This window comes from Lepidochelys kempii, chromosome 1 (assembly GCF_965140285.1).
Source record: "Lepidochelys kempii isolate rLepKem1 chromosome 1, rLepKem1.hap1, whole genome shotgun sequence".
Lineage (NCBI taxonomy): Eukaryota > Metazoa > Chordata > Testudines > Cheloniidae > Lepidochelys > Lepidochelys kempii.
In genome coordinates this window covers 263,213,275-263,489,086 of record NC_136380.1, presented here as the reverse complement: position 1 = coordinate 263,489,086, position 275,812 = coordinate 263,213,275, and the positions used below count along the sequence as shown (strand labels likewise).

The window sequence follows — 275,812 nt, the reverse complement described above, 5'->3', positions numbered from 1 at the left end:
TGCCTTCTCAAAAGGTTTGCTCTAGCATCTTTTGCAGTTCCAGGCACCTACAGCACTTCACAAAAGCAAAGAGAACCCGAGTGGAGAACAGGAGCCAGGACACTGACATTTAATACCTCCCCCCACACACACACACACCATCACCTTCCCAACACATGTGAATTAGACTCACAAGCTTATTATAAAAAGTAGTTACTACAAGGCACCAGCATGGGGAAATGAGCCTTCCCAGTCTGCTACTGAACAGCTGTGGGACCTTGGGCAAGCCATTTACCTTTTCTTTCAGTTCCCCCAGCTCTAGTTTAAAATAGGAATTATGGACCTGGCTCCCACCTGCAGTGCAAGGATTAATGTTGGATAGAGCGTTTTGAAGATGCACAAACCTAACTGCTAAGTACTGCTATTGTCTCTACAGCAATTGCAGTGAAAGCTGGCTCAAGCCATCAACCAAAGGACCAGCAAAATTTGCAAGCTAAGTATAGACAGTCATTAACTAAAGGCTGAATAAAAGTGTATTTGAAACCACAAAGGGCTTCTTTAAAAATGGTCATTAAAGATGAGAATCTGCTTGTTCCAGATGGCACAGAGCACAGGTTTTACCATGTACTGAAGGGGAGTATGTAGCAGTTGGGGACAGCATGTTACGCTTGAAGCCTAAGCTCCTCAGCTTTCTTCTCCAAGCATAAACGAAGGGATCAGTTCATTCACTGTTGCCTTGCACCTTGTGTTGTCATTTCCCTCGTGCAAAGTGAATGCAAAAGAACCCTGCTGAATGAGCAGCATTTTACATGCATTTTGCACTGGTGTAAATGGAAGGATGAGTTTCAAGTGTGACTCGGGCTTTAGTTGCAGAATACCCTTTATCACACAGTACCCTGGCCTGGAGGGGTGGTATAATTTCATAAGAGCCCCGGGGGGGAATGTTGTTAGGGCCCAGTTAGTAATAAATAAATTTGTTAGTCTCTAAGGGGCCACAAGTCCTTCTTTTCTTTTTATTAGGGCCCAGTTAAGCACTCAAAGTGTGGTCTGGTCCCAGCACACTGAACAGGGATGGGGCTCAACCTTTATTTCTTAATTTGCAGGGGAAAGGGGAGCAGCTCTGGAGAACGCAGTTTCAATTGGTATTCCCCAAATAAGAAAATGTGTTTTCTCGCTAGCAGTCACTTATTTAAATAATAATTTGTATTACAGCGGCACCTAAAGAACAGGAGAAAGGCATTTTTTTTTACTTCCTTTTCTTGGAAAGACCTTTTAGTCCCCCTTTCAACTATATAAAAGAGAGTCCCCTTCTGGCCAAGCCAAAGCCTGGAGAAGTTTGAGGAATTGAAACAGTGGGAACATGGCCAAAACCTCAGTTACAACTGCCACTACCCCGCCAGCTGTAATGCACATTTCTAAAGTCCAATCTACACCTAAAGCGTAAATCAACATAGCTATGGTAATCAGGGGGTGTGAAAAATCCACACATCTGAGCACTGTTGCTGTGCCAACCTACCTCTGGGCATAGACGTAGCTAGGTCAACAAAAGAATGCTTCTGTCAACCTACTGAATATTGCTTGGGGAAGTGGCGTTCCCACAGTGACACAAACCATGGCTGTAGGAACGCTGCCACCCTTAGCAACGGTAGCTAGGGCCCTTTATTCTGCAAATCTAGCTGCATTTACAGTAGGGGTTAGGTCAGCAAAGCTACAGAGCTCAGGGGGGTGGATTTTTCACCTCTAGCTATGTCAAGCTAAGTTTTATGTGTCGGCCAGGCTGTACTATAGAGATGCTCTAAGGCAGTCGTTCTCAAGCTTTCTTTTTCTTTTCTTTTTTTTTTTTTCACGGACCACTTCAAAATTGCTGAGGGTCTTGGCAGTCAGCTTAATGATCTTTCCAAATGTTGTTTGTACTGCTAGCTAAGTATTGTAAAGCGCTTTGAATAAAAGTGCTATATTTAAAAAAAAATTGCTTTTGTTCTACAAATAAAAGCACACACAACTTGTATTTTAATATCAGTAGTCTTACCTTTCTAATGAGATGGATGTGCCCTCTCTCCCCTGCTGCAACAGCCCCCAAACTGGGGCTGAGAGGGAGGGGGATCTCTCACTGGCAGCTGCAGCCCTGAAGCTGGGGAAAGTTGCCTCTTTCTCTGGCTACCACAGCCCTGAACATCCCAAATTCCCCCCACCCTCTCTTCTCACACCACTGCCCCCTCTCACTTACCCCCTGTTCCTCCCGAGACCACCACCTCACCTTAAATGTGCATAATCTCCAGAGTCCAGGCACCAAGTTAGTGAAGCCACACCTGTGCGGCTCCACTAATTCAGTGGGTGGCCCTTCATTCTCTCGTGTGCAGCCACCCAGGCATGCACCTTGGAGGGAATTGTCCATGGACCACCTGGATGGAGCTCCCGGTCCACAGTTTGAGGACCTCTGCCCTAAGATACCAATCAGTAACTAAGTGAATCCTAGTTTAAGAGAGGAGAATGGAGCCCTGCCAGGGGAGATGAATATGGTCTAACTAAATCCACTTCCCAGGCTGAGATTTTACTGACCTGCCCTGAAAATCCAGCACCTGAGAGGCTGGCAAAGACCTAGATGCTCTGGGCGTAGTTCAGTGCAGTCTTTACTCCCTGGGCCTACAAAGCTGTTTTTTTCAAAGGACTTGCAGTCTGAAAACTTTGTCCCTTAAACTCTGACCTTTCATTGGGTGTGGTGAATCTGCCATTCTGGAATGGCAGGGAGATGACCACTTTACCTGGGAAGGCTGGTATTAGCTAGAGCAGAGTTCTCAAACTTCATTGCACCATGCCCCTCTTCTGTCAAACAAAATCACTACACGACCGCAGGAGGGGGGACTGAAGCATGAGCCCACCTGAGCCCTGCCACCCTGGGCAGGGGGGGTCAAAGCCCAAGGGCTTCGGCAAGTCTAATGCCAGCCCTAGCAACCCCATTAAAACAGGGTCACAACTCACTTTGGGGTCTTGACCCACAGTGTGAAAACCACTGGGCTAGCCTGTGCTCTAAGATGTACTGCAGCCAAGAAGTGGAGCAGGTAAAAGAGCTTGCTGAAGAGAGCACATATGCTGGCAGCAGCACATGAGGCCAAGCTGCACAGGAGCCTGCTGACTCTACAGGGCAGGGGTCTTTAAAGGCTGTGGTAAGAGAACCACAATAGCCTAAAAGTGGTTCCTCAGGCTCTGCATTTGCCAGCAGTGTGAATGTTTATTCACACAAAACAAACTTCTTAAAAGTGGAGCAGTTTCACACATCGCTGCTCCTGGTGACAGAAGCAGTGACCTGAGTGCTGAGAGCTACAGCCTGGACTGCAGCTGGAGTTAGTCACATCAGCCTCCAGCCCAGCTGCCTCCAAGATGGATGTGCGCCAGCAGGCTCCCATTTGGTGAATCTCTCCCCGTAAGAAATTCAGTGTGTGGGTAGCAGCAGGGAGCAGTACTGTTCCTACTTCAGTTAAGTTGTCTTAGAGGTGATCAACATTTATATAAGTTCTATACGTTTGATGAGGCAAAGACTATTGTGATCAAATGGCACCAGTTGAAAAGTATGTACGTCTGTAAGCAACCACTGGAGAACTTAATAGTAGTTGATTATTTCAAGCGGCTCTTTTCCCTGATGCAGGATTATTGTGATATTTTAAAACTCTGTTATTTCAAACAAGTTAATGCAAATGCTTTACCTTTTGCTATATAAAATCTGCTAAGCCTTCCCATGCTCTGTTGCTATTACTTTACATATGGCATTGACTTATGTACCGGGAAGAGTATAAGGACACTCTAATAGATATTGGAAATTGGTGTTACGAACTGGGAAGTCAATCATGCTCAACTTCATACGTATATAAAAATAATCTGTATCACATTGCAGGAACTTAGCTCAAACTCTTTGGGGCAAGGACTGAATATTTCTCTTTGGAAAGCACCTGGTTCAAGAGGTGCAATCTAAAGAATGTTTTTGCAGTTTTCTTATCAGGATTCTTTTAAACAGATGCTTCCCCCCTGCCCCCAATTATTTTAATTAAGTTTTAAATAATTGGAAGAAGAGTCGAAAGTAATGTGAAATCAAGTTAGTTTACCGCCAAATGCACCAGTTGTACTAGAGGCCTCAAACTGCTCTGGTTGGCACATGTGCAGATTTTTAAAAAAATCTTTCAACAGGATTGGTTTTATTTTGCAATGAAAGAATGCATCTAGAAGTAAATGAAAAGATGTATCAAAGAGCAAAAGTGACCTGGTACATACAAACAAAGGAGCTGCTGAGACTTAAATGGCAGATTCACAGCTCAAACATGTTAAAGTAGACAGAAGTCTGAATTACTGCTGCTTTCCTAATGGTTAAGAAAAAAGGTAACTGAAAGAAACCGCCTCTTTAAACATTGGTGAACAGAAAAACAACAGGAGATAAATCCAGTGGAGACTAGGGGTATGTTTACACTACGAAATTAGGTTGAATTTATAGAAGTCGGTTTTTTAGAAATCGGTTTTATATATTCGAGTGTGTGTGTCCCCACAGAAAATGCTCTAAGTGCATTAACTCGGCGGAGTGCTTCCACAGTACCGAGGCTAGAGTCGACTTCCGGAGCGTTGCACTGTGGGTAGCTATCCCACAGTTCCCGCAGTCTCCGCTGCCCATTGGAATTCTGGGTTGAGATCCCAATGCCTGATGGGGCTAAAACATTGTCGCGGGTGGTTCTGGGTACATATCGTCAGGCCCCCGTTCCCTCCCTCCCTCCGTGAAAGCAGGGGCAGACAATCGTTTCGTGCCTTTTTTCCTGAGTTACCTGTGCAGACGCCATACCACGGCAAGCATGGAGCCCGCTCAGGTAACCGTCACCCTATGTCTCCTGGGTGCTGGCAGACGTGGTACTGCATTGCTACACAGTAGCAGCAACCTATTGCCTTGTGGCAGCAGACAGTGCAATAGGACTGGTAGCCGTCATCGTCATGTCCGAGGTGCTCCTGGCCATGTCGGCCAGGAGTGCCTGGGCAGACATGGGCGCAAGGACTAAATTTGGAGTGACTTGATTAAGTCATTCTCTTTAGTCCTGCAGTCAGTCCTATTGAACCATCTTCTGCCAGGCAGGCAGGGGATGAGGATGACTAGCAGTCGTATTGTATCATCTTCTGCCAAGCAGCCCTGAGACGTGGATGGCATGCAGTCCTTCTGCACCGTCTGCTACCAGCCAAAGATGTAAAAGATAGATGGAGTGTATCAAAACAAGAAATAGACCAGATTTGTTTTGTACTCATTTGCTTCCCCCTCTCCCCCGTCTAGGGGACTCACTCCTCTAGGTCACACTGCAGTCACTCACAGAGAAGGTGCAGCGAGGTAAATCTAGCCATGTATCAATCAGAGGCCAGACTAACCTCCTTGTTCCAATAAGAACAATAACTTAGGTGCACCATTTCTTATTGGAACCCTCCGTGAAGTCCTGCCTGAAATACTCATTGATGTAAAGCCACCCCCTTGTTGATTTTAGCTCCCTGAAGCCAACCCTGTAACCATGTCGTCAGTCGCCCCTCCCTCCGGCAGACAATCGTTCCGTGCCTTTTTTCTGTGTGGACGCCATACCAAGGCAAGCATGGAGGCCGCTCAGCTCACTTTGGTAATTAGGAGCACATTAAACACCACACGCATTATCCAGCAGTATATGCAGCACCAGAACCTGGCAGAGCGATACCGGGCGAGGAGGCGACGTCAGCGCGGTCACGTGAGTGATCAGGACATGGACACAGATTTCTCTGAAAGCATGGGCCCTGCCAATGCATGCATCATGGTGCTAATGGGGCAGGTTCATGCTGTGGAACGCCGATTCTGGGCTCAGGAAACAAGCACAGACTGGTGGGACCGCATAGTGTTGCAGGTCTGGGATGATTCCCAGTGGCTGCGAAACTTTCGCATGCATAAGGGCACTTTCATGGAACTTTGTGACTTGCTTTCCCCTGCGCTGAAGCACATGAATACCAAGATGAGAGTAGCCCTCACAGTTGAGAAGCGAGTGGCAATAGCCCTGTGGAAGCTTGCAACGCCAGACAGCTACCGGTCAGTTGGGAATCAATTTGGAGTGGGCAGATCTACTGTGGGGGCTGCTGTGATGCAAGTAGCCCACGCAATCAAAGATCTGCTGATATCAAGGGTAGTGACCCTGGGAAATGTGCAGGTCATAGTGGATGGCTTTGCTGCAATGGGATTCCCTAACTGTGGTGGGGCCATAGACGGAACCCATATCCCTATCTTGGCACCGGAGCACCAAGCCGCCAACTACATAAACCGCAAGGGGTACTTTTCGATAGTGCTGCAAGCTCTGGTGGATCACAAGGGACGTTTCACCAACATCAACGTGGGATGGCCGGGAAAGGTACATGACGCTCGCATCTTCAGGAACTCTGGTCTGTTTCAAAAGCTGCAGGAAGGGACTTTATTCCCAGACCAGAAAATAACTGTTGGGGATGTTGAAATGCCTATAGTTATCCTTGGGGACCCAGCCTACCCCTTAATGCCATGGCTCATGAAGCCGTACACAGGCAGCCTGGACAGTAGTCAGGAGCTGTTCAACTACAGGCTGAGCAAGTGCAGAATGGTGGTAGAATGTGCATTTGGACGTTTAAAGGCGCGCTGGCGCAGTTTACTGACTCGCTTAGACCTCAGTGAAACCAATATTCCCACTGTTATTACTGCTTGCTGTGTGCTCCACAATATCTGTGAGAATAAGGGGGAGACGTTTATGGCGGGGTGAGAGGTTGAGGCAAATCGCCTGGCTGCTGGTTATGCGCAGCCAGACATCAGGGCGGTTAGAAGAGCACAGGAGGGTGCAGTGCGCATCAGAGAAGCTTTGAAAACCAGTTTCATGACTGGCCAGGCTACGGTGTGAAAGTTCTCTTTGTTTCTCCTTGATGAAACCCCCCGCCCCTTGGTTCACTCTACTTCCCTGTAAGCTAACCACTCTCCCCTCCTCCCTTTGATCACCGCTTGCAGAGGCAATAAAGTCATTGTTGCTTCACATTTATGCATTCTTTATTCATTCATCACATAAATAGGGGGATGACTACCAAGGTAGCCCAGGAGGGGTGGTGGAGGAGGGAAGGAAAATGCCACACAGCACTTTAAAAGTTTACAACTTGAAAATTTATTGAATGCCAGCCTTCTGGTTTTTGGGCAATCCTCTGTGGTGGAGTGGCTGGTTGGCCGGAGGCCCACACCGCGTTCTTGGGCGTCTGGGTGTGGAGGCTATGGAACTTGGGGAGGAGGGCGGTTTGTTACATAGGGGCTGTAGTGGCAGTCTGTGCTCCAGCTGCCTTTGCTGCAGCTCAACCATACACTGGAGCATACTGGTTTGATCCTCCAGCAGCCTCAGCATTGAATCCTGCCTCCTCTCATCATGCTGCCGCCACATTTGAGCTTCAGCCCTGTCTTCAGCCCGCCACTTGCTCTCTTCAGCCCACCACCTCTCCTCCCGGTCATTTTGTGCTTTCCTGCACTCTGACATTATTTGCCTCCACACATTCATCTGTGCTCTGTCAGTGTGGGAGGATAGCATGAGCTCAGAGAACATTTCATCACAAGTGCGTTTTTTTTTCTTTCTAAGCTTCACTAGTCTCTGGGAAGGAGAAGATCCTGTGATCATTGAAACACATGCAGCTGGTGGAAAAAAAAAAAGGGACAGCGGTATTTAAAAAGACACATTTTATAAAACAGTGGCTACACTCTTTCAGGGTAAACCTTGCTGTTAACATTACATACATAGCACATGTGCTTTCATTACAAGGTCGCATTTTGCCTCCCCCCACCGCGTGGCTATCCCCTCAACCCTCCCCCGTCCCCGTGGCTAACAGCGGGGAACATTTCTGTTCAGCCACAGGCAAACAGCCCAGCAGGAACGGGCTCCTCTCAGTGTCCCCTGAAGAAAAGCACGCTATTTCAACCAGGTGACCATGAATGATATTTCACTCTCCTGAGGATAACACAGAGTGATAAAGAACGGATGTTGTTTGAACGCCAGCAAACATACACTGCAATGCTTTGTTGTACAATGATTCCCGAGTACGTGTTACTGGCCTGGAGTGGTAAAGTGTCCTACCATGAAGGATGCAATAAGGCTGCCTTCTCCAGATAGCTTTTGCAAAGGCTTTGGGAGTACATCCAGGAGAGCCGCGAATGCCAGGGCAAATTAATCCTTTCACATGCTTGCTTTTAAACCATGTATAGTATTTTAAAAGGTACACTCACCGGAGGTCCCTTCTCTGCCTGCCGGGTCCAGGAGGCATCCTTGGGTGGGTTTGGGGGGTACTGGCTCCAGGTCCAGGGTGAGAAACAGTTCCTGGCTGTCGGGAAAACCGGCTTCTCCGCTTGCTTGCTGTGAGCTATCTACAACCTCATCATCTTCTTCTTCTTCATCCCCAAAACCTGCTTCCATGTTGCCTCCATCTCCATTGAAGGAGTCAAACAACACGGCTGGGGTAGTGGTGGCTGAACCCCCTAAAATGGCATGCAGCTCATCATAGAAGCGGCATGTTTGGGGCTCTGACCCGGAGTGGCCGTTTGCCTCTCTGGTTTTCTGGTAGGCTTGCCTCAGCTCCTTAAGTTTCACGCGGCACTGCTTCGGGTCCCTGTTATGGCCTCTGTCCTTCATGCCCTGGAAAATTTTGACAAAGGTTTTGGCATTTTGAAAACTGGAATGGAGTTCTGATAGCAGGGATTCCTCTCCCCATACAGCGATCAGATCCTGTACCTCCCGTTCAGTCCATGCTGGAGCTCTTTTGCGATTCTGGGACTCCATCATGGTCACCTCTGCTGATGAGCTCTGCATGGTCACCTGCAGCTTGCCACGCTGGCCAAACAGGACATGAGATTCAAAAGTTTGTGGTTCTTTTCCTGTCTACCTGGCCAGTGCATCTGAGTTGAGAGTGCTGTCCAGAGCGGTCACAATGGAGCACTCTGGGATAGCTCCCGGAGGCCAATACCATCGAACTGTGCCCAGAGTACCCCAAATTCGACCCGGCAAGGCCGATTTAAGCACTAATCCACTTGGAGTGCTTGGAGTGGAGTAAGGAAATTGATTTTAAGAGCCCTTTAAGTCGAAATAAAGGGCTTCATCGTGTGGACGGGTGCAGGTTTACATCGATTTAACACTGCTAAATTCGACCTAAAGTCCTAGTGTAGACCAGGCCTAGGGGGGATGGTATTGTGAGATGGAAGATCAGCTCACAGTTTCATCACTTTCTCCATTTTCAGTTCCAACAATTCTAGGGTCTGAATCTCAGCAAGGGTCCAGTTCTTAATTTCCTGCAGTCAGATCAGGACATGGTAGCATGTGCTGTTCTAGTTCCCAGCTTCTTGGCGAAGTTCCTTACTTCCCTTTACACACTAGTCTAGACATTTCCAGTTCCTGAACCATGGCAGCTCCTCTCACCAAGCCCTGGAACTTCCTGCCTTTGTTCTGCAAAGTGAGATGCTCAACTGGTGCCCGAGGGGATGCTGAACAGTGCTCTGCTCCCTTCATCCTGTAGTTCTCATTCATTTAACACTGCACAGAAAATACTTAGTTCATTTACTCAGACTTATCAAAGAACCAAACCACACAGTAAGTTCAGAGCTCTGTAATAAAGCACAACACTGGAACCTCACACCACTAATGCCACTAACCCAAAGCAAAAACTTCTCTTTTGGGCCACCTTGTGACAATGGGCTGCCCATTAGAGCAGAGCCTCCACACTGAATGCATCTCATCAGAATTTAACGCTTTTATTAAAGAAATGCTACCAGACCAAGGAGCTAATATTCCAGTAAGCTCTAGCCCAACATACAAAGCTTCAGGACTGTAAACAACCAAAAACTCTTCCTATGCTTGCTAGTTTTCCACAGGCACTGGTGCACGGGCTGCATTCCCCAGCTGATGTCAGACAAGGATCCTGAAAGTCTCCAATGGAGTGGATGGGAAATACTGTATGGCTACAATTGCTCCTCCCTCATTTCTAAAGTAACCTAAGGGAGGATTCTGGCAGTTCCCCTAGACCCCACACCATTGCAGCCAGTCGGACACTTCCAGGGCTGACCGAGTGCTGGGACGTGGCGGGGGAGAGGGGGGTCAGAGCCAGCCCTGAGATATCAAGCAAACTTTCAGCAATTTGACAAAGGTGATGCAGCTCTCAGCCCCATCTGCCTCCCCTTGCCCACCATTCATACTCCGTTCCCCCAGCATGCACACACGGGGGAAAGAGAGGAGGAGCTAGTGCTACAAGACCTGTAGCTGACACCCCTCCCTCCTCAGATGGCAGCGGTATGTCTCTCTCTCTCTCTCTCTCTCCCACTCTCCCCAGGTGGCTGGCAAGAGAGACGGAAGAGATGTGAACTTTAACTTTTCTCCAGGATGGCAACATCCATTGGGGCAGCTTCCCACACATGCAGCAAGGATGTTCGTCCACAGCCATGAAAATAACTTGACTGGGTGATGGCATCTCAATGCCAGGAAATGCAACTTCAAACCCCTGCCACACTCCTGCCGGCACACAGCACTGAAGGCTCCTCACTACTCTGGGATTAACTGCCCTTCTTGGGTCACTAGCTGCACCATTGCTTTCTGCTGCTTGTGCACTGGCTGGAGCAGTTAGAATTACACTGTGCATTGACAGCTCTTTTCATGCTCAAAAGGTTCTATAAACAGTAGCTAGATTCTCTATGCGCCTATGAGAACGATACAGGTTATCCTCATTTAGCCAGGGAGGAACAGGTAAAGTTTACTTTCCCAAGGCCTCACAGGGACTCTGCATGAGCTAGAATTAGACCTCAGTCCAAGGTAAAACAAATCCCAGCCTCGTCTTTAACCCCTTTAAATCTCTCAGAAACTGACAGGCCATTGGGGGCTTGTTGGTTTCTCATTCAACAGACTAGACCCCATATCCCTGCATTTTTGGCTAGTCTGTCTGGAATCATATTTATTAAATACAAAGACTGGGTGTAAAGGCACCGTCATGCGCTGCCTGGAGTGACGGGGCTCCTGCCCTAGCAGAGTGCATGAGTGAGACTGTGCTGCCACCTGCCGGTGTATAATGGGAAGTGTTAGACAAGGACAGAGCCAAATGGTAAGGGGAGGAAAGCTCATTCCCCCCTCCCTCCCCGGCTGCCACACGACTGTACCACTAAATTCCAAGTGGATCAATTCATTAGATACTGGTCCTGTTTTAAAAGACATTTTTATTTATCGGGAAATTAAAAAAGGAATAAAGGCAAGTGGAGTGTTTGACACTTTGTACACATTAAATATAACTGTCCTCTATTCACGCCTACAGAGGAAGCAACAAGTGTAACAGATGTACCTACACATTGCTTTTATGGAACTTAAGTAGTACCAGCCAAATGTAAAAGACATCACTTCCATCAAGGGCAGAGAAGCGATTACTGTATTCAAAACCCCATGCAAAGTGACATAAGGGAGCGGGTGGTGCATCAGTCCAGCTGGGTGCCTCAGCAGGCCCAATAATTACAACTGAAAAGTCCCATTCTCCTGCTGTCTCCATCTATGGTGATGGTGTTCAGGCAGTGAGCCAAAGCCCTCAGTTGGACGTGTTGCAATAGAAATGGCTAATTTATAGTCATATTATTTTGTTACCTTTCATTTATTTCAAGAATTAAATTGTTCTTCAACTGCATGCATCCTTGCCCCCACATTCTCCTTGCGCTAGGCTAACACTCCCCCTCCCCTTACATTTGCAAGTATTTGTTGTACAGGGCCTCCTGGAGAGAGAAACCCTTCCTTTCCATGCCCACAGTGTGTTTAGCCACAATAAAATTTACCCCATGTTACATCTGTGCAACAGCTTGATCCCAATAGGTCAGTTATGTCTTTCCTTGGAGAAGATTGCCCCTTATAGTGAATTAGTCAGACCATATAGGCACAAACTGCTCACCCTTGAGTCAGGAGTTCTAGCACGTTGGCCAATCTGGCATATGGAGCTTTGAGGAAAGACCAAAATAAACCCACTTTTCCCCCTTCATATGAATAAATACTAGGACTTAGAGAAACTTAGGTTGGACAGTAAGCTCTTCAGGGGCAAGGACTGTCTTTTTGTTGGGTGTGTACACAGTGCCCAGGACAATGAAGCCCTTGACCATAAATGGGGGTCTAGGCACTACCATACAAATAATAAACGGAGGTTACTTACCTGGAACTGGAGGTTCTGTATTCTACACAGGCGCGCACACACACACCATGTGCCTCAGCTGGGGAACTCTCGCAAGCCGTGTCCATTGGACTGTGGCTGCACCCTGGAGTTCCCCCATGCTCACCATCGAAGCTGTAAGGGGAGGTGCTGATTGACCACTTCTCCAATTTCTTCTCTAACATGAAGCCAGTCATGATCTGAAGCAGACGGGAAGGAGCAGGGGTAATGGAATACAGATAGGGACCACACCGCTCAAAGAACCTCCAATGACAGGTAAGTAACCGCCATTTCTTCTTCGAGTGCTGGTCCCTGTGTGTATTCCACATGTGGGTGACTGGTAAACAGCAGTCAAATAGGCATGAGATGCAAGGATGCAGGCGATATAGATGTCTATTATACTACTGTTCCATGGGCTGTGTCTCCAGGAGGGCCTTGGACTAAAGCAGAATGCTTTGTGGCAGTGTGGATGGAATGCCAGGTTACTGCCTTACAAGTGACCAGCACAGGACCAGCTCAAAGAGATGCTACTGAGGTTGCCTATACGCTAGTGGAATGGGCCCCCACCCCCATCTGGGGAAGGGAGATGCACTAACTGAGAGTAAAGGAGGCTACAGCCAGAAATCCACCAAAAGTGTCTCAAAGCTGCTATTGCTTGCTCCGTGCTCATCCGCTATAGCAACAAATAGACTAGGCATTTTTCTAATTGGTTTTGTTCTTTGCAAAGCTTGTCTGACGTCAAGAGAGTGAAGCCTCCGCTCTTTGCTGAAGTTATGTGGTTTCAGAAAGAATATTGGTGATCTGATTGATGTATGTGAAATTTGGAAATTACCTTAGGGATGAATTTCGGTTGGAGTCACAGGGAAATCTTTTCTTTATGAAAAGCAATGTTTGGTGGGTCAACCATGAGTACCCCTAGCTCATTCACGCTCCTGGCTGATATGATGGCGACAAGGAAAGTCCTTCATAGACAGGTGGGACATCAAGCACATGGCCAGTAGTTCCAAGGGTGGTGTGTTAAGTATTGAGAGTAGAAGATTGAGGTCCCATTGAGGTGTTGGTTTCACCACTGGTGGGAAGGGCCTAGGAGACCCTTCAGGCATTTGGTTGTTAGGGGGTGCGTAAAAGTAGCACTGCCCTCTGTCTGAGGGTGGAAGGCACTAACTGCTGCTAGGTGGACCCCCAACGAGCCAACAGAAAGGTCCAACTTCCCGAGAGTGAGGAGGTAGTCTAGAAAAGCAGAAATACCTGCTGTCCCTGGAGATAAATGCTTGTGTTGTGTCCAGATAAATGCCTCCATTCAGCTAGATAGCAGAAAAAACTCCACCAGAAAATACTGTGGCTGAGAATAGTTTCAGTAGCCTCTAAACATGAATGCTCTAGGCCTGACACCCACCCAAATACCAGGCCGTGAGGCAAAGAGAGTCCAGGTTAGGGTGTCTGTTCCATGCCATTCTCCTGCGTTAGGAGATCTGGGAAGGGTTGGCTTGACATTCACAGGAACCAGAATTGTCTGGGCTAGCTGTGAGCACTGAGAGTGAGTTGTGTTGGGTCGTGATGAATCTTCAGTAGAACCTGGGTAGCAGAGAAATGGAGGAAAGGCATACCTTGGGTGGGCTGCCCAGGAAAGTAGAAAGAGGGAGGTTACTACTGGAACTCCACATAGATCAGCCTGGGACCAATCTTATTTAACATTTTTATTACTGACCTTGGCACAAAAAGTGGGAATGTGCTAGTAAAATTTGCAATGACACAAAGTTGGGAGTTATTGCCAATACAGAGAAGGACCGGAATATCATACAAGGTAACCTGGACGACCGTGTAAACTGGAATAATAGAAATAGGATGAAATTTAATAGTGCAAAGTGCAAGGTCATGCATTTAAGGGCTAACAACAAGAATTTTTGCTATAAACTGGAGACATATCAGTTGGAAGTGACAGAGGCAGAGAAAGATCTGCTTATATTGGTTAATCACAGGATGAATATGAGCCACCAATGTAATTTGGCTGTGAAAAAGGATAATGCGGTCCTAGGATGCATCAGGCAAAGTATTTCCAGTAGAGACAGGGCAGTGTTAGTACCATTATGAAGGCACTGATGAGACCTCATTTGGAATACTATATGCAGTTTTGGTCTCCCATGTTTAAGAAGGATGAATTCAAACTGAAACAGGTGCAGAGAAGGGCTACTAGGATCATCCAAGAAATGGAAAACCTACCTTATGAGAGGAGATTCAAAGAGCTTGGCATGTTTAGCCTAGCCACAAGAAGGCTGAGGAGAGATATGATTGGTCTCTCTAAATACATCAGAGGGATAAATGCCAGGGAGGGAGAGGAGTTATTTAAGTTTAGCTCCAATGCGGACACAAGAACAAATGGATATAAACTGGCCATCAACAAGTTTAGGCTTGAAATTAGGCAAAGGTTTCTAGCCACCAGAGCAGTGAAGTTCTGGAACAGCCTTTGAAGGGGAGCAGTGGGGGCAAAAAACCTAACTGGCTTCAAGGCTGATCTTGATGATAACGTAAGTGTATGGAGGGGATGGTATATTGAGACTGCCTGCAATGGCATGTAGCCAATCTGCAACTGCTACCAGCAAATATCTCCCATCGCCAGTGATGGGACACTAGATGGGGAGGGCTCTGAGTGACTACAGAGAATTCTTTCCCAGGTGTTTGGCTGGTGGCTGTTGCCCACATGCTCAGGGTCCAACTGATCACTATATTTGGGCTTGGGAAGCAATTTCCCCCAGGATCAGATTGGCAGAGACTCTGGGGGGGTTTCACCTTCTTCTGCAGCATGAGGCAGGTGTTACTTGCAGATTTAAACTAGTGTAAATGGTGGATTCTCTGTAACTTGAAGTTTTTAAATCATGATTTGTGGACTTCAGTAACTCAGCCAGAGGTGAGGGATCTATGGCCTGCAATGTGCAGAAAGTAAGACTAGATGATCATGATGGTCCCTTCTAACCTTAAAGTCTATGGGTCTGAGTCCTGACCTAGTGCTGCTCTGGAGCAGTATATGCTGAACTTCTTGTTCATCTGGGAGTCAAACAGGTCCCAAGATGGCATTCCCCACTGAGCGAAGATTTCATTTAACACAATTCAGTGTATCTCCCACACATGATCATGGAGAAGTGCCTCCTGAGATTTGTCCACTGGTGAGTTTTGTGCACTTGGGAAGTATGTTGCTGAGAGCGTGATGTAGTCTGGGTTACACCGGTTCCATAAGTGCACCACTTCTACACAGAGAGGAAGAGATTTCATTCCACCTTGTTTGCTTAAACTGAAGACAGTCGTTATGTCGTCCAACATTATCCGGATATGTCAGGGCCTTTTAAGTAGGAGGTGTGCATTGCAGGCCCATCTGACTGCTCTTAGTTCCAGGAAATTGATATTCATCCACGTAGCTTGTATCGTGTGGTTGCCTATGTGTGCACCTCAGCCTATGAGGGGTGTGTCTGTGATTATGGTTGTGTCAGGCATGGGAGGAAGGGAAAGGACTCCTATGCACACTTGCTCCAGTTTCATCCTCCAGGCAAGGGAAGCCCTGATGTTGGTGGGGACTGTCACTTTTTGGTATTCATGCTGTCCCTGTGAGTATACAGGGTGGAAAACAGCATTACACAAGTACAAGAAGCCATCTGGCCTAGTAGGGAAAGACACACCTTGACTGTAGTTCAAGGTCTGTGAGTGACTTGTCTTATCAGGCTGCTCATGGCCTAGAATCTATCCATAGGCAGGTTTGCCCTTGCTGAGGTTGAGTGTAGGGTTGCTCCCATAAAGTCTATTATCTGTGTGAGAGCCAGAGTAGACTTCTCCATGTTTACACAGATTATCATAGGTGCCAGGAGGCAGAGCGAAGATAAGATTGTCACCTGAACTTCCTGGCTAGATCTGCCTATTAGAAGCCATTTGTCCAAGTATAGGAAAATGGGGTTGCTGTTTTGTCTCATCTGTGCTACTACCACTGAGAAGACCTTTCTGAAGACTCTGGGTGCTGTTGCCAGACAGAACAGGAGTGCTCAGAAATGGAAGTGTCCCTGTGCTACCAGAAACCTGAGGAATCTCCTGTGGGAATGGTGAATATTCACACACAAACACCTTTCCTGAACCATATTTCTTTTTCCAGGGAGGGAATTACTGATACCAATTTAGCCATGGGGAATTTTAATTTGCAAATAGAAGTATTTAGCTGATGCAAGTCAAGAATGGGCAGCCATCCTCCCTTTTTCTTGGGAACTGAGAAATATTGGGAATAGAGTCTTTACCTTGATGCTGCGGTGGCACTCGCTCGATAGCCCCTCATTCGAGCAGGGAGTGCCCCTCTTATTGGAGGATCTCGTGAAAGTGGTTGCTGAAGAGAGGCTGGGAGGAGGGGTTGTGGGGAGGTGGGAAAAGAAACTTGATGGTACAGCCCAAGTGGATAATATCTAGTACCTACTTGTCCATTGTTGTAGCCCTCCAGCTGTGCGTGAAGTATGTTAGATGGCCACCAAAGGTTTGGGAAATAGGTGGGGAGTGATTTGGTTTGCAACTCTCAAATGTCCTTTCAGAAGTAAACTTTAGCTGGTGGATGAGGTTGAATGGCTGACATAGAGATTGATGGGTTTGCATACGTTGGTCTTTGCAACTTCTGATGCTTGCATAGCGCTTTGTATGGTCATTGGCTGCAAAAAACTGTGGAAGAAGCCTGGGTTTATATATCTGTTTATGATGTTTCCTCTTTGGGGCTACGGTATAAATGCCCAGGGAACAGAGGATTGTCCTTGAGTCTTTTAATGAGTGCAAGCCCTCAATGGTGTTCTGAATCTCTCAGAGGAATCCTCAAGAGAGAAGCCACAATTCATGCCACATTACCATTGCAATTGCTATGGTTCTAGATATGGGATCAGCCATGTCAACTGCAGCTTGGAGTGAAGTTTGTGGCATGAATCTACCTTGTCCTCCTGAGTAAGTTTATCTGTATAGTCCAAGAACTTGGAATCATTCATAAAATCATACTTCACTAACAGGGCCTGGTAGTTAGCAACTCTAAACTGGAGGCTGATGGATGCGAACACCTTCCGCCTCAGAATGTCAAAACATTTAGCACCCTTCTCTGCAAGGGTAGTCTTGGGGTGTTGTTGCCTAGATCCTTCCATGGCTGCTCGTACAACTAGAGAGTTAGAGGCAGGACGGGTGAAGAAAAATTCTGACCCTTTCACAGGGACAAAGTATCATCACTCAGCTCTTTTGGGGGTAAAAGAGCATGATGTAGGTGTGCCATCCCAACCTGGTAGGTTCCATGATAGCCTCATTTACTGGGAGACCTACCCGATTGGGTCCCCGGGCTGTACGATGAACAAGAGCTTATGCTGTGTGTCATGAACTTCCTCAAGTGGGATCTGAAGTTCAGTTGGCACCCTCTGCAAGAGTTCTGGGTAGTGCTTGTGGTTTTCCGGCAGGGATAATGAAGATGGGGCAATTGCCTCATTGGGCAAGGAGGATGATTCACCTGTCTGTACCAGTAGATCCAGCTCAACGTCTTCCTCCTCTGTTTACTTCAGAGGCGCCAACTGCTATTGCCTAAGGGAAGAGGACTGGTGAGACTCTCACATGGATCCAGGATACCACATATAGGGATCCCATGGACCCCAATAAGGCCAGTTCAAAGGCTGGTGGGGGGAGGATCCCCAAGGCATTGGGCCAGGGCCAATCATAGGGGGGACCAGGAGGGCCATTTGGCCTGGGCCTCAAGCTCAAAGGGGGCCTCAAATTTAGACATTTCTTATTTTTTTTGGCATTTGATAAGTTTCGCAACTTGTTTTTATGCGCATTCCTATCGGACCAAAATGTGACACTCTCTCTCGGCTTAGAGCTTCAAATTTAAGCAAATAAGAGATGTGATTTGGTAAAAAAAAAAACCATTGTTTTGCACAGAAAAAGGCTAGAAAAGCATTTGTTAAATAAAAAAATATTCAAATTATTTCTCACTCTTTTTTTGGTGCCTTATTTTGTTTTCATGTGTCGTCATTTTTTATTTTTATTATGGCTAGGGGCCTCAAAAGCTGGAAGGTGGTACAGGCCTCTCTGGACCTCTGAAAGGGCCTGCTTTGGGCACCAGTGGTCCCTGGGAGGGTAGTCTTGTCTGGTTGGAGGATGGCTCCAGGACAGTCTAGAAGCTCTCTCTGGGCTAACCTCCCTTTGTGGAGGTGATGGTTCCCCCTGGACATCAACTTCAACCCATGTAAAGGTCAGATCCAGTTCCATCACTGGTACTCTGTGCTGATAGATGGAGCAGGGGAGTAGCTCTTTCTCCTTGAAGTGGATTCATTCCTCTTCTGATGTCAGAACAGTCCCACCTGGAGCTTTTGATCAGTGCCAGAAAATGCCAATTCTTCAGCTTACTAGCAGGTACCTGAGTCAGTACCACTGGATCCTTGTCCTTGGCCCCTTGCTCTCATGATCAGGAGGCTTAAGCAGCCCTTAAGTCTGAAGCACCTAAACATAAGGACTCACCTGAGTTGGAAGGAGTCGGGGAGGGATCCTTTCTTTTTGGAGCAGATGTGGAAGGAGATACGTTCTTGTGCCCATGAGGCTGCCCTTACTCCTGTGAGAAGCCTAAGACAACCAGTCTTTGGCTATATCAGATCTGGCCTCCGCTCCAGTGCTCGTGGTTGGAGGGGCACTACTCAAGGGCTGAGGCTGATGTGCAGGGAGGTGTGAAACTGCACCCCATAGTCTTCAGAGTGATATGACATAATTAAAATGAATTTTATGCAAGATAAGTCATGTGAAATGTCACTGGAAAGGTTATGATTTGCTGAATATGATTATCCTATTTGTATGCATGTATCATTTTTGTATCTGAAGTTATGAATATTGACTATGTCTCTGAATTTCAAATGTAGTTACACCTGGGGAATGCCTGCTAGACAAGATGATTTCATTCTAGACAGTGAGTGGGGAATGGGTCATTAGGAAAACAGTAGGCCTTAGGAGAAGCTTATCTCCCACCTGAGGAGCCTTCTTGAGAATGCTACTGACAGCCTCAGAGTAATGCCTGCTAGGACTCTGCAAGGACATGCGATGAGACCACGTGTCTCTAGACTCCATCTTGGGATGTCAGTGTTTTTCCACAGTCCAGTCTGGGAACCAAGAGTTGAAACAAACTGTTCCCACCATATGCAAAAGCTATATAAGGCAGGGAGTGACATCATCTGTTGTTCTTTGTGCCCCACTCAAGAAGATCCTGAAAACACCTGAGGAACAAGGACTGAACTGTGGGAACTGCTGGACCCAGGCTAAAGAGATTTCTAGCTTGTGAATGGAACACTTGGGAATTCCAAGCTGTAAGCAAGTGCAGCTTGCCCCTTAAGAATCTGCAGCCTGCTTGTATCATCTCTTAGGGTGAGAATCTGCTATTCATATCCAATCTATATTAAGTTTAGTTTGTGTTTTTATTTGCTAAGTAATCTGCTTTGATTCGTCTGCTATCACCTATAATCACTTTACCTCTATCTTTTGTGGTTAATAAACTTATTTTTGCTTTATCTAAACCAGTGTGTGGTAATCATATTTCAAGGGCAAAAGGCTGTTGCATATTCCTCTTCACATTGATGGAGGGGGCAAATTTTATGAGCTTAAGCTGTACGGTTCTCTGTGTAGCGCAAGATGGCATAATTTTGGGTTTATACTCCAGAGGGGGTGCTTGCCTGACAACCTGGTAGTTGCCCTAGCTGTAGCCTTCCCATGCAGGGGCTGGTAAAAGAGCCTGCATGTACTGCAGCTGGGTGTGTCCCTACCTGTATGTATGCTGGTGAAAGTACAGGCTGGAGAGGGCTTTGCAGCTTGTCACAGCAGTACAGTGTAAAAGGGAGCCCAGGCTGGTGGGTCGGGGGGGTTCAGTGGTACCCCTGTTCCAGGTGGCACCCTAGAAAGAACCAACATAGGAGGAATATCCCCAGCCTGGATCTGATTGGGGTCTCATGGCTTTCTCCATGAGGTACTTCTTTAGCTGAAGTGCTCATCCCTCTCAGGAGAGGGAAGGAGGAGCAGATCCTGCACCTGCAGAGATATATGCCTCCCCAAGGCAGTAAAGACAGTGGTTGTGGTCATTGCTGACCGAGGAGCAAGAACAGGAGATATGATTCTTAAACCTCAGAAATCTCTGCATAGTCCTTCTCCCAAGGGTGCAGAAAACTAATCTACACTAACTCCTAAAGAGACTATTAAAAACACTAAGAACCATCTACAGTTATAGTTACAGATAAGAAATCTGGTGCTAAGACAGCTTCAGGCTCAGAGGATTTCAACTCAGGCCATGAGGCATTAAGGATGAACTTGGAGAGGTGGACAGTCCGCACTTCCCCTTATACTCTTCGTGTTGACCTAAAGGATCTTCAGGGAGCAGTTGTGGACCAATGGACACTACTTGCAAGGTTTTCCAGTCTCAGGCACATGGGTATCGAAGAAATAATAGCTACAGCACTGCTCCTTCACAGATGTTATAGATTCATAGATACTAAGGTCAGAAGGGACCATTATGATCATCTAGTCTGACCTCCTGCACAACACAGGCCACAGAATCTCACCCACCCACTCCTGTGAAAAACCTCACCTATGTCTGAGCTATTGAAGTCCTCAAATCATGGTTTAAAGACTTCAAGGAGAAAAGAATCCTCCAGCAAGTGACCCATGCCCCATGCTACAGAGGAAGACGAAAAACCTCCAGGGCCTCTTCCAATCTGCCCTGGAGGAAAATTCCTTCCCGACCCCAAATATGGTATCTCACAGAGGAGGATAAGTTCCTATGCCCCTTTTGCAGACTTGACAGAGAGTCTGTGCCCTGGTCTACACTAGGACTTTAGGTCGAATTTAGCAGCGTTAAATTGATGTAAACCTGCACCCGTCCACACGATGAAGAGCTTTATTTCGACTTAAAGGGCTCTTAAAATCAATTTCCTTACTCCACCCCTGACAAGTGGATTAGCGTTTAAATCGGCCTTGCCAGGTCGAATTTGGGGTACTGTGGACACAATTAGACGGTATTGACCTCCGGGAGCTATCCCAGAGTGCTCCATTGTGACCGCTCTGGACAGCACTCTCAATTCAGATGCACTGGCCAGGTAGACAGGAAAAGAACCGCAAACTTTTGAATCTCATTTCCTGTTTGGCCAGCGTGGCAAGCTGCAGGTGACCATGCAGAGCTCATCAGCAGAGGTGACCATGATGGAGTCCCAGAATCTCAAAAGAGCTCCAGCATGGACTGAAAGGGAGGTAGGGGATCTGATCGCTGTTTGGGGAGAGGAATCCGTGCTATCAGAACTCCGTTCCAGTTTTCAAAATGCCAAAACCTTTGTCAAAATCTCCCAGGGCATGAAGGACAGAGGCCATAACAGGGACCCGAAGCAGTGCCGCGTGAAACTTAAGGAGCTGAGGCAAGCCTACCAGAAAACTAGAGAGGCGAACGGCCGCTCTGGGTCAGAGCCCCAAACATGCCGCTTCTATGATGAGTTGCATGCCATTTTAGGGGGTTCAGCCACCACTACCCCAGCTGTGTTGTTTGACTCCTTCAATGGAGATGGAGGCAACATGGAAGCAGGTTTTGGGGATGATGATGATGAGGTTGTAGATAGCTCACAGCAAGCAAGCAGAGAAACCGGTTTTCCTGACAGCCAGGAACTGTTTCTCACTCTGGACCTGGAGCCAGTACCCCCCAAACCCACCCAAGGCTGCCTCCTGGACCCGGCAGGCGGAGAAGGGACCTCTGGTGAGTGTACCTTTTAAAATACTATACATGATTTAAAATCAAGCATGTGAAAGGATTCATTTGCCCTGGCATTCGCAGCTCTCCTGGATGTACTCCCAAAGCCTTTGCAAAAGGTTTCTGGGGAGGGCAGCCTTATTGCGTCCTCCATGGTAGGACACTTTACCACTCCAGGCCAATAACACGTACTCGGGAATCATTGTACAACAAAGCATTGCAGTGTATGTTTGCTGGTATTCAAACAACATCCTTTCTTTATCTCTCTGTGTTATCCTCAGGAGAGTGAAATATCATTCATGGTCACCTGGTTGAAATAGGGTGCTTTTCTTCAGGGGACACTCAGAGGTGCCCGTTCCTGCTGGGCTGTTTGCCTGTGGCTGAACAGAAATGTTCCCCGCTGTTAGCCACGGGGGGGGGGAGGGTTGAGGGGGTAGCCACGCGGTGGGGGGAGGCAAAATGCGACCTAGGAACGAAAGCACGTGCTATGTATGTAATGTTAACAGCAAGGTTTACCCTGAAAGAGCGTAGCCACTGTTTTATAAAATGTCTCTTTAAATACCGCTGTCCCCTTTTTTTTTTCTCCACCAGCTGCATGTGTTTCAATGATCACAGGATCTTCTCCTTCCCAGAGGCTAGTGAAGATTAGAAAGAAGAAAAATGCACTCGTGATGAAATGTTCTCTGAGCTCATGCTGTCCTCCCACACTGACAGAGCACAGACGAATGCGTGGAGGCAAATAATGTCAGAGTGCAGGAAAGCACAAAATGACCGGGAGGAGAGGTGGTGGGCTGAAGAGAGTAAGTGGCGGGCTGAAGACAGGGCTGAAGCTCAAATGTGGTGGCAGCATGATGAGAGGAGGCAGGATTCAATGCTGAGGCTGCTGGAGGATCAAACCAGTATGCTCCAGTGTATGGTTGAGCTGCAGCAAAGGCAGCTGGAGCACAGACTGCTGCTACAGCCCCTGTGTAACCAACCACCCTCCTCCCCAAGTTCCATAGCCTCCACACCCAGATGCCCAAGAACGCGGTGGGGGGGGGGCACCGGCCAACCAGCCACTCCGCCACAGAGGATTGCCCAAAAACCAGAAGGCTGGCATTCAATAAATTTTCAAGTTGTAAACTTTTAAAGTGCTGTGTGGCATTTTCCTTCCCTCCTCCACCACCCCTCCTGGGCTACCTTGGTAGTCATCCCCCTATTTGTGTGATGAATGAATGAAGAATGCATGAATGTGAAGCAACAATGACTTTATTGCCTCTGCAAGCGGTGATCGAAGGGAGGAGGGGAGGGTGGTTAGCTTACAGGGAAGTAGAGTGAACCAAGGGGCGGGGGGTTTCATCAAGGAGAAACAAAGAACTTCCACACCGTAGCCTGGCCAGTCATGAAACTGGTTTTCAAAGCTTCTCTGATGCATACCGCGCCCTCCTGTGCTCTTCTAACCGCCCTGGTATCTGGCTGCGCGTAACCAGCAGCCAGGCGATTTGCCTCAACCTCCCACCCCGCCATAAACGTCTCCCCCTTACTCTCTCAGATATTCTGAAGCGCACAGCAAGCAGTAATAACAGTGGGAACACTGGTTTCGCTGAGGTCTAAGCGAGTCAGTAAACTGCGCCAGCGCGCCTTTAAACGTCCAAATGCACATTCTACCACCATTCTGCACTTGCTCAGCCTGTAGTTGAACAGCTCCTGACTACTGTCCAGGCTGCCTGTGTACGGCTTCATGAGCCATGGCATTAAGGGGTAGGCTGGGTCTCCAAGGATAACTATAGGCATTTCAACATCCCCAACAGTTATTTTCTGGTCTGGGAATAAAGTCCCTTCCTGCAGCTTTTGAAACAGACCAGAGTTCCTGAAGATGCGAGCATCATGTACCTTTCCCGGCCATCCCACGCTGATGTTGGTGAAACGTCCCTTGTAATCCACCAGAGCTTGCAGCACTATTGAAAAGTACCCCTTGCGGTTTACGTACTCGCCGGCTTGGTGCTCCGGTGCCAAGATAGGGATATGGGTTCCGTCTATGGCCCCACCACAGGCCAGGGGAAAGCAAGTCACAAAGTTCCATGAAAGTGCCCTTACGCATGCGAAAGTTTCGCAGCCACTGGGAATCGTCCCAGACCTGCAACACTATGCGGTCCCACCAGTCTGTGCTTATTTCCCGAGCCCAGAATCGGCGTTCCACAGCATGAACCTGCCCCATTAGCACCATGATAAATGCATTGGCAGGGCCCATGCTTTCAGAGAAATCTGTGTCCATGTCCTGATCACTCACGTGACCGCGCTGACGTCGCCTCCTCGCCCAGTATCGCTCTGCCAGGTTCTGGTGCTGCATATACTGCTGGATAATGCGTGTGGTGTTTAATGTGGTCCTAATTTGCCAAAGTGAGCTGAGCGGCCTCCATGCTTGCCTTGGTATGGCGTCCGCACAGAAAAAAGGCGCGGAACGATTGTCTGCCATTGCTCTTACGGAGGAAGAGGCGACTGACGACATGGCTTACAGGGAATTAAAATTAACAAAGCGGGTGGCTTTACATCAATGAGTATTTCAGGCAGGACTTCACGGAGGGTTCCAATAAGAAATGGTGCACCTAAGTAATTGTTCTTATTGGAACAAGCAGGTTGGTCTGGCCTCTGATACATGGCTAGATTTACCTCGCTGCACCTTCTCTGTGAGTGACTGCAGTGTGACCTAGAGGAATGAGTCCCCTAGACGGGGGATGGGGGGAAGCAAATGAGTACAAAACAAATCTGGTCTATTTCTTGTTTTGATCCACTCCATCTATCTTTTACATCTTTGGCTGGCAGCAGATGGTGCAGAAGGACTGCAAGCCATCCACATCTCATGGCTGCTTGGCAGAAGATGGTGCAGTAGGACTGCTAGCCATCCTCATCTCTTGCCTGCCTGGCAGAAGATGGTACAGTAGGACTGCTAGCAATCCGTATTGCCTGCCTGCTCACCATAAGATGGTTCAATAGGACTGACTGCAGGACTAAAGAGAATGACCTGGTCAAGTCACTCCAAATTTAGTCCCTGCACCCACGTCTGCCCAGGCGCTCCTGATCGACCTCACAGAGGCAAGCAGGAGCACCTCGGACATGACGATGACAGCTACCAGTCCTATCGCACCGTCTGCTGCCACAAGGGAATGGGTTGCTGCTGCTGTGTAGCAATGCAGTACCACGTCTGCCAGCACCCAGGAGACATACGGTGACGGTTACCTGAGCGGGCTCCATGCGTGCCGTGGTATGGCGTCTGCACAGGTAACTCAAGAAAAAAGGCATGAACCGATTGTCTGCTGCTGCTTTCACGGAAGGAGGGAGGGAATGGGGGCCTGACGATATGTACCCAGAACCACCCGCGACAATGTTTTAGCCCCATCAGGCATTGGGATCTCAACCCAGAATTCCAATGGGCAGCAGAGACTGCGGGAACTGTGGGATAGCTACCCACAGTGCAACACTCCAGTAGTCGACGCTTGCCTCGGTACTGTGGAAGCACTTCGCCGAGTTAATGCACTTATTGCACTTAGAGCATTTTCTGTGAGGGGACACACACTCGAATATATAAAAATAATTTCTAAAAAAACAACTTCTATAAATTCGACCTAATTTCGTAGTGTAGACATACCCTGTGACTCATACAAGGCCACTGAACAATTCAGTAGATAAGATAGTAACAAATTCCATGTCTCTGGCTGCCCAGTCACATGCCTGTATGTAGAGAGCAAAATACCTTGCTTTCCACTAAACTATTCCTCACAGCTATTGACTCGCGCCAATCTAGCCACAAAACAGCCTGTTTGAGTCCAAAGGTTTCTACAAAGCCTCCCTTCTGCATATGACTGCCTCTCGGGTTCCAGGGCTGGATTTTTAATGGCATTTAGGCATCTGGTGGGAAAATCGCACCAGGTGCCTTTCTGCATCGTTAGCTTTAACACAAACTACTGAAAAGAATGCACTGTAGACAGGACAGTTTCCACCCAGCCCCAGGGAGCAGCGCTATCAGAGCCTCATTGTGAAGTGGACCTGTTCTGCCTCTAATTTGTAATAATAATATTTAACTCTTGTATAGACTTTTCACCCATGGCTATCAGATGTACCTTACAAAGGGAAGGCAAGCGTCATCCAAATTTTACAGATGGAGAAATTCAGGCACAAAGAAGTGAAGTGACTTGCCCAAGGAGCCTCCTCATTCATTGCTGGTTTGTGTCATTATTCTCATTCTTTGACTGCAGTTTGTGAATAACTCATGTAAGATACTATGTTCTTACAGGACTGATTAGATGGTGCCTCCCCAAGCCCATTGCCTCATAGAACAAAGCTCTGGAAGCTAGGTAAGCAGAGGGCAGTTAAGACACAAGCACAGGGACTTAAAGAATGTTTTATTTTGTGGGAGAATGAAAGTTTTCAGAAAAAGGAAAAATATTTTTTCATCAACGCTGATACCAGTTTCACAGGATTGGCCTCATGGTGACGAAGTCAAAGTTGTAGAATTCTGGCAGACCCTGATGCTTGGTCCCATTGAATTGTTTCCAGCTGAAAACAGGAAGCCCATCCTCTACAGGTGGGCCACTGACAGCATAGGCTGCAAACACTGAAGCCATATGGAAATCTGCCACCTGTGAAGGACAGGGCAGGATTTTATAGCTAGAGGATACGTTGTTCTATTGCATTTGAAGTGTTTAAACACTATGGAGAGGGAGGGCATTGCTCAGGTTGGTCCAAGAGGGTATATGCAGGAGTAAGGGAAAGAAACTGAGTAGAGGAAAACCTATGCTAGTTCAAGCAACATCCCCCCAAACAGAAAGGTTTATTAAACCAAGCATTGCCCACACCTTAAGACACCAAGGACCCAAGTGGCTTATGGCCCCAATGATGTAAAGGCAGCCCCCTGGGGAATACCCCCAGCATAAGGGTCTCCCCAGCTGGTGGGGAGGGGACATGGCCAAAACAGTGCTGTGCTCCAGCTGTTCTTGGCTACTGCAACAACCACTTGGGGGACTTATTGAGAAAATACAGGGAGGTATAAAGCCACTTTAGCCACCTTCCCATTCACATTTCTGCACCCAGTGTAACTGCCAGAACGAGGCCCCTGGGTCCCTGCTGACCCCTGCTATCTGACACAAGTCAGGCAAGCCAGGGAAGAGCAGAAATCCTCAGAACTGGATCTGCCAAAAATTTCTGATGCTGCCTGTCCTTGCAGCCTCGCACACAATCCCTGAAACAGGCTAGCCCTGACAAGGTAAAACACTTTAGACCTTGCCAGTGTTTTAAGGGTTATTATTAATTTGCCTAGCATTTGTACTAGGAACAAAGCTGCCATAAATCCTGCCTGTAAAAATCATTCCTTTTTATTGAATCATGGCTTAAAACTAAAAGTTACTTGACCTTTGCCAACTTTGTGCTGAGAATAATTATACAGGTTAAGTCTAGAGAAAATGACTCACTGAAGAGTAAGGCATTAGTAAACACAGGGGTCACTGGAGGTCAGGAGGAAGAAACTTTCCTGCATGGTCCCCGTTAATGAGAGCAGACAGCTGCGTGGCAAATTCCCATTCCCTCTGTGCCACCCTGAAAATAAGATAACTTTGAGGGCCTTTGATCACTAGTACACTCCTGAGCCCTACTTACTGCCAGGCTTTAATAGAATTTGGGTATTAATCCTTAGACCCCTAAGGGTAAGCAATCTCACCCCAGCATTCTGCACCTGGATACACAGGACAAGTATGTACCCACGTACCTTGGGGTCCAGCATCCATCCACCCACAAAATGTACAGCTCACCTCCATCTGCCATCTGGTTCCAGCCCTCTTGCTCCCTGTGTTTAAGTGAGACTGACCTCACCCCAGCTAGTCGTGACCCTGGCTCTCCCAGTGCCACCTTGAGGAGAAGGACCAGAATGCAGCTGCAGGGAGGAGATGTGGCCAAGCAAGACTCACGGCAGGCAGAAGCCCTATCCTGTGTGGCCCAGGTGCTTCCCCTCCACCCCACAGCACTCCCTTGTGGCCTCAGGAAACCCTGGCAATTAGCTAATCCTTTGGAAAGCAACTAATTCCCAGATGGTGCAGAGGATCAGAGATCCTAGAAACCACATAACACTGTACAGAGCGGTCAGTTAGGCTGGCAGGGCCCTAGCTAAGTAAGCAAATACAGCAGCCAGTCTCCCCTAACCCTGCCCTACAGATGCTTTTCTTTAATCGCTGGTAAGAAGTGTTGGCCAGGATAGTGTTTTATTCCTGACTCTCCCCCACTGTCGAAGTTTGCGGGACAGAAGGGACAGACAGGGAACCTCCTTCTGCAGAGTACAAAGACTTGGTTGGCAGGTCCAGAGCAGGCGCCCTACTTTCACTCAGACAGTATGTAAGGCAGGCCATGGGCTTTAGGGGTCTTTACCTTTGAGTCATAGCAGCCTGCTGGCACTGGGAGAGAAGGGTTCAGGTCTTCGCGGCAGCAGATAGTGTTGCACGGATTGTGCCTGGCATAGGGCTCCTTCAGATAGTCTGGGAAATAAATGGGGAAGAGAAAAGAAATAAAGCCAGTCTACTCACACGACCGTCCCCAGCAGGGGCTAAGGGCTCCTCCTATACAGTCCCAAATGGAATACTCTGCAAGCTGATGCGCCACTACCTGGGAGCTTGTAATGAGAGAAAGTCAACTCGTACAAGAGAATGGGGGAGGGATCAGGAGAGAGAAGGTAGTGAGCAGTTCTGGCCTTAATATTTTAGTCTAGAACAGAAGAAAAAAGATTACAAAACAAGAAACTAAAAATGAAGATGGCAAGGAGCAAGGTCTATCAATGCCCCCTGCAATAGTAGGAAATTGGGGAGTGGGGGAAAACTATGCCCATCTGATTGCAGTAGTGTATTGCTACTCAGTGAACCAAAGAAAGGCAGTCCCCAGGCCCTTTCCCTCAGATCACTTCCAGTTCACCATGCGGAAAAGCCCTTCCAAACTTCACATGTGGCAAACAAATGTTATATGCAAAAGAGAATAAAAATAAAGCAGCTATGGTCATCTGTACCTAGAGATGGTGTTTATTCAGACCACTTTTTCCCATTAATCCCAGTAAGGCAGATCCTGACAGCACCAAGACAGAGGATTGTGCATTGAAGGACATTCCTTCTGAGAGGGGAAAGTTAAAGGAGTCTTTTAAAACGATTTTATGCTAAATCCTCTATGTTAGTATTATAGACACATTGCCTAGTACTTAAGGCTTTGCAAGACCCTTTCCTTGCTCCAGCTGTGCTCAAGAACAGTTCTCCCCAGAGAGCCCTAACAAGTCTTCTAATTCTGTTGGTGTTTCAGATGTTCTCTGGAACGGTTAGCTAGAATAGACCTCAATGGCATGTGCACTCATAAATGAAAACCTCCCTTGTTCCTGCATGGGGTTTAAAAAAAAAAAAGATTTTCCAGTCTTATTTCAGACATAGATTGTAAGCGCCTCAGGGCAGGGACTGTCTCTTTGTCCTGTGTTTGTACAGCGCTGAGCACAATGTGGTCCTGAGCCATGACTGGGGCTGCTAGGCAACAACATAATACAAAAAATAAATAAGTAATAAAAAATCAGATCAATGGAAAACAAATGAGCTTCTTACTGTTATATCTCATTATATACTTCATGGTCTCCAAGTCAGTCACTTTCCCCTGGTCCCGTCGGAAGATTTTTGCTCTGGGGGCCAGTTCATAAGAAAACTCCAAGCCATATTTCTCAACGTACTTTGCATATCCACTGAGGTTGTAGATCCTTTCATGGAAAGGGATGTTGTACGAAGGCCAGTATCCTGCAAGGGAGATAACCCATTCTGTTGTTTAATTATTTAAACAAACTGTGCACTCATTTAAAAAAAATGTTTAATTGCTGTGTTGCCTTAACAGTGCCGGCTAGGGAACAGGATCTAGACCCAGTCTGACAGCAGCAGAACATATCAGTCGCCATTGGAAGCAGATGAGTTAATTCATAAGTAATTCCACTGGAGAGACGGTGCTAACAGAGTCTCAGGCCTCCGGTTTCCACTTTGAAGGCTTATCCCACAATGCAAGTTTGAGCCAGTTTCAAGTTAAGACTTACAGGAGTATCTTGAGGTCTGAGAGGTTCACGTCTAGATAGTGCCCACAGGAAGAGCTGACCACCTGTGCGCCCTCATGATCTGATGAAGCAGAGGATGCAGCAACAGTGCTCATCCACAGTAATACATGCCTCCTGCAAGCACATCTGGAAGCCACTGAGCTTCTTTCTTGAAAGAAAAAATGATTCCTAAAATGAAAAGCACATCAACCTCACACACCAAATATATGCATCAAAGCGGCATGCTGAAAAGTTGAGATGTGCCAAAGCACCAAACAAATGCAGAAGTGAGGAAAAAATTGTGTGCCAAGGCACTGAACAAACAGGCACCCAAGACATCAGGGATACAATTAAGGCTCTGAAACAACAAGCAGAAAGAGAGGTCACAGCAAAACAAACCATGAAACCAAAGAGGCCAGTAGCCTTCAACTCAAGTAACCCAGAAAGGAGCCACAGTGAAGTAAGCTTATGCTCAAATAAATTTGTTAGTCTCCAAGGTGCCACAAGTACTCCTTTTCTTTTTGCAAATACAGACTAACACGGCTGCTACTCTGAAACAGAACTAACTGTTATTATAGACCTGATCGGAAAGCAGATCAACACAAAAGGATCCCCAGAGAAACAGGCGACAGGCTAGTGAGAGCCAGAGTGGAGAAGGCTGGAAGGTTGTGGTAGCTGATGGCACATATTGACCAATAAGGGAGAGAGAGAGAATCTTGTGCTTGCCACTGCCATCACTGCCTCAGCAAGCCCAAAGACTTCGAACTAGGAGAGTTTTGTCCTATCTCACATAAGACAACGGTCAAGACAATCCTGTCATGAAAGTACCTGTAAAGAATACTGTATCCAACTGAAATTACAGGGAGATTATTCGGAAGGCAGAATGCAATTGTCTATAGTACAAATAAGTTAGGAACCTCCTCAGTTTGCAAAAAATACAAAAATGACATGGGATCATTCAGGACCATAAATAGGACCTGGCTCTGAAGTGAAATCCTAGAAGAATTAAAATGTGATCCTTTTCTGCCAATTAAAAATGTACAGTAATGTAGTCTTTTCCCCCATGGGGGAATGAGGTGGTAATGGGATGGCATATATTGAAACACGGCACCTAGAGCTACACAGCCATCTTCATCCCCAGCCTAGGGCACTGGTTTGCTACTGACAAAGGGAGATTGCCACCTACTGAGTCTCAACACCAGGGTTTTGCTAGGTCTCCCACCTCAATACCGACTGATGTAACGCCCCTTGTTCTGAGGAGTTGGAGTGGGGGAATCTGATTGGTTGATGCTCAAATAATAAGTTGGGGCTCATTAGGCAACTGTTACAAAAATACAAACCAAGCGTTTAGACATATAAAGTTTTGAACTAGTAGCCAATATATGGGAGCCATGCACTTCTCTGAGTAGGTGGCTTGCAGTCTTATGTCTCAATACATACATGGCACAGAAGTGGGTGTCCTGTATAACTGCACAGCCTGCATTGTCTGACATGACACACAACCTAGTTGAAGGGAACATCCAGCGTAACATGTTTCTCTGAGCAGTAAAAGAGATGTCCTCCATAGATTAATGTACTTGAGCCATCCTCCAAAGAAGTAGCTGGCAAGGTGTGGGCAGGACAGCTTTCAGGAACATTCATTTCCAAACAGAAGGGGGTTAATTATTATTTAGCAATAAGTTCTACAGTTGTACTGTCTCAAAGGAAGGCAAAGAATGCAGATGCCTCCCTACCCCCACCTAGAAAGCAATATATTTAAAAACTACAGCAAAGTAACCCACGTTAAGTTCTCCTCAAGTAAAGCCTCTCCCTCACCGTTCCCTGCTTCTGCAAGGCTGTAAATCCCACCTACATAGTGCAGTGCCCTCATGTAACAACTCCTGGGTGAGTTTCTGCTCCAGATAGAGGCATGCCGTTGCTGCAGGTTAGACCATGCAGAGTGCACAACGAGCAGTACATAGAGCTGGGAGTATGGGGGGCGGCTGGCCCATGCATACAGCAGGGACTCTCCTGGGTCTCTAGGAGGAACTTTCTTTTTTACTTTTCCTGATTGTGAAGCAGCAAGGGACTGTACTGAGTGCTGTGTGGGGAATCAAGGACTGTCTTGTGGTTAATGCACAAGACTTAAGAGTCCAGAAATCTTGACTCTATTCCTGGCTCTAATACAGGCATGTTTTCTGACTGTAGGCAAACAACCTCTTGGGACTCTGTTTTCCCATCTATAAAATGGGGATAATACTTGCCAACCTCGCACAGGGGCTGGAAGGCTTAATTCATTACTATTTGCAAAGTGCTGTGAGATCTTTGGATGGAAGGTGCTATGTAGATGCAAAGTAAGAGGTTCACAATCTCGGTGTCTTACCTGACTCACCTCTGCTCCAGAGGCCAAAGACAGATGCAGTGGCCAGCAAGTCCTTCTGCATTTAAGGCTGGCTAAGAAATTGCATCCTTTTTCTCAGATATGGACCTTGCCTCAACAATCCATGTCTTTGTCACCTTAAGGTCTCCACTGCTGCTACCTGCTGTACCTAGGGCTCCCCATGAAGGCCACCTAGACGCTTAAGCCAGTACAAATGCAGGTGCCTGACTTTCAGTAGAACAGGGAGGTTAGAGCATATTGCTCCTGCTCTGAGCTCTGCACTGGCTGCCAGTTCACTTACAACTAAAACTCAAGGTGCTTGTGTCTATCTGGAACCTGGCTTTCAGAGACCTCCTCTCCACCTTTACTCTGCAGCACCACATTGGCTGCCTGTCTCATACGTGAAGCTCAAAGGAGACAAAGATATATCCTTGGTTGCAGTGGAGAAATACACTTAGAAATGTTACCTAAGCCCAAGCCTGGACAACTTTAATGAACACTGCAAGATTCTCCTCTTTGCTCCAGCTTTCCCTTAAAGTAAGTCTTGAGTCCCTTGTCATTCAGCTCACTTGCTCCGCAAGAATGCTTTAAGGGCTATTATTTTGATGCTGCAGTGTATATATTCTTCTCTTGACACCATCTTTAGTTGCTGAGACTCTTCTTTCCAGAACTTTTGCTTGTCCAATCTTTGTGATTTCGTCACTGCTTTGGGCAACTGCAACACTTTTATTTCTTCCACTTTCCCAGCAGTCTTGGCTTGTTTACACTTTTCCTGTAATGTTCTTGTTTCATTGCATGTCCAGCTTTCCCTTGTTTGCTTACACCTTCCAATAACTTCCTCCACTGTATTTTGTCACTTCCTTGAATATTTCCCATCCAGTCTGTAGTGAGTTTTCTTCATCAAACACAAATTAATGAAACACCTTTCAAGCATCAACTTGTACACCTCCCTCACATAGCTAGCCTTATCAAGATCAAATTTGGCTCCAGTTACACCCCTCTGTTTCTTGGACTTTAACTTAATATTAATTTTTCCCATTCGTCATTCATGATCACTGCCACAGCCAGCACCTCTATAGTCTAACATCCAAAAGTGCCCTTCTATGCTTTTTACTAATAATAATGTGGTCAATCTGGTTTTTAGTTTGACTGTCTGCTGAGCTGCACATAATCTTGTGCATATCTTCATGAAGAAACCAAGCTCCACCAATAATCAGATTGTGTATCTCACAGCAAGTTCATTTGCCATCCTGATACCATGTTGTCCCAACTTTATTCATTTGCTTATCATATCCGCTACCAACCTTTGCATTCATATTTCCCATTATAAAAATCATATCATGGTCAGGAATCTCATCTACAATGCCATCCACCTGTTGTTACAACCCACCCTTCTCTTCCACTTCTGCTACTTCTGGTGGTCCATAACAACAGGTCACAGTTACGCATAGTTTACTGCAGGCAGTAGTAAACCTTGCTATGACAATCTGCTCAGACACTGGTTTCCAGCAGTTATTTGAAGTAACTATTCTCTTGTCCATTGCTATAGCAACCCCATCCCTATGCTTCACTTGTCCACCTGAGTGTCCTGAGTAAAAGAAAGTATCATGTCCAACTGTGAACTCTCCTGTACTCAGCCAATGTGTCTTCTGTTTGGCAGCAAAGGTAATGTGTAACTTCCTTAGCTCCTCCGCTACTGGCTCGGTCTGGCCTGACACGAACCGTTCTAACATTCCACTTGCAATATGTGTAATAGGGTTAAGCTGTTAATCAAAATCCATGACCATTTCCATTTGTTAGGCCATATAAATCAGTCTGGCTTGCTGTATTGTTTCTATAACAAATCAATTTCAGATGCAATGGCTTGTTAGCACATTCTACCCTATCCAGCTCATGGGAACGCGATGTCATAGCCTGCTGGCCTGCTAGGAACAGGCACGATCAACAGTTCCACCTTACTTGCCCTTCAAGGCTAACAAGCTTGGACTGCTTGGATTTGAAATCAGTTTTTCTTCTCCTAGACAGACTTGCCTAAAGAGGTGAAACAAGCCCTATCTGCCCTGGTTTGAAATCAGAGTTCCCATCTATCTACAAAAAGGTTAAATTGTACAGAAACACAATCAAGTCAACAATGCAAGTGGTAAGAAATGCTACCAGTGAACCAACAACAAATATCGAAGAGTTCCTGGAAGTATGGAAGGAGCATTTTGACAAAGAGCTGAACCGTGTAATTTTTCCAGATGCAAGCAAGCATTCTAGACATGCCAGATGAACAGGGCAAAATGGATATAAGCACTAAACCACCATCTGAAAAAGAAACAGAAAGAGCAATGAAGCAGTTAAAAAATGGGAAAGCTTTAGGAATGGATAATATAACAGCTGAGCTGCTAAAAGCTGGTGGAATAAGTGCTATCAAAGCATTAGAAAAATATATAAGGTCTGGGAGCAAGAGAAAGTACCTGATGACTGGGTAAAGGCAATAGTTGTACCAATCCTGAAGAAAGGAGATCCTGCCAATTTGAATGATTGAAGAGGTAAAAGCTTATTATCAGTACTGGAAAAATCATGATGAAAGTAATTGTCAACTGATTATGGCCAGTTTTAGAAGTAGCAGTAGGCAAGGATCAGTGCAGCTTCATACCAGGCCAAAGTTGAACTGATCTGACACACACTCCAACAGCTGATGGAAAAAAAGCGAGAATGGGGATTAAAGATGTTTGCTCTTTTCGTCGACTTCATGAAGAAATTTGATTTGGTTTGGAGAAAAGCATTATGGAAAGTAGTAAAATCATATGCAGTTCCAGACAGAATAACTGCAATTATAAAAGTTATGTACAAAGATTCCTGTGGTGCCGTAAGAACTGGTGGAAAATTAAGCAACTGGTTCAAGTCAAAGTTTGGTGTAAGACAAGGGGGCATGGAATCACCATCACTTTTCATCATGTTCTTAAATTGGACATTAAAAATGGTATATAAGTTGGAGGGCGTGACGCTGGGTGATCTAAAGTTAAGCTCTTTGGCTCATGTAAATGACACTGTACAACTAGCAGACATGTTTGAATTGATGATGACGGTCTTCACTACCTTGGAAAATTGGTGTAGTTGACTTGGACTTACAATAAATGCCAAGATGATGAAGTGGTTGCATCTTGGAAAAGGGACAATATGTAAAGTGTTGAAATGCAGCAGTGGTGAAGTCATAGAACAAGTAAAACCTTACACGTACCTAGGAAGATTGATCAGAACCAACAGTTCCACCAAAGATGAGGTTAAAAGGACATGTGCTTCAGCTACAACAGCTACACAGAAGTTGATGAAATTATGGACTGACAAAAACACTGTTTGGCATCAAAATGAAAATGAATCAAACCAATGTACTAGCAGTATTATTCTGTGGTCTGGAAGCAGCTGCATTAAATGAAACAGACATCAGAAAGCGGCTGGAGATAACAGAGATGAGAGTTCTTTGGAAGATGGAAGTGTACGTACTGTGGAATGACATTGACAACTGACGAAATTAGAAGGAGCAGGATGTGAAGTGACGGTATAGGTCTGGCTGAAATCAAAAAGATTATAATAATTACAACACTTTAGAAGGCAAACAGGATGCAGAGGAAAATAATACAAACGCAACCACGGTCAGTCAGACCTGAAGGCTGACCACCAACTACATGGCAGGAGATTGTATGCAGGGACTTCACCAGGCTGGGCTTAATGGAGGGACAAGCCACAGACAGGAATGAGTGCCGGTTCTGTAGTGCTCCTCATGCTTTGGGATGAGAAGAAGAAGTGTATGTATTTCAGACTTTGGGGAAATGGTTGATTTGTACTGTGCTTGATCCAACATATGCAAAACATGTCCAGAAACTTGGGAAATGGCCATGTTATCAAAGCACGTAATGTAAAATGTTATTTTTTCTAACATTTAACACACATGAAGATTTTTCCAAAGCAGTAAGTTGTTTAAGCCTCACAATTCATTTCATTTTCCACTCCTGCATATTCTCTTCTCTAAAGCCTCCAATCCTTTAAAACTTAGCCATACACAACAGCTAAAAAACTTCTTTTAAAAAATTACATGCTTTTAGTTTTCCCAAGTGCCTCTGAATTGCACCTTTTGGCTCTGCCTCTACCCTTCCCTAAAATCTTCTACATGTGGTACAAGAAACATTCAAATACAGAGTTGATCTTTCTGTTTTTTGCCAAAATTCCAGTTTGTGGGTTGTTTTTGTAAATTCCCCAGCTGTGACTTGTTCCTCTTCCTGCTCTGATTTCCTTTAACTCTTTAGTCCTCACTGCACATTTTCTATCTTCCTCTCTCACACCTGCTGGGTGGCCACACATGGACCACCAGCTTGGAAGACACCAGGACTTCCCCCAATGACTTCTGATGTTACCCCATCACTTTTCAGGCCCTTAATTGACCAGAGCCATTGCTAGCCCTGACAACCTGAGGGAAGGAGCCAACTGGCAGCACTAGACCCACCGTCTCTCAGTTGCTCTTTCTGGTGGGCAGGAAGATAGCCACTGAGATCAGCTGCCTGAAGTTGCTGAACAGAGGGATTCCGGGTTCTGCTCATCTGGAGACAAGGGACAGGCCATGAGTCTATTTGCTTGGCTCTCAGGCAAATGTTTAGGCCTTAAAAAGGAGCTCCAGGCTTAGGGCAGAACATTCTGTACAAACTATGGAGAGGAGTGACTGCAGATCCTGGGGTGAGGGGTAGGTCAGGTCCAAATACAGCCTGACTATAGACAGGCTCCAGGAAGTAGCTATAGCTGGGGGACGAGACCAGCAGCTTCCCTGACTGTAGCCCAAATGCATAAGTCAGGAAAACTTAGGGTTTGGAAACACATAGAATAGCTTAAACCACACCCAACCAGCAGATGACCTGAATCAGACTTCCCCATGTTCTCTTGAACTGAACACATGGTACAAGTGAATGGCCAGGCCAGGGGGCCTGGAGACAGAAGCATAGTCAGAGAACACACCTTAATCTGGTCCAGAGACAGAGGGACTTGACTAGGAAAAACACAGATCATCAACAAAATGGGCTAGAAGGATAATACTAGACAGGCAACTGGCCTCCCAAATGAGGACTTGGCAGAAGCAGGCAAAAATGACTGTGCCAAGCACAAGACCAAAATGAAACTGCACGACAGCAGTTCCAGCTCAGCCTAAGAAAGGCTTGGTCCAATCACACAGGGCAGATGGTCTGGTCCCAGTCACTGATGCATCATCCTCTGCCATCACCAGCGGGCACTGCACCTCAGGTATCTGTCGCAATCCCAGAGCAATGGGAAGGAGGAACCACCTCTCTAAAGACCTCTCTCCTGCTACCCCACTTGAGATCAGCTATTAGGCTCCTTCATTTCTAGCCCCTCGGAAGAGCCACCAGAGTAGCGATGCTAAGCCCACCCACGCAGCAGCAGGAACAACCAACTGCCATATAAGTAGCCATGTTTCAGATCCTCAGTGAGAATCTGGGAGAAGCATGTGTCCACAATGTCCAACATCAGATTCTCTAGGTTTGCAGGTAGTGAAGTTTGCCATGAGCTCCCCCAGTCAGAGGGGATTAATGAGGCCTCAATTTGTTAGTCTGTCCCTAATTAAGCCATTTCAAAAAGTGAGAAACAGAAGGAGAAAAACCACTTATTTCTGAATCTTCAGCAGATTAGAGGTACACAAAACATAAAGCAGATGAAGAAAATTTATAGATTATTCATGATAAGCACCCCCCCCCCAAAGCGTTATTTATATTGCGATAGCACCAAAAATCTTCTAGACGCTTCCACGGAATTAGAGAGGGCAGAAAGCCAGAACAAACCCACCACAGTTATGACTGATGCATCTTCCTGAATGTTTGTGTATGTGGGTCAATTCTGAAACTCATCACATCTTCAGCTGTGCAACTGCACAATAGAACAATGGAAACAAAACAATGAAGACTGTGGACAGAGCTCAGACACAAGTGCCTGGAAAATGCTTGTGAATGTGCCCTGATTGCTGATGCTGGCTGCTAGCATGATTTCTTACAATGCCTTTGGGTTATATTTTCAGTCAACCTGTCACTAGCTTTGCTGTGGGCTTAAGATATCTTCTGGAGAGCAAATATTTGCTAGATAATATAGCCCCATGAAAGCTCAGCTCAGAGACTGAGTCTATCTGAGTCCTTTTTTTTCTTTTAAACCCATTTCCCTCTGGGGTGACAATCACAAAAAGGTTCAAGTGACTCTCAATGTCAAAATAATTCAGCACTAATTAAAAATGCTTCTTCCCGCCTCTGAGAAAAAAATAAAGGCACTCCAGTATAGAGGAAAACCATGCAGGAGAAAGCCAAGTCAGCGAAAGAAGAACAAGTCACCAATTCTTACCTTCAGCACATCCTAAAAAGATGTTCACGGTGGCCATTTGCATTCAGATGCAGCAGGTGGGAGCCAGTTTCATATGGAACACCAAGGTGCACACAAGAAATTACTGCCATTGGATCTCGGTGACATTTACACAAAAAGCTTCCCAACTTGGAGTCCCAGAAGTAAAATAACACTCCCATCAGTTTGCACAAATGGTTGAATTTTCCTAACCCTAAAACTATCAAAACAGTGATTACCTTTACGGAGAACACTTGTCTGATCAGAATACTCCACGAGTGTTGGGATCTGCTCAACGATATAGAGTGCTCCGTCCTCCAGGCTTCCTTCCAGCTTAACCTTCTTCATATCCAGGACCATGTACTGATTGTTATAGGTTCCTAGGGGGCAAGTAGGAGGAGGTTAGATCTTTCACTACTGCCTGGAGAAGCTGGGTGGGAAAAAAAGTAGGGAGTGTTTTCTTTATTCAGAAGTTCATATAAACTTACTTACCAGAGTTGCATCTTAAAAAAGTTTGTGCCCAGGTTTTGCCACTGTCTGCCATCATGTTGGCAATACGGACTCTCTGCCAGGCAAAGAGAGATTCGGGCACCACTTGTTTAAGTAAAGTTTGGTTAAACACATTGTTTGTGGTCTGCAACATTACCAAGCCACTGCCAAGTAAGTAAAAGTCATCCAGAGACATCAAAAAACCTTAAACAAAACAGAAGAGTTCCTGTTATCTTTGTGGGCTCTTAACATGGAATAGACTCCAGCTCTGCCTCACAGTCCCATGCTTTAACCAAAAGATGTTCCTTTCTCAAACAAAAAAGGCATATAACTTGTATCAGGCATATGTGCTACAATAGAGCCAGAGCGACTTTGAAGGCTCAAGCCATTATCCTCTCTCATAAATCAGGATTCCATGGCTTTTCTCAGATTGGAATACACCTAGAAGAGAATTACTCTACAAATAATTGTTCTCTGAACACAGAGCAATAACAGGTTTCTGCAAGCACAAAACAGGCAGGGAACACTCATAGCTTGAAGTTCTGAGTAGTTAGTTCCAAAAAACAAAATGCAGCAATAAATAAAACCTATCCCAAGCACAGCTTTAGAATCATAGACTATCAGGGTTGGAAGGGACCTCAGGAGGTCATCTAGTCCAACCCCCTGCTCAAAGCAGGACCAATCCCCAACTAAATCATCCCAGCCAGGGCTTTGTCAAGCCTGACCTTAAAAACTTCTAAGGAAGGAGATTCCACCACCTCTCTAGGTAACACATTCCAGTGTTTCACCACCCTCCTAGTTAAAAATTTTTTCCTAATATCCAACCTAAACCTCTCCCACTGCAACTTGAGACCATTACTCCTTGTTCTGTCATCTGCTACCACTGAGAACAGTCTAGATCCATCCTCTTTGGAACCCCCTTTCAGGTAGTTGAAAGCAGCTATCAAATCCCCCCTTATTCTTCTCTTCCACAGACTAAACAATCCCAGTTCCCTCAGCCTCTCCTCGTAAGTCACGTGTTCCTGTCCCCTAATCATTTTTGTTGCCCTCCGCTGGACGCTTTCCAATTTTTCCACATCCTTCTTGTAGTGTGGGGCACAAAACTGGACACAGTACTCCAGATGAGGCCTCACCAATGTCGAACAGAGGGGAACGATCATGTCCCTTGATCTGCTGGCAATGCCCCTACTTATACATCCCAAAATGCCATTGGCCTTCTTGGCAACAAGGGCACACTGTTGAGTCCTATCCAGCTTCTCGTCCACTGTAACCCCTAGGTCCTTTTCTGCAGAACTGCTGCCGAGCCATTCGGTCCCTAGTCTATAGCAGTGCATGGGATTCTTCCATCCTAAGTGCAGGACTCTGCACTTGTCCTTGTTGAACCTCTCAGATTTCTTTTGGCCCAATCCTCTAATTTGTCTAGGGCCCTCTGTATCCTATCCCTACCCTCCAGCGTATCTACCTCTCCTCCCAGTTTAGTGTCATCTGCAAACTTGCTGAGGGTGCAATCCACACCATCCTCCACCATCCATTTATGAAGATATTGAACAAAACCGGCCCCAGGACCGACCATTGGGGCACTCCACTTGATACCGGCTGCCAACTAGACATGGAGCCATTGATCACTACTCGTTGAGCCCGACAATCTAGCCAACTTTCTATCCACCTTATAGTCCATTCATCCAGCCCATACTTCTTTAACTTGCTGGCAAGAATACTGTGGGAGACCGTGTCAAAAGCTTTGCTAAAGTCAAGGAACAACACGTCCACTGCTTTCCCCTCATCCACAGAGCCAGTTATCTCGTCATAGAAGGCAATTAGATTAGTCAGGCATGACTTGCCCTTGGTGAATCCATGCTGACTGTTCCTGATCACTTTCCTCTCCTCTAAGTGCTTCAGAATTGACTCCTTGAGGACCTGCTCCATGTTTTTTCCAGGGACTGAGGTGAGGCTGACTGGCCTGTAGTTCCCAGGATCCTCCTCCTTCTCTTTTTTAAAGATGGGCACTACATTAGCCTTTTTCCAGTCGTCTGGGACTTCCCCCGATTGCCATGAGTTTTCAAAGATAATGGCCAATTAGCACTCTCCTTTAGTTTTCTATCATCAGATATGGGAGAAGAGCTAGAGATGCCAAGAAGGTCAGAAGACTCTTCTCTATTGATAGTCTATTTTACACACTTGGATACTCCAGTGATGAGTGGCAGTACAAAATGCTTAGGACTTGTCTGTAGTTGTAATTAACACCTTGAGTTATTTGGGAGCAAACCTGTGTGTGGACACTCATTCGGAATAAAAGTAGATTTTACCAATTTAAATTATATTGGAATAGGCCATTCTTACTCTGAAATAAGTGTCCACACACAGGCTTGCACCAAAATAACTCAAGCTGTTAATTATAAACCAGTTTAGTTATATTGGTTTCAATTTCCATGTAGACAAGCCTTAGATATCCATATACAGGCCCTGTAATGGAGTAATAGCCCCTACCATGTGACTGCAAAGGCCAATTCCTGTTCCTCCTTGAAGATATAGTGGTCTGATGGACCTGACTCAAACAAGCCATCTTTTAGAATACCATGTCTTTCAAGGATCTTAAAAGTAGACATTTCCAGGAGATTGTGTGTGGTTGTTTGTAGTGTGTGGTCTGGCTGGCTGGGTCCCCCTCCCGGGCAGGTCACATCTTCTGTTATTTGTGATTTTTTTCTTAATTTATACAATAAATTGTTATTTAAAAGTGGAATTTTTAATTACAAAAACATCAAAATCCAGGTAAGCTAGAAAGGATGATTTCTTCCTGGGTTTTCATATTCACTGATTTTTATCCTCAATTCTTTTTCAATAAAATATCATCTGTCATCCTTTCCCAGCCTAATAACATACGTGCAAATATGCCAGTGTGGCCTGGAATATATCAATATTCGGAGAAAGGAAAAAGTTAAATGCATGCTACAAGTTCAACAAGGGGAAAAATCCCTCAGAAATAAGGACAAGTGGAAACTTGAGATATCAGCAGATGGCTGGAGTTCCATTCATTCATCTTTGTCTTTGTCATCTATGTTTAAGGATGCATGAGAGCTTGATGTAACTGAAATTGCTTTTTTTTGGTCAATTGTTGCCTCTCTGTACAATCCATCTAACCTATCTGTAAACCAGTCTCCCATCGTTATCAGCATCTCTCAAACAAACTTCTCAAATGAACCCTGTCACTCCTGTATCAAAGCCAACACAAGCAATCTGATTACATCTTCTGGATCAGAGCCATTTACCTTATCTCCAAACAATGTAGGAAACTGAAGTTTCCAGGACCTGGAGCCTCATTCATCATGGCACTATTAACTGCTGAGTAAAGTGAGGCCCTACACTTAACTTGATGGCATTTCTCGGTTTGTCTGCATGTAACACAATAACTTTTGACCACTGCATCCATAAATTCCAAAATTACAAGAATGTTCTAGACATCACTTAGAATACAAAGGTGAGGCAGTGACCTTAAAAAAGCCTGTAACAGGGCAGCAGAGTCACTCTGGATACAGGGGTGAGGAAGAGATCTCAAGGTTAGGGAAAGGGTAAGAATTGGGTATGAGTTAGTGGCCCCCTCACTCTATTCCAGCCAGACTCTTCACCCCAACTCCAGCCTGCCCCCCAACCGGCATGCTTGTTCCCACTTCAGCCAGAACCCTCCACCCCCCGCAGGGCCACTCACATCCCTGCTCCTTCCAGGCCCCTCACCCTTCACATTCCAGGCAGAACCTATTGGTTTTGGTGATGTGACTAATGCTTCTCTGCTCCATGTCCTGGCAGAAGCCTGACCAGGAGGCGTCCAGGATTATTGTCAGTAGACAGGTGTAGTTGGAGGTGGCTCTCAATTAGTTTGCTTAAATGGAAGGTTAGATATCAATAAGTAACTCGCTCAATCCACAGGGTCCGGAGATGGCTACTCGACAGCTGGCTAATGTATTGTGTTCTTTAGTTTTCTTCTTCAAAAATGGCTATAATTATCTCTTTCAGGAGGGGGGCCCAAGTGATTCTGAGTGGGGATCCCATTAGTGGGAGTCTTTCCAAAGGAAGCAGGCATATTATGCAAGTCGTCTTCATCAAGAAAGCAATCTCTGTTTTGCTCCTTCACACTGAAGGCCTTCTTTGAATTCTTGAACAGAGCTGCACACAGCAAACACATTGGAGAGTCCATGATGAAGCCACTTCTTGCCTGGCTTTCTTTGCTCTTTTGCTAGACATGCTGGGAACCACACCCAATGTAACATCATAGTGCTAGGGCCAGGGCTGGCTCCAGCATTTTTGCCACCCCAAGAGGCAAAAAAACCCCAACTTGCCACCAAACGGGGAGGCAGAATCCTTCCCGCCGAACATGGAGGCGGAGTGATGGTGCGGCTGCCGAATTGCTGCTGGTGACTGAATAAGAGTCATGTCCCCGCTGCCGAATTGCCGCCAAGCGCGAAACGTGCTGTGACAGAGCGGCCACCGAATTCCTGCCGCCACTGAGGGCAAATTGCCACCCCGGAGCGCAACGTCCTGCCGCCCCTTTACATTTGCCACCCCAGGCACCTGCTTGGTTCGCTGGTGCCTGGAGCTGGCCCTGGCTAGGAGCATCAGGCTCTGGTTCCTGCCTGAGGCTTGGCTCCATGGTCCATGCAGCAGGGCTTCCCACAGCAGCTGCAGAAATCAGGTCCTGGCCTGTGCAATTTTGTATTTTATCTGCTGTATTTAGATTCATGTGGTATTCTCTATAGGGGTAACCCAGTGGCTAAAGCATCATTTATTTCAGCCTGGTTTTGAAATCTTAATTGGCTGAGCAAAGCCAGGCCTTACACTCAACTCAATGGCATTTCTCTTTGTGTCTGTTGTCACAATGCTCCTCTGTGTGCAGCATCACATGGGCAATGTCCAGGGGAGAGATGACCAATGCAGGCAGCAAGGTTAGGGTTAAGGTCGCTGAAGGGAGTGAGTGATAACTGGCTGAGTTACCTCTGTTGTCACAATGCTACTGCTCAGGCTCCTCTGCCCGCAGCACCAAATGGGCACCATCAAGGAGAACTTGTTGTTGATAGGAAACTGATAAATCAACAAAGAGGAGCGGCTAAGACAAACTGACAATAAAATGTAGGTTTTGTGGCAGTATCCTGTAAAATTGCTGCAGTTTCAGAGATGGAGAGTGTATTGCTACCTCCCTCCACCCCTATTTGTCAGCTCGACCGACATAAGCAATGAAGCGTACGACCCTCTAGTTGTATCTATTGTTAACTACAAAATAAAGGATGCTTAATCAAAAACATAATATGTGCTGTGACCCAATGTTAACTAACTAACAACCTATTTACCAGACTGCAAAAGATAGGGTGCTATAATAAAAAAACAGTATTTATTGCGACACAATGTGGAGGATCTGCTATCTGGGGCAACGTGACTCGTGTTGGGGTCAAACAGTACACTGACTGGAGAGGAGGTATATTTTTTTTTTCTGGGAGGACATGTCACTTCTTACAGGGGATGTGAAGCAGCTTTGGAAAGTAGAAGAGCCAAGACTTTTCTGTCATGAGGTAGGCCAGATATAATCTAGAATTACTTTTTGTAAACTAATTATCAGGGATGGCTTGGAGGGATGGCTGTCTCTGTTTTATGCCTTTCATACTGTCTCTATCTGTGAAATGTCAATTAATACTTATATTTACACTGAGCTGATTTGCGTTTCCAATTACAGTAGATTCCGCTTATTGCTATTATCCAGCATTTGCTAGTAAGTGGAAGTGAAGCAACAGCCAGAGAAGGAAGCGCTGGGACGTGCCTTCCATGGATGCAGCCCTGCAAACTTGTCTGGGGGCAGGGCAGCAGCAGGGAGGGGAGCTGCAGCCTGGATGCTGGGGCTTTCTGTGGGGAGTGGGAGACTGGGGCCCACGGAGCTACATGGCACCTTTCCCTGCGCTCTCCAGGGGTCAGAGTTCAGCATGTCCCAGCGCTTCCTTCTGTGTGTGCAGTCCCCCAGAGAGCACAGAGAGGTACCGTGCAGCTCTGGGATCTGGGCTGCAGTCCCCCGGCCTGCAGCCCTTTATCTCCTGTGGTCCCTGTGTGCAGGCCAGTTTGCTGGGATATAGCCCCAGAAGGAAGTGGCTGGGACATGCGAAGCACTGGCCTCAGGCAGGTTTGCACATCCCAGTGCTTCCTTCCAGGGCTGCAGTCTTGCAAACATGCCTGCAGGTGGCCCTTTCTTTCAAAAAAAAAGCTGTTAATAAGAAGCATGCTGTTGCTAATATCCAAATCCCATTAACATTGATGTTAATGAGATGGGACTGGTTCCCAACAATATGTTGCCATTAACCAGAAGTTGCTAATAGCACGATTGCAACCAGGCAGAATATAGTGTATTTTATCAAGACAGTTTGCTGGCTGGCTCTGTCAGAACAAACTTCTCTTGGCTCAGGGGAAAAAGTGATAGCCTGGTGTGGGTCATGTACATGGAAAAGGCTGCAGTCTTCATTTGGAGCTGTGACATGGGACCTGTGGGTTCCACTGTAGACCCCAGAGGGCTAAATGACCGAAAGGTACAAGACTCCATCACATTACTGCAACTTACAGCAGAAGAATTTGGAAGTTTTCCTTATTGCAGGATGTCCCTAGACTGACACCAAGCTTGCGTCTCAGTTGTTGTCCATCATTTGGAAAAGTGCAAGAGTCTGTGAGCCATACTGTCAGCTAGTGCCAACTGATGAGGTCACTGGATCTGGCTCTCCTAATGGCATGTGATACTACACCATAATTCAGAGTCCGCTGAATTTCTCTCATGTAGACACATACCCTGGGAGCCAGGAACCTCACTGTGGCCATGACACCTAACTTTTGTAGCTTTTTGTCTTTGCTGAAATTTGCAGGTAATGGCAAATTCTACCATATCATTGTATCAGAGTCTGTCCTGGCACAAGAAAGCTTTAAGATGAGCCATGTCTACAACATTTCTGGGCTATTCTGACTGTCTCTAGGGAACAAGTTGAGACTTTGGGTCTTCTAGAATGAACTCTAGTTATACCAGCACCTCAGTGGCTGATTCTTTGATATCTTCCAAGGTGAAGTGCTTGACGAGCCAATTGGTCAAATCAGGGAAGACTCAGATTTTTGTCTTGTGTGACGAGGCCACAAAGATTGCAAAGCATTTTGTAACACTTGGCACTTATGCCAGCCCAAATGGCAACACTTTAAATCGGTAGTTCTGGTTCCATATCTGAAGCACAGAGAGTATGTCTGTACACATGTAAGCTCCATCTCCCTTTCTAAAGGGTGCAATGGTTCTCAACAGCATCTTTTCAGAGAGATCTCAGATCCAGGTTGGCCCTTAGCCTTCTGTCTGTTTAGGTACCTAGACAGTACCTTTCCTTCTCAACAGGTGACAGAGACTGAGTGGCATTCCTTGCCAGTGGGGACTGGAATTACTATAGAGACTTTCTTCCTAATACTGCTAGAATGCACTACTGAAAGGAGATAATTTGGTGGAAATTTTCTAATCTGACTTCAGTAGCCTCTCAAAGATGAGAGCCCAAATCTCTAAGAGAAGGTGGTGCCTAAGGACCATTGCGGAGAGAGAGGATGCACAAGACAAGCAGTCCCTCAACCTCAATTTCATTCAAATGTCATTCAAAAAAACACTACCACCCCAGGGTTATTGCTGTTTGTAGGTAGAGACACTGAGGACCCTTCAGCTTCTGTTGCAAGGGAAACACACCAACTAACTGGAGTACTGAAATCCTCAGCTAAACAAACTGATGACCACAGTTCTATCAGAATTAGCCTCTGCCTGCATACCCATCTCAACTATTTTTTTAAAAAAATGATTTTAAGTTTTGAATTTCAGCTTCAAACGTGTGTGATGCAAACACAAACAGCTTTTCATTTTGCTTACTTTTTCAAGTCCTGAAGTTTAGAATCATTTCCGTCACCCCTCCATCTGAACTCCCACCCATTTTTTTAAAACCAAGAATCCACATTTTAACATTAACTACTGGCACTTTCTAACATTGCTCTAGGATGAGGAGAATGAGATGTGCTGCCAAGTCTGTCTGTGGCAGTTTATAAGTAGTTTTGGCTACATAACTAAAACATGAAGCATACATAAAGAACAAGAAAAAAAGACCATCCTCTGAAGGGAGAGTAAGTCTAAAGTTCGCTGGTCAGGTAGAATCGCCCTCCCCCAACACGTACCCCCACCTTCACAAATCAAAAAGGCGATTGAAAAATCAATTTGAGGACTGGCAACCAAATGTCAAAGATGATGTAAATCTGATACTCCCTAGTAATCCCATTAGTATCAGTCACACCACTAAAGTGAAGTGTTCAGAACTGTATTATCACCAGAGACACACTAGCACTGTAGGGCTACTCTTGGGCAGGGTGGGGAAAAGATCAGCAATGCAGGCGAACATGTACCAAGCAAGCAGAATTCAAACTCTTTCAAAAGGAATGACATTTGCGCCAGGGGGTTGCAGAATATTTAACAAGTACTCTTCAGAACACAATCTCAGACAATTTTTTTAAAAAAGGACACATTCAAAACAATAAATCTGGAAAATATTTTCCTCTATTGGCTTCTAAGGGTATTAAGGTAGGTCAGCCTCGGTGCCTACAGTAACAGTGTCCTGTCTATAAGGCTTTTATAGAAGAGTCCACAAGAGTCAGTGAGCTGTGGAGAGGGCACATACAGACATGGATGCATTTATGAAAGCTGAGTATGAGGTTTCCTATTCTCACCCCAGTTACCTGGGTAACTGCTGAATGAGATCCGACCAGTAACAGTCTTTGGATCAGTGATGTTGAAGTCCCAGTGTTTATATATTCTCAGCGTAGCTGCATATGTAAACCAACTGGAATGAGCAAAATAGATGTTCTCATATCCGGGGAGAACCTAGAAAACAGAAGCAGAACAGTGAGTAATCCTGATCATTGTAACACTCAACTCTACACCAGTAGACCTGGAAGAACAACTTGTAGCAAAAAACCCATATGATGGATTTTGCCTTTGTTCAAGAATTATCAGACTATCAAGTTTGAATCTCTTGTTATAATGGGAGATTATAATCTTTATAAGATTTAATAATCTTTAAAGCCAGAGAGGGGATGCCTGGGAGACCAGGAATTCTGGAGCAGATATAAGGGCCTAAGAAATGACAGCTGCAGGTGCTGGGAGAGAAGAAGTGGTCTGAAGGTGACAGTGTCTGGGGAAACCCAGGGTACTGTTTCTTTAAGGGCCTGGGATTAGGAGCTTTGCAGTGTGGTGTGGGACAAGGCTCCCCTCTCTGTCCGCCATCCAGAATAAGTTCTGGGAAAAAGCATGGCATACAACCTGACTCTTGCCTTACTCTGAGAGAGACGTGAGCAGGGGAAGCACTGGTTGCCTGCTGACCTCTCCCAGCCCACAGGAGAAAAGATTGAGGTGGTGTGACCTGGCCTCCAAGTTGGGGAGGAAGGCTAACACCTTCACCCCAGACAAGGCACCTGGGAGGAAAGAATTTTTGTTATGAAGGTTTGTTTTGTGTTCTGTTTGCTTTTTTTAAAAAAAGAACGTGTTGCCAACCTGGGTGGAACCGGTTAAGGGAAATTTACAGAGGTCAGCTTGGAGAAGCTGCCCTACAATGGCAGCCAGCTATAGCTGTTAAAAATTAGTCACTGACATTTCTGGGAATAATCCTTGGTCAGTTCGCTGTTTACAAGCAATTAGTAGTAATTATTTGAAATTAGTTAGTTTAGTTTTTATTGGACACATGTATTATGATATGTTTCAGTTCCCTGAGTGCTACTTAGAATCAAGTTTCCTGCTTAAATACTCATATTTACAAATGCAAAATTTGCTTTCTACAATATTCTTCAATATGAGCTGAAAATATGCTGGTTTTGTGTATGTTCCTCTTGGTGACCTGGTTAAATAGAAAGTACAGAAGGCAAAGACAAGGGACCTTGTCAGTAAAAGCAAATTTGTTTAAAATTTTAAATGTATATTGACAGAACATTTTTAAGTTTTCACTCAGCTCTAATATCCAGGAGCCAGTTACAGTACATAAATATCGGACTCTTTTCAAGGTTAAGCTAAGGTTCCTGAGATGCGACATTCCCCACACCAAAAGGGAGTGTCCCAGAAGTCTTCAGATCCCATCTGGAACCCTGAGAATTCCCCATTTTGTCACCTTAATCTTTGAAGCACCATGTTGCGGCCACCATCTGCAGTGAGATTCTTTCCGAAGCCCAATAACAAAACCTCTCTCAAAAATTCTTTTTTAAATCAAACCAAGACTGCCTGTTGATCTAGATGGCACTCCCTCCTCAGAGCACTGTGCCCACAGCTGCAGTGTTCCAACCCCGTAACAGCACAGGGAAGGAGACCACCCCTAGAAACGAAAAACCAATTTCTAACCATTTTTATATCACACCAATTGCCATAGGACCATAGTGCTTCTCCTGGATGATTGTGAAAATCCCCAGTTGCACAGCCTCCTATAGCATCTTTAACTCCCCAAATTTACACAAAGAGGTTACCTCTAAATCAGATACAGGTATCCCCCGGTCCTCCCCCCAGAAAGCTAAAATGCTGCCTCAACAGTCTTCCTGATCACTACCAGACCAAGGGACAGAGACTGGTTCTGGAAAATCAGATGCTGACCTTTTCAAAGGCACGCTGCAGAGTCACATGATTGGCCATTCTGAGATGTTTTGTACCCCTTAAAAATGCATGGGAACTTATCATCTATCTCTCCAAAGTGGCTTTTAGCCATCTTCAGATCTTAAACAACTTCAATTTAGAGACAAATGAAAGACCAAATACAAGAGTAACATGATACAAAAACAAGAACTAGAATGATTTGTTAGAAAAATTATCTATGTACAAAAAGAAAAGGAGTACTTGTGGCACCTTAGAGACTAACCAATTTATTTGAGCATAAGCTTTCGTGAGCTACAGCTCACTTCATCGGATGCATACTGTGGAAACTGCAGAAGACATTATATACACAGAGACCATGAAACAATACCTCCTCCCACCCCACTCTCCTGCTGGTAATAGCTTATCTAAAGTGTTCATCAAGTTGGGCCATTTCCAGCACAAATCCAGGTTTTCTCACCCTCCGCCCCCCCCACACACACACAAACTCACTCTCCTGCTGGTAATAGCCCATCCAGAGTGACCACTCTCTTTAAAATGTGTATGATAATCAAGGTGGGCCATTTCCAGCACAAATCCAGGTTTTCTCACCCCCTCACCCTCCTCCAAAAACCACACACACAAACTCACTCTCCTGCTGGTAATAGCTCATCCAAAGCGACCACTCTCCCTACAATGTGCATGATAATCAAAGTGGGCCATTTCCAGCACAAATCCAGGTTTTCTCACCCCCCCACCCCCATACACACACAAACTCACTTGATAATAAATGGCCCACCTTGATTATCATACACATTTTAAAGAGAGTGGTCACTTTGGATGGGCTATTACCAGCAGGAGAGTGAGTTGGGGGGGGCGGGGCGGAGGGTGAGAAAACCTGGATTTGTGCTGGAAATGGCCCAACTTGATGAACACTTTAGATAAGCTATTACCAGCAGGAGAGTGGGGTGGGAGGAGGTATTGTTTCATGGTCTCTGTGTATATAATGACTTCTGCAGTTTCCACAGTATGCATCCGATGAAGTGAGCTGTAGCTCACGAAAGCTCATGCTCAAATAAATTGGTTAGTCTCTAAGGTGCCACAAGTACTCCTTTTCTTTTTGCGAATACAGACTAACACGGCTGGTACTCTGAAACCTATCTATGTACAGTATCAGTTAAAACAAAATGGAATCAAGATGATGGGGCCCTGACACCTGATTGAGGCCCCTATGTGCTCCTGAAATATAAATAATAATGAGGAAAAAAGAAAAGGAGTACTTGTGGCACCTTAGAGACTAACCAATTTATTAGAGCATAAGCTTTCGTGAGCTACAGCTCACTTCATCAGATGCATATCGTGGAAACTGCAGCAGACTTTATATATACACAGAGAATATGAACCAATACCTCCTCCCACCCCACTGTCCTGCTGGTAATAGCTTATCTAAAGTGATCATCAGGTGGGCCATTTCCAGCACAAATCCAGGTTTTCTCACCCTCCACCCCCCCACACAAATTCACTCTCCTGCTGGTGATAGCCCATCCAAAGTGACAACTCTTTACACAATGTGCAAGACAATCAAGTTGGGCTATTTCCTGCACAAATCCAGGTTTAACTTGGATTTAAACTTGAAGAGTGGTCAGTTTGGATGAGCTATTACCAGCAGGAGAGTGAGTTTGTGTGTGTATGGGGGTGGGGGGTTGTGAGAAAACCTGGATTTGTGCAGGAAATAGCCCAACTTGATTGTCATGCACATTGTGTAAAGAGTTGTCACTTTGGATGGGCTATCACCAGCAGGAGAGTGAATTTGTGTGTGGGGGGGTGGAGGGTGAGAAAACCTGGATTTGTGCTGGAAATGGCCCACCTGATGATCACTTTAGATAAGCTATTACCAGCAGGACAGTGGGGTGGGAGGAGGTATTGGTTCATATTCTCTGTGTATATATAAAGTCTGCTGCAGTTTCCACGATATGCATCTGATGAAGTGAGCTGTAGCTCATGAAAGCTTATGCTCTAATAAATTGGTTAGTCTCTAAGGTGCCACAAGTACTCCTTTTCTTTTTGTGAATACAGACTAACACGGCTGTTACTCTGAAACCTGTCATAATAATGAGGGTTACATCAACATGATCATGATACAAGTCTACTCAGGGGCTAGAAGCTATGAGAAATTTTGTTGCCCTCACCTTGATAAGAGCAGAGCAGTGACCGATGTCCCACTGATATCTCCCAAAGCCTGCTGGGTCATCCTTATACCAACCCACTACTGAATACGTGAATAATGCAGGAATAAGGTCCAGTAAATCTCCAACTGCATTCAGGAAGCGGACATCAAAGACACTCAGGGGCTGGGAGGCAAAGAGACCAAAACAAAATTATTTTCAGATGGAGAAGTGACTAAGTGAGCAACTTCAGCTGTTAATACAAGTTTGTTTTTCTTTCACCCCCAAAGGAATCATTAAGTTATTCCCTTTACATAAAACATTTGTTCATATAATGCCATAATTACACTATATTGATACTGGAATACTGCTATGGAGAAAACAACTAAGGAAGAAAAGGAGAAGTTAACAAGAATTATTAAAACCTGTTGTATCTGTACAGAAAGCCCAGAGTCAGCAGCTACTGTACTGTTAGGTTTGAAAACTTAGTCAGTTGTACATTTATCTAAATGTCTTTATTAATGACCCAGATGAGCACTAAGGTCTCACAAAGACTTTGGGCTTGTCTACATGAGAAAAAAAAGCCCACAATAGCTAATGTGTTTAGCTATTCATACTAACTTCCCTGTGTATACAAACTCTTTGATCAGACACATCCTGAGGTTGGAAAGACTGGAGATAAATGATGCATGGGGAGCTAGGTAAGCTTAGTGATACTAGCCAAATGTGAAACTACTTTCTCAGATTGGTTAATAGAGAAAGCCAATCACCAGGAACTAGACCAAGGACTTTCAAAAATCCCATCCTGGCTTTAGGAGACCAGAGTGATCTAATTCACAGTTCATTTGTAACCTATCATTTGGTAGTCTCTCCCCTGGCCTCTTCCAGATAAACATATAAACAGAATTCTAATCTTAAGCCTTCTTGACACCAGGGTAATTTTTAGAAAATTCTCCATGGTTGTTAACACCATATCCTTCGTGTAGACAAGGCTCAATAGGGTGACAGAGTGCTTGTGGCTGGAAGAATAAGACTGGTTGATTTGCAAGGGGAAGCAACCAGGTAGGAAAGAAGTACAGTGCTTCCATGAAGCCCTGTTCCTAACCATGAAGCTGGCCTCTCTTAAGAGAGACTGCTGGGGAGAGGTGGAAGAGAAGAGAATGGTGTTCTCTCAATTGCTACCTATTTTAACATGGAAGTAAAATGGAGAACTGTATTGTCCACGAGCTATTCAAACTATTCTGCTTTTCAAGTGGAAGTAATCAGCAGAAAGAATGTAATACACTGCTTTGTGCACATGTGCACAAAGGGGAAGGGAAAAACCTTCCAAAAATAAAGCATTTGCCAAAAGTTCCAATAATAAGCAAAATTTCCCCACTAAGCTAAGATCTTGTATAGCAGGTGACCCTAATATTGGCTGTGATTTAGAGGCGGAAGGCCGAGACATACATTTAACTTTTATTATATTGCTTTATACTCTCACATTTTTTAGTGAAAAGATACGGCAGGGGAGGGGCAGGCAAGGTACCTCAGGTCTATAAACAGCGGGATGACTCAAGTGTTGAGTTTCTTTTAAACAACAGTGTGATGTACCCAGAAGAGGGTCCTGGGAGTCGGTATATAGGACAACTTTAGTTTCTATATTAAATTATACATGAGAAACCACTTTCAAAAATAATCAAGAGTTGGACTGAGAGATTGCAGGGGAGAAGGCCTGACAAACTGAGTAGGAAGAAGCCCATGGAGGTAGCAGCAAGAAGTGAGATGGAGCAGTCTTTGGCTGCTGATTATAGGTTCCCTGGGCTAGGAAGTGGTGTACTGTGTGTGCCTGGGTTCCCATACCAGCCACTGGTATGGTGGCACAAGGCCAGAGAAGGGGAAAGGACTACAGGGCCCAGCATTGGAGCCAGACACCAGATATAAGGACTGGATTTTTATTTTGTTGGACTGTATGTCACCCTGGAATGGGTGGACTTAAATCATGACCTGGCTGTAGGATCATCCCAGGAAGAGGCTGACCTCCAGAGGACCAGAGCATCGGTCGGCAGGGGGTGCCAGACAGGGTGAGAGCTGCCATGCCTGACCACAAGGAGCAACTCCAGAGGTGAGCTGAGCCCTTCACAGTGACCTACTTAAAAGGGCCATGTTTTTTGGCACTGTGTACAAGGTAAGTGATTGTGATGATGCATACACCATTGCTGACTGGATCAGCACAATACTTTGTATACTGTCCGCATGGGATTTTCAAAAGCGCTCAGTGCTGGTCTAACTCTTTCCCCCACTGACATCAATGGTAAAATTCCAAATGACTTCAATGGCAGCAGGACTAGGCCAATGCTGAGTGCTTTTGAACATCCCGCATCTGGCTTTAAGTCATGACCACCCAGAACCTGGAACAAGCATTCCCCCTAGGGAAAAGTGGGAGAGGTGAGATGGAGAAAAGGGGACATCACAAGCATACTCCTACATGTCTAAAGTTTTCCGATGAATCCATTTGCTCAGGAATTAGCATCTCGTCTTCAGGATTCTGGGAGAGCCTCAAGACACTGATCGAAGTCCTGCAACAAATCCTTTGAAGTCCAAAGGATGCTGTGTAGTCAGGGCCCTACCAAATTCACCATAGGTGCCGACTTCCCCTCTACCCAGGGGGTGCTTGGCCCCCATTCCCCCCTAGGCCCCACCCCCACTCCACCCCTTTCCGCCCCACCCCTTCTCCCAAACCCCTGCCCCACATCTTCCATCCCTGGCTCCTCCCCAGGCCCTGCCCCCACTCCACCCTTCCCCCAAGCTCCCACCCCGCCTTGCCCTGCCCCACTCCGCCTCGCCCCGCTCCCACCCTTACTTCTGCACTGCTGCTGGCAGGGCACTGTCTTCAGAGCTGGGTGCCCGGCTAACAGCTGCTCCTCTCCAGCCACCCAGATCTGAAGGCAGCACAGAAGTAGGGGTGGCAATACTGAGACTCCCCTAAAATAACTTTGTGACCCCCCTGCAACTTTTTTGGGTCAGGACCCCCAATTTGAGAAATGCTGGTCTCCCCCATGAAATCTGTATAATATAGGATAAAAGCACACAAAAGACCAGATTTCACGGTCCGTGATGTGTTTTTCGTGGCCGTGAATTTGGTAGGGCCCTAGTTATGAAAGCTTGTGCAGTCTTGTCCGAGAGTCAAGCTTTCTTAACAGAATCTCAGCAACTCTGGCCTACAGAGAAGTGTGTCTCCATTATTCTGAACGGACCCTGTCTCTTTCTTTTTCACTGTCTGGCTTCCCCTGCAATAAAGGCCCAAAGCAAATTCTACAGAAAAAAAAAAAGGGCTTTGCTATTTTAAATGTTTCTGCCTTGCAGTTCACCACTCCCAACCTTCCCTCTTCCTTGCAGTCCTAGGCAAAGATTGAAAGGTCAGTTACTGAAGTCCTTACTTTCACTGTGTGACATGCATTAGACATTTTGGGACAGATCTTTAGCCGTTGTAAATTACTGTAGTTCTACTGAAGTTCATGGAGCTACACTGTTTTACACCAGCTGATGATCTGGATCTTTGAAATGATACTTCCAATACAAATTATAATATGAATCACAAACAACTCTGCCATAATACTGTCACACACACTCTAAAATGAAAGACTAATTTTTTTTTAAAAATCCAGGGCTTTAAAGTTACCTTTGAAAATAAAGGTGAAAGCTTTAGTGACCTCCCAGTTTTTTATTCACAATATTCTTGCCACTTTGAACACCCAAGAATTATTTGCCCAGAAACCAATTAAGAGTGCAATCTTCCAATCTGAGTGTGCATTATAAAATCATTCCCCACCAGCATTCAAGAAGACAGAGTTGCAAATTAGTTTTAGGGAAAATTTCTCTGATCTGCACTGAAGACTTCTTACATAATCCATACCGAATATCCACTAATGTTAATGAAAGCTTTGTTTGCTGAATAGGTCAGCAGAGACCCTTGTCTTTAAATATCTTCTACATCTTTGACTTTGAATTACCCTATCCTTCCCTCCTCCCCCTAGAATCACTTAGAGAGCTTCATCACTCTTACTCTTTGCTTGTGGTGCTTAGCCCATTCTTGGGCTCCCATGTACAGCCCATCCAGCTGTGCAATAACATAGCCAGCATGCCTCCAGAAGGGGTCATCCTTATTATTTTTGATTTGTTGTCTGGTCCATTGATCCTGTTTCCTGCAAAGGAAAAAATTTGGTTTTACAGAGCACTCTTCATATTCCATGTATCCTACAAAGAAAAACACTTTACACCATAATTAACTAAATAATAGAGTGGATTAACCATGGACAAATGTAGTTGTGATAATGCTGCTCAGCCATAGCTGTCTCTCCCCTTCCCTCCCCACTCCACCTCCCAGACAGAGCTTAGAATATAAAACACCATGTTTTGTTAAAATAGGCCAGACCAAATTCTGGCCCCTGCTCCGGCCCCTTTACCCAAGTCTGGTAAGCATACAGGAGTGTAAAATGACTGCAACCGAATTCCCTTGGTGCTGTCGCAAGGTAGGGCTGACATAAATGGCTCTATGATGCCCCCATTCCCTCCCTCCACAGGCTCAGGAATAGTGTGCATCCTGGGAACATTTAGGGGCATGGTCATAGCTCTCAGGCCTACAGGTTTTCTGTACTGTATAGCAGCCTATAGCCAGCCCAGCAAAGGTTGCTGTAAAGCAGATCAATCCCCACAGCAATCCATAGTCTGGGCCATGCAATGGTGGGTATAAAGCCACTTTCACCCCCATCCACCACCCTGAGCTGCACCTGCTGTGCAGCGTCTCTTTGGAGATGCAGCATAGAACTTCGCCTGGAATGTTTACCAGGGCATAGTGATTGCCTGCTATTTTTTTCATTGAGGAAAGGCTGGTGGTTAGAGGGGTATAAGGAAGCATTGGGATCCTTAACTTCTGCTTCAACAGGCCAAAAAAAATGCCTTTAATGTAGTACCTTATGAGAGGGATCACTACTTATATGTGCAGCAATAACAGCATGAGCCACAAGCACAAGTCCTAGTGTGGGGTCCAGAACTACTGAAAGCATGCTACCCATGGAGCCATCACTTCCTAGCATAAAGATGGGCAAAAGGCACAGCTTACAGAAATGGCTGAGGTTTTGCAGAAATATTTGTAGTCGAAGAAAGAAAACAGAAATTATATCAACACATGAACCTAAGGAAATAAATAAGTTAGGCCAAATGCTGAGCCACCCAATTTAGAGCCTGGTTCTCTTCTCATGTGCACCAGTTTTAAACTAGTGTAACTCCATTGACTTGAACAAAGTCACTCCTGATTCTCGCAGGTGTAAGTGAAAGATTCCAGCACTTAGTAACTAACATACAATGTACTTGACCTTATAGAATATACACTATACAAATGTCTACAGTAGGAAATATATAGGAAAAATTACAGGTGCCAAGAGATAGTCCAATGTGGTATTCAGTACACAAGCTTGTCCATAAAGTAACTGAATACAGTAAGCTTGTGAATTAGTTGGCATTAATTAAACCTGTTTGTGAGAGTTCAAATGCCTCTTTGAAGGAACAGAATAGGGAACAGGGCATATTCCCTTCTTAATATATGTTTGCACTTCTTATTCTTGTTAGGTACATAATCATAACAGAAGGAGCCTCTACTTCCTCTTTAGCACACAAACAAGATCAACAAACTCTGCTGAAAGACCTGAGGATTCCATCATTCTTTTATTTCTAAGCCATGAATGCAAGAATCACATTTCTAGTAACTCAATACATACCCCATAAACTCCTGAATGGTGCTTAGAATGGTGGGATTCTTAATTAGTTGTGGATACAGGTTTGAAGTATGGTCATACATACGCCTGAAAGAATAAGTGTCAAAAGTTATTTTCTGCCATTTTTCCTTCATTTCTTTCAATTCTGGTTTCATGAATAGTAACAGATAAGCAGCATAGTTTGCAAGTCAGCTGTTTCTTTATCACAGTATTAACTTTGCATCTCTGGTGCAAGACAAACCATGATGCATGTAATAAGAGGAGACTTTTCAGAGTATAAATGGCATAGCTCACCACCCACTCAAACTGTCTTACAATGGAAAAAGATGAGAAAATGAGATTAAGTATCTCTATAATGAAACTTCTGTTTTCCAGCATGCTTTAGGTCTGTAGCATCTTGGATGTCCTAACACGTTAACTGAAAGTATGACACAAATGGTTTACTGGAAGATGATCCCATTTGGGATCAAGAAAGCATTCAGGTGGATGCTGATTTGATAGCTTGTGAAAAACTCAACTGATATCTAACAGTGTTTTACTACCAATTAACCAAGTGTTTCTTCCTCAATGGATTAGCTAAATATCTATGCAAAAAATGTATATTTAAAGAGGAAAAAAGGGGTCCTGCACACTTCCAGAGCACTAAAGACTCTCTCTGGCCTTACTGTTTTGAGGAAGAGGAATGGATGGGAATTGCCAGGAGCTTTGCTGGGATCCAGAGTGAGCAGAACTAAGCCACTCATCTGTGTAGGGAGCTCCCGCCTAGCATTGAGAGCAATACATCAGGGCCAACTATGTAACCTGGGTTGCATATGATCATGCTGAGCACTTGTCACAAGGCCAGACTTCTTTCTGTTAAAGTCTGCAACAATCCTAGGTCATTTCACTGTAAGGGCAACCCTCATTGGGACGAATAGGTTTGCAAGATCCGCAGGCCTTATTCCCAGTTCCTATCTGAGGGTGAAATGCATTCCTCTGCAGAGGGCCTATGTACCACAAGTCCTATGTAAGCAGAAAACTCTCATCTCTGCTTTGCTCCCATTGTACCACTCAGGCAGCACAAAGGAAGGAGAGACTCACCATGACTCCCCCTCTGGGGATTCCCACAGCAGGCACAGAACCTGCAGAGTGGGCCCCTACATAGTCCTCCCCCTCAGACCCCAGCGGAGGGGGCATGTTGGGGACAGGGAAAGGGAATGGCCAGAGTGCAGTACACTCCATCTGGCAGATGCTCCCTTGGGGATGACAGCCAGATAAGCAAGTTAGAGAAGCTCCCAGATTGTTCTAATAAGTGCTTGGGCCAGGGCAGGTAACCAAGGAGTTGTAACCAGCCCCCCGACAAACACCTCTATCTGCCACACCTAGTGAATGTCCAGCAACAGAGGGCACACTTTACACCAGTGGCATCTCTAGGCTGCTCACTGACCAAGCCAGTGCAGAATCAGGGACTTGTAGCTTCTTGAGAGGCCTCGCCTCCTTATACGAATCAGAGATCAGACAGAAGGGAGGAAGGAGTTCAGGGACTCAAGTGATCTTTTTTTTAATTGCCTTGAGATATTAAATGAAACGTCTAAGTCCTTCATGCTTTATAATGGTGTCATACTCAAGCAGTAATCAGCTCATTAGATTAAGTTTAAGCTTTTCTGTTCTACCTAGGACAAAATGTAAGGCAATTAGGAAACCGGACTGAGAATCTCAAGGTACACGCCAAAGGAGAATTTCAATTTACCTCTTTAAATCAAGAGGAGCATCACTGACAGGATGCAGGCTGGGAGAGATCATACCAGAGTGATGTTTGACCAATGATATTTCAAGTTTAAAGTTAGCTCTCTCGGACCTATCATGTTCCATTGAAGTACATGAGAAACGCAGGGGCTCAGTGTGATGGATTTGGAGTTGCTCTGTAATTGGCTGAGCAAAATGAGGCCTAGTACTCCTTTCAATTTTATTTCTGTCTGCCACTGAAAGGAAGTATGACGAGACCCAAACCCAGTCAGGTCTGCAGGGGTAAGTGCAGCTGATCCACAGATACTGTAACCCAGGGCCACGTCTAAGTGAGCATTGCAGGATTCCACCCTGGAAAAGGTGAGGACATGAGGGCTATTACCTGTGGGGGTGCACTCAGAGACCAGAGAAGGGATCCGAGGTGCAGCCAGCCCTGTAACTGTGACACTCAGTGCCTCTGAAAGTCAGGACATTGATTTAGCTGCCTAAACATGGATTTAGGTGCCTAGCTTCAGGCACCTGCTTTTGAAAATCTGTGCCAATAATTCTCAGTTCATGTATAAAACAAGGGTACTTGAAAGAACTCAGAGCCATTTCTAGTCCAAGCAATGATAGATTGCATCCCAGTCTGAATACAACTAGTTAGTATTAAGGAATTTAACAGGTAGTGTCCACCAGATTTGAACTGTGAATTCTGAAAATCCAAAAGCAATTATAAAATAAACTATTTTCCCCCTCACTCCTTATAGTACCAGGTAATGCAGCTTTTGGGAGCAATGCTAAAAAATAAAATTGTCCTCATTTTAATCAGTGTCCAGGGTACTAAATGAACACAGGAACAGCCAAATTATTTCCTTTTAAGAGTGGAGGGGTGTGGGGGGGATAGGGAGGATGAAGTGGTGATTTTCCTTTATTTGCAAGTCATTTTGTTTTTACAAGTTAAAAAAAAAAAAGCACAACAGGACACATACTTTCTTAGTCTATGTGGTAAAGGATAAGATCTAGTAGAAGAGCATCAGCACCTCTTAGTTTATTTCATCATACATTTTTTTCATAAGTTTTCTGAAACATAGGGAAGTTCTATGTGCTCCTTAGTGAAATAGAGCATGCCAGTCTATTTAGATAGCTTTGCTGTAGCCTGATGCCTGACAGCTGAGCAGTTGTTGATGCAAGTAAAGCCTTCAGCATCTTGGAACAGACTGTTATGCTTTCCACTTGCTGTTATCAGATGGGGAGAGTCTTTAAAAGCGATAGTTAAGCTGCATGGTCACAGCTGTGTGCAAAAGGAGAGAACAAGGGCATAAAGAGACTTACTTATCTCTTATGGGAGAAAATTCAGACAATGCTGGCTCTTGGAGAACAGACCTTCCAAATGCACAGAGATGAATGTGGCAGGCAGTTAGATGGGGAAGCTTGAGATGCCCCCATTTGTTTCCAGATTTCAACATGGAAGACTTACGCAAGTGTCCCAAGGGAGAACAACTGCCTTATGTTAACTCGGGTACTTTCAGCATTTGAGCAAGGAAAGGAAGGGAAGATGTACGTATCCCTCCATAAGAGCTATTTTTCAAGAATGACTAATTCATCCATTTGTGATCTACTTGGGGGAAATGTGAGACAGGACTCTGGGCTTGCATTCCAATTGTTGAATTTTAGAAAAGTTACTTAATCTCTGTGGTTCAATTCCTCATCAGTAAAATGGGTTTAATACTCATCTCTCTCTCTCCAGCCTGTTGTGAGACTCTCTGTTAAAAAACAAACTTTTTGAAATCTTTGAATGAAAGGTGATAAGTATTATATTGTAACAAATATCTGAACTGCCACATTTATAGTTAACTTATATGCATCAAAATAGAGAGGGAGAAAAGAGACCTGAAGAAAAAGCTGGCAGTATCATGCACTGAAATTAGGTATTTACAGAGTAAGCTAACTTGAAAGGTACTTACGGAGCTGTGAGATAGCCCTCCAAAAAGCCAGCTGCATACATGAGGTGTTCATTGCCTATGGACTGACTCCCATAGCCTGCTCTGATCTCCAGAATCCCCCACCCTGTTGATTGTATGGTGTCATTGTAAAAGCCATAGGCATCTCCATTTCTGTCCAATATATCTTTGACCTGGATTATTTTCTCAGTTTTCATCCAATATACAGTTGCATAGCGGATTTCTGCAAGCAAAAACCAAGGAGGAGAAAGTTAGAAGGTTGTATTACATATCTCCAGCAATAAGACGTGTGGGGACCTCATTCCACTGCAATATCCTATCCCTCATGGAGAACTAGATGGATGAGACAATTGGTAGTGAAGTTTATGCAGCCAACCAATTCTAGGTCACTAGTTTCAATCTATAATTAATGACCTAGAATAATCATCATCAGATGCCTGTTTGCTCACTTAAGTAACAGACAACTGGACAGACTGGTTGGTTCACCATATCTGATACCTCTGTTCACAATCTTAAAGGGTGAAAAAAATGAAAAGCTACAAAAACCAGACTACCTACTCAGGCCTCGAGATGGCCCCTGAGGAACAGAGCTAAGGTCCAGTTCATTGGCAGGGCAGAGACGTGGAAAAGCATGTAGAGCCACTTCCTGTCTCATATTGGACCTGTGGACATCCTCAGTTTCCAGGACTGAAATTCTGGCACATTTCAAAACAATTATATTGACTTTTTTTTTTTTAAACAAAACGCTCCACCCAGTACTCGCTCAATTAAAGTTAACACATTTTACACTACAGCAAACTCTCCTACTGCCTTTCCAAAGATAGAAACATACTACATTAGCTGCACACACTGTGACTGTATTAAGAGTAACCCTCTAAAAAGCTAGTGACCATGTGCTATATCACTTGCAGGAAACTATGTCCACAATCTTTTCAACGCATAGCATCAGCCACAGTTGAGTCCTGATATAGAAAAGAAGATGCTCCCATACCTGACCCAGAAGAAATTCTACAAAGAGAGGTTTCAGAGTAACAGCCCTGTTAGTCTGTATTCGCAAAAAGAAAAGGAGTACTTGTGGCACCTTAGAGACTAACCAATTTATTTGAGCATAAGCTTTCGTGAGCTACAGCTCACTTCATCGGATGCATACTGTGGAAAGTGTAGAAGATCTTTTATACACACAAAGCATGAAAAAATACCTCCCCCCACCCCACTTTCCTGCTGGCAATAGCTTATCTAAAGTGACCACTCTCCTTACAATGTGTATGATAATCAAGGTGGGCCGTTTCCAGCACAAATCCAGGGTTTAACAAGAACGTCTGGGGGGGGGGGGGTTAGGAAAAAACAAGGGAAAATATTTCCCCTATTTCCCCTTGTTTTTTCCTAACCCCCCCCCCCCCAGACGTTCTTGTTAAACCCTGGATTTGTGCTGGAAACGGCCCACCTTGATTATCATACACATTGCAAGGAGAGTGGTCACTTTAGATAAGCTATTACCAGCAGGAGAGTGGGTTTCTGTGTGTGTGGGGGGGGGCGGGGGTTAGAAAACCTGGATTTGTGCTGGAAATGGCCCAACTTGATTATCATACACATTGTAAGGAGAGTGATCACTTTAGATAAGATATTGCCAGCAGGAGAGTGGGGTGGGGGGAGGTATTCTTTCATGCTTTGTGTGTATAAAAGATCTTCTACACTTTCCACAGTACGCATCCGATGAAGTGAGCTGTAGCTCACGAAAGCTTATGCTCAAATAAATTGGTTAGTCTCTAAGGTGCCACAAGTACTCCTTTTCTTTCTACAAAGAGACATATGGAAAGCAATTTACGAACAGAGTACCATAAGCATCATCAACTTTGATTTCCAGTTGAGATTCAAAAGATTGCAAAGGTTTTTTTTTAAATAGTTCTCCTGTTTAACTAATTGTGAAGGAGCCACTTGATAGCTGCTTTGCACCTCTAATCCAGGCAGGCAACCCCAAGCTATTATGACACTGGCTCCCTAGAACTTGAGATTTTATCTTGCTTTTCTATAGAATCCTGATAAAAACACAAGCTTATTTCCTTTAGCATTTTGAAAATCACATTAAATAAAACAGCAATCTTGCTAAAACAGCAATGCACTTAAGTTAGACTGATGGTTTCCTCAAATTTCAACACCATGTTCACTTTTGTCTTGTATACAAATACATGGATGTTTCTCAGTACAATTTCTTCAAGGCACAAGACTGAAAGGATGATGATGGTTACATCCAGCTTCCCACAAAACTTATATAATCAGTGCCCTTTCCCACTGATGAAGATGTGCCCCCAGCAATCCATGTATTAGTCACCTACAGACTGGCCAATTTTAAATCGCCGGATCAGAGGCTGAAGGTGAAGGCAGCACAGAAACTCAACTGTACAGAATACAGGAAAAGATGCCAAGAGCATATCACTCTGCTGTTCTATGACCTGTCCCTATTCACTTATTCTACCAATTCAAAATCCTAGTCTTCAGCTGGCATTTTGAAAAAGTGCTCAGTTAGCCTAACTCTGCTCTGGTAGGAAGTCAATGGCAAAAGACCAATGCTGAATACTTTTGAAAATCCCAACCTTCATCTTTCAGCCCTCAGTGACATGGGACCTGGTAACATCAGGACTCCATTCACAACCCATCAAGACAGCTGCATAGTACCGCAAACACCAAAAGTTAAAAAATCAGGAGTCAGAACCCCCAAAATTATGAGGTTGTCTCAAATTGTAAGGTGGTGGTTGTTTTTTTTTTAATTTTAACGATTACTGAGCTGTCTTCTGACTTTAACTTCCCCTGTCCGCCTCCAATACGTGTGTCAATTCACATTGCCAATTTACAGTGAGAAATACAATTTTGGCCAACACATCAACGTTGCACTCCCAACCCCAAAACAACTTATTTTGTGACAAATCCCCAGCACTCACACTTATCCCAGTTACATATCAACTCCACACACCCAGCCACACAACAATTCTGCGCACCTCTTGCCTTGCAACCCTGTATGTGCCCCTTACTCCCAGCACACCTCTGCTCCTCCAGTGTAGGTTATTCATCCCCATCTAGACCTAGTCGGAGGAAAAGCTCCAGCGGGAGAGAGAGAGAGGCGCGCAAACGCACACACCTGGGAGGAGGGGCAGCTCCACTGGATCTTCACAACACACCAGGCCTAGGCAGCTTCAGAAGATCTTCACAAACACCCCTCTCACAGGCCTTGGGAGAGGGCAGCTCCAAGAGGGCCTTCTCCTCCTCCTCCATCCCAGGCCTGGTATGGCAGCATTATAGAAGAGGAAAGGGGAGGATAGAGGAGCAGAGAGAAGACTGACCCATTTTTCGAAAGAAGGGTGGGACAGGGACACCCTGAGCTGCTGGGTAATTTTTGTTCTCTCCTCCCCTTCTTCTCTTGAGAAAATAGTATTGGCTGCTCTCTTTCCCTCCTCCAAAACCTTCTTGGCTCTTGAGGAGAGAAGAAGTGTTCTGCAAGTCTCTTATCGCAGCTGTGATTGAGTGACTATACAAACAAACAAACTCCCCAGGAGGTGAGGACATGGGGGAAGGCAACCTATCAGACGGGATTTTCTCCAGACAGCCTGAAAAAAATCACTTGAAGGATGAGCCTCTCACGTCATGGGAAGACTGGCTCCAGCAAGGGCCAAATTTGTGTTTCTTATGATAAATATGTGAGAGTGGGCAACACTGCCTACATTCCTCTAGGACAATACAGCTAATGGTGCCAAGGACAAAACTTGCAAGAGCTAGAGACAAGGCATATTTGGTTAAAGGCTACTGACGATGGAACTTTATTCTAGAAGAGATAAGACTAAGCCCAAGGCTGAATTTTCAGAACAAAATACATGACTCACCTTTGTGCAAAAGGTTTCCTGCAAGAACTGAAGACAACGAAAAACAGAGGAGAGAAAAATAAAAGAAACACACTAAGGAAACCTGCCAAGCAGAGAGCTGAATGCAGCATGGACAACCGTGAAAATCTCACCATATTTAGCTTTCATACTATGACGACTGGCACCATATAAACAGCTAAGAGATGAGTATCAGCACAATATCTAATGCTTTGCAAAGGCAGTATGTAATGGCATTCATGATTGGATACCTAGCTTGATTTCAAATAAAATGCACCCATTTTGCTCAGTGCCCTAAAATACCCTGTTAAGAAGTAATTTTTTTCCATCATAAGCTATGAAGTTTTTCAATTAAAAAAAACTATTTTCTGAGTTGCTAAGCTCTTGCTCAAGCACTTCTGACACGGTGATAACTCAGTTGCTTTAAGGCAGTTTTCATTCTTTTTACTTCAGTGTTTATTACTTTAAAAGGTTGTAACTTTACAGTCAGAAACACTTTATTGGCTAGTCTAGTGTTCAGAGGCAGAGCAGTAACTGTTTCTAATCATGTCAGTGTTCATAATACTCAGCTACATAAGAGGTACAGCTCTCTTGAATCAAAATTTAAAGTCCAGCTCTGGTTATTATTTACCAGTGAACTACATTTCTCTTTTTCCAGACTCAGTGTTATAGGAGTTCTGAGGATATCAGGTACTTTGGGTGTAACGCAAACATGTATATTTGGGAAGGGAACCACTCCAGTACTCCCTCCCAAATGGCAGTTGGAGCAGATGTTTTAAAAGGTGTTGCTTGACTAGTGTGGATGGAAGCTAAATAGAGGGTGCTTTGAGACATGAAAGACTTGACATTTCTTCAAGCACATATGGCAGAGAAGAAAGGTTAAACCTCCTTAGTTATCATCTAGTAATGCATAATGTATCTGTACTGCTCTAGGTTTAGGAGAAACTGAAATCCCATTGTCATGTGAGACTCACTTGGGCTGAACGACCGAAAGCTGAACAAATAAGAGCTGGTTTCATCAGGCTGGTAAGCAGGTAGTGCTGAAAAGAGTTACAAACAATCCCTGCAAGCCAGGGTGGATTTGATTTAAATCAAATTGATTTAAATCATTATTTAAATCACTAGTCGGGAAGACTCAATTTAATCATGGATTTCGACATCAAAGTGCTTTCTTGTTGGTTGTTATAACCTTAATACATATTCTTCACAACTCAGAGGTAGATGTAGGTTTCATTTTTAGAAGGTACATTTTTAAAGTGATTTATTTTGAAAACTTTTCAGATTAGTTTTACAGCTATATCAGAAAATGAATGATTGGTTATTTCATTTACCAAAGGTAATTGAAGCAGATATTTATGAAATCAATGGGAGGTGAACTATCTCCAATTCAACAGGTTAATCATTAATATTTGGCGGATTTTCTTGCCATGCTGTATTAGGAGGAGAACATCACCAGACAGACATTTAAATTATTTTATTTAACTAAAACAACAACGTTATGTATTCTAGATGGTCTTCTTCAACAGCAAACATATAATATTTTAACAAAACAAGCATATGATTTTTTAATGTAGTTAAACATTCAAGTTTTTTAAAATCAGGTTTGTTTTTGTTAAACTTGTTTTTAACTAAAATAATAAAATGAAATATATTTTTTAAAAAATAAAAAATTAAATGGATTCTGTCAGCCAGGTCAACATGAGAAACTTAAAATATTGGCTTCTGCAGCTAACCCAGTCATCTTCACCTTCATTTTCCTGTTTGTTCATAATCTGGAAAAGAAAAACAAGCTTTCCTGCTTTTTCAGGTCCCAAACGATTTCTCAATTTGGAATGAATTAGTCCAAAGGAAGAAAATATTCTTTCTACACCAGCAGAAGAAGCTACTGCTGTTAAAAGTGAGATTATCACTTCAACAGTCTCTGAATCCAAGTGCTTCAGTGACTTCCACCAGTTCCCTGGTGTGACTTTCTTTAAAACATCATCAGCAAGCATATTTACTGAGTGGTTCACCCTGAGCTCGGAAGTTTATTATAGTTGGCATTCTGTAGGGATGATTGCTGGATGTCCATGTCATAGCCAACTCCTCTTCTTCAGCAGTTAAGGTTTGACCCTGGTACCAAGTACTGAGAATATTTGTAAGAAAATGAGCTGGAAATAGTGCTTGTCCCATTCATTTTTTTAATGCTTGTAATTTAACTTCATCATTGCATATTTCTCTTTTTAAGATCTCACTCAGTTCCTTCCAAATTTCACCAGCGTCTTCAATAAAACAGCTATTTCCCTGAATTTTGTTCAAGGCTACAGAAATAGGCTTCAGAGTATTCAGCATGTGTTCCACATTTCTCTTAAGCCCAATGTTAAGAACTTTGGCTGTGACAGTGCCATCTATTTTTTCATGTTTTTGTTCGCAAACTATCATCAGATTAGGCCAGTTCTTGATATAGTGCTCAAAAAAGTCCACTACTGAGTTCCATCACACATCTTGTGGGAGAGTTAGCTTGGTTCCTCCCACTTTTTTCAGAGCAGCTGCTGAAAAGTGGTTGTTATGGAAATATTTTGCAATTTCAACAACATTAGCCTTTATTTCTGGAACACTGAAGTCTTTGGCTAGGAGGTTCACCAAATGAGCACTGCAACCGTACGTTATTAGCTTGGGACTTTCCTCACTCTCTTCTAAATAATTTCTTCTCATCTTGGATACATTTGCAGCATTGTCTGTGACCAAGCTGCATACTAGACATTTGAATTTTTTCCCACAGTTTATAGCTTTTACTGCTACTTCTTGTAAGTATTCTGTTGTGTGTGCATTTCCTGATGTATCAAGTGTTTCTGTAAGGAAGACATTCCCTTCTTCTGTTGTCACACAAGCACATATAACAGGATTATTGTGGACATTGCTCCCCACCCATCAAGACTCAGGTTAACAATTTCACCCTCTAGACCTTTTGTACACTGCTCACTTCCTTTTTCATACACTTTATCCAGCAATTTGCCTGCGACATCTGCTCTGTTGGGTGGACTGTATCCTGGTCTTAATGACTGAACCATGTTAATAAAGTGTGGGTTGTCAATCATACAGAAAGGAGAGTTGGTTCCTTAAACAAACCAGGCAATTTTTTCATCAATTACCTCTTTCTGTAATCTGCTCGTTCTTATCACAAACTTATCTGTGGTTGTTTCTGGATGATGGAGATTTTCTTTTCTTTTTGCTGCAGGTGATATACTGTGGCTATGTGACATACATGATGTGACTGAAACACTATCACTGGCAGATAACTCTGAAACTACAGAAAATGATGGTGATCTTGAAGGTGGACAGTCTTCAGAATCCTGTATGTTGAGGATGGGTTCTCCTAAACAAAATAAGTCAGTGCAGTTATTTAATTATTATTACCATACTGCTCATTTAGTATTACTCATTGCATTCACTGAGACTCAGTACTACTTTAAAGGTGAAATTGTAAAAGGAAGATCTATTTCAACTATTTATTTTTTATCACAACTGCATCTAAAATGATAGTACCATAGAGTAACAACTATATTTTTTGCTCAAACGTGAGAATTCAAGAATAGTCCAGAAGGAAGACAGGCAGTCCTTAAGAAAGAAGTATGAAATAAAAAAGTTTACCAACCTGAAGATCCTGCATGTTCAGACATGTTTCTTTCATCATCTTCAACGCAGCGTCCTCCTGAGAAGGAAAACTTCTCATGATGTTGTTTCATTCGGGCAACTGGGCCTTGCATTTCGTTGTTGCACTGTTTGCATTTTGCACGCATGCCTGTCTTACCCACAGGTAGAGGAACTTCATTAAAATATTCCCAAACTGGGTCTCTTTTACGGCCTGCTGCCATTATAGGTTTTCCCTTCTAGTGAGAGAATGGTATGATAGATCTCAAATCAGTGAAGGCTACACTCAGAAAGACCTCAAGACTTCTGGAATATGCTGCTCAGTTTCACTTTTGTTTCTGCTGCCTGTCCCTCCGTTCTCACATTTATCTCCAGACTTATTCTCCTTGTCCAGATCTATTCCGCCCCCAATAATCTTCTATTCATTGAACTTTTTGAAACTTTGCACTTTTAGAGAGAGGTAAGGGATTGACTCTGTGTACACAAATTTGCAGAGGGACAGGGTTGAGGTCTGTTATTTCTCATCTCTACATATTATTTATTTAAAAACATTTTAGCTGTTAACAAGCATGTTATCTCTGGAGACACAAATCCAGTTTGAGAACTGCAAAACTAAGCATCTCTGATGGTATCTTCTAGACTGAACACTGAGTCCCATTGAGCAGATAGAAAGATTAACCTAAATCTATACAGAAGCCCCTGGAACCTCATAAAATTGGGTGCCTAATCCATGAACTATTGGAACTCATTTACAAAACTTTTCTTAAACGTTACATGAATATATTGTCTCATACTATAGAATTAGAATTTATAATCTCTATTCCATGATGAGATATCTTTGAGCTATAATATATCTTTATCTTTAGATAGGTTTTTTCCTCAAAAAGCATTTTATCAAAAAAATCCTATTTAAATAAAAACCGATTTTTAATTTTTTTTTTAAAAAATCATTGATTTTTATCCATCCTGCTGCAAGCTGAGTTCACAAAAACTGACCATGTAGGAGTGAAGGGTAAGGAAGGGGGAGAGAACAAGAGTTAATAAACAGTGGTACAATCCAGATTCCCCTGAAAACAGATGGTGCAACAGGTCCACTACAGAGCAGCACTAGCATCTCCATCTACTAAGGTAGAAGCTAGCTTCCAATTATAAGTCTGACTTCCAGCCTGCTCCGCAAAGCTCATCTTACTCAAAGAAGCTAATACCCTGAATGTCACAACCCAGAACCATTTTTACCCAGGGATGAGAAATTTCTCAAGACTGTTTTGACTCATCATATCTCCAAAATGAGTTGGCCTACAAACTCCAAATGTATATATTTATTTTGTTGGCCTTGCTGAAGAGTAGACTCTTTCAGTGTTTGAGTTTGTTTGTTTGTTTTTCCAGGGATAGAGAGGAAGAGTTAGTGGAGAACTTGTAAAGATTTATAATATAAAGAGCTTATGTGAAGGGGTCTGTGCTCTGTGCTTCAGTAGGGAGGACAGGCATTAACGAGGAGCGTATAAGAACAGGGATACAAAGAGGAGGAATTGGAAAACTGGGTGGAGAGGACAGCAAGTACTCTATTCCTCCTTAACCTAGTGAATAAATGGGAAGCAACTAAGAACAAGTAGAGAAGTTAATTATTGTTCTTACACAGAAGGATTAATTTAGTAATATAAGGATTTGCATGTTGCAAGGTGTTCTCTTCCTTGAAGTGAGCCAACTGTTTGCTGTTTTGCCTTTAAAAAACAAAAAACAAAAAAAACACATTGAAGTAAAACCTGATCCTGACTCTCAACCAGTTAAACTAAGGTGGAGAAACAGTCTGTGCAGAGGTGCTTCAAAATTGCAAGATGCATTATTTTACTTTACGCCCTCCCTTCTTGTAATCCATGCCTCCATTCTGGGCCACACTGGTACAGAGCTGTCTTTATGAGGCTATTATAGTAGGCTTTCAATTTATTTTTAAATGTTTATAAATATAATCTGACCTGCTGCTGACAGCATGGTTTCCTGAGCCTAAACTAGGGGATGCTTGGATAGGTTGAGGGCAGGAGACCATGGGAAGCATTAAAGGGTAGGATTGTGGGAGCCATGGAGAGCTGTACTCCCTGGTCTAAAAATGAGGGCAAGGGGCAATGAGGGAGGCAAGAGGCTTTGTGAAGAACTGCTTTAAACTATGGATGAAAAGAGCTAATTAACTGTTCAGTCTTATTATTAAAGGGAGAAGGCATGCATGTATGTGTGGGCATGTGTGTAGAATCTGGGAGCACAAAAAAGGGACATCAAAAGTAAATATGGAATGGGGAAAGCTGGAGGTTTTTATCCACATTTAAAAACTAGACACTAACATTTTCTAAATATAAAAATCTGTTAAGTGCATAAAGTTTTCGGTGTGAATAGAAGACTCTCCCCCTCTGTCATCCACTATTCTCACATCTCAAGCGGGTATAATTCTCTTCCTCCATCCCCAACTCACTCCTCCCCTTCTATGACTTACTACAATCTGCAGAAGGGGAGACAAGCTTTGATGTGCTCACAAGAACTGCCAGAAAAGTACTCTCCTCTCACAGGCCTTACAAGCTAACCCAATTTAAACTTTTGCTGTTTGTTTTCTTTCTTTGATTTTTTTTTTAAATGAAGGAAATCCCCAACAAAAATATCCATTCAAAACGAAGTTAAGTTGTTTCAGTAGAGTCCAGCTAACTTCCAAAAACATTTTATACTTTTTTAAAAACTCAAACACTGCTACTAGAGTCTGAAAAAGTACATTTAAGGGATCCATCCAGTCCTTCTTAACTCACTCCACCTGGCTTGCAGTCAACCTATTCAGCCTTAGCGCTGCCCTGTAACACTTCTAAACACATGAAACCGCAAACTAGCAAGGTCTGAATGCACTTACATAAATTTACATCACAATATAATCCAAACTTTTTCAACACACAGACCATTTCAGTTTTTCTATTCTACTAGCATTTCACTCTGTAAACAAACACACAGAACTGACATATGATGATGGACCTTGTGATTATAGTTCTTCTGAACTTTTGTCACATTAATAAACCTTCTATGAAAATCAATAGCATACACAGGACTTGAGAAAACTTGTCTGGAATCTTTCCCAGGTGAATAATATCAACTTCTGCAGAGTCTAAAGTGTCTTAAAAATAAATAAAAAATTAAAATTTCTACCCCTGGTATTTGCAAAGATAAAGAGGAACCAAGTGTAAGTGATGCAAACAGTTTCAGTGCCGCAGCTGCTCATAGATTTGCTAAACTGCAGCAGAGTGAAAGCTGGTCACTGTCTTATCAGTTTCCACTGCAGTCCACAGGGATTCTGAATAACAGCAGTACCACTGATAATAATTGGGTCAGTTTCTGTTCTGTTGCTGCTTGGGAAGGTCTGAGTAGCAACCAGAGGTGAACATTGGAGCTATTCACTGAGGATGAGTCAAAAAAAAAAACCAACCCTGCCGACAGGGTAGTTTGTGGAGATACCTACTACCACACCCTACAGCAGCCAAGACACCATAGGGGTGGGAAAGCAAATGAAACAAGAATACTCCTCCTCCCTTCCAGTAGTCATTGAGGGTTACGGGGGGAATTCAAATTTAGCAAATACATACTGGCTGGGGGCTGATAGGAAAGATTGACTTCCTCAAGGAAAGATCTAGAGACAGCACTCTAGTATTAATCCTAGCACCCTCCCCTTTCCCAAAAGCTAAGTGGTGTTTGCTTTCAACTAATGATATCCTAGACAGTGGAAGCCACTTCCCATCTTTTATCAGTCTGTGTCTGGTAGATGGTGGTCCTGTTGTCAGGTGCTGGTAAAATTCCCAAGCCCTGTGTCTGCATGTGTGGGTAGGTATGGGAGAGAGGGAGAGATTAATGGGATATGCTAAAAATTAGGTGCTCTTTTATTTGGTGGTGTAGAAAAAAGAAGAGATATACAAAGCATGGTAGACAGTGGAGCACACAATGAAGAGAAATAAGGAGAGAACAGATTGAGGGAGAATGGAGGAAAAGAGGAGACAGACACTGCTGATGATGTCCAGAAAAAAAATCACAATCTACTATAAGAAATAAGAGAAAGTAGAGAGAAAAGCAAAGAAAGCAGGTTCAACAGTATTCAGTATATGTTATTTGACAAATGTAATTAATATTTATCAAATAAGTTAAAGACTGTTCCCCCCCAGCATTCAACCAGCTCCACAGCTATTCAAATACCATTTGGCACATCTCATAACACCAGTAAAATTTTTCAAGTGTTGCTTAATTACTATTTTTTCCTTTGCTGCTCGGCCAGTCCTAGGTTAGATTTACATATTTTAAAAAGCTTATTAAATAATGGACCTTATCTTAAAATTAGACATCTTAAACAACTGAGGAGGGATAGCTCAGCAGTTTGAGCATTGGCCTTCTAAACCCAGGGTTGTGAGTTCAATCCTTGAGGGGGCCATTTAGGGATTTGGGGCTTGGCCCTGCTTTGACCAGGGGGTTGGACTAGATGAGGTCCCTTCCAACCCTGATATTTTATGACTTATTCCTTAAAACTGCAGGAGTTGCAACTTTGGAGGAGTGATAGCACCAGTATTTTTTGCCCAAGTTTGCAGGCTTAGTCCTCAGTGGTGTTTGGGTGTATTCATCAAGTGCTTTGAATGTACTAAATAACATATTTTAATTACAAAAAGTATGCACAATTAAGTTTGATGGACAGTATAAATTAGGTGGGGTAATGCAGAGGATTAATTGTACAACACCATACCTACCATCTCCGTGAAAGTGATTTCTGCAGAACTTGGCAACCACAAATGCAGAACTTGTACAAATTTGTACCTCTTTCATTTTCAGCCCACAAACACATTGCTCAATAGTTAGATGTCAAGTTTTAGTGCAACATTTCAGTTCAACTACAGTGAGGAACTTATGGTGTTTTTCCAGTTTTATTTTTATTTTGATACTGCTTGTACTATCTGCTTAATAAGATTTCAGAAACCCCCGCCCCCAAAATAGGAAGTTTACACTCTTTCAAAGTACATTTAAGACTGAAATACGTATCAAATGTTAAATCTCTAGTACTTGTTCATAGATTTCCTTATACTGCACATATATTAGAGAAGAAACCTAAACCTTTCCAAATTAAGAAACAAATCTAAGGACAATACCTTCTGTTTTATTTGGATATACACTACTTGGGTTTTCCTTCTTCCAGTAGGGAGACTTAATTACTGGTCCAAACTCATGTTTATTCCCCCCATACTATCAAGTCAAAGCAAGATATTTCATCTCACCACACTTACCATTATATAAAACTAGTTACTTGATATGTGCAAATGGTGGGAAGGTGTGAGGGGGGAACATTCAAACCCTATGTGAATTATGTATTGCATTTTGAAACTTCCATGCATGATTTTCACAAACATACATACAAGCATAAGCTCCGGAGCCTCACCACTTTTTTAACCAGGCCAAACCTAAGTGGTACTACAACCCCACGCACCAGGTCTCAAGTCCACTCACTCAAATTTGGAGGGGAGGGCATAGGGGTTCATTAGCCAAGTGAATCAGGCTCTTGGGGGACAGGGGAATGCCTAAGTACAAAGCTGTTGAGGCAGTTAGATACTGGCTATAACACTTTCTCCATAGCTCAAGTTTCTTTTTGAGTTTCCTTACCTTCTGAATCACACAAATGATTCATGTTCTTTGAAAAATAGGTCTTTGAGATAAGGTAGGACAGCTTTACATCTCTTCCTATGACCACCCCTCCCACAAAATTGGACTCTCATCCATTTTACAGCAAAAGTTTCTTGATTTTTTTTCACTGTTCTGTGGTAAGAAAAAAGAAAAGGAGTACTTAGAGACTAACCAATTTATTTGAGCATAAGCTTTCGTGAGCTACAGCTCACTTCATCGGATGCATACTGTGGAAAATACAGAAGATGTTTTTATACACACAAACCATGAAAAAATGGGTGTTTATCACTACAAAAGGTTTTCTCTCCCCCCACCCTACTCTCCTGCTGCTAATAGCTTATCTAAAGTGATCACTCTCCTTACAATGTGTATGATAATCAAGGTGGGCCATTTCCAGCACAAATCCAGGGTTTAACAAGAACGTCTGAGGAACAGTGGGGGGGGGGAGGAGGGGGGAGGAACAAACAAGGGGAAATAGGTTACTTTTTATGATGACTCAACCATTCCCAGTCTCTATTCAAGCCTAAGTTAATTGTATCCAATTTGCAAATTAATTCCAATTCAGCAGTCTCTCGTTGGAGTCTGTTTTTGAAGTTTTTTTGTTGAAGGATAGTCACTTTGAGATCAGAAATCGAGTGACCAGAGAGATTGAAGTGTTCTTTGACTGGTTTTTGAATGTTATAATTCTTGACGTCTGATTTGTGTCCATTTATTCTTTTACGTAGAGACTGTCCAGTTTGCCCAATGTACATGGCAGAGGGGCATTGCTGGCACATGATGGCATATATCACATTGGTGGATGTGCAGGTGAATGAGCTTTTGATAGTGTGGCTGATGTTATTAGGCCCTGTGATGGTGTCCCCTGAATAGATATGTGGGCACAGTTGGCAACGGGCTTTGTTGCAAGGATAGGTTCCTGGGGTAGTGGTTCTGTTGTGTGGTATGTGGTTGCTGGTAGAGAACACTTCAATCTCTCTGGTCACTCGATTTCTGATCTCAAAGTGACTATCCTTCAACAAAAAAACTTCAAAAACAGACTCCAACGAGAGACTGCTGAATTGGAATTAATTTGCAAATTGGATACAATTAACTTAGGCTTGAATAGAGACTGGGAATGGTTGAGTCATTATAAAATAACCTATTTCCTCTTGTTTATCCCCCCCTTCCTCAGACTTTCTTGTTAAACCATGGATTTGTGCTGGAAATGGCCCACCTTGATTATCATACACATTGTAAGGAGAGTGATCACTTTAGATAAGCTATTAGCAGCAGGAGAGTAGGGTGGGGGGAGAGAAAACCTTTTGTAGTGATAAACACCCATTTTTTCATGGTCTGTGTGTATAAAAACATCTTCTGTATTTTCCACAGTATGCATCCGATGAAGTGAGCTGTAGCTCACGAAAGCTTATGCTCAAATAAATTGGCTAGTCTCTACGGTGCCACAAGTACTCCTTTTCTTTTTGTGAATACAGACTAACATGGCTGTTACTCTGAAACCTGTGGTAAGAAAGAAACTAATTTAGTTCCTGCCTCCTACTCTGATATATTTCTGTTGTTCCTGTGCTGGGGGAGATGTCAGACTACTTCTTGCAAATTTGAACTCTGGATAGTATTTTCTATACCATGGGCTATTGCCTTAACTTCCTGCTCCTCTCCTCAAAAAGAACAGGAGTACTTGTGCCACCTTAAAGACTAACAAATTTATTTGAGCATAAGCTTTCATGGGCAACAGCCAACTTCAGATGCATAGAATGGAACATATAGTAAGAAGATATATATACATACAGAGAACATGAAAAGGTGGAAGTTGCCATACCAACTCTAAGAGGCTAATTAAGATGAGCTATTATCAGCAGGAGAAAAAAAACCTTTGTAGTGATAATCAAGATGGCCCATTTCAGACAGCTGACAAGAAAGTGTGAGAATACTTAACATGGGGAAATAGATTCAATTTGTGTAATGACCCAGCCACTCCCAATCTCTATTCAAGCCCAAGTTAATGGTATCGAGTTTGCAAATTAATTCTAGTTCGGCAGTTTCTCTGTTCTTGAAGCTTCTTTGTTGCAAAATTGCCACCTTTAAGTCTGTTACTGAGTGACCAGACTTTTCCTTTTAGTTTCTCTTTCCTCCTTCCTTCCAGTTACTGAATAATCTTTTCTGTTCTCATCACGACGTTTCGTATTTCCACTGAGGTTAATAGGACTGTTCACACTTCTCAGGGGCTATTTTTTTCTAGCTGCATACAATTAGACCCATGGCATTCATTCATATCTGCAAGGTTTCTCAAATGAAATAGGTGGGAAATTAATTTTTAAAATAGAAGCTCCAGTTCTACAGAAAATTGCAGGGCTACCAAAAATGTACATCTCAATTAAATCCAACCCTTGGCTTTGAAGTCACCAGGGTGTGGGACAATAGACAGAATAAACAGGATGCAGAAAAATCAAAGCAATCCATGAAGGAGTTTGAAAGTGCTACAGCAGTTTTACAAAAAGAAAAGGAGTACATGTGGCACCTTAGAGACTAACTAATTTATCTGAGCATAAGCTTTTGTGAGCTACAGCTCACATCAGTTTTAGTTATTAAATTAACCTAATTTTAACCTTACAACTTTGGCTACAAATATCTTATGCAGATATAAAATGAAAAGCAGCTCTGTGCAGAATCGCTTCTCGTCTTTGTAATATAGACAAGAAACTTTTTTAAAATAACCTGATATTTTCTCATTGACCACAGTAAAAGCAACAAGTTAATATACAGACACAAAACACCAGATCTTTAATTTATGTAGCACTTCTGGGGCTAAAAGGACAATATTTATTATACACCCACAAATCAGAACATTAAAGTTACAAATTGTAACATTGTATCCCGGGGTCCCCACTGCGGTGCTCACGGGTGCAATGGCACCCGCCGGGGTAGTTGTGTGCACCCGCAGGACACCACGCTGCCGAAATGCCACCGAGAAGCATTGCCATTTCTCGGTGGCATTTCAGCGCCGGAGTGTCTGGCACCCATCACATTCTTCTGGGAATAGGAATATGCTATTCCCACAGAAAGGTTGGGGACCACTGTAATGTATCATATTCTTTACTATAATATTTCGTGCCTACAGCCACTATTCTCCACTGGGTATGTTAGCTATACACAAGGAAATATGGGCACCTAAATAAACTTTTTTGTACTGACTACCCTCTGGACTGCAGGGCATGATCTGCTCTGGAAGTAGTGCTGCATCTATTCTTGCCTACCAGTCGGCTATCATTAATTCCTATCAGAACTGAAGGACTTGACCGAGGGGACGTTTGTTTTAAATCCCTTTATAATGTGTCCTGGCTGCCTCAAACATCCCTATCATGGCTAGACCCTCGACTTCATGCCAGTTCAGCTACACTGATCCTTCTGGGCAGCAAGGGGCACAGTTATCGGCTCACTAGGGAATGGACCTGGAGATGCACAACACAATCACGGAATTTGCACCTGCTTCCACGTTGAGGGGTTTATTATAGAAAATAAGAAGATTAAGAAGAGTAACTCCACAAGCAGCAAGAAGGGTTTGTAGCTATGGGCGCCAGTGGCAGACAAAACCAGCTCCAGCTGCCTTTCTGATACAACGGGACTCGCTGAGAAGACCCAGAGGGACGAGCTCAGGCAGGCAGAGCCATGGAACTGATCAGCCCTTTGCCCGGCGAGGCCGCGCCGCGCTGCGCTCAGGGTGTGGAGGGGGAGCCCTGCGGGGGTCTGTCTGTCTGTCTGTCACTGCGCTGGGAAGCCACCCTGGGTGCCTGGCACAGACTCCGACAGGTGGTGGGGGCTGCAGTATCTGCCTGGCCCCCAGACGGCCCCCGTGTCTGTCTCTCTCTCCATCCCGCTGAAGGGGCTGTGTACTGTCTCCCTCCATCCCCTGCCGGAGGGGGGTCAATCTGTCCGTCCCCCGGGGCAGCGGCGGTGTCTGTCTATCGCCAGGGGGGCCGCTCTCACCTGCTCGGGCCGCCGCCCACAGGAGGATGAGCCCCCAGCAGCAGCAGCAGGCTGCGTGGCGGAGTCGGGCCATGCTGCTCCCCGCGTCTCCCGGCGGCGGGACTTGGGGAAGTTCGGAACAGCTCAGGGCAGGTCCCGCCGCTGCCCCCGCCTCCTCCCGGGGCCGGCTCACGCCCCGTCCGCTGAGCCCTGTGCTGGGGGAGAGGCTGCGGCTACACAGGACAGACTCGCTGCCCGGGAGCCGCCCTCCCGCCCGGGCTGTGCCTTGGCGGGGGGCTTGTCCCGGGGGACACGGCACCGCCGTAGAGGGGGCGGGCGGCAGCGGCACCTGGACGCTCCCGGGCCCGCCTCGGGCCAGCATTTCCCGCCAAACACGGGGGCGGGGGAGGCCCGGCCTGGCTCGCTCCGCTCGTGCCCCACAAAACCCACCCAACACAAGCCCCTCAGCGCCGCAACAGCCCCAGGGCTGCGCCACCCACCAGCCCTTGCTCACACTTGCGTCTCTCTACCTAGGTGCCTGTGTATTCCTCAGCCCTGACGCTCAGCAAGGGACTTACGGGCTGGGGGAGGGGAGAGAACGGCTCCTATTTTACAGGTGTGTTGGGGACACTGGGCACTATTCTAGGTAACTCGGGAGGGTGGAAGACCAGGAGTGTCCAGGAAGCCTTCCTGCTCTAGGCCCGGATAAACCAAGGCCCCTTTGCTTCTTGAACCCTCTGTGATCCTGCATAACACTGAGGAGGCTAGCGCACAAACAGACAGGTTTGCACAGGGCTCGCCAGCCAAGGCCAGCCTCGGCCTGGGAAACAGATGGATAAGGCAGAAATGTTTAGCAAAAACTAGTAACAAATAGGACCAAATAAGGCAAGGCTCGGGCAATGCTGCTGAGAAAAAACACAACTGGCTGCTTTCGCCGATTGGCTACGGTATTGTACGGGGCAACAGGTAATTGGTTGCATAAGCTTGTGTAGTGAAGTAGGAAAAGGTATAAAATGTATACTGGAATCTGTTGCACTGCTGCAGGAGTTGAGACAGCTCAGTCTCCCTGCGCCCTATTTGGAGCTCCAAATAAATTTCTCTGCTTCTCCACCCCATTGTGATCATTGGCGTGACGCACACTGGGCAACGAACCCAGCTGTTGCTTGCCTCGGGCACTCTGTGCCGCTGTTGGGGACACTGGGGCATGGCCACTAGGTAACTCGAGGGGATGGAAGACCACGAGTGTCGATGAAGCCCCCTCACACTAGGCCCAGATGTCCTTGGCCCCACCCTACCCCGCCTGGAGGCACTCGCAGGAGCTCTGAGTACGAGGCCCAAGTGTCCTTCCCCCTCCCCCGCCTCCGCCTGGAGGCACTCACAGCAGTTATGCTGAGGATCTGCAACAATATGTTGTAGCAGAGTCAGACTGTCTGAAACTAAGCAAGGCCGAACAGGGCAGATATGGAAGAACGATGCTGACTAAAGCAGCTTTATGTATGGTTTAACAAATGATACAGAGAACAAGGGAACTAGCTGGGAACTGGATTGGCTGGCTATATGGATACTTAGGGCAGCTTGCTATTGGATAAGTATGCTGGGGAAAAAGATGTATAAAAGCCTGTGTAACTTCCTGCTCTGGGCGCAGGATTTGAGATTCTATTCTCCCTGTATCTTTTTGCAGCTGCAAATAAACTTTTCTGCTTCTCCACCCCGTTGTGATTATTGGGTGTAGCACACCGGGTAGCGAACCAACCCCAGCTGTTGTTTAGCCTCTCGGCACTGGGTGCCAGCAACAGCTTTTGGCGTCCCTGGGTGGGCGACGAGGCTGCTATTTAGCCTTGCCCGGACCTCTCCTGGAGGTCGAGGATTGCGGCGAGAGCCGACACCCAGCGCGCACTGGTGAGTTCATCGGGGGCCTCGGAGGAGACGCGATTTGATCGACCCCGGAGGGCACAACGGTGCAACGCACTCATATAGTGGAGAAGCAGCTGTGGACGACGGTGAGGAACCGGTCCCTTGGATAAGGTAGGAACCTTTTGAAATCCGGATTGTATGCTCTGTTGGAACCTGGGGACGCCCAGAGTTACCCTGTAGGTATGGGACAGAGACAGAGCTCGGGGATTAGGGCATGGTGTACGCCCCTAGAGTGCATTCTAGCAAACTGGAAGGTATTTGGTGAGGATCCGATGACTAAGAGCCAATTAAAATGATTCTGTACAGTTGACTGGCCTCAATATCAACTAGAGGACCAGAAGTGGTGGCCACCAGGAGGGTCAATTAATTACAACACGATCCTTCAGTTACTCCTGTTCTGTCAGAGAACAAGGAAATGGAATGAACATTGGTATGCGCATTTGTTTCTGACTTTATGTACTCGACCAGATATTTTACAGCACTGTAATCTGACTCCGACTGGTTCGGTAGCAGCTAATGTTAGTCTCCAGACCCCCACCCCCACTGTAATGGCAGAGCCGGTGTCCCCTTCGGCCCCTACACTCACACCTTGTAAGTCCCCAATGGTTGGCCTATACCCCTTAATCACCGAAACTAAAGTTGCCCGGTCTGGATCGGATAGGCGTCCGGCGATGACTATGCAGGTTTATACTTATGTGCCCTTTAATCCTGTGGATTTGGCTGCCTTCAAAGCACAGGCAGGAGAGTTTTCCACCAACCCAAGCAGGTTTATATCAGTCTTTGAGAGGTGCCTCAGTAGTCACAAGCCGGACTCGGATGATTGTAACATCCTCCTGCGAACCCTATTGTCTGAGGTTGAAAGACAACAGGTTATGTCCAAGGCAAGGGAGGAGGCGCAGAAACGGTATGACCGGGATCGTATTAATGTCCCTGACCCAGATGCACAAGTCCCCCGAGCAGACCCCAGGTGGGATCCAAATGATCATGGGGATATGACCCGTCTTACCTCCTATAAGGAGTTACTTTTGCGTGGACTCCGTCACTTGGCTGTCCGACATAATAATTGGGCAAAGCCATATGAAGTAATGCAGGATTTAAAAGAAAGCCCAGGGGCCTTTCTACAGCATATTCGGGACACAATTCGACAGAACACTAATGCAGACCCCGATGATCAGGCAACTGAGTCAATTATTAAGGGAATTTTTACAAGCAGAGCAGCCCCTGATATTAAGAGAAAGTTACAAAAAAAGGAGGATTTAATGGGCATGACCATGGCACAAATCTTAGAGACTGCAAACCGAGCTTATAGTCTGAGAGAGACAGAGAAAGATAGAAAGCAAGTGAGGACTGATGGTAACAGCTGTACAGGCCGGCACTAAGGGAAGTGGCCGGGGAGGAAGGGGCCGTGGACAAGAACGTCCAGGCTCGCAGGAGAGACAACTGGGTCGCAACCAGTGTGCCTTGTGTTGACAAGAGGGACACTGGAAAAATTAGTGCCCAAAGAGGAAGAAAAGGGGGGTGCATCTATGATGGCGATGGCGGAGCAGGAATAGGGGTGTCAGGGGAGACGGACCACCCTACCCCCGGAACCCTGAGTAAAGATGCGGGTGAGAAGCTCAGAAACAGATTTTTTAGTGGACTCTGGAGCGGCATGAACTGCTGTAAATCGACCCCTTCAGTTGCCAGTAGCAGATTCCCTTACTGTGGTGGGAGCCACAGGCAGGGACACCAAGTGCCCAGTGTATGCCCCAGCAGAATGCGCTTTGGGAAACCGAACTATATCCCACAAGCTGGTATACCTCCCTGAGTGTCCAACACCTCTGCTGGGATGGGATCTGCTTTGTCGCCTCGGTGCCACCCTGCATTTTACTGAGGATGAAATAACCCTTACCTTACCCCCTGAGAATGCATGGATCATGACCCTTGCAGTTGAGCCCTCAGCCATGCAAGCCCCAGAATGGAGCCCGTGGGAAGACCAGGTGTACCCTCTCGTGTGGGCATCAGGAATCCCAGGAAAGGCTACCCACTAGACCCCCATTACTATTCAGCTCATACCAGGGAAAGGCCCTGTGCAAGTAAAACAGTATCCAATCAAGAGGGAAGCCAGAGAAGGTTTACAGGAAACTATAGATCAATTCCTAATGTATGGTATTCTCCGGGAATGTCAGTCAGCCTGGAACACTCCCATTCTACCAGTACAGAAGCCTGATGGCACTTATTGGCTGGTACAGGACCTAAGCGCAGTCAATGAACGGGTTAAGACTCTGCACCCTCTTGTCCCTAACCCGTATACCTTATTGGCTTCTACAGGGGGACAGTATACCCATTTTTCAGTCCTCAATCTGAAAGATGCTTTCTTTACCATCCCAGTTGCCACCCCGTCACAGGAGATTTTCTCCTTCGAGTGGGAGGACCGAAAAAGGGTCAAAAAGCAACTTTGCTGGACAGTGTTGGCCCAGGGATTTAAAAACTCCCCCACCCTCTTTGGCCAGGCTCTGGCCAGGGACCTAGAGGAGTGGGATAATGCGGAGGCCCTCCTTCTGCAGTATGTAGATGATTTGTTAATTGCCACTGTGGGCCAAACCCCCTGCCTTAAAGCCACCGTGAGCCTCCTGAATTTTATTGGACTCCGGGGATATCGGGTAGCATGGAGTAAGGCTCAAATCGCCCTCCCAGAGGTACGGTACCTCGGGTTTCACATACGGCAAGGGGAGCGTCAGCTTTCAAGTGAAAGAAAGGAAGCTATCTGTCAAGTTCCTACCCCAAGTAATTGTAAGCGGCTCAGGGCATTTCTGGGTATGGCAGGCTTTTACAGGATATGGATCCCAGAGTTTGGACTGTGGGCTAAACCCCTGTATGACTGTGTAAAAGGAGCGGATCATGACCCCTTCTATTGGACCTTAGAGGCTGACGGGGCATTTAAAATCTTGAAAAGGAAGTTGATGGAAGCCCCGGCTCTGGGCCTGCCGGATCTCTCTAAGCCATTTCAGGGGGTGGCCCTAGGAGTACTCACACAGCTGTTAGGAGCATGGACACGTCCTGTGGCTTATTTTTCTAAGCAACTGGATCAGGTTTCAAAGGGTTGGCCGGCATGTTTACGGGTGGTTGCAGCTACTGCCCTAGTGCTTGAGGAAGCCGAGAAGCTAACATTGGGAGGGGTTATGCAAATCTATACTCCCCATATGGTCCGAGCCTTATTGGATGCAAAGGGAGGGCTTTGGCTCACCTAGGCTCGGATTGCTCGGTACCAGGCTAAGCTGTTAGAGAACTCTGAAGTCACCTTACAGCCTTGCCCCTCCCTTAACCCAGCCACCCTCTTGCCAGAAACAGAGGAACACAAATGACTGTTTAGAGATCATAGATGTCCAGTACTCCAGCCATCCGGATTTAAAGGATGTACCCCTCCCAAATGCAGATTATGAGTGGTACACTGATGGTAGCAGTACTGTAAAAGATGGGCAAAGGAGGGCGGGTTATGCTGTTGTGACCCTCCATGACACTGTGGAAGCTGAAGGTTTGCCTGCTGGGACCTCTGCCCAGCTTGCCGAACAAATAGCCCTGACCCGTGCACTTGAACTGTCAAAAGGAAAGTGGGTCAACATTTTTACTGATTCAAAGTATGCTTTTGGTGTGCTGTATGCTCATGCTGGCCTATGGAAGCAAAGGGGAATGCTGACAGCCCAAGGCTCCCCAGTCAAGTACGGGCCCCAAATCCTCCGGCTCCTAGAAGCCATACAACTTCCCTTGGAAGTGGCGGTGGTACACTGTAAAGCCCATCAAAGGGAAGACCAAGATGTGGCCAGAGGTAACGCCCGGGAAGATAGAGAGGCTAAGCATGCTGCCACCCTGCCATCCCCTCAGACTGAGAACGTCCATATGCATGCCCTTACCCCATCAGTAGGGGAGCTTCCAGTACTCTGGGGAGGAGAGACAGCTAACTGACAAACTCGGTCTCCGGGAAAAGGAGGGATGGCTCCATTCCCCGGAAGGGAAGGTCCTCTTACCAAAGGGCCTGATCCAGCCGGTGCTGCAGAAACTACATCAAACCACTCATGCTGGCAGGGAAGCACTTATCCAGCTAATGGCAAAATACTTTATCACTTCCGGACTCCGACCCTTGGCTGCCCAGGTACAAGCGGACTACTTAGTCTGCCAAAAGAATAACCCCCGACCGGGACATCCTGTGCCACCAGCTGCCCTAGAACCCACTCCGGGCCATAGACAAATGTGGCAAATAGACTTTACTGAGTTTCCCCGGACCCAAGGGTTCAAATATCTCCTTGTCATAGCGGATCGGTTCAGCGGATGGCCAGAAGCCTTCCCATGCCATAATTGCACTTCCAGAACAGTGGCCCTCAAGTTTGTTAAGGAGATCATTCCTTGCTTTGGACTCCCCTGGTGGATGGAATCTGACAACGGGACACACTTCATGTCAAAAATCATTCAAAGCATCTCACATGCCTTACAGATCCCCTGGAAACTCCATACGCCCTGGAGACCGCAAGCCAGTGGTGTAGTGGAGCGTACCAATCAGGCCCTTAAACGGCATCTCTCAAAAGTGTACCAAGAAGCCTCACTGCGATGGCCTGATGCTTTGCCCCTCGTCCTACTCCGTATCCGCGTTCTCCCTAAGGGTCGATTAGGGCTTAGTCCCTTTGAAATTATGTTTGGAAGGGCATGGCCTATAAATGGCACCCCGGTTCTGTCAGGGGAATGGGAGCTGGGTAATGTTTTTTTGTCACAGTATATGTGTTCCCTGTCTGCTGTTCTCTTGTCTCTTCACAGGTATACAAGGATTCCCAGCCTCTCCCCTGGGACTCTCCCGTCCACTCCTTACAGCCCAGTGACTCTGTGCTTGTTCATACCTGGAAAGACGAGCCTCTCCAGGAAAAGTGGAAAGGACCCTATACCGTCCTGCTGATCTCCCATACAGCGGCAAAGATCGAGGAACACAAGAACTGGATCCATCACTCTCGTCTGAAGGCAGTACCTGCCCCCTCGTCAGCAGGACAGTGGACCGTCCAACCTGCTGACTCCTCATCTAGTGACGATCTCGGGCTAAAGCTACTGTTTAAAAGACACAAATAGTGGGCACCTTAACGCTAAAATGGGCCCACCCAGGTCCTGGAGACCCTGGGTTGGGAAGACTCTGGTGATAATTAATTGGGTAACATTGTTATTCTCTGTATTGGTATTTCCAAACCATGCATATCGGGAGCATAACTCCATTGTTTCGCTTGCGCACAATGTTGCTACTTTAACAAACCAGACTAATTGCTGGGTATGTGCTCCAACTCCACTGTCCCCCAAAACGGGAATGCCCCTTGACATGCTGCCCCTGACCCTAGCAGAATTAGCCGCCACCAAAGAGCAGGAAAGAACGGACTCGCCATTCTGGAATAAGACCTCTTTACAGCAAGCCACCTAACAGGACCAGGAGTATTCAGTTGCAATACTCACTGAGGAAGTGTTATGTTTTACCCGAAGCCAATCTGATCACTATGGGCGTCCTGTGGGAAAAAGCTCCTTTGTTATTACACAGTGGGCTGATGGGTATTGGATAAAGACCAAAAGGGGAGGCCAACAGTGTGGGTGTAATGGTTCCTCCTCTTTTAGGGAAACTCTTACAAATAATCTTACCACAAAAGAAAGGTTTGGAAATATAACTTGCCGTCCAGTTAACATCTCCAATGTAGCAAGCCAATGATGGGGTTTGTAGTGGTCCCTATGGCGAGTGTAATTTGAACGGCACAGTTAGAAACGCCCCCACTTGTACCCAATCAGGAGGATGGGATGCCCCCTTAGGGGCATATGAACTGTTTGGAAAAGCAGCCAAAGCAGCCTTAAATATCCCAGGAATCCCCTTAAGAAACAGTCCTTACTGGGCCCTACAGGGTCACTATTTTGTATGTGGCCAAAAGGCTTACAAGGTGCTGCCAGCCAACTGGACAGGTAGCTGTTATATAGCTCATGGAGTTCCTCTTCTTTCCATAACTGCCACACTGCCCAAAGGAAAGATTAGAAATGCCCAAAATACCTCTGTTGAGTCACGAGAAAAGACCCTGCGGCGACTGACTACGGCATTGGAGGGCAATATGAAGAATTCCCTCACAACCGAGAAGCTTGTAGGGTGCTCTGTACTGGGAATAGCGCCACTGTTTACTGGGCCAGCCATGGCATGCATAGGCCGCTATACTGTAAGGCTGCAAATGGTACTTGAGAAAGTTGCCTTAGAGTTAGAGGACTCGGTTAGTGATTTAGGGTCAGCAGTAAAAACATTAAATAAAGAGGTACAGCAGCTCAGGACGTTTTCCCTCCAAAACAGGCTGGCTTTGGACTATCTCTTGGCATCCCAAGGAGGGGTTTGTGCCCTCGTCGGGCCCCAATGTTGTATATATTTAAATGATAGCAGTTATGAAATCTATGAAAAGGTGGTACAGGCTGAGGCCCATGCCCGAGCCAGAGCACAGGTGGCCTATGCCGCCCCAGAGAGCGATTGGTTGCAAACCTTGTTTTCAGGCTGGGGTTTGTCGTTTTGGCTTGGTGGTTTATTTAGCCTGTTATTGAAACTTCTCTTTCCTGTATTGCTTGTATTACTGGTATTATGCTGTGCAGTATCATGTGTCAGGGCCCTTTTGCAAAAGTTAATAAGTCATTCTCTTCAGGGCTATCACAAAGTGCTTATGCAAAGTCCTATTTGTAAAGAAATAAGTAGCCCAAGTGAGAAAACTCAGAGCCAAGGTTGTTGAGTGTTCTCAAAGGAGGGAGTTGTTGGGGACACTGGAGCATGGCCACTAGGTAATTTGAGGGGATGGAAGACCATGAGTGTCGATGAAGCCCCCTCGCATTAGGCCCAGGTGTCCTTGGCCCCCCGCTCCCGCCTGGAGGCACTCGCAGCAGCTCTGCGTACGAGGCCCAAGTGTCCTTGCCCGCCCCCCTCCCCCCCACCTGGAGGCACTCACAGCAGTTATGCTGAGGATCTGCAACAATATGTTGTTGCAGAGTCAGACTGTCTGAAACTAAGTAAGGCCGAACAGGGCAGATATGGAAGAACGATGCTGACTAAAGCAGCTTTATGTATGGTTTAACAAATGATACAGAGAACAAGGGAACTAGCTGGGAACTGGATTGGCTGGCTATATGGATACTTAGGGCAGCTTGCTATTGGATAAGTATGCTGGGAAAAAGGATGTATAAAAGCCTGTGTAACTTCCTGCTCTGGGTGCAGGATTTGAGATTCTATTCTCCCTGTACCTTTTTGCAGCTGCAAATAAACTTTTCTGCTTCTCCACCCCGTTGTGATTATTGGGTGTAGCACACCGGGTAGTGAACCAACCCCAGCTGTTATTTAGCCTCTCGGCACTGCGTGCCGGCAACACCGGCAACAGGTGGGAGCTCGTTACAGGGTGAATCGACTTGCCCAAGGTCACAGGGGGAGCCTCTGACCTGGGAAATGAACCAAGATCAACTGTCTTTAGTGTCTCATGCCCTATTGTCTACTCAATACCAGTGATTCACCATCTGGGGTCTGATGCCCCTGTGGGGGCCATCAAAGTAAACCAGAGAGGAGGACTAGCATTGGAAACGCTGGGGCTTAGGCCAGGAAGCTGAAACCTGAGCCCCACCGCGCAGGGTTGACGCCACAGTCTGAGCAACAAAACTTCACTGGGCCCCCTATGGTATGCGGCTCCAGGCGGTTGCCCTGCTTGCTATCCCCTAATGCTGACCCTGGCTTTTAAGCTACTGGATATGCAGAAAAACAGTTGTGGCACAGACGGGCCAAGGAATTTTTATAGCATTTGAGGGGGACCTCAGGAAGAAAAAGGTTGAAAACCCCTTCTCTATACCATTCTTCCCACTGCTGGGATCAGGGCTGGCCTCTCTTCAGCTTCCCCTATGGATGCTTGTCTTCCAATCCTAAATCCTTGCTTTTCCTGCCAGAGGCAGATTCATCACAGCAGCAATTTCCTATATGTTGCGTGGGTCATGGTGTTATGCCTCGGACTTGCTGCTTCATCCAATGGCCCATAGCACCTAGTTCCAATAGGTGCCATTTTAACCCATCGCTTCCAGGTACGTTCAAGAACCACAAAGTGGCTGTCAGAAAAGCACGCAATATAACAATGTATTTATTACAAGAATGAGGCCATGCCCTGTGAGACCACACATTTTCCATCAAAGAAAGACCAGTTCCTTATGCTGCTAAAAAAATATGTCCAACATGGTCATGCCTCAGAAGGCGAGATGATAAAGCAGCAGCATCCCTCCTCTGCCCCCTGCAATCCAGATTACTTGTAGATCCTGTAGACTTTCTTGTCCTATTTTGGGTATTCCTCCTGATGTTCTAAAGCAGCTGTTAACACATGCCCACACCTTGAATACTGCGTGCAAAAAAAAGATATATTAGAATTGGAAAAAGTACAGAGAAGAGCAATGTAAATTATCAGGGATATGGAGCAGCTTCCATGTGAGGATTAAAAAGACTGGAACTCTTCATCTTAGAAAAGAGATGAGTGAGGGACATATGATACAGGTCTATAAAATCATAAAGGGTGTGGAGAATGTGAATAAGGAAGTGTTATTTACTCCTTTGCATAACACACAAACCAGAGGTCACCCCATGAAATTAAGAGGCAGCAGGTTTAAAGTCAACTTGTGGAACTCATTGCCAGGGGATGTTATGACAGTCTAAACTATAACTGAGTTTAAAAAAGAGAGAAGTTCATGGAGGATAGGTCCATCAACGGCTATTAGTCAAAATGGTCAGGGACTCAACCCCATATTCTGGGAGTCCCTAAACCTCTAACTGCTAGAGGCTGGCACTGGAATGTCAGGAGATGGATCACATCATAAATTGCCCTGTTCTGTTCACTCTATCTGAAGCATCTGGCACTGACCACTAGATGGACCATTGGTCTGAACTTGTATTGCCATTCTTACCAGGACTCTTTTAAAGGTTGTCACTGTAGTTTGTGTGGTAGCTCTTTCATATCTGGGTCAGATGAGCTCTCATTCAAGTCACACACCAAGGCTTGGGCTCATGCCCAAAGCTCATATTGCAGTACTGTAGCAGTAGCAGGGATGCAGCACTACTAAATATACCATCCTTGTGCAAAACTGTTTTGTCCTTGTTGCTATTCTAGTTGAAAGGTAAAGGTCCCAGAGTGCTTCTTAAAAAGAGGTGAGGATAAACCCCCAGTGCGGTGGCTAACTATTCCTCCTTCAATAAAATTAGTTCTAATGTCTAAGGCTAAATGCATAAGTGCTAGGTTTGCCTGAAAACAAATATTTCATGATTTTTCATTTATGAAACATGCTTCATAAAATGAAAAATTCACTTTTATCACATGCTCTCTCCATTTGACATTACTGGCAAGGAAGGAATATTTAAATGAGTTAAATATATATCTATGTTTAGCTCCAATATGTGATTTACAGCTGATTGTCATAGCAGAAAAGTTTTAAAACACGGTTGGAACTATCGTCAGGGTGATAAAGGACACGCTGTGTCTAGCTGCTCTTTCCTTTCAACACCTCTCTCTGCATTCCTCTCAGATCATCATACAGGAGATTACTGCAGTTCTATTAGCAAGGAAAACATTTCAGGTTTTAGTCTTTCCTTTGGTTTCCCTATATTTTCTAGGATCTCCAAGTGAAGGGCCTGTAGTGCTGTGTTGGGCACAGAATATTCATTTGTTCCTCATTTACTTTAATCAAACCCATAGCAAGGTATTATGTTTAAGAAGCCACTGTGTTCTAATGTTAGTTGTGCTGAGATAGGTTTGGAATCAATTACCTATAGAGCTACATAACACCACCACAGACTATCTTCAATCCATGAAGATATGCCATAACACAGAATGTATGCAGAGATGAACATGGCCAGCGGGATTCCAGGTGATGCACAAATGGAAAGGGAATACAGACAAGCAATGCTGTTACGAACATGAAGTGCAGCTGTACAAACTCAATAGAAGGAAATGTAGATGCTCATTAACCAAAACACAAGGCTCTCACGCTGATCAAAGACAGCTGTAGGTGGTATTTGGTGAGATGACTTCAAATGAGCAAGTGAAAGGTGCAACCAAAATCTTCTCCAGTTGTGGGGCAGAAGAATGTCTCACTAAGCCATTTGGAATGCAATGCCTTGCAGTTTGTTTTTAAAACAAGCAGGGAGAAATTTGGGGTTGAAATAGCAGAAAGGGAGAAGATTTCTGGTAGTAGAAGGCACTCTGATCTAGCAAAGACATAACAAGATCCAGTGGTTGGAAGTTGAAGCTAGACAAATTCAAATTAGAAACAGTGCATATTTTTAAGTGAGGGTAAATGAATATGAATTTGCCTTGATATATGTGGAAAGGAAATGCACAGGACTGGAATATGTGGACAGGAGACACACAATAACACATTCCAACTGATTCATCAGTGGTGTAACTATTTAAATCAAAGGACTTATACAGGAATTAATGACCCCAACCGTGCATGAGAGGAGAGGTCTAATAAAAACTGCATTTAGGGACTGTAAATGTAATACATTGGTGGCTGCAAATGTGGGGTCTGTGCTAACCTGTACATGAAAGGCATCAGGAATGGAACCCATAATATTTATCTCCAAAAACATAGTCCATTGCAACTTGAGTTAAGGGAGAATCTCTGTTTAGTATAATAACATTAGACCTTTTCTGTCCTGAGTGATCTAGACACCAGAGTGTGATTTGGTTATGCAGACTTAAACAGGTCAGATATTCCACCAAGTAGAGTGGTGTCAGATAGCCAGTATATTATACCAGCTTGCAGAAATTTTTGGCCATTCAGGGAGTGCAGACATGCACATGAAGATTTGTGAATAGGCAGCAAAATTGGGACAGGGGGAGGATGTGTTGTAATTATCTTTGTCAATATTTCAAGACTGAAAAAGATCCATCTTAGAAAGACAAGGCATTTAAACTACTACTTTAAAGTAAGGGAGCGTACCCTTTTGCTCACCCACTTAAAACTAATTTAATAAGGAGCCAAACAGAAGTGCAGGGCAACGGTTCTCAATTTTTATTTTTATTATTTTGGAACTATGGACAAGCCATCTTTTGGACCTCCTACCTTCTTCCATTTTCATCCAAGTCCTCCCCATTCCCTGTAGCAACTATAATGCTTAATACAGGGAAGAAAAGTAATTTAAAAATAGTAGTCAGAATACAATATTACAATTTAGTTCAATCTGGTCCATATGTTTGCTTGGTTCTATACCCAAGTTGTTTCTGTGGTGTGTATTTCTTCTTCCTGAGTGTAGGATTTTACATTAATATGATCCCTTGATGCCTGCAGCCCTGGCTACTGCTCTCATTTTTCCAGGAAACTTAGCACTTCAATTCTGTTCTGATGTATGTTCGCTCCACCTTCAATTTTTATGTTTAAAAAAAAAATCACTGTTGGACTTAAATCAAAGAAATACATGATCAAGAAAGACACAAAGCAGCTGCTCAAGGAACAAGTTTGGGGTTGTTATTGTTTTATAAAGCATTTCCTTAGTCAAAGAAGTTTCTGGAAACCATAATGTTGCCGGCACCCAGTGCCAGAGGCAAACAACAGCAAGGGTTTGTTGCCCGGTATGCGTTACTCAATAAACACAATGGGGTGGAGAAGCAGAAAGTTTATTTGCAGCTGCAAACAAGGTACAGGGAGAATAGAATTTTAAATTTTGCACATTAGAGCAGGTTATTATATACATTTTTATATTTTTTAATGTTACTGTACTACACATTAGCTAATTAAAACTTTGCATAAATACTTTGCTTTTTTTATATGGGTTATAATAATGTTTATTTTTTGCAACTTTTAATAAGCATTTTTAGTAACTTAAACAACCAGCACATTTTGTTTGGCTTTGTAGCTGTTTCTTTTGTTATTTTTAATTTGGCGTTAGCAAACTTTATATTATGAGGCATTATTTGCGGCTGCAACATTATTTTAAGAGCAAAAGAGCTTACTTAAAGCAGCCAGGCCTGAGTTTTATTAAGGGGGGGTTGAAAAGAAGCCCTTAGGCCTACAGCAGGGGGACTTTTTTGATTTTTATGGCCTTTTATTTTTTTGACTTAACTAGTGGCCACACCCTGGGGTTTTTAATAATTTTTTTTTTGAGAATACTTATTTTTGTTGCTTGAGTTTTTTTATTTTTATTGCTTACTAGTGGGCTATGCATAAAATTAAAAATTTTAAAGCTATGCAAAATAAGCATTTTTACACAGGATTACATACAACACAGTAAACATAATATGATTAATACAGGGAAAAAAGCTTAAATTATAGGCTAAACAATTTACTTAGTTACAAGGAAAGGCTTTAACCAGAAAATAAAGAGCCCAGCCAATTTTTTTTAGTTTGTTGATGAATGCTTTTTTATTTATATTTTTGCCTTCCCGGCGGGCTGCCGTTTGAATAGTAATTTTAGTTTAAGATTTTTAGTGGAGGGGGCTGAATGCACAGTTTACCTTTCAGCCGGGGGCGGGGGGGTTGACACTGCTTTTAGCTAGGTATAATGAATTTAATTTTTGTGTTTTTTTACTTTTGTTGCCATATGGGAGACTACCAGGACGGTATAGGGTTTTTTTTACTTTTTTTGGAGGGGCTTGTTTTTTTAGGTACATACGAGCACTGAATTACCAGGCTGCAGGGAGTGGATGGGTGAGTTCAAGGGTAGAGGCTGGGAATTTTTAGTATACCTGTGAAGAGACAAAAGAACAGCAGACAGGGAATATATATACTGAGACCGAAACCCATTTTTTAATTTTAATTTTTATTTTGATGCAACTGGTGTATTATTTATAACCCATGTTTTTTTAAATATAGTTTTAAAGGGACTGAGCCCTAATTTACTTTTTGGGAGAGCACGGATGAGGAGCAGAACTAGGGGCAGGGCATTAGGCCACCGTAGGGAGGCTTTTTGGCATACTTTTGAGAGATGTTGCTTAAGGGTCTGGTTGGTTTGTTTTACTACTTTACTGGCTTGCGGCTTTTAGGGTGTATGGAGTTTTTAGGGAATTTGTAAGGCGTCTGAGATGATTTGGACGATTTTTGACGTGAAGTGTGTTTTATTGTTAGATTTTATTTACTGGGGAAGTCTAAAGCGAGGAATGATTTTTTTAACAAACTTGAGAGCCACTGTTTTGGCAGTGCAATTGCGAAATGGAAAGGCTTTTGGCCATTTGCTGAATTTATTTACTATGACAAGGAGATATTTGAACCCTTGGGTCTGGGGAAACTTAGTAAAGTTTATTTGCTACACCCGTCTGGGGCCTGGAGTGGGTTCCAGGGCCCCTGGTGGCACTGGGTGTTTTGGTCGGGGGTTATTTTTTTGACAGACTAGGCATTTTGCCTGTATCTGGGCAGCCAGGGGTCTGAGTCTGGAGGTTATAAAGTACTTTTTTATTAGTTGGATAAGTGCCTTTTTGCCAGCACGAGTGGTTTAATGTAATTTTTGTAATATTGGCAGGATTAGGCCTTTTGGTAAGAGGACTTTTTTTTCTGGGGAATGAAGCCATTTTTTTTTTTTTGGAGATTAAGTTTGTTAGCTAGCTGGTTTTTTTTTTTAAGAATACTGAGGGGTTGGGAGCTCCCTTACTGATGGGATAAGGGCATGCATATAGGTGTTTTTAGTTTGATGGGACATCAGGGTGGCAGCATGCTTTGTCTTTTTATATGCCCTGGCATTACTCCTGGTTATATTTTGATTTTTTTTTTTTTTGATGGGCCTTACAGTGTACTACTGCCACTTCCAAGGGGAGTTGCACTGCCTTTAGAAGCTGTAGAATTTGGGGCCCGTACTTGACTGGGGAGCCTTGGGCTGTTAGCATTTTTTTTTGTTCTTACAGGCCAGCATGAGCATGCAGCACACCAAAAGCATATTTGGAATTAGTGAAAATATTGACCCTTTTTTTTGGGGGACAGTTTGAGTTCACGGGTCAGGGCCACTAGCTTAGCCAACTGGGCAGAGGTCTTAGTGGGCAAACTTTTAGCTTTTATGGTGTTATTGAGGGTTACAATAGCATAACCCGCTTTTTTTTGCTTATTTATTACTATGCTGCTACTATTAGTGTACCACTTATAATTTGCATTTGGGAGGGGCACATTTTTAAAGTTTGGGCGGCTAGAATATTGGGCATTTATGATTTTTAAATAGTTATGTTTTTGTTTTTTAGTTTTTGGTAAGAGGGTGGCAGGGTTAAGGGATGGACAAGGCTGCACCGTGACCTCGGGGTTTTTTAAGAGCTTTGCTTGGTATTTTTGCTTGTGGCGCCCATCACAGTGAGGGAGTCTGCTACTGGCAACTGAAGGGGTTGATTTATAGCAGTTTGTGCTGCTTTAGAGTTTACTAGAAAATTAATTTTTTTTTTTTTTACCCGCATTTTTACTTGGGGTTTTGGGGGTAGGATGATTTGGGTTTTTTTGATATTTTTATTTTTGTTTTTTTATTGTTATTATAGAGGTACTGCGTTTTTTTTGAGGCCCCCGATGAACTCACCGGTGCGCGCTGGGCGTCGGTTGTCGCTGCAATCCTTGACCGCCGGAAGGGATTCGGGCAAGGCTAAATTGCAGCCTTACGCCCACCCAGGGACTCCAAACGCTGTTGCCGGCACCCAGTGCCAGAGGCAAACAACAGCAGGGGTTTGTTGCCCAGTGTGCGTTACCCAATAAACACAACGGGGTGGAGAAGCAGAAAGTTTATTTGCAGCTGCAAACAAGGTACAGGGAGAATAGAATCTCAAATCCTGCACATTAGAGCAGGTTATTACACACACTTTTATATTTTTTAATGCTACTGCACTACACATTAGCCAATTAAAACTTTGCATAAATACTTTGCCTGTTTTATATGGGTTATAATAATGTTTATTTTTTGCAACCTTTAATAAGCATTTTTAGCAACTTAAACAACCAGCACATTTTGTTTGGCTTGGTAGCTGTTTTTTTTTGTTATTTTTAACTTGGCATTAGCAAGCCTTATACTATGAGGCATTATTTGCGGCTGCAACATTATTTTAAGAGCAAAAGAGCTTACTTAAACCAGCCAGGCCTGAGTTTTATTAAGGGAGGTTGAAAAGAAGCCCTTAGGCCTACAGCAGGGAGACTTCCTTGACCCTTATGGCCTTTTATTTTTTTAACTTAACTAGTGGCCATGCTCTGGGGTCTCCAACAATAAGGGTGCTAGACTGAATGACAGCTCAAGCAGTAAGCTTCATTGTTTGAATACTGACTAATGCTTCACTACTGTTACAGAAGCAACCCTGCAGACAACTATTTGCATACAGGTCATTTACAAGTCCATGGACCACAGTTCGAAAGCCACTTATGTAGAGAAAGTCATTTGCCAAAATCTTGCTTGCTAGTGATTATTTCTTCAGTGAAATGCCAGTTGTCTCCTCTGTTACACATCTGTATTTTGTCTCTTTGCTAAAGTGGATAATTAATATCAAGTGTTGATTTTAGCATATGGTTGAGCCAGCTCAGATAAAATCCAAACAAAATGCTCACCCATGAAACTTCACCCAAAAGTTGAAAAGAAACTCTTTAAGTTATGTTATGTTCCGTTATGTTTTATTTTTAATGTTTGCAGTGGTTTATGTGTTTCTGGTTTTGGGGCCAGAAGCAGAAGTAGCGAAATACTATGACAGAGCCAGTTTTTGCAAGATTTCCAACTTAATTCTGTAGACCCAAGAGATTCAGATATGCTTCAGAAACCATCCAAACTTTGGAATATTCTCCTTAGAGAAACAGTGGAGGCACCATTTTTTGAGCTAGATTAATTTGACTAAACAAAACACTTGAGAATATACAGTGGGGAAATTACAAAATTGCAAAATATCCAGGTCCATATCTACATACATTTTAAATATTTTCAAAAATATATACAGGCACTTTTTTCCAAATAAAAAATTGACAGTTAAACACAAAGTTTTAAATCACGATAAATTAAGACTCTACAGAGAAGACTTTGGGAAATGGGTCATTGAACAGCCAATCATATTTAAAAAAAATATTAGACAATTATCTTTCAGTCTCAAATGGATATTTTCTCTTTCCCCAGATCAGGGTGGATGTGCATGGGTGAAGCAGTCAGGTGATTGGGAAGATGCAGCAAGCATGGAGGCAACTACATTTTGGCACCACAGCAAAGGGTCTATCTGATTCGCTGATAAAAAGCAAGTGGTAGAGACATTTCCCAAAGAGAGAACAGTTTCGTTTTTTCCCCCAGCTCTCCCTGAGAGTGCCAGTCTCCAGCCTCTGTGTAGTATCTTCCATAGCCTGTACATGGTTTTTATGTCACACTAGACATCCAGTTTTACAGATAGGTGGTGGAATTTTCTGTGGTGGCCAACTGCAGGTACTCTAGGGTGCCTTTTCGGTAGCTGCCCACCCGGGAAGGCTCACGGACCAGGACCCCTTCAGATTGCCTTTTCCCCAGAGACTCTGTTATCATCCCTGCTAAGTCATCTTGCAATCGCTGTTGATTCTCCCTGGAAATAGCAGGAGAGGAAAGATTTCAGTGACCCATGCAATACAGGTACTATGATCCTCAGTTCCCAAGCCATTTTTAGACAATTCTATCCTACCATCTTTCCAGAAGCCCTCAATATACTAATAAGATTGATTCTGCCCACAATCTATTTCAAGTGGACATAGAAATCCAATTCAGGATCTACTTGTGACTGTTCCTGACAATATGGGTTATTGTCTCTGCCAAGGAAGTTTGCTTTAGCATCACAATCTCCCACCTAAAAGAAAAGGAGTACTTGTGGCACCTTAGAGACTAACCAATTTATTTGAGCATGAGCTTTCGTGAGCTACAGCTCACTTCATCGGATGCATACCGTGGAAACTGCAGCAGACTTTATATACACACAGAGAATATGAAACAATACCTCCTCCCACCCCACTGTCCTGCTGGTAATAGCTTATCTAAAGTGATCACAACAGCTGGTGGATCACAACAGCTGCATAAATAGTACACAGCAACACTACACAACGGGTTAGGATAGGAAGTGAAGAAGAACTCCATATCTCACTGAAACTATTTGGAAAAATGTAATCAGCCAGACTTGAATTTGATCATGTCACTGGAACTAATGCCCTTTGTATGGAGCAAAGTACATCTTAAAATTACCACAAGTGGTCAGGAACTCAGTTTTATGTCACTTCTGAAAGGCAGCACTTCAGTGTCACCACACCCCTTTACTTTGGAAACTGACTGAGTGTCAATTCAAAAGGAAGACTGTTACCTACCTGGGTCTGATTAAACCAGGACATCAACCTAGTATTTTTTTCCTGGTAACTCCTCTCTTATGCTCCAGAAACTGAAGTTTTGTTTAGAAGTTTTTAAAAATTAAGTCTCTAGACCTTATGCCTGTGAAGGTAATCTTCAAAATGAGAACCCAATATCAACAAAGAGGTGCCTGAGTCAGCAGACAACCTCAAATGGTAACTAAGAGGTGTGAACTGCTCTCATTCATCTCATTTTGGTATTGAGTCTGAAGCTTCATGATGACAGTTTAATGTTAATGTTATTAACTGTTTCACTACTGATCAAATCATACAAGAAAAAAGAAGGGAAATTACATAATGAAATCTGCACACATTCTATTGTGATTGGCATCTCATTTTAGTGTTACAAGTGATTGGTGCTTGGACTGGGGATAAAGCTTGGGAGAGTATCACCACTCTTTTTCCCCAATCTGAACTTGCACCTACTAAATCAACACCCCTTTCTGGTGAGTTTTCCTTGAATGTCTCCCATCCAAGGCCGTGATCCAGTAAAGTATGTAAGCCTATTAGCAATCCCAGAACTAATACTATTATGTATACTTGCATGTGTTCATATGCACATACACTGCTGTGTCCTTGACATGAGCCCAAGGAATACCAAAAAGTATAGTAAGTTAAAAATTCTGAGGGGAGAAGTGCACTTCAGCACTTTTGGTGAAGGCTGAAGTGCAAGGCCTGAAAGTTTCGTTTCTCCCTTCCCACAAATAAAGAACATCTTACACGGAAGGAGGTGTTGGGAGATTATACTGCTGGTCCTTCACCCCTGTCAGCCAGTAGGTAATCTCAGTTCCTTTGCCCTAATATGTCAGAGAAGAGAGAAGCACAATTTAGGGATTAGATAGGCACAATATATGATTTATATGCTTTATGTTGCACTGTATTATATGATTGTTCTATTATCTTTGCTTACTGTATTTAACAGGCACCCAGAGCATAGGATTGGCACCTATCAAATTTTATAAACTGAAACAAATAAATGTAACAAAGCAAAGGTGAGCAAATTAATAGGCCTCTCCCACCATACCCATTCACCACTGCCTCCTCGCCAAATTTTTATTACCAATGATATGTTTCACCTATAGTACTTCCCAGACATCTGCGTTGCCTTGACTTTTGTCTCAGATGCTTTTTCAATGGCTATATTAACTCTAGAGGGGTGTCTCCATCACCCTGTGGCTGTGTTGCCAACAGATACGTCTCTCTTGCTCTCCTGCTCTGTGTCCCTGGTGTAGCCTCTCTCCACTATGCCCTGTGCAATTTTGGCATATATATTACAATTTTTTCTCTTTGATCGGAGTTCTGCCTGCACAGATTCTTCTCCCCATACAACAATCAGATCCAGTATCTCCTGTTCGCTCCATGCTGGAGCTTGTTTGCTTTTCTGGGACTGCATAGTCACCTGTGCTGCTGAGCTCGCCATGCTGAACAAACAGGAAATGAAATTCAAAAGTTTCCTGGGGGCTTTTCCTGTGTACCTGGCTAGTGCATCAGAGTTGAAAGTGCTGTCCAGAGTGGTCACATTGGAGCACTCTGGGATAGCTCCCAGAGGCCAATTCCATCAAATTGCACAACGCTGCATCTGCACACTACCCCAAATTTGACCCAGCAAGATCGATTTTAGCACTACTCCCCTCGTCAGGGCGGAGTACAGCAGTCAATTTTAAGAGCCCTTTAGGTCGATAGAATGGGGTTGGTTGTGTAGCCACATTGCTTATAAAATCGACCTAACGCAGCTAAATTTGACCTAACCTCATACTGTAGACCAGGGCCAAGATAGGTGAACATCTCAGGTGTGTGATACCTTTAGATAAAATTTCATTCCTGTGTGTTTGTAGGCATGGTCTATGTTACCTTCAAGTAAGTCTTTCCTCTCACTTTATACTGGAAATGGCAGTCTGTCCTCTTCAGGATGGCGATAGTAGATGCACTTACATGAATCCGTAAAGCTAAAAATAAACAAACAAGCAACAAATGTTTGATTCAGAAACAACGCATGAACATATTCATTTTCTGTGAAAACCTGTGCTATGGTAGAGGTGTATCTAATTGTCACTGATGTCTTAGGACTAATTCTGTGCGCAAATGACATTAATGCTACCCATATATTGTTGAACCCAAAAATAACTACTCCGTCACATAACATTATATACAAGGAAAGACTAAAACTACTAAATAATTATAGCTAGACCAGCCAATGCCTCAGGATAGAAGTGATAACAGTATCTGTGGGGTAGGGGGACAGGGTAAATATCAAGAAGGGGAAGGAATGGGAAGAAACTGAGCAAAGGGAAGAAAATTTAGGCTGGATCTCAGGAAACATTTTTAGTTGCAAAACTATTAGATTGTGGGATATTTATTTATATATATTTATATAATAAAGATGCCTATCCAAGTCACCAGGCGCCCGAACATAATAAATTAAATTAAATCTCAGCAGCATTAAAATCACCAGTTCCACAGGAACTGAGCCAGCCAGCCACCTACCCCCTTCATCAACTAGGAAGCAAAAGAACTAGGAATAGGCCTGTATTTTCCAGGGTGGAGTGGAGGAATGGAAAATTTGATCTTCTATCTTTAAACGTCTATGCTTTGATGATAAAGTTGTTCTTGGCTGGAGAAGGAACTCTAGATTTGAATGCACAACTAGCCTAATGTCAGATTACACAGAGAGGTGAGGTTCAATTCTTACGTAAACCTGTGGATTCCATCCTTGAAGCAGTGTTAACCGTGTCTCCAAATAAACAGTAACGAGGCATCTTAATCCCAACCACACCAGCAGCACATGGACCTGAAAGCAGAAGACAGGGTGAGGAAAGAGGAAGACAGAGAGGCTGTTATTCCATGGGGATTCAGAGAAGCCCTTGAGGTCTCAGACGTGGCTGAAAGAAATTGAAACTTAGGAATTAGCATGATGCCATCATAACTATGGGAGTTATCTGTTAGTATCCTGGAGTGGGTGAGTGGTCTCATCTCGAAGATGGCACTTCTAGCAGCAGAGCAGGGGCACTGGGGTCAGCAGTGATTGAAAGCACTATCTACATCACCTTGTACAGTGTCTGGAGGTCTCACATCCAACTGTAGACCAGGCCTGTCTCTGTTCAGCTTGTAAAATATATTAAATATATTAAAAGACTATTCATACTATTTGAATATATTTCTGAGCAGACAAAAATGCAGAAGTATTAGCATAATTCCTAAGTGTCAGCTCTGGAAGCAGGGGATGGAAAGAATTAACTTAATTATGGAGAAGTTTCTGTTGGTGTCTTTAGGGCCTTCCCGAATAACTGAATTGTTATATTCCTTCTCTTGTGATGGACATAAACAACAGAGTACTGAAACAAGCAAAAATAAAAAGAAAGTTTCCCCAAGTACTTGGGTTCTTTGGATTATCCACAATACCATTCTAATAAAGTAAATCAAAAACTGATTCTCAAGTGGGCCTGGTGAGAACATTTGCCTCAAAAGCATTTAATGTAAGTCTGCTTTTCAGTGGGGGAGGAAAGGTCTCTAAGGACTCAGGTGGGTATAATGTCACCAACTCAATCTCATAAAAAGAAAAGGAGTACTTGTGGCACCTTAGAGACTAACAAATTTATTTGAACATAGGTGCCACAAGTACTCCTTTTCTTTTTGCAGATACAGACTAACACAGCTGCTACTCTGAAATCAATCTCATAAGGAACTACAGAGGTTGGTTTGCTCAGCTACCAACCTCACAGAGATGGAGTTGTTAAATGGAATGGGAGCAAGCCAATGGTCTATTTAAGTCCACCGCCTTTCCTCTAACAATGGTCTTTTATACCTGACGCTTTTGAGGAAGGCAATTGACAGTGCTTCTGGCCAGTTGTGTCATGCTATACCACAGTCTTCACAGAGAATCAATTTATGAACAATGAGGCATGAGCTCTTTTAACCATTGTTTACTTTTTGATCTAGATAGAATAGCTATGTCATTCATATTCACATGCCGTGACCCCATACCAGAGTGAATCCCTATGCGAATCCAAACAGGCAGGCCAGGAAGATGTCGTAATTCAAAGGATCCCATGAAACTAAGGATATCCAGTGCCATCATAGAGATGTCCACTGCGTGGCGGTTGCCATTTCTCTTTGGTAAGCCACTCACCACCATGTACGCATCACCAATGGTCTCCACCTGTGGAAACACAATTACCAGTTACCATTCCCATTTACTAGAAGATGCATATAAATTGCAGATGGAAATGGGCTTTTAGAGTCATTTTCTTGATCTCTTCTTTGGCAGTGCAGGGTTGCCAAATTCCTTCCAATTAGATGACCTCTTTCTGGTAGTGAAGTGCTCAGTACACAGCATTCTAGGTAATGAATCTATGACCACTTGGTATCAAAAACCATTTACAAAGAGCTATGTGAAGCACATTAGAGAGACGTAATCTTGGCCTGTACTTCTCTCATTTGTCTTTACTTAGTGTACTGGTTTTGAGCCTTTGTTACCACATTCTATTCCCAATTACTCTGACTGCGATGTTTTATGTATCCTGATTATTATTTAAGTGTAAGTGAGGCTCTGTTCACCTTGTAAACATCATGATGGTCGAGAATGTGGTCAAAGTTCTTATAGATGTCATTGAGCATGTCCACCACTTCCATGGGGGTGCTGTATTGGCATAGCGTGGTGAAGCCGACAATGTCGCTGAAATAGATGGTGACTGCTTCGAACAGCTCTGGCTCTACCCGCCCAGTTTCCTTCAAAGATTTTACCACTGGCCTGTGAAGAAAGGTGGAAGGGAAATGGAGATAAATATACCTTCTGCTTTAGAGGACAACTCAACCTCCTAGACCTGTCGGCCGTAAGTGTTCCAGAAATAGAAGTAAACAAACCAACATTCTGGTAATGAGTTCAACGGGCACTTGGAAAGTCAGACACGCTAGCATTTCTGGCTACTAGAGCCTTCTAGATTATGAGCTCTTATTTAGATTGTAAACTCCTTGGGAAAGAGACTTTTCTTATATTTTTGTAAAATGCTATGCATCCCTATGCTTCCCTATACATAATAACTGAGAAAATCCAGAGACAAGAATGTATCAGGCAGGCAGTCTCCTCCGAAGACTTGCTTTCAAGTTTCTAGCGTGGAATTGTGCACACTAAAGCAAAGGAGACACAGGGCTTGTCTACACGGCCCCACAGTTTTGACTATGGGCCATAGTCGAATTGCAGCACACACTTGTGTGCTATGCTATAACTCCCCTGTGTGGCTGCTGTGGATGCAATCTAAAAGGTACCTAGTTTATACTAATTTAGTCCTGTTTAAAGAGGACTATGTTAATGTGAAGTAGTTAGTTCATGCCCGCAGCATCCATATGGAGAAGTTACAGCAGAACACACTAGAGTGTGCTTCAATTCACACCCTCATCGTGCAAACTGCAGGGCTGTGTGGACATAGCCATACTGCTTTCTGCGTAGTTCCAATCTGTCTGGTGAGCATCTGACAGCTTTGGAAGTTGAATCCAGTTTTCAATTTTCTTTTGTACACATACACTTTCTCTGTACATCTTGTTCTTGACAAGACTGGGGGTGTTTGGCTTGGTATCCTGGCCAAATTCCACGTTGGTTAATTACATTCTGCCTCCCTGAAGTCCCACTCCTGTTTCAGTTGTCAGTGGCAGTCTGTCATTCTTCACATCCTAGGGCTTTGGAAGTATATTAAGCTAAAGCACATAAAGACCATTTTAGTGCAAACAAGAGTGTCTATACGGGGAGCAAAATAGATAGTGTGCTTTAAATTCACACCCTAGTTTACTCTACACTAACTTCCCTATGTAAGACAAGACCTTAGCGTTGTTGTTTGCTGTTGAAACTGCTGCTGTATGCCACCACAGAGGTGGCTGCATTTCTGCAGAAGGTGAATTGATTCTCATATATATATCATTTGTAAGGCTTGTAAAAAAATTCAGGATCCTTGAATATGAAAGAAGCTAAAGATATGTAAACATTACATTCAAAATTCACTGGTTAGGTCACCTAATTAACTGAAAAGTCATCTTAAAAATAGGTGTTAATTCATTTTGTGAAATGTTTGTTCACTGTACTCCCAAGGACCTCATTCCTTCCTCAAGCTAGTTTTTAAATCAGTCAGTCTGAATGTCCATCATCATGTATAATGATTACATGAAGTCTGGGAATCCATGATGTTTCAAATTATCTTCAGACTGTTTAGCCCTCTGTTTGCACATGGCACCTACAGGTTTCCCTCTAGCATCTTCCTGTAAATCTTTCAGATGTGACACCTAGATATACTGAGGAGGACTGGTTTAGCCAGTTCTAGGCAAACAACCCTCTTAAACATCATTAGCATTCAAATAGATCAGTTATTTTATTGGTCATGGTGAGACATGCATCAGATAGAAAGTGCTCATCTATTGCAAGATGAATGTAAATATTTCAGTTACAAATCTTAACTACAAGTGAATCAGAAAGGGCATGCCACAATACTACCCTTTTCCACTCAACCACACTTTACAGAAAACAAACTGGAGTACAACTACACTACAGAGACTATACTGGCATAGTTAAATAGCCATAGCTATGCTGGCATAACCCTGTAGCGTAGACGCAGCCTCCACCAACTGAAGGGGATTTTTTGTTGGTTTAGGAATACCACTTCCCTAAACAATGGTATTCTTCCATCAGCATAGCTGTGTCAACACTGAGGATTAGGTCATCACAGCTATGTGTGTGTGTGGGGTGGGGTGGGGGGGGTTGCTTTTTTCACACCCCTGACTGATGTAGCTATGTCAACCTGACTTTTAAGTGTAGACCAAGCTTGGATTTTTTTCTCCCATCTTTTAAATCATTAAATAGTATTTTAATTCTAGATCAGATCTGGGTTTTTTTGAGCATCTGCAGGTACTTCCTCGTTAAGGCTCTGATTTAGCAAATAATTTTAACTTTAAGCATGTGCTTAAGTGATGTGCTGAATTGGAGCCTTAGACAGGGACTTCCTGGGCACTGGCAGGTCAGAGCAGTTCCTAGGTAGCTGACAAACTCTGTTGAAACTTTGAATCTCTGTCTGTGCAAACAATGTCACATTTTCCCTCTCTGCTATACATTTTCCCCAAAGATCTTGTATGGGGAATCAGAAAGAGTAGAGTGCAGAGGGAACTGGGAGCCCTGCAAATTTACCATCTGCTGAGATGGGTAGATGAGGGAAATAGAACAGAGGAGAGGTGGAAGCAGCCTTTGATTCTCTGATTCAAAGAAATACAGGATGAGTGTTAGAGAATATCTGTAAATAAACTGCAAGTGAGAACTTTCAAAATGGTAGACACCTTTTATGATAATAATTTTATGTTTCTCTAGAATCATTCATCTTGGAGGATCCCAAAGCACTTTACACATTGTGGGTATAAGGATTATTTCATCCACTACTGAAATACAATAATTTCTGGGTTAGAATATGGCAACTTGTTAGTAGCACATAACAAAAAACAATGCTTCCATTTTAGAAAGAACCAAGACTTTCTCCAAATGAAACTGCAGGCTGATTTTAGGTTAGCAGAATATAATTCTCCAAGTTGGAATTTGTTAGGACCACCAACACTGACCCCCACCCCCATTCATGTAAACAGTGACATTCAGTTATGTTTATGAATTTACTTTGATTTATAACTCTAATACCAACAGACACACATTTAAAGCTCTGAGTGTCTTCACAACAAATAAAAATCACAATATCAAATACAAGCATAAATTACATTGCTCTCATTTTTTCCATCCACCTCATCTACAAATAGACCCTGTAGCATGTGATGGGGGATACCAGGCCTTCCCTGCCCCCATGCTGGAGGCATCACCACCCTGAAAAATTTGCCCAAAGGCAGAGTGTCTCCTGGGAAAGAGGGGCCATGAGAAGTGGTGAGCTGGAGCCGGTTGTTAAATTTAGAAGCCCTTTTAGAACCAGTTGTTCCGCAAGGGACAACCGGTTCTAAAAGGGCTTCTAAATTTAACTGGCCAAAAGTGGCACCTTGGGCACTGACTCCATGGGTGCTCCAGCCCTGGAGCACCCAAGGGGAAAATTTGTGGGTGCCGCCGGCTTCCCACGAATCAGCTGTTCGCGCGGGAAGCCGGGGGGCTGAGAAGCAAGCCATGGCTTCCCGCTCAGGCCCAGGGAGGCGGAAGTGAGCTGGGGCGGGGGGGGGGGGCGGGCGCGAGGAGGGCTGTCCGCGTTGCAGCAGGTAACCTGGGGGGAGAGGGGGGCAGGGTTCAGGGGAACTGCTCCCCACCCCAGCTCATCTCCGCCACCCTCAGCCTGAGTGGGAAGCTGCGGCCTGCTTCTCTGCCCTCCCCGGCTTCCCGCCGAACAGCTGATTCGCAGGAAGCCGGGGGCGGGGGAGGGGGGCTCGGAGAAGCAGAGCGAGGCGGTGCGTTCAGGGGAGGAGGTGGAGCGGAGGTGAGCTAGGGACGGGCGCGGGGTGGGGAGCTGCCGGTGGGTGCTCTGCACCCACCAAATTTTCCCAATGGGTGCTCCAGCCCTGGAGCACCCAAGTTGTCAGCACCTAAGGAGCCACTTTTGATGTGATCAGTGGGGGGAGCGGCCGCTCCCCCTGCTACCCCCCTAGCTACGCTCCCCCCGCCCCTAGGAGCCAGAGGGACCTGCCGGATGGTTCCTGGGAGCTGCCCCAGGTAAGCACCACTGGGACTCCCACCTCGCCCCCCGGCAGGTGCCTCTGGCTCTTAGGGGTGGGGTGGGCACCCACTATGGTAGCCCACAAGACCCTCCTGCCCGGTTCTGGGGGCAGTCAGGGGACAGGGGTGGATGGGGCAGGAGTCCTGGGGGGCGGGGGTGAGCAACGACCCCCTCGTGGGGCAAGGAGGGATCCTGTTGTTAAGATTTCGGCAGCTCATCACTGGCCATGAGTATAGAAGCCACTCAGGCTTTGGTACTGGCAGGACCAATAAAACTTGGTCCTTCAGCCGCTAGAAGAGCCCTGAGGAGGCAGTAGGCAATCAGACTCACCTGTCTGCTTCTGCTAAGAGCGGGGGAAGCTGGGGCAGGAGAGCAGCTCCCCAGCGTTAACTCACAGCATCCACACCCAGGTCAGGGGCTCACAATTTGACTTCACCTTCAGTTTAAGCATGCAACAAACTCTTCATTTTTATTGAGAGTTTAGAAGTCCAGGTGGCCATTTTTTAGATTAATTTCAACTAACTGTGACTCGTCTAGCAAAGGGCATATGGCACAAGTTGCCTTGCTCCTGACAAGCTGTGACGTAGCTTCTCTGGAAAGCTAGCTAATCTGGCAGACCAGGTGAGAAGCATGATCCAGAGCAGATCAGGCTTCACAGAGAACGACCTGTTGACAGCCCCATTTCTTCTCTATCAAGGTCTTCTGTTGAACACAATTGCAGCAGTATAGTTTGGGGAGAGAGGTGGTCTCATGGGCAACCAAGTCCCAAACTATTTAGTACTTTATAGGTGAAACCCAACCCTTAACTCCACTTGGATACCAACAGGCAGTCAGTGCAGATCCCAGAGCACCAGCATTATAGGCTCTTAGTGTGACATTCCACTCAATAAGCAGGCAGCTGCATTCTGCACCAGCTTCAGTTTCCAAATGATCTTATCTCATTAAAGTAGTCTAGGCTAAAGGTGACAGAAGCATGAACAACGGTGGTGAGGTCTGCCTGCATCTGAAAGAAACTGTCCCATTCATCTCACCAGATACAAGACTATTGGCTATAGCTTCTATCAAAGCACCCTGGAGCAGTCGTCAGTCTAACAAAACACCCATATTACCAACATGTTCCATAAATGGCTATCCCTCCATCTGGGGATCTGATATAATCTTTGCAAGTTCTTTTGATACTTTCCCTCAACCCGCTAACATAACCTCAATCTTATGTCTATGATGCTTCAGCCAGCTAGCTCTCAGCTAGCTTTCCACAAACAAATCTTTCTTTGCCTCCTGCACAGCCATGGCATAAAACTGTAAAAGTTCTTAATGTCCCAGTTAGTCTAATTAGCACAAAACTTCCTCCTCAAGTGCTCTAGCAGTCACTCCCACTTGCCCCCCTCTTGCAAGTCATCTGTAAACCACGGCGTCTTAGGAGATGAAAAAACTGTAAGAAAGAGCATGTTGGGGATACTGTATTAATAGCTGTGGACAAAAAATCATTATAAAGTTCAACCAGGCCATGAATATTATAGTCTGAGGGCAAAACAGTATTTTCAATCAGAGCCCTGCAGAATCAAACCAAATCCATCACCTCAAGAGGAGAGGAGTGTCCTAATGTGCATTAACAGTCAGTAAAGGCTAAATGATAAAAACATGGGATCTTTAATCACCTTACAAGTTCAGGACCTCAGTTCTACAGCTCATTTGAAAGGTGATAATGCCAATCATAGGGAAAAAAAGAAAGAAAATGGGCCAAATTCTGCTTTTAGTCACTTGTTATAACTGACAGAATAATTTAGCCCATTTTGTCTGACCTGGATCTGGAGGCAAGCACTATGAATTGTTACAATTTATTCTGTGGAGTAAGTATTATTCACGCCTTCATGCTCACTGTGGTTGGAGCCTCCCACAATGATTCTGATGCATTACACACCAGTGGGCTTCACAGTCAATATTGAACGCTTCCTACTGCATGGAAGCCCCTGCTGGTCAACACTCACCGTGGGAGCAGCATGAAGTTAAGCCTGTCTGCTCTGTCCCTTTCTGCCTTGTATAGCTCCGTCCTCTCCTCTACCAGGTGCTCTAGGTTCCGGGAATACAGCTGCAGACGCCGGATCAAGGTATCCATGTAGCTTTCATTGGTCTGACTATGGTAGTTACTGGGAACAGAGGTTGGGAAAAGGATGAAGAAAGCTTATGCTCAAATAAATTGGTTAGTCTCTAAGGTGCCACAAGTACTCCTTTTCTTTTTTTAAAATAACCCAAGACACAAATATTCAATGGGAGAGAGTACCGTGGAAAGCGAGAATCCTGAGAAGGAGCAAGAGGTGATAGGAGGCAGCAAATTAGACAGGAGTTTGCAGTGGGAAAGAGCACCAAAAAAAGCCAATGCAATTTTGTGCTGCCTTTGCAATGGCATCTTATCACCAAAAGGGGAAGTAAACAGGCTGTGGGTCACATTCACTCATTGAGATCTGCAGGTTTCCACTGGTGGGACCTGGACTGAAGACTCCCATCAGTGGACCATCTGCCAGAAGCAAAGATGATATAGCACAAGCCAGTCATAATCTCTGCTTCACTGGGGGTCCTGAGCTAGCAGATGCAGCCCATGAAGTGGATGGGGCCAAGATGACTGGAAGATCCAATAATTCGGATTCTGATTTTAAAATCTGGCTGGATTTTAAAACTGCCTTTTCCCCAAGCAAAACATCCATGTTAAGGTGGCAGTGGAACCACCTCTAAGGTAAGCCCCCCTCTAATGCAACTGCCGCTGCAGTTGTAGGGCGTGAATTGTGTGTTCCTCCATACCCCCGGAGGCGAATCTAACTATTTTCCTGCACTTCTTTGGTGTGGCCTCATCTGGAATGTTGTGTTCAGTTACAGACACCACATTGTCAGAACAATCATGACAATCTGGAAGAAGTTCAGAGAAGAGCAATAAAAATATAAGCAAGCGGCTAGTGGGACAGACTTATGGGGATAGGTTTAAAAGTTGTGAAATAGGCTCTGAAGGGAAGTGGCTGAAAACCCATTGCTTGGGACTTTTAAATAACTAGATTAGAAAAGGTATGGCAGGGAAGTCATTTCACTCAAACCCTATAATTATCTTACTCTGGGTAACCTGATCTTTTCAATCACCTCACTTTGTGGTCACTTTGAATCCATTAATCTCACCAAAACAAGTCACCTAAACTTTCTAATCATCTCATCCCCAGAATGTCCAACTTCATTAAATTTCCTGAAACCTGGATATCTGACCCACTATTGGACACTTGGGTAGTCCCTATTTACAAAATGTAATAATTTGGGCTCTGAGTGATCATCTCTCTCACGCACCCACACCTCCCATTTTGTCAAAGGATGAGGAAGGGCCCAGTCAGTGAGCCCTGTTTTTTCACTGATTGAATCATGTTGCCTCAGACTACACCTATAACTATCAGCTTCCAAGTAGCTGGGAGTTTGGAACACAGTGCTTACCTGAATATTTTAGCCAGAGTGCTCTCAATTTTCTTAAAGTCAGGTCTTTTCTCTGGATCTTCCTCCCAGCAACTTTTTACAAGCATGAACACCTGAGAATGTACAAACCAGTGGAAATTCAGGTGAGCAGTTACAAAGAATGGTAATAGGGTTAAACAGCAAGACCAGGAGCTGTTCACTAGTCAGTATGGAATTCCACTCCCATCCCACTTGGCCAGTAACTTATTAAAATGTGACCAGTTGTTATTAATCTGTGACGAGGGAATTCATTATAGGCACCTTACAGCAATACTCTCTTCACATTAGCCACTGATCAGCAGACAGATGATACTGACATTCAGTAATGACTACCAACCTGAACAGAATTTGAATCAGTGGTCCATAAATGAAAGCCAAGTGAAAGGATCCAATCCCCCAACCTGGTATCAGACTGTAATTATTGACCTAGAAGTGAAAGCCTTAGTAATTCCATCCCCAATTCTCTGAGCTTGGGTTCTGGCTGGAACTGGTGACTCAGAGATAAAAAGTCATGCTATTAACTGTCCCTTGAGATATCCACTCTAGTGTTTAATGATTATTGTGGTTTAATAATATCAACATTTTAAAAGACATGCTACTGTAATATAGAAATTAATACTGTAATACTGTTTGAAAGTGTTGTCAAAAGATAATAGTAGTCCTTTCCCAAATAGTTACATAGACCCCATAAATCACTCCATTTAAGAATATAGGATTTGCCACACTGGATCAGACAATCCATTAATGAAGTCCAGTATCTGGGCTCTTGTCATGTGGAATCAGATGACTAATCACTTAGCCCAGTTATCCCACATGCAGAATTGGCTAATAGTTGATGCTTCAGACAAGGTAAAACACCCTCCCCATGATGCATCTGGTCAAGATGAACAGACACTGTGCCATACTAAACATACATGTGTTCCTTAAAATGAAACTGGGGTCTTCTTTGTCCCAGATGTCCCATCAAAAAATTAATGCAATTTCAAAAAAAAAATTCTAAAAGTGGGGAAAATATCCTCTGATCTGTGTGCTTTTTTTTTCTTTTCCAGTGGATTGGCAAACGCCTCCCACTGACACCATGTGAATTCAGAAAGAGCCACCCTTAACACATGTTGTAGTTATTAGAAGTCACCAGGTGCAGAATAAGGAAATGCTGTGTTGTAGGTACTGGAGTGAGGAGGAAAGAAGTCCAGGGAATTACATTTCACTGCACTGATGTTAATTATGGGACATTTTTTCTTCCTGAAAGGCCACAGCATTGGAACGTGTAGTGTGTATAGCCTTCATCCTCCCACACCAGCCATTGCTGGCCTGGCTAGAAGCATTTCCTCTTTTCCTTTAGCGTAGGCTTACTTCCAGCTCTCTTTCTCCTGCAGTCTCTAGGATCAGGTCTGGGCGGAAAGGTCTAACTCCTTTGCCACTCTCCACTCTGTAAAGTTTCTCTAATGAAAAAAAAAGTGCAATATTTAAACAATAAAGTGGCAGTGCATCTACAAAAGGTTTTTTTCTCCTTCTGCTAATAGCTCACCTTAATTGATCACTCTCACTATAGCGTGTATGGCAACACCCATTTTTTCATGTTCTCTGTGTGTATATATGTATCTTCCTACTGTATTTTCCACTGGATGCATCCGATGAAGTGGGTTTTAGCCCATGAAAGCTTATGCTCAAGTAAATTTGTTAGTCTCTAAGGTGCCACAAGGACTCCTCGTTCTTTTTGCTGATACAGACTAACACGGCTACCACTCTGAAACCTGAGTGAATTCAGTATGCCAAGGTAGTTTTATAAATAGAAATGGGCCCAAAGCAAAAGCATGGCTCTGGACACCCATGTTTTTTTTATCTGGATCTGAACTTTGGGGGGGTTCTAGTTATAAGGCTGAAGGCCAAAACAGAGTGTCTTGAAGCCACCTGAGAAATGAAAGGAACAGAAATGTATACATGCATGTATTGGGCATGATAGACATGGACACGACAACTTCCCAAGTGGGCAGTAGCCATATTAGTGCCTTTCTCAGGATGGGGTGTAGCCATAGTAAAAGGCAATGTGAGAAGCCCTTTAGTATATTATGGCCTGATTTTCAGAAGTGCAGAGCACAATCTCACAAAGGGAATTGGAGCTGCAGATGCTCAAACCCTTTAAAAATCAGAGCATTAATATATATGAATATAATTTTGAAACACAGCAGTTTGTTGCCTTATTTGTACCCATAAGCAGGAAGACACTGTCCCATCCTAGCAAAACTCTCTGACTCCTGAACACGTCAGAATCCAGGTCATGTTTTCAAAACTCATTCATACTGTGCCATCAACAAACCATTAGTTTGCTTCCTAACTTGCAGTAATGAATGTTCTGCTAGTCCAACCATGTAAAGGGCTTCTGTAAGAGATATCACAAATGATTCTACACATTCAGCAGGGGGATTTTTTGCCTATTACTGGTCCTTCTATGTGTCTAGTTTCTATCTACCTACCTACCTAAGGTATTTACAGCGTCAATCATCACAGTATCTTGGTGCTTCATTTCAGAAGCAGAATATGACTCAAGGATATTCAAAAAATTCTTCATTTGTTACCTGTCCTCTCTCTGATCCTAGCTAATGAATTAGGCCAAACATTTACAAATGAGGAGCTGTTGAGGGCCTTGAAAACCTTCCTAATAGTGAGTCCCAATCCCCACTGATTCTTGGCAATAAAAACCTAACCCCTCAGCTGTCTGAATGTATGCTGAACTTATTTAACCAACTTCTGAAATCAGAATCAATAACAGAACCCATTACATTAACCACTCATATATCCCTAATACTAAAATAAAGGGAAAAGCTCCGTGGAGTGTGGATGTAATCTCGTTGCTGAAGAGAAAATTTAAAATTTTAACAAAAGATTGGCCCACAAATTTTAAAAAAATTACTCGGTGAATCCAGAGTGGCCAAAGAGGCATCAGGCCCAGTAGATTTAACCACTACTAATATTAGGAGACTATTAAATGTCCTGTCACCTGTGAGCTGGCTCCAGCAAGAGGCATGGATTGCATCCCATGATGCTGACAAAACTGTCAGTAAGTTGGTCTAAGTGTACAGGATGGAAACACTAAAGTGATTTGGAATGGACCAAACTTTTCTAAAATGGTGAAGCTTCATGAAAAAACATAGGTCAAAGCCAACACAGAGACAGATTGTGACCCTAACACCACTAGCTAAGTGGGGGTGGCAGGCAGTGAGGACCTAGAAACATTGTGCCTGAGCTGGCATAATGCCTCCAGCACAGCAGGGAGAACATGGCCACTGAATCACTTTTTTGAAAGAGTGCAACTTGCTCCCTCACCCTCACATGCAGCAAGCCCTGCTGGCTGAAGCATGGAAAGGAGAATATATCCCTTTCCCCTCTCCGCCCATTTGGGGAGTCTTTTGCCAGTAGTGACACTACACTTATAAAATCCTTGTGTTCACTGGGATTGTGCCTACCCCCTGCAAAAGGAGGAATAAGACCTCTTATACTCTGCTCCCAATTGTACTCCCACACAGAACCAGGCATCATTTGACACACAGTATGCTCTTGGGCAGACAGGGCTATAAAGATGACGAATATGCCGGGAATATAGTATGTTTAGCTAATGATTCCCTATCTTCTAACTAAGTAGAGCACTGTAAACTTTGCTTGTTTGTTTTTTAGACAAACGGAAACCCAAAAGTAAATCTGAAATGTCCCCTCCCCCCAAAACGAGCTCTCTCAAATGTTCATTTGTATAGAGTTAGCAATTTGAAAGGCTGTGTTTCCCAGAGTATAAACATTACGTGCCTGGGCAGGGAGCATGCTGAGGTTACCCCAGAAATCCTTTGAACATGTTTAGAGGGAAAGAGCTAATTGGGAGGCTGAGGTGCTGCTGTATTACCTGTTTAAACAAAAACAGGGAGGGTTTGCAGGATGACTCAGAGGTAGAAGAGGTGTCTGAACTCATTATTAATATGCAGTCTGGGGAATTCTAAACTCTTACATTCTTGTGGTTATTCTAATTTATAAAATGATAGATGGATTCTGGTGCTGTGGCATTATTGGATTTACATCATATAAACAAAATTTGTCCATTTCAGGAACAATACACAGTTGGCTTCCCAATAAAAGAAACTTCTTCGATATCTGCAAACAAGAAGCTTCATAGTTAAGTTTGTCCATTGTGGGTCTTTTATTAGCATAGCCTTCTATCTGTGTAAACCTCACACAATTATCTCACTGGCCTACAAAGCTTTTGGCAAAGTCTTTTGCAAATCAGGCATATAGAGACCTAAAAGTTATGTTCATAATATGACGAAGGGTCATGCATTGTCCACAATAAGATGAAAACTAGACTAAAGGTAAAATTTTCAGAACTGCCTAAGTGACTAAGAAACCCACTAGGACTTAAGTTTACATCACTGAGGCAGTTTTGAAAATGTTGCGTTTAATTCCCACTGAAGATGAAGCCCCAGCTGGCCTCAAACAGAACTTTAATGGAGTTCTGCTTTAATAGTTATATAGACTTACTGTTTCATCATTTACACAGCGTATACAAAATTCACTCCTAAAACTCCAGCTACCTGACAAAAATATGGGCACAGAAGACTTAACTGTATCCACATGGTCTGGGACTACCCATCTTCTGGATCAAAGGATTCAAAACCTTCCTGCTTGCTTTTACTAGCCATGAGAGGTATAGGTCCATAACTCAAAAATCACAAACTGAGGTTCACCCAGTAATTCCAGAACCTCATATAGCAAAACTTCCTAGAATGTCCCTCAAGGCATGGATCTGCTCTCTAAAATAGCAGTCAATTTGGCACAAATATAATTAATCTTCTCCCTGAAGGATGTGGAAAATTCCCTGCAGCACAAAAGATCTGATTAGGTTTCTGAGCCAAGGAACCAGAATTTACCAGGCTGTCAACTATTTCGAACAGTACCATGAAATGTGATTTCATGGATGCAGTGGAGAAGAAAATGTTCTTCTCCTGAAGCATTATTGGTGAGATCTGCAAAATGCCATAGTGAACAAGTGCCATAGCCTAACGAGCCCACCTATAAATGCCAAGCACTCTTATTTCATGTCATTGGGTTTCTTTTGCCCTTTTGGTGTCCATGTGGGTTTGTTGATGTTTGGTATTACTGAATTGTAACATGTTGGAATATGTAATGTTGCAAGGGGGAAGGATGGAAGGAAAAACAGTACAAATCTTAATTTAAAAAAATCACAGCAATTACTCCCATGTGTCACTACTATTAGACTCTTCATTCATTGCCCAGTGAGAAAAGTAGCAGCTCAAGTACTTAACAGAGACAATGTTTTTCACTAAAATTGTGGAAAATATGACAGTCACCGCCACAACATCCAAACGTTACATTTGTAGTGTAAGATAGATGTGGGTTTTTAGTCTCTTACCTTTATGGTCCCGGCAGAAGTTAGTGTAGAAGGTCTCCCTGCGCAAGATGATCTCCTGTGCAACGATTCCATAGCTGTACACATCACCTTTCTGAGACACATCAGCATGACGAAGGTGTTCAGGAGCTGTCCACAGATCTGAGCAGCCAGAAGAGGTAGATATATATATATAGAGAGAGAGAGAGAGAGAGAGAGAGAGAGATGAAACTGATTTTTGTGAGCTTCTTCAGAACTTTATCCCCTTCGTATTGTTTTAATTTTATCTTTTTACTATTGTTATCCCCATCCCCACTAGAGCTTGGTATTGTTTAGATATTTGTTCAGCTATTGTGTGGAAGGGCCAACTTCAATACACACTGGATAACTGACTACCAGATATGCTTAGGTTCAAACACAAGTTGTTGAGCTGGATGCAGGAATTACTGGGTGAGGTTCTATGGCCTGTGTTTTGCAGAAGGTCAGATTGGATGGTCATAAGGTCCTTGCTGGCCTTAAATTCCATGAACCTATGAAAATAATCCCCAAATGTTTTTGAGGCTGACAACATCATTGTGTCATAACATCTGTGGCTGTATAACAATATACATATGTATTTCTTGTACACCAGTCACCATGATATCTAGACATTGTGGTGTTATTCTGTTGTGGCAACCTACCATGACATGTTGATATTGTATCATAATGTAAAGCAAAATCATTCTATTAGCTGCAACACAGCAGTCAAAATGCAACCACCACCCTGTTGTGATGAAATAACTTTGTTTCAAGGGATGAATTCTAACACCCAGAAATTCTCAGTATGCTTGTAACAACATTTCCCCCTGAGCTACCAGAGAAAGAAGAGAAACCTGTTACTAATAAAAAAATAAGAACATAAGAACGACCATACTAGGTCAGACCAAAGGTCCATCTAGCCCAGTATCCTGTCTTCCAACAGTGGCCAATGACAGATGCCCCAGAGGGAATGAACAGAACAGGTAATCACCAAGTGATCCATCCCCTGTCGCCCATTCCCAGCTTCTGGCAAACAGAGACTAGGGACACCATCCTTGCCTATCCTAGCTAATAGCCATTGACGGACCTATCCTCCATGAATTTATCTAGTTCTTTTTTAAACCCTTTTATAGTCTTGGCCTGCACAATATCCTCTTGCATGGAGTTCCACAGGTTGACTGTGTGTTGTGTGAAAAAATCCTTCCTTTTTTTGTTTTAAACCAGCTGCCTATTAATTTCATTTGGTGATCCCTAGTTCTTGTGTTATGAGGAGGAGTAAATAACACTTCCTTATTTACATTCTCCACACCAGTCATGATTTTATAGACCTCTATCATATCCCCTCTTAAGTCATCTCTTTTCCAAGCTGAAAAGTCCCAGTCTTATTAATCGCTCCTCATATGGAAGCTGTTCCATACCCCTAATCATTTTTGTTGCCAATAATTTCAATAAAATGAATATAAATATGAAATGTGACAATGAGAAAAACCTGAGCAGGAGGAATGTAACATTTACATTCAGTGCACTTTTCCTAGCCACGAATTTTCCATATTCCTACCTCTATTACTACAAATGTTTGTGTGGGAATCTAAGAACTTTCTCTTGCAATTCCAGCCCCAGGTTCTCTTCTGTCCACATATCACAGAGATGATACAATATGTGTTTATGACATTCCAGCTGGTAATCATACAAAATGATTCCAGAGTCACAATTTCAGGTTTATATCTTCACTCAAAAATCAAGTGGGAGGAGAAGATAGGTGGGGAGAAGAGAGGAATGGTTATTTATACAGAAATACCCCATGATGATTAGCAGAAATAGAAGAAAGGTGATGAAAAAATCAGTGAAAGCTATAATTTACTATAATATACTGGCACTCCATCTAAGGAATATAATATATTAAGAATCTCTTTAGAGAATTATATAAAAATGTAAAAATTATGTAAATTTATGTAAAATGACATGTTAATATTTGAATTACATCATAGTACATCACAAGATATTGTGATATTTCATGCAGACACTCCACTGTTTTGTGATCAATAATATCATGGTGTACCTAGCCTCTTTTCTGCCCTGTCACACAATCTCATTGCTATTGGTGTGTCAGAGTGACTGTCTCCTTTGAGAGGGAGCAGGGTCCAGTGCACTGTAACTGATCAGCTGCTTCCATATTGGGTTTCAGAGGGGGCAGTAAGGCTCTAGGGAAAGAGAGAAAGGGCAGGTGAGAGCTGCCTGAGAAAGAAAGGAGAGACCAAGAAACAGATAGGAGCAGCAAAGGAGAGTTGTTGGAGACAGAGAGCAGCAGAGGAGAGCTGGCAAGAGTTACTGGGAGAGTGCTACAGGAGACTTGGAGGGTGGGGGGAAAGATGGTGATACCGAGCTGGTACCGAGGGCTGTTGGGAAGACCTGAAGTTGAAGAAAGTTGTTAGTGAGCCCTGCCAAGTTGCAGGAGAGCTTGTGCAAAAGCTCCAGGGCAAAAAGGAAAAATCAACTTGGTCAGGGAAAGCTGAGAACAAAACAAAAGGGCTGATGCCAATTTTTAAAAAGGGCTCCAGAGGTGACCCTGACAACTACAGGCCAGTAAGCTTCACTTCAGAACTGGGCAAATCGGATGAAACTATCGTAAAGAACAAAATTTTTCAGACACATACATGAACATAATTTGTTGGGAAATAGTCAACATGTTTTTTGTAAAGGGAAATCATGCCTCACCAATCTACTAGAATTCTTTGAGCGGGTCAACAAGCGTGCGGACAAAGGAGATCCAGTGGATATAGTTTATTTAGATTTTCAGAAAGCCTTTGACAAGATCCCTCACCAAAGGCTCTTAAACAAAATAAGCAGTCATGGGATAAGAGGTAAGGTTAGGTAACTGGTTAAAAGATAGGAAACAAAGGGTAGGAATAAATGGTCAGTTTTCAGAATGGAGAGAGATAAACAGTGGTGTCCCCCAGGGATCTGTACTGGGCCCAGTCCTATTTAACATATTCACAAATGATCTGGAAAAAAGTAAACAGTAAGGTGGCAAAATCTGCAGATGATACAAAACTACTCAAGATAGTTAAGTCCTAGGCAGACTGCAAAGAGCAGCAAAAGGATCTCACAAAACTGGGTCACTGGGGAACAAAATGGCAGATGAAATTTAATGTTGATAAATGCAAAGTAATGCACATTGGAAAACATAAACCTAACTATACATATACAATGATGGGGTCTAAATTAGCTGTTACCACTCAAGAAAGAGATCTTGGAGTCATTGTGGATAGGTCTCTGAAATCATCCACTCAATGTGCAGCGGCAGTCAAAAAAGCGAACAGAATGTTGGGAATCATCAAGAAAGGGATAGATAATAAGGCAGAAAATATCTTATTGCCTCTGTATAAATCCATGGTACGCCCACACCTTGAATACTGGGTGCAGATGTGGTCGCCCCATCTCAAAAAGATATATTGGAATTGGAAAAGGTTCAGAAAAGGGCAACCAAAAATGATTTGGCGTATAGAACGGCTTCCGTATGAGGAGAGATTAATAAGACTGGGACTTTTCAGTTTGGAAAAGAGGCGACTAAGGGGGGATATGACAGAGGTCTATAAAATCATGAATGTTATAGAAAGAGTAAATAAGGAAGTGTTATTTACTCCTTCTTATAATACAAGAACAAGGGGCCACCAAAAGAAATTAATAGGTAGCAAGTTTAAAACAAACACGAGAAAGTATTTTTTCATGCAATGCACTGTCAACCTCTGGAACTCCTTGCCAGAGGGTGTTGTGAAGGCCAGTACTATAACAGGGTTAAAAAGGGAGCTAGATAGATTCATGGAAGATACGTCCATCAGTGGCTATTAGCCAGGGTTTGTTTTTTAAATGAACACTGTAGTTAATCTTTTAAATGTAAATATTTCAATGGCTATTAGTCAGGATGGGCAGGAATGGTGTCCCTAGCCTCTGTTTGCCAGAAGCTGGGATTGGGTGACAAGGCATGGATCACTTGATGATAACCTGTCTGTTCATTCCCTTTGGGGCACCTGCCATTGGACACTGTCAGAGGACAGGATACTGGGCTTGATGGACATTTGGTCTGACCCAGTATGGCCGTTCTTATGTTCTTATGCTGGAGTGTGGATCTCAGGAGCAGAGGTAGAACTCACAAACAAGGAGGCCTGGGGAACTGGAACATTGTGGGGAGCCCTCTTGTACCAGGCCTGAATGGAGGGCTGCAGGAAGCTGAGCCCAGAAACAAGAGGGTTGAACCTGGAGGGATGTTCCTTAAGCAGGATAGGACTTACAGGCAGGAAGGCCTGGGAAGTAGAACACTGCAGTGAGCTCTCTTGAGGAAGACCTGACTTGGGAAACTCTGGTACCAGAGTTGTGGTAGAAAAGCAACTCTGATAACTCTCCAGGATATGGCCTGGAGAGTGGGCCCTGGAACAAGGGCAAAGGAACTGTGAACAGAGTGGTGACTGACTCTTGGGTGGGCGACGTGGAAATGACATCACTGAAGAGCACATGAAAAACTGTTTCGTTTATACCTGCTGTACCTTTGGATTTGGAGAGAATGGTTTTATCAGGAGGGTTATGTAGATTACTGAATGTGTACACGAATACATTATGCCTATACGTGGGCTTTTGAATTGGACATTGAGAGAGACTGTGTTGTTTTTTTTATGGCTGGACCAGGGAACTAGTGCTGCAGTCTGCCACAGGGGGACACTTTAGCTGGGGCCGCCCTGCACATGCTGTAAGAGAGAGCCTTTTCCCTGCAGTCCCTGCCAACCTTCCTGTCTTTCCCTCTCACAAACTCCCTGTGCTTTTCAAATATCAGTTGAAAATATCTTTTTTCTCTCTCTTCTTTTTACCACTTGTTTCCTTTTTCCTTCTTCCATTACTGCTCTCTATGATTGTATTATTTAACTCAGTAAAATGTTTTCAGACACAGTTTGTATAAAAGATGCTATACAAAATAAAGTTGTATTGCATGTCATGCATTCATTTCTCTGTACTCAGTACATCTAATGCATAATAGATCACAGGATATCATGTAGCTTTCTAGAGAGTAAACATTAAAAAGTCTCCGTGGACTAAGAAAATCTAATTTTCCTCAACATTATAGTGAATATGTGTTAGACAAACCAGTAAGTGTACTTTTGCATAGAAACATACATATTGCTTTCACTTAAGCCTATTTTCCCACATGCTGTATTTTGGCCTAATAGTCCCACAATCTTATTCCAGGGCTGGGTAGAAGATGAGAAGAGTTGGGATTGTGACTATTTTTGCATACCTTTCCTTGCAGGAAGAATGGAATTGCAGCCAAAATCAGTGATCTTTACCACCATGCGACTGTCCACTACACAGTTTGTGGACTTGAGGCGGCCATGGACCTCAGTTTTGCTTGAGTGTAGGTAGGACATTCCCTGTGAGAAAAAGAGAGAGAGAGACTGTATGTGACTTGATTGTTACCAAAATTAGTAAGAATTTGAAGGTTCATCATAAAATATATTTAGGTACTTACATGGCCCTCATCAGCATAGTATGTGAGCATGTCACAATTATTAAAGAATTTTATCCTCACTACACCCTTATGAGGTAGGGAATTATTTTACCAAAGGGGATTTTCCAAGGTCAAATTAGATGTCTGTGGTGGAGCTCAGAAATGAAGCTAGGTCTCTAGAATTCCAGGCCAGTGCCTTAACCAGACTATCCTTCTTTCCAGCTCACACTGTGTGATACTGTGATGTGCTTCTTGACAGTGCTAGATCGCAACAACTGCTTTTATGGTGTTTTCAGTAAAGATTACAGATTTGTATGAGTATTTTACAACCCTAAAAAATGTGGCTGGGGAAATACTCCAGTTTTTTATTTAGTAAAGAATGAGCACCTTCACTAAATGAAAAATCCCCATTAACTGACAAAAGTATTAGGGTTGTAACCTTTCTGTAAGGCATCAATCTACAACTGGGACTCGTAATCAGCCACACTTGAGCAGGTTTGAGTCTCTGAAGCAGAGGGCAGCTGAAGGATCAATGCAGAGATTGCAGGATGACGTTCTGTGGCCTACGTAATGCAGGAGGCCCAGTTAGATGATCATAAAGGTCCTTTCTGATCTTACGATTTATAAATCTACATACACTAGTCAATACATAATACCTGCAGCCTGTGGGCTAATTTCAGAGGTGAATCTTCCAGTTCCCTCAGCATGCAGGTTATGCTAATTCAGATATTTTAGACTCCGGCTTCCTGAACTCTCTGTCTCTGACACACACGCTTGCAGACATGTAATCTGCACTCCTTTACTCATCACTTCTGAATTTGGCCCACTTAGTCTAGGGGAGTCAAGGATGGCATATCTGATATGTCAAGGAGCTGGAAGAGCGATGTAGTAGGAGCAACAACTGGTAGGTAGGTATAAGTTTAAGCAGGCGGTGTACAATTTACACCTATTTACAGTCTCCTATTAGTTGTTTTTCCTTCTACACTTCTCTCTTCCAGCCCTTTGATATGTAAAATGCAATCTGTATGCTGAGGAGGCTAGAAGGTCTATATGACTCCAGTTTGGAACCCCTCTGAATTTGGCCCCATAACTTTAAACACGCATATGCAAATGTCATCCTCAAGGATGACAGATGATAATCATGAATCTGGATTATACAAATTGAGTGATCATAATCATAAGGTGTGACATGCCGCTCTTTCACAAGAGAGAACTGTGCTTTGCTTATAGTAGGGGAAGAGTCAAATAGTGTTGTGAAACAGCCGAGGTATATTTGAACCCCAACCCTAGGGGGATACAAGCATCCCTAAAAATGTGGTTGGAAATGGTTATGTTGTGTATACATATATCATGCTGGAACCTGTGGACACTATGTAATAATGTGTGTCCAAAGGAAACGCTTCTTAACACTGCTGCTACTCCCATGGAACCCTGCTGCCACCACCTAATTTAGAGAGCCTACAACAGCAGGCCCTTCTGCAAGCTTCAGGGCCCACTCTCTGCTGCTACATCTCGTGTGCACTCCTGCTGACACCAACCCAGGGAGCAAACCCACTAGAGCAGAAACTCCTCACCACTTTTGGCCTCCTACAAGATGATTCAATGATACTGTGGTCTACATGTGACAGAATTCTCTCATCTTCAAGTTGAGGAGCTGGTGTGTCTGAGAAGGCTTTCTCCTCCACTGCCATCCTTTTTACTGGGGAAGCGGGTTTGGAAGCAGAAAGCCTGGTAAGCACCCAGGTGAAAATTTCAAAATTGCCTAAGTGAGTCAGGATCACAAATCCCATTGACTTCCAGTGAGGTTTGTGCTCCTGTATCTCTTAAGGACAAATCAATGGGAGTTAGATGGCTTGGCACTTTTGAAAATCCCAGTAGGTGCCTCTCTGTATCTTTAGGCAACTAAATAACTTTTCAAATATAGCCCCAAGGCACTTTTGAAAATCTCATCCTTCAGTTTTAATTCTGACTAAGCCCTTTCAACAGGGCCATTTTTCTGGTACGGTACAAAACCATTGTATTCAGCTGTACAATTTCTTTCAACTTATTTAACAATGCCCTCTTGTTTAACAAGCAACAGCTTGCAACAGCAACGTGGGCCCTTGTGCCCATAAGGCTCAATTACTGTAATTCCTTTGTATCATGGCTGTTGTCAGGTCTTTTCTGTCACTTGCACCTAGTACAGAATACAGATATGCCAGTCCTGGGGTCCTGATATGTCTGCTGAAGAAGGTGCCAGTCCTTGGACATGTCAGCAGTCACTGGCTCAAAACTACCTCTGCTGCTGGAGCCTGCACTGTCTCCTCCACATTGCCAGGGGCTGCTACAGTGGCAGCAGCTGCTTCCTGCTGTCTTTCTGGCTGCAGCTAGCAGGAAATCAATGAAGATAGCACCAGCTGCCCTGCACAGTAACAATGAGCTGCTATAGGAATCAGCCCCTGCACCAGCTCTCAAGGTCAGCTGAGGAGCATGGGAAGCAGAAGGCAGAATTCATAGGTTGGGCAGCAGTCAGGGAGGCAGGAACTGGGGTGCAGGGGAACAAGAGGTGGTGATGGAGGGTGCACGGCTGCAAGAACTGGGTGTTGGATTATTGAACTGCAGGAAGTAGCAGTTGGGTCTGAGGGATGCAGGAGCTGGGTATTGAGGGAAATGGGAGCTGGAAGGCAGTGAAACAGGAGACGGATATAAGCAGAGAAGGAGTTGTTGGGATAAAAGTAGGGAATTGTGTGTGTGCATGAGGGTCAGGTAAGGTGATGACAGCAGAGTGGTGTATGGTAATCACTAGGCCACACCATAGGCCGCCATTACAATACCATTTCCAAATTGCAAATAACCTTATGTGTTTAGGAGGACTCCTCAGAGAACTTTTCTGAATCATCTTGACTGGTTCAAATAACATCAGGTGATATGCCACAGAAAGGGCCTCGTACCCCTTTTATTCTTGGCTCCATATCCATTTACAAATAGTACAGTGGCTAGCAGGTAGTCTGTGAAATCCTGGCCCCATTGAAGTCAACAAGAATTTTGCCAGAGACTTCATTGAAGCCAGTATTTGCCCTCTATCTCAGTGTATGATCTCATCAAATCTGATACTCTCATCAGGGCCAGGCTTGGTCAGTGCCTGGAAGGGAGTCCTATGAAGATTAACTGCAAAGGATTAAGAAAACTTGCTTGTAAGATTCCCGAAGAAAGGGAAGCATGTCCACAGTTGTTATTTAAAAGAGCTCTTAATGCTGAAGGTTAACTGAATGTGAAATAGTCATTAACAGGACCAACAAACTGTGACAATTTGGATTAAGGAGATTTTAATAAAGAGTGCGATTTTCATTATCACATTGAAACAGACATAGCAGAATCATTCATCACAGAGACCACATCTGAGCTGAGGCATGTAGGGAAATGGGAGGACTGGCCAGGAATGGTGGTAGGATTTTGATGGAGCAGTAAAAAAGGTAAGGGCATAGATTATCTAAATCTGTGTGTGAAATTCTTGGGCCCCCATTTCACTAAAAATAAAACAAATACATATTTAATTTAAAAAACTCTTGTTTTACTACCCATCTCAACTCTCCACCTTCCAAAAATGCAAATACAGTAAAAGCTTTGTTATCTGGCATGTTAGGGGAATGGGGGGTGCTGGTAAGTCAAAAATTCCAGTTAACTAAGAGGGAGGGAGTTTGGGTGCAGGAGGGGGTCCAGGGCTGGGGGTTGGGATGCGGGAGGGAGTGCAGGGCGCAGGCTCTGGGAGGGAGCTTGGGTGCAGGAGGGGGCTTGAGCATAGGTGCCAACTCTATGGGTGCTCCAGGGTTGAAACACCCATGGAGAAAAAATTAGCTGGTGTTTAGCACCCATCAGCAAAGCTCCATCCCTCCCCCCCACTCCTGCTGGCGGCCCCCACCAATCAACTCCTCCCCCGTCCTCCCAGCACCTCCTGAACGCTGCGGATCAGCTGTTCAGTGGCAGTGGTGTGCAGGAGGCACCAGGAGGGTGGGGGAGGAGCGGGGATGGGGCACGCTCGGGAGCTGGGGGTGGAAAGAGGCAGGATGGGGTGGAGTGGGGCATGAAGGGGTGGAAGTGGGGGCATGGCCAGGGGCACAGCGGGGGCGGGAAGAGGTGGGACAGGGGTGGGCCAATGAGAGCTGTGGAGCCAGTGGGCGGGGCGGGGGCAGCGCACAGAGCCGCCTTGCCGTTCCTCTGCCTAGGAGGAGCCGGGATGTGTCACTGCTTCCAGGGAGCCACACGGAGCCAGGTAGGGAGCCTGCTGGCCCCATACCAACCGGACTATAAACCGGACTTTCAATAAAAATCAGAAATGCCAGTTTATAGAGCTTTCCGGCTGGTAAAGTGCTGGATAACACAGCTTTTATGGTACGTAGTGAAGGTTACTTAAAATCAGCCTTGATTTCACTGCAGGATTAATTTCTTCCCATGCTAATTTGCCCTAACTTCCTGAAATGGTTACACCTAGTACTAGTAGTGAGTTTTACCATGAACATAAGATTGGCCATACTGGGTCAGACCCAAGGTCCATATAGCTCAATATCCTGTCTTTCGACAGGGGCCAATGCTAGGTGCCCCAGAGGGATTGAACAGAACAGGTAATCAAGTGACTCATCCCCTGTCGCCCATTCTCAGCTTCTGGCAAACAGAGGCTAGGGACACCATCCCTGCCCATCCTGGCTAATAGCCATTGAAAGATTTACATTTAAAAGATTAACTACAGTGTTCATTTAAAAAACAAACCCTATTCTGTTGTTTTTGATACAAGATGGTGCGAGTCTACCATTTTGAACAAACGCTGGAGTTTTCCTTTAAGCAGCTTGCCCAACCCCACACACCGTAAATCAGCAGAAGAGCTAGGAATAGAACCTAGGGCTCCAAGTGCCTAAATCCCTTCTCTAGCTGCTGGACCACACCTTTTCTCGTGGTACCCTAAAGCATATATTATGTTAGGCCCTGTCACCTATAGCTACCCACTATGTAAGTTTCATAGCATGTGGACAGGTTTATAAATGCTTCAGTGCGACCGATTCACTTACCTTGGCAATATCATACATGACAGAGATTTTAAACTCCCAGTCCATGAAGGTGCCATCTGGGTAGGAGATCTTATCATTTAAGACATCCTGGGAGGACAAGAAGGAGACAAAGGGGCTAACCTATAGCAAGGAAACAGCCAGGGAAGGCAAGGCGTCTCTGTGTAATGTTAACAAAGCTCTGAATCACGCAGCCTTTTGGCCAGTGACTAAAAAGGGGTTCCTCTCTGTTTTACTTAAGAAGTACATAAATTATGACAGACACTGGGTTACTTGGAGGCTAGGGAATGGAATATAAATTTTTCCTACACAGCAACTACAAAAAGGTGAGAACCTAACTTCTAGCCACTGTAACAAGGAGTCCAGTGGCACCTTAAAGACTAACAGATTTATTTGGACATAAGCTTTCATGGGTAAAAAACCCACTTCTTCAGATGCATGGAGTGAAAATTACAGATGCAGGCATTGTATGCTGACACATGAAGAGAAGGGAGTTACCTCACAAGTGGAGAGGAAGATGATGTTTGTCTGTATCTGTGCGAGTTTTTTGTTAAGGTTGACGGATTTCCACTCCATACGGCTAAGTATATAATGCCTGCATCTGTAATTTTCACTCCATGCATCTGAAGTGGGTTTTTTACCCATGAAAGCTTATGTCCAAATAAATCTGTTAGTCTTTAAGGTGCCACCGGACTCCTTGTTGTTTTTGTGGATACAGACTAACATGGCTACCCCTGATACTTTCTAGTCACTGTGGTTTCCGGAGGCAAAAAATGAGCCTCTATGAATATGTTTGCCTATATGAACACTGCAAAGCCTAGCAAGACATTCTGACTTGTCTGTCACTGCATCCTTTAATTATGAGAGTGATCTAAAGCCCACTGAAGTCAGTGAGAGTTTTTCCACTGACTCAGGAGCAATGTCAGTTTACACCTGCTGAGGATCAACTCCAAGCAGGAGAAGGGAGAGGAGCAGAAGAGAAGTCAGTGAGATTACTTCATAGAAGTACTGAAGTAATATTATTGACTTCACTTCTCCTCTCCCTTCTCCTGCTCTAGGACCCAGCCATCTGGCAGGTTAGCTTTTCCTTTTACAAACTGGTAAGAGGGGCTTGCACAGTTATTTACCCTCAATGATCCTCTCTCACAGTATTCAATCACCCCAAAGATCATCGTGTCCATCTTCACTGTGCCATAGAATTTTGTCAGGTTGTAATAGTCCATCTGGAAGAGCTAGAGCAAAAATAATGTATCCATTAAAAACATTGTGGGAGCCAAAATTAAGTCTGATGGTGTGAAGGGGCTCTCAATCCCAGACCCTGATATGATGTGTGGGTTCTCTGTGTGCAGGTGTGTGGAGAACCAAAGTGAGTGATCAGAGCCTTCTGATCTAGGAGATAAGGGTGGGGAGTGACTGTTGACTGTATTCCAAACTCCGCTGTCTCCATTATTGCCTCTGCAGTAGAACCTCACAGTTTCACACTCTGGACACGGATACCCATTATAAATGACTGAATGTTGCCAATTAGTTCGTAAATGAACAAATAATAGAAATATGAGGATCCTGCATGGTAGTATGTACTTTGTTCATTTACTTAGGCTATTGCAGTTTCATTAAAATTATTTATAATACTTTACAATGTATCTGTCCCTAATGTAAAAATGTACTTCATAATTTTTTAGAAAATATACTATTAAAGCCAAATTATGTAGGACATAACTCTGTGGAAGTTAATGGAGATGTATTTGTATACACCAGAGATGCATTTAGCCCTTAGTAATAGGAGATTTGACAACAACACTCCACTATTAAATGATTGGTATGAAGTGAGGAAAGAGAAAGCATCAGTTTTCCCACTGATTATAAAAATGTGGATTAACAAGGTTCTGTCAGGTTCATGAGAGATCTCAGTCATCTTCAACGTCCAAGGCTTACAGTCCAGAATCAGAACTGTGCATAAGACCCCCCCATAACACACACAGAGGGACCCTCAGGCTGCAGTAGCCTGTGGGATGGACACACACATGGATTTGGTGGAATGAGTTCACTAATTAGTTTCATTCACTCTGTAGTGTCTAGCTGCTACATGAAACAGTTACCTTGTTCAGTTCTATCTTTTGTTTCTCTGTGAAATTCCCATCATGTCTGAGATCTTTCAGGATCACCACCTGGAAAGAAAAAAACAAACTGGGAGGAAACCATAGCAGCAGAACAACAACAATCCGTGCTCCCCTAAACTACTTCTGGTATTTGAGTATATCCTTATCCACTAATAAGTAATGGAGTTATATTATTTTTTAAAAGATTTACCAAGTTGATAGTTCTGTTGCTCTGGAACAGACTCAGTGGCTGATCTTTCAAACCCTTCATTCACATGAGTGACCTTACTCAGGCAAAAAGTTCAACTGACATTCAGGGGACTTCACACATAAATAAGAGTCCTCCTTTGCCCATCTAGTCCACTAATTTACCTCATGCCACATCAAAACAGACCAGTGGTCTATTGTGTCCTGGATCCTGCCTTTTGCCATTCGGGACCAGGCCAGTGGTTCACTGAGTCCAACATTCTGCCTCTGGCAGTTGCTAATAAAAGGGGGCCTCAAAGGAAAATGAACGCCTCACCCCTTCCATTAACTTACCAGTTTTGCAAGGTTGGATGAGAATGGGGGTGGCATTGCTTCCTGTTCTCTAAAGAGAATCAACTGCCTTTCACAGAAGCCTCTCACTAAAGAAGGGAAGGGGAGCAGAGATGCTGTGGTCATTTTACCTTCTTGTCATATTTGGCTTGGCGCTGTCTCTGGATTGTGTCACGCCTCTTGTCTTCATCAATCTGGGGAACAAAGAAGACTCATTAGCCAGCAATTATAAAATACCCCACCCTGGCAGGCACCAGACTGCAGAGAGAAAAATAATGCCAAACTATGCCATTGTCTGCATGGGTGTCTTTCTTTTTAGAGCCCAACTAAATCCCAGAACATGCAATCACCATTCATGCGACTCCCATATGCCGTCAGGGTCTCTTCCTCTGATCAGTACTATTGGCCTGTGTTTTACAGACAAATCAAGGATCAACTCCTTCTTGAAAAGGGATGTCATTTGTGATATGAATGGTGTGGGAATCCAATGGAAGAGCCTGGAAAGAAATACCCTGCCTATTTCACAGTTGTGCAAAGAACTTGTACTTGCTGTATTAAGTGGGGAAGTTGTTAGGGGGCTTATTCCTTCACCCACTCACTTCCCTGGTCCTTCTCGCATGAACAGAGAGCAACAATACCCGAAGTCCGAAGGTGCAAACAATTCGATGTTTATTGGGGTGAACTTCCAGCAAGCTTAAATACAAGTTCCTTTTTTCCTTATTTTCGAATCCCAACTTACTTCCTGTTTGCCCCTAATTTATATAGTAATATTCTTAGCTATACCTTAACCAATCATTCTACTAAAATTTAACTAACCAATCCTAACATGGATTAGCTAACCAATTATATCCCACCACCTTAATTAGTTTACACCCAGCAAAATTAATTATACAGCAGACAGAAGCAATCACAGAACCAGACAGAGACCATGCCAATAAACAATAGCAAAGTGGGAACTATAATGACAAAACAATACAGAAGTGAGGATTTCACAACTACATCTGTAAAGACATAAGAGTTTCCCAGCTGTGTCTATTGATAAGTGAGTTCTTACCAGACAGAAAACTATCAACCTCAATTTCCTTTTACAGCTTCTAGGCACTTCCCTTTCTCTGGAGGTGATAGGCACTATAAGGACAGGATTAAATTCCTAACAGCCCAATAGCACCTTATTTCAATGTGACTAGTTTGGAATGTGAGGATGTGACCATTCACTTCCCAGCTTATGGCTGCCTCTGTCGCTTAGCCAAAGGCCTTAGCCTAAGAACAGGGCCTCAGACTGTCACAGTAAGAGAAGGCCCTTACACTGGCAGACAGTGATTTTGATTCTTTCTTTTATACCTCTAACTAGCCAAGTGATAGGAATACACCTAAATTCTTAGAGTATAGGCCTTTACAGACAGGCCTGAATATCTATATCCTAACAGAAGTTACTGGGGATTAATCTCATTCCTCTTCTGCATAGTGCATAGAAGGTGAAAAGACAGTGAACCAGTTTTAACAGATACTTCTACCACTGTCAGAGCCCAAGCAGTAGTCTTGATAGTGCAGAGACTCTGAACCCCCCAACCCTCCCTCCATGGGGATATCTTGTCTCTCCTACCTTCAGACTGACGTGGCTTGTCTCATTGGTCTCCAGAGGCAGGATCTTGTCAGGTGGTATGTGAGACCATTTCTTCTGCCGAAGTGCAATATCTCTCCTGTATTTCCTGTGAAATAAGCGAACCTGTTTAAGATCATCCTATCAAACAACTGGAATCCATACTGCTGAGTGCAGTGGGGAATCTTGGAGTACTAGAGAGAATTCTGCGCACCAGCTCCTGTACTCTCTTCTTCATGCATTCCTGGAGAGCTTGCTCCTACAGATCCCAGCTTTGAGGCCTGGAAGGGAGAAATACTCTCTCCATCACATACTCCTTTTTCCCCTGACCCTAGGGAAATCTGGGCTCTCTGAGGTTTCAGCACTATAGATTTGAAGGGGTCAATGCAGAAGACGAATTGCTGGAAGGTTGCTGCCGAATTCTTCACATTCACACACAGGGGACACAATGCAACTTACTGCAGAATGAATCTGTGATAGTTTATACTGTTTACTTTTCTATGCTATTGAACATGCTCTGAGGGCAATCCCAGAGGCAAACATGGATCAGATGAGCCCCTGGCAGCAAGGCTCTTGCAGAAATAAGTTGTACTATCCAGGAAAAGCAGGAAGCCAGTGAGGAGGCAGCAGAATGAAGTAAGGTGACTTCTTGTAGAAGGCCTTTGCCTCTGGCAGATTTCCTGATTATATCAGGGAATAATCCTTGGAATTGAGGCATGGAATCCCCTGTCTTTTCTGTAGGAATGTCCTCCCTCAACAGAAGAATAATAAGAAAACTGTGAAACAGGAAAACAATTCATTGGAATTTCTATTCTTCGATGCAGGTTACTCCTGTATAAAAAACATGGGCACCACAGATTGGTTAGTGGAATGCTGGCAAATCCTGGACAGTGATTGACTGCTGGAGAATGCTCTGGAACACTGAAGATCCTAGAATGCTGACTGACATAAATATTTTATGTTTCTAACATATTTTAACTATCATTGCTAAGGGGAAAGGGAGGAAGTGTCCATTTTTAGATGTAAATGTTTTTTCTGATTTTAGTCTGAAGTGTTTAGTTGCATTTGAACCATCATAATTTGCCAGTAGGAGCACCAGTTAAAGTGCTAGACAGTTAGGAGATCATGGGGCTCTAGTTATATGGGTCTCCCTGTATCTCTCCTGAATTCCCCACATGAAGCTCTAATAGCATTCAAGAACAGAGAGATATCATAAGGGAGAAATTTCAAGATGGTTAGGAAAACATTAAATTGTGGAAAATTCCCATTTCATAATCTTAACTAGAAAATTCTATAAACTATCAATAAATAAGCCAAATAATCCCAATAGAAAAGAAATCAATTTTACTTGTTAGTATCTAAGCACTTATTGGACTGGAATGACATTTCCAATGTCTAATACTGGTTTTGTGTTTTTTGAGGACTCTGGATTGATTTGTTTACTTGGAAGTCAGAACTACCCAGAAAAGTGTGGGATAGTTTAAGAACTCCACACACTGGGTGATATGTAAGGAATGATTTGAGCTCTTGTTCATTTTCTTGCCTAATGGATTCTTAGGAGTATTATTATCCTCTATCAAGAGATAAGATTTACTAGAGCAGGAAATCACTGCACAATTGAAACTCGGGTCAGAAGACCTCAGTTTAGGTAAGCTGCTTGTGGAGCTTGGCTATATTGATGGGAAGAGCAAAATTGGTAACAGTTGTAAACAGTTATTAATCAGGTCATTAACTGGCTGACAAAAGAGAATGACATTGTCAGGTCTCTCTTCTTCCTTGAGAATTATGAGGTGATCCACTGCATCATCTGAATTAGCTAGGACTGTGAAGTTTGGTAACATTTCTACATGCAAAGTGTAAATTTTTTGGAAAAAATAGCAAGAATTGATTCTGAGGAATCCCCAAGAATTTCTTACTGCATTGGAGGCTCTCGGAGACCACAGTGATGGGTGTGGCATAAAACTCTAAATAGAATTCAATGATTAATTATCTTTGCCATCAGTAGATTCATTGGAATAGATTCAGGAGGGGTAACAGCACCTTTGGCAGAAGTACAAAGTGTCTGGAAATAGCCTTTTGTCAAATTTCTGCTAGCTCTTCAACAAATAAACAAATACAGATTAACTTTGTCTGTCAGTCTGTTGACATGTTTGTCCTTAGGTTTGGGAACAATGAACTCTTCTGTTTCTTGGGTACAGCTGGGCATCCAAGTGTGGACTGACTACATCAACTTGGATTCTTACCTCATGGAGAGTGTTAACTAGCAAAGAGAACACATCAGGGCAACATGACAATGGTTAAAGTGTGTTACAAATCAGGTGTTCAAAGACAACAAGAAAATTGGATTCGTATGAAGTCCTTTGATCTGTGGGAAAGGAATCATCTGAGCTACTAAAGGTGGAAGGTCCAGGTAAAATATACATCTCTGAAACCGCTGAAAACGACGGTTCTGAGTCTTATGAATATGAGAGATATATAGATGCACTGGAAATGGGTTGAATTTTTTCTCTGAGAGGATCCTAGAGTGGGTTTCAGTTTCTATTTATCTGATTTTTTCCATCATGATAGAAGCTTTACCACAATCTAGTCAGAAAATTTTAGCCATAGAAAAAGTGAGTGAACTAGCTGCAATGAAGCAGGACAAGTCTGGGAAAATAGTAAGAGACAAAGTTGATCTAGACACTGTGGTGCCAAAACTTTCTGGTATTTTTATTTGTGCAATGACACAAGATTGAGTCATCCTTCCAGGATGAACTGTTGGAAGTCACCAAAAGGGTAAAGAAACATAGTAGAGTAATAGAAAGGACTAAGTGTGAGCAATAAGTGAGAAAAAATCTGAAGGTTGGCCTTGTCCTCACAAAGACACTTGCTAAGTTTGTGTGTGTATGCAAAGCAGTGCTTTCTAGGGGGTGGAATAGGCCTGACCACCTGTCACGTCTACCACCTGAACAGCTGGATCATTTCTCAAAGCAGGGAGTGCTGAATGCAGGTGCCATGCGTGGTGTCTACAATAAAGTGGCACACACAGAGAGAGATAAGCCAGCAAGAGCCTTGCCAATGGGTAGGAGATAATTGGACATATTTTCAAGGAGCTATCAAACAACCCATGCCCAGAAGTACCAAATGGAGGAGAAAAGAAACATGAGGCTGATACCTCAACACCAGCAGAGCGATGATCACAACCAACACCACGGTCCCTGTGAGTGCAAAGACAGCGATAGTCAGGATGTGCGGGCCTGCAAAGGAGGGAAATTGGAAAATATACAACCTTAGTGAGAACACTGAACACATTGTATTAAAAAATACATACCCAGGGCCCGATGCAAAGCCCGTTGAAATCAGTGGAAGATTGCCTCCAGTTAGGAAGGCAGAACATCAGGTCATCAATAAATAAATCCGTCAAGCAGATATGCATGAAGAGTCATGAGGTGTCTCCCTGCCAACCCCCTGAAACATGTGTCTCACTTGTTGAAGACTGCACGATTCCAAACTCACATTTTAATAATGTGACTGGGTGATGTTTGAAATGGGAGTATTAGAGCACCAGTTTTGTTCTTGAGGCTATGCTACCCTCTAGTGGCTACTGACACTATAGCATGCTAAACAGTATTCCACCACGAATTAATATTGTGTATTCTTCCTAAAGAACCAGAATGAAATTTATGTTGGAGTGTATAGACCCATCCAGGGATTGGTAGGGTGGGCATTAACACTCTGAGCAATAGAAAAATCAAAGGTAAAAGCCCTAATTTCAAGGAATGTCATGGGAAGAGTAGCAGAATTGGATCAGCAGTTGCAAATTACAAATTAAAGTTGCCAATTTGCTATAAAAGGGTTGTGTTCTAGCTATTGAGTTTGGTTAGCTTGCTAGAGGAAAGAGCACATAGCTAGCTAAAAAAGTTTTGATAGGGGGTGGCTGGGAACAGTGACTTAAACTTTGGCTATCTAAAGCGATTTTCTGTTTGAATATATTTGTTTGGAAACTGGCTGGAGGAAGCCTTTTTAAATTCTTGGCTTTGGAAAGTGTTTTTGTTTGTTTGTTTTGCCTAAGCTGCAAAAAATCTGGTTATATCAGAAGTTGGACTTCTAGATTTGCAAGTATTGGTCCCCTGCTTTACTATAGCCTGCTTGGCTGATACAAATTGAAAATGGTAGTTCAGGATTAAGCATATACTAAGCTTAATAGCTTTGCATTTGTGTTTTCATAGACTTTTGGACGGTTCAGGCAGCCTATTTATGGGGCTAAAACATATGATCTGGTCTCATTACACTGTTTCTACTATAGAGGAAACTAAACTGTGTAAAAACATAAGGTTTCCTACTTTGGGGCTATAAATGACTCCCTGAGGCATTTTCTTAAGGAGTTTGAGGGTGGTGGAAGAATGTAAATGAAAATACTACACTCCATGTAACATTTTACTGCAAATGGACTCAAAATTGGGGGGAAACAAATGAGTGGTACCTCATCTTAGCTACGTTTGCACCATAACACTTATCAACATAGACAGGTAGGACTTTAGCTTAATGTGCTAAGTAACTCTCATGCTAAATAATCAAAGTGCTCATTTGCTCTCTACTGGGCTTTTGGTGCCACTGTGTTCCACAAAACTCTGAATTCTAGTAGTCTGGATTTAAAATCTGATTGAATACAGAAGGAAATTCTGGTCACCAAGAGAAAGTGGTATGTCATGGTTCTGTGGTCCAGACTTGTCTTGGGTCACACAGAGGATCAGTAGAAAGCTATCAAGAACTGAAACACAGTCTGGGTCAAGCCAGTGGGAGCTAGGTTGAGCTGACTTTTACTGAGAGCCTCCCCTTGCTTGTTTCATTTGCCAAGAGTGAAACTGAATGCAGGTTAAGTTGAACAAGTGGAACTTCATTAAACCCTGTGCACTGCTCTCTCCCTGAGGCTGGAAGCAACTCAGACAAACTCCACCCATTCCCTGTCCCCTCCTGTGCTGTCAGTAACAGTCCCCATCCCTTCAGGGAACATGGCTCCAGTTCCACTGATCACACTATACTGATGGCTGAGTTAGTATCAGCCTGTGATGGAGAGTCTGTCTCAACAGGACAAGGGAGAAGGGGTTAAAGTGGTTAGCTGGGCCAATTAACTGCCCAGGCTGCACCTGGAGGAGGAGCCAGAAAGCAGGGATTAATTAGAGTCAAGGCTTAGCTAGACAGGAACAGGAGTGGTCTGTATAAAGCCCAGAAGATGACAGCAGCTGGGGGCTGCAGGGAAGTAGTCTGCAGTCACTCCCTGGGAGAAGGGAGATATGTTTAGGACTGGAGAGTAGTCTACAGCTACTCCCTGGGAGGATGGAGTTTGGGCTGGCAAACCCAAAGAGCCAGAAAGGTGGGAAAAGCAGCAAGGTATGGGATAGAGAAAACCCTAGCAGCTGATGGAAGGGCCCCTGATCTGGAACCCAGAGTAGAGGGCAGGACCAGTTTCCCCTGCCAGCCACTGGGGAAGTAGCGCAGACCAGGAGGCACGGAGCAGACTGCCTGGGACAATTTGTGTTAAAAGATTTTGATACCCTGGAAGGGGAAAACACTGAGTAACCTAGCTGGAGGGAAGCAGGAGCTCTTGAAGCAAGAGGGGGACTGTTGACAGATTGATGGGGTAGAACCAGTGGTGAGCTGGAGCTGGTTCGCACTGGTTCGCGCAAACTGGTTGTTAAATTTTGAAGCAGTTTTAGAACCGGTTGTTAACCTGCTTCCCTGCAGGGGGCGCTGGGGCTTTGATGGGCTCTGGCTGAGCAGTGATGTAATTCCTCCTCCGGCCACCGGGGGCGCTGCGCTGCAGGAGCCATGTGGGCTGCCGCCTGGCCCTGCACACGAGCCCTGTTGCTGCTGCTGCTCCCCTGGCCCTGGGGCTCCCGATGCTGCCTGGTGGGTCCCCGGCTGCTCTGCTGGGCCTAAGCTGCGTCCTGCTGCTCTCCCCATGAGTACCCACCACCCTGCCTGCAGCCAGCCCCTGCAGCCAGCCACCCCCGCAGCCGCTACCCGCAGCCAGCCCCTGCCTCCAGCCACCCCCCGCCCTGCCCGCAGCCAGCCCCTGTCTCCAGCCAGCCCTGCACCCCCCCGCACCCCGCTTGCCTCCAACCAACCCCGCACCCCCTGCCCTGCTCGTAGCCAGCCCTGCACCCCCTGCCTCCAGCTAGCCCTGCCCCACGCCCCTGTCTGCAGCTGGCCCCACATCCACTGGTGCCCTGCAGTTCCCAGGGCAGTAACCCTGCACACCTGCTTCAATGAGGGGGGCAGGGAGCAGCTGGGACCCACACATGTGCACACCCTAGGGTGACCAGACAGCAAGTGTGAAAAATCAGGACAGGAGATGGGGGGGTAATAGGAGCCTATATAAGACCCCAAAATCAGGACTGTCCCTATAAAATCGGGACATCTGGTCACCCTAGCAAACCCCCAGGGCGTGGCGGGGACCCACACATGTGAAACGGAGCTCATTTCTAGTTCAGGCCCATCTTTTTAAAAAAGAACTTTAGGCAGGGTTAACATACATCTGTATTTTCCCGGACAGGTCAAGCTTTTTGGTTCTTAAATCGCCGTCCAGGAAGAATTTTTAAATTTAAATCGCCGGGAAAATACGGACGTATGGTAACGCTGTTGGTACAAAAAATACATACTGGGGCACATCCCTTAAATCAGAACTTTTTATAGGGAACCAGTTGTTAAGATTTTGGCAGCTCATCACTGGGTAGAACTGCAAGAAGGGGTGTTGCCCTGGCAGAGCTAATCCCCAGAACAGCCAGAGGAGGCACCATCTAGTCGTGAGTGAAGTATAGCCATACTGAACTGTTCTCTACCTGAAGCTTTTTGTACACCTTGCAGCTACTTGCATACAAGACACTTTGTTAATATGGAGTTAAGCTTTCTGGCTCTCCACACTGCCCTAGGCACTTCATGCTCATCCACAACATAAGAGTTTGTGTCCAAAAATCCAAATGTTAGAAAACCAGAAAATGAGCAGTTCAGGTTCCAGGATTATGGAGGTACTATTGCATGGGCCAGGGAAGCACAAATCTTACAAATGTAGGAAATGCAAAGTTAGGGAGACACCTGCCATGCAACATTAACTCTGCCCTTTTGGTCCATCACAGTGCCATTGCACTTCAGTAAAGGTTTTATTGTCCAAAGTGATCTCTTCCAGCCACCATCATGTACACCACAGATCAACTGTGTTGCATAGAGAACAGCAAGGCTCCTAGCAGTATATGAACAGAAATGAACATTTGAAGTTGTATTGGGTACACAGAAAATGACAAGTTTAGTTAGGGTAGGATAAGGTACTGTTATATTCTCAGCTCCTATTGACATCCCTATGGCAGTTAAGATTGGGTGGCCACATTGCTTAGTAAGTGTTATCTTAACCATGCATGAGCCCCCTCCATTAGGAACCAGTTTTAGTAGGTATCTCACCAGCACTTGGAATGTCACTAGGCAGCTTCTGGTTCCTCCAGCTGAAAGATGGGCTGGTAGTCATTGGTTTTGTCTTATTCTGATGAGTGTCATACTGCAGGAGGGGCCGGAACTGTGAGAGAGTATAGAAATGAACTTTGTTAATAGCTGTCACACTCAGTCCCTTTCCTTTGCTTCATCCTCCCATAATGCACTACAGACTCTCAGAAAAATAGACTCATGCCCTCTACTGCAGTGCTGTGTCCCCTCCAGCCTGGTTCATGTTTCTGTTTTTCATATTCTGCCTGTACTACTACTCTGTCCTTCCCAGAAGTGCAACAGTCTACCAAATCATCAGGGTGACTTCTTTCCCCACTTGCCTCATTGTGCTGCTGTGAAGAGGCATGCCCTCAAAATAGCAGAGAGGGGATAAACAAGTTCCCCTCGGCCTGTTCAACACCAACAAGGCACACCTGCAAGGCTTGTTCTGCCTGGAGTAGGGGGAGCTTAAAAGGGAACACCTGCCCCAGGAAGGGGCAGTGAAAAGGATGAAAGCTGCCCTGCCTCAGAAAGCCAAGATAGGCTCATTGAGAGACAGCAACAAGCTTCACTTCTCCCAAAGCTGCACAACTGAGCCTCAAAACAACATGCCTCATGAGGAGGGGCTGGAGATTAGACCCCCGCATCTAGATTAAGCCCAAAGAGCTGACCTAGGAAGACTGCCTGAGTCCCAGGTCACTCTTACTTTTCTTTAATTTCCCTTGGACTCCTCTTGCCCAGAAGGGAAGAAAGAGAGAAGACTTTTCATTTGTTTGCTTGCTCCAAGAACCCCTTGGGCAGCTTCTAGCAGGGTGAGAAAGACAGTACAAGGACCTGAAGTGGGGTCTGGGGGGGGACTTGGAGGGACCCCTCCCCTACACCAACAGCTCTAGTACACCTCCTTTTCAGCTCTCTCTCTTGTCATAATCACACCCTAACCTAGGGCCTCTAGTTTCCCTCTCACAGTTCACCACAGGATACCTTCTTAATGGAATTACATACTTGATAGGTATCTACTGATGTATACAATAGGGACAAATTGACATCAAGATCTCCAAATTCATCCAGGGTCACTGGACCCAATGCACCTGTGGACACAAGGAACAGATCAGTGAAGGAGCCTAGCACTTTCCCAAGAAGCATGAACATGTGACAAGAAGAGAGGTGTAAATTAAGAGACTTCTGATGTTAGGATTTTTCTTCCCATTAACCTTCTGCATCTACACTAGAGCATCCTTCTTAGCACGCACCTCAGCTTATTCAGCCTCTGCTTCTCCCTTATTTGCATACTATTTTTTGCTTTAAAATATGAGTTTGACATTGGTAAAAGGAGTAGATCTAACAATACTGAAGAATGAAGCCCTCCTTAGCCACAGAAAAGATACAACTTATGTAGCAACCAGTCTGTTTTATTTCCATACACTGATCCTGCCACTGTGCCTTTAAGGGACCATCTCTAGAGGTGAGAGGGAAACTCTGATTCTATCCTTGGCCACAAAGTCGGTCAACAAGGAGGGAAATACAGAGATAATTTATGTTCTTTTCTGCTGGCTTCACTTGGCCTAGATTTTCATCTTTTGAGGGATATCTGTTTGGGTCTAATAACCTTGTGTACCTTGCCATTTTAACCATACTTTTTCTTACCCTGCTGCTTGCTTTCTTATGGTGGGGAATGCATACATTCCATAACTCAGGATATGTTAATGTTACAGACTAAGGATTTTAGGGTGGAATCTTCAAAAGCACTTAGTATTGACCTAATTCTGCTCCCTCTGAAGTCATTGGTGAAATTGATGCTGATGCTTTCTTGGCCAATGTTAGCTGTGGCTGAATATTTTCTACTATACATACTCCCCACACTGCCATCCAGGACAATGACAAAAGAAGAACTTGCTACATTTCTGGGGATGAAGATGAGAGATGGATTTGGTTCAATGTTATGTATACTTCATCCTCATCCAACCTTGTGTTTAGCCTAAAATAAAACCTGGATGCCAGTCAGATGATAGGAAAGAGTCTAATGGACTCTGCAACCCACTTGGATGCCTCACTATTACACATCCTTTGGTCCACCCAGGCAATAGTTCCCATGTAGACAATTAAGTACTCTATACCTACATCAGAAAAGCACAATGTAATAAGGCCAGGGAGCTTAACATATGTCATCCTATTCTGTGCTGACCAGGGAGTGCCCCTCCCACTCTACAGGAATATTCCTCCTTTGTCATTTCTGTACCCTTTACACCGCAAGATCAGTATGAAGAGCCTGCAGCCCAGGAGAGATTCTGGCCCCCAAACACTTTGGTCCTCATTGAAATTTATAAAAAGTTTCACCTCTTTTTTGTAGGTGATGTATACGGAAGGGGATTCTCTGTGTATGGATATTACTTAGTCTGTTTCTTCAGTGCTGATTATCATAGTATATTTGGGAAAATCAGTTGAACAGAAAAAGAGGGAAGATAACTCATTGCAGAGTCTAAACCCATTCAGCAATAAGGGGAGTTCCCCTCATGCCCACCTGGAAAATGAACTCCCTCTCCCCACAGTCCACTCAGTGAGCTGTTGCTCAGAATTGTACTTTATTACCTTTAAATGTGATGTTCCGAAAATGTTCAATGAAATCAGCAGGACTCCCAACTGACTGTTGGGAGAGCAGAAGTTTCTTCAGGACGTGTCCAAAGAGCAAGACTCCATCCAAATAGCCAACAATATAGTCATTATTCAGCTAGAATAGGGGAAAAAAAGAAGTTGGCAACACAGCCTGTTTATACCTCCATCCAAAACTGCAGCATCGTTTGGAGTATCAGCTCAGGAGAAACTTCAGAAATGGAACAGCAGAAGCTGCTGCAGGTCAGTCAGGTGCATTGGCAGTGGCGTGTGGGGGCTCAGGCTTGGGAAAATAGGATGCTGCAAGATGGGATTGAGGTGCATAAGCGGAGTTTTTTCCTACCCCCCCCCCCAGATGTTCTGGTTTAACTTGGATTTAAACTTGGAGAGTGGTCAGTTTGGATGAGCTATTACCAGCAGGAGAGTGAGTTTGTGTGTGTATGGGGATGGGGGGGATGTGAGAAAACCTGGATTTGTGGTGGAAATGGCCCACCTTAATTATGCACATTGTAGGGAGAATGGTCACTTTGGATGAGCTATTACCAGCAGGATAGTGAGTTTGTGTGTGTGGTTTTTGGGAAGGGGGTGAGGGGGTGAGAGAACCTGGATTTGTGCAGGAAATGGCCCAACTTTATTATCCTGCACATTGTGTAAAGAGTTGTCACTTTGGATGGGCTATCACCAGCAGGAGAGTGAATTTGTGTGGGGGGGTGGAGGGTGAGAAAACCTGGATTTGTGCTGGAAATGGCCCACCTGATAATCACTTTAGATAAGCTATTACCAGCAGGACAGTGGGGTGGGAGGAGGTATTTTTTCATATTCTCTGTGTATAAATAAAGTCTGCTGCAGTTTCCACGGCATGCATCCGATGAAGTGAGCTATAGCTCACGAAAGCTCATTCTCAAATAAATTGGTTAGTCTCTAAAGTGCCACAAGTACTCCTTTTCTTTAAGCGGAGTGAGGTGACGAAGCCACCGGTCTGTAGTAAGAGGATATTGCGGGTCAAGATTAAGGTGCAGTAGTAGAACTGGGGAGGTCCTAGGACTGGAATAGCAAGAGGTGCTGTGGGTCAAAAGTATTTTCCAGTCGACACCTCATGACAACTGTTGGTTTCTGCATCTTCCATGCCTTGGGTTTAGTTCACGAGTCTATAATACTTGATGGTGCCTCAAAGGTTTCTAGAAGCCTGCAGGGGAGACTTGGTGATATTAAAGGTACATAAGGCATTAGTCCTGCCTGACTTTTTTCTGATGCAACCCAGGTAGCAGAAAGTTGACCCAGAAAAGAAATGCAGCGGCACAAGCTTCAAACAACCCTGGATCTGCTGTGACATTGTAGATGACAGGTCCCAAATGGACAGAGTCAGGGCACCCATAAAAAAACAAAAATCACTGAATTACCTTTCATCAGAGTTTAAAGCTGTTGTTCTCTACCAGAGGGCAGTAGCGACGCCATTACACTTATCCCCAGGGGCACAAGGGAAGGCAACTAAGCCCTTTAGCTGTACTGCTCAGCTAGAAACCTGTTACAAGAGGCTCTCCCACTTATTCTCCTTTGGGAGCAAGGTGCTTCATCTCTGTCTTCCCACAATTCCCGCAAATCACAATTCCAGACCCTTCCTTTTTCCCTGGCTTCCTCTGTACTGTAGCGGAGTTTCTGTCTCTCAGGCCTTGTTTTCCCCACAGTCTATGTCTCTGAAACCCGGCCACCACTCCTTTTCCCCCCACAGACCCACCACATCTATAAATCCTGCCTGAATTGTGTAGTATAGCTACTCTAGAATACAACTGATAGACTTTATAGTCACCCCAAAACTTGAGATACAGTCTATATTTTCTATTCCCAAGGGCATTCTGTGCCAAAAAAATAAAAAATTCTGTGCACAATATTCTAAAATTCTGCAAATTTTATTTGTCAAATAAATGTGGAGGCTCCAGCATGGCATTGGGGAGCACAGGCCACTGGCTGCACAGAGGTGAGAGATCACTGTGCAGCTCCACCTTCCCTCCCCTCCTCTGGGACATGAACTCAGTGGTGAGGCTGCACCCAACCCTGACACAGCGCAAGAACCAGGCCTGCCCCAGAAACACCCCAGAGCCCTGCCCCTCCATGCCAGGTGTGGGCAGGCAGGCCCAGCATGGCAGGATCCAAGTGTGAAGGGGCTTAGGATGGGGAGATCCAGGTATGGGTTTAGAGGGTTCTGTATGGGGCAATCTGGGTGTGGGTGGCTCAGTGGGGGATCTGGGTGCGGGGGGATCTTGATGCACAAGGTCTTGTTGTGGGGTTCTGGGTGCAACACTAATGGGACTCTCCCAGGGGGTCCAGGTGAAGGTGGTTGGTGCTCAGCAGTGAGGGGTCTGAGTGTGTGTGGGGGGGATAGAGCTCAGCAGGGAGGGTCTGGATGTGGGGACTCAGTGTGGGGGTTCAGGTGCAGGTGGTTGGGGCTCAGTAGGATGGGGATCTGGGTGTGGGTGGCTCATCGGGGTGGTCCAGGTGCAGAGAGATCATCGGCGGTTTCTGAGTGTGAGGTGCAGGGTGAGGCTCAGCAGGAGAGTCTGGGTATGAGGGGGTCTGGAAGCACGGGAGTTGGACGGATGGGGGAGCAGGTCCCTGTGCAGTGAACCTTCACCCTGCAGCTGAGGAGCTATGGGTGCAGGAAGTTCTTGGGGGGGGGGAGGCATTGCAGAATTTCCTACAGCCAGGGGAGAAGTCTGGGGGTGGGTCTGACCTGGCCCCAGATGCCATGCTGGAGAAGAGAAAGTCCCATCCTCCTCAGCTCAGACGGGACTAGCAGCTGAGCCCAGCGCAGGGTAGGAGCCACCAGCCATGTCTTCCCCAGTCCTGCCCCCACCCCACAGTGATTTACTACTCTGCTGGCTGCCCTGGGCACCTGACCGCTTTTGTGGCTTCCCTTTGCTTCCCCATCAGAAAGTCATTTTTCTGTGGGGAAACAAAGAAATCTGTGGGGGACATAAATTCTGTACGTGCGCAGTGGCATAGAATTCCTCCAGGAGTAAAAATTTTCACAGTTCTCTCCCAAGTCCCATGAACTAGACATTTGCAGGCCAATTAAAAGCTTTGAACCTAGTTTGGGCCTCATAATGTAGCACAACTATCTTGCACCTTTGCTTTGTGATGCTGTAACTCTACATCATGATGATAGATTACAGCAGGAGGATGAGAAGTCATCCTGCATCGTCACATTGTCATGACATGAAGAGTTAAACATTGCTATACAATGCTGCTGTGTTGTAATGTGATTAATTTGTTTTGTGGGATGAGTACAGTCAGTAGCAGCCATTTTTTCTGGAACACTGTTGTGTGAACACAGGTGAACTGGATGAAATGATCAGATATGAAATAGTGTGGTTACCAGGTATTCATCCGTGGAATTTGGTCTGTAACTGGGTGGTGGCAGCGTCAGGACAAGGACATTCCGCATATAATTGTCTGATGTGGTGTTCTGAAAGTACATGTTACTGTAAAGAAAAACACAAGTGCTTCAGGGACAATGATAGCAGGAGCAGGGGAGACCTACAGCTCTTCATACCTAGAGAGACCTTCCCCCTCTCCCCAAAAGGAACTGTTGATTAACAGGTTCACATGGTGGTTCTCAGACTTGACATTGTAAATCACTTTTCACTGTGGTAGATATATCCCTTTCCATTGTTCACACTATCTCTGTGGCAGCTATAGTGTTTAGCTACACAAAATGGTAATATTGAGACAAATCTGAAGAGACCAGATAAAAATAAACACATATGCCTAAGTAGATTCTATTGCCCTGCTTTGTTTCTGTGCTGTTTATTTTCTCTCCCTGCTTGCAGCACTTTACACATAGAGAGACTGAGTCCCAAATCCAAAATGCTATCTAGGCTCCTAACTTCTATTAAAATCAGTGGAAGTTAGGAGCTTAAATACCTGGGCCTGAGTCTCTTCTTGGTGTCTTAAGTCTCCATGACTACAATCTCTCCAGATCACTGGTCAATTTGTTTTTGACCTCTGATGCATTTACTATCCCTCTAATTTTGGTGTCCTTTACAAACTTGATCACAGCACAATTTACACTAAAGAAACACTTGGCCAAGAAGGATATGAAATAGCTAAAAGAGTCTTTGGAAACCATCAAAGTCTGGTGATGAGCTACGATAGCAGGATGAGTCACTGCTTGAAATTGGCTGCTACTTCACTCCATAACAGAAGCAGCTCCGCAGACTATCTGGAAGTGCTCCACAAACCACAGTCTGAGAACCACTTGCTGAAAGCATCACTGAGAGGAGACTGACTATAAGTATCAATGGGAAGGGGCAGTATTTGTATTTGATACAGTTGGATTGCTAAAAACTCCTTTTGTGAATCTCATCCCATAACTCACATTTGATTGCTCATTCTTGTCTTTTTAACTTTCAGAATGAATTTGGTGCTAGAATAAGAGCTTTGGAGACCAAAGTCCTCTCTTTAGCCCAAGCACAGGCAGCAGCAGCAGCAGCTTCCCCACCCCCAAACACACTGCCCCTGCCCTTAATAATACCCTCAGACATTCACTCTGCAACTTTCACCCTGAAGGGATCTCAAAGTGCTTTACAATCAGGCGTGGACTGACCAATATGGAAAATTCCCTGGAGCCCACAGGATTTAGTAGCTCTGCAAGATCCCTCCTAGCAGTGACTGACTTAGTTCTACAGATCAACATGATCTATGCTTGAGTCCTGGCTGGCAGAGGGCTCTTGGCCCAATAGAATTTAAATCCACAGAGCTATCTGGAGAACTCCAGCACTGGAGAAAAGTGGGGCCTGACCCAGTTACCCTGTTTGGATTTAGCATACTTCTGTGTTTGTGTATGAGAAGGCCTGATCCCATAAACTACAGGGTTATTCTAAAATCAAACACAAGCAGCAGTGAATGGCAGCAGGGCGCCACGGCACTGAGGCAGCTGGCCCTGTCAGAAGACCACATGCTGCAGCAACTGCAGTGGTGGCTCCCATCCTCCTACTGAAGGAAGAAAAAATCATCTCATCCTCCCCATCCTGGGCAGAGTGGAGATTTAGTCTGTGCTATCACTGCACAGACCACCCTATCTGTAAATATTTATATGCAAGGTGGTGATGCAGGGCCATGTATAAATGAATTTATCTTCAAAGCACTTCTGTAGAGGTTGTCTATTTGGCATCGGCAAAGCACATTAGAAGGGTGTGATTTGTAAAATGCTTTAACTGCCCCATGTTGACCTTGCTGGCATGAACTAAAAGGTACATAGATCGTGTTAATATAATCCTTTTAGCTTGTTCCAGCAGGATCTACACAGGACAGTAGGAGCACAGTTCATTGAAGCACTCTATCAGTTACACCCCTCTAACGTGCTTTGCCAGTGCTATGTAGACTAACCCTTAGTGACGTGCCCAAGGTCTGTGGCAGAGCCAGGAATGAAGCCCAAGTGTCCAAGTCCAAGGAGCTTGCCTTAACCAGGAGCACATCTTCCTCCCCAGTCTGCTCTTTACAACTATATCAACAAGCACCACTGAAATATAGGCAGCTGGGTGTGGGAGAGAGACAACCAGTTTCAGACACCACTCTGCGCGCTAGTGAAGGCAGGGAAATTGTGGCTAAGGACACCAGGGCACCCCCCTGATCTGATGGCAAGTGTCATAGAATCCTTGATGTCAACACAACGCTTATAGGACTCCACGTTTTAAAGGTGCCATCTGAAAAACACAGACACTGAGTGAACTACAGGCTACTTCATGTATTCCCTTTGGAGGAGGAAAGATTGAGCTGAGCCTGCTGGAACTTTAACCTGTGATTCCAAGAGGTGTTTGAACCTAGATCTTAGATTACTAAACTATTCCTTCAGTGCCTCAATCCTGAGCCAGAGAGGCCAGCTCTAGGATTGAGAGGCATTCAGACTCCATGGTCCTGGGGATTCTTGGCCTCTCTGAGGCTACCACTACTGGAACCAGTTAGTATAAATGGTGAAAACACCTACTGTCCTAGTGATATTGAACTGAGATAACCATTTCGCATAGACCTGTAACCAGTGAAAGGCTCCATAACGCATTCCTAATCTGAGTTTTCCAATTTCTTTGCCTGCCAGCCATAGCATGGATCTGATTGGAACTGGTGATTTATAGTCACAGGATATTTAGAGTACCATGAATAGTACCCTGTTTTGTGATATTTTCAATAGCTCTTACATCATTCTAACATCCATCATAAAAAACTGTCCTATACATACTAACAAAGAGATGGTCAATATACTACCGCTATCTGATTTCCTTCAGATTTATATACTTGCTCATGTCCGAGTTTAGTATGTTTCAAAGAGAGATTCAATCCTAGGGCAAATCTGAAAGATCATTTCTCTCAATGCCATCAATACTTATTGACAACAATTCCCTTTCCTGTTATTGCAGATATGTGTTTGAGTGAAAACTTCTAAGGCCTCCAGCTTCTGTTCCATCCTGTAATGAAGTCAGAATCTTGTATTTGTGAAATCCCATTGAGATCACTGCCATGGAGGTCATTGCAATAACTGGCCTGGTAATTGCCTCTCTCTCTCTCACTCTCACTTTTATATATGTGTGACAAACTGGAAGATCAGAATAGCAAGAAAACACTCAAGGGGCTAGAGGAAATGGTAAATGTAGGGAGATTTTTTAAAAATCCCATATGTCATTTGGCCAAATTATGCAACTAAGTAGAACTGTGTAGGAAACAGTTTTCCTGTCCTGTGAGAAATTTCATGATTTTGAAAAGCTTCCCATGCTACAGTGGAACAAAACTGAGACCTTTGAAATTTGTTTTGTGAAAAATCAGAATGACCAACTATAGAATAATCAATGGCCTACTGGCTACAGCACTCACCTAAGATGAAGGAGACATGAAAGAGCTAGGTTTAAGTCACTGCTCTGCCTAATTCAGAGCAAAGACTTGAACTGTGGTCATCTACATCCCAGCTGAGTGCATTAGCCACCCAGCTATTCTAAGGTGGATCTCTTCTGTTGGAGCTGTTCCACTTTGTGTAAGTTAAATATTCATTGGGTCAGAAGGAAAGACTGACTCTATAGCCCCATGATTAGGGCACTCACCTGGGATGAGGTAGACTTATGTTCAGGTCTCTGCTCTGAATTAGCGAGCAGGCCCATGAACCTAGACATCTTATGGCTCCTGCATCCTAAGAGAGTGCCATAACCAGCAGGCTATTCCAGGGTCTCTTGCTCTTTTATTTTGAGTAGAAATTTCAACTCCGAGCTGAGGAAAATTTAATCAAAACTGCCCTTTTCACAGGATTTGACAAATCAACATTTTTGGATGAAAAACTTTGTCAAAAAATTCCTGACCAGCTCGACAGCTAAGGGGGATATGAGAAATGTCTACAATTACATTAAGGGCATAAACACCAAGGGGCAGACCTTCACAGGTATTTAGGTGCCTAGTGGGATTTTCAAAAGCACCTAAACAGGTTAGGTCCCTAACTTCTATTGATTTGAATGAGTTAGGTGCCTAACTCACTTAGATGTTTTTGAAAATCCCACCAGGTGCCTCTCTGCCTCTTTAGGTGCCTCTATACCTTTGAAAATTCTAGCCTTCTGGCCAGATTTTCAAAGGAGCCTAAGGTAGTTAGATGCCCAAATCCTAACTGAGTATCTAACTATCTTAGGCTCCTTTGAAGATCCCATCTTAAAGAAGGAGAGAAATCATGTAAGGTGATCTGAAGAGGCTGTAATTAGGAATACTAAGATGAAATCAAGCAAGTGACTATTTAGGGTGAATATCAGGAAATACATCCTAGTAGGGAGATCCATTTAGCTATGGAATAGTCTCTCCGTGGAAGTGGTGGAAGCCTCACTGCTTATGTCATTTAAAATTGGACAAGACAAAGCCCTGGAGAATATCTTTTAGGGTGCATTCCTGTGTTTTCTGGTGGGGTAGTAGGGAGGAAGATAGAAAAGATGTTAGGTTCTAACCTGATTTCTATTATTCTATAATTTCATCCTGCAGTGAGGTCATGACTCTATGACATCACAGTCCAAAATATAGATGCCTTAAAAAAAATCTAACATGGATTGGATAAGTGATGTGGAAGATGCGTCCTGGTTCAAACACCAAAAAAGCTTTGATAATTGGCTAAAAGGGGGCCAAGAAGACTATGAAAAGGAGGTGACAGGGAAATGTTTCATGGTAAAATGTCTCCTCAGCATGAGAGTTCCTCTTGGACTATTTCCATTAGCTCCATCCTGCAGGAAATGGGAGTGGGGACAGAAGGAAAACCAGTGGCGATACTTTACTTGTGAAGATCCACCAGGATGATGACTATGTCCTCATCTACTTTCTCTCCCTCTAGGATTGTCTTGACCTCAGCTGGAGAGCCACACATGATGATCACTACAGACCAGGTAAAGACAGATGGAGAGAAGGTGAGAGGCATACAAATAAGGAGGAGGAGGACAAATAGAGTTTTACATACTGTTCTTAGAATATAAACTCTAGAATAACAGGGCTACAGCTGGTCAGGGCTGAGAGGTATTGCCAGAAATAAAAGAACAGATAGTTGTGGGTCAGGACTGAACTACACAGTGGAAGGAGAAAGCTTGCTCAGCATCTGCCCACGTTATGCCTGACCCAGTTATAATCAGCACCTTGCTTTCATGAGCATTAAAATCGCACGTAGATTGAGTGCAACATAAACTACAATCAGTAACATGGTATAGAAGGTTCTAAGGCAAAGGGTATTAGAAGAATAAACCATTAATCTGTCACTGGCTTCCTTATTCTCATGCTCCCCCCTCCAATGATGTCAGGGATTAACATTACCATAAGCACTTGTTAATAGAGCTGAGGCATCACCACCATGGCCAGGGTTTCCAGTAGGGATTGTTCATTCCCCCATGTTTGAAATGAGCCCCCTTGTTGCACAAAAGGGGTGTGTGTGTGAGAGAGAAACAGACACAGAGAAAGAAGCTTGGCATTCTAGTAACACTGGAATCCAAACTATGACCAGGGGCTGCTGGGTTATGAATGCTCCACTGGACAGGGCTTGTAGGAAGACAGTGTCATGTCTGCAGAAGATAATCTACCCCAAGAGGCATCTACAAGCAGAATATGCCCATATGCTTTATCAGGACAGTGGGGGAATTGAGTTCTGTGCCATCTTCCCACATTCACAAAAATGGAAAAGAGTATCTGTGCTCTTTCTGTCATAAGTGGAAAGATTTTCCCCAGAACATAACCCAGGCAGTAGTGCATAGACAGAGATCAACAGCATGCATGCAAGGGAAAGAGAACTCTCATCTCCCCTTACCATTGCTTTTCCGGGTCTGATCCTTCACAATTTTCTTTAATTTTTCTGGTGTCCTTAAAACCTCTTTGAACGTCAGCTTTAAAGAGAAGTATGAGATTCCAGCCTCTAGTGCATTGAGGTACCTGATGCAGGGTAGGAAGTGTGGGTTATAGATCAGCTGAAAATATTCTAATGCCTTACATTTATATAGCACCTTCCCGCATTAATAATCCTAAAATGTCTAATAGACTGTTTACAGCACATAAGGATCACTTCACCGACTACAGAAATGTAGCCACTTCTGGGTTGGAATGCAGCAGCCATTCTGCATCAATAAAGTTAAACAACAGAATTTGGGAGGGAAAGCAGTACAGAGAATGTGAGCATAAAAAGGAAAACCTTGAACCTGAGCAAGAACCACTTAAATCTGGTATTATAAAGGATTGGTTCAAATAATGCATTAGTGTAGTAAGATAATTTTCAAAACAGAAAACTTTGAGGAATTACAAAATCTAGTGCAGGTTTCAGAGTAGCAGCCGTGTTAGTCTGTATCCGCAAAAAGAAAAGGAGTACTTGTGGCACCTTAGAGACTAACAATTAAAGTGCAAAGGAGCAAATGTGGTTTTCCAAGGGACTGCTTAAAGACCTGAAGTTTTAAAAAAAAGTGATTAAAAAAAGATAGGAGGCAAGAAAATAAAAATGCAAAGTCAAGTAAGACTCGCTGGAAAGAGATAAGGAGAGGAAAAAAGCAGAATGAGTAAATGCTAGGTAAAAGCAATAAAGGGACACTGTCAATTTGAAAATCCTATTTCTAGCTGAAAATTTTGTACCTCCTATAGTTACAAAAGAGACTTTGGGTCACTGTATCTGAAAAAATTAGTGGTGGGAGAAGAAATAATTTTCTCTATTTTTCCTCCCCTGGTTTGCTTACTTTGTGATCTAACAGCACTTGGGGCACCATCCTTTGAGGTGCTCAACACCTTTTTCTCCCATTGTCTTCAGTAAGAAAAGAGGGTGCTCTGCACCGCAGCAGGTTCATACCCTTAGTGAGTAAGGCTCCAGTCTTGCACACATTCAGGTATCTTAACAACTTTACACACATGAATAGTCCCACTGAAGATACTCATGCCTCTAAATATTTGTGGGGGATGGGAAATAATCAGGCCATATTATTTAATAGGTGCTTTATCAGCAACTGGATTTTTAAAAAGAAAATAGACAATTTAAAACACTTCAAGTTAACCACAACACTTTACACAAAATAAGTCCTTCCTGAATATCGCAACAAAAGAAAAAAAGTTTGAACAATTAGGAAGTAAGAAAGACCATGAAAAGTAATATTGATAAAGGAAATACAAGAAAATACTTGGAAAATATGAAAATTCACAAATCAGCAGCTCTGAATGGTAGGAAACCTAAGGTATTAAAGGAATCTAGCTAAAGAATGTATGGTACCATGGACATTTATTTTTGGAAAGTTATGGAGAACTAGGGATATAGCAGATTAGATAAAAAACACTAATTTTCAAAACATGAAAGAAAAATGATCCTGGCAATTACCATCCTGTAAGTCAAGTTTCTATCCTTAATAAAAGGACAAATACTAAGAGAAAATGGTCATTAAACACCTATGAGATAATGGAACTGTGATTGTATTTTAGTTCCCAGTGCTTAAATCACACTGAAGTCAGTAGGGTTTAAGCTGATGCATAAAGTTCAGCAGATACTTATGTGTTTTCCTGACAGAGGGCAATCAAAAATAAATCTTTCCACAGAAACTTGATTGCTTTTTTAGTTTAATTTCTGAATCAGTGGAAGAGTGGAGTGCACTAAATGTAATATTTGGATGTTAATAAAGCAATTGTCTCAATCTTACTTGAAAAATTAATTCAAACTGGGATAGGAACACACTCAAACTGACAATTGGCTGATTGATGGACATAAATAAAGGGTAATGATAAATAGCAATATATTGTGCGGGAAAATGTCTATCGGACTATCACAGAGATTGATATTAAGTCTGCACTAACATCTTCATTTCTGGAAGAAGGAGTGAAATATGCTCATGAAATTCCAATATGATATGAAATTAGGAGGAATTGTACATACCAGTGAGGACAACGAAAAAATCCACCAAGGGACTTAGAAAGATTAAAGTCTGGGCAAAAAGTAACTAAATAAGATTGATTCAACTTGGGAAAAGGGAATATACTGTAACTAAAGGGAAAAAAATCAGAATAATTGATTGAAATTCAGTGGTAATGAAGAAGACTCTAAAAAGCTGAACAAGGCCTAAGGGTGATAGCAGACAGCACATTAGACATGATTTTACAATGCTATGACAGAAAGAGCAGCCCCTGTAGTTGCATATACTGAAGTATCATGTCATAGAGCAGAAAAGTAATAATATCCCTCTATGGCCACGGTCTGGTGAGACCATACCTAGGCTACTGCTTTCCTTTTTGGTAATTTCATTCAGAGAAGAACATTGATCAGAGTTTGAAAGGCATTCAGTGTAACAAAAATAACCAGTGACTGGAGGAACTGAGGAGAGAAAGAATTAAAAGAGCTAACTCAGGCCCTGAACTTGCAAACTTTTATGCACATCAGTAGTACTAAATGAGACCTCTCGTGTGTTAAGCCAGATGTATAACCATTTATGTCAGGGATTTAAAAAGTCTACAAATGTTTGAATGGTGTAAAATCAAGAGCTTGATTTTTTTCCTCCCCTCCATAACCACCATATACACCCTTTCCCCCAGCAAGATACAAGTAACAACCAAACTGATTTGTATCCTGGCATCAAGGAGGAAGGAGAGGAATTACTTAGGATGATACAGAAGGTCATTACTAGGAGTGATGTGATGAAATTGAAAGAGGAAAAATTTAGTTTAGATGCCAAGAAATATGGCAGTGAAATCTATTAGCCTGTGAAATATTCTCCCAATGGACATGATGGAAGTCTGTAGCTTGGGAACATTTGCAAGCAGACTGGACATAACATTGGTAAATGTAGTGGAGAGAATATTGCTGTTCTGGAAAGGAGAGGGATTGGATGGTCTAATTGGTCTTTTCCAACTCTCTGTTCTATGAGAGCAACAGAGAGAGTTAGAGAGAGAGAGGGACAAATCTAAGGACAGCCTAAAGAAATCATGTCAGAGGTGAGTCCAAGTTTTCTAGGACAGTAGCTGGGAGAGACTTGGGAATGCTCTTACCAGAAGCAGTCTTCTGGGATGTCATTTGTCTTATAGAGGTAGGTGGATTCCCAAGAGTTGGTTTTGAATGGCAATTTGGACTCTTCCCAGAAATCAACAAAGAAGTAGATCAGTTTTCTGGCTGGAGTCAGGATTCGAGTTAGGTTGTCTTTGTAGTCACATGACAGCCCAAAGCTCCCTGCGGAGATCAGAGGGAGGCCCAATATTGTGTCAACGCTAAGGGGGAAGAGAAGAGGGAAAAAAAAACAACATGGCTGATACATGAATTCATGTCACATCAAGATAGCTACCATGTGATTCACATGGCCAGTACTTTCTCACTTTGTGTCCTGACTTAGTTTTACAACAAACTAAATTTGAAATAATACGCCACCCCATCCTACCAAAGAACAGGTGAAATCTTTAATTAAAATGTCATTACAGCGTAATGGTGCTCGACTGACAATTTAACTAGCCTCGGTATAGGTACACTGCATGACTCCACTACACACTACCCTTCCAAATGATTATGACATAATTATAATGTATTTTATGCAAGGTAAGTCATGTGAGGTGTCATTGGAAAAGTTATGATTTGCTGAATATGATTATCCTATTTGTATGCATGTATCATGTTTGTATCTGAAGTTATAAATACTGACTATGTATCTGTATTTCAAATGTAGTAATGCACGGATAGATGGGTAATGCACACTAGACAAGATGCTTTCAGTCTAGATAGTGGGTGGGGAAGGGCCTATTCAGGGCAATGGGCCATTAAGAAAAAACAATAGGCCTTAGGAGAAGCTTATCTCCCAGCTGGGGAGCCTTCCTGAAAATGCTACAGACAGCCTCCAAGTGATGGCTGCTATGACTCTACAAGGACATATAATGAGACCACATGTCTCTAGGCTCCATCTTGGGATATCAGTATTTTTCCACAGACTGGTCTGGGAACCAAGCTTTGGGAACAATGGGTTCCCGCCATATGCAAAAGCTGTATAAGGCAGGGAGTGACATCATCTGGTGTTCTTCACTCCCTACCCAAGAAGACTCCTGGAAACACCTGAGGAACAAAGACTGGACTGGAGGAAGTGCTGGACCCAGAATAAAGGGATTTCTAACCTGTTAATGAAACATCTGGGGATTCCGAGCTGTAAAGCAAGTGCAGCTTGCCCCTTAAGAATCTGCAGCCTGCTTGTATCATCTCTTATGGTGAGAATCTGCTATTCATATCAAATCTATCTAGCATATCAAATTTAGTTTGCATTTTTTGTTTATTTGATTGGTAATCTGCTTTGATCTGTTTGCTATCACTTATAATCTATCTTTTGTCATTAATAAACTTGTTTTTGTTTTATCTAACCAGTGAGTTGGAGTGAAGTGTATGGAGGGATAGCTCAGTGGTTTGAGCATTGGCCTGCTAAACCCAGGGTTGTGAGTTCAATCCTTGAGGGGGCCATTTAGGGATCTGGGGCAAAAATTGGGGATTGGTCCTGCTTTGAGCAGGGGGTTGGACTAGATGATCTCCTGAGGTCCCTTCCAACCCTGATATTCTATGATTCTATGAAATCATAGCTTGGGGCAAAGGCTGTTGCATATTCCTCTCCACATTGAGGGAGGGGGTGAATTTTATGAGCTTACACTATACAGTTCTGTGTGCAGTGCAAGACGATATGGTTTTGGGTTTATACTCCAGAGGGGATACGTGCCTGAGGAGCTGGGAGTTGCCTTAACTATAGCCTTCCAATGCAGGGGCTGGTCAGAAAGCCTGCATATAACTGCAGCTGGGCGTGTCCCTACCTGTATATATGCTGGTGAAAGTGCAGGCTAGAGGGCTTTGCAGTTTGTCACAGCAGTACAGTGTGAGAGGGAGTCCAGGCTGGTGGGTCAGGAGGCCAAGTGATACCCCATTTCTGGGTGGCATCCTGGGGGGAACCTGCCACAGTTGTTGTGATGCCATCTTCTGCTGCTAGAGGTGGGTCTGAAACCTATCAACTTATTTTAAACAGTTCATGGAACAGCTATCAGATGGTGATGATTGTCATTTTCTTGAGGCCAGAGGGGAACTAGAAACAAGCTACCTGTCTGCTGACCGATCCCTTGTATAATCTTTCTCTCAACCTCTAGGTGTGATATAAGAACCTCCAGAACCAGTTATCATATTCCATCTTATGTAGAGGGGTAAAATTATTGTACAGTGCCAGCCTATGCACTAGGAAATCTAAAATAGCTTAGTGAAGTCTTGTTATTTCCATCAAGCCAGTTTTGGATGAACTGTGGGTTGACACCCTTTGCCAGGTGAACGATGTCTGATGAATCACAGGCCATTAATAGCCACTCTTCTTAAATGGGTTTTACCACTTCACAGAGCAGGGCTGGAGGAGAGATTCTCAGAGCTATTGACAAATCTTACTTCTACAACCAGATTTCTTAGTGTATTATGGGGAAGGGGAAATAGTAGTGGTTATAGAGACAAATATGGCAAACCTGGGGTGAATTTATGAAAACACCACTATTTTTTCTCCATAGAGAGGTTGTAATGGGTGAAAGCATTTTCTCCAATGTTGCGCTGTTATCACATTACACTAGAAAAATTCTCCAATTCTTTTAGGAGAATCTTTTACACTTCATAGGGAATATTGTACTGAACAATATGGCAATTACAATTATCTGGCACTGGTATGATAGAACTACTGTCTAACTTTATGTCCAGGTAAAGGTCATTATTATTATTATTATGAAGCAATGTAGCTTATGTTTGATGCAGTAGAAAAGGGGGAGCCAGTGGAGGGATGTACAGTGCTCTGGAGGACAACTGATGCAATGAGCCAGAAACATGATTTCATTATTAAAATGGAAATTTACCAGGCTGGTTTAGAGTACTGCCAGGTAAAGAACCTGCTTTTGGTTCCCAAATCTGTTCATTTTACCCTGGGTCAACCTGGTTGGCCTAATGGTTAGTGCTCTTCATTGCCATGCAGTAGCTTCAACTCCTCAGAAACCTTCTGAATTAACTAGGGGAAGGGGGGGAGAAGACTTGGGAATTATGGTAAACAACTCAGTGAAGCTCTTTGATCAAGGTACAGCAGGAGTCCAAAAAAGTAATGCTAGGATGCTTAAGGAATGGGATGGAGTGTAATACAGAATATATTATAATACTGCTATATATAAAGCAGGTAATATTACTGTATAATATAAATCAATCATACACCCTCACCAGGAATAATATGTTCAGTTCTGATCATCCCACATCAAAAAGGATATAGGAGAAACAGAATGGGGTCAGAGGTGGTCAGTCAGAATCAGTAGGGACATGGAAAAACTCATGTATGAGGGAAACTGAAAAGTCTGGGATGCTTTACCTTTAGAGAGGAGGCAAATACTAGACAGTATGATTAAAAACATACAAAACAGTGAGTGGAAAAGAGAAGGTGGATTTCTATTCATGCTGACTCAGTAAAAGAGCAAAGAAACATTAAATGCAGTTGAAAGAAGGTAAATTCAAAACTGATTAAAGAAAATATTTCTTTCACACAACACACAAATAGCCTACAGAATGCCTTGCAACACAATATCATTTTGGCCTGGGGCTCAGCAGGATTCAAAAAAGGGTCAGACCATAATTTTATGGATAACAATATCTGCACTTATATATACACACAAAATTTTACTCTTGTATTGTTTATGTATATAACAGTAAATATATTTTTAAAAACAGGAATTTTGGAAGGCATATAATCACACATAATTCAGGGAATGAGCAACCCTCTAAATATTGGGGGTTAGGAGAAAACTGTCTCTTAGTGCACGTTATCCCAGCACTGTCTTCTGCAAGGTTTCTTGCACCTTCCTCTGAAGCATCTACTACAGTCCAATGCCAGTGACAAGATACTTGTCTAGATGGACCACTTGTCTGAGCCAATATGGACATTCCTCTGTTCAAGATAATGTCTGTCTCCTGCTGGGAGTGTTGAAGAGGTAGCTTGCTGAGACCTTGAGTGATCAGACTACTTTCTGTCAATCATTATCGCTCCTCTCCTGAGTCCTACCTAGTAAAGCAGTTGCATTAATAAGCCCTTTAGGGGGCATTCTGTCCCTGCCAGAGGTAGTGGCCAGGTATAGGAGCTCTGTAGGACTCTGATTGTGAAGCACAGTATGCCTCACACACAAGTTCAGTGTCTATGCTAGTCTGAGTAGGAAACAATTTTGTTGAGTATTTTACTTCCTTGGAACACAGTAATGTTTTTTTTCTGATACTTACTAGAACATCTGGTACGTGGCATAAGTACAAGTGGGTCCCAGGACAACGCAGCCAAGTGTGCCGCTATTCTGCAAGAGATAAAAGAGCATTTGCAATGGAGAGTGCAAAGTGAGGGAAGGGGCTACTGATATGGGAAATGCAGAATGTGGAGCAAGGTACAGGCAAGGGGGATGGGGGGAGACTGTGAAATGTGAGAAGACACAGCACCAAGATTAACTGCCACTGAGCAAGTACAGAGTGGTGAGAGAAGGGGCTGTGGAATGAGGGAACAGATAAGAGGATGAATCTGGAGCAAGAGAAGAAGGGAGGTGACAGAATGATGCATGGCAGTGTGTGGTCTGCACAGAGGTGTATGACAAAGCTAGGTGGGAGCTCAGTTCTGGAACAGCAGGGGGACTACATGTCGGAATTAAAATGCATCATCAGAGCTGTGTTGGAGTTGCAGGTGAGGAGTGAAGTGGCTCAAGAGAGGCTAGCTGTACGTATGTATGGGGCAGACAGTAGGAATTAGGGGGTGCTATAAATTGGAAATGAGGTGAGCTGAGTGTCTGTGTAAGAAGCCTGTACTTTGCTGCCAGTACACACTATACCTGCCTCTAGCCAACACTCAACACACTTTCACAAACAGAAAAGAAGGATTTCTGTAGAAATGCCTAGTACTCACATAGAGCTGCTTGATGACCTCCAGACCCTCACAGGTGGTAGTGCGACAGCCCTGTGAGACATACAGTGATGTGTTGAAGTCATGGTAGGTGGCATTGAGTCTCACATTTTTTCCTATAGAAGGAGAAATGGGAAACAGCATTAAAAGACACATCTACTCACTGATGCACTGAGGGTCCCTCCCTGTTCATTCGTGACAGAGAGCAGTACAGTCTCATACTAACAGGGCCAGATTAAGAACATTCTAGGTCCTGGAGACAGAATATCCTGAGCCCTGCTATACTCTCTGCTCTCGGGGGCCTCCCTTCAGTGTTTTTAATTGTTTGGAAGGGTGGGAGGGCCTCAGTTTCAAAAACCTCTGTGCAGCCTACACTTACCCTACAGCAGTGGTTCCAGTCCCATGGGGCTGGGGCTGGCTCCCTGCTCTGGGCATTGTGACCTAGCACTTGGGGTCACAACACTCCTCAGGTTTGTCCCAGTCGCTCCTTGGTCATGATGCAGCAGTGGCTGGGCCAAATTTGAATGCCATTGCAAGTGAGTGCAGATCACAACAGTACTTACTGTAATTCCATGGGTTTGGCGAGGGTGTAGTCTTCTGAGGGGCCTGGGCTATGGCCCCATTAGCCCATCCATTAATATGGGCCTGCATACTAAGGTGCCTCCATTCCCAAAATTCACTGGGAAGGAATTCCCCCTACCCTCCATTCCACTGGATAAGATTGCAGAATTAGCTCCACTATAGAGGGCTGACATCTTTCTCTGAAACATCAGGTATTGGGCATGATCAGAGACAGAATATCAGATGCTTTTTAAAGCTACAGGAAAAAAAATCAGAGGGCATCAAATTCAAATGAAACAAAAAGACAAAACATTAAAAATGGGGAGGAAAAGGAGATAGTTTTCTTAGAACATTTCAATCTCTCTGGTCACTCGATTACAGACCTAAAAGTCGCAATATTACAACAAAAAGACTTCAAAAACAGACTCCAACGAGAGACTGCTGAATTGGAATTAATTTGCAAACTGGAAACAATTAACTTAGGCTTGAATAGGGACTGGGAGTGGATGGGTCATTACACAAAGTAAAACTATTTCTCCATGTTTATTCCCACCCCCACCCCCACCGTTCCTCAGACGTTCTTGTCAACTGCTGGAAATGGCCCACCTTGATTATCACTATAAAAGGTTTTCTCTTCCCCCCATCCCACTCTCCTGCTGGTATTAGCTCATCTTAAGTGATTACTCTCCTTACAGTGTGTATGATAACACCCATTGTTTCATGTTCTCTGTGTATATAAATCTCCCCACTGTATTTTCCACTGAATGCATCCGATGAAGTGAGTTGTAGCTCACGAAAGCTTATGCTCAAATAAATTGGTTAGTCTCTAAGGTGCCACAAGTACTCCTTTTCTTTTTGCGAATACAGACTAACACGGCTGCTACTCTGAAACCTGTCATTAGAACCTGCTGTAATAGGACATTATGGAGGCAAATAGTTTAGTGCAGAGGTTCTCAAAATGTGGTCCGTGGACCACCAGTGGTCCACGACCTCCATCCAGGTGGTCCACAGATAGTTCCCTGTAAGGTGCGCACCTGGATGGCCACACACAAGAGAATGAAGGGCCACCCACCTAATTAGTGGAGCCGTGCAGTCGTGGCTCCACTAATTAGGTGCCTGGACCCTGGAGAAGATGTGCATGTAAGGTGAGGTGGTGGCCTTGGGGGGAATAGGGTAGGTGGGGGGGCAGTGGGGCGAGAAGAGGGGGTGGAGGGAATTTGAGATGTGCAGGGTTGTGGCGGCCAGAGAAAGAGGCGACTTTCCGCAGCTCCAGGGCTGTGGCTGCCAGGGAGAGACGCCCCTCCATCCCAGCCTCAGCTCTGTGGCTGGTGTGGCAAGGGAGAGAACCCTCTCCTTCCCAGCCCCAGCTCGGGGGGCTGCTACGGTGGGGGAGAAAGGGCACATCCATTGCATTAGAAAGGTAAAACTACTGATATAAAAATATGAGTTGTGTGCTTTTATTTGTAGAACAAAAATGTTAATTTTTTTTATATAGCGCTTTTATCCAAAGCACTTTACAATAGCTAATGGTACAAACAACATTTGGAAAGATCATTAAATGGCCTTCCGAGACCCTCAGCAATTTTCAAGTGGTCTGCGGAAAAAAAGTTTGAGAACCACTGGTTTAGTGATATTGAAGAGAGGGGTTAGATATGAAAATGAGTAAGAATAGCATCTGCAGTGATGCTACCTAAATTAAAAATTATAAGGGCTGCTGATCCCCACACTTCAGGGAATAATCTGAGCAGCAGCTGGGGTCAGGATGAAATTTCTTTATCATAATGTTACAAAGTTATGTGTATCACTGCGGGAGTGGGCTGACACATCTGTTATTATCTAACATAGAAGTTACCAGAATAGATGGATCACTGATCCGTTCTGCTAGAGGAGAAGCCAGGATACTGGACTCAATGGACCCTTGATCTGGTCTGATTTGGTTCAGCAGTTTCTATGTTCTCAATCCCAACCTAACATCTTCAGAAATTAACTCAGGGAATGGTTTGTATCAACTTGCACACAAACATCCCTGGTTCAGTCCTTGCACTGTGGCTCCACTGCTTTGAAAGAAGGGGAGAGATATTGTCTGATCTACATGGTGACTGGACAGCCCAAAAACAGCTTTGAGGGGCAGTTTGTAGAAGCACTGACTGAGGGAGGGCCAGGGCTCAGAGTCTGACCCAAAATGTCTAAAGGGGAAAAGAACACACAGCATCACACCCTTACCTGCACTCTTCAGCTCCTCTTCTACCATACTTAGTCCCAGCTGGACAGCTGGTTTTATTTTATCGAAGGTCCATGGAAGGTCTGTGTGATTCAGCTGCATCACATTGATTACATAATTGTCCTTGACACACTTGCCCTCACCAACCTGCCACAGCAGCTGGAGACAGAGGAGCGTTGGCCAGAGGTCTGGACCCAGCATTCGTTGCCTCATTACTCCTCTCAGTTTAGACCCGTTGCCCAATGCTCACATATACACACACTACACTGTTGTTGTTCCTGGATAGGCTGAAACAAAGATTCATGTTGTATATCCACCGATCAGCTATACCGTATCTCTTTCACCCCTTTATTCTCTCCCCTTTTCTGCCTCCACCTCCACCCCACACCCATCTACCCTAACTGGCACGTCTGCTTGTGAAGAATTAAAAGCAACAGAACTTAGGAAAGGAGAGAGGCCAAAGGTTGCTTTGTGTGTTTGCTCATGAAAAGGTTGAGGCTATAAAAGAGAGATAGTACTGGCACTTTGTCTGATAAGGAAACTTTAACTCTGCATCACAGTGAATTGATGGGTAGGGAAGAGAAAGAAGGAGGGGCCAGCTGGGTTGTAAAAGGAGGCCATGTAAATGGATATAAAGTAAAAGATCCATTAAAGCCCCAGAGAAACACAGATGGTTGCTTTGTGTTTGTTTTGCCCTTCCAGGTCACCCCTTTTGGCTGTGCCCCTAAGTTTGGGGGTTATTATATTACTCTATATAATTTTTATGTCTTTAAGATACTATTTTCATTCCTTTAGTTTTTCCAATCAAAATGATTTTTAGTGCTGCCAAAAAATGTCTGACTGAAAACCTCCAGAATCAGCACAGAATCAATGTTTTAGGAATCCCCCAATATCACCCTGGGCAATGTACCCCAATTTTGCTATAGAGACAACACTTCTAGGGAATGCAAGTTTTCATAGTCTATTGAGGCTTTGGCCTGTCTCCTGAGACTACCAATGAGGGGGCCAATTGTGTTAATTGTTTTTGTGACGTGACTGCTAATAGTCATGCAGGGACCCAATTCCTGCAGGTCACAGATTTGACATGTGGGACCTCAAATCATTCAGAGATAACAAGGCAGTATTCTTGAGTGGATCCTCTCAAGAACACATACTGAGAATGTTCTCAGATCAGGGGGTAAGAAAAGGTAAAAATATCTACCCATCCCCTGGCTATTCTGACAAGGGAGAAAAGGAAACAGAAAGGTAGAGGGAGCCAACAGCTCTTAAGGCAGATAAATATTGAATCCATATTTTATTGAATGTGATGGATCTTGCATTTTGGGACTAATGGACATCCATAGCAGCTACTACCTGTCCACCAGAACCTGGACTGAAGCCCCACTGAAGACTAAATAAACTTTTATAACTTTCCAGAGATTATTTTAAAACAAAACAAGGAAATTAAACACCAACTGTGCAAATACAGTGTTTGTGGCACAGACCAACTGAACTGAAACCAGAATTTTCTTGGTTTATCTCATTATAAAAGTCTGTATTTAAAGGAGCACTATATATTTTATACATGTTTACAAAGTCCATGTAATATTGTATATGAGCTTACCCCTACTGCCAAATAAATACTTCACTGTTCTTTATCTTTGGAGGGAGGGGGAGATAACTCAATGTCAGCTGCCAGGTTTATGAGCAAACCACATTATTCTATCGAGCACTTAAAAGTGAGCCTAGAATTGCAGACCAGCACATTCAAACCTGTTCTTATAAACTGTAATGTAGGAACTCTAAAATAACAAGCTGGTATAGAGGTATGAGCATAGGAGTGGATGGATGGACCATCAGATTGGGAATGGATGATGGAGCCCTTCATGTCTAGTTTATTGGCTTATCTCTGGCTGTTCTGGGGTAATTACTCATGGAGGGCCTGAGCTTTCTCCCACTTAAGTCAATGGGAATCTTGTCAATGGGAGCAGGCTTTGAGCCTAAATGGTCTTCTTAGTCTGCCTACTGGAAGCAATCAGCAAATACTAGTAAAGTTACTGGAATTAAGTATGTTACATTTGCATGTCATTATAACTATGGGAATTGTGTAATGTACTGGGCTGTATCTACTATTTATTTGGATTTAATTGCAGCTTAAAACTGCCCTCTAAAAACACGATGCAAAAATAACTAAAGTATCAAAACAGCAGGACATTTCTTCCCTCTTTGCCACAAAACTGAATTCCCAGGCAGCACCCTATTATAAATCAGTAGCTCCCATCCCTCAAGGCCTCACCAAGCAAAAACAGAAATCCTGGTTTTTTATATCTGTTGCTGTCCTCTTCTGCATGGAATGTGTCATCTGGTCATGTCAAGTGTTTATCAGTTTGATTGCATTGTCCTCAAGTGGCTAGAGGCCTTGAAAGCAGGTACAAGCCCTAGTATTACTAACGGCTAATGAAGATCTTCCTTTAGATCACCTAGTCATGAGTACTATGTCATGAGTACTCGTCCCTGATGCTTTAGGCCATATTCTGCCTTCAGATATATATGAACAACTCACATTCAAATCAATGAAAGCTACACTTTGTTTAGGGGGTAAACTTGGTCTCTTGCCAACAAGTATAATATCTGGGTATGTGTTATGTGGCCACAGACTGTTGTAAATATCCAAAACACTGAGAAAGAGAGAGAGATTCCTGAATTTCAGTGTTATATTTGAAATCTTGGCTCTATTGAAATCAATGGGAGTTTTACACTGACTTTAGTTGAGCTAGGATTTCATCCCGACTCAAGGACACTACCTGTTTGCTCAGCTTGCTGTTCCACTGGATAATAAACAACTGGATTTCATTCAATCTAGTTTAAACAGATAATACTGCATTAACTTCCTGTTCCAAAACTATTCTGAGTGCTCCTCTCTTATTCTTCTGGAACATTCATAGACACATAGAATAACAGAAATCAGAGCAGAATACCTGCTGAGTTGTTCTGTCAGTTCCCTCAGCCCATCAAGATTGCTCCCTGAAATATGTTCTCCAGTGCTTTGTCCAGTCCCGTTTTAAATTACTCAAATGATGGGGCTTTCAACACCTCTCTTCAGAGACTAATTTTATTATAAACATTATTAGAAGTACAGGAACACTGTGCAGTGGTTAGAATATGGCTGACATAGTGCAATAAGGTCCCTTAGCCTAGAGAGCTCACATTCTAAAGGAGGAACAGGGAACAAAGTGGGCCAGAGTCATATTTCCACAACTTAATAGAGCTCATTGTTAACATTTTTTCTGATATCCATCCTAATCTTCCTTTTCTTAATTGCATCCCACTACATCAATTTGTACCTCCTTAGGCTACTCATAATAATACCTCTACATCCATGGAAGGTGGAGAGCAGAGAAGTAATGGCCACAAGCAAGTAACTGAGGATTCCTGAAAACTTATAGCCTAGGAATCAGTAGATGATGTGAAAATATCAGATGAATGTAGCAGCAATCAATCACACAAACATGGATGTTGACATCAGTTCTGTGGCCCTAATAGTTCTGCGGGGTGTATGAACTCACATCCTGTATTTTAAGGGACATCTCTTATTTGCTGCCTAATGTCCCACATTCTGTCTGAGCTACTAAGGAATATTCAATCAGCTAAATGGTATGTTTTCAAACAACAGTCATATTGAGAATCATATACTGCTACGCAAATATCTGATTTTATACTGTGAATGAAACATTGTGGTATAGTGTCCTATAAAATTATTTTTTCACTGAATGTTTCTTACAATTGTTTATTTCTTCAGTGTTACCAACTTTTGTGATTCTATTGTGTCTTGAATTTGTAGTGGTTTTTTTCCTGAAAGCTCCAGATACTGATATCGTGCAGCTTTCATTTTTAAAAAAGTAAGTTTCTTGCTCTCCTAGATGCAGAGGCAAAACTTGAACATGTGAAGCAAGTGCACCAAAAGGCTCAAAAGTCAGAAGGCAAATAAAAAGAACCAAACATTTGTTGGATCATATTAAAGAAGTTCTGTATTAAAATCACAAATGAGTTTGATTCCCCATAGTTTAAATTCCAGGGTATTACTAATTAAGAGGTCTCTTGGTTTTTGGTACTGTCTCTCCCTCTATGTGTGAAACTTGCAAGCTGCTAATTGTGTTAGTACATTCTAAGACAGAGTCTGTTCTCAAAGCAATTCTTTGTAACAACAATTACTCACACAGAGAGAGACTCAAAGCAATACTCTGTAACAATAGAAACAGCACCCAGAAACTCCCCGCCCTTTTGTTGTATTCATCTCGCTTTGTTAACAACTGTGATTAAAATAGAGATAGAGGATGTATGTGGATGGATGCTTGGTGTGGATAATAACTGAATGATCAGGGAGGTGCCAGCCTAAGAATCCAGTGTCCATCGGCTGAAGAAGGCGTCAAGTGGAAATAACCAGAGGACCCTCGGAGGGCAGACTGGAATCCACCCAACAGCCTCAAGAATGGGAGAACCAAAGAACAAGATAACATATAGCAGCACGGAGCCATCAGGAATGTGCTATCTGCTGATTGATTCAGCAACAGCATGATGAAGCAATTCCCATAGACTAGCATAAGAAGAAACTCCTATAAAAATGGACTCTAGAAAGTGAGAACTTTGGGGTCTGATTCTGCAAACCAACTTCCAGGAGCATCAGATGAGCATCTGACAAGGCCCTGCTCCCTCCTTATGTCCAGGCCAGCTGGCCAGTGGCTTGGCATGAGCAGCTCTAAGGCTGATAACTATGATAACTACCTTGCAGAACCTGTGTGTGTGTGTGTGTGTGTATATGAATGAATGTATGAATAAATATGAGATTGAATGGAATCTTATAGCTATAACTAACTGCTTACTATGATTCTTTCTATATTCACAATAAATGTGGTATTTTGCCTTTTCCCCTTTAATAAGATCCTGCTGGTTTTTATTTTATCGGTATAACACATTTATTTTTTTAAATCTCTTTATTTTTAAGCCAATCATAATTCTTGGGAAGCTGGACTCATGATTTGTATATGTTTGGATTGGCAGTACTGTTTCCTTCCTTATGGATGGCTATGTTACATAGAATTTGTTTAGGAAATTTCATGTTTTGGTGGTATTTAACCCCTCCAGCTTTGGCATAGGGCAGTGGTTCTCAACCTATTTACCATTTTGGGCTCTATATGTTATGTGGGCCACTTCCACACAAAATATATGCTACCTGTATGACCCTGAGGATGTCACACAGGCCGCAGCTGTGTACTGATTGAGCCGCAAGCAGACCACGGGTTGAGAACCACTGGCCTAGGGGGTGTACGATGTAGCAAGATCTCACACACACCTTTTTTTCTGCATTCTGTCCTCACATGACAATAGTTGGGATTCTTTTCAAACGTCCTTGATCTTCTTCACTCCAGTGACTTTTTCCCATATGTAGTATGTTCAAAAATAAACAGTCGCATTTGCAGGTAAGTCAATAACAGATGCTTCTGTTTTAGTTTATTTATTCAGAGTTGTTAGATGCCAGAATCAAAATGTCACTAAAAAGTCTTAAAAAGCAAACCTGTGACAATAATGTAGTGTCCAAGTTTATTTGTTCTCAGTGGTGTCCTGATCCAATATGGCTAGTTAGAAGATGATTTTTCTAACTGCCAACATTCCAAAATCCATCTGGGATCTGAAATTCAAACTTTTTCTGCCTCTTAAATCATCAGTGGTAATAAGGATTCTACTATCCAGATCTGATAGACAGCATTGCTGATGATAAGCAAAGCATAATAGAAACTGCACTGGCTTTTCAGAGCTAACTTTATTTCTAATTAAAGTTGGCTGATAGATTATAGGGAAAAGGTTTGTGGAGACAGGTGTCATTATTACACAGCAATATTTCTGTCCATAGCCATGTTTCGCTTGTTGGAACCTGACATGCTGAGAATAAAGGTTCTGATTCTCCCACATGGAGCTCTTTGAACTCTTATTGAAACCTGTAACCAGGCCAATGTTACACAGAAAAGAGAACAGGGAGAGAGTTCTCAGCTCAAAGTGATGGTCAGAGATTTTTTAAAAATCAATACAAAATTCAAGCTCATCCAGTGTCCTAAAATCCATAATGAATCAAACAGCTGAATAATCTAAATGGTATGAAAAAAATGTAAAGACTGGTAATTTCTCTTCTCTTCCATCTTTCTAGCTTACAGCCAAGACCCATCTTTCCTTTGGCCAGAAGGAGTCACCCTTACTTAAAAAAAAAAAAAATTACTGCAGTTTTCAGACAACGTATCCCTCCTGTAAGATGTGTTTGGGACCCCAATACTGTAAATAAAACAACTCGCTCCGTATATGACTTTGGCTTCCTTTCTTTGTACATGTGTCTAAGCAAGGCATCAGACAGGCAAAGGCTATAGGATACTGGCCCCAGAACTGCCCATCTTTCAGAAAGCCTATAGGATTCTCACCCTGACTCCTGCACAGCTTTCAATGTTTGCCAGACTGACACCGGCAATGTCTTCGTGAACAATGTTTAAAGCTGTCAGGATGCACTCCACTTCCTGACTTTCTTTTCTCTCCCTTTCTTCTTTTCTCTTTCCCTTCTTTCTCTTTTTTCCCTATTCTCGATCCTTACCCACTACTCTTTGTTTTTTAATTTAAACTCTTATTGTGTTCCCAGACTTATCTCTATGTTTACCCCCAGTTGCAGGACTTCCCCTTTTGCTGCTATCAGTGCACATAAATCCACTGTCTCCCAGCAATTCTGTGTGGGAATAAACAAGATCATCAGTCACACTAAAAGTACACAGCCTGGGAGATAATGCAGGTGATTCATACACTGTTGTTGCAGCAGTATGCCATCATTATTAATAAAGAAGCCAGATTTCTCAATCTGGCACTACATTTTAAAAAACGTTTGTTGGCATTTAATATGGGGAACAAGACTACTACAGCTACCTCCTTTGATCTGACTTTCCATAGTATTTTCTACATTTAGTTTTCCTAATTTTTAAAAAAGTGAATTTGGTGCTGATAAAACATGCTGGATTAAATAATAATATGCCTTTGAAGATGAAGTCCTGTATTTGGGCCTGATCCAAAGGCAAATGAAGTTAATGAAAAGATGCCCATTGACTTCAATGGGTTTTGGATCCGGTCCTTTATGCATGGAACCCTTACACCACCAACTGCAGTAGTACAATCTACCAGCTATCTGCCACCTGCTTATGTCCCTCAGCCTTGACATGAAGGGAACATCTCAGGGTGTTAAGAGAGGAATTCAGTCTCCATGGTCCATTCAGTCCTTGGCCTTTCTGCTGCGATGGGCAATAAGAATGTCAATAAGCCCTATTTGTGATGGCAGTTTCTCTGATTTGAACAACTGACTGCTAATTGTAACTGAGAAACCACCAGCTTATTATTAATGAAAGAAAGGACACACTACCTATTTTACTCTAAGCAAATTTGTTCTAAATGGTGATGTGAATGCCTGTGCACTGCTGGAAGTAACTTTCCATGTGGACATATGCTGTGTTACAACATGTTAAGAGTAACACCAGCACTCCCAGCTATCTTCGAGACACCACTGACTTCCTGAGGAAACTACAATCCATCGGTGATCTTCCTGAAAACACCATCCTGGCCACTATGGATGTAGAAGCCCTCAACACCAACATTCCACACAAAGATGGACTACAAGCCATCAGGAACAGTATCCCCAATAATGTCACGGCAAACCTGGTGGCTGAATTCTGTGACTTTGTCCTCACCCATAACTATTTCACATTTGGGGACAATGTATACCTTCAAATCAGCGGCACTGCTATGGGTACCTGCATGGCCCCACAGTATGCCAACATTTTTATGGCTGACTTAGAACAACGCTTCCTCAGCTCTCGTTCCCCTAATGCCCCTACTCTACTTGCGCTACATTGATGACATCTTCATCATCTGGACCCATTGAAAAGAAGCCCTTGAGGAATTCCACCATGATTTCAACAATTTCCATCCCACCATCAACCTCAGCCTGGACCAGTCCACACAAGAGATCCACTTCCTGGACACTACGGTGCTAATAAGCGATGGTCACATAAACACCACCCTATACCGGAAACCTACTGACCGCTATTCCTACCTACGTGCCTCCAGTTTTCATCCAGATCACACCACACGATCCATTGTCTACAGCCAAGCTCTACGATACAACCACATTTGCTCCAACCCCTCAGACAGAGACAAACACCTACAAGATCTCTATCAAACATTCTTACAACTACAATACCCACCTGCTGAAGTGAAGAAACAGATTGACAGAGCCAGAAGAGTACCGAGAAGTTACCTACTACAGGACAGGCCCAACAAAGAAAATAACAGAACGCCACTAGCCATCACCTTCAGCCCCCAACTAAAACCTCTCCAACGCATCATCAAGGATCTACAACCTATCCTGAAGGACGACCCATCACTCTCACAGATCTTGGGAGACAGGCCAGTCCTTGCTTACAGACAGCCCCCCAACCTGAAGCAAATACTCACCAGCAACCGCACCACACAACAGAACCACTAACCCAGGAACCTATCCTTGCAACAAAGCCCGTTGCCAACTGTGTCCACATATCTATTCAGGCGACACCATCATAGGGCCTAATCACATCAGCCACAATATCAGAGGCTCATTCACCTGCACATCTACCAATGTGATATATGCCATCATGTGCCAGCAATGCCCCTCTGCCATGTACATAGGTCAAACTGGACAGTCTCTACGTAAAAGAATAAATGGACACAAATCAGACGTCAAGAATTATAACATTCAGAAACCAGTCGGAGAACACTTCAATCTCTCTGATCACTCAATAACAGACCTAAAAGTGGCAATACTTCAGCAAAAAAACTTCAGAAACAGACTCCAATGAGAGACTGCTGAATTGGAATTAATTTGCAAACTGGATACAATTAACTTAGGCTTGAATAGAGACTGGGAGTGGATGGGTCATTACACAAAGTAAAACTATTTCCCCCTCCCACCCACTGTTCCTCAGATGTTCTTGTCAACTACTGGAAATGGCCCACCTTGATTATCTCTACAAAAGTTCCCCCCCCACCCCGCTCTCCTGCTGGTAATAGCTCACCTTAAGTGATCACTCTGGTTACAGTGTGTATGGTAACACCCATTGTTTCATGTTCTCTATGTATATAAATCTCCCCACTGTATTTTCCACTGAATGCAACCGATGAAGTGAGCTGTAGCTCACGAAAGCTTATGGTCAAATAAATTTGTTAGTCTCCAAGGTGCCACAAGTACTCCTTTTCTTTTTGCGAATACAGACTAACACGGCTGCTACTCTGAAACCTGATATCTCTGAGTTACTGCCTGATCATTAACTGATCTGATGTCCAAGACTATATTTCCCCATGAGCCCTTTGGTAATTCTACTAGAGTAAATGGTGCAGGTGTTATTTCTTTATGAACTTTGTCACTTTGACCATAATTTTCATATTTAGGTGCATAAATCATATGTAAGTTCTTAAATAAAAGTGCTCTTCTAATTCAGCAGATATCTGTTGATATGCAGATGATAATTCCAATTAAGTATCTTTCAGGTTGTTCAACATTTCATTTATTTTTGTAAGGGATGGCAATGCACTGTTTACAAGAGTTCAAGTCTCTCATATCTGTGTACATTTATATTTATCCATTGGATTTTTGTGCTACTACTCTTGGAGATATCCACTCAATCAATGGTTTCATGTATGTTATCAAACAGAGCTTGATCTAAGTGATTTCACTGGAACATCATGGGAGCACAAATCCCCTTTCAGTATCAGACCCATGGTCTCTGTGTTTCCATAATTAACTATCCTCTTTTTGAAAGTGGAGTATTTCTTACTTTGGGCACAGAGATTGCAGACTTTTTACAGTAACTCCACGCCTATTGTTGTAGTTATGTTCCTGAAAAATGTGACTTTAAGAGAAATGATATTAAGCTAATCCAATTTCTCCATAAGAATTAATGTAAAGTGTGGGGGGGGGGGTTTAGGTTCCAGGGAAATTTTTTTCACCAGACAAAAAACTGTATTTTATATATATACACACACACAGTATAAATTTTAAACAAACAATTTAATACTGTACACAGCAATGATGATTGTAAAGCTTGGTTTAGGTGGTGAAGTTAGAGGGTGGAAGAGGGTGGGATATTTCCCAGAGAATGCCTTACTGCTAAATGATGAGCTAAAATTCGGCTGAGCCCTCAAGGGTTAACACATTGTTGTTAATAGAAAAGGAGTACTTGTGGCACCTTAGAGACTAACCAATTTATTTGAGCATAAGCTTTCGTGAGCTACAGCTCACTTCATCGGATGCATACTGTGGAAACTGCAGAAGACATTATATACACAGAGACCATGCAACAATACCTCCTCTCACCCCACTCTCCTGCTGGTAATAGCTTATCTAAAGTGATCACTCTCCTTACAATGTGTATGATAATCAAGTTGGGCCATTTCCAGCACAAATCCAGGTTTTCTCACCCTCTTGCCCCCCCCTCACAAACTCACTCTTCTGCTGGTAATAGCCCATCCAAAGTGACCACTCTCTTTACAATGTGTATGATAATCAAGGTGGGCCATTTCCAGCACAAATCCAGGTTTTCTCCCCCCCCCCCCCCCCCCACACTCTACAAGGCAGCACAAATGGAGGGAGGAGAGACAGCATGGCAGACAAAGACAGAGACACACAACTTGTGCGTGGGAGAGAGAGATGCGCATTGCCCCTTTAAGTACCCTGACACCACATTCTAAGTACATTGCCTTTAAAAAGATCAGGAAGTTGAGACAGCAGCTGCGGCCCGCTCTCTCTGTCCTGAGCCTTGTTGTGTCTCCCCCATGCTCTATATGGAGAAGGGGTAAGCGGGGGATAGGAGTAGGGGGCAGGGGGACACTCTGACATTAGTACCCCTCTTTCCCCCTCCCCTGTACAGCAAGCAGGAGACTCTTGGGAGCAGCTCCAAGGCAGAGGGCAGGAGCAGCACATGGCAGTCGTGGGGGGACAGATGAACTGCCGGCAATTGGTAGCCCGCTGCACAGGAACTTAGGGGAGCGGGGTGCTGATGGGGGGGCTGCCGATCCACCCTGGTTCCAAGCCCCCACCAGCTAGCTGCAATGGGCTGCTCTTCCTGCAAGCAGTGGACAAAGCAGGCAGCTGCCAAACAACGTTATAAGGGAGCACTGTGCAACTTTAAACAAGCATGTTCCCTAATTGATCAGCAATGTAACAATGAAACAACATTAAGTAGTTACTGTATTACTGTATGTACATGAAAAGAAATCTCTAGCCCCTTTGTTTGCAAAATTAGCCATCTAAATTAAAATTGATGTGGTGTTCTCTTTCTGAGTCTGCAGGCAGACAGGCTGAAACAGTAGTTCTAAGAGAAATGTGAACTGCCCCATTCACTTCAATGGGGCGTTAACTCTGAAGACTAATTATTGCCATTTAAATTTCAACAGTGTTAACCATTTCACTACTGATCATTTTAGAGAAATATGCAGCAACTGTGCTTATCCATTATTGCTGAATTGTTGCACTGGCCGATAGAGCGGGACAGCAGAGATATTTTTCTCTCCCTAAGAGTTTTCAAAAGAGCATTTCCGTAAGTGAGGGAGTCAAATGCTATACTTGCTCTATGACTCTCAGTGTTGGAGGTTTCCATCCAGTTTCAACACCCTTGTCAAGAAGAAGAGGGGATGAAGATGAAATGAACTGCTTCTCCACTTCCAGCCCAGGAAAGGTAAGGCAAGACCAAAAAAGAGCCATCTGTGGATTTTCCGGCCCCCTGGAAGGAGAGGGGGGGTGGGGCTAAGCACAGGCACCGATTTCTGCTGGCGCCGGTGGGTGCTCGGCCCCCCTCTGGCCCCAGCCCTGCTCCACCTCCGCCTCTGCCCTGCCCCCATTCCAACCCCTTCCCCAAAGTCCCCGCCCCAACTCCGCCCCCTCCCTGCCCCTATTCCAACCCCTTCCCCAAATCCCCACCCCGGCCCCGCCTCTTCTCAACCTCCTCCCCTGAGTGAGCCACATTCCCGATCCTCTATCCTGGAGCTTGTTACGTCGTGAAACAGCTGTTTTGCAGCGGCAAGCGCTGGGACGGAGGCGGAGAAGTGTGGATGCGGTGTGCTCAGGAGAGGAGGCGGAGGTAAGGTGGGGCGGGGGGGAGCTTGGCTGCCGGTGGGTGCAAAGCACCCACCAATTTTTCCCCATGGGTGCTCCAGCCCCGGAGCACCCACGGAGTTGGCTGAGGGATGATCGATTGCATCTGCAGAGAACATAAAACAATAATTCTGAGAGATATGAACTGCCCCATTCATCTCAATTATGTGTTGGCTCAGTTTACCAATGATGATTATTTAATTGTCAACATGGTTAACTTGCTGCTTCAAAACAAGTAAGAAGAGAGACGAGGGATCACAGACCTGCACAATTTACTGTGAACGATTTCTCCTTTGATGCCATGAGCAGACTAGTGGAAGCAAAAGGCCAGAGCGACAGTGGCACATTCAGATGCATGTGAGCCCAACCAGTGGAGAGCCAATCCCACAGGCACCAGCATGGCACACAAGCACCACTCAATGGGGTGAGCCAATATTGGAGAGCTTGTAAGGCATCAAAGCTCGGCAATCCAGCCAACCTTCACTTCCAGAAAAGTGGGGACCAGGTCTGCTCTGGTTGTGAGTGTGGCCAGGTGGTTTCCTCCCTGGCTCTAATGGCTTCAGCTCCTCTCTTTGCTACATGTTCTCTGCAGATTTGGCAGAAGTCATGTACACCTCATAAATGATAGGTTGCAGGGCTGCTACTGACAGGTCAAACTTCTATGTCATTTATTTAGTTTCCTTCTCAGAGAGATACACCAGAGATGCATCTTCCATAAGATCCTTTAATGCTCTGCCCTGTAAGGCTGAGGTTAGCTGAAATAAGGTATGTTGCACACTGTGACACCTCATGGCTTAACAGCATAATACAGTTTAGCATTCCATTACATCTCCCCCTTTAATACGTTCCTAGCATTTACAAAATGTACCTACATGTATCTTTGAAGTTCAGTATAAATTATTCTGTTAAATGTCTCTGAATCATACTGGCTTTCGAATTACACAACCTGAAAGCGTAACAGCTTGGTCATCTGGGTGTCCATTAGTTGCAACAACTGGATGTGGTCAGTTTGGAATCCACTGTCTGTAGAGTTTTCTCTGCTGATTGTTCTCTCTGAGGAACAAACTTTAGATGCCAATGGTTTCAGTTGAACTCTCCACTGTTAGTCTCAATCACATATCTGGGCTCTAAGTTATTTCTCTTTATGACAGCTGAAGTTGTCCATCCTTTCTCTCTGTCCAATTTGACATGAACATGGTCACCAGGTTCTAGACACAGCAGTTCTCTGAGTATTGTGTGATGTAAAAGTGTTTATAAGCTCATTTTACCTTTTTATCAGATTTAGTTACTTTCTTCATGTCTGGCCACTTTGGAAATAGATTCTTTCCAAAAGTTGGAGCAGTAGTTTTGAGTTGTCTTCCCATCATAAGTCATGTTGGACTATATCCTGTAGCTGCTATTGACCTGTAGCTCAGATAAAAAGGAATGTATCTTCCTGTTGTAGGGTCTTCTTGGCTGTCTGTACAGCTCTCTCAGCCTCTCCATTCACTTCTGGGTAACATGGGCTGCTAGTGATATAATCAAAATCATATTTTGTTCAGAATGACTTAAATTCTGCTGCAGTGAATTGTGGTCCATTGTCCATCCCTTGTTGTTCTGGAATGCCAAAATAAGCAAACGTGCACTTCAGTTACTTGATAGCACTGTGACATGTTATGTCTTTCAAGTACATTATTTCTCTATACATGGAAAAATAGTCCACTACGACCAAGCAATGATATCCTTTGTATTCGCAGAAATCTGAAGCTAGTCTCTTCCAACGTCTGTTTGGTAGATGTGGTGTTATTAAAAGTTCTTTGTGTTGTGTTGGTCTATTAGTTCTGCAATGTTCACATGCAGATACTTTATTGTTTTTATCCTTGCTGATGCCAAGCCACTGCACTGGCTGGTTGGCCCATTTATGGCATTTAGTTAATCCTTGATGTCTTTCATCGATGAGGTTTAATATTTCTTCTGTCATTTCATTTGGAATTACAATGCAGTCGTCTTAATCTTGAGTCCTTTCGATTTACTTAATTGTCTATGTACCACAGAGCAGTTTCTTATTACTTCCTTAGTATCCTTTATAGTTGAGCCAGCCAGCCCTAATGTAATTTAGAACCTATTGCAGTTGCATGTCTGTTGAGGTTGCTTTTTTGTAGCTGGTGTAGCCTCTTTTCTGACACTGATCTGTGTGCATCGCCGTATGCCTTTACATCATCTTTGAGATCATAGGTAGCTGAGAGTGTGACACTCTATACAATCATGTTCATCACTTTTACAAGACTGTGGTAAATTTTGTACAAAGTATGCCTTGTGAGGTATCATTTGAAAAGTCATAATCTACTGAACATTATTACCCCATTGATATATATGTAGCAACACTGTATGTGAAGTTGTGATATTCTACTGTATGATTGTTACTGAAATGTGTTGTAATACTGGGTAAAGCCCACAAACCAGTTTTTCAGAGACAAAGACACACTGACCCCAGCGAGGTGTTAAAAAAACTAACAGCTGCTTAAGTGGCCATTCTTCAGCAGGAGAAAGGTATGAATAAGAAATTTACATTGCATCACAGGAAGTCCAAAAGAAGCTGCTTGTTGCCTACACCCAGCTCGGGGTAATCCTCAAAGAAGGGAGAGGGATATAAGAATGAGAGACAGTGACCTCAAAATCACCTCTCCTCCCATCTCTATGCTTATGACATCAATGAATACCAGAGAGACTCTGAACCAAGGCAGAAGGGGGCAAGGGAGAAGTTCCAGGCTGAAAAGAGGATCCAGCTGTGAAACTTACTGCAGCTTATGGTGAGACAAAATCTTTTGCTTTTAAGTTCACTTGTTAAATTAGGTATTAACTTGAGTTTTACTCTTTTTTTTGTAGCCAATCCTGACTTTTATGCATCATCACTTGTAATCACTTAAAATCTATCTTTCTGTAGGTATTAAGCATATCTTATTGTTTTGTCTTAACCAGTGTTTAAATTAAAGGGTGTGGGATAACAAGCCTGGCGGATTATCATTTTCCTTTGATGAAATGATGGACTTTCTATGAACTTGTATTATACAGGAGGGTGCTGAGGAGCACAAGATGCACATTTCAGGGAACAAGGCTGGGACTTAGAATTTGCGAGTATTGCCCTATATGTAAAGTGAATGCTCAGAGTGCTCATGTATTTAGCTGGGAGTGCATTTACATGCTGAAGATTGTGTGAGCAGGCCAGGAGTGGCTGTTTATACCGCAAAATAATGTAAAGGGCATCCCAGGCTAGAGAACTGAAGGGGCTCAGCTATTCAACAGTCCAAATTGTACCCTGGGTAACGTCACAGTGTGATGCGGGGTTCCATGACAGTGTTTGCTACTACCAGATTTTTCTCAGGAACATATTTAGAAGTTGGTTTAAATCACACTAACCTTATCAATACACACTGACATCTCAGCAGTGCTTGATCCAAGCCTTTTCCATTGATGAGGGTTTTATAGTCTTTTATCATTGTAAATTAATCCCATCCACACAGATATCTGTAAAAGTTTTCATATGCCCACACACTTGCCAGGACCTTGTTTTCATTCACTCTGTATAACTTTTCTGCTTCTGTGAGTGTGCAAGAGCAAAACACAACTGGCTTCCACACAGATTTGTGTTGTTGCAACAGTATACCACCTAGGCCATAGCGGTGTTTGCATCCACACTGACCATTGTGGGTTTGTTTGCATCATAGTACTTGAAACTGGAGCCGCTGAAATAATTTATTTTGCCTTTTAGAAGGCAATGTCTTGATTTAGCCCCAATCGCCAAGATGCACTGGACAGTTCATGCAGTGATTTTGTCACTGTAGAAAGGTCTTGTAGGTATTGACCAAGGTAATTTACCATGCCCAGTACGCTCTCAGTTCTGGTACATTTGTTGGTGCATTCCATTCTCAGATTCCTTTTACTTTCTCAGATGGACTGATTCCATCTTTGTTTATTGCCTGTCCCAAAAGCTCAATTTGGGGTAGGCGGAAAACACACTTTTCTTTGTTTAACTTCAATCTGGACTGACTGATTAGGCCTAGGGCTTTGTTGAGGGTTTTGTTGTGTTCTTCATTGAAGATCCATATATCAAAACATTGTCCATGAAAACTACAACTCCATTTGTGTTCGTTAACAGTTCTGCCATCTTTTTTTTGGAAAATTTCAGGTGCACTGGTAATCCCAAATGGTAATCTTCGAAAGTGAAATCTCCCAAAGGGTTTGATAAATGTAGTCAGTTCAGCTTTGGCTAGAGGAATTTGCCAGAGTTGGCTCAAGGCATTCAGCTTGGGAGAACAGTTTAGTTCCTTTCAATTTGGGAAGGAAATCATCCAGAGTTGGGATAATATATTTTTCTCTAACAATTGCTTCATTAAGTCTTTTAAATTCCACACAGATTCATATTTTTCCACTTTTCTTTATAACTACTACCACTGGGGCACACGATATTGTTGGTCTTTGTAAGTTGTGTCTCTGGCCCATTTGTTCAGAGTACTTTCAGGGCTAGTCAGGGCTGTGTCAGGTGACTTCCGTTCTGGGAGGTGTTGAAGTTTAGATGTCTGCTTCTGGATTATTTAAAAGTCACTAGTGTTTCCATGAATATTCAGTTTCACTCTCCAGGCAGGCTCTGTGTCATGAGATGTGATAGACAACAGAAACAATGGGTTTTCACTGTCAATGAGTTAACACCCTGACTGCTTTGGTGCAACAAACAACTGCAAAATGTCCATATTTTGTAGAGTGTTGGAGAAGCCATATTGGTCCCAAGATATTAGATGTACAAGGTGGGTGAGGTATTATCTTTTATTGGACCAAATTCTGTTGGTGAGAGAGACAAGGTTTTGAGTTTATGCAGAGCTCTTCTTCAGGTCTGGGAAACGTATTCAGAGTGTCACAGCTAAAGACAAGATGGAACAGATTGGTTAGCACATATTTCAAGGGATTGTTCAAGGTGAAGAGGCCCACTAACAGTTCACTTACACAGTTTTAATAAGCCATAAAGCCAATGTCTATTCATTTCAGACCATGATTTTTAGTGTCTAGCAAAGTTAAGAAGTTAAGCTCACAGACTTGTCTTTTGAAAGTTTTATGCAGGTTTCCTTTGAGGACGAGGACAACAATCTATAACCCACTAAAAACCCCTTCAGCTGCTCTCCCACTTCCTTTCTTCCCTCTGACTTGAAGAATGTTAATGGGCCATTTGTGGGAGGAACTCATCTATTGAGTTGTCTGTAAAGGCCCCTGCACACTGATGGCACTGAAGAGAACAGTGATGACATCATATAGCACATGCTGATACATGTCATGACATCATCACTGCATCATTTGTTGCCTGGGACAAAATTCAGTAGTTCCCTGTTCCGATTTTCATAATTTAGTGTTATATCCTATGTAGAGCCCCTAAGCATGTTGTCAAAAGACGGTACTATGGTCTCGCCTGACAAAAGCACTGGTGTTGTACCACAGCACGAAGTTTTCTGCTGCACAATCACACTATTACCCCACCCAAGGCACTGAAAAAGCATAAGTTGGACACCAAAAATCTGTTCCCTTTGCTTTCTTGATTGATGATTGGGGGGAGGGATAGCTCAGTGGTTTGAGCTATCCCTCAGTGGTTTGAGCATTGGCCTGCTAAACCCAGGGTTGTGAGTTCAATCCTTGAGGGGGCCATTTAGGGATGGGGCAAAAATTGGGGATTGGCCCTGCTTTGAGCAGGGGGTTGGACTAGATGACCTCTGAGGTCCCTTCCAACCCTGAGATTCTATGATTCTATGAGCCCTTTGGGGGGCAGGGATAGCTCAGTGGTTTGAGCATTGGCCTGCTATACCCAGGGTTGTGAGTTCAATCCTTGAGGGGGCCGTTTAGGGAGCTGGGACAAAAATGGGGGATTGGCCCTGCTTTGAGCAGGGGGTTGGACTCCGTGACCTCCTGAGGTCCCTTCCAACCCTGATAGTCTATGATTCAAGCGTACCTGGGTCCTGTTTTCAAGCTTGTCTCCGTACCCCTGAAGGCTGGGTTTTGTATTATAAATGAAAACTCACGGTTTCATCTCAACCGCTTGTCCCCATGAGCTGGGACATTAACCCAAAAAACCCCAAATATTGTGACGCTGCGGCGACAAAATTAGCTCCTTGGGTTGCTATGGTGATAACCACGCGCCACAGCGGAAATGGCCCCTTCTCAAACTCTTCCCGGAAGAATCGAGCGGCTCCTCTTCTGCGTTAGCCGCGGGGTCGGAACTGTGAGCGGGGACGTGAGTTCCAGCCGGGGCCTATTCGGTGTCTCACTTAGTCATTCTTCCCCCCCCCCCCGCGGGGTTACCGGGGTAACGGAGTCGTTGGAGAGGCGAGGAGCAAGATGGTGAGGGACAGGGCGGGGAGGTCGCCGCCGCCGCCGCCTCTGGCGAGTCGCCGCTTGGGGGATCCAGGAGCGGGGAGGTCTGGCGCCCCCCAGCACCTCCCCGCTCTGAGCCCGTCTCCCGTCTTCTTTCTGCCCCCTCCAGATGCTCTCTCGGGCCAAGCCGGCCGTGGGGGGCGCCCCGCCCCAGGGTGACAAACGGAAGAAGAAAGGCAAGAAAGTCCTGCAGCTAGAAGAGCTGCTGGCCCAGAGGGACTTCACCGGCGCCATAGCCCTGCTGGAGGTAACGGGGGCGGGGGCTGCCCCGGGGTCACTGCAGGGCTCGGCCTACGGGGCTCTGCGCTTCCGCAGCTAACGAGCTAACTCCGCCAGTCTCCCAGACAACGGGGATGCGAACGGGAGGGGCCGCAGGTCACCGGGTCCACTCCCCCCATCCCCCGCCAGTGCAAGGTTGATGCCCAGAGCACAGCCCCGGGGCCTTGCCCAGACCCTTCTTCCAATGACTGGGGTGATGAGGCTCCTTTTAGCAGACTGTTCCCAATTGCAGCAGAGCTTCCTGTTTGGGAAAAGTTCCAGCTATTCCAACTAATTTGTCTTTTCTGTTCTTTCTCACACCTTAGTTATGCCCCTTGCACCAGCCTGAATAACCGCTTGCCCTCCTTTACGTTTACAGCTTTTAAATATTTGTACAGAGACTGTGTGACTGGATAGAATGCCTCTCCTTGAAAATGTGATATTGATACAGCTTGACTTCAGTGTCCAGGGTTGTAAAGCCAGCAGAAATCATCCTAATATTAATTTTATAAATGGATTTGTTTCACATGAGACAATCTCACAAACCTTGACAGCTGGTGTCATTTTTGCATTCCTTTTTCTTTGAAGTTTAAACGGCATGCAGGGGAACAAGATGAGGACACTGACCTCTGGATTGGATACTGTGCCTTTCACCTGGGGGACTACAAGAGAGCATTGGAGGTGAGATGAAGAAATTCTGCTTCCTGCTGGAGAAAATCAGGATGTTGTCCTAAAGTGATGGCAGCAGGCATGAGAGATGGTTTTTGGTGGTGCGGAAGAAATGGGCCAGGCCATTTGTCTATAAATCCAGCAGCAATAGAGCAAACTAATACAGAAAGGCAGTTTGGATTAGGGAAATTGGAGTTTCTACACTGAAACAGTCTGTTGGTCCAGCATTCTGGTTAATCTTTGTCCCAAAGCCTAAATTGTCCCCTTCTTAATTTCATGACAGTTGTTCTAACATTCTTTTTCCTATTTGGTGTGTACACCTTCAGAAACTAATTTGTGGAAAGGTTTCAGAGTAACAGCCGTGTTAGTCTGTATTCACAAAAAGAAAAGGAGTATTTGTGGCACCTTAGAGACGAACCAATTTATTTGAGCATAAACTTTCATGAGCTACAGCTCACTTCATCGGATGGCATCGGATTACATCTGATGAAGTGAGCTGTAGCTCACGAAAGCTTATGCTCAAATAAATTGGTTCATCTCTAAGGTGCCACAAGTACTCCTTTTCAATTTGTGGAAAGTTATTCTTTGAGCTGGGTGGAACCTTGTTATGGGTTGAGTTAAAACCTTGTTGTAATTGATGGGTGTGAATACACTCTTCAGTTGGCATAACTGTAAGGATAAATTAACCACAGCCCTCCATCTAAAAGTAAAGGGTTATGTGAACCCACCGAAGAGGTTTGGACTGTATGGGCATGGGGTGTGTGTGTGCACCCACTAAGTATTATTTTTGGTGGGGTGGGCGCAGAACCCGTGTGTGCATAAATGCACAGGACCAGAGAGAAACAGAGACTACCTGGAAAAATCCAAGCAGAAGCCTATAACCAAAGTGAGATTCCGAAAGAAACTTAGAGAGAGGTTCTGGTTCTGGGATGCTGGCTGAAAAGAAGCTTGGACCTGTAAGCTAAGAAACTCCTCTTTTTGCCTTTGGCTAATCCTGTATTTGGAAAAGGAGGACTTTGATGCAATCTCGTTTATTTACAAGGAATGTACAAAGGAAATATGAGATTCTATCTTCAATACTTCCAGCAGGAATATCCGAAGGGCCCTGAACTTTGAATACCCATTCAGGTCAAAAAGGGACAACACAATCATATCCCCACCTTCACTATTTAGCCAAGCAATAGTATTACAAATTTAATTATTTTTAATCTTTTTTTCTCAGTCCCTCTAGCCCCTTAATTGATTTTGTTGCTCTTCTATGAATTTTCTGATGTCTGCATAAAACCTCCCTTTTACCCCAAAGAGTTTTCAAGGTTTTTAGAAAATATGTTTATTCAAATAATCTATAGATTATCAAGTTGCTTGCATCATATAGTGCCTATTGTACTCCTTTTGGGTAAGAAGGTGCCCCTGTGGGATTCTGCCTTCTCCCCACTATCGTTCCCATGACCCTTCTGCCTCTCCCGCTGTGAAATAGAATTTGCTGCCAGTCTTGGGTCACTGAGCCCATACTCTGTTCTCAGGTGTGCCCAACACATCACTCTCTCTTGACATCTAGCAAAACCTAAGTCTGTTTCTATTGACTATCTTGCCTTGTGCCATTCTGAAACGAGCCTTCACAGCCTATTAATTTGTTTCTATGCTTTCCCATTTTCACACCTCCCTTTAGCCCTGGGAAAAATATTAATGTGAATTCATAGAACTAGGGATCCCAGGGGAAAAAACATTCCTCTATAGTTTTAGAGAATTATGCTGGGGAACTATGATGACTTTTTCCCTTATAGAATTAGGTGGAGATTTCTGCTCAAACGTACAGGGTTAAATGGGTTTCCAGACTTGGGTTGGAGATGGAATATCCCTTCCCAGCCAGCCCTGAATATGTCTGCAAGATTTTTGAGAATATTTCATTTTATCCTTATTCTGGAACAATGAGCAGGGATATAGGTTAGGAGCAGCTGGAAATATCTCACTTGATTAATTCTCTTCTCTACAATTGCCAGGGATGCTTGGAATTGGTAGACCTTAACCTTTTCCATCACCTTAAATGTTAGAACTGGGTAGGCTAAAGGGCATGAGTTGGCAGTACTGAAACTTTCTTTAGTTGCATTTGGTAATATCTGCTTGTAGAGATGGAGAGACATTCTGTAAAAAAAAAAATTGTTAAGTTTATCCTGTTGCTTTGAATACTTCGTAAGGGCTTACATTACTAGAAGGAAATCCAGGATGGATTTTAAATTTCGAACACTCTCTTGGATGTAAGAGTAAAAGAGGACCTGACACATCAGTCAATAAAATAATGCAGTCCGTCTAAATCTGTTTCACCACCAGGTGGTGATATTGATCCAGGCTTTTAAAAAGTGCAAGTATTTGTATTCATCTCTTCTGCTGTCTGCTAACAGAGGCATTAGGAGCTGGTCTGTGTGACACATACATATATACACGGACCAGCTTTTAACTTAAAATGGAAAGTGGCTTGGAATTTTTTTATGCACTTGTAGAGAGGTCTCAATTTTTTTAACTAAGTATCTCTCCATCCCCACAAACAGATAGTTTCTGGATATAACTAAAGACGATTTCAGTGATTTTTATCCTCACAGCTGTCTTTCACAAGGCACAAAGTTGCTTGATATTTAAAAAAAAAAATAGAATAAAAAATTTAATCTGTTAAAGACGCTGAGCATAATGTGCTTCGTTCTACACAAATGACTGATGAAATTAAATGGCGTATATGGCAACATTCAAGCATATGGAATGAACATAAATGTAGAAGGAAGTTAGAGGTGAGGTATTACATATTCAGTACCTTTGCATAACTGTGGCTGATTATTTTAAAATCTTAAATTGGGACCCCGTGTCCAACAGTGGTGTTGTAATACTTAATGTGGATTTTATTTTATTTATTGTCGCTATTATGGAATTCCTGATACAGTCTTTTTATGTCCATATTTTAGTCTGTGCTAAACCATGACTTACAGTTATTTAAACAGGTATATACCGGAATCCACAATAGATGAGTTCCATTATCGAGTGGGGTTTCCTGGCAGATATGATGTCACCAGAACAGTGCATACTAGGGTGTGACATGGAATAGGGAACTTCAAAGCATCAGAAAAGATTAGAAAAAAGTTGTTTGTTATCTGGGACACAGAATATATTATATAGCCCCACAGTTAACTTTTATACTGTTACTAGTCCCCCATTGTCCATTCTATTGACTTATTCTATAATGTGGACAGGGAGGAACCAGTAGCACACATCATATGTCAGAATCTAATATGAAATAAAGGTAATAGAGTTTGAGGCCAGAAGGGACCAGCAGATAATCTAGTCTGACCTCCTGTATGTGACAGGCCACCAACAGCACCTGTCCCAACACTAAACCCAACCACTGACACTAGACCAAAGTATTACAGCACAAAAGAGACCCAACTATTATGTGGCACAGGCAGAGAACAGGAGGAACTGCAGTGTATGAGTGACAGGGTGGTGAAACACTGGAATGCGTTACCTAGGGAGGTGGTGGAATCTCCTTCCTTAGAAGTTTTTAAGGTCAGGCTTGACAAAGCCCTGGCTAGGATGATTTAGTTGGGGATTGGTCCTGCTTTGAGCAGGGGCTTGGACTAGATGCCCTCCTGAGGTCCCTTCCAACCCTGATATTCTGTGATTCTATGATTAAGTGAGATCTAGCTAGACAGTCCTGGTAAGGGACCTGTATCTCTTGTTGCAGAAAAATTCCTAAGGTTCCTGCCAATCTGACCTGGGGAAAAATCCCTTCCCAAACCTGCATATAATCAGTTAGACTGAGCATGTGAGCAAGAACCTGCCAGCTATGCCAGTGAGGGAGAGAATGCTCAGTCCTGCCTTAGAACACTGGCTCACTCTGTCCAGCGTTCCTCTCCATCTGTGGTCATCTCTGATCCTTCAGAGGAAGGGCACAAAAGCAGACAAACAAATATAAACTCAGAATAGATTGGGGGATGAGAAAAATCCTTTCCTGACCCCTCCAGGGGACTGGCTGAAGCTCTGAAACATGAGCTTTTGGAAACATAAATTGGAAGGAACTCCCAGGGCTGCCAAGCCTTGCCCCCTACCATCACCATCATACAATCCCACACAAATTTTTCCAGCTGTCTCTCAAAACTATTTATGGGTTGTTTCCCCCTTCCCCAAGTTCTATTGGGATGTTGTTCCAGACCCCCACTTCTCTGATTATTAGAAACCGACTTCTAATTTCCAGCCTGAATTTGCTCACGGCCAGTTTATACCCATTTGTGCCTGTGCCATCATTGTCATCCAACTTAAACAGCTCTTCATCCTCCCTAGTGTTCACCCCCCTGATATATTTATAGAGAGCAATCATATCCTCTCTCAGCCTTCTTTTTGCTAGTCTAAACAAGCCAAATTCTTCCAGTCTCATAAGGTAGGCCCTCCATTCCCCTGATTATCCTGGTAACTGTTCTCTACACACCTGTTCCAGTTTGAATTCATCTTTCTTGAGCAGGGGTGACCAGAATTGTATACAATATTCTGAAAGAGGTATTCTCAGTGCCTTGTATAGTGGCATTAATACTTCTCTTTCTCTACTGGAAATCCTGTGCTTGTTGGGAATCAGGGTCTGCAACAGAGCTAGTCTGGAAGCAGTGCCTGCCACAGAACCAGTCTCTGGGCAATCTGATGAGCGCAGCTGGCCTGTAGTAGACTGCCTGAGTGGCTACACTGCCTGATGGATTGGAAGGGTCAGAAGGCTGGATTTTAGGCCCAGCAGTAGCCGCAATTCAGCGGCTGCTCAAAGCATTTGCCCATGGCTGTGATAGCTCCTGCCTTGTTCCAGCCCTGCTCCTGCCTTGCCTCACTCCAGATAACCTGGTTCTGACCCTGGACTTGTACTCATGGCTCCTGACTCCAGCTGTGACCTTGGGCTTGGGCACCTGGCTTCCGATTCCTGGATATTGATTCCTGCTCTGACCACTAGGTGGGACTCCTGCTTCAACTGCCCACATCCTGGCCACTGTCATCATCTGATGTATCCTAGTATTTTTCTTTTTTGCAGTTGCATCACATTGGTGGCTCAGAGTCATCCTATGATCTGCCAGCACACCCAGGTCTCCCACCTCAGTTCCAACTGATGAGGCCACAGCTTGTGGCAGAAATACTTAAACCCTAAGTGCATGACCTTGTATTTTGTACTATTGAATTTCATACCACTTCTATTACGCCAGTCTTCAAGGTCATCTAGATCTTCCTGTATAACATGCTGTTCCACCTCTGCATTGACGATGCCTCCCAACTTTGTATCATCAGCAAATTTCATTAACTCACTCCTACTTTTTGTGCCATGGCCCCAGCATTGGATAAGATTGATTCAAAGAGCAGTCCTTGAGGAACTCCACTAGTAACTGCACTCCAGTCTGATAATTTCAGCACAACTTGTTGCCTTCTCCCCTTTAGCCAGTTCCTTATCCATTTTACATTTCTTGTACTAATCCCCATCTTCTGTAATTTAACTAATAATTTCCTGTGTGGTATCATGTCAGAGCTTTACTGGAGTCCAAGTATATTGGATCTACTCCATTTCCCTTATCTAAAAAATCAGTTTTCTTCTCAAAGAAGGAAAAGTCGGTTAATCTGGCATCATCGGCCTTTGGTAAACCCATGTTAAATGACAGCTTCCCTCTTCCGTTTACCTCCATGAATTTAATTATTCTTGCCTTCACAGTTTGTTCTAAAGCCTTGAACTTAGACTAACAGGTCTGTAGTAGCCTGGATCATGTTTTTAACTTTTTCAATATAGGTACGTCATTAGCTATTCTCCAGTCATACAAAACTACCCCAAATAGATTTATTAAAAATCCTTGATACCGGATTACTTATCTCATATGTCAGTTCTTTCAGTATTCAGAGTTGGAAATTATCCAGTCTCTTCCATTTGAGCGTATTAAGCTGTTTAAGTTTTTCTTCTACCTGTGGTAATCCGTATTTCTGTACACTCACTTCCATCAGCTGTCCTGCCTATGTTCCATTTTATCATCCATATTGAAAATGTAGGCAAAGCATTTGTTTTAATCTTTGGGCCATTCCTAGATTATCTTTAATCTTGTCTCCATTCACATTGCATAGCAGCCCAACCTCATCCTCTTTTTAATTATATAACTAAAAAACCTCTGATTTATTTTAATTTCCTTGGGAAGAGCTAATCCATGTTGACTTTTAGCAATTCTCACTTTATTACTACATTTTCTAACCTCCAAGATGTAGTCTTCTTTGCTGATCAGTCCCTTTTTGAATTACCTATAGGCTCTCTGCTTACTCCTAAAAACCTTTTAGAGGTGATTATTCATCCAACTGGGTCTGGAGCCTTTCCCCACAAGGTTTTTTTCTCCCCATCCCTATTCCCCTAGCTTGGGATGCAAATTGCTGATAATTTCATTAGAACAGCTATACAAAAACTCAAAGCCTCCTACACGTTTAAGTCAGTGATACTCAGTAGGCAGCCTGTGGGCCAAATGTGACCCACCAGCTCACTTGAAAAAAATGTTTATTATTAAATTCATGAACTGTGATGCTCTGCCAGTCATTTGCCTATGACTGCCTTAGTGAGTAACTTACCAGCAGTACTTAATTTGTAATGAAAGAGGTACCAGGGCACAGCCCTGGCAAGCCCCAGCACAAACTAAGCGTTGGCTGGGCAGCTGGAGAGCAGCAGCTGCTGGCTGGGTGCCAAGCTCTGAAGGCAGAACTGGTGCAAGCAGCAGCACAAAGTAAGGGTGGCATGGTGTGTTGTATTGTTACCCTTGCTTCTGCACTGCCGCTGTCAGCAGTGCTGCCTTCAGAGCTGGGTGGCCAGAGAGTGGCAGGTGTTGGCCGGGCAGCTAGCTCTGAAGGCAGTGCGACCGCCAGCGGCAGAGCAGAAGTAAGAGTGGCAATAGCGGTGGCTCTGCCTTCAGAGCTGGGAGCCCAGAGAACAGCGGTTGCTGGCCAGAGGCCAGAGGTGCCCGGGCTATCAACTGCCAAGCCTAGAGGTGCTGTGGCTCAGCCCTAGCAAGTCCTGGCACAAATTAAGCACTGCTTACTGGATCTTAAGTTCTTCTTTGAGTGCTTGTTCATGTCCATTCCAATCAGGTGTGTGCGCACCACGTGTTCGCCAGCCGGAAGATTTTTCCCTTAGCTGTGTCTGTAGGGTCGGCCTGTGCGCCCCCTCGGGTCGTGCCTTCATGGTGCCCCATATAGCGCCCTGCCGACCCCCCATCCCCTGAGTTCCTTCTTACCGCTAGTGACGGCTAGCTGAAACATAGCTCGCTCTTGCTTGCAAGTGCTTTGGCAGTGTCCTCTTTAGTTAATTGTACAATAGTGTAAATAGTTAGTTAGAAATAGTTGTAATTGAGTTTTGTTTGGGAGGTTCCTTCCCCCCTCCCCCCAACAACATCTTCCCCACCTCTGGGATATGCGCGGTTCCCCAAGGTTCAAACTCTGTGAGGACTGTGGCAAGTTTTTGCCCAAGAGGGACCCACACACTTCTTGTCTGCGGTGCCTTGAGGAGAGCCACCAAAAGGACAAATGGAAGATCTGCAAGGGTTTTCGACCTAGGACCCTTAAAGACGGGGAGCAGAGACTTAAGATCCTGCTGATGGAAGCAGCACTCTGGCCACATTCCAACCCTGGGTCCACAGAACCACGCCGAGTACTTGATCGTTGGTCTGCAGTGCTCCAGCACCGAACAAGGACCCTAAGGCCCCTCAGCACCACCACGGCTCCGCCAATAAAAAGCAGTCTTCAGTGCGGCACCACTTTCAGTCCCCAGTGCCACTAAAGAAGAAAAGGCCAGAGTGGGGTCAGTCTCCCCCTCTAAAGTCCAAGAGACCTGTGGCATCAATGAGCACCTCGAACCAGACTGCCTTGTCCCTCCAGCCCTCTAGGGTTTCGCAGACTCCTGCCCTGTCTGGGGTTCAGTTGAGTCCGAACCCCTCACGGTCCCCGGAACATCAAGGTGACCACTTCAAATGCCTCCGGTGTGGATGGGAGCTGGAAGTGGCTAAGGACCTTATGTGCCTCATAGTGCCGTCCTCCCTGCAGAGAAGGGACAAGTTGCCGGTGACTGCACAGCCCCACTTTCAGTCAAGGGGCAAACCAGCACTGATGGTGCGCCAATCCACATTCCTGGTGCACCTCTCCTCGGCACGGCCCACCCATGCAGGGGAGCTGCACCGATCTCCGGCCTCTCAGTACCGCTCTCCAGCATGCCAGGGCACCTCTTCTCCCTGGTTCTCCTACTCGGAGACCTCAGATGCGGAGGTGGACTCTTGTCGTTCTGATAGGACCAGGAGCAGGAGGTCCAGATCCCGTCGTAGCCATCATCCCTACCCGGCACTGTGGCCTCTGCCATCGCAGCCTTTGTCACAGTGGCCCTTTTGGACACCCTGGGCCTATCACCAGGGACAGGTCCAGGGCCCAAGGTCCAGGTCGGCGTTGGTGTCCTCGGCGTCCTTCGCTCCCCCACAGGCAACGCTGGCACTGCTAGCAGTGGCACCACTGACGGAAACACCAGCACCGCTGTTACACCCTCCCATCAGCAGCACTGCCGGCGGCTTCGGCTCCAACTCCCCGGCACCACAAACCGTGGGATACCGAGTGCCACAAGACCCACGGAGCATTGAAGGCAGTGAGCAAGGTCCGCTGCCAGGTCTCTCCTCCTCATCCTCCCCAAATGAAGCGGTCGCGGAGACATTGACGGCCCTGGCCCTGGAGGATAACAGGGCACTCCAACAGCTCTTACACTGTGCTGCCCAGAACCTGTGGCCTCACATACAATGGCTATGGGGATTGTAATGAGAAGGGGCTCCTGGTTGCAGGTCTCTGGTCTGCCCCACGAGGTCCAGCAAACCTGGATTCCCCTTCGAGGGTTCGGCCCTCTTTTGCGACAAAACAGATAAGTGACTCTATAGTCTGAAGGACTCAAGGGCCACACTGAGATCTTCGGGGCTCCATACACCAGCCCCTCAGTGAAGGCATCTCCAGCCACAGCCTCCCTCCAAGTTCTACCAACCCCAGAACTGCAAGGGTGCTCCTCATAGGAGGAATAGGAGTGGTAGAAGGAGGCAGCAATCCTCGGGGCAGAGCTCCAACCAGCCCAAGCCTCTGCCGGGCCCCAGACCCCCCTTTTGTAGGTGCGGTTGAGGACAGCACATCAGTACCACGACTGGATCCATCCCTTCTTACCTTCTCGTCCCGTCTATCCCCTTTCTACCGTGCTTGGTCCCTTATCACCTCAAACCGCTGGGTGCTCTGCATGGTGTAGAGGGGATATTCCATCCAATTCTGTGCTCTCCCGCCCTTCCACCCCCTTTCCCCATCCCTCTTCAGGGATCCCTCTCACGAGCAACTTCTAATACAGGAAGCAATAGACGAGGTTCTTCAGGGGCAAAGGCTTCTACTCCTGATATTTCCTAATACCGAAAGCCAAGGGTGGCCTCAGACCCATCCTGGAATTGCAGGAACTCAACAAGTTTGTCAAGAAACAGGTTCTGCATGGTCTCCCTGACCTCCATTATCCCCTCATTGGATCCAGGAGACTGGTACACCGCCCTCGACTTGAAGGATGCATATTTTCACATAGTGATAGTTCCATGTCACAGACGATACCTCAAGTTTGTGGTGAACAACAGCCACTATCAGTTTACTGTCCGACCTTTTGGCCTGTCAGCAGCATCTCGAGATTTCACGAAGTGCATGGCAGTTGTCGCAGCATTCCTGTGCAAGCAGTAGATACAGGTTTTCCTGTCTCTCGACAACTGGCTGATCAAAGGCCACTCCAGATCTCAAGTGGAGGAGCAGGTCAGGTTCATAAGAATGACCTTCCTTGAACTAGGTCTCCTTCTCAACGAGGCCAAATCCACACTGTCCCTGGTGCAGAGGACAGACTTTATAGGCGCAGTGCTAGACTCAACTCAAGCAAGGGCATACCTCCCAGAAGCCAGATTTTGGTGTCTGGGTGACGTCATATGGGGTCTCAGACAGTTACCTACAATCACGGTAAGGAGCTGCCTGAAACTGCTGGGGCATATGGCTGCTTGTACCTACGTAGTACAGCATGCCAGACTCAGACTTCGCCTGCTCCAGGCATGGCTAGTGTCAGTTCATCGACCAGCTCGAGATGCTTTGGACAGCGTTGTAACCCTGCTTGTCCAATGTTAGACTCCCTCCTGTGGTGGCTCAACCCTCAGGTAGTTTGTGCAGGAGTGCCCTTCGCCATTCCTCTTGTTAGTGACAGATGCCTCGGATCTGGGATGGGGAGCACATTTGGGAGACCTCAGCACACAAGGTCTCTGGTCTCAGGCAGACCTAGCTCAGCATATCAATGTCAGAGAACTGAGAGCGGTGCAGCTGGTGTGCCAGGTTTTCAGAGCCCTCATATCAGGCAGATGTGTATCAGTCCTTACGGACAACACCACAGCGATGTTTTATATCAACAAACGGGGGAGTGGGTGCACGCTCCTCTCCCCTGTGCCAGGAAGCCCTCATGCTGTGGGACTTCTGTGTAGAGCACTCAATATATCTGCAAGCATCATACCTCCCTGGGATACAGAACAAGCTGGTGGACAGTCTCAGCCAATTTTTTCATGGCCATGAGTGGTCCCTTTGGCTGGACATAGTGAGCTCAATTTTCCATCTCTGGGGCTTTCCCCAAATAGACCTGTTCATCTCGTGCAGCAACAGGAAGTGTCAGCTATTTTGCTCCTTCATGAATCACAGCCCGGGTTCCATTGCGGATGCCTTCCTTCTTCCATGGTGGGCCGTCTCCTTTACGCCTTCCTGCTGGTTCTGTTGGTCCACAGGGTGCTCCTCAAGATCCACAGGGACTGAGCCCTAGTGATATTGATAGCTCCGGCCTGGCCATGCCAGCACTGGTTCACATCGCTCCTGGAAATGTCCGTGGCAACTCCAGTCACCCTACCACTTGTCCCGGACCTAATCATGCAGGATCACGGCCTCCTCCGACACCCGAACCTTAAGTCGCTCCACTTCACAGCATGGATGCTCCATGGCTAAACACGGTGAAGCTGTCCTGTTCTGATCAAGTCAGACAAGTTCTCCTTGGCAGTAGAAAGCCCTCCACAAGGACAACGTACCTTGCCAAGTGGAAGAGGTTTTCTCTCTGGTTGGAGCAACACCATCAGTCACCAACGCTTGCCTCGGTGCCATTTATACTGGACTACCTCTCCATTTTATGCAACAGGCTCTGTTTATGTTGTCAATAAGGGTCCACTTGGGCACCATCTCCACCTTCCATCCAGGCGCAGATGGTCACTCAGTCTTCGCAAACCCTATGGTTAGTCATTTCCTTAAAGGTCTCCTCAAGCTCTACCCGCACACGCAACAGCCTATCCCAGCTTGGAACCTTAATCTGGTCCTTTCCGGACGTACGGGTCCACCATTTGAGTTACTGGTGACGTGCTCCCTGCTTTATCTCTCATACAAGGAGGCCTTGCTGGTGGCAATAACCTCAGCTAGGAGAGTGTCGGAGGTCAGGGCCCTTACATCTGAGCCCCCTTACATGGTATTTCATAAGGACAAGGTTCAGCTCAGGCCTCACCCTGCTTTTCTCCTTAAGGTTGTCTCCCAGTTTCACACTAACCATGACATCTTCCTCCCAGTGTTCTATCCTAAGCCGCATTCCTGCGGTAGGGAACAAAGGCTTCACTCAATGGTTGTCCGCAGAGCGCTGGCCTTCTATATAGAGAGAATTAAGCCATTCCGAAAGTCTGTCCATTTATTCGTAGCGGTGGCAGACAGGACGAAAGGCCTCTCAGTCTCAACCCAACGCATCTCGTCATGGATCACGTCATGCATTCGGGAGTGTTACGACCTGGCGAAGGTGCCCGCTTTGCCGATCACTGCACGCTCCACCAGGGCTCAGGCCTCCTCAGCAGCATTCCTGGCACAGGTCCCCACACAGGAAATCTGCAGAGCAGCAACGTGGTCCTCGATACACACTTTCACAATGCACTGTGTGATCACACAACAGGCCAGAGACGATGCAGCCTTCGGGCGAGCCATGCCCCAATCAGTGGTTGACTCCGACCCCACCTCCTGAACTTTGACTTGTGAGTCACCTGATTCGAATGGACATGAACAAGCACTCGAAGAAGAAAAAATGGTTACTCACCTTCTTGTAACTGTTGTTCTTTGAGATGTGTTATTCATGTCCATTCCAATACCCACCTTCCTACCCCTCGATCAGAGCAGCCAACAAGAAGGAACTAATGTGGAGGGGGGTCGGCAGGGCGCTATATTGGGTGCCATGAAGGCACGATTCCAGGGGGGGCCCAGGCCGACCCTATGGATGCTGCTAAGGGGAAAATCTTCTGGTTGGCATGCACACGGTGCGCACAAACCTGATTGGAATGGACATGAACAACCCATCTTGAAGAACAACAGTTGCAAGAAGGTGAGTAACTCTTTTTTTCATGTGATAGCATCGGCTGTGATTGAACTAGGACGCCACTCATTTTTTCATTAGTGTTGGAAATGTAGCCAGAAATAAATGTGAGTAGGAGTAAATGTCACAGTCAACAGTGGAAACTGAACTTTTAACCTAAACTGGACAGCGGATTTTCTTTCTGTTATGCCACCTCATTTAAATGCAAAACATTTGTGTTTAATATGCCAAACTACTGTATCTGTCTGTAAGGTCACTGATGTGAGGCACCATTTTGAATCAAAACACAGTAATTTCAACATGTCCTATCCTCCTGGCAGTGTTGCAAGATGTGACAAAATTGAAAATCTGAAGTCTTCATATCACACTTCAAATGTCATTCTCACAACATCAGTGACTGAACAGGAAAAAAATCAACGGCTGCTTCTCTTCATACATGTTGGTACCACCTGAAAAGAAAGTCTTTCCTAGCTGCCAAGTTTGTGAAGAAGTACACAGAAATGGTGGAGGAGCTTTTTGCCAGAGATAAAAACAAAGAAGACATTGTGAACCATGTGAAGCAAGTTTCTCTCTCTGATTCCACAGTAGCGTAAAGATTGGAGGTAATTTATAAGGATTGTCTGTCAGGACTGCTTTCCGATTTAAAAAACATGTCTCTTGCGGGGGATGAATCAAGCATTTTAAGTGATACTGCCCAGCTATCACTGTTAGTTAAATTTTTATGATAGTGAAATTTTCAAGGAAGAGTTTTTATCCTTAATACCAATAGAAATCTACACCACAAGAGAGACCATTTTTGAAAAGGTAAAAGGCTTTTTTTGAAAAAAAAAATTGTTTGAATCTGCAGAAAGTAAACTTGCTTGTTATAGATGGAGGTCCCTCTATGACAGAGAAAGAGAAGGGTTTTGCTTGACATTTGGAAGCGATACACCCTTAATTAAATACACTTCACTGCAACATTCACCAGACTGTCCTATGTGTGCCTTTCAGAGGAATCTTGAAATCTTTCTGACAGACTTAACAGGAAAGATATTGACCTTTCCCACTTTGCGTGTTCTTGCTACAGATGAAACTTTTACTCCTGAGGACATTCTGCGCCAAAAAATTAAAATTCTGCAAGTTTTATTTGTCATAAATAAATGCAGAGGTTCCAGCATGGCAGTGGGGAGCACAGGCCACCGGTTGCACGAAGATGGGAGATCACCCTGCAGCCACCCCACCCCCAGGACATGGACTCAGCGGTGCGGCTTCCCCCGACCCTGACACAGCACCAGGTCTGGGCCTGCCCCAGAAACACCCTGGGACTCTGTGCCAGGCGCACCAGGTGTGGGGCTGGCAGGCTCAACCAAGCAGGATCCAAGTGTGGAGGGGCTCAGTGTGGGGGGATCCAGGTGTGGAGTGGGAGGATTCTGTGTGGGACACTTTGGTTGCAGGCAGCTCAGTGGGGGAGTCTAGGTGTGGGGGGATCTGGATGCAGAAAGGCTTGTCAGGAGTGTTCCAGGTGCAGGGGCAATGGGACTTTGCAGGGGCTTCTGGGTGAAGGTGGATGTGGCTCAGTGGCGGGAGGTCCGGTGTGGGGATCTCAGCAGGGGTGTGTGTCTGGGTGCTGGAGGCGTGGGGCTTGGTGGGGTGGGGGTCTGGGTCAAGCTAGTTGGGGGCTCAGTGGCATGGGGGCTCAGGGTGGTGCAGAGGATGGGGCATCAGGATGGGAGTTTGAGTGCAGGGAGCTCAGTGGGGATGCAGGGGTGGGGTCTGGGTACAGGGGGGCTCCAGATGCAGGGATTGAGGTTCAGTGTGGTGGGGTTCGGGTATGGAGGGCTAGGGGGATGTACCAGGTGAGACTTGGCAGAGGTGTCTGGGTATGGGAGGTCTGGATGCATGGGGGTTGAGTGGATGGGAGAGCAGCTCCCCATACAGTGATCCCTCCCCCCACAGCTGAGGAGCAATGGGGGCAGGAAGCAGGGGAGGATGCTGAGTTTCCTGCAGCTGGTGGAGGTTTCTGAGGGTGGGTCTGACCCAGACCCAGCCACTCCTTGCAGGGGAAGAGGAAGTCCTATCCTCTCCTGCCTCTAGCCCAGCCAGGACTAGCAGCTGATCCCGGCTCAGGATAGGAGCCACTGGCTGGGGTGTCCCTAGCCCCATCGTGATTTATCTCTCCACCGGCTGCTCTGGGTGCCTGAAACGATGTACCTGTGCTGCTAGGGAGTAGTGCATGACTGTTGTTGCAACTTCCCTGTCAGAAAGTAATTTTTCTGCGGGGAAGCAAAGAAATCTGCGGGGGATTAAACTATCTGATGAAAAGTTTTAAAATGCAGTTTTATAACTTTAAATTGCAAAGGATTTGCTTTTATTTATTCATGATCCATTTGTTACCTCTGTCCATGGACCTTGCCCTTTTGAAGCAAAGAACATTCTTGATTCATTGATGAAGGTGCCTTTAAATTAGAAATTGTAAGGCTCCAGAGCTCAGATGTCCTGAAGGCAAAATTCAGAGAAGTGGGACTTAGTGAATTCTGGAGTCAGTATGCTGACCAGTTTCAGAATAGCCAGAATCTAGCCATCTATCTTTTAACAATGTTCGGATTAATGTACCTCTGCAAATCTGGGTTTTCTACCATGAATGTAATAAAAAACCAACACCACAATCGCCTGACAGATGAGCATCTTCACGTAATTCAACTGAGTATCAGTAAAGTTCAGTGACTTATTTAACTAATTCCCTAGACTTCCCTTTTTGAAATAAAAATCCATAGTTGACAACTTGATTTTGATTATCTTTCCATAAAACAACTGTGATCACCCGATCCAAGGTTACTTCCTATGACCAGCTCTTTTAGAATGTCCTCATCACTTACCAAAACCAAGTCTAAAATTGCATCACCTCTTGTTAGTTCAGTTACTACAAGATGAAGAAAACTGTCATCTATCACATCCAGGAATATCTGGGCTCTGCCAATATTAGTAGTATTTATTCTCCATTTTATATCCAGGAAATTAATCTCCCATTATGATACTGTTCCTTGTAGTATTTATCTTTCCTAATAATATTAGAGATCTCTACCATATCTCAGTCTAATCCTGGGGGTCTATAAGCAGACCACGAACACTATCCCAATAGAACCTCTTTGACAATCCTTCCCCAAAGTGATTTTGACCCAGACAGACTCTGTTTTGTTCATGCTATCACATCCTAATTCTGTAGAGTTTACTGCATCACTGATGTACAGTGCTACTCCACCACCTTTACCTTTATGTCTGTCTTTCCTAAACAGCACATACTCTTTTATACCTGTATTCAAATCATGATTACTATTCCACCATGTTTCTGTAATCCCGATAATATCTGGTTTGACCTCATCTACCAGTAGTTCCAGTTCTTCTATTTTATTGCCCAGATTCCTTCTATTCTTGTACAACCATGTCAGTTATTTCTCTCAGCCCTCCCACATTTTTCTAGCCAGATTAGGTACAGTCCTTTCACTAACATACTACAATCAATATTTGTACTTTTCTTCTTGCTGTCCATACTCTTACCTTCTGGTGTATTTTTATCCCTTACTGTATCTTCATTTAACTGATTTTCCTCCTCCTGCGTAGTGAAGGCAGGCATGGAAATTTCACAAGTCTTTCTCAACTTTCTCCCAACTTCTCCTAATTTTAAGCCTGTCTTATCAATTGTGGCAGCCTTGATTTCAGAAGGTTAATACCCCAGCTGCTCAAGTGAAGTTCATCAGTCAAGAAAAGTCTCCTTTCTGTAAATGTCTTCCAATGGTCGATCATCCCAAAACCTTCCTCATTCCACCAATCCTTGAGCTATCTGCTGATCTTCTTTGTCTTGTCACTCCTACATGCTTCTCTAGAGACAGGTATTCCACTGAAGAGCACCTGAGCTTCTTTAAGTGACTTACCCAGCCTAGCATAGTCATCGTTGATCCATTCAAAGTCCCTGATCACATAGATCTGTCTCTTCCTGGTGTTGGTATGAATCTGTCTTATGTTCTCTCTCACAGTCCGCTCTAAATTATCCTCATTTTTCCTGGGTCTGCATCTGCATCATCTCTTCCTCTCTTCTGCAGGGACTGGCTTCCTTTCTTTTCTTCCTTGCCACCCTTGCTTCTGCCTGTTTTCTCCTCTTTGTTCCCCAGTGCTGCAAACCTGTTAACTCAATTTCACCACCACTAGCCAATCTCTTCCTCTGCCTTGTCCTTGTGGTCACATTCTTCCATGGATCATCCTCCTCTTCTGTCAGTCCACCATCCAGGTCCTTTTTGTTTGGCAAGTGTCTGCAAATCTTGAATTGTCGATACCACCTCCTTTCTCCTTTCCTGCATTTCCTTCAAATTCCTGTCCCAAAAGTAGTTCATACCACTCACTTACCTTTTTGTATTTTGGAACAAATTGGCTGATCTGTATCATCTGGTAACACTTTGTCTGGTATCAGAAAGGGAGAGTAATATTGTCTACATCAGCGGTTCCCAAACTGTGGTACGCGTACCCCTGGTACACATCTCTGGGGGATACATGGGAGAAATTGTGTAATGGTGGATTTTATTTATTATTTTATTTATTGCATTTTTGTAATAGGCTACTCAGACAAAGCTTTAAAACTCTGTGGGAATTTGTTATATAAAATACGGTAGTTAATTTACTTCAAGATGTACAAATGAGAACACAGATACAGAAACACTGTTGAATAGAGCCCTCACTTCCAATCACTGTACAGTGTGGGTTCAGTTGCCTAGCAAGTGTTCAGTCTAACTGAGCTCAGAACTTAGGTTTTTTCAGTTGTATACATTGCACTGTAACTATATCTGTATGCAACAGTGAAATATGGACAGATGGCTAAAGACAGGTAGTGTTAAGAAGAACACATAAGGTATCAGTGCTGAGAAGGGATGGGATGGGGTGGGGTATGTGGGCAGCTGGTAGATTTGGAAGGGGGTATGCAATAAGAAAAGTTGGGAAACCTCTGGTCTACATAATGCTTGTCTTGCTGTCAAATGTCTGGGTCATCACAGAGAAAGTGTCTCTCAAACCTTCTGTCTTTCAGGAGTATGAGGCTTTGACCAAGCAACCAGGTTGCAACCCTGATGTCTGGGTGAACCTAGCATGCACTTACTTTCTCTTGGGGATGTATACACAAGCTGAACAGGCAGGCTTGAAAGGTGAGGTGTGTCTCTTGGATTGACTGTGGTGGGAGTTTTGGTGACTTAAAAACCCTTACAATGCATCCTACAGAAAGTATTTTATGCTTTTGGAAAGTAAGCTCTGAAACAAGAACATAAGAAAGTCTTGGTCAGGTGGAACATCTGGAATTGAAATGGTCTATTAGAAATAAATTTCTCCTGATTATGTAGTGACTTGGATAATGGAGTGGAGAGTATGCTTATAAAATTTGCAGATGACACTGAGATGGAGGAGTTGCAAGCACTTTAGTTACAGAATTAGAATACAAAATGACCTTGATAAATTGGGGAACTGGTCTGAGATCAACAAGATGAAATTCAATAAAGACGGGCACAAAGTACTACACTTAACAAGGAAAAATCAAATGCATAAATACAAAATTGGGAATAACTGGCTACATAGTAGTACTGCAGAAAAGGATCTAGGAATTATGGTGGATTATAAATTGAACATGAGCCAACAATATGATACAGTTGCAAAAAAGGCAAATATTCTGGTGTGTATTAACAGGAATACTGTATGGAGGCACAGGAGGTGATTGTCCTGCTCTACTTGGCACTGGTAGAAACTTCAGCTTGAGTATTGTTTCCAGTTTTTGTGTGCCACACTGTAAGAAAAATATGGACAAACTGGAGAGGGACTAGAGGAGAGCAACAGAACTGATAAAAGGTTTAGAAATCCTGACTTATGAGGAAAGGTTAAAAAAAACTGGTCATGTTTAATCTTGAGAAAAGAAGACTTGGGGGTGGGAGTGGTGGGGGGAGAACCTGATAACAGCCTTCAAATATGTTAAGGGCTGTTATAAATGATCAGTTGTTCTCCATGTCCACTGAAGTTAGGACAAGAAGTAATAGCTTAATCTGCAGCAAGGGAGATTGTTAGATATTAGGAAAACTTCCTAACCCATAAGGGTAGTTGAGAACTGGAATAGGTTACTAAGGGAGGTTGTAGAATCCCCATCATTGAAGGTTTTTAAGAGTAAGTTGAACAAACACCTTTCAGGGATGGTCCTGCCTCAAGTGTGGTGGGATGGACTATATTAACGCTCAGTGTCCTTTCCAGCCTTACATTTTTGTTATTTAAAGATCTAAAACTCAGTTTGTGATGTAGTTGTAGCGACAGGGAGTTACTGTTCTGTTGATTTTTTCCATATCTGTGAGCCAGTGCTACTGAAGCTAACTAGAGCAGCACAACTGACAGAAATGTAGGCAACAGTACAGTTGTTCTCCCTGACATGGGTAGGGCCCTATATAGACTTGGAGTGATTCAATAGATGATGTGCTGGTTTATGAGTCAGTGCTGAACCAAATCAGTTTAGACATTTGGGGGCTAATATGTGCAAGGTGCTGAGTTCACTTACCTATTGAAAACTTCTGTTGGAGTTGGGGATGCTCAATATCTTGCAGGAGGACTTGGCTGTTGCAAGAAAGGGTCCTAAAGTTCCCATGGCACTGTCTGAAAGAGGAGGGGTGAGAACCCAATTCCAATCCCATTCTGCCTGTCTAAAATTCTCACTGAAGTCTTACTTTGAGAAGTTACCCATCATTTTCTGTCTTATCTCAGTGTAGTATTTGAATAAGATCAAATTCCATTTAAAATCAATATTGGTAGTGAAGTGCCTAGTGGACTTCATGGAGTCTCTGACTCTTCTCCCTTTTCAGGATAAAAGCCCTGCTTGGAGTTGGGTGTTTTGTCTCTTGGTTTATTGTTTAGGTTCGTTGATTTGTTTTGGGGAGGAGGGGTTGAGTGGGGAGGGTGGGATTGTTCATGTAGTTGTGAGCTGTCAGTGTTGCAAGTGTCATTCTTGCTTTGGTAGAAAGGCTTTCTCAAAGAGGAAGGTTTCACAGCATTTTCTAAAAATGATCAAACCTGATTCACTAAACTGAGTTAATCCAGTTTGAATATGCTTGTGTACAGATAGTACAGTTCATTATAGCACACTAACTCCTCATTTATCATGAACTTTGGAGTCCTCTTTCAAAGTGAACTAAGTTTGATGCAAATTGAGTTAGTTCAGTTTTGTGTGCACGCAGTTGCTGTGCACTGCTTTGGCAGTCCAACTGCTATCCTACACTGCTTTGTGGGCAACTGTTAAAATGACCTGTCTGTTTACTTGTGTGCACTGCTCTGTTTACTTGTGTGCTCTGCTCAAGTTGACCAGATGTCTCCTCCCCTGTTTAAAAACTAGCGCAGGGTTAGAATTTGCCCGTTTGCTCATGGATATGAGTGTATCAGCCTTGCTGCAATATTAATCCAGAAGCCTTACCACATGCCTTTAATAGCCACTTAAAGCCATGCTGGGACCCTAGATCTCATTGCCATCTGGGGAGAAGCATCAATGCAGGAAGCTCTTGTGAACAACCACTGGAATAAAGATGGTTTTGTGGACATTGCTAAGCACATGTCTGCAAAGGGGCATAATAACTGAGATGCCTACTGATGCAAACAGTTCAGGAGAATGTACATTAAACCGAGGATACCAGGAAAAGCTCTGGCAGTGGAAATGTGACCTGTTGATCTTTTGAGGAGCTGGACAGGATTTTGATCAATTACAATTACACTACTGAACCTCCCACCCCCCCAAATCCCTGAGGACAAGAAGCAAGAGTCATCCAAGGATAAACACAAGGAAGCCAGAGATGAGCTGTTACCAGAAAGCCAGGATCTCTTTGGGACTCAGGACCCTGATGCTGGCCAGGTAGGAAGTGCACCCAACTCCCAGCCAGAAACCCAGCCTGGATCTGAGATCCTATTGAGGAAATCTTGTCATGTAAGAGTCTATCTTTACAATTTACTATTATTATTTTATTAATTATGCTCTAATACTGTGCTAGCTTCTGTTCTGAGTGCCTAACAGCTGCAGCCATTTTAGGCAGATGTGAACATTTTAGGCAGAGGAGAGCCTTTATGAGTCTCCAGCCCCTGCCTCCCTCTCTTCCTTTGGCCCACGCTGTCCATTTGGCCCACCTGTACACATTTTCAAAATGGTGGCTGCTTCAGCTGAGCAGTAGGCCTCTGTCTCATGATAAAGCCCCAACTTTCAACCATTTTGAAGTGAACACCCTGGACAGCATGTGCCTATCTATCTATTTTCCTTCCCCTCCCCACATCTTTCCTACCTGGCAAATGTCACCCTCCCCCAACTCTGTTTGCCAGCTCAAAATGGCATCTGGCATCATGGCACAGCCATAGTCTGTACACCACCTCCTGTCCCTCAGCAGATCTGAATACTGAAAACATTCAGTTGTCAGAAATTCAACAGCTCATTGAGACAGTGCTTACAGAAAAAAAAGTTTAGTTAGTATTCTCACTTTACATGAGGTAATTATGAACATTGCATGCCCATAAAGGTACAAAGACCACAGCTCCCTGCTGAGGTATAAGTGCCCTGTAACATGCATTCTTACAGGAAAAGAGCTTTACCTTAGGCATTGCAAAGCTCTTTAACTGCTTTACACAGGGTTTCATAGAAGGACTGGGAATATGAATGCTTCAGGCAGGCAGTGCAGAACACTGTTTTTGTTTCCAGAGGCTAAGACTGAGAAATTGCTTTATTTTGGTCCAGATGTTATGCAGAATAGCTGCACGGTATAGTTTGCAATTCCCTTCTTCTCCTGTAATACTTCTTGGTGAATAACTTCACAGTGTAAATCGCTGGCCTGTCCTTTTCTTTCTTGAATAAGGCAATTCTTTGCCTCCTGGTCACCTGTCTCAGTGTAATCAAGAGTCAGGACAGCCTAAAGGGGATGCAGTGGGGATTACTGTCCAGTTCACCCCCAGATGTCGCCCATTAACCTCTCTGACAACATATAAATGCCTCCAAGGCACAGCAAAACTGCAAACCCTAACCAGGATCATAATTTCCAACTAACACACCCAGCCTCCAAGGCACAACACAAATTTAAACATCATATACAAAAATCCCAATACAGTTCCCCTCATGCACACACCACTTAATATCTCTGAGATTACCCCAAGACTAGGAAGACTGTCAGGGAGGGAAAGCAGAACTATATATAAAAATAATGCTATAATAGCCTATCTGGAATTTGAACAATAACTGCTTGTGGTTTTTTTGTAGTTTTTTTACTCCCACAACCGTGGCACCTGCAGCAGCCAGACCCTCAAGGTCAGGACCTTTATCAACAGCTGAGCAGCTTGCCAACTGGGGTAGGGGAGACAGAGAACTCAGGATTAAATGTTCACAGACCTTATTGCAGACTCCCCAAGACCCCCCAGATCAATGAAGAGGTGGCTGTTGTACTTGAGGTCGGAGAGGGAAAAAGAAATGGAGCTCTCCAGAGAAGTAGTTGGATTGGCCAAAGACAGCATCACAGTCACCAGGGACAGTGTTACCTTGGCAAAAGACACTGTGGAGAAAGGTAGAGATGCAGAGACAATACAAAGCCAGAATGCTTTGCTGCAGCATGTGCTGCTGTTGGGGCAGCAGGCAATGCAGTGCTCTAAACCAGGACCCAGCCATGTCCTGTAGCCCCTGGGCAACATAGGGTACTGGGAACATCAGCATCTGCTCCCTGCATCAGCATCTGCTCCCTGCAGAGGCCTTTCCCTTCACAGACCCACGCTCAGAAAAGTGAGATCAGTTGCTCCCGGGAGCCGAGCTCTTTTGAGCTACCTAGAACTCCTGATAACTTCGAGCCTCACTACTTAACACTGGAAGGCCCAAGAACAAGAAGTGGCAGAGGCCAGGCATATACTCGCTTGTGGCTTATGCCCCTCCCCTTGTGTTCTGCCCTTCACTGCATTGTGTCACTTTGAATTTTGTTTTATTATTGTTTTAATTAAAGGTTTATTTCTGGTGTTATATAATAGACTGTTTAATAATGAAATCTGTAAAAGATTCATTCATAAAAGAGTCATCAATGCATTTTGGAAGAAGGACTTACCCAGCAGAGTTTAGTAGCTCTGTAGGATAAGCAACTTCAGTTGTGGAGCTCTTAAGGTGTACGTCTTAAGAGCTCCACAGCTGGGGATGTGTGCCCTATGGAGTTCCCAATCTTGGCAGAACAGGGTTGGCTGCAGTGAAGTTTAGGAGCTCCACAGAGGAGGTGCTTTCTGTAAACTCCCCTCCTCTTGATTTGAATATGAACAGCTCCCTGTATGCAATCTCCTTCTCAAAACTCCCTGTTCTTCCTGCCAACTGCTGCCACATACATCTTTACACAGAGAAGGAAGAGAGATTTGTTGTGATAATTGGGCCTACAAATTTACTCTAAACTGTGAGCTCAACTGTAAAAAGAGAGTATTAGTTCATAAGATGTCACAATAACTGTCCTATATCAACAAATGTTGATGAGAAAAGATGCAAAAGTGAGACAGACTGAATTAGTCCAAACAGAAAGGGCTATAGATATAACTTAAGGGCTGTGTTAAGATCATGCTTGGTAAACAAGAAGAATGTGAATCCAGAAATCAATGAACCAAAGTTGGTGTGCTGGATATTATGCCTAATGGTGGAAAAAATAATGAGGAAATGGGCTGTTCTATCCATCACTCCATTTTGGGGGACTTAAAAAAGAGACTTGGGAGAAAAATTGGCTACTGGAGCAAGCTTTACCATCGTGGCTGCCACTTCCACCATCTCCTGGGACCTCGCGCCTTTGTCGTCCTGATCCTGAAAGATGTCCTGACAAAACCATGCCAGAGAGAGGGAGCCAGATGACATCTCTTCCTCCATCAGGTTTGGCTGAAACCTGAACACACCTGGGAGGAGAGATTTTGTCTCTCTCTTGCACCATTCCCATGTGTTCTTTTTCCTTCCCTGCCTTATATCTTCTCTCTTCTATCCTTCTGCTTTTTCCTTCTGTATAATAAAAGTCTGGCTTACCCACCCAAGACTGCATATTTTGCAACATTGCTAAGCCTGTGACCAGAAAGAAGCAACTGAAAGGGATGCCCTACAAAGCCCAGTGCTCGTACAAGTTTGCCAGATCTCAGAGTGGCTGATAAGATTGTGTGCTGGGCATGTGTTTCTCCAGCAATGAAGTTGCAAGTGAAAGTCAGCACCAGAGACAGAAGCTACATTTTCTGTTTCCACACTCCACTCCTCACCCACACCTTTTGTGTGTTTTTTTTCTTGTTTTGTCTTCTTAGAAATGAGATCAAATTTTAACAGCAGCAGCAATAACAACTCCAGCCCATCTTAACTAATTTATAGAATCATAGAATGGTAGAACTGCAAGGGACCTCAAGAATTTTTTAGTCCAGTCTCCTGCACTCAAGGCAGGACTAAGTATTGAGTGGAGGGGACTCTTATATTTTTCCCCAAAAGGACAACAGATATCTTTAATACCATCTAAGGCTGGCGGTCTAAAAATTCTCTCCAGCTAAAGGAACAAGGGCTGTTGTTAAAAAGAAAGCCTTATTTACTATTTTACATTTCAAATGCTTTAACTGTGTTTTACTTTTCTGTATCTTTATTAAAAGGTTAAAACGATTTTAATGGTGTATTTGCCGTGGTACTCAGCAGACAAAAGTCTCTGTATACCAAATCCTGAAATTTATTTAAAACTCTTTAATGTTGGACAGTGACTAGGTTATAATACCTTCGACACTTTCGGGCCCATTTATTCCATCTTAATTGATACAATAAGTTAGAGCTGATTTGTGTTAGCAGGCCTAAATAGATAGTGTTGTAGGAGGGTGGCGTAGTGCCTGGGTTCTCTGCTGTGCAATGCCTTGCCTCATAATTCCAGGAATATTGCCATGTAATTTTTAAGGGTCTTGCAACATAATTTACATCAATTGTGGCACATGGTACTTGAAGCCTTGATTAAGGGTTGGTTGCCTGTATTTCTTTTGAGATGCATTGTGCTCAGCGTGCTTTGTATAGCATCTTTCATACAAACTCTGTCAAATGTACTAAATGTTTTAGAGAGAAGTAATAAAGCCATGGAGTTAAGGAAGGCAAGAGGCAAAGGCATGGGAAAAATGTGTGTTCAGCAGAGAATTAAAAAGAGCTGTAGAGCTGATGAAGATGAGAAATACAGGAAGACACCTAAACGGTGGCAAGATTGTGAGAAATTGTGAAGAAGTTCAGCTATAGGCTATGTGGGGTGGGTGGGTCAGTGAGGTGTGCTTGGGCAAGCTAGTAGTGTTTATGAGGGTGTCTTACAAACAGTGAGGGAAAACTTGAATTAGAAATGTTCCTTGTATTAGTACCAGGGCTCTGAAACGTACTGTTGGATTTTTCTTTCAGCACCGAAAAGTCGACTCCAGAATCGTCTGCTGTTTCACCTAGCACATAAGGTATGTATGTCTCTTTGCTCACACTTCATGTTTCTTTCTGAAATTTGAACTGTAATTGGTGCTGGATTGACAACCTTCCAGAATGTGTCCGCAGGATAGGTACATCAATGGGTAGCAGCAGAACAAACCTTCCCAACCACTAACACAACTGCATTAATCTGACATAGAGGAATCATCTGTAGGTGTAAGAGGGGAACTCAGAGGAGACACCGGTCTGCTAGGAACTAGAATGAGACCCACCAGTTCACTTCACATAGGCCTAATAGAAACAATCTGATGGTATTTTTTGGCTGTTGCCACCCTAGGACCAGTTACTTCCACTTCCTTTCTTCTAAGATCATCTAGTTCTTCCTAGGTGGGCGCATCTTGGAACTAACATTTTAAGTAGGGCTGTCGATTAATTGCAGTTAACTCATGCGATTAATTAATATTTTTAACCGTGAATAATTTTTTTTAATCACGATTAATTGCACTGTTAAACAATAGATTACCAATTGAAATTTATTAAATATTTTTGACGTTTTTCTACATTTTCAAATACATTGATTTCAATTACAACACAGAATACAAAGTATATAGTGCTCACTTTATATTATTATTTTTTATTACAAATATTTGCACTGTAAAAATGATAAACAAAACAAATAGTATTTTTCAGTTCACCTCATATAGGTACTGTAGTGCAATCTCTTTATTGTGAAAGTGCAACTTACAAATGTAGATTTTTTTTTTTTTTGTTACTGAGACAGGGTCAGGCCAGATGGCTACAGGAGAGTGTTAGAAGGCAGATATATTAGTCCCAGATTAAGCAGGTCCATTTTCCCTGAGTAAGGTAACAGGGGCAGTTCCAGAACAAGAAGGAACTTGCTGGAACAAATTCAGGCAGGCAGGCTAATTAGGACACCTGGAGCCAATTAAGAAGCTGCTAGAATCAATTAGGGCAGGCTGGCTAATCAAGGCACCTGAGTTTAAAAAGGACCTCACTTCAGTCTGTGGCGTGCATGCGAGGAGCTGGGAGCAAGAGGCACTAGGAGCTGAGAATGAGAAGGCGGACTGCTGGAGGACTGAGGAGTACAAGCATTATCAGACACCAGGAGGAAGATCCTGTGGTGGGGATAAAGAAGGTGTTGGGAGGATGCCATGGGGAAGTAGCCCAGGGAGTTGCAGCTGTTACGCAGCTGTTCCAGGAGGCACTCTAGACAGCTGCAGTCCACAGGGCCCTGGACTGGAACTCAGAGTAGAGGGCGGGCCCAGGTTCCCCCCAAACCTCCCAGCTCCTGATCAGACACAGGAGGACTTGACCTGGACTGTGGGTTCCACCAGAGGGGAAAGTCTCTGGGCTTTTCCCCGACCCACATGGTGAATCAGCAGAGAGTGCGGGGATTGTTCTCCTTCCTTTTTCCCATGCTGGCCAGTGATGAGGTTAGCTGTGTGAACAGCAGGTTTGAGCCACTAGCAAAAGTGGCCAAACTGAGGGCTGCCGTGAATCTCTGAGGCAAGCAAATCTGCCAATAAGCACAGGACCCACCAAGGCAAAGGAGGAACTTTGTCACATTATATAACTGCACTCAGAAACAAAACAGTGGAAAACTTTAGAGCCTACAAGTCCACTCAGTCCTACTTCTTGTGCAGCCAATCACTAGGACAAACACGTTTGTTTACATTTATGGGAGATATTGCTGCCTGCTTCTTATTTATAATGTCACCTGAAAGTGAGAACAGGCATTTGCGTAGCACTTTTGTAGCTGCGTTGCACGGTATTTATGTGCCAGATATGCTAAACATTTGTCTGCCTCTTCATGCTTCGACCACCATTCCAGAGGACGTTTTCATGCTGATGATGCTTGTTAAAAAAAATAATGCGTTAATTAAATTTGCAACTGAACTCCTTGGGGGAGAATTATATGTCTCCTGTTCTGTTTAACCCATGTTCTGCCATATATTTCATGTTATAGCAGTCTCAGATGATGACCCAGCACAAGTTGTTCATTTTAAGAACACTTTCACAGCACATTTGACAAAAAGCAAAGAAGGTACCAATGTGAGATTTCTAAAAATAGCTACAGCACTTGACCCAAGGTTTAAGAATCTGAAGTGCTATCCAAAATCTCAGAGGGACGAGGTGTGGAGCATGTGTTCAGAAGTCTTAAAAGAGAAACACTTTGATGCAGAAACTACAGAACCCAAATCACCAAAAAGAAAATCAACCTTCTGCTGGTGGCATCTGACTCAGATGATGAAAATGAACACGTGTCCGTCGGTCTGCTCTGCTTTGGACCGTTATCAAGCAGAACCTGTCATCAACATGGACGCGTGTCCTCTGGAATGGTGGTTGATGCATAAAGGGACATATGAATCTTTAGTGGATCTGGCATGAAAATATTTTGTGACGCCAGCTACAACAGTAGCATGTGAATGCCTGTTCTCACTTTCAGGTGACGTAAAGAAGTGGGCAGCATTATCTCTTCCAAACTTGTTTGTCTGAGTGATTGGCTGAAGTAGGACTGAGTGGATTTGAGGGCTCTAAAGTTTTACAATTGTTTTATTTTTGAATGCAGTTATTTTTTTCTACATAATTCTACATTTGTAAGTTCAACTTTCATGCTAAAGAGATTGCACTACAGTACTTGTATAAGGTGAATTGAAAAATACTATTTCTTTTGTTTTTACATTGCAAATATTTGCAATCCAGAATAAATGTAAAGTGAGCACTGTACACTTCATATTCTATGTTGTAATTGAAATCAATATATTTGAAAATGTAGAAAACATCCAAAAATATTTAAATAAATGCTATTCTATTTTTTAACAGCGTGATTAATTGTGATTAATTGCGATTAATTTTTTTAATCGCTTGACAGACCTAATTTTAAGTAAAAAGACTGTTGAAAAATAGAAAAATCTCCTGAGCTATTCAGTTCCCCCCAAAACACAGTCTTGTTTATAGCAGGGAGATTTCGTTTCATTTCAACAATGATTGAGGCACAACCTTCACTTTGTTTCATCTTGGTATGTTCAAGAATAATTAAACAGATTTTAGAGGAGTTGGTCCAGTCTTATCCTAGCCCACTCATGAGAGCTCCTTCACTTCTAGCCTGCAAATTGGGTTGCTTTTTTTCTATAAATAGATCAGTTTATTACTAACAAGGGAACTTTTATCTCCATGGCATGAACCACTTGTGAATAAATGGCTATGTCAGTTTAGAAACATCAAAGGTTAAAAAGACAACCACAGCAAGATGTGCTTTTTTCAGAGTAAATGTGTTGGTAAAATTGGATTGTCTTTCACAGTGGCCTTTTAAACTTGACAAAAGTACAGATAAAATGCTACTATTCTAAGCCCTCCACTTCCCAACAAAAGTCTTTATTATGTATGTATTATAAAGCTGCTGTGAATTTTGTAAGACCTTATAACCTAAGCAAGGTCACAGAAATCCCAAGTGCTGCAAGGAGTGGTATTTGTTATTCAAGCCCCAAATCTAGCAAAACGGGTAAGCATATGCTTAACTTTAAGGATATGAATATGGTTAAAGTTAAGAATTTGCTTAAGTGCTTTGCTGGATTGGGTCCTCATTAGATGTTTGGGCATCAGTAGATAGTGCATTATTCCCTCTGACTCATTTTTGTGCCGTGCTCCAACATGCAGCAAAAGGGCACTATTTCTAGAGAAGCTGTGTTTTGGGTGAGAGATAAAACCCAGATATTGGCACTTTCTGCAAAAACTCCTGTTAACCCTGTTGTCCCAGCCAAATTCTAATTTGGATAGTTGCATTCTGTCTACCTAAGTCTCTCTGCAGGTTTATTTGAAAACATAACTTTCATTTCCTTGCCTCAAATCTGATGTGTAGTGGCATTGGCACAAATTGACTAACACCCAGAGGTGTTTACACTCCAATGGTGGTTGAACAATCGCTATGAATATAGTCTGCAAAGTACAGTAGATCCTCAGAGTTACAAACACCTTGGGAATGAAGGTTGTTCCTAACTCTGAACTGTTTACTTGTGGCACCTTAGAGACTAACAAATTTATTTGAGCATAAGCTTTCGTGAGCTACAGCTCACTTTGTCGGTTGCATTCAGTGGAAAATACAGTGGGGAGATTTATATACATAGAGAACATGAAACAATGGGTGTTACCATACACACTGTAACCAGAGTGATCACTTAAGGTGAGCTATTACCAGCAGGAGAGCGGGGTGGGGGGGACCTTTTGTAGTGATAATCAAGGTGGGCCAGTTCTAGCAGTTGACAGGAACGGGTGGGTGGGTGGGGGAGAATAAACATGGGGAAATAGTTTTACTTTGTGTAATGACCCATCCACTCCCAGTCTCTATTCAAGCCTAAGTTAATTGTATCCAGTTTGCAAATTAATTCCAATTCAGCAGTCTCTCGTTGGAGTCTGTTTTTGAAGTTTTTTTGTTGAAGTATTGCCACTTTTAGGTCTGTAATCGAGTGACCTGAGAGATTGAAGTGTTCTCCGACTGGTTTTTGAATGTTATAATTCTTGACGTCTGATTTGAGTCCTATTCTTTTACGTAGAGACTGTCCAGTTTGACCAATGTATATGGCAGAGGGGCATTGCTGGCACATGATGGCATATATCACATTGGTAGATGTGCAGGTGAACAAGCCTCTGATAGTGTGGCTGATGGGATAAGGCCCTATGATGGTGTCCCCTGAATAGATATGTGGCCACAGTTGGCAACGGGCTTCGTTGCAAAAACACCCCTGGAACCCCGACCCGGGGTATTGTATCTGCTACCCAAGATCCATAAACCTGGAAATCCTGGATGCCCCATCATCTCAGGCATTGGCACCCTGACAGCAGGATTGTCTGGCTATGTAGACTCCCTCCTCAGGCCCTACGCTACCAGCACTCTCAGCTATCTTCGGGACACCACTGACTTCCTGAGGAAACTACAATCCATCAGTGATCTTCCTGAAAACACCATCCTGACCACTATGGATGTAGAAGCCCTCTACACCAACATTGCACACGAAGATGGACTACAAGCCGTCAGGAACACTATCCCCGATAATGTCACGGCAAACCTGGTGGCTGAACTCTGTGACTTTGTCCTCAACCATAACTATTTCACATTTGGGGACAATGTATACCTTCAAATCAGCGGCACTGCTATGGGTACCCGCATGTCCCCACAGTATGCCAACATTTTTATGGCTGACTTAGAACAAACGCTTCCTCAGCTCTCGTCCCCTAATGCCCCTACTCTGCTTGCGCTACATTGATGACATCTTCATCATCTGGACCCATGGAAAAGAAGCCCTTGAGGAATTCCACCATGATTTCAACAATTTCCATCCCACCATCCCCCCCTGCACTGTTCCTCAGACATTCTTGTCAACTGCTGGAAATGGCCCATCTTGATTATCACTACAAAAGGTCCCCCCCTTAGCCCCCCGCCCCCGCTCTCCTGCTGGTAATAGCTCACCTTAAGTGATCACTCTGGTTACAGTGTGTATGGTAACACCCATTGTTTCATGTTCTCTATGTATATAAATCTCCCCACTGTATTTTCCACTGAATGCATCTGATGAAGTGAGCTGTAGCTCACAAAAGCTTATGCTCAAATAAATTGGTTAGTCTCTAAGGTGCCACAAGTACTCCTTTTCTTTTTGCGAATACAGAGTAACACGGCTGCTACTCTGAAATCTGAAATGTTTGTAACTCTGACCAAAACATTATGGTTGTTCTTTCAAAAGTTTATGACTGAACATTGACTTAAAACAGCTTTGAAGCTTTATTATGCAGAAGTAAAATGCTGCTTTTAATCCTCTTAATGTAAACGAAAGAAGCACAGGAAACCGTTTCCTTACCTTTTTAAACTTTCCCTTTATTTTTTTAGTAGTTTACATTTAACACTGTACTGTACTTTCTTGTCTTGTGTTTTCTTGTCTCTGCTGCTGCCTGGTTGCATACTTCCGGTTCCAAATAAGGTGTGTGGTTGACCGGTTAGTTCATAACTCTGGTGTTCATAAGTCTGAGGTTCCACTGTACTTTAGGAGGTTTTGGAATGAAAGATACTAAGTTGATACTACTATGAAGACATAAAATTACTGTTTTTGAGCACTGTTGGCTGTGCTGGAGTGTTATTATATGACCAGCACAAGCACAAAGGAAAGAGATATGAAGCAAAGATGAGCAGCTAGATATTTTAAATGTGGGAGACTTATCAATTTTTTAAAAAACAAATAAAAAAATCCCTAATGTAAAAAACAGCAATAGAATGGGTTCACAATTACCATTGCTAGCAGCAACATACATAAGAAGGGGAAGCATCAGAATTGTAAGTGACTTGAGTGGTCCGATTTAATGGACATTCTTGGCTAGTTTATAATGTTGATGCAATTGCAAAATTGTTTGTTAACCATGCTCTCTCCATTTTACATTTGTGCATTTGTTATGTAAAATGCAACAATTCTTTTAAATGGAAACTATTACATTACACTGTATGGAATCACAGAAATTGGATATGTGAGGTCTGGAGAAAGAGAACTAGTTAGTGCCACAAAATAGCGTTATGGGAAATGTCTTTGCAATAGGCTTTTGCTCAGTGAGAGTTGTGGGTTTTTTTGTTTTGTTTTTGGTGAAGAGGGATGGGAACTTAGTTTCTGAGAATTAAGCTTTGGATCCAAACCCAACAAATCTTTCTCTTAGCTCAAATTATAGTAGTAAATTTTTATATTACAGATTTATTTTGAGTATGGAGTATCTAATCCATCTCTCTGCTGTTACCCCCTACATCATGGCATATCAGATTTAATTATGCCTGAATCGGACTTGATAGTTGTGTGTTTAGCCTCAAGCTCAGTTATTTCCAATGATGGCTTTCTACGTCTTCCCTCAACAGATTTCGCCATTGGCAAAACAAGTCTTAAACTTAGAAAGCAACTCCTAATGTCTAACCTGAATCTTCTCTGCTGCAGTTCAATCTCACTTAATATTGTTGTATGCCCTTCCTGATTAATATGACTAATTGCTCTTGTTTTCCTTGCTGAACTCTTTTGGAGGTTGTCTGTCTCTTTCTCTTTAGTTCAGTGATGAAAAGAAATTGATGAGCTTCCATCAGAATTTGCAGGACATCACAGAAGATCAGCTCAGTCTGGCATCTATCCACTATATGCGGTCCCACTACCAAGAGGCTATTGATATCTACAAACGCATACTGCTTGATAACCGGTTTGTGTCTCTCTTTCTCTCCCCTCCATTCTCAGCCTCACTGCAGTATCTCTGATGAATTTGTGTTTCCATTCCATGTAATTGCTTGGCTTCTGGAAACTTATTTGTGGTGGTATCAATACTTTTGTGTCTTTCTCTCTGTGAGAAGGGGACAATGCAGCCATCTCCATTTTGTCACTGGAATCAGAACTGTTACACCAATAAGACACAAGGAGAATGTGTCCACCCTAATCCCCCTTTTTTAACGTACTTTGTTCTGTGATCCATCCTGGGATCCCCTCTCCTGTTTCTTATGAAATGCTACAGAATTACAAGCAGAGCAGAAAATGTTCTGAGTGTGTCTTACCCACAATACAAAGCATGTACCTGTCTCTTTTGTTTTGTTTGGCTGATTGCCTGTCTGACCCTAATTTTTAGTTACTGAACTCTCTTCCACCTCAGTCTTCATAAGAAATCCTCAGTCTTGTTGTTTTTATTCAAGGATCCTGTGTGTCCTTTTGAGCTCTGAGTATTCTTTCCATTCCCATTTTCCCGTTATAACCCCTGTCCCAGGATTCCACATTATAGCCACCAACCTCAGCCAGGAAGTGGATAAAGAACCAAACCTTTGGAGATGTTGCTGTTGAGAAGCACAAGGCACGTGTTTTCCCCCAACCACATCTTCACAAACAGTTTTTAGTGTGCTGCCTATGTAATATTCTCTAGATGCTGCTGGCCTGGGAAGCAGGGTCCAGAGTCAAAGGAAGGCTTGGCAATGTATAAACTGCTATTCTGGAACAGGTCAATGGTCTTTTGCCTCTGATAGTGTATAATGCTGAATGCTTCAAAGAAAGCTGAAACACCTCCATAATGCATATCATTGTGTAATTCTGTGCTTTGGGGGGAAATTTCAGCCTGACAGTCCCTAGGCTATGATCAGCTTATGCCCTGAAAAATCAATAACCTTTGTGAGACAAGGTGGGTGAGGTAATATCTTTTATTGGACCAACTTTTGTTGGTGTGAGACACAAGCTTTTGAGCTTGCACAGAGTTCTTCAGGTCAGACGAACAGAAGTCAGTCCAATAAAAGATATTACCTTACCCATCTTGTCTCTCTGATATACTAGAACTGACATGGCTACCACAACACTGCATACAGTAACCTTTGTAACAGTTATCCTACAAATTGTTGTTACTGCAAATGTTTTTCTTATTCCTGTAAATGTCTAGTCCTTTTTGGCTTGATATTGTGCAGTAGTGAATTTCACAGGTTACTTATACATGACATAAAAGTAACTACTGACATTAAAGAAATCTTTTTGGAGTTTTGTATGTATGCAATATACTTGGCAAAGGAAAACAGTCAAATTGCCTTGTATACATTATGTGGATGAACCTTAGTTCATCAGTCCAAATAAAATGATTGCATTCTCTTACATTCCTTCACATGGGGTTATCACCATTTCCTAAAATAACAAGCCCCAAATTTCACAGGTCATTCTTGTATGCACTAGTGCTTGGAAGAAACTAGCTCTTGTTTCACCCTCATGATGCTGGGATAATATGTTGTAACATTGACTCAATACATGTTGAATTATGGTTTCCGTGCATGACAAGGTAATGTCTTCATATATGCAAATGTCACAATACAATTACTTCCTCCTGTGGGACAAATGCAGTTGGCATCCCTGCAGATGCAACCCCGAATAGTTTTGTGCTTGTCTGCTGAATCCAGAAAGTCACATATAAGGCTATTCTCAGGAACTCAATATTTGTTGTATTTCTAAATGGTACATGGGGAGGTGAGGGAAAGTCATAACAGATTTTAATATTCCTTTTCAGCACAATTTTCTGGTAAAAAATGAATGCTTCTGTGAACTCTTCCTCTTTTGCCCTTCAGGGAATACCTGGCTCTCAACGTATATGTGGCTTTATGTTACTACAAACTGGATTACTATGATGTGTCACAAGAGGTGCTGGCTGTTTACCTTCAGCAAGTTCCTGACAGCACCATAGCTCTTAACCTCAAGGCTTGTAACCACTTCCGACTTTACAATGGCAAGGCTGCTGAGGTATCTATTGTAAAGCCCTTCTGGCTTGTCAGTCTCATTTGAAGTCCCATGCAAGTTTCTTTTCCCTGTTGTGTTATCTGCCTTATACTTAATCACAATTATTGACAAATGACCGTTTATAATGTCAGTATCCTCCCCCAAAGGATATCACCTATCCATAATCCTCACATTGTTGAGCACTTAAGTTTTCTGTTTCCATGTTGGCCTTTCCATTTTCCCAATGCAAGTTTTGCTTTACATTTATATGAATTATCCATTTGCAATAGTCATCACAGTGAAGGGGGGGGTGTTTGTTTTCCTCCACCAACCCAGCTCATCACAGCTGGAGTTGCCTTCCAAACAGTTTCAGATGTGGTGTGGATCTGCACTTGTGGGGGTATTTTTGCTAAACTTTTTATAGGTATAATATTTAATTTCAGGCAGAACTCAAGAGCCTGATGGACAATGCCTCATCATCTTTTGAGTTTGCTAAGGAGCTCATTAAGCACAATCTGGTGAGTAATGGATTCATCTGAGCTGTGGATCTCAAACTGTGGTCTACAGAGCTTTTCTTGATGTACCACCATTGAAAATTGGGAATTAAGCAGTAGGAGGTGGGGTGTTAGGAGGTGGTATGAATCCATAAGAGTCACCATGTAAGCAATGGAGGCAATCTGATCAATACGCTTCCCACTTTTACTTAATCAGTTTCATTTTCTGATGCTTTCCTTGTCTCTGTGCCACGTTCAAGACAAGAACCTGCATTCTTACCCCCTCTTTATACTTTGTCTTCTGGGACAAAGTTGTTGCATTACACCATTCTGGTATTTTTATATTGTCATGGCTTGTTACCATGTCATGAAAAAATGTTGCTTTATCCTTAGGGATATGTTAGGATGCTTTAAATGTTCTGTGAGCCTGTCCTTGCAAGATACTTGGGATTAGGCTTGGCAAGCCAGTCAATTGACTGCCTATTATTTGATCGTGGTCAAATATTCCAGCAAGAATGCCCTGATATAGAGGGCAGCCTATCTTTTTGATTGCATCATGGTGCCATTCTTTAGAACTTCATTTAATTGTATTTCACGTTTTTTGAGTTAAAATAACTATCTAAGGCTAAGCTTGTTGGAGACCATAAAGTCTTACTTGTTTTGTTATCATTCTAATAAATCATTGCTTTAAAATATTTGACCATTTTTAATGTAGTCTGACCAATTATTTTTGGACTGGTCAAATCCCCAACACTACCTGAACAGCCCTGTCAAAATCAGGACTTTAGTGCAAAAATCAGAATGGATGAGGATTCCGAACAATGTTGTCTAACCATGGTACAATGTCAGTGGAATTGAAATGTCTCAAGATAATAGTCTCTATTTGCAAAGTTAATGACTAGGAACTAATGGTGGGCAGATACTGAGGCAAAGCCAAAATATTTGTGTTTGAAGTAGGAGATATACTGATCATCTGGCAACATTCTACTCCAGTGATTTTATTGCTACTCAGTTGAATGACTGGTTGTAGTAGTTCGCTTTTATTTGATGTTGGCGTGTTGCTCAGTTTGGTGTGCTCAGTGGATGGAAGAAGGCAAGGACATCGTGGCCTGGTTAAAACCCATACCAAACTTTATTAGTCAAATTACATCCAAAGGTCGCGTTGGAGGACAGCCCAGCATGGTCTCTTCACCCCATTGACCCTTTGCCAATTTTTAGGGGCTCCCTCTGCAGGGGATGGGTCATACTAGGAGGGTCTCTGCATGTCTCCAATTGCCTGCTAGCATCCCTCCTCCTTTCTGGGGTTGAGGCAAGAGGGGGCCTCGACCCCATAGCCAGCACCACCGTCAAGTGCATTGGTGGGGTGGTTCCCCAGGATAAAGTCCTGACCCCTGGTTCTCATTTTCCCCTAGGGGTTAGACGTGATGCCCTCAGGATACCCACTATGTTACCTTTTTGTATCTGGAGCCTAAATCAGCAAGTTCCTTTACCCAGCGCCTGCCACAAGGAGGTGCCCACCTTAGCTTGGCTGCCTCAAGCCCACTACCTAGAAGTTCAGCCAACCCAATACCAAGATCATCCAGAAACAAATTGTATCAGAGTGGTACATTCAATCCTCAGTAAAGCTCAGCTGCACTCTGGGCTATGTGGCCATGTCTGATAACTGAAGCACCCCTGGACTCCAGCCATGTTGCAATTTTCTGGTTGGCCTTCCTCCAGGCCCTATCCACCTTTTGTGGGTATGCTGCAGTCCAATATCTGTGGTGATACTGTCCCCACGTCGAGCAACATATTTGCCAGCAGTCCAATATCCCATTTGGACTTCAAAATCAGTTTGAGGCCAGGGCACGTTCTAAGGTAGTTTTCTCCTAAATGGATAATGATGATGTCCAATGTGTCCTTTCGGTGTGCCAGCCCATCCAAGAGGGACACAAGTTAATTCCAGGTCATGCCCCGGCTGCCGTGCCAAGACAAAATCATGTCCCTCCTGAGGCCCAGCTGCGAGCTTCTTGCCCAAATTACATGCTCTCTTATAAGCCCAGTGCACAATGCCATGCCCTCAATCCATATTCTCAGCTGTGTGTGTGCTGTGTGATCATTTAGTGTGATCAGCATGGGGAAGGAAGCAGACATGGTTAAAACCTGTGGCACTTACAGCCCACACCCTGTGTTGGCTTCCCCTCAGGCAGCAGCATGTAGGATTGTAGACTGCCAGCATCCTTTAGCCTGGTGCGCTTAAAATGTGGGTAGCCTGAAGATATGTGCCCACCTCCACAATGCCCATGTTCGTGCCAAACCCTACAGTATGCATGACAATGCTTCCCTGTCTCATTGTAGTTTCAGCATGAAAACCTCGGCTGGTCAGGCGTGTAGTGTCTTGAGACCAGCTCCATTGCTCCCTTCACACACCAGCTTTTCCAGTACATAGCCACAATTGTTATGGGGTTCTGTTCACAAGTGCCCCTGAACCGTGCACTCCAACCATAGTTCCTGATCAGTTTTGTCTCAGCACAGGGAGGGGTTCAGGATTATCCTCATTCTAAAGTGCTCATCATACAAGACCAATGAGGTGCTTGAAAATATGTTATATGCCCTATGTATAATGTCCAAATGCATCAGCATGGGCCCATATATTGCTGCGTATAGCTGTCCTTTCACCCCTGTATAGGTAATGTAGGTCACAAGCCAGTTGTCGCAATTCCTATGTATCTTGGATGCTTTATCCCAGGGGTCAGCAACCTTTTAGAAGTGGTGTGCCGAGTCTTCATTTATTCACTTTAATTTAAGGTTTCGCATGCCAGTAATACATTTTAACGTTTTTTAGAAGGTCTCTCTCTCTAAGTCTATATATTATATAACTAAACTATTGTCATATGTAAAATAAACAAGGTTTTCAAAATGTTTAAGAAGCTTCATTTAAAATTCAATTAAAATGCTGATCTTATGCTGCGGGCCGGCTCAGCACGCTGCCAGCCTGGGGTTCTGTTCACCTAGGCCAGCAGCAGGCTGAGCAGGGCCTGCGGCCAGGACCCCGGCTGGCAAGGGGCCAGCAGTCAGAACCCCAGACTGGCAGCGAGCTGAGTGGCAGCCAGGGTCCCAGCTGCTGGCCCCTTTCAGCCCGCTGCCAGTCTGGGATCCTGCCCCTGCCCACGTAGAGTGGGTACCTACCTTCTCCCTGGTTCTAGCCCATTCTCTTCCTCTCTCTGCACTGAGCTGAGGGTGGGAGTGCACTGTGCACACGGCTGGGGGTAAAGGAGCAGACTGGGAGTTGGGGTGCAGGGTCTGGCCAGGAGCTAGAATGAGGGAGGGGGCTTAGGGTTGGGGCAGGAGGTTTAGGTGTGGAGTGCTTACCTGGGCAGCTCCCATTTGGTACGAGGGTGCAGCTAGGAATGGGGGGGGGGCGTTCAGGAGCTCCCGTTTGGTGCTCAGGGTGGGGATGGGAATGTGGGGGGTGCAAGAGTCAGGGCATAGGGTGTGGGGGGGCTGGGTATGTGTGGGGGTGCAGGAGTCAGGGCAGGGGTCATGAGGGGATGCAGGGGTCAGGGCAGAAGGCTGGGGTGCGTGTGAGGGAGGTGCAGGGGGTTGGGGGTGCTCCCAGCCCTCTCCCCAGAGCGGCTCACGGCAGGAGGCTGGAGGGGATATGCCCTGATTCCACCCCCCTTCCCCAAGGCCCGTCCCCACCTCTTTTCCACCTCCTCCCTGGAGCAGCAAGTGCACTGCTGCTCTGCTTCTCCCCCTCCCGTGCAAGGGCCATCAGCTGATCAGTGGCAGGGAGGGAGAGGAGGAGGGGCAGGAACCCAGCATGCTGGGGGAAGAGGCAGTGGAGGAGGGAGCTTGCTTGCCCTGCAGCAGAAGCCGGCAGGACCAAGCTTCTTCACCCTGCCCCCACGAAGGGGTTGGGGGGTGGAGAAGAGCGGGCCGGGGCGGGCAGGATTTTTAATGGCACTCTGTTGCTTGCCGGGGTCCCGGCTGCCGACCCCGCTCAGCCCACTGCCGGCCTGGGTTTGACAGCGGGCTGAGCGGGGCCAGTGGCGGGGACCTGGCAGGCAGCAGCATGCCATTAAAAATCAGCTTGCATGCCATCTTTGGCACGCATGCCATAGGTTGCCGACCCCTGCTTTATCCTGACAGGTTTCAGAGTAACAGCCGTGTTAGTCTGTATTCGCAAAAAGAAAAGGAGTACTTGTGGCACCTTAGAGACTAACCAATTTATTTGAGCATGAACTTTCGTGAGCTACAGCTCACTTCATCGGATGCACACTGTGGAAACTGCAGAAGACATTATATACACAGAGACCATGAAATAATACCTCCTCCCACCCTACTCTCCTGGTAATAGCTTATCTAAAGTGATCATCAAGTTGGGCCATTTCCAGCACAAATCCAGGTTTTCTCACCCTCCGCCCTTCCCCCCCCCCCACCACAAACTCTCTCTCCTGCTGGTAATAGCCCATCCAAAGTGACCACTCCCTTTAAAATGTGTATGATAATCAAGATGGGCCATTTCCAGCACAAATCCAGGTTTTCTCACCCCCCGCCCCCATCCCCATACACACACAAACTCACTCTCCTGCTGGTAATAGCTCATCCAAAGTGACCACTCTCCCTACAATGTGCATGATAATCAAGGTGGGCCATTTCCAGCACAAATCCAGGTTTTCTCACCCCCCCCACACACACACAAACTCACTCTCCTGCTGGTAATAGCTCATGGGGTGGGAGGAGGTATTTTAGTAGCTGCATTGTGATTTACAAATTAATCCAAATGTAGGATTACCAACCCTCCAGTAAAAAGAATGAGGAGTACTTTTGTGGCACCTTAGAGACTAACAAATTTATTTGAGCATAAGCTTTCATGGGCTAAAGCCCAATTCATCAGATGCATGCAGTGAAAAATACAGTAGGAAGATATATATACAGAGAACATGAAAAAATGGGGGTTGCCATACCAACTGTAACGAGACTGATCAATTAAGGTGGGCTATTATCAGCAGGAGAAAAAAAAAACTTTTGTAGTGATAATCAGGATGGCCCATTTCAAACAGTTGATAAGAAGGTGTGAGTAACAATAGGGGGAAAATTAGCATGGGGAAATAGTTTTTAGTTAGTGTAATGACTCGTTCACTCCCAGTCTTTATTCAAACCTAATTTAATGCTGTCCAGTTTGCAAATTAATACCAGTTCTGCAGTTTCTTGTTGGAGTCTGTTTTTGAAGGATTTTTTGTTGAATAATTGCGACTTTTAGGTCTGTAATTGAATGTTTAGGGAGGTTGAAGTGTTCTCCAACTGGTTTTTCAATGTTATAATTCTTGACGTCTGATTTGTGTCCATTTAGTCTTTTGTGCAGAGACTGTCCTGTTTGGCCAATGTACATGGCAGAGGGGCATTGCTGGCACATGATGGCATATATCACATTGGTAGATGCGCAGGTGAACGAGCCTCTGATAGTGTGGCTGATGTGATTAGGCCCTATGATGGTGTCCCCTGAATAGATATGTGGACACAGTTAGCAACGGGCTTTGTTGCAAGGATAGGTTCCTGGGTTAGTGTTTTTGTTGTGTGGTGTGTGGTTGCTGGTGAGTATTTGCTTCAGGTTGGGGGGTTGTCTGTAAGCGAGGACTGGCCTGTCTCCCAAGATCTGTGAGAGTGAGGGATCATCCTTCAGGATAGGTTGTAGATCCCTCCAGTATTGTCCTGGAGTCTCCAGGAATTAAAAATTAATCTTTAATTAAATATTATATCATGTGATGAAATCTCCAGGAATATGTCCAACTAAAATTGGCAACCCTATCCAAATGGCACATTGACTGAACCACAAACCAAGTCGCAACAAGCTTGTCCATAATTTTTTTCTAACATATTATGCATTCAAGAGTTAAAGCTGTTTTCTGATGTCAGTGGTGGAATTATGTTTTGATCCTTTTACCAATGATTCAGCAGGTGGTAAGCTTCCTTCCCAAGTCACACCTGAACCAATGTCCCATATGATGTTGTTGGAGGAGGGAATTGTTATGTGAAACTGAAGACTTGACTATTTTTGGTCATTTAAAGATCACGTGACACTTTTCACATGTCTAGGATTATTAGCCCTAATATTTTGGTATAATTATAATTAAAGCAAATTGTAATTTTCCATCTATATTCCCCTTGCAGTTTCAATTCAGTTCATAGTCTACCTAACTTGTTCGACACTGTTATGTATTGTTGCTTTGAACTGTTGTATAGCTGATGTGTTCTGCTCCAAGAATAGTTACCATTTACTGATGGGTTAAGTATTTTTGTAAAGTGCTTAGAGATTTCTCAGGATAAAGACACTATAAAATGTGAGATGTTTATAATTATTAATAAACTAGGGGTCCAGTTGATGCTGAATCCGTTGACTATAACATGTCATTACTGTGGAAATTTCAAGGATGATTGTGAGACCACAGACTGGAACACTCTATAGGACTAAAAAGATGGGTGCTTTCTTTTCTGCAGGTTGTATTCCGAGGAGGGGAAGGGGCTCTGCAGGTTCTGCCACCCCTGGTTGATGTTATTCCTGAAGCCAGATTGAACCTGGTGATTTACTATCTCCGGCAAGGTAATGAAATCTCCCTCTGGCTCTCTCTTAGATGCAGGGATTAGAAACTTTTTCTTTTCTGTGACATCTGTTCATCATCTCACAACTACCTTCTTCAAATGGGCCACAGCATTCTTTGCACTGTTTCATCTGTGGTCCTATGGTAAATAAGCTAACGTCTTACATGCTTTCATGACTTCTGAAGGAAGACCATTTGCAAAGGGTTGAACAAATCCACTTCAGCAGAAGATCAGAGACTTTTTTTTACAGTAGTGAAACACTTCCCCTTAAGCTTGCTAAAATGCTAAAAATGTACACAGGATTGCCACCCAGGCAATGAAAATTATTTCTGTAAATGTGGCACAGAGAAGCTGTGAAAAAAAGGGACCAGAAACAAGGCTGCAGTCTGCAAACAAGACAATCCATTCCACACACATTTGCCAACTGTTGAAAAATGTAGGTAGATTTCCCGGGCAGCAAGACTTTCTTGTGTTTCCAAGTCATTTCTGTCTTTGCTTTGGGTTCCTTTTGTATTTTTTATTGGTTACAATGCCTCCCTCTCCCCTCATGCTCATCACCACTGTATTTCTCCATTCCGAAGTGGATTGACTGATGATTTGGTGTTAACTGCAAGAACCTGTGTAATGGGATATGTTGATCACTTTTCCACTCATTGATTTCCTTATTCATGGTATTTCATCACCTCTGCATGACTAGTTATTCAGAGCAGTGTTCTTAAAAGCAGATGATGTTATCTCCTTTGTCTTTATGGTTTAGTCCCACGCATTCTGTTTTATTGTATTTCAAAGGAGGTTGCAGTAACGTTGACTGCTTCAGCTTGTAACTTTTGCTACTTTGTCATCTAGCTGTCTAGAGTTCGGGCTGGTCTACAATGAAAAGTTATATCCGCATAGCTGTCTCTCAAGGGTGTAAAAAATCAACCCCTCCCCCCATAGCAATGTAGTTAAGCCAACCTAACTCTAGTGTAGGTAGTGCTAGTTGATGGAAGAATTCTTCCATCAACCTAGTACAACCTCTTGGGGAGGTGGATTAACTACAGGGATGGAGAACCCATCCTGTTGCTGTAGTAAGTGTCTTCACTGAAGCGCTACAAGTGCCATAGCCTTGGTCAAGTTGGTTCTTTTTAGATGAAAGAAATAAAACTGTGATATCCCCACAAAACTCAAAATAATCCGAAAAACTTTGGACTTCTTACCTAAGAAGCAGAAATAAACCACACCCTAAACTTTACATACCAATAAGTGCATCAAGGCATTTGAGTGGCTATAAAAGTATTAAAAGAGAAAGCTCTATGGGCCTTCTGTAGCTTAACTATATTAATTCTGAAGCTTGATGTGCCGATTTTTAGCAACATATTTATGCCATGCCAATAAGGTTATTGAAATTGAATCCCTTTGTCAGAGGCCTTGTCTCAAATGAGTTTTCTGCTTGCTACTCATTTGCATCCTAGACTGTCTCTATATCTGCACATCCAATTGGTACTCAGCTTCATTACTTGAGCTGTGACAAATTTTAGTACATAGATGTGCTCTCTTTTCCTATTGCCATAAATGGATATAGCTCACTTATGGTACATACTGTACAGAAGAACGTCATTAATATCATTTTGCTAATCCACAAGCCCTTTAATTCTCACAAAAATGGCAATTTCACCTGATTTTTCATCAAAGATTTAATACCAGAGATCTGCAGTAAGTTCGCATATTAAGACTTCATTACTTTTACAAATTGTACTAAAATGCATGTACTAGTGAACCAATAATACTTGGTATTTAAGAGCAAAGTATTTAAAAAAATTATTGGCCTCATATGTACCTAAGTACCTCATGAGCATGTGAGGTTTGATTTATTTTATAGTGTTTTGAAGATGTAAAATGATGTATAAATATTATACAATGAAGTATAATTTAAGTTAAACTGTACTTGTCAAAATACATGAACAAAATATGTTGTTCTATAGTACCTTAGTTTAAAAAAACAAAACAAATTTATTAGCTTAATAATTATCAACACCTGGTAATTTGCGATGGATTTCCTGGTTATTAGTGTGAATTAACTTTGCTGGGTAATTTTGTGACAGAGAAGAACCCTGGGCTAATATATACAAGTGAAGGGGATGGAGTTAAGATATTCTAAGACTGGATCCTTTTTTTTAGAATGTACTTTTTTAGAACTTTTTTGTGTGAGTTAAATTCTTTAATTAACTTCTGCACTAACAGTGCTTTTTACATGGGAGAATTAGGATCAGATACACTAATTTGCCAAATGTTGAGGTAGTAATAATGAAACTGTAAAGTCTGTATTCAGAAGCATCTAACCCAGTCTTGCCCTGAGGGAGAAATAAACGTGTCGGGGAGACAGAAGTATGAGGGATACAAGGGATGACCTTGTGCTATTGAGAAGTCATCCACTGGACTATGAACAAGGGGCCAAGTGATCTCTGTACTAGGGAAAATGTAGTAATAAAGAAGCTATTTCTCAAACCATGTCTGTTATACAGGTTCAAGAAAGCCACCACTAGCAAGGTATAAATTTACACAGATTTATAGTCCCCTTACTCCTCCCCTTCAAATGCTTTATCTATCTATGGCTGGGTAAAGGAATCTTGTAGAGGATGAGTGGTCTGTCTGAATACGGTTCACTGTGGTTTGTCATGCATGTAACTTCTGGTATTTCAGATGATGTGCAGGAGGCTTATAACCTGATTAAGGACCTGGAACCTACAACTCCACAGGTAATTTGAGATTTATGGCATGGTTACTTAAAGAGAGAGTTCGTAAGTTGGGGTAGAATCTGCCATGTTCAAGCCAGTACCCTGAGGATTCATCCCCTTTAACACCCTGCATTCATCCTTCCACTGCCTTTCACCAGTGCTGAAGCTTTGTATGTGTGAAATATATACATATATCCATACATGTATTATTTTATTTATCATGTTTATTATGGCAGTGTGTAGGGGCCAGTGGAAAACAGGGCCCCACTGTGCAAATGTAAATGCACTGTACAATTGTAGAATAAGAGACAATCCCTAACCTGAAGAGCTTACAGTCTAAATAGACAAGACAGACACAGGGTAGGGGAAAAGGATAGAATGCACAAACAGAGTGAACAATGCAGCAGTGGTAAATGTAATGTTAGTTTTGCGATTTTGTTATTTAAATCCTTTCAGTTGGGTTATTTTAAGCATATTAGCTAGATGGGAAGAGTGACCGTTGGAGGTGTTGGAGGAACAGCCAATCAGCACAGGGCAAGGAATGTTCAGAGTGAAAACTGCTGTGTCCTTGGCTCCTGCTTGAACTGCTCTCTGCAGCTCCTGGCTGACTTCTGTCTCATGCTGACTCTTCCCTGCAGTTTTTTTCTCAAAGGTCACATGGCTGGGAAGGAGAGGGAAGACTTTATGAATCCTTGTGAGGGGATGGGGTTGTACTCTGTATAGGTCTGGGTCTGGGAGGTGCTAGGGGGAAGAGGTGGTCCCAGCTAGGCCTCATTTTATCTCCTCATCCCAGTTCAACACTATGTATTTGAACTGCTTTTTGCAGCTGCTGGGCCAGCTTCATTCTCTTGCTCCTCCCTGCATTTTCTTTCTCAAAGCCCACATATATATATATATATATATACACACATGCACTGTATAAATACAGTGGATCTGAACAAGAAAAAATGTCTGAAAGAGACACTGAGGAAGGCGTACTCTGGAAGATTATATGATACAGTGACCAAAATGCCTGAGATCTGTGTACCCTAGAACTTCCACTGTTGCTGATGGTGGAGTGGCACCAGCAGTGAATTACGAGTCCTAGTTTTGGCCGCATTGGAGCAGCTACTGATGGCTTTGCCACTCGAATTATGCAAGTCATCCCAAACTCATGCTGATAAAACCTTTTGTCCACTCCACTCCTTCATGTGTTAGCTGTTTGTGTTCATGTTCTGTATCTACCTATTGGTAATTGCCGTGTGCTGTAAATGTTACATGAATATGGAGAATGGCAAAACTACAGGCAAATTATGCAGATCATCCTAGATGTGTACCAATAAATATTTTATACCACACAACAGCCATTGTGAATTGTGCATATGCCATATATGTTACAGAAAAAAAGTTTTACACTGTTTATTGGTACTGTTTTATGATCTCTCTCTACCTGCAAAGCCAGGCTCCCATAGTTATCACGAGTCCCACTGTGCCGGCTTTTTAAAAGGGAGAAATTATATTGAATAAATGTTAGAAAGATTTAAAAGAGCCTAAAAAATACCTAAAAGAGCTTTTTCAAAAATAATGTAATATTTAACATCTGACATTTTAGGATCTTCCACAGCTCAAATCAAATGCTGGTTCCCACTGGCAAAATGGAAATCTTTCTATAGCAATGGTATAAATTCCTTTATTTAGCCTTGCAGAGACCTTCTACATTTGTAAATCTGTCACTGATTCTAGATTGAATGTTATCAAGTCCTGCTCCTCAGTGTTTGTCAGGAAATTCATATTTCAGAAAAAAGAGGAAACATTTCTCTGGTAGGCTTTTTTGAAAAGGTGACTGGAGCTCCTTGGGTTAAGAATGATAGATCCATCTCCACATGAAGGACTTCTATGTGTGTGTCTGATTTAGAAATACTTTTCCTCACATACATGTTGGTACTCGCCACAAGACTGATAATAGACAGTATGTTAATATGCATAAGAAGCGTCAGATTGGATCATACCAATGGTTCATGTAGCCCAGTGTACTGTCTTCCAAGAAGAAAAGGAGTACTTGTGGCACCTTAGAGACTAACAAATTTATTTGAGCACAAGCTTTTGTGAGCTACAGCTCACTTCATCGGATGCATTCAGTGGAAAATGCAGTGTGGTGTTCTGTATTTTCCACTGAATGCATCCGATGAAGTGAGCTGTAGCTCACGAAAGCTTGTGCTCAAATAAATTTGTTAGTCTCTAAGGTGCCACAAGTACGCCTTTTCTTTTTGCGAATACAGACTAACACAGCCGCTACTCTGAAACCTGTCTTCCAAGAGTGGCTCGTACCAGATGCTTCAGAGGGAATGAACAGAACCGGGCAACTGAGTGATCCATCCCCTGTTGTCCAGTCCCAGCTTCTTGCAGTAAGAGGTTTAAAACACTCAGAGCATGGGGTTGTGTCCCTGGCCATCTTGGCTAATAACCAATCCCAGCGGTTCTCAACCAGAGGTCCGGGGCCTCCTGGGGGGCCACAAGCAGGTTTCAGATGGTCTGACAAAATAAACCAGAGAGCAGGACCCATGTTAGACTCACTGGGACTCAGATCAGAAAGCCGAAGCCCAAGCTGCATGGCGGTGAAGCCAAAGCCTTAGCTTTGCGAGGCCCTCTGTGGTGTGGGGCCACAGGCAGTTGCCCTGCTTGGTACCCCTAATGCCAGCCCTGGCTTTTAATCTACTGGATATGCAGAAAATCAGTTGTTGCGGAGGTGGGACATGCAGGTTTTTACAGCATGTTGGCTGGTGCTCAGAAAGAAAAAGGTTGAGAACCCCTGGCCTATCCTGCGTGAACTTATCTGGCTGAATCGTTCAGTGACCTGTGTAAAATGCAGTGAGTTTCTCAGTCCAGCTCCTCTTATTTACTACTGGTAACATTCCATTGTTGTGCTAATGAACAAGTTGCACCAAAAAACATAATCACAATTGGCATTAATTGTCCCCCTCTTTGCCATCTCAACAGAGGGGTTCAAGAACTGCAGAGGCTTCAGAGGTGCCTCTCTCCAGGGCAGGGTGGAGGAACTAAATATACATATGTGGGAAAACTTGCAATGCTTCTGCCCTTGCTGTACCTGACTTATGGGCAGAGGACTTCGTTCTCCAGCACTGTCAATCTAATACCTTTTTACCGGCACCGGATTTACTTTTTCATGCTGGTTGAAAGATATCAGTCTGTTTGACAACCCTGGAGACTCAAGTTCTCTTTACTCACAGGATAGATGTAATACTGGCAGAGTCAATGCAAACTTCCATACCCTGAGGCAGACACACATATCCTCCTCCCTGGAGTGACCAGAGGCCTGAAAGGGGAGTTCAGTCTACTCGGGCCCCTCTGCTGTGACTGACAACAGCAGGACAATTCCTGGCAATTTTGATGGTGTTTTTATAATGTTGCTGTCTCTACACAGGACCTTGATTCAGAACCCTAGCTCAATTCACATAAACAACTGGCTCATATGCAGGATTGATTTTTTTTTTGTTATTATTATTTATTACACACTGCTGGAGTGCAGACTACTAATAAAATGAAGTTTGAATAGAGTTGGCATGGGCAGGAACAAAATAATTTCTAAGTTGCCTGCAGGTTTTTTTTTATGTCTTCTGAATTCTTTAACTTGTCTTCTCTGATCCTCTTGTTTGTTGCAGGAGTACATACTCAAGGGAGTGGTGAATGCAGCCCTTGGACAGGAAATGAGCTCAGTGAGTAAAACCCCTCTGCTGCTCCAGTATTTACATCAGTACTAGGGGAGAAAGAAATGTGGTATCTGGAATGCAGCTAATGGGAAAGAGGTGGTAGTTTCACACTCAGATCCCATGCTTTCTGAGTTCCTTCATTTATTCTCTCTCCATAATTCACAGTCCAGAGTGAGTGAATTGTGAGTTTCTGTTACTAGCCCTGAGACTCATACAAACTGAACTGAGCCTCTCTATTCTGCTTACAAAAGCCTTGCTTCTTTTTGCAATGATTCTGTGTATATAGGTCCATGCAATAAGATTCCTTCCTTCCTTGTTTATTGTACCTCTGTCCCCATCTTTCCCCTCACCCCACAATATGTTTATTCACTTTGCTTTACTTCACCCTACTCACCCCCCTTGGAGCATGAGTTCATTCGGTCCCATGGCACCACTCCATGCTCTGGATCTCATGTCATTTGTTTCTCTCCAAGAGGGATCATCTGAAAATTGCTCAACAGTTCTTCCAGCTGGTGGGAGGATCAGCCAGTGAATGTGGTACGTTTGAATTTTTCTTTCTCCATTATGTATATGTTCTTCTACTGATACTACAGTATATACCAGGGGTTCTCAACCTTTTTCTTTCTGCAGCCCACCTAAACACGTTATAAAAACTCCACGGCCCACATGTGCCACAACTGTTTTTCTGCATGGAAAAGCCAGGCTTTTTAGGGGGTAGCGAGCAGGGCAACTGCACAGGACCACAAGACACAGGGGCCCCCACGAAGCTAAGCTGCTCAGGCTTCACCTTGAGGCCCGGTTGCCAGGGCTGGGCCGGTGGGGCTTTGGCTTTCTGCCCTGGGCCCCAGTAAGTCTAATGCTTGGCGGACCCCCTGAAATCTGCTTGATTTGATCTGCAGGGGGCCTTGGACCCTGGTTGGGAACTGCTGGTATATACTGTCTTATAATAGTGCTTATGCAATTGAAAAGGAGTACTTGTGGCACCTTAGAGACTAACCAATTTATTTGAGCATGAGCTTTCGTGAGCTCACGAAAGCTCATGCTCAAATAAATTGGTTAGTCTCTAAGGTGCCACAAGTACTCCTTTTCTTTTTGCGAATACAGACTAACACGGCTGTTCCTCTGAAACCTGTCCTTATGCAATTGCTGACTCTCAGCATGTCTAGTGTCAGGCATGTTGCTGTAGTTATGCTGGTAACAGCATAATGTTTCCACACAGTGCATCTGCTGTCATACGAAACTGAGGATATGCTCTGACACACATGTGCACACAATTTTGAACGTTATAGACACCTACATGGTTCCAGTTAGAGAAATAGGTTTGTAATAAAACAGCATCTCTATCAATGTAAAATGGTACTTCTATCATAAACAGTCACATTAATAGCAGCATTTGGGCTGGAGATGGGCCCAGTGATTTACCAAATACACAATACAGTAAAAGCTGTATTGTCCGGCATTTCCCCAACCGGAAAGCTCTATAAACTGGCATTTCTGATCTTTATTGAAATTCCAGTTTATAGTCTGGTTGCCACGGGGCTGGCAGGGGGTTGGGGCGCCGGAGGGAGTGTGGAGCGCGGGATCTGGAGGGAGTTTCGGTGTGGGAGAGGGCTCAGGGCAGCAGGTTGGGGCACGGAGGGAGGTGCGGGGTGCCAGATCCGGGGGGCGCTCACCTCAGGCAGCTCCCTGCAAGTGGCAACCTGTCCCAACGGCTCCAATGCAGAGGCACGGCAGGCGGCTCTGTGTGATGCCTCCGCCCATAGGCACTGCCCGCGCAGCTCCCACTGGCCATGGATCCCAGCCCATGGGAGCTGCGGAGCTAGCTCTCGGGGCAGGGCGGAGCCGCTTGCTGAGCCTCCTCCTAGGAGCAGCTGGGACAGGTCGCTGCTTGCGGGGAGCCGCCCGAGGTGAGTGCCCCCTGGATCTGGCACCGTGCACCCCATCCTGCGCCCCCTCCCACGCCCAAACTCCCTCCTTCTTAGTTAACTAGCATTTTTCACTTACCAGCAACCCCCATTCCCCCAACATGCCAGATAAAACTGCTTTTACTGTATTATCTTCGTGTAGGATATTTTTGTCTAAATTAGACTGTAAGCTCCTTGAGGCAGAGACAATATTTTATATGTTTTTTGTTCAGGGCAGCACATGCTAATGGCATTTAATAAAGAGGAATAATAAGAACTCTCAGTGAAGTGTTCCAAAATGTACTGTACTTATATATATTATAATACACCAGCCATTCTATTGCCTGCTTAAGGTCATTCTGCTGACCTTGGACTTTGCATTTGCTTCCCTAGATTTGGATGGGGATTATAGTTTTGCTGCCTTTGTATGAGAGCCCTTGCTAACATAGTTGGCCTAGAAGTCAAAATCTAGCACTTCCTTCTATTGCCAGTTCTTGGTGGTCCCCCAGGAGTAAAGAGCTAGTACTACCAGATTGTCTTTCTGTTTAAAGTCTCATACAGTGCCCTGCATCAACATATCTAACTGTTTCACAAAACTAGAAAGGAAAGATGGTTTGTGTTTCTTAAAGTGAGGAGAATCCTGCTTTAGTGTTTTGGGGTTTGTGTTTTTTGTTGTTTTGTTTTTGTTTTTGGAAGGGGGCCAGAGAAGTGATTGATAGCACCTTCACAAGCCTGTTAACTTACTGGGAATTTTCAAAGATCAATGGACAAACAGAAAAAGCAGAGCACTTTCTCTGCTCTGATTCTGGTCTTTCTACATCTCTCACTCTCTACAGAGATCCCAGGACCAGACATGGTGACGGTAAATGTTTAAAAAACTGTTGAGAACAGGGTAGTTTATGAGAACGATGTCACACATTCAGCAAAGTCTTACAGGGGTCAGTGGTTAGATCTCTGTTGTTTCTGGTTAGGTTACTGACTTAGAAAATTAAAAAACATACAATGAGCAGAGCTAGTGTATGAGTCCTTCCATTCAGGAGCTATGTAAGTCTAGACTTTTAATTATTGTGTGGTTTCACAAAAAACGAAGAAGCATCCATTCTGTAGCAACCATTATCTACCTTTCTTCCACAATAAAACCTGCCCAAAATCAACAGCTGTACACTGCATTTCAGCTAGGAAAAAAGATAGCTTAAACTATTGGTCACCAGTGGCTTATAAACGGGAATTGACATTGCAGATGAGGGCACTAGAGGTTGCTTTTTGTTTGTTTTTTTTAATTGTTCCCTAGACTCCTGGCAGTTAATGCCAGTACTCTGAGTGATCTTTCTCAATAGCTCACCTTTTTTTAGCCTCATGGTGGAAAATGAAATAAGGATCAGATTCCTTGGAGAGAGTAAAAGAAGAACTGAAGGTGGGAAACGCAGTGAATTGTCACATTTTTGAACACTTTCACTTAATAAATGGTGTATCATTTCTGTGGCTGAGCATAACTCTTCGTAAGTATCCAGTTCTCATTAGACAAACTTAATTCACAATATGAATGGACCCTGTAGCTTACTCAGGTGGCTGCTGCTGGCACACCTATAGCTGGTAGCTCTACCGCCTAGAACACAAGGATTGCACACTATGCCAAAATAATGGGAAGTAAGCACCCCCTCTTCATCTTTAGTAGTTTTAAGACCAAATCTGGCATTTGGTGAAGGAAAAACATCAGATCACTGGGAGGGAAAACTCTTTTCTGGACTTCATATTACCTTCCTTTTGAGTCACTTTAAGTTACACAAAGTATAGAGCTTTTCAAAATGAGCTTTTTTTCCTCTTTCTGTGTGACTCACATGAGATGGATTAGGTCTATAAAATCCCAACTTTCCTATTTTACTTCCATTTCATTGTTCAGAATGGAACAGAGCTAAGGCAAAGTCACCTATTCACCTCCTGCCATAACAAGTAGTATCCATGGTAAACCAGGGTTGGTGATAGTGGCACCAATCCATGACTGTTTTGTGTTCTTTTTATTATCTTTTTAATATCATATTTTATATAGTCATCATCCCAAAGCATTCTATGAACAATAGTTATTCAGAAAATATTTCATCCAGCACTGGTACTGTACCAGCACAATACTGGTCAGATATTTAACAAAGCACAATAATGCTATTTATACCTAAGAACAAGGAGTGAAGAATAATATTTTGTTAAAGTGAAATCATGGATAATTGCATTTTGCCTACATAAAATTATCCTCTGACGGGGAATTTGGGCAGAACACTGGAGCAAACAGACTTTCAAAGTGTGCCATTGAATTTTTGTATGACCACACGTAGTCAGGGACCCAGCTTGTCTTTTTCCCAAGATAGCGTTTATCTAGCAGCACAATATCCTCAAAACAGTGCTGGGGCTTTAGTTTATTACTGACTCCAGAAAAGAGTATGTTATACTGAATTATAGACACTGCTTCCTGTAGGTTTTCCTCTGGGTGTTTCCCCAAGTACTGATCAGGACCAATTACTTTTCTTAGATGTGATCAGACCATAACCTGAAGTCTTCCTACTTGTTATGGAATTTGTGCCTCTTAATAATGATGAAAATCTCAGTTCAGTTTTGGACTCTTTTTCCTACTTCAACTGCTACCAAAGAACAATGAGGATAATGAACAGGAATGACAAAACTTTCTTGGCAGCTGGCCATGACTGTGGAACTTGCTGCAGGAGATCAGAATGACTGTAAACCTTGCCATCATCAGTGCGGAATGCAAAACTTACTTCTTCCACTTAGCTTTTCCACAATAACAAAAACTGTGTGAGGGAGAGAAACAGATTCTTCTTTAGAATTTGTAAGGCGCTCAGATCCTATAGTGATGGGTGAAGTATTAATTGCCTAAAATAATATGAGTTAGTCAGGTCTGTAATCTTTATGGGGAAAGTGAACTAAGTCTAGTGGAGTATTCAGCCCATCACATAATGATGGATGGGGACATGATGGTATCTCTGGCACATACATATGGAAATAACATATAGGATGTTATGGTTTCTAGCCATTAATGGGAAAATAGTCCAGGTCTCCAGCCATTTTGTGTTGTGTGTTTGGAGTTCATAAAACAGTGTATAGAATTTTCTAGGGGATAGTTTGCAGGAAGGGAAAAAGGGGTGTCTGTGGCTATATTCTGAAAGTTCATTGGGAGGCTGTATTTTACAAATATGGGAATACAGGTATTATGAAGAGGAAAAACTAGAACTCTAAGATTAATGCCCCAGTTGACTGTGTCTTGGAAATGTGTAGTATTAGCCTGAGTTGTATGAGATGTATGGATATTACTTTAATAAAATGCAATTTTTTAAAAATAACTATGTGGAGGGGAATGTGCTGGGATAAGGTGATCTCCAACTAGAAAGTAGAAGATGAGTGGGAATGTGGGGGGAAAAAATAAATCTCAAGAATTTCTTGACCTTTGAACATTCTGATTTTTATAAATTAATTTTCCATTACCTTGATTAATTTATAAAGAAAATATATTCTTAACTTTTACTCTCCTTAAATATTTATTTATATTTTGTTTGGATCTTGTATAATATAAATTGCTATGGATTTATGAACTTAAATATCTTGGTAGATGTGTGTGGGGGTCTCTTTTGGGGTCTCTTTGAGCCCTCCATTGCCTTGAGGAGGCATGAAAGAACACTGAGGTATATATAACTTATTGCCCTGACACATGAAGATGCACATCGTGATGGGCATACACGTAAGCAAGGGGAAAATTAAACACATAAGCCAATTTCAGTTCTCAAGTAGGTACTAGACTATAATGCATAGTGAAGTGACCTGGGAAGCCAGAGTATAGAGCAGTGGTCCCCAAACTGTGGGGTGTAATCTCCCCCAGGGGGACCCAGAGGAACATGCGGGGGGAGGGGCTGGCCAGCCCCCACAAGGGGTGGGGAGGGAGCACCACCTAGCTCTGAGCTCAGTCCCACAGCTCCACTCCGCCCCCAGACCAGCTCTGCCTCCAGTGGCAGCTGCACTCTGCCCCCTGCTCTGTCCCCAGCCTAGCTCCAGCCCCAACCACAGCTCCACTCTACCTGCCACTCCAGCTCTGGTTCCGGTCCCTCCTCTGCTCCTATCCCAGTTCTGGCCCCAGCTGCAACTCCACTTCCTGCCCAGTTCTGCCCTCTTTCCCTCTCTGCCCCCAGGCTAGCCCCGTCTCTAGCCCTAGCTCCTCCCCCAACCCCAGTTCTGTCCCCAGCTCTGCCTTCAGCCCAAGTTCCTCTGCTACGGAAGCCATGGCTGTGCAGTAATTGGGGGGAGGGAGTGGGTAGCAGGGACAGATTCCATTACTGGTGAGAGGGGGTGCGACAGGAAAAGTTTGGGCACCACTGATGTAGCAAAACCACACTAGAGCAATCCTACAAGGCAGGATAAGAAGATTGGAGTCTGGCTGTGGATAGAGAAGGGAGCAAAGCCATACCTATTTTCAATTGGTTTCTTACATTCCCCATAAATGGACTCTATGTAAACACTCAAGTTGTTGTTTCGTTTTGTTTTTACATTCAACCAAAGTGTGTGTGTGTTTTATACAAAGACATCACACCTAGAGGTGATATTAAGGTGTTAAATTGCAGAGTCATGTGATAACACTTTTGATTGCCTCCTAATCCTCTGTCCACTAATCCATATCCCAGGGGGATTTATTCTAATTTTTCAGGGCCCCCGAACAACTTCAAACTGCTGCTTCATTAAAAAAGCAAAAACAAAACTTTTTTCTCTTAAATGGGGAATTTTCCGTTCCATAACTCCTGCCTAAGGCCCAGATAAAACCTTCAGATAGGGATGGATTTTCTGTGTTTGAAAACTGTCATAATATTGGGGTTAACTATACATCTGCCCCCTTCATGACTTCCTCAAGGGCATACCCTTAGGTCTCAAGCCTCTAGCTCAGGGGCGGACAAATTTTTTGGCCTGAGGGCCACATCAGGTTTCCAAAATTGTATGGAGGGCTGGTTAGGGGAGGCTGTGTCTCCACAAACAGCCAGGCATGGCCAGGCCCCTGCCTCATATCCGACCGACCCCCCCACCCCCCGCTTCTCGCCCCCTGATGTCTCCCCTGGCACTCCTGCCCCATCCAAACCCTGTCCCCTGAGGGCCCCCCGGAACTCCTGCCCCATCCACCACCCCCTGCTCCCTCTCCCCTGACCACCCCTGCACCCCCACTCCTGACTGCCCCCTGCCGCCCCATCCACCCCCCCCCCCAATTCCTGACTGTCCCATCCAACCCCCCTGTTCCCCGCCCTCTGACTGCCCCGACCTCTATCCACACCCCTGACCACAGCCCCCCAGCTCTGCTGCCCTCTATGCAACCCCCCGTCCCCTTACTGTGCTGCCTGGAACACCGGTGGCTGGTGGTGCACCGGGTCAGGCTGGGGCTCTGCAACTGCGCTGCTCGGCCGCCCAGAGCGTTGCTCCGATGGTGCGGCACGCTGAGGCTGCAGGGGAGGGGGAACAGCAGGGGAGGTGCCAGGGACTAGCCTGCCAGGGCAGGAGCTCAGGGGCCGGGCAAGAGGGTCCTGCTGGCCGGATGTGGCCCGCGGGCCATAGTTTGTCCACCTCTGCTCTAGCTGTACCTTTTTTCAGAGCAGGAACCGGTGTTCCTCTCTCTCCAGATCCGAATTTTAGAGCTGCAGTCTCCTTACAATTCACTATGATTATTATCCCAGCCAGTCTGACTTTATTTCAGCACCGGCAGTTCTGCTGTTTCTCAGGGACAATAACAGTTAATCAGGGACCAGTCAGCTTTCACAAAACATAGTACAATTATTTATGACAAAAGCATTACAGAGAAAACACATCATAAAACAATAAACAGCCTACATACATGCTAAACTTACCAGCTATTTCCATCATCCGCATGAAATCCTGGTAGGTCCATATACAAATTTGTCAGTTCTTTGTTGCAGAATGGGTCTGTCCTGAGTAAAATCAGACTGACTCTGTACAGTTTGGGACCTTTGTCTTTCAGACCTCCTGAATCAGATAAATTAAGTCAATGCTACTTCTCCTGGGGGGTGTAGCTTCACCGGTGTGAATATCTGCATAACCAGCATTGAGAACTTGCATTAATTATTAACATCCCTCCTCTAAGTGATTCCAGATTACACAGGAATCCCATCCAGTGAGCCAGGAACACAGAGATACACATAACGCTTATTGATACAATAGTCAATGAATATCCCCTCGGTCCATAACCTTTGGCTCATCTCAATACTTGAGATTTTGAGGTTTCCACACTTCCAGGGTCTCACATCTGTCACAAAAATGCCACAGTTTCCAATCCTGTTATTGCTTGACCCTGCAGGACAAGAAATGGAAGCTGTATACCCATATACTAAGTAGTGTTGCATGGTGGATAGAGTACTGGACCGGGACTCAAGAGATATGGGTTCTATTTGTGGCTCTGCCACTGACTGTCTTAGTGACCTTGAGCAAATCACCTCACCTCTCTGCCTAATTATTCCCCATCTGTAAAATGGGAATAATGATACTGACCTTCCTTTGTAAAGTGCTTTGAGATCTACTGATGAAAAGTGCCATATAAGAGTATTGTATTGTTAGACCATTGCAAAGAGAGATTAACAGTTTTCCAGTGGGACATGGCAAGGCCTGGTATGGAGTCCAATATAAAGGACTTAATATATGTGAATTTTTTAGGTTTAGAAAAGTTATTTTAGGAGACAATCTTGCATTATCTGTGGAGCAGGATAGGGAAGGATGACCAGATGAACTAATAGCTCTTCTCCATCTGTAGTGTAGCCCCTTGTCTGAAAGAGGCAGGTTATACTATTTTCTAGGACTTCGTTGGCAATTTGGGAGGAAGATATCCAAGTTAATTTTCCACCACCACCACCCAATTTTAAATATCTGCCTTTTCCTCTCTTGCCTTAGATACAATCCCAGGGAGACAGTGCATGGCCTCCTGCTTCTTTCTGCTCAGACAATTTGATGATGTCCTGATTTACCTCAACTCAGTCAAGGTCAGTAGAGCACCTTAACTACTGTTGTGTTTACCAGCTTTTTCTGGTAAGAGCTTTTTCTCTCAGGCCTGTGTGTGCATAATTCCCATTGAGAGAAGAAGAGATCTTACTTATGTGGGATGGGAAACTTTCATTGGGTGCCTGATCTTTTTTTCTATCTTTTCTATCTTTTTCTTGTTGGAGAAGTGAAAACAATGACGCATTCTTGTATATAATATTGATATACATAACATCAAGAGGTTTATCTTCAGCTGCAAACCAGCGTTCTCTACTTGCTGAGTGACAGGAGCTGCCTGCCTTCCAAACTCAACCAACAGAGGGAACTAATATATTCATGGGAAAGCCTGACCTTGTAGCCTTTGATTAATTTAACATGCAAATTGCACAAGTCACTAATAACAGGTTATTTTGCTCAAGTGGCTACACAAATTTATTATAGGAGATGAGATTGGTGAGTCACACACAGAGACACGAGGACTTTATTTAGTATTTAAATACATACAGATATAATAGCAATAATAGAAAAGCAAAATAAGTATAGCAGAACAATCCCCTGCATTATGCATTCTCACAACCATATGGGGACAATCAGAAGTATCAGAGGATGGAAGGAAAAGTAAGTGGAGAACATCAGAAGTGAGGTGTGTCAATCGAAACTTCCACATCCTGTCATGATGGTGTGCCCACTGATGTAACCATATTTAGATTGCCTATCAGCTCCTGTCCATGTGTGGCTTTCGGGGAAACCATAATTGGGGTTCTGATTGCTGACATAAGCTATTTGTGTCAATACATTTCCCAATATTTCCAACACATTAACGTGATTAACCTGATGGTTACATGTACCAAAAATCCCCTAAATATCTGTTGTTTCAAGATTAAACTCCTCTTTTGTGGTTTATTTGTTTACACAAGATGCATATTACTAAATCTTATAACCGTAGGTCAAGCACTTCAGGCTAACTATCTAGGCCTCCTACTTTTGCAGAGCTTATAACACATATTTTTACATTTGTTTTCCCTAATTGCATTACAGCTTTAATTATTTTTATCATCAACATCTTTACACATTTTAACTTTCCCTAACGTATAGGCTATAATTTGATTTTAAACGTAAACCTTCCAAGAGCAAATCAGGGGTCAAGGGTGAATATCAGTTTATCCCATCCAGCACAGTGCAATATACACTTGTTTGTCATTTGCATGCCTGAAGGAGCAGCTTCCTGAGCTCAGCTGGTGAAGAGATTCTGATTTGCACTAGAGCAGATCTTTCCTGAGCCACCCACTAGAGGACACTAGTGTATGCAGGCGTGCACACACACCCTCCCTTGTTCCTTTGTTCAATTCACTTGGAATATGTACAAACAGTTCCTGTAGTTTATTTGATATTATTTATATTATCTCAGTATAATATAGCAGAGTTCGAAGTAACTGTGGAAATGGGTAGTAGATGAGAAGGAAAGCAGATTAGAAATTAAACATGCAGATGAGATGACTAAAATAAAGCACTAGGACATGAAGCTGATAAACAATGACTGTTGGATTAAAGGGCAGCTAAGGAGTGCCAGAGAAATAGGGTGCTGTACAAAGGCAGTTCCAGAAGTCTGATAACCCAGCCTATGAGTGCTTGAACATTCCCTGCTGACTAAGGCCTGGTGCCAGTTGGCACCAGGCCCCTCCATACTTTCCAGATCAGGGGTGTTTATGTTAACCCCTTGTATACCAGGGAAAGCATTGCCAGTGCTTTCAATCATAAAGAGCTCACAAAAGAGTCTAATATGTCCATACCTACAGATGAAAGATGGGTCCCTACACATGGCTAAACATTAACAAGGGTGGGTAAGGGAATAGTACTTTGATGCTCCCAAACAAAGCAGCCAATGATCTTTTAGGCCATCTCAGCCCTACAGCTTTTATCCATGATTTTGTAAACACTTAGAGGCCAGAGCAGTTTAACTGGATACATATAACAGGGCAGTTTTTTTGCCCAAAGAGCCTTGTTTGTACATCTGCACTTACTATGCTGTCTAACCATGGTTATCAGTGCATTCCGGGAAAATCTGGGCAACTACCCTGTAGTGCCTACGCAGGTAATAGACTGGGCTGAGGGCATGCAAACAAAGCAGCTTCAGCAGCATGTGGAACAATGCACTCTGGGATGTCCTATCAGAGAGCCTGGAGGGAGGAGGGCAGGTTAAACTGGTTATATGAATATAACTAGAGCATCCACTTCACTCTGTACAAAGAAGTGCTGAACTGGATAAAGGAGGCCAACCATTTGCCAGCCTAGAACTCTGAGACTTGGTCGACTCCAGAAAAATGTGGTATGCTAATAACCACTTGCCCCTCTCACCTTCTCACTGTCCCCCAAGAATGCATGGAACACATCACATGTCTGCAAATGTACGTTTCCAGTGGCATGCAAGTGATCATAATGCTGTTTTGATTAGACATGCTTCAAGCAAAATTAACCAACATGTGGTCCACCTCTGTCAGTTTCCTCTAGTGCAGTGCCAATGTGCTCATCAAGAGCAAATAAAATTAGGATGCATAAGAAATGGGATACAGATTAATACAGAAAAGATGGTGCCAATATATACATTGGTGGTGCGCCCTCAGTTGAAATACTGTTCAGTTCTAGTCACTCCAGGGGGACATCAGAATTAGAGAGGGTTCAGAGAAAAGTAATTAAAATGATTAGGGACATGAAAAAATTCTCATATGAAGAGAGATTGAAAAAGTTTGAGACTGTAGGCTTTAGAGAAGAAAAGAATAAAAGGAGACAGGAGAAAAGTGTACAAAATAATGATACAAAGAAGATAGATCGCAAACTTCTATTCGCTCTTTCCTAGGACAAAGAACAAGGAGAGTCAGTGGAATTGTGGCAAATTCAAAATGGATCATTTGAAGGAAATATATTTTTCAGATAAGCCACAGTTAACCTGTGGAATTTATTGCCACAAGATTATATTGAGGCCAACATCTTAGCAGGATTCAAAAAGATTGGACATTTTATATATCCAACTAGACTATCCAGAGTTATAACAATAAGTATTTAAAAAATCTTTTTGAAGGGATACACATCCTTATATTTGAGATCATATGGTGACTTCTAAAGAGTAGGGATTGAAATGAACTGTTCTCTGGGAGTAGGCTATCCCATACTGCCTACTTCATGTTTTTTTGCACCTTCCTCTGAAGCAGCTGGTACTGGCCACTCTCTGAACCAGGATGTAGGCTAGATGGACCACAGGTCTAAGCCAGGCTGGCAACTCCTATATTCCTATAGCCCTAATGGTACAAATAATTCTCCCACTACAAATAGTTCCTACCAGTCAGGTCTTAGATGGCCTGCCCAGTATGGTTTGTGCTTTGTAGCACAGGGCCAATTTTGCTGGAAGCCACTTAGCTTTACAAGTAGAGCTGAGCACACTATGGAACTCATTTGCATTATATTTCCTCAGTAATCCCCTTTATCGGTGATTGAGTTAAAACTGCATGTCTCAAAGGACGCCTTGCTATGAGTGTGCCAGCTGGTCTGAGGGCAACATACTGGCACTGATGACCATCTGGGGAGATGAGATAATCCAGGCCAAAATGAGTCCTGGGCATAAGGAACACGTTAATGTACAACTGAGTGTCTGAGAAGCTAGCTGAGATATACATTACTCAGAACAGCAAGCAGTGTTATGAAAAGATCAAGGGACTTAAGATCCAGTTCTACAAGACCCAAGATAACAATAGTGAGTCTAGTGCAGGGTAGAAAATGTGCCTGTTCTGCAACCAGAAGGGCATGGCTACTGTGAATTCACAGAAGCATTAGTACTTACACAAGGTCTGTTTCCCCCCAACTTATGTTCACTTCTGTAGTGCAGATACACCCTAACTGGGGTGAAATGGTGTTAGCTGACCGTAGTTGCTGTCAGAGTTTTTAATCATGTTTATAGCTGACCAAGTCAATAGCTGATAACAGACTCTCTTAAAAGTTGTAGAATGGACGTGGCCTTATTTGTGCTGATTCCCACAGCATAAAGAATTCTGAGGTGTAAAGTCACAGGAAGGGTAGCATTGAAATTCTCTGGCATCCAGTGCTGAAGGACTTAGAAGTGAACTTTGAGCGAGAAGGCTGGCTGTATCTGTACAAAAGGAAGTGGTGATGCAGAGAAGCTAGCTTCTTGCTTACCAAGTTTCGCTAACCCTGGTACTTTTTTCTAACCCTGACAAAACCATTGTTGAGGGAGAATATTCAGCACAGTATTATGATTCTGAATGTCACCTAAATAGCCTCACAAAGCAAGAGAGCCCCACTGCTCACTCTTTTAAACCACTGGAGAGTCGGGGCTACCTGTTCACCAGCCCGGATTTTAACGTGTAGCGGATATATGAGGGGTCATGGAGGAAGTGGCCACAGCCTCATAGCGGGTCTTAGCATGTGCAGAATGAAAGCCAAACCCAACAAAAGCTGCCGCACTGTAATTTTTGGCTTGGAACATTCTCCAAACCAACCATGATTAATACCCAGGAATGTTTCAGTTTTTATTGTAATCACAGACTCAGGATGGAAAGCCCCTCCATAATTCTTTAGCCACTGTTTGTAAATGCCTAATGTTTACAGTGTATCATTTAGGTTTTTTCAAATTGTCTGCAATAGGCTGACTTAGATTTTTGGTCTTTATTTTTAATGTTGTACACCATGATTTTCTGTCGGTCTGGCTTATTTTCCAGAGTTATTTCTACAATGATGACACTTTTAACTTTAACTACGCCCAAGCCAAAGCTGCCACTGGCAATACCAGCGAGGGTGAGGAGGTATGTACATGCTTTCTTAAAAAACAACAACAATGGAATTCTTTCCTACGTCCCGTCCCCCACCCCCAGCACACACACACACACACACACACTTTCATCCCCACACCTTTCTGATTCTGCATATTGTGTGGAAATGGATCTGCTGCTTCCTGCAGGAATTGAGATATATATCTTGCTTTCAGTGAAGATATATATCTTGCTTATTCAGAGGAGTCAGAGTCCTGCTAACCTCATATGGTTGGGTATGTGGGGATCATGCTTTGAGTGCAGAACTCCAATCTATCTCTAACTGATCAAGGAATGCTCTCTTGATCAGTGTTCTGTGTACTCTGCCTGAGATCACAGGCATACTTAGGGCTTGTTCAGGTGGAGTATGGATCACTGAGCAACAGAGACCAGATAGATGAGAGCTTTAGGTGTCCCCCTTGGAGGTGCGTGAGAAACAAACTTTCTTCCCCTGGGACGAGGAAAGAAAGAGGAAATGCTCCCCATCCTATTCAATATCATCCAGTAGTGCTTAAGGAGGTTCATTTCTCCCCACACATAGCTTTTTTTTGTGTGTGCATCTGATGTTGAATTATCTCTGAAATGCACAAAAGCAATTGGCTGCTGGGAAGAAGGAAGAGAGATTTCCCACAAGGGTTAAAAAAAACCAGAGGACAGACCAAAAAACCCCCCAAAACCCATGTGATTTTATTTTAAGCAAATTGTGTGATTTTTGAAGACCAAAAAAAACCGAAATGGTTTTATTTTGAGTTTTAAATTTGAGTCCCAGGAGCAATATGGTGACAGCTTTTTCCTGAAAGACTGCTAGAGTTGACGCAGGTAATGCACTGTCTATTCTAGCACTATGTTGATGGAGGAACATAGACTTTAGCTTTGGGTTGTTGGGGGGTTGTTATTGCAATGGTGTTCGTGGGTACCTGCGTCAGGTGTGGTGTGGATAGATGCAAAACAAGTCAACTTAGGTCAACCTAACGTTCTAGCGTAGACCTCAGGAACTCAACAAGATCACCCCCAGCCCTCCTTAGATGTGGAATGACTGTAACTCCACTATATGTTGTAAAAATCTAGTATTTTGACAGCCTTGATAAAACTAATGGTTAAGGACTGTTATTGCTAGTCCAGGAATGCTCTGTTACATACAATATGAGGCAGAGGGGTGGGAAGGGATCATCATTACAGTGAGACTTCTGGTATTTCAGAAAGACACTGATTTCATTCTTTGCACTGCATTCTAAATTAATGCATTCTCAATTGCTGCCTATGCAAACTAGTCTCTTCTCTCAGCCCCTGTCTTCCTTTATGGCTGGCTTGCTATGTACCAACACCCGCTGGCAGCTGTTCAAGTGAGGCCACGCCATAGTTTGGCATTTTAGAGCTCCAGCTAATCCCATGATAAATGTTGTATTGTTTGAATTCCCCACTTTACCAGATATACAGAGATGCCCCTGTGGATTACAATTTCACACCCTAATTCTTCTCATCAAGCTGTTGTTGAGTATTCTCTGGCCTGGGACTTGGCTACATATTGCAACAAGGACATGTCTACTATGTATATGGGAGAGCAGATGCACATAATTTTCTTTTCCTTCTTTCCTGCAGGTGTTTCTCTTGATCCAGAGTGAGAAGATAAAGAATGATTATGTTTACCTTAGCTGGCTGGCTCGTTGCTGTGAGTCACTTTACTTGCAAGATTGCAGGATGTGGATCCTCCTGTTTTGCATTAGTGTTGCCAATCCACCTTCCATAATAGTTTTTATTGTTGTGTGTGGATTTAGTACTTATGAAAGTGAAGTGCAAATAGCACTGGCTCTAGCCAGCTGTAGTGCGAGCAAGTATTGTGCAAGCAGTATATCTTTGGCTGCATAACCACTCCTATTTCAGTTCTGGCCCAACAAAGCTCTGCCAATGCACCTCCTTCCTGACCTGCAGGACCTCATTCTTCCAAGTCCAGGACATTGTCTGAGCAGAGACTGCCAATTATAATAGATTACATTAATTGCTATTACATTAATATTGGTTCGCTCCAGTTTTTACAAAATCCCTCTCATGAAAAGGTGCTAATATACAAATGATGTACAATATAAAACCTTAGAGGAATAGGAAGAGGTGAGTGGAAGGGAAAGATAGTCTAGTGGATAGGGTACCAAGCTAGCAGTCAGGGCCCTGGGTTCAATTCTACAGACTTACTCTGTGATCTTGCATAAGTCACTTACACTTGTGCCTCAGTTCCCCATCTATAAAATGGGGACAGTAGTTCCCTAACTCAAAGGGATGCTGTGAAGATGAAAGCCATTAGTGATTATGCAATGCTCAACTACTTTGGTGAAGAAGACCATAGAATATCTAGATAAATAAAGAACATGGTGGCTGTTACTATGATTATTGCTCGCCAATGTCACTTACTTTAGGTGGCATTTTGTCAATTTGAGAGCACATGGGCAGTACCACTGTTTCAGAGCAGAGTACCACAGAGGTGGCCTTTGCTACAGGCCTGTGCAGCTCAAATATGGAGACTTTTCCTGAGGCAACTCTTTCCTTGTAGCCTCAGCACAACAGTAAGAGTGTTCATTAGACTGCCCTTTTCCCACCCCAATGACTTTCAGAGCAGCAACAGTAGCTTCATTATACTGTGTTGGAGATAGGGTCACCATCTATGCTATGCCTTTCCTAGACAGGTAACTGTAGACTTCTACACCACAAACATTGACCAAACATCCCTGATTCTGCTTGGGGACCTCACAGTTTCTTACTTCATGAATCCATAACTCTAGAATATTTGGTTTATTGTGAATTTTATGTTTTGACATTTACCCATTGTGACCAGGGTCCCAGGGGAGCCACACTGAAGTTACTCAATTAGGGCAAACTGTAAAGAATGGGGCAGACAGTCCCCAAAGCTGGTGGATATTCCAATACCAAGCCAACACAAAACAGCTTCTAAAATACCTTACTGGTTACCAAGAAGCCAAAACACAGTTCCCTTAAAGCAACCCAGCCTTGGGCTTCCAGCCAGACACCCAAGTCAGATATGAGAATTACTGAAAATCTTATTCATCATAGAAGAAAGTTCTACCAATCCCAAAGGATCGGACACATTACCTCCCAGGTTAAGGAATATCTCAGATCTTACCAAAATACACACTTACAGCCAATTCTGATTAACTAAATTAAAATTTATTTAAAAAGAAAAGAGAGAGAGTATTAGTTAAAAGATCAGAATACATACAGTCTTGAGTACAGTTCTGAGATCAGTTTTATAGTAGAGATGGTAAGCTTTGTAGTTGCAAAGAGTTCTTTCAGAATTAGTCCATAGGTTATAGTCCAACATTCATATTCAGGGTGATCCAGGTGGGACTGGAGATCTCAGTCTTAAAATTGAAGCTTCCCCTGTGTAAAGCATCAAGCAGATCTGAGATAAAAAGGATCAGGACCCAACGGTTTTTTATGCAGTTCTATGTCTTCTCTTGACAGCTCGGAGTTCTTAGGCGAACAATAGGCAATCATCGAGACTTTGAAGTAGACTTATTTCCTAAGAATCATTGGTAATTAGCTACAGGGATTAACATAAGGCAATTACCTGTTTTCCACTATTCGCAGGTGATTTGCTATACATTTCAAAGAGAGATCAAAACAGTGATATCACTATATTTACAGTTCATTTAAATGTTAAGATCTCCTTTTGATCTCAATTAATAGAATACAGCAAAGACAAGAACTATTTGGTTACATTGTTAACCTCTAAAGTATATATGTAAACACACAAAACCACAAACATTATCTACCAGTATGTCCCTAAAGATTGAATTAGGGTCATTTATCCTGCAGGATGCTTAACCCTTTCTGGCCATGTGTCACACCCATGAATAAAGTTTTACCTGATGGGAGAACCCAAGATGCAGAATTAAATGGTGGTGCTGATTCAGTAGGTGATGCGCTTCCATTTAATTCTGTACTAAAGCAATTCCCTACTACAGTGCTAGGGATGCTATAAGATCCTTGTGGTCATTAAAAGATCCCATGGAACTTTCATAAGAAAAGTTAATTATTCTTGGGTACATTAGGTAATTGTAGCATTAGAAATCATTTTCTTCATGCTAAGTTTCCACTGAAGTTTCATTAGAGTTGCTGTATTCTTCCATATCTCTTAAAATGTTGAGGTGTGCTTCTAAACAGTTACCACAACTTATTACATGGGCAGCTGCTTTCAGTGGTGGATGAAATTATCCCTTCATGTGTAAAGTATATATATTACTTTGGGATCCTGCTGGATGAAAGATGCTATAGAAATATAAAATATTCTGGCATATTAATTTCTGAGTATGAGCAGATATTGTAGGAACATAAGAATGGCCACACTGGCTCAGATCAGTGATCCATCTAGCCCAATATCCTGTCTTCTGCCAATGCCAGATGCTTCTGTGGGGATGAACAGAATGGGGCAATTATCGAGTAATCCATCCCTGTCCTCCAGTCCCAGAATCTGGCAGTCAGAGGCTTAGCCATCTTGGCCAATAGCCACTGATGGACCTGTCCTCCATGAATTTATCTAATTATTTTTTTAACCAAGTTATATTTTTGGCCTTCAGATCACCCCTTGGATATTTCTGTCCTCAAATATTTGCAGGAGGCTAGAGATGCTGGAAATGCAACTAATTCAGGACTGTATGTAATATGTGTGGTCTCAAGCTATTGTACCAATTATTTAGACCTTATCTCAAAGAGGAGATGAAAAGCCATTACTGTTTCGCTTCCCAGCATGGCACACTGTTTCTCTATATGCTGTGACGGGGCAAGGCCAGATGGCTATAGAAAAGTAGTGGGAGATAGATATATTAGCTCCAGGCTAAACAAATCCCTGGTACCAGGATAAGTGAAATGGCAGCTGCTCCAGGTCAATTAAGACACCGGGGGCCAATTAAGAACTTTCCAGAAGGCAGGGAGAACGCTAGGTTGATTGGGACACCTGAAGCCAATCAGGGGCTGGCTGAAACTAGTTAAAAGCCTCCCAGTTAGTCAGGTGGGTGTGCATGTCAGGAGCTGTGGGAGGAAGTTGCACTGTTGGAGAGACTGAGTAGTACACACCATATCAGGCACAAGGAAGGAGGCCCTGAGGTAAGGGTGAAGTTGAGCTTGAGGAAGTGAGGGCTGCTGTGGGGGAAGTAGCCCAGGGAATTGTACATGTCATGTTTCTAAAAGGTCAGCTACCATAGCTGATACTATTAGGGTCCCTGGGCTGGAGCCCGGAGTAGAGGGTGGGCCCGGGCTCCTCTCCCCCCGCCCTTTGCCCCCGATTAATCACTGAGACTGGGAGGCAACAGAGACTGTACAAGGAAGGATAACTTCTCCTCACCTCCCTCGCTGGCTTCTGATGAAAATGGCTCAGTAGACTATGACCCTTGTCTCTAGAGAGAGAAGGGTTATGTGGAGGGTCACAGTGAGCCTCTGAGGCTAGCGAAATCTGCTAGGAAATGTGGGACCCACGGAGGCAAGGACAGAGCTTTGTCACAATGCACAAATTGCTAGTTGTTACTAAATTATAACGACATTTTTTCCCCATAAGGAATCATGGTTTGTGAGGTTTTCAGTGCTTAGACATCTGGTCATCATATGTGCGACTAAGACCTGTGTCCTCTCTGCTGAGTGTGCTACTACCGAAGCTGAAGAAAGAAAAATCTAGTCTGGTGTCTCAGTTTCTGCCATACCAGGAGAGTCCAATAATTACCTGTTCTTATGTACTATCTCCAATGGTGGCCATTTCAGGATATTTCAGAACAGGATGTAACTTCCCCATAATGCACCTACTTGTACAATACTATACCATGTAGGTTGCGAAGGAAGGGTGGATTTCTTCCTGACTCCAGTCGGTGGACAGTTTGTGCCCGGACATATGAGAAGTTATTGTAATTTTTAATGTAGTTATCCCTAGATTATAGTTTTTCTTAGAATCAGATAGAGAGAGGTTGGTTGTGCAGAGTACGTTTCTAGTGCAGTGTGAGGGATTTATATTGGTATCTCTGATAAATGTCAGAAATGATTGTTATTCCACTTGACTTCTGTATACATAATGCCAAGCATTCCCTCACCTTGAAGAGCACAAGAATTTTTCCCCATATTAATGACCAGTGCACAGAATGAATGTCTGGTGGAACTCTGAGAGGACATAGACACCTGATCCAAGGGGATTTTTTTCTCTTCATAATAAGAAAACATTGGGATATGCCTGGAATTAACAAGCCAAACTTTAGGTTAAATACTTTCTTACCTTCAGAGGGTCTGTTTGTGGAATTTTCTGTCTCTAAAAGTATTGGATGAAACTCTGTTACGGGGATTCATGAAAAAGTCTATTCTGGCACTTGTGACTAGTTGTGTTATACCAGAGATGTTTCAGGTTAATGGCTGGTGGCAGTTCTTGCTCACATATGCACTGTTAAAATGACCACAAGATCTATGGAATATGGAATCTATGGATCTATGGAATATGTGCACCTCATAGGGTGCACAATGGCAAGGATCTTGTGGATATTTTTATCTTTCTTTGGAGCAATGAAATGGAACTTAGAGCTATTGGTAGTATCTGAAACTAAAGAGGTTCATGTGTTGAGCTGTAGATAACCTTTTGGGTCTAAAACTCTGCTGACTTAGGTGGCTAGGACTTCTTTACTTTTGTAGTTAGTGTGTGCAAACTAAGATAATGAGAGCAATATAAACTTCAGCTTTAAAGCATAAAATGGGGATCAGGAATTGTTTCTTTCATGTATAGCATTGTATAACTAGCTACGTGTTATGGGATTTCTCTTGGGTTTTATTTCCATCCCCCTTTCCCTCATCCTGTTAAGCATTTGGTATTGTCTGTAGTCAGGGGCAGAATACCAGACTAGCTAGAGCAATGGACTGATCTAATGTGTCACCAGGCAGGATGCCACTAGATAGACCATTGAGTTCCAGCATAGTAAGTGCTGTATCTGTGAAATATAAATCTGACGTGGTGTAGATTTCATAACTCTTCTTTCTTATGTTTACAAACTGTAGCACTTTACCACCATCATTGATGTGGCTGAGGGGATGGTTAGCTTTCATTCAAACCCCATGTCTTTCAGTAGGGAGCAGGCACTTTGATGAAGGGGGTGATAAGATTACGAACATTTTAGTCCTGTTGTCACTATGGCATTTCTTCACCTTCTCCAACTTTCTATTCTCATTGTAGATATCATGAATAAGAAGCCTCGACTGGCCTGGGAGCTCTACTTGAAGATGGAAACCTCAGGGGAGTCCTTCAGTCTCTTGCAACTCATTGCAAATGACTGCTACAAGGTGAGTCTTCACTTTGAGGCCTGGTATCTAGTTTGTTAATTCTGTGGCCTTGCCTACACTCAGATGCCTTGTCTACAGCAGGCTCCTCTTCTTAAAATTCCTCACCATTGCTACTTTTAGTGAAGCTCCATAATGTATAGAGGCTGATAGAGATCTGTCAACGTTTAAACCAGCATGTCTTCTAGTTAGACTGGTGACTGGGCTACAGTAGGGCTAATCACAATTTTTATCTCTAGTAGGGTTTCAATGGTGGGAGCAATGGGAAATTTTAAGAGAAAAATCTAATATAGACACAACAAGAGGCTATACATTGGAGTTCTTTCTGGGACAGCAGATTCTGCCCTTCCAGCCCAGACTGTGAATCTTACAACCTCATCCCCCACAAACCCACTGCAGAGACCTGCTACAAGCTTCCCAAGATACACAAACAAAGGAACTCAAGCAGATCCATCATATCTGACCACAAGACTTTTACTGAAGGAATATTAGGTCTCTCAGAAACCATCCTCAAACCACTCACCGCACAAAGGCCCACCTTCCTCCAAGATGTTACTGACTTCCTCCAGAAACTCCATCATCAACATCCTCCCTGAGAACACCATCCTTGCCACCATGGATGTCACGTTCCCTATACACCAACATTTCTCACCATGGCAGCATTGCTGCCTGTCTCAAATACTTACAAGATAATATATAACACTCAAAAATCCACCTGAACGCATCACCAAACTCATCAAATTCATCCTCACACATAGCAACTTCACATTTAACAAACACTTTCTCCAAATATTGGGAACAGCCATGAGTATTGAGATGGCCCCCCCAGTATGCCAACCTCTTCATGGGCCACCTCGAGGAAAATTTTTGGAAAAATGCACCACAAAACCAATGACATACATGAGGTACATCAGTGATGTTTTCTTCCTCTGGACAGATGACCTCAGTTCCTTCAGATTTCCACCACAACTTCAACTACAACTGCCCATCCATCATACTCCCTAGAAAACAGTCACACCAGTATCAACTTCCTGGATACCACAGTCAGCTTCAGCAATGAGATCCTACAAATGACTGTACGCAAGAAATCCACAGATCACTACACTTACCTCCTCAGCTCTTGCAACCACCCCAGACACACGAAGAAATTTGTTATCAACAGCCAGGCATTTAATCACACTCAAAACTGCATTCACTAAACAAGGACACTCCACCAGAGAAATAGATCACAGTGTGGAATGGGCCATTTAGATATCCCAGGAGAACCTGCTTCAACAGAGGGTGGGAAAACCCACATACGGGGTGTCATAAAACAATTATAACCCATACATGATGGGGACCACATTCTGAAAGAAATCTTTCCTGAACCCCCTATTCTGGCTTTCAAATAACCCCCCAGCCTCACTAAGCTCATCATCAGAAGGAAGCTTCCCAAAGACCAGGACCCCACCAATTTAAAGTGGCACCAGGTTCTGCCAGAACAACAGATGCAAAACCTGCAGACATACCTCCCTTGCTACATTGATCAGTACCCCCACACAACAAACCTTTCAAGATCCATGGGTCCTACAGATGCCTAGCACATGTGTACCTCATCTAGGGCATCATATGCCGCACTAACAACTATGTGGGTGAAACCAGACAATCACTGCACTTTTACGTGAGCTCTCACAGGAAAATGATATAAGACAAAAACATCATCACCCCTGGCAAACACTTTTCACGCAATGATCACTCCATATCTGATGTCACAATCCTCATCCTCAAAGGAAACCTTCACAACAGCTTCAAAAGAGGAGCTTGGGAATTTAAATTAAATAACTCTGCTAGACACTACAAATCATGGGCTAAACTGAGACAGTGGTTTTATGGCTCATTATGATTTCCTATGCACCCTACTGCCTGCTAACCCTTAATTGTCCACTTCCTTCTAAGAGGTCTCCTACAGCATGTGTAAACCCCTTAATGCTTAACAGTCTGTCCCAACTTGTATTGAGTTCATATGGTTCACTTACTTTCCACAGACAAAGAAGAGCTCTGTGAAGTTCAAAAGCTTGTCCCTTCCATCAACAGAAGTTGGTTCAGTAAAAGGTTTTACCTTACCTACCTTGTCAGTCTTAGCACAGATGCTCTGGTGTTTATTTTTCCACCTTCAAAAGTAGGTACAATAAACTAAGAGATGAGATCAATGTCTTCAGCCTCTAGCACTGGGATTCTTGCCCACTCCTTTAGATTGAGAAACAGGCCATGAAAGATTTCAAAAGCACATTGATAATTGTCCTGTGATAATGTAGCAATGCATTGCTGGAAATTGTCTTTCTCCCAGGACTGTGTGCACATGTGTTTAAACTTTTTTCACTCTTATGAGAACAAATATGAAGCTAAATGCTTCTGTGATTAGATACCCTTTGAGGGAATTGAGGCTATGTTTCCTGATTAATTTCCCACGGGTCCTCCCCACTAAAATCAAGGCCGTGTCTAGACCAGGATTTAAAGGTAGGTTGTTAGCATGTGTTTGCTAACACAGGCTAACTAATATGTTTTAGAAGTCTAGTGTAGACAAGGGAGCATATACTTGAATGTGTGCTAAACTGCCCTAGGCTTTAACTTGACCAACTAGCATATATTAAAATATACACTGCCTTATGTACCGTAGACTTTTAAAACATGTTAGCACATTACACCTTTTAAACCCCACCTAAGAAAAGGCCCAAGAGAAGAAATGAGTGTTCCCCATCTGTACTTATCCAGGTGCCCCATGACCTATCCTGCAAGTAGATAACTAAGGTGGACTAGTTGGGTGTACACATGATATTCCCGTAGGTTCAGGAAAGCTCAGAATTGCAACTCTACTGCATTTGATTTTTCTTCTACTTTTATAGAGAGGGGTAAAAATTAGTTCTGAATTAATATCCCAGCAGCCTTCAGATCTGTCTTTATGACCATATCTAGACTAGGAAAATCCATCATGTTTTAAAACTTGGATAAACTTATTTTAACTAACATGCTTTTAAACAGGAGTTTGCACCTAGGGTATACAGGGAAGGTCATGCATAAAGACTAGGGCTAATTGGAAAAAAAAAATTGAAATTGACAAAAATAAGGGGATTAGAGACAAGGTGGGTGAGGTAATGTCTTTCATTGGACCAACTTCTGTTGGTGAGAGAGACAAACTTTTGAATTTACACAGAACTCTTCTTCAGGTCGACGACACTGTGTAAGCCTTAAAGTTTCTCTCTCACCAACAGAAGTTGGTCCAATAAAATATATTACTTCATCCCCCTTATCTCTCTAATATCCTGGAATCAACATGGCTACAACATTACATACAAAAATAAAGGGATGCCATTTTTGACTAGCTCTATTAACTCATGTTAGTTGAATGTGGTTTACCTAGTGGGGAGTCTAGAGTTGATCATGACCAGTTAATAAAGGCCACAACTTGGCCTGTCTATACTAGATTCAAAGTCCTGTTTAAAATCACGCTAGATAAAACATCATCTATTTTCCTAGTCTGTACATAGCCTATGTGGAATTGGAATGTACCTGTTCTAGTTACAGACTACCTGGGAAGAACAGGAAAATGCATACTATTCCTATGACTTGTTCACACCAGACAAACAGCATCAGAACCAGCCCGTAACTTTGGATCTCATTCTGTATGGGCAGTCTTGTGACCTGAAATGTGTAATGTTTTTTTTTTTTCTTCCTACACAGATGGGCCAGTTTTACTATTCAGCCAAAGCCTTTGATGTTCTGGAGAGACTGGACCCTAATCCTGAATACTGGGAAGGCAAGAGGGGTGCCTGTGTGGGCATCTTCCAAATGATCTTAGCTGGCCGAGAACCCAAGTACGTACCGTTGCTGTGTATGAACTTCTCTCGTTAGTCTTCTGTTCCCAGCTAGCTGTAGCTAGAACCACAGTGACAGCTGCTTTTGTGAAGAGATGCATGACATCAGGAACAGACGTCCCCTAACCCTCCATTTTTTTTTTTTTGTCTTTTGAAAGAGACCTGTGCTGCCCCACTAGTTGCACACTCAATAACCATTTTTGGTCTCTATCCTCCAGCCCAGCAGGGACAGGATATGTTATGGAGGATAGTCCATCAGCTAGTGCTCTGCAATGCAGGGATCCCAAATAGGTTGCTGGTCATTGTTCTTGTAGTAGCTAAACTACAGACGCAGCATGCTTATTCCCTAAAGGCAGGGAGGGAGGACCTCATTTCACTGATATGGGAGAGGTACTGATGGCTTGTGGATGGAAGTCTATCCACTCCTCCTTGGTCTTGGAATTTCAAGGATGGCAGAATTAAAATAGGTGGATGGTTACTCACAACTCCAGAAAGGACGAAGAACATATTTCTGAATGATAAATGAATGTTTTTAGTGAAGGCCCAATCTCTATTTCTGCAAATTTTGTTCAGTCCAAGCTTAGCTTGGATATTGGTTTGATTAAACCTCCAAGAGAAAATAGGAAATGGTCCTTCCCATTGATTTGATAGATTGTTTTGCTTTTGGTCTACCTCACTGGATAGGGGAATGGGGGAGGATAGAGGGGATGCCTTCTGTTCCTGTTCTGCAGTAAAAAGTCTACTGTGCTGCTGGGTGACCAAGCTCTGCAAGCAGTGGCATTAACTAATGCACCGTCCAATTTTCCCTCTGGCAGAGTTCCTCTACGTTTCGGTTAAGATTCATATAATCTCTAGAATTCTTATTTTTCCCCCCATTTGGGGCCACACAGAAGAGGAGTTGCAGTTGCTTTCTTAAATGCATACCTTTCAAGAAAACAGGAGCACCCATAGCCCTCACATCTGTTACTGTCTCCCTTGTATGCCTTCCATTTTCTAACAGTGCCCCTTACTAAGGTAGTGCAGATACACTAGTCCATCTCAATCTCTGAACTGGAATTGAGTTAATCCTTCCACAAAATCTGAATTCTGCATGGAGATGGCAGACATCTGAGAAACAAACTGATATACTTATTATGTCAGGTCTTGTTCCCCCTAAATGCAAACCACCTCAATCTATGAATTAATTCATCAGATATCTCTAGCTAAACAAGATTTGATCTGGTTAGTAGTTGAATGGGAACCCTCCAAGGAAAACATAGGGTATTTCAGGGAGTGATGTTCTGAAGGAAGCACTCTTCTTTCTTAGTAATCAAAAATACATAATGCTTCATGTGGTCAAAACGCATTGACTAATTAGTGCTGAGTGGTGCGCCAGTGTTGAAATAGGGGTTGCTGTGCTGTTGAAGTTGTCTGTCAGATGGCCTGAAAAACTGAAGCTCTAACAATTTGCCGTTAAATGTCTTGTGGCATTTTTTGCAAGAGTAGGAATGTTAATTTTTATATCCTGGCAAGCTACAATATGAATAATAATTTTTTGCTGATTTGGAATTTCCCTTCTAGTTGCAACTAGATACAGTATTCTTTATTTCTTGACTCATACAATTGTGTAGGTTTACTGTGGTGTTTATTAGCTGTCACCTTCCTCCTCAGTTGTAGGTGAAGTAGATTGCATACCTAGAGTCTGTGCTTTGCAATCCTTCAAATGTAAAGATGCACCAAAATTTCAGCTGTTTCTAGCCAAGTGATCGTCACCCTGCTTTAAACCTTTGTCTTCTGTCTTCTCAGAGAGACACTGCGGGAAGTGTTACATCTCCTAAGGAGCACTGGTAACCCTCAGGTAGAGTATATCATCCGCATCATGAAGAAGTGGGCCAAAGAAAACAGAGTGGCTGTCTAAGACAGTACCACCAAGAAAACCAGGTCAGATGCCATCTTTTTGTGCATAGCTGGAGGGCATGGAACCTAGCCCCTCCCCTTCATTCACCCTCCCTCCCTCCCCCCCCTTCCTTGTAGTCTTCGTTTGTAGCTGGCCTATCATCAAACATTAAAGAGACTGCCAAACTCTCAAATGGAGCAAAAAGAGTACTGCAGTTGGACTGCACAAAATTTCCATGACTTTGATATGAAGGATTTCTTTTGGACAGAAGGGATTTGAATTCCATGCTCTTCCCACCCAGATCCGAGTGGCATTTTTTCTGTTCTACATCAATCCCAGTGTCTAGTTCAAGGGTTCTCAACCTTTTTCATACTTTGATTCCAATGTTCAGCAACTCAAACTGCCCCTCACAGGCACTCCAGACTCCTTTGCACCAGCTCCCACAGTACTGCATAAGATGTACTGTGGCAATTTGAGAGGTTTATATTTTAAAATAGTTCTTCTGGCCTCCAAAGAAGAATCATCTTTAAAGTAACTCAGCAAATCTGCTTCAGCACAAGAGTGGTGATGGCAAATGGAAGAAGGATTGTGTTATCTTAGTGATTAACTTACCATTAACAGTTAACATGTTTTTAATATTCCTGGCCTACTTCAGGGTGGAACACACCACATCCTGAGCAACATCCATTTTGAGATGGATCCTGCTGATCAATTTATAACCTCTTTATCTCTTTCCTTTTTGTCCAAAAGGATTTGCTGTCCCTTGGCCAAAGTCAGATTAATTCTGAACATGAAGCTAATCAACCACGAATGCAGGGCCCCAGAATTGCTTACTTATTTTCAAGGAAGATAGTTACAAGATATGGGGGATTGCTTTTCAAAGCATGAGGTTCTCATTGGCTGAGCTCTTTCTTGCTATAGAACCTGATCCTGCAAATATTTGTGCATGTTAGTAAATTTGCTCATGTGCGTTGTCCCACCAGTTTACCTCTCGCATCAATAAAGTTATTCATGTATTTTTACAGGATCAGACCCTTCGCCAGTCACTACCTTAGACAGCAATGTATCATGTGTTTGCTTGACAGTTTTGCCCAGCAAATACTCTGCTGTGTTTCAAGGTGGTCTGGAAAGGGAACTGGGGAGAATCCTTTTCAGAATAGACCACTTAATCCTAAAGGAGATGAAATTCTAAGAAAATGCACAATGGATATGATATAGAAATTAATTGTAGGGCTTACAGTACATAATATCTGTACATTATTTGTGAAGGAAAAATTACTTAACTTACAAAGTATTTTTGTACCTTGTGACAAGATATTTCATTGAACACTATGATGTCTGTACCTTGATTAAAGCTTATATTTGGATTTTCAGTCTAACTTCTTGCTTGGCTTTGTTGCCTCATTATGATGAGGCTGGCAATTGAGATGGCAAATTTATTTCACTGCAGCGGTGGGTGGATGTGTGATTGACTGACTGCCAAATCAGCATTTCATGGTCAGATGAAGATGAACCATGTTAAAGCAGACTGGCCCAATGGCCTATGTACTGACCTTTGATGTTAGATCCTGAAATGAAGGTGGCTGGATAACCCTTATATTTGTAAGTGGTTTGGTTTGGTTTTTCTTACTCCAGAAGAGATTCTGAATTCTCCCCAGCTTCTAAGGAGTAGGCGCCTAACTCTGGGGAAATCACTAGGCCTCTCTGCTGGAGCTCAGGAACTTCAGTTACCTTTTATCATCTCACTGCAGCAGAGACAAAGGTGTTCCTCCAGCATGGCCAAGTCTTCAAACAAGAACTTCCACCTGTATCACTTCCACTTCCACCAATGTAATGTCTGGCATGATTTGATAGGCTGTAGGCCACTTGTTTTATATGAAAAAAAGGAAAGATTCCATTTTAAGGAGCCCACCATGATAGTGATGGGAATAAGGTCCTCAAACCGTGACAGGAATAAGGGTAGGGTCACCATGTTGCAAAAACAGACCACATAATGGGTCATAAATGCTGTCATTAAAGGCAGTTACATAAAACATTCCATTTGTAAGAGGCATTTTTATTTTCCTTTCCAGTTTAATTAACTTGGAAACAGATTGGAATGGCTGCTGTGAGCCTTGGTTAAAGCTACAGAAAAATCAATGTGGTGGCTTTGTGACAGATGTTAAATGCAGCTAATTATTCTATTCACTGATGCTTAACCAGCAGGAAACCCTGATAGCCTCTAGATCCATTGCAAATCATGTAACAGGGTGGGGGAATCTTCCCCAGCAATAAATTTTAAGGCACTGCAGGCTGGTAGACAACAATCATAAAATCGTAGGACTGAAAGAGACCTTGAGAGGTCTTCTAGTCTACACCCTACATTCAAGTCAGGACTAAGTATTATCTAGACCATCCCTGACAGGTGTTTGTCTAAATCTTCAATGATGGAGATGCCACAACCTCCTCAGCAATTTATTCCAGTGCTTAACTATCCTGACAGGAAGTTTTTCCTAACGTCCAACCTAAACCTCCCGTGCTGCAATTTAACTCCATTGCTTCTTGTCCTATCCTCAGAGGTTAACAAGAACAATTTTTCTCCCTCTTCCTTGTAACAACCTTTTATGTACTTGAAAACTATATCATGTCTCCCCTCAGTCTTCTCTTCTCCAGACTAAACAAACCCAATTTTTTCAATCTTTCCACATAGATCAAGTTTTCTAGCCCTTTAATCATTTTTGTTGCTCTCCTCTGGACTTTCTCCAGTTTGTCCACATTTGTCCTGCAATGTAGCACCTAGAACTGGATGCAATACTCCAGCTGAGGCCTTATGAGCGAGGAGTAGAGTGGAAGAATTACTTCTCATGTCTTGCTTACAACACTCCTGCTAATACATCCTTGAATGATGTTTGCTTTTTTGGCAACAGCGTTACACTGTTGACTCATATTTAGCTTATGATCCACTATGACCCCCAGATTCATTTCAGCAGTATAGCGGTCAGCAGGTTTCCAGTATAGGGTGGTGTTTATGTGACCATCGCTTATTAGCACTGTAGTGTCCAGGAAGTGGATCTCTTGTGTGGACTGGTCCAGGCTGAGGTTGATGGTGGGATGGAAATTGTTGAAATCATGGTGGAATTCCACAAGGGCTTCTTTTCCATGGGTCCAGATGATGAAGATGTCATCAATGTAGCACAAGCAGAGTAGGCGCATTAGGGGACGAGAGCTGAGGAAGCGTTGTTCTAAGTCAGCCATAAAAATGTTGGCATACTGTGGGGCCATGCGGGTACCCATAGCAGTGCCGTTGACTTCAAGGTATACATTGTCCCCAAATGTGAAACAGTTATGGGTGAGGACAAAGTCACAAAGTTCAGCCACCAGGTTTGCCGTGACATTATCGGGGCTACTGTTCCTGATGGTTTGTAGTCCATCTTTGTGTGGAATGTTGGTGTAGAGGGCTTCTACATCCATAGTGGCTAGGATGGTGTTTTCAGGAAGATCACTGCTGGATTGTAGTTTCCTCAGGAAGTCAGTGGTGTCTCAAAGATAGCTAGGAGTGCTGGTAGCATAGGGCCTGAGGAGGGAATCTACATAGCCAGACAATCCTGCTGTCAGGGTGCCAATGCCTGAGTTGATGGGGCGTCCAATATTTCCACACAACAAAAACACTAACCCAGGAACCTATCCTTGCAACAAAGCCAATTACCAACTGCGTCCACATACCTATTCAGGGGACACCATCATCGGGCCTAATCACCTCAGCCACAATATCAGAGGCTTGTTCACCTGCACGTCTACCAATGTGACATATGCCATCATGTGCCAGCAATGCCCCTCTGCCATGTACATTGGCCAGTCTCTATGTAAAAGAATAAATGGACACAAATCAGACGTCAAGAATTATAACATTCAAAAACCAGTCGGAGAACACTTCAATCTCTCTGGTCACTTGATTACACACCTAAAAGTCGCAATATTACAACAAAAAAACTTCAAAAACAGACTCCAACGAGAGACTGCTGAATTGGAATTAATTTGCAAACTGGACACCATTAAATTAGGCTTGAATAAAGACTGGGAATGGATGTGTCAGTACACAAAGTAAAACTATTTCCTCATGTTTATTTTTCCCCCCTACTGTTCCTCACACGTTCTTGTCAACTGCTGGAAATGGCCCATCTTGATTATTACTACAAAAGGTTTTTTTTCTCTCCTGCTGGTAATAGCTCACCTTAACTGATCACTCTTGTTATAGTGTGCATGGTAACACCCATTGTTTCATTTTCTCTGTGTATATAAAATCGTCCTACTGTATTTTCCACTGCATGCATCCGATGAAGTGGGCTGTAGCCCACGAAAGCTTATGCTCAAATAAATTTGTTACTCTAAGGTGCCACAAGTACTCCTGTTCTTTTTACCTTAAAGACTCATTCTAAATCCTAACCTTTCAGACTAAGCAAAATTTGAATCAAATAGTTTTTCTCACCCCACTGGATGTCACAGGCAGGTTACAGTTCCTAATACACAGGCTGAATTTTCTTCTCAGTCTTGGACCAATCTCCCCTGTTCAAAGTCTTTGTGTTCCCAGCATTCTTCTTGCCTTCAGAGTAGGTGGGGGAGGAAAGAGATGGTCTCATGATGCCACTGGCCCTTAATTTATACTCTCGATTCATGTCCCAGGAAAGACACTGGCCCAAACATGTCCTGGTGTGTCTTGCTGAGTCACAGAGTTGAGCAACCTTCATTGTGTGGTGCTTACGCAACTGTCTCTTACAGAACTGTAATTCTCTTGTTTACAATTCTCCTGCTGTTCAATGGCTCGTGGTGGTCGCTTAACTCCCATTTGGGGGTGGGTCACCCCCTTGTTGCCACTGGAGAGCCAGCTGTGGTCATGTCCCAGACTCACAACATATTTCAGTAACAACTATATAGCAAAATCTCATAACTTCATACACAATTTTATATATATATATACACACACAGAGAACAATGAGTTTTAGCAGATCATGACCTTTCATATGATGTCTTACAAGGCATGCTTTGAATGCAATATCACAACCATATACAGATGATGAATACCGAAGTTACTGGGTGCTGCTTTGAGGTACAGTGCATCACAGCCATAGTAGTTTTAAAAAAACCTTTACAAAAACATTTTTATAGATAGTTTCTTCTATCCCGGAGTTTTACTTTACTGGAAGGATCTGCCCAGTTCTCCAGGTTTCAAACATTGCCTGTCATGCCGGGAGGCAATACAGGTGAGTGCCTTGGGGAATATCATATTTCCTAAAAGTGCAACTTCTGTCATTAAAATCTAGAGACAGAAAAAACAAGGAGATCAAACTTTGACCCCTTATGATGGAGACCTCACTGCATCCAGCGTTTGACCCAGGCCAGGAGACCACCCCCCACTCCCTGTATGCCAGTTTCTGAGTAAGTCCACTGAATCCAAGCCTCATTCCTCAAGGGTATTTAAGAGGAAGGTCCAAGATTCCTCTTGTATGACTCCCAAAGACCATCCTTTGAGTTCTCCGGGTAGGAATTCTACCTTGAAGAAGTCATGGTCTCCAATGACTCATCCATTTTAGCACTCATTGCTCTCCAACCTGGTTCCTACGAGACTGCTTGTTCCTCAAGTACCAAGTGCTGTCAGACCTAAAGTCAGGCTCCAAGAGGTCACTGGTACTGTCAGTGGAGCCGAGGTAGCAAGAAGAGCTCTACTTCTTCTCGGTATCAAAAAGATCTTGAGATCTGTCCACTTGAGATCTGATCCACTTGAGATCTGTCTGGACTCCTCTCGGAGCAGTTGAGATTCATGGTACTGTCAACTTCCTCAGCCACTATCGCTTCAGCGCAGGCCATGGATGCAGTACTGACAACATTCTTGGTACGCAGAAGCTTCACTTTCCCCAAGAGTGCTGCATTCACTTGCTGTATTCAAGATGCCTGACTCACCACTGCTCTGCTCTGACATATTCTCGGTACCACAGACTTCCAGATCTCTGGACATTTGCTTGGTACTGATGGTTTCATCTCATGCTTCTTCCAGTGCTCCACTGGTACAGAGTGATTTGGAAGAGGTGAATTCTGAAGATCTTGCCTCAGTCTTCCAAATATCTGTGCAGGGCTCTCCTCTCCATTCTTATAGAGACCCCTTTCCTGAGGTCTCTGAAGAGACTGGTGCCACTCGTGAGAGATTGCCACAACCACCATCTTGCTGGTATGAACACCCATGGCTATTTCCACCCATGTCATATGCACCGTCTCCTTGGCCTCCTTGGTCATACTGACCCTTGTGTATCCTATCATCAGCAGTTTTCTAGCCCTCTAGCACCACCTGTCACAGTGATAGACAGCCTTCATCACCTTCCCTCTCTAGGAGACTGGAACCTCAGGAAGAAACCTTTGTGAAACAGAAAGCTAGAGCTGATGAAGATGTCTCTCCACTAGCCAACATCTCTTTTTCATCCCTGGATGAAGCAGTTATGCCAACTCCTCCATCCTTGGTAGATCATTTTAAACAGTTTCAGGAACTAGTCAAGAGAATTGTGGACTCTTTGCAGATCCTTCTTGAGGAGGTTAAAGAACCACATCATAAGCAGCTTGACGTCTTCCATACAGCTTAATCTACCCGCATTAGCCGACCTGTTAACCTTTGCAAGGTCCAGCAGGGCCTTGTTATCTGGCACACCCTAGCCACAATTCTGCCCATATAGAAGAGAGTGGATAAGAAATACTATGTTCCATCTAAGGACTCAGAATTTGTATTTTCTCATCCCTCTCCTAACTCTTTGGTGGTTGATGTAGTTAACAAACATGGAAGGCACATCTTGGACACTCATGCTAATTCTACACCCTCTCACAAGGACCATAAGTGCCTTGACCTCTTTGGTAGACATTTGTATTTATCAGCTACTTTACAATTCAGAAACAGGCATTAATGGTGACAATACAATCATACAAGTTATACCTAGCTGAACTCTTTTATTGAGTACCTACCAGCTGAACATAGAGCGCAATTTCAGGCAATTATTGCAGAAGGACATCTTCTCACTGGAACATCCTTGCAGGCTTCTCTAGACACTGCTGATGTTGCTGCCCATTCAGTCTCTACAGCAGTAGTTATGAGGAGGGACTCCTGGCTCCAGCTCTCAGGATTTACAAAGGAGGTCCAAAATATGGTTAAAAATCTACCTTTTGATAGTACTAAACTGTTCATAGACAGCACAGACAAATCTCTGTGCGTGTTAAAGGACCCTAGGGCCACTTTGTGTTCTCTCGGGGTCTATACACCTGCCCATAAGGGAAAGTTCAGTAAGTCCCAGACAGAGCAGAGATCCTGTCCTGCCCAATTGTCGAGCTCCCAGAGATCATATGATCCTCAACATAAGAGACAGAGGTTTCAGAGAAGAAAACCACCCACTTCTCAACCTTCAACCTCGCAGCCTTCCATCTCCAAGCACCAATTTTGATGGGTTGGTTGAGGTCTTGAGTTACCATCCCCATTCTTACTAGCTGCATCGATTCACCCGCCTTCCTCCCTTTGGCAACTGCCTTTACCACTTCTGGCGGGCTTTTGAGTCCATAACTATTGGCAAGTGGGTTTTGGAGATAATCTCCACAGGGTACTCCATCCATTCAACTTCTCTTCTGCCTGTGAGCCTCCCTACCCAATCCCTTTTCAGGGACCCCTCTCATGAGAACCTGCTACAACAAGAAATATATTCTCTCCTACTCTTGGAACTGTAGAATCAGTCCCATGCAGCACAGAAGAAAGGGATTTTATTCCAAAATAAGAATGGCAGTTGGAGACCTATCCTAGATTTAAGTATACTCAACACCTTTGTGAAGGCACAAAAATTCAAAATGGTGACACTTGCAGCAATAATTCTGTCACTAGACCAAGGAGATATATATTTCCATATAGTGATCCACCCATCTCACATAAACAATTCCTACATTTTACTGTCTGTCAGGATCATTTTCAGTACAGGGTGCTCCCTTTTGGCCTATCACCTGCTCCAAGGATCTTTTGGAAGGTTATGTGAGTGACAGTGGCACATCCCCTCAGAAAAGGAATTCTGGTGTTCCGTTATCTAGATGATTGGCTTCTGAAAGGTTGCTTCCTGGACATAACGTCCGGGCAACTTCAGACGCCACAGACCTCTCTTTCAAATTGGGCCTACAATTAAACATTCAAAAATCCATGTTGACCCTTCACTCCCTCCCGGTTCAAAAGTTAGAATTCACAAGAGCTCATCTCAGTTCAGTACCTCCCAATGCACAGATTTGTGGGTATATCCAACATAGCCAAATCAGCCCTCAATCTCTAGCCAAGAACTGTCTTCAGCCATAGGGGTACATGGCAGCTGGTATTTTCATTGTAGATCATGCAAAATTCTAAATGTGTTGCCTTCGGGGTGGCTCAGGACTGTTTACCAAACAGACGCAGTCTAAGTACACTACTTTCCATACCCATCTTCATAAAGGAATCTCTCGGTTGGTGGAAAGATCCTCACAATGTTCATGCAGGAGTACCTTTCGCCTACCCTTCACCAATGGTTATTGTAACAATGGATGCACCTGTGCTGGGGCGGGGAATACCTCTGGACACTCACACGGCCCAGGGCAGGTGGATGCCTCAAGAGACCACTCTGCACATCAACCTCCTGGAACTCAGGGCTGTCAGATATGCCTGTTTCCAGTTTCTACGATTAATCAGGGGCAAACACATAAAGGTCATGATGGACAACATGTCATTCATGTTCTACATCAAACAACAAAGAGGGGCAAAATCCCCCTCTCTCTGCGCTGAGGCTATCAAGCTTGGATTGGTGCATACGCAATCAGATTGTCATCACAACATCTTATCTTCCAGGAGTTCAGAATGTGATTGCAGTTACAGTCAATAGGCACTTTTTTCAAGACCACGAGTTGGAAATAGATTCCATCATACTGCACCACATATTCCAGCAATGGGGCATCCCTCAAATAGAGCTGTACGCCATGGTGATAAACAAGAAATGCATCTGGTTCTGCTCCAGAGGTGGCCTGGGTCATCGATCCTTGGGGGATGCCTTTCACCTTTAGTGGCTGTCGGGTCTATTATACGCATTCCCCCAACTTTTCTAATATCCAAAGTTCTCCTCAAAATAAAAAAAGACAAGGCCGAGTTATTCTAATAGTTCTGATCTGGCCCAGACAGGCGTAGTTTCCTTACGTGATACAGCTGGCTGTTTACTCACCAATCACTTTCCAAGCCATTCTTCATCTCCTCTCCCAGAAAGGCGGGAAGATCCTTCACCCTAATCTCAGACTTCTTCCTCTCAAAGCATTGCTGCTCGATGGTTCACGGGATTAAAAATAAACTGCTCAGAGGAAGTAAAAAGAATGCTATTACACAGCAGAAAACAGTCTACATGCTACACTTACTTCCAGAAATGGACAAAATATGTCTGCTGGTGTGACTTCAAACACATTCTACTAACAACCTCATCGCTGCCAGATATACTGGATTACACCCTAGAACTCAGGGCTCTTGTGGAGATCTGTTAGAGTCTACCTAATAGCCATCACGGCTTTCCATTCTCCAAAGAAAGATTATTCTGTATTTGCCCATCTAATGACAATGAGGTTTCTTAGGGGCTTTGGAAATCTCTTTCCACCAGTCAAGCATCCTACTCCAGTTTGGGACCTCAGTCTGGTTCTTAAATTCACTACAAGATCACCATTTGACCAGAAGGCTTCCTGCTCACACACTCCATGTATGAAATGATGAAAATAGCATTTCTTGTAGTCATCACATTGGCTCAATGAGTTGGGGAAATAGGGAACCTTATGGCATATCTCCCTTTCACAATATTTTTGAAGGACAAGGTCACATTATGACTATATTCCAAGTTTTTACCAAAAATATTTTCCAAGTTCCATATTAACCAACCAATTTATGTTCCAATCTTCCACCCTAAACCTTGTGTAGGTAAAGAAGAGGTGCTGTTATATACACTTGATGTCAGGAGAGCCCTGGCCTTCTATCTTGACAAGACTAAGCCTTTCAGAAAGGCTCCCAAATTATTTGGCTCAATCGCAGACAGATCAAGTGGGTCTGCAATCTCTAAACAGACTTTCCAAGTAGATATCTGACTGCATTTGTTCTTGCTACCAATCTTGTAATATTCAAGCATCCTTGTTCATATGAATTCACTCTGAGGTTTGTTTTCACCTCTGCAGCCTTTCTCAAAAATATTCCCATCACTGAAATATGGAGAGCCGTGACTTGTACTTTTATACATATGTTTGCTGAGCATTATGCAGTAACTCACAATTCTGCTTCTGATTCTGCATTTGGCTTGGTTATACTTTCTTTTATACTGGACTCAACTCCGAAGTCCACTCCTCCTTAGAGGAAACCGCTCAGTAGTCACCTAGAGTGGAGCACCCATAGGGACACTACTTGAAGAAGAAATGATTACTCACCCTGTGCAGAAACTGTGGTTCTTTCAGATGTATGTCCCTATGGGTGCTCCACTATCCACCCTTCTTACCCTCTGCTTCCGAGTTCTCTGATGGAGCTTCACTGTAGAGAAGGAACTGAGGGCAAGTTCACCCGCACAATGCTATATAACAGCATTACGGAGCATAAGACTGAGTAACACATATGCACAGGCCGAATAGACACTGCTATGAGAAATCTCCAATCAAAGGTGCAGAGGGCATAAGTGCACCTAGAGTGGAACATCCATAGGGATACACATCTTGAAGAACCACAGTTGCTCTACAGGGTGAGTAAACATTTCTTTGCTGCTGTTTGGTGTTTAATATTTCTAAGATTAAAAAAAACCCAAAGGAAGTGGAGGGATGTAGAGAGGGAAAGAGCAGGGATATGAGGAATGGAGGAACAAAGAATGGGATGTAGGAGGGAAAAGGGGATAAGTCAAACACAAAATGGAAACTGATAGCTACAAAACACAGCCTAAACACTGAGAGGAGTTATTGTACAGCTAATGTAAAAGAGGAGAGACTGAAGCAGAAACACTTTCTTCTTCAATATCCAAAATACAAGAAAGTTCAAAAAAGATCTTTCAGATTATCAGGAGTCATAAATGACTTCATCAAACAGTGATGAGGCAAAACTGGAGAAAACGATAAATCACCTGAGGTATGGCTTCCCTCCCATTCCATTAATATCTTTGGGAAATCCATCAAGACAGAGCTTAAATCATCCTTATTGCACCCAGCTGGCTGAGACAGTTCTGGTTTACAGACCTAATGAAGCTTTCATCTCAACCGCCCATTAATACCTGCCCATTTCTGGACCTTCTAACACACCACAAGGACACTTTCAGACACCCTAATCTGGAACTACTGCAGCTCAGAGCCCCGTATTTGGATGGGCCTCAGATGTAGAGCACTTATGTTCCAGAGTGGTGCAATCCATCCTTAACCAAAGCAGGAAAGACTCTACTAGAAGATGTTATTCAACTAAATGGAGGAATTTCTCCTCTTGGGCTCAGCAAGGCCAGCTATCTCCAGAACGTGCTGGGATCCCTGCTGTCCTGGAATACCTATTTACCCTTAAGCCTTCAAGTCTCTCTTTTAGTTCTCTTTGGGTTCATTTAGCAGAAATCAATGCTTTTCATCCTCCTGTTGATAATCGCACAATCTTCTCTCATCCTGTCACAACTACATTTTTAAAGGGGGTCCTTAGATCCTTTCAACCATGGGTGGAGTTTGCGTCCCAATGGGACCTCAATTTTGTTCTTTCATCTCTCACCAGACCTTCCTTCGATCCTCTAGCCACAAACTATATGGCCCATCTGTCTATGAAAATGGCCTTTCTGATCACCATAGCATTAGCCAGAAGAGCCAGCAAGCTGAGAGCACTCATGGTGGGCCCACAATATACTACCTTCCATAATGAAAAGTCTCACTGTGTCCCTACCCAAAATTCATCCCTGAAGTAGTTTCCAAGTTTCATATGAGTCAAACCATCAGCTTACTAGTATTTTTTCCAAAACCACGTGCCTTGGATGAAGAGATTCTCTGGATGTCTGAAGGGCACTGGCCTTTTAGCTACAAAGAATACAAGTTATTAGAAAGACACCTAAATTATTTGTTACCATAGCTAGATCCCTTGATCTCTCTGCTGCCTCTGTGCAGAGACTTTCAAAATGGATCTCAGGTTGTATTATCCTGTGCTACCAACTAGCTCACATCCCTCCCCCAAAGGAGTGTGGGATCATTCCTCCAGAGCACAAGGAACCTCTGTTGCATCTCTGAGAGACGTACATCTACTAGAGATATGTAGGACAGCTACCTGGAGCTCTGTGCACACCTTCACAAGATATTATGCTTTGGTCTAATCTTCAACTACAGATACAGCTGTGGGGACAGCAGTATTAACATCAGCTATCACCTCTGTGTCCTCGCAGCCACCTCGTTTGACCACTGTTTGTTAATCTCCCACGTGTGGAACACACATAAGGACCATCACAGGAAGAATAAAGGGAGGTTACTTACCTGTAACTTGAAGTTCTTGGAGATGTGAAGGGGAAAGGAGTCCAGGAGAGCTGGCTGTATTTCAAGGAATCCCTGTTGAGGTTACAGGGACAATCCATCCCGATGTGTCGAAAGAATAGTAAATATGGCAGGCGACCAGATTGGCTTAACGGTGAAATCCTAGCGGATCTTAAACATAAAAAAGAAGCTTACAAGAAGTGGAAGGTTGGACATATGACCAGGGAAGAGTATATAAATATTGCTTGGGCATGTAGGAATGAAATCAGGAGGGCCAAATCGCACCTGGAGCTGCAGCTAGCGAGAGATGTTAAGAGTAACAAGAAGGGTTTCTTCAGGTATGTTGGCAACAAGAAGAAAGCCAAGGAAAGTGTGGGCCCCTTACTGAATGAGGGAGGCAACCTAGTGACAGAGGATGTGGAAAAAGCTAATGTACTCAATGCTTTTTTTGCCTGTCTTCACTAACAAGGTCAGCTCCCAGACTGCTGCGCTGGGCATCACAACATGGGGAATAGATGGCCAGCCCTCTGTGGAGAAAGAGGTGGTTAAGGACTATTTAGAAAAGCTGGACGTGCACAAGTCCATGGGGCCGGACGAGTTGCATCCGAGAGTGCTGAAGGAATTGGCGGCTGTGATTGCAGAGCCATTGGCCATTATCTTTGAAAACTCGTGGCGAATGGGGGAAGTCCCGGATGACTGGAAAAAGGCTAATGTAGTGCCAATCTTTAAAAAAGGGAAGAAGGAGGATCCTGGGAACTACAGGCCAGTCAGCCTCACCTCAGTCCCTGGAAAAATCATGGAGCAGGTCCTCAAAAAATCAATCCTGAAGCACTTACATGAGAGGAAAGTGATCAGGAACAGTCAGCATGGATTCACCAAGGGAAGGTCATGCCTGACTAATCTAATCGCCTTTTATGATGAGATTACTGGTTCTGTGGATGAAGGGAAAGCAGTAGATGTATTGTTTCTTGACTTTAGCAAAGCTTTTGACACGGTCTCCCACAATATTCTTGTCAGCAAGTTAAAGAAGTATGGGCTGGATGAATGCACTATAAGGTGGGTAGAAAGTTGGCTAGATTGTCGGGCTCAACGGGTAGCGATCAATGGCTCCATGTCTAGTTGGCAGCCAGTGTCAAGTGGAGTGCCCCAGGGGTCGGTCCTGGGGCCGGTTTTGTTCAATATCTTCATAAATGATCTGGAGGATGGTGTGGATTGCACTCTCAGCAAATTTGCGGATGATACTAAACTGGGAGGAGTGGTAGATACGCTGGAGGGCAGGGATAGGATACAGAGGGACCTAGACAAATTGGAGGATTGGGCCAAAAGAAATCTGATGAGGTTCAATAAGGATAAGTGCAGGGTCCTGCACTTAGGACGGAAAAACCCAATGCACAGCTACAGACTAGGGACCGAATGGCTAGGCAGCAGCTCTGCGGAAAAGGACCTAGGGGTGACAGTGGACGAGAAGCTGGATATGAGTCAGCAGTGTGCCCTTGTTGCCAAGAAGGCCAATGGCATTTTGGGATGTATAAGTAGGGGCATAGCGAGCAGATCGAGGGACGTGATCGTCCCCCTCTATTCGACATTGGTGAGGCCTCATCTGGAGTACTGTGTCCAGTTTTGGGCCCCACACTACAAGAAGGATGTGGATAAATTGGAAAGAGTCCAGCGAAGGGCAACAAAAATGATTAGGGGTCTGGAACACATGACTTATGAGGAGAGGCTGAGGGAACTGGGATTGTTTAGTCTGCAGAAGAGAAGAATGAGGGGGGATTTGATAGCTGCTTTCAACTACCTGAGAGGTGGTTCCAGAGAGGATGGTTCTAGACTTTTCTCAGTGGTAGAAGAGGACAGGACAAGGAGTAATGGTCTCAAGTTTCAGTGGGGGAGGTTTAGGTTGGATATTAGGAAAAACGTTTTCACTAGGAGGGTGGTGCAACACTGGAATGCGTTGCCTAGGGAGGTGGTGGAATCTCCTTCCTTAGAAGTTTTTAAGGTCAGGCTTGACAAAGCCCTGGCTGGGATGATTTAATTGGGGATTGGTCCTGCTTTTGAGCAGGGGGTTGGACTAGATGACCTCCTGAGGTCCCTTCCAACCCTGATATTCTATGATTCTATGTGTGGTCCCTATCTGTATTTCACTACCAGCCTTTCGTCCCTTCTGCTGAGGATTATCTGAATTTGTGGTAAAAGAAGGAACTGGAGAGGTGTCAGCCTACACTGTCCCTTATACCCTTGATCTGGAGCATAAGGAGAGCTACGGTGCATGTGTGGACCAATGAACTCTGCCTACTAAAAATTCCAGATTAAGGCACATGGTGCACATGCGTATCCTATATGTGGAATACAGATAGAGACCACACATCTCAAAGAACCTCTATTTACAGGTAAGTAATCTCCACTTTTTACTCTTTCTTTCTCTTCCCTCTCTGTTCTCTTCTGATTCTCTTTCTCTACCTCATATTTTTTTTCTTGTCTCTGCGCTTCCTTCCTTGCATCAACTCCAAGTTCCACCCTCCTAGGCTTCACTTCAAGCCCCTTTCCCATTTCATCCATTAAAATTATCAGCTGTTATGTAGCTAATATTGGCATTAAAGTATCATCAAGAGGCTTTAGAATTAACATTTATAGAGTTTAAGGCCAGAAGGAACCATTAGATAATCTAGTATGACCTCTTATATGTTACACACCATTAAATTTCACCCAGTTACCCTTCTACTGAGCTCAATAACTTGTTAAAGCAAAACTTGTTTAGCTAGAGCATAGAAAGGCATCCAGTCTTGATGTGAAGACAGCAATAGATGGAGAAACCACCATTTCTCTTGGTGCTTTGTTCCACTGTTAATATCCCTCACTGTTAAAAATTTAAGCCTATTTTCTAATTTGCATTTGTCTGGCTTCAGCTTCCAGACATTGTTTTTTGTTATGCTTTTTTCTGATGAAGAGCCCTTTAATACCCAGTATTTTCTCCCTGTAAAGGTACTTACACACAATAATTAAGTCACCTCTCAATTTTATTTTTGATAACAGAAATAGATCAAGCTCCTTAAGCCTGTCACTGTCAGGTATTTTCTCCAGCCCCTGAATCAATTTTGTGACTCTTTTCTGCACCCTCTCCAACTTCTCCCCATCCTTTTAAAAATGTGGACACCAGTTTTATGCAGTATTGGTCTCACCAATGCTGTGTACAGAGGTAAAACTACCTCCCTACTCCTACTCACTAGTCTCATTTATACATCTAAGGATTGCATTAGTCTTTTTTCCACAGCCTAGCACTGGAAGCTCATAGTTGCTCCACTTTGATCCCTAAATCCTTTCCAGAATACGGTCCCCTACTCTGTAGGTATGGCTTGCATTCCTTGTTCCTAGATGAATGACCTTGCATTTGACTGTATTAAAATACATTTTGTTTGAATGGGTCTGGTTTATCATGTGATTCGGATTACTCTGTATGACTGTCCTGTTCTCATCGTTATTTACCAATCTGCCAAACTCTGTATCATCTGCAAATTTTATCAGCAGTAATTTTATATTTACTCCAAATCATTGATAAAAATGTTAAATAGCGTCTGTCCTATTATCAGTTCCTGTGGAACCCCTTTATAAACCCCTCCAGTCAGTGATCCCAATTAACAACTACTTTTTGAGATCTGTCAGTTAGCCAGTTCTTAATCTACTTAATGTGTGCTTTTGCTGATATTGTGTACGGTAATTTTGTATCACAATGCCATGTGGTACGAAGTCAACACCTTACAAAAGTCTGTATTACCTCTATGCAATTACCTTGATCAACCAAGCTTGTTTATCTCTTCAAAGAATAAAATTAGATTTGCTTGGCAAGACTTGTTTTCCATAAAACCATGCTGACTGGCTTTAATTTTATTGCTATCCTTTAATTCTTTTCTTGATTGGGATGATACAGGATTCAGTAAGATTAGTAGAGATGGAGGAGTTTGTACCTCTTAGTCATTGTTTCAGATTGTTTGCAGACTCAGGAAGACAGTGTATTGGTTTGCATTCAGATCACATTTGGAAAGTTCCCTTTATAACCAAAAGGGCTAGAAACTAACTTTTTGTTTGTGCAAAATCTAAGCTTTCATTTTCAATTTGAACATACCATGTAAGCACATCAAGTAGGCCAGGAGTCTGACATCTCTGACCAGTGAGGCAATTACTGACATTCTTAGAGGGCTTATTTTTAATTTTAATTCAAAAGCTATATTAATATTTACTTATACATTTTCAGAAAATTCATTCTGTATTAGTAAGTGTTGTAAATTTAGGAAAGACACGTACATAAGGAGGCTGAATCACCGTTTTAAGTGGAAAAAAAATCAACTCAACCCTACATATAGTGTTGTGTCCAAGGGGTCTATAACATATTTATAATCCTGTAGGATACACAGTGCTGTATAAATACCTTGACATCTCTGTAAACTGTTTCTTTTTTACATGGATTTTAAAAAGATAAAAGGCCTTGAGCTATTAGATAGTCAAATACTGTATGCAAGTAGTTAATACATAACCATTTCATGTGTCAATCAAACCTAGCTGAAAAATGGGATAACTGATCCAGTGCAGTCTCTGGGCTGTGCTTCCCTGGATGTAGGAATTACATTACAAAGTCAGAATCTTCAAACCACATTTTAAACGGGCTGCAGGAGGGACAATGAGCCTCATCTTTTATCATCTGTTCCTTTAATACACTATCAGTCTCAAATGACCAATATTCTGTGGAACACCATGCACCATATAGTGCAAAGTAACTGCAGTAGAGAGATTTCTTGCTGTGTGGAAAAGCAACCTGACTTGTTATGTAAAACTTAAAGGTATATCTCATCTTGCAGGATTAACAAATTTATGCAAGTAGCACAAAGTGAATGGCTTTAAAATTAGTCCTTAATCTACTGCCACACACAAGCAAACTTTAGAAAAATTTTGTTACAAAACTCTGTCAAACATGATTCTGAAGTTTGTGTTTCTTTCTCATCAATACTGATTATCATAGTAATTTATATGTAAAATGGCTCTGCTTTGTAATGTACCTCCTACTCTTATTCTGTTCATTCAAAGATGTCACAAATGCAGTGAACTGGGAAAGAACAGAAGGCTGGTTGTTACAATCATAAAGATCTATTAGGTCAGATGCTGAATAAACTCAGTGAGAAGGTATACAAGTTTTCCCACTCAATGTACCCAGTCATTCTAGGGTAGGTTCTATACAATGTGTCCATTTTGCATTTCTGTTTCAGCCACAGTGCCACTTGAAGAGATTTCTGCACCTTAACTTTCCTGCTAAACTATTTCCCTTCTCCTCTATCTACCAGTGTGCGATTGTTCCTATAATACAACCCACAGCTTTGTCTAATCTGTTTATAAATTACCTGCTGAAGTGGTGGGCCTTCCAACACTTTTTTTATGGTCTATTTCAAAGTTGAATAGATCTCATAATCAGAAAATGTTTTCTGCTAGTCAGCCTAAATTTTCTCTTTTTCAATTTAATCTGCAAACCCACTGTGCTTAGCTTGCCCTACCCCACAGAGGTATTCAGTTGAGGCTTTATTTGTTATTTGTAGAGTATACTGAGATCCTCACATGGAAGATTATATTTAAGTGTGATGTATTAAATAAGTCCTTTCATTCCTTGGTTTTAGACAGTGAACCTCTTACTTAAAATGGTGAGCAGTTATGTGAGTAGTCCCATTGACATAAATCTGAGTATTTGTGTAACTGCTCACCATAGATCAGGGGGTCTCAAAATGGAGGTCATGACCCATTGGGGGTCATGAGGTTATTATGTGGGGGTCATGAGCCACCCAGCTCTGAAGGCAGTGCTGCTGTGAAAAGTGATATTTTCAAGTTTCTTTGCACAGCCAGTATTGAACGGTAACTATTTAAAAAAAACCTTTTCTGCTTATAACAATTCAATAAAATGTGTTTTAGTCTTAATTTAAAAGTGGTGAGAAAAGGTACATTCATTTTAAATAACAGGGTTATAAATTTAGCATTTAAAATAATGATAAATATAAAAATATGTTTTTAATTTATAAGGGGGGGTTGTCGCACTCAGAGGCTTGCTTTGTGAAAGAGGTCACCAATACAACAAGTCTGAGAATCACTGCCATAGATCAGTAGTTAGAGCATTGTCCTGAGAAGTGAGAGACCCCAAATCAAATAATTTCTCCCTCATTGCCTAAGGGGGAAATTGAACCTAAGGCTCCCACATCCCAGGTTACTATTCTGAACATGGGGCTAAAGTTGTTGAGGTGGACATCGCCATCTTGTCCAGTGCCCAGATTTTGAATGGGCCATAATTCAGTGGGCAGCCTCTGAGCACACTTACCAGGTTGGGTCCCACATGAAAGTTAAGCAGACAAACACTTATTTTCCCTTGGTTCATGGATTGTGCTGGAGCTTAGGCGTGAGATAGGCACCTGGTCAGCTAGAGTTGGGCAGCAGTGTACCTGCTCACTGGCAGAAATTTAGGTGCCTCTAGGCATCGGCGCTGGAATGGGGGGGCCAGGAGGCCATGGCCCTCCCACCCCCACCCCGCCTCATCCCCCCCAAGGCCCTGCCCCCCAGCCAGGCTGGCAGCTGGAGCCTGGCCGGGAAGTCCAGAGCAGTTGTTTAAGCTGTGCGGAACCTCCACCTGCCTGGGATGGGGGGGCCGGGGGCGAGAGCAGCCCCTGGCCCACGTCCCCATCCCAGAGCAGATGGAGGGTCCGCGGCTCCTCACAGCTGCCTGGTCACGTGGCTGGGCTGCAGCTCCGAGGCCCCAGCCAGAGTTGGGTCGGGGTAAGAGCCACGTGGGGAGTTGGGAACCCTCCACATGCCCTGGGCAGGGTGCTACTCCTGGCACCCCCATCCCGGGCAGGTGGAGGGTCTGCGGCTCCTGGCCCACTCTGGCTTCCGGCTTGGCCAGGGGCCCTGCTTCCCCCTCCCCCCACCCCCCCATTTTTGGGAAGGCTCTGCTGAGGCTGTGCCTATGGAACTTTTACTGCAAAAATTAGGTGATGAGTCAGCTAAGTGCTTGCAAGGTTAGGTGGCAACCAAGTGGCAGTTATGTGGATCGCAGTGGAGCCTAAACAGGGATTTAGGCATCCAAGTATCTTTGTGGATCTGGCCATTATAAAATGTCCATCATTTAAGTAACTCAAAGCATTTTGCAAATCACTATGAGAAAGGCATGAAAGAACTGTTTAAGAAATTGGTAAACGGAGGCAAAAAGCAGTTGAGTGATTTTCCTAAAATCCCACAGCAAGTCAGCGGTAGAGCTGGGGAAACAACTCAGCAGTTGAGTCCCAATTCCCTGCTCCATTTGCTCCCAATTGGATCCACTAATCTTTCTGGTTCTCATGGAAACAGTTTACAAATATTCATCTGAGCTTGTCCTTTCTCTTGGGGAGAACACTACTCAGTGTTTGTTCCTGCCCTAATAGCCCTCCTAATCTTGTTACCTGTTCAATAGTTTGTAAATGTGTTGAATTGCTTTGGGAAATTAATGAAGTACTGGTAACAGTTAAAGATGACATTGAAGAGGAAATAGGTAGCTGCTTAAGAAGCAGTCTGTTCTGGTCTGAATGTGCCCAATTTTATTCTCATCTAGTTTCAAAAGCAAGATTGTGCCCACTCTACCTGCATAAGATCCCTCAAAGGGAAAACATCTGTCATACCAATATATATTTTGTACAATGGGTTATTTACAGGCTTCAAGCGAGAATGTTCACAGCTTCTCTTTTAAAACTATTGCCTTTGCATTCAGAAGTTCCCATTTTCAAGTCTTTGCTGAAAAGGATTCCTTATCAAGGATAATCCTCCTTATTCATCTTACAAATGGGTGTGGTGGCTTCTTAAAACAAAACTGTGACTCATGTATCATGTAAGTTTCGTTTAACGCTTGACTGTGAATATAAATAAGACACAATAACCTGGCTTCAACATTTCAAAGCCAGATTTGCAACCAGACTGCCTCCAGGTGTGCTAGTCTGATAGAAGAGCTTTTTATACCAGTCTGGTATCCATTTCAGGCAAACTTCTTTAAAGAAACAGTGCAAATAAACAAAACAGCATTTAAGACAAAACTCCAACGGACACAATCCCTCCTGTCCCTGAAAATGACCTGGTATTTCTAAACTGGAAAATGACCAACTCTGACTCACAGTTTCTACCACTATGTAGGTAGACAGCTCAGCTGAATTTTAGCACCACAGTGGTCATAATCAGCATTTTACAGGCATGTGTTGCTCAATTTAAATGTCTCTATCAGCTAGCCCAGCAGTTCTCAACTAGGAGTCTGGAGCTCCCTGACCCTGGGGGGACATGAGCAGGTTTCAGAGGGTCCACCGAGCAGGGCCGGCATTAGACTCATGGGGGCCCAGGGCAGAAAGATGAAGCACCACCATCCAGGTCTGAAGCCTGGGTCCCTAAGCCTTGCCACCCAAGGCTGAAGCTGAAGCTTGAGCAGCTTAGTTTCACAGGGCCCCCTGGGCATGGGGCCCCAGGCAATTTTCCTGCTTGCTGCCCCATGACCCCAGCCCTGGCTTTTATATGCAGAAAAAGTTGTTGAGGCACAGGTGGGCCATGGAGTTTTTATGACATGTTGGGAGGCCTCAAAAAGAAGGTTGAGAACCCCTGAGCTAGCCTGTTCATTGAAGGCCTTTTTTTAAAACAATGTTTATCTTCCATGTTTTCAGGTTAGTGGGCTCTTCTTTGCAAAACCTTTTCTGTATTTTTTCTCTATGTATTTCTTTTTGATTTCCTAAGTGATCTGTTCATAATCCCTCAAACGGAAACAACAAGCACCTTAATTAGCAGGCCTGTTTCGTGTCTTCAGTGATCTACAGTTCACAGAAACAACAACCAAAAAAACCCCAACCCAACCTCTTGTCACTTTTTACCATAGAGAATTGTTCTGGAGCTTATCCTTCATCAATGGGAGAAATCCAACAGCAAAGGTGCTACTTCTTTCACGGGCTTATCTGTGGGTTTGCCTCATATTTCAAAACCAGTGGGTTTGCCTCATATTTTGGGTGTTCCAAATGCAGCAATGTGCAGTGCCTTCCCTGACCAAATGAAGCAGCTAAACATAAATACACTTCTAAAGGTAAAATGT

At 43.7% G+C, this 275,812-nt stretch overlaps 3 protein-coding genes and 1 pseudogene across 8 annotated transcripts; 1 reads left to right on the top strand and 3 right to left on the bottom strand.

Annotated features, from left to right (window-relative positions):
• Positions 1–26,270: 26,270 nt before the first annotated feature.
• On the bottom strand, positions 26,271–78,826 carry PLBD1 (phospholipase B domain containing 1). 2 transcript variants are annotated; one of them, XM_073327306.2, is made up of 12 exons: positions 78,553–78,627; positions 74,551–74,703; positions 61,400–61,619; positions 57,732–57,815; positions 56,021–56,159; positions 52,000–52,161; positions 47,941–48,085; positions 39,187–39,387; positions 38,934–39,074; positions 29,497–29,682; positions 28,295–28,401; positions 26,271–26,520 (listed from the first exon to the last, which is right to left on the bottom strand). In XM_073327306.2, the coding sequence occupies exons 2-12, from the start codon at positions 74,573–74,575 to the stop codon at positions 26,353–26,355; spliced, it is 1,578 nt and encodes a 525-aa protein (XP_073183407.1). In that variant the 5' UTR covers positions 74,576–74,703; positions 78,553–78,627; the 3' UTR covers positions 26,271–26,352. The 2 variants fall into 2 exon arrangements, with proteins under 2 accessions (XP_073183407.1, XP_073183406.1); XM_073327305.2 differs by lacking the exon at positions 74,551–74,703 and having other exon boundaries at positions 78,553–78,826.
• Positions 42,213–43,419, bottom strand: LOC140909177 (myosin regulatory light chain RLC-A pseudogene; annotated as a pseudogene).
• A 16,328-nt stretch (positions 78,827–95,154) lies between the features above and the next one.
• Positions 95,155–156,963, bottom strand: GUCY2C (guanylate cyclase 2C). Its single transcript, XM_073327304.2, has 25 exons — positions 156,875–156,963; positions 152,632–152,847; positions 149,438–149,559; positions 148,425–148,521; positions 143,513–143,618; positions 140,119–140,257; positions 138,535–138,620; positions 137,515–137,626; positions 133,235–133,316; positions 130,084–130,189; positions 128,612–128,674; positions 127,944–128,012; positions 126,972–127,076; positions 125,848–125,934; positions 120,599–120,731; positions 115,321–115,458; positions 111,261–111,349; positions 109,890–109,981; positions 108,413–108,571; positions 102,313–102,505; positions 101,740–101,914; positions 100,448–100,546; positions 99,610–99,704; positions 98,479–98,555; positions 95,155–96,953 (listed from the first exon to the last, which is right to left on the bottom strand). Exons 1-25 carry the CDS (start codon positions 156,961–156,963, stop codon positions 96,779–96,781), a joined length of 2,904 nt encoding a protein of 967 aa, XP_073183405.2. The 3' UTR covers positions 95,155–96,778.
• Positions 156,964–175,079: 18,116 nt separating this feature from the next.
• On the top strand, positions 175,080–255,586 carry IFT56 (intraflagellar transport 56). 5 transcript variants are annotated; one of them, XM_073327300.2, is made up of 18 exons: positions 175,080–175,287; positions 178,998–179,135; positions 179,735–179,827; positions 197,299–197,413; positions 204,655–204,704; positions 211,760–211,905; positions 213,785–213,956; positions 214,376–214,450; positions 220,907–221,009; positions 223,688–223,743; positions 227,382–227,435; positions 227,903–227,966; positions 236,267–236,355; positions 241,081–241,164; positions 242,770–242,839; positions 248,375–248,481; positions 252,196–252,329; positions 254,115–255,586. In XM_073327300.2, the coding sequence occupies exons 1-18, from the start codon at positions 175,285–175,287 to the stop codon at positions 254,224–254,226; spliced, it is 1,665 nt and encodes a 554-aa protein (XP_073183401.1). In that variant the 5' UTR covers positions 175,080–175,284; the 3' UTR covers positions 254,227–255,586. The 5 variants fall into 5 exon arrangements, with proteins under 5 accessions (XP_073183401.1, XP_073183400.1, XP_073183403.1 ...); XM_073327299.2 differs by lacking the exon at positions 175,080–175,287 and adding an exon at positions 178,804–178,855; XM_073327301.2 differs by lacking the exons at positions 175,080–175,287; positions 178,998–179,135; positions 179,735–179,827 and adding an exon at positions 192,579–192,850.
• The last annotated feature ends 20,226 nt before the right edge of the window (positions 255,587–275,812 follow it).

Coding starts and splice junctions, on each gene's coding strand:
- PLBD1 (XM_073327305.2), bottom strand. CDS start 78,625: ATGGCCCGACTCCGCCACGCAGCCTGCTGCTGCTGCTGGGGGCTCATC. Junction 57,816..61,399: donor GAGGGCTATCTCACAGCTCC/GTAAGTACCTTT, acceptor TTATTCTTTCAG/GCGTATGTATGACCATACTT. Junction 56,160..57,731: donor ACCATTCAGGAGTTTATGGG/GTATGTATTGAG, acceptor TTTCCTTTGCAG/GAAACAGGATCAATGGACCA.
- IFT56 (XM_073327300.2), top strand. Junction 179,136..179,734: donor GCGCCATAGCCCTGCTGGAG/GTAACGGGGGCG, acceptor TTTTCTTTGAAG/TTTAAACGGCATGCAGGGGA. Junction 227,436..227,902: donor TTGGACAGGAAATGAGCTCA/GTGAGTAAAACC, acceptor TTTCTCTCCAAG/AGGGATCATCTGAAAATTGC.
- GUCY2C (XM_073327304.2), bottom strand. CDS start 156,963: ATGCTCTTTTATCTCTTGCAGAATAGCGGCACACTTGGCTGCGTTGTC. Junction 130,190..133,234: donor ATCGCTCTGCTGGTGTTGAG/GTATCAGCCTCA, acceptor CTTATTTCACAG/GAAATACAGGAGAGATATTG. Junction 120,732..125,847: donor TCATGTATGATATTGCCAAG/GTAAGTGAATCG, acceptor TTTTTCTCACAG/GGAATGTCCTACCTACACTC.